At 41.6% G+C, this 272,500-nt stretch overlaps 16 protein-coding genes and 1 long non-coding RNA gene across 34 annotated transcripts in view; 5 read left to right on the top strand and 12 right to left on the bottom strand.

The window, feature by feature from the left end:
* runx1t1 (RUNX1 partner transcriptional co-repressor 1) overlaps positions 1–5,921 on the top strand; it is a 19,255-nt gene extending 13,334 nt beyond the window's left edge. Inside the window, exons 6-10 of the mRNA XM_070921400.1 lie at positions 537–625; positions 1,163–1,358; positions 1,825–1,893; positions 4,395–4,585; positions 5,604–5,921. Of these exons, the coding sequence (XP_070777501.1) occupies positions 537–625; positions 1,163–1,358; positions 1,825–1,893; positions 4,395–4,585; positions 5,604–5,921 (863 nt within the window). The remainder of the gene's footprint in view (positions 1–536; positions 626–1,162; positions 1,359–1,824; positions 1,894–4,394; positions 4,586–5,603) is intronic.
* Positions 5,922–30,398: 24,477 nt separating this feature from the next.
* lrrc69 (leucine rich repeat containing 69) lies at positions 30,399–32,396 on the bottom strand. The gene is made up of 8 exons (XM_070922383.1): positions 32,226–32,396; positions 31,969–32,095; positions 31,798–31,870; positions 31,467–31,662; positions 31,168–31,239; positions 30,977–31,078; positions 30,651–30,830; positions 30,399–30,506 (listed from the first exon to the last, which is right to left on the bottom strand). Exons 1-8 carry the CDS (start codon positions 32,394–32,396, stop codon positions 30,399–30,401), a joined length of 1,029 nt encoding a protein of 342 aa, XP_070778484.1.
* A 636-nt stretch (positions 32,397–33,032) lies between these two features.
* otud6b (OTU deubiquitinase 6B) lies at positions 33,033–36,868 on the bottom strand. 3 transcript variants are annotated; one of them, XM_070921889.1, is made up of 8 exons: positions 36,703–36,868; positions 35,867–36,015; positions 35,411–35,509; positions 34,961–35,173; positions 34,630–34,726; positions 34,394–34,455; positions 34,193–34,299; positions 33,033–33,693 (listed from the first exon to the last, which is right to left on the bottom strand). In XM_070921889.1, exons 1-8 carry the CDS (start codon positions 36,776–36,778, stop codon positions 33,609–33,611), a joined length of 888 nt encoding a protein of 295 aa, XP_070777990.1. In that variant the 5' UTR covers positions 36,779–36,868; the 3' UTR covers positions 33,033–33,608. The 3 variants fall into 3 exon arrangements, with proteins under 3 accessions (XP_070777990.1, XP_070777989.1, XP_070777991.1); XM_070921888.1 differs by having other exon boundaries at positions 34,630–34,750; positions 34,973–35,173; XM_070921890.1 differs by lacking the exon at positions 35,411–35,509.
* Positions 36,869–38,274: 1,406 nt separating this feature from the next.
* Positions 38,275–43,909, top strand: rab5aa (RAB5A, member RAS oncogene family, a). Of its 3 annotated transcripts, none has more exons than XM_070921291.1 (6): positions 38,275–38,408; positions 41,717–41,906; positions 42,244–42,395; positions 42,655–42,777; positions 42,956–43,049; positions 43,205–43,909. In XM_070921291.1, exons 2-6 carry the CDS (start codon positions 41,741–41,743, stop codon positions 43,318–43,320), a joined length of 651 nt encoding a protein of 216 aa, XP_070777392.1. In that variant the 5' UTR covers positions 38,275–38,408; positions 41,717–41,740; the 3' UTR covers positions 43,321–43,909. The 3 variants fall into 3 exon arrangements, with proteins under 3 accessions (XP_070777392.1, XP_070777391.1, XP_070777390.1); XM_070921290.1 differs by having other exon boundaries at positions 41,688–41,906; XM_070921289.1 differs by having other exon boundaries at positions 41,685–41,906.
* Positions 43,910–46,540: 2,631 nt separating this feature from the next.
* On the top strand, positions 46,541–54,720 carry kat2b (K(lysine) acetyltransferase 2B). Of its 2 annotated transcripts, none has more exons than XM_070921556.1 (18): positions 46,541–46,741; positions 48,149–48,275; positions 48,380–48,525; positions 48,624–48,710; positions 48,833–49,014; positions 49,101–49,292; positions 49,482–49,585; positions 49,717–49,842; positions 50,331–50,464; positions 50,840–51,048; positions 51,132–51,258; positions 51,356–51,466; positions 51,882–52,025; positions 52,130–52,244; positions 52,349–52,379; positions 52,500–52,563; positions 52,657–52,741; positions 53,214–54,720. In XM_070921556.1, exons 1-18 carry the CDS (start codon positions 46,541–46,543, stop codon positions 53,405–53,407), a joined length of 2,379 nt encoding a protein of 792 aa, XP_070777657.1. In that variant the 3' UTR covers positions 53,408–54,720. The 2 variants fall into 2 exon arrangements, with proteins under 2 accessions (XP_070777657.1, XP_070777656.1); XM_070921555.1 differs by having other exon boundaries at positions 49,717–49,850; positions 50,303–50,464.
* Positions 54,721–55,427: 707 nt separating this feature from the next.
* Positions 55,428–59,308, bottom strand: sgo1 (shugoshin 1). Its single transcript, XM_070922260.1, has 10 exons — positions 59,271–59,308; positions 58,929–59,083; positions 58,574–58,782; positions 58,393–58,445; positions 58,230–58,294; positions 57,133–57,993; positions 56,862–56,993; positions 56,155–56,322; positions 55,711–55,900; positions 55,428–55,615 (listed from the first exon to the last, which is right to left on the bottom strand). Exons 2-10 carry the CDS (start codon positions 59,071–59,073, stop codon positions 55,456–55,458), a joined length of 1,983 nt encoding a protein of 660 aa, XP_070778361.1. The 5' UTR covers positions 59,074–59,083; positions 59,271–59,308; the 3' UTR covers positions 55,428–55,455.
* A 5,849-nt stretch (positions 59,309–65,157) lies between these two features.
* LOC139298911 (zinc finger protein 385D-like) lies at positions 65,158–79,047 on the bottom strand. Its single transcript, XM_070921734.1, has 8 exons — positions 78,914–79,047; positions 74,622–74,737; positions 69,902–70,009; positions 69,311–69,479; positions 67,949–68,191; positions 67,679–67,860; positions 66,390–66,491; positions 65,158–65,987 (listed from the first exon to the last, which is right to left on the bottom strand). The coding sequence occupies exons 1-8, from the start codon at positions 78,921–78,923 to the stop codon at positions 65,745–65,747; spliced, it is 1,173 nt and encodes a 390-aa protein (XP_070777835.1). The 5' UTR covers positions 78,924–79,047; the 3' UTR covers positions 65,158–65,744.
* A 3,813-nt stretch (positions 79,048–82,860) lies between these two features.
* Positions 82,861–86,708, bottom strand: LOC139298568 (ras-related protein Rab-25-like). 2 transcript variants are annotated; one of them, XM_070921220.1, is made up of 5 exons: positions 86,458–86,708; positions 85,725–85,920; positions 85,360–85,553; positions 85,155–85,235; positions 82,861–85,051 (listed from the first exon to the last, which is right to left on the bottom strand). In XM_070921220.1, the coding sequence occupies exons 1-5, from the start codon at positions 86,492–86,494 to the stop codon at positions 84,801–84,803; spliced, it is 759 nt and encodes a 252-aa protein (XP_070777321.1). In that variant the 5' UTR covers positions 86,495–86,708; the 3' UTR covers positions 82,861–84,800. The 2 variants fall into 2 exon arrangements, with proteins under 2 accessions (XP_070777321.1, XP_070777322.1); XM_070921221.1 differs by having other exon boundaries at positions 84,803–85,062.
* A 980-nt stretch (positions 86,709–87,688) lies between these two features.
* LOC139298738 (ubiquilin-4-like) lies at positions 87,689–94,066 on the bottom strand. 2 transcript variants are annotated; one of them, XM_070921487.1, is made up of 12 exons: positions 93,923–94,066; positions 92,261–92,412; positions 91,906–92,054; positions 91,540–91,802; positions 91,210–91,368; positions 90,806–91,028; positions 90,548–90,687; positions 90,046–90,129; positions 89,635–89,750; positions 89,530–89,540; positions 89,276–89,481; positions 87,689–89,190 (listed from the first exon to the last, which is right to left on the bottom strand). In XM_070921487.1, exons 1-12 carry the CDS (start codon positions 94,064–94,066, stop codon positions 89,038–89,040), a joined length of 1,800 nt encoding a protein of 599 aa, XP_070777588.1. In that variant the 3' UTR covers positions 87,689–89,037. The 2 variants fall into 2 exon arrangements, with proteins under 2 accessions (XP_070777588.1, XP_070777587.1); XM_070921486.1 differs by having other exon boundaries at positions 89,276–89,540.
* A 2,601-nt stretch (positions 94,067–96,667) lies between these two features.
* LOC139299108 (lens fiber membrane intrinsic protein-like) lies at positions 96,668–98,725 on the top strand. The gene is made up of 5 exons (XM_070922005.1): positions 96,668–96,687; positions 97,180–97,385; positions 97,910–98,059; positions 98,177–98,311; positions 98,664–98,725. Exons 1-5 carry the CDS (start codon positions 96,668–96,670, stop codon positions 98,723–98,725), a joined length of 573 nt encoding a protein of 190 aa, XP_070778106.1.
* A 4,560-nt stretch (positions 98,726–103,285) lies between these two features.
* tinagl1 (tubulointerstitial nephritis antigen-like 1) lies at positions 103,286–121,730 on the bottom strand. The gene is made up of 11 exons (XM_070921931.1): positions 121,427–121,730; positions 119,395–119,461; positions 114,269–114,361; positions 114,038–114,152; positions 111,427–111,553; positions 110,824–110,974; positions 110,522–110,708; positions 109,437–109,482; positions 108,248–108,371; positions 105,234–105,279; positions 103,286–105,029 (listed from the first exon to the last, which is right to left on the bottom strand). Exons 1-11 carry the CDS (start codon positions 121,728–121,730, stop codon positions 104,862–104,864), a joined length of 1,428 nt encoding a protein of 475 aa, XP_070778032.1. The 3' UTR covers positions 103,286–104,861.
* Positions 121,731–138,392: 16,662 nt separating this feature from the next.
* cfap300 (cilia and flagella associated protein 300) lies at positions 138,393–140,388 on the top strand. Its single transcript, XM_070922333.1, has 7 exons — positions 138,393–138,502; positions 138,658–138,739; positions 138,995–139,067; positions 139,192–139,349; positions 139,438–139,610; positions 139,770–139,836; positions 140,257–140,388. The coding sequence occupies exons 1-7, from the start codon at positions 138,393–138,395 to the stop codon at positions 140,386–140,388; spliced, it is 795 nt and encodes a 264-aa protein (XP_070778434.1).
* A 3,971-nt stretch (positions 140,389–144,359) lies between these two features.
* LOC139298693 (potassium voltage-gated channel subfamily KQT member 4-like) lies at positions 144,360–185,559 on the bottom strand. Of its 3 annotated transcripts, XM_070921404.1 has the most exons (16): positions 185,258–185,559; positions 159,731–159,821; positions 158,445–158,571; positions 158,110–158,285; positions 157,334–157,459; positions 156,367–156,477; positions 156,157–156,252; positions 155,966–156,054; positions 155,172–155,297; positions 154,732–154,752; positions 154,054–154,110; positions 151,932–152,161; positions 151,741–151,840; positions 145,629–145,760; positions 144,923–145,061; positions 144,360–144,563 (listed from the first exon to the last, which is right to left on the bottom strand). In XM_070921404.1, the coding sequence occupies exons 1-16, from the start codon at positions 185,557–185,559 to the stop codon at positions 144,360–144,362; spliced, it is 2,127 nt and encodes a 708-aa protein (XP_070777505.1). The 3 variants fall into 3 exon arrangements, with proteins under 3 accessions (XP_070777505.1, XP_070777506.1, XP_070777507.1); XM_070921405.1 differs by lacking the exon at positions 154,732–154,752; XM_070921406.1 differs by lacking the exons at positions 154,054–154,110; positions 154,732–154,752.
* A 6,419-nt stretch (positions 185,560–191,978) lies between these two features.
* On the bottom strand, positions 191,979–214,674 carry nfyc (nuclear transcription factor Y, gamma). 8 transcript variants are annotated; one of them, XM_070921469.1, is made up of 11 exons: positions 214,627–214,674; positions 202,485–202,594; positions 202,254–202,325; positions 200,471–200,584; positions 198,439–198,534; positions 197,046–197,222; positions 194,846–194,914; positions 194,193–194,348; positions 193,809–193,913; positions 193,642–193,701; positions 191,979–193,349 (listed from the first exon to the last, which is right to left on the bottom strand). In XM_070921469.1, exons 2-11 carry the CDS (start codon positions 202,581–202,583, stop codon positions 193,230–193,232), a joined length of 1,068 nt encoding a protein of 355 aa, XP_070777570.1. In that variant the 5' UTR covers positions 202,584–202,594; positions 214,627–214,674; the 3' UTR covers positions 191,979–193,229. The 8 variants fall into 8 exon arrangements, with proteins under 8 accessions (XP_070777570.1, XP_070777573.1, XP_070777569.1 ...); XM_070921472.1 differs by having other exon boundaries at positions 202,254–202,322; XM_070921468.1 differs by lacking the exon at positions 214,627–214,674 and adding an exon at positions 210,490–210,704.
* Positions 214,675–214,994: 320 nt separating this feature from the next.
* On the bottom strand, positions 214,995–224,950 carry LOC139299044 (uncharacterized). Of its 2 annotated transcripts, XM_070921917.1 has the most exons (13): positions 224,659–224,950; positions 224,205–224,273; positions 222,025–222,049; positions 219,163–219,249; positions 218,929–219,068; positions 218,705–218,824; positions 218,541–218,586; positions 216,961–217,921; positions 216,702–216,819; positions 216,511–216,576; positions 216,294–216,395; positions 215,939–216,197; positions 214,995–215,686 (listed from the first exon to the last, which is right to left on the bottom strand). In XM_070921917.1, the coding sequence occupies exons 1-13, from the start codon at positions 224,710–224,712 to the stop codon at positions 215,430–215,432; spliced, it is 2,304 nt and encodes a 767-aa protein (XP_070778018.1). In that variant the 5' UTR covers positions 224,713–224,950; the 3' UTR covers positions 214,995–215,429. The 2 variants fall into 2 exon arrangements, with proteins under 2 accessions (XP_070778018.1, XP_070778019.1); XM_070921918.1 differs by lacking the exons at positions 222,025–222,049; positions 224,659–224,950 and adding an exon at positions 224,529–224,579.
* Positions 224,951–225,224: 274 nt separating this feature from the next.
* On the bottom strand, positions 225,225–233,119 carry LOC139299002 (regulation of nuclear pre-mRNA domain-containing protein 1A-like). Its single transcript, XM_070921841.1, has 7 exons — positions 232,969–233,119; positions 230,510–230,639; positions 230,060–230,166; positions 229,219–229,313; positions 228,853–228,979; positions 228,032–228,207; positions 225,225–226,239 (listed from the first exon to the last, which is right to left on the bottom strand). Exons 1-7 carry the CDS (start codon positions 233,117–233,119, stop codon positions 226,141–226,143), a joined length of 885 nt encoding a protein of 294 aa, XP_070777942.1. The 3' UTR covers positions 225,225–226,140.
* Positions 233,120–238,341: 5,222 nt separating this feature from the next.
* On the bottom strand, positions 238,342–238,865 carry LOC139298569 (uncharacterized). Its single transcript, XR_011598752.1, has 3 exons — positions 238,774–238,865; positions 238,622–238,679; positions 238,342–238,407 (listed from the first exon to the last, which is right to left on the bottom strand). It is a non-coding gene; the product is annotated as an uncharacterized lncRNA (long non-coding RNA).
* Between the last annotated feature and the right edge of the window lie 33,635 nt (positions 238,866–272,500).

Here is a 272,500-nt window from a genome sequence, read left to right as displayed (position 1 = left end):
TCAGTCTGGTGGATGCTTGTTGCTACAGCAGACTCTCTGACCACAAGGCCATCCTGCTGCCTCAGAGATCACAAACCAAAGCTGAGGCCGCTGAAACCTGATGGCTGACTGAAGTAATACACTGTGAGACGTACGAGTGCACAACATAAGCACATTTAGACACAGTGTCGTCGTATTAGAGACATTTTTCTGCGTAGACCGAGCCTTGATGAAGCGGTAATGACGACTTTGGCTCAGTTCTAAAAATAGGAGAGACATTTACCATGTCTCGCCTTGTGATGGATGTTTATTGGACTAGAAGCTCAGTCATATGAGTCCTGCCCTCAGGGTGGGAGAGAGAGATGGGAACAGCAAAGAAAAGGGGGAGTGAGGGAGGAGGAGAAAGAAATGGATGGAGAGTTTCAACCAGGGACCAAATGAAGGATAGGGACAGTAAGAGAGTGATGGAGTTTTGTTAGATTGATCCTCGGTGCCATACTGACTTGCCCTTTGTTTATCTTTCTATCTGTCTGTCTATTTGTCTTTCTTTCTTACAGGTATGCATACAGGGACCAGGCAGGAGGAAGTGATCGACCACAGGCTGACCGACAGAGAGTGGGCTGAGGAGTGGAAGCACCTTGACCATGTAAGAAAAGTAATAACATTTTTTTATTACTATACCTTACAGTTCTGTCTCTGTAAGTAACAGAGATTAGCTAAGTCCTCATTTTGTGTATCTGTATGTGTATGCTTGCATGTAAATACGTTTGCCTGCAGTGCAACAAACATACTGTACAATGTACATATTGATAGATTTTTGTTCACCTTCAGTGTTGTTAATCCAGTCCCTGAGATGCTGTGTCACCTTACTGTTGATGGTATGCAGGGAAAATTGAATCAATCAAGTAATGTGATAAAGTAAAATGTCTACCGGAGAGGTGTGACCTGATAAACCTGATTTTCAAGTGTGAGAGTGTGTCTCTAAAATATGCACCTAGTGTTTCACCACCAAACTCCATGATACAGATGAATATAATAATGATACGCTAGCGAAAATAACATGACAGATGTCGGCTTTAAGTTAGAACCCCACCCTCTGCCACTACACCCTTGCTGAATTTAAATGAATCCATCCATGTCTATGTGTAAACTCAGCGCCTTGCCCACTCCCTGTCACCCCCAGCTGCTGAACTGTATCATGGACATGGTGGAGAAGACAAGGCGCTCACTGACAGTACTGCGGCGGTGCCAGGAGGCCGACCGCGAGGAGCTCAACTACTGGATCCGACGATACAGCGATGCCGAAGAGCTAAAGAAGGGCGCCGCTAGTGGGCAGTCAAGGCAGCAGAGCCCGGCAGCACAGGAAAACGCAACATCAGGTAGGGGGTCATACATTCTTTACATGTATTAGAGGTATTGAAGGACATAATGGCAAAGCAATTAGTATATGTATGTTTACAAGGCTACTTAAAGTCATGTTCTAGTAAGTGTAATAAGTTACGACAATGCTTCCATTTCAAGGCCTCTTAGCGATATTTTATTATAAGACAACAGGTCTCCACTTGTATCTCCACCAACTTTAGTCTTTCTTTGTGTTTATATATATTTTTAGCTGTCTTAACTCTGCAGTTTTCAAATAAGTATTAAAGAAGCCCAAATCTGACAACCTCATTATTCATTATTATTAGCAATTTTCCATTGTTGCATAGTTTGGTTTGTGTCCTATTTTTCCCCACTACAACATGCTGACTTGTTCTACAATCTTTTGTGCTTTTATGTCTTTTACGTCATGCAAAACATTGGTTGATCTGTGATTATCATGGCTGTGTGTTTGTGTCTCCCCAGAAATTCACAGGGAGCTCCTGCACCGGCCTGTTTCTGGCTACGTCCCTGAAGAGATCTGGAAGAAAGCTGGTAAGCAGTACTTCCATGCCTGCCACCATCACACACACACACCATTACTCTCTCTTTCTCTTTATCTCTCTGCCGTTTTTAAGACGTTTTGTTCTGAAATCAAGGCCATCTTTTTCACCCAGATGACTCAGGGCTGAAAGTGGATGAGAGGTGCTCCTTTTAAACCCCATTCTCCCCTCTCATCCCAATGTAGTCTGCTGTCTGCAACCTCCTCCCCTGGTCGACTTGAATTAATGTGTCAGGCCACTCTTAAAAAATCATTTATATTTGATACAGTAGGAAGTAAAAAGAAATAAGTTTCACCGCCACACTCCAAATATGATGTCAGGTCGTAAAAACGATTTTATTGCGGCAGTCAAAGAAGGGACATAAGCAGCTTTTACAGCTGGTCCAGTGGTTCTGTACAGTAGCAAAACTTGGTATCTTTTTTCTTTTGGCACTTTTGTTATCCCCTTAGCGACAGACATTGCAGCTATTCTATTTAGTGGAAGTATAGGAGGAAAATTTGTAGAGCCAGTTAAGATCAAGTATTGAAACTAATTTGTTGCTTTAACAGCTTTCAGTAGTTGCCATTACATTTTTAGAGTACACAAACAGCATTCTTTAAACTCATGAGCGTGGCTGCAATCACCATTATCGCTGGCCTGAAAAAACTGAAAGAATTTTACGCTTAGGGTTCAGTGCTTGAGGAATCCACTTTGTATTCACCGTCAGTGATACAGTATATCTGCTTTTTAAACCCCTTGGAGAAAAGAAATTGTCCCCTTGCTTGACCAAGCATGATGTGTGAGATACTCAGAACAAGTAATATGCATTTAAATTGAATTGAGTATCACCATCGGGACTCTGCCTGCTCTCCAGTGCTCTCCTCCCCTCACCAGCTTTGATCGATCTTCCATCTAAGGCATTTGGTGTGTAATCACAATTCCATGCACAAGGCATATATCACACGGCACCAGAGCAATTTCCATGACTTCAGGCAGCACAGTAGGTTAAAGACAAAACCACCCTGGTTTAAAAATGTAGCTCAATCACGATGGAGAGAAAATGTCTCTGTCTTTATAAAAGCACACATTCTGTCTGATATTAAAAACAGATTTTGCATATGTAATACAAGTGTAATGTGTACAGAGGGAATGAAGTAAAGTGAAGCATATTTGTCAGACATAAAGCTGTATTTATCTTTTGTCTGTAGGATGAATGGTGCCCGCTATTTTTCATTCTCTCTGCATTCTTCTCATCCTTTTCACTTCAGTCGTATATATTCTGGTTTAGGAGAGACTGATCTAAATGTGACCCAGGGAGGATTGCAAAATAGGATTTTTAACACAATGGAGTGCGGCTGTGAATACATCTGTTTGAAATGGGCAAAATGTTTACAGTTGGTGATAAATATTCAAGCACCTTGCATGGTGTCCTACCGGTTTCCCACTTCCCCTCACCGCATGGGCCTCTGGGATCACAATGGAAATGCATAATTTAAATATAAATTGCCTGATTTGCATACACAATTAGTCAAGTTACAGGCTTGATGGGAGCAAACAAAAGGCCTCCTTTTGCTTTGACGTTCGGTTGGAATTCCACCGCTTAACACCCACGCGGCAAGGTTATTCATTCCACAAAACAAGTATAAAATAACACATTGCTCCGGCTCAAGCAGGTTTTCTGAGCGATTACCTGGGATTAATCGGCTCATGCTGTTGTCTCGAGGATATTTTTCAAATTAAAACAAAAAAATATATTTTGTTTGCTCATCTTCAAATAAGATCATTTCAACTTTTTAAATTAAAACATTACACATGGATGATAGATAGAGGATCTACTGTACCTTATTAAACCACAGTCACTGTCATAAGAAAGTAGTAATTAGATAGGAGTATGCAAAAGTGATTGTTTGTCAAATATTACTTCCTAAATGCCTTAATAATTAAATGTAAGAAATGAATATGTCATGCGTTAATGTACCCACTATCCTATATTTACCACATTTACAAAAAGATGTCTGGTTAAATTTGGTGTATTCCAGAAGGTACTACATGCAACTTTTGTTAACTTGTCAAGGTTTCTCTGCCATGTGAATTAATTCTTATCATATCCAGAAGTACAAAGTATGTCTTTTGTCAGATTTTGTCCTCGCATAAATGAGTGAAATCAGTTTTATGGTGTCTGTCTTGCAGATGTGATACAGATTTAGCAGATGAAACAGCTTTTACCATTAATCTTTTAGAAGGCACAATCTCAGATTCCACTGCTGTCATGTGAAACTTTTCAGTTATTTCAGAAAAATGTTATTGTGTTTAGAACGACATTTTTTTTCTTTCTATGTTATGAATGTGTTGCAAAGAATTTGTGTATATGTTGATTCCCATGTAAAAACATCTGCCAAGTTAAATTTAGCAGCATGCTCATTGAAAATAAACTTCCAACGACAGGATGATATAATACACACTATGTTGCAGGTACGGGGGGCTTGACTTCCTCTGTGTCCACACTCTTTCCAGAAGAGGCAGTGAATGAAGTGAAGCGACAGGCCATGTCTGAGCTGCAGAAGGCCGTGTCAGATGCCGAGCGTAAGGCTCACGAGATGATCAGCAGTGAGCGAGCCAAAATGGAGCGCACGGTAGCCGAGGCCAAGCGACAGGCGGCAGAGGATGCGCTCTCCATAATCAACCAGCAGGAGGACTCCAGCGAGGTAGGAACATACACAGATACTTCCAAACATCAAAAGGTGCACCCTCAATCTTTCAAACACATCACGAAAACTGTCATCCTCTTGTTTGGTAGTTCTGGTATAGCGTCTTTCTTTGTTGACTATACTTTTGTTGCCAGCTGTTCTAGTGACTCCCAAATGACACAGATGGATCTTCTCTTACAAAGAAATTCTGTTAGTAAAAGCAAATCATTGTACATTATCTATCAAATATCAAAGACGTTGCTGATTATTTGCAGCTTTGAAAGTGTTCCTGCGAATAGAAGTTATTTTATAGTCAAGGAGGGAGAGCAAAACAAAGCAAAGCAAGGTCAAACAAGCAGCTATTACCCTCACTTTCCTCCTTCCTCTTTATTTTTCCAACAGAGCAGCTAGCATGTTCAGAAAGGTGTTACTAATTCAGCTGAGAGGAAATAAGGGAAGGAGCTTTCATTTGCTAATCACCATTGGAGACCTTGACTCGTTTAATAAGTTAAGTGAGAGGGAAATATGGCTCACATCTGTCATTAATTGCAGGAGTGATGTTTATGAGAGAGAAGCGCCCCAGAGGAGAACTTTCAGAAGCTGTTTGTAACCTTGTTCTCCTGTTTCCTGTGGATATGCAGCCGCCCTGACATGCTCTCCCTGCGGTTTCCAATATATATAAGAGGCCCTAAGTGTAATCAGAGATGGGTTTTTGATCTGTCTGTGGTTTGTTTCAAGCTTAAGTGTTGTAAAAGCAGAGGCTAGTTCTGTTTATGTGCAGACTGGTGCACTGATATCTGTTGCTAATCTTCATGTTCACTAGTTCTCTGCTCTCTGATGTGGCATTTTGCTGACACAAGCATATGATTATCTTTTTGTGTGAATAGAGACATAAAATAAAACAAACAAGGGGTCCTAATTAAATTAGCAATTATGAGAACTTCATCAGCTGTGCTGGTCACATCTCTGTCTGATTGTAAATCCCACTGCTGTGTTATTTTTGTGTTAGTTAACTTTGTCTCTATCTGTCTGTCAGAGCTGCTGGAACTGTGGCCGCAAAGCCAGTGAGACGTGCAGCGGCTGCAACACGGCGCGCTACTGCGGCTCTTTCTGCCAGCATAAGGACTGGGAGAAGCACCACCATGTCTGTGGTCAGACCCTCCAGGCCCAGCAGCAGGCCAGCCAGCAGCAGGGAGGGGTCCCGGGGTCAGAGACCCCTGCTCCCATCAGCTCCTCTGCCTGCACCCCAAGCAGCGGAACCGGAAGTCCGGCTGCTACCCCGCCTGCTGCTACCACTCGCTCCTCCACCCCCAGCACCCCATCCTCCTCTGCCCTGGATAGCACACCGCGCTAAGAGACTCACACAGAGGATGGAGGCAAATGCCTCTGGGGCTTAACAGCCAGCCCTCAACCCCACAAACAGCATGACTGTCTACATTGCCTTGCAAAGATACTAAGCTAACGTGGCTAACAGAGAGAGATGGCAATGCTTCTGTCTATCTTGCAGCGTAGTCATAGAAGGAGGAGGAGGTCCATAATCAGGTCATATTGACTTGCCATGACTTTAAAGAAACACAAAGATATTCTTTGTTTTGAATGAATGAATTTAAATATTGACATCCTTTTATCGTTACACTTGCTATTCTTGTTGTCTGTTTGTCGTCGTGCCTGTTGTTGTTAACGTTGTTGTCATTGTAGCTTATCTTATTTTTTCCTGTAAATATTAAGAGACTGAGCAGAGATAGCCGTAAACTTGAGACAAGTATATCTGACCTCCCCGTTTTTTAAATGTTTTTATTTTCCATCCTTGAATTAATGCTTATTTCCTTCCTGTATAACGTTACCTGGGACGTGAGACTGGTCAACCCCATTTTACCAAGCAGCATACCAAGGAACATAGCTAGCAGAACAACTGAAGTCATCAATGCTCTTTGTAAAGAAAGATATTAGATTTAAATACCCTGACAGGCACACCGACGGATGGATAGATAAACAGGTTTGCTGCCTGGAGAGAGGAGAGGGATGGACTGAATCTCTGGCCCACAGACCGCCATGAAATGGGCAGATGTGCAGCAGATTGCAAGCAGAGCCAGCTGTTCAACCAATGTTATTTCCCTCTCACTTGTAATAATATCCAGGTCAGTGGGCTGGGAAATACAAACCCGTCTCCCTGAAGGATGTAAAAGGAAGAATTCTTGGACAAGATACAAAACTTTGCCCACTGCACATGTGGAGAATGTACTGACTGCAATTCGCACGTGCATGCTTGGTGGGTCACAAAAGCTCTCAAACAGGAAGCGAAGTCATCATCCCACCGGTGAGACTGTCAAATCACCTCGGCAGCAGCTGCTGGGCCACTCAAAGCTGAAAACCTACAGAACTCGGTAGGAAGCTCATTCTGCGCCCCAGACGCTCCCCTCTTGTCTCAACTCTGAAAAACATTTTCATCTTTCTTCATGTTCTTATTCTTTTTCTGTAGATGTCATGGTGTTTAAGACTTCTGTCCTGTGGTGTCACCAATGGTTATTTATTGTATATGTGTTGGACAATTGTGACAATGCATAGTACTTCAACCAGTCACAACTCTTCATAGTCCTTCATAACTCGCTCTCTCTAGCTGGTGCAAAAGGAGACTAAAAAAAAGAAGTGTTATCTTTTTTCCAAGCTGCTTTTCTATTCTGTGTGTAAGTGGTAGATCCCTCGTAGTTCTATAAGTTTTACTTCCCTTCGTCCTCAAGAAAAGACACAAGCTATATCTCAGAGCTGCTACTTGAGTCCGACCCAGATCTTTTCTGAGAACTAGCATGTTGCGCGGAATGCTAACCTAAATGTTTTGTACAAGGGACATACATAAATGTATTTGCACTGTCACAGAGGTTATTTCAGCATGCTTCTTTTCAGCATACTTGTGTTGTTGGTATAGAGCCATAATTCATCAACCATTTCGTATGTAGTGATAGCATTATCTGTTTTTACATTCTTTGGGATGGGGGGCAGTTGGAAAAATGTAAAATCACCAAACCCACCTTTTTTTTCTTCTCAACATGCTAACAAAAGCAGCCATAATAATGTATTTTTTTCAGTAGTTACAGACAGTGCATGCACATTACTGAACGTTTGTTAAATATTTGTTATTTTTTAGAAAAACTGAAAAACAACCAAAAAAAGTAAAAAAAAATACAAAAAATATTCTAACAAACTAACTTTCCAAATGCAGAGGTGTAGACTCCGATTGACAGCTTTAACACTGCAAAGCACCAGGTAAAACACAGTATTAACACAAGAGATAAACAAAAAAAAACACCAAAAACAGCCAAAGACTGACACCAAGGACCAAAATCCTGATTTAAACGATTTTCAAATGAGGTTGTGTTCTCAAATATTTGGTTATTTATTTCTGCGGGTTTTGCTCACACATTCATGGAACAAAACCAAACTCAGTGTCATAAAAGTCCCACCCCAACAGCACTCGTCTTACGTTGTGAAATGAGAAGGTGTGAATTAAACATAATGAACATTTTACAGCAGTGTTACATTTTAACTGGAGCAATAATAACTAATGTGACACGGACACTGATGACTTCTGTAACCTTGTTTGTACACTTTCTCAATACACAAATGTCAGATTAAGTGCCCATTTCAGCTTTAAAGAGTTAAGTTCTTTATTCTTAAAGAGGTGAATGTGAGACTGGGCTTTCAAACCAATGCCATTTGCATTTGTTTTATATTTATTTATATCACAGTATGTCATTTTCTTTGCTGTTGGGATAGATAATCAGTCGCAGCTTTGTTGTAAACCTTCAATGTAAATCAAACAAACCTCTCATTCGCAGTAAGAGAGCACTTACCCTGACGCACACGAAGGCTCTTCACCCCAAACACCTTGGTGCTACACAGAAGCGCGCTACAAATTCTGACCTCAAGGAACAAGTGGAGGCCCACAAAGGTTCTGGGCTGTTTGCTCCCTCTGTACTTCCTCATCGCTCCCTTCTTGTCTAAATAAAATACACAACTGCATTCTTGACTCTAAAGGGTTAAACAATCCAAAAAGGTGTCTGACACCCTACTAGCGACTCCTCAGAAGCTGTGACGAAACAGCCAAGCTGTTTTAACACTAGTGTATTTGAAAGTATACAACAAATGTTCATCATTATCAGGGCAAAAAAAAACCTGGGATTAAAAAAAAAAGAGAAAAAAAAAACGAAGACAAACATTATTGCTCAATGATTCTTTGAGAAGCTCTATTTTTTCTTTCTTCCCTCCTCTATGTGTGTTTTGCTACAAATTCCTCGGTGGCAAACAAGTCTCACTCTACCTCTTACAGCACGATAAGAGCATCAGTCGCGGCGCTGATACTGGTCTAGTCTAAACCAAATGGGCACAAGAGAACAGGAAAATAAAAAACCCAAAGTCGAAGCTCATACAGCTGCAAAACCATATCACTACTTGGTAACAATGCAGACCTCATAAATAAATGAAACATTAATGAATAGAAATGAGAAAAAAAAAAAACTGAAAAAAACTTTTGTTATGTTCCTTTATGCCTGTGGCGTTTCTAGAGTACATCAAGAGTTTGAATTGTTTGAACAGATTTTAAAAATTGTGCTAATTTTAAATAAAAGTGTTGTCGATTACTATTTCGACGATACAAGCTAAGGTCACAGATAAGAAATGTTGTTTCTCTCTCGCTCTTTTTCCTCTCCTTTTTCCCCTCCACCTTTTTTCTCCTCTTCTCTGTTGTGAAGACATGCTAAAGTGCTTGTCGACTTGTCAGCGGGGGTAAATTCAAAATGGGGGATACACAGAAGGCAAAGCTTGTATCATCTAAAATAAAAAAGAAATAAGGCTATGAATTTAGGCATGCCTGTTTTTCACAATAGGAGGAAATGTTATTTAAATTTCCTACTTATCAAGAAACATTGGGGGAAAGTGCGGGGCCAACAGCGAAGGCCGTAGCATTAATCTGGGGGAGTGAGTTGAACTTCAGGGGTGGGAGGGTTTTTTTGCGTTCTCTTGAGAAAATTTATTGTGGAAAAAAAAGAGCTCAAATGATTTGAAGTTGTTGTGCAATACTTAATTGAGACATGAAAACCACAGGTTAGTGGTAGGCTGACACTGGGCGGTCTTTCCATCGCCCAGGGTCAGTGTCCTCTAGAGAGCTTTCCAGTCTACTATGTCAGAACTGTGGTTTCTTGTTGATTTTTTTTTCTTTTTGTTTCTTTTTTAAAAATCCTTTTTTGGGCTGTAAACTATGGTCTGTCAGTCTGTGAAACTTTGCAGTATAATTCTGGTATTGTTGTTCTCTTAACGGTGTAATAAATATGTTAATACCTGCCTCTGAGACTCATACGTGTGTTCTTTCATTTCATTCTATTCAGATAAATACCAAAATTAAAGGCACACTGTGGCTTTGGAAGGAGCTTTTTAATTTCTGAAAAAAATAACCCTGATGATGTCTAAACCCTGAATATCTCAGCTTGAACTAAAGACTTTTTACAGAAAGCCGGGGGTTTGAAAGAAGTGGGCATTTAGGAGGACAGGGGTTGATGAATAATGCTATTGAGGAAATGTAGGATCCGGCGACTAAAAGTCATTTAAATTTTGACTGTTCTCTTTTAAAATCTGTCTCTCGTGAGTTCCCCATCTTCCTGAAAGTGCAATACTAAATCATGCGAGTATCCCTTTAATATCCTGAATGTCCGTGTGGCATAAGCTTGATATATACCCAAAAAGTACCAGGTCAGATGAGGCATTATCCACCATTTTTAGCAAAAAGCTGATTGGAAGTGGTGATGGGCGACTTTACAAAGCTGAAGAAGTTGTTGCTCCAAAAAGAAAAAGACTGCAGTACAGACTGTAAATAAAATTAGCATTTATTGGACACACAGAGGTAGCTACATCGTCTGAAGTGTGTTGAATACCAGCTGTGACTATGACACTAAAATGTGGAGTGGAGGTTTAGTTATAATCCGTCAACACATATCTGTCCCAGCCGTTCAGAAGTAGTACATGTAACATGCAAATAATGTACACACACATGCCAGTGTTTTCTTTTTTTTTGCGAAATTGTCATTGTCAAGTTCAGACAGTAGCATATGAACAGATCCAAGTGTGACATTACAGTCCACAGTCCTGTATCGGACTCATACATACAATAAGTCAAGTAATCGATCTTAATTTAAAATGCGACTGGAGAGTGGACGTCCAGACAGTAAGAAGTGGAAAATCTGTTGATGGCCATAAAGGCTGTTTAGCTGAAACCCAAAGTATGACTGCTAAGTGCATACACAGCCTCTTAATGTTTCCACATTGCTGGCTATTTTTCCTGTTTCCAGACCTCGGACCTCACTGTCTTTATTAAGGGGCACTTCTCCACTATTGCAATGTCTTCAGACTCAGTTAAAGTTTGGAATCTATGCACCTGATCTTTTATTTTGATGGGTTGGATTTATGATTTTATGATCACACAAAATTAAAGTAGCATTCAAACATTTGGAATATAGTTCCAGAATTTCTATTCACAAGAAAGGATGGGAGAGACCCTCAGGCTCCAGGCTCAAAACTTGACAGTACACCATCACACATACATACAGTTCATTCTGAAGACTTCCAGACCACTGATACTGTAACAGAATAATTGTTACTTGAAATGTTTCTGTCTGTTTCCTATGACGCCTTAGTGTCCTGTGACTGTCACCTGTTTCTCTCATCTTCTCACATTGCCTCCAGTATGTATCGCAACAGATACAGTTCGAAACCCACAAAGACATTTTACCATATTGTATCTGAATGAAAAGATTTTTCTCTATTTCCTTTTTAGAAATACGTCAGCCAGCTGCTGCTTTGACGTCATGTGGGATGGAAGGCAGCGAGATTTCCACTTTTCCAACATTTGAGAGTTGAGTTGAGGAGTCACCAGACGACTCAAGATTGTTGTATGACTGCAGAGCTGAGTCATATGTATTACTCTTAAAATAGCATCTTCAGCTGCAAGTGGGCTCTTGAGAGAACAAACAGCAGCCGCCATATTTGATTGGTTTTGAGGGTGCATGCCAGTCTCAGGTGGCTATGTGTTGGTGCTTGCTGAGCTCAGGCTATTTGACAGAAGAAACACAATATTAACAACCAGCTAGAGCCTATGTGTGACCTTTTAGGTAGTTGTTATCTTTTCATTCTATGTCGTCTGGAGATGTATGACTAATTGCTTACTAATATAAGAATCTATCAGCCTTCTGACTCCATGAGCAATATATCAAAATGCATCCTGATTAGACAACCTTACCCTATACCTTAAAATGTTACCAAGTGCAGTGACAGGGCTAAAGGAACTTTTAAAATAGAGGACAGTGATGTACATTAAAATAAAGCTGTTAAGATACAAGCCTTTGCTGGAGCTATTTATATGCTGCTCTGTCACCGGTACAATTAACCTCCTAACTAACCTCAGGTTCTTGCCTGACAAGATGTGCTGGACCTCAAAGAGCTGGGATCAGCTGCTCCCTTTCAAAAGGAATGACAGTGAAGGCACAAAGCAGCTCGTCAGCTCTGGAAGCTCTGCCTTTTTATGACCCCCCCCCCCCCCCCCCCCCCATCTTTATCTCTGTGTTGAACCACTTTGGAGTTGATAAAGCTCAGGGATGAGTTGGACTGCTGTGATATTCCTGCCACATTCTTCTACATAAAGTTCATTGTGACCAGGGCTCTTTTCTTCTCCCCCCTCACCGCCCTCTCTCCCTTCCCCTGTCTTTTCTCACTCTCTCTTATCAAGGCAGGCAGAAGCAGACAGCGACTTGAATTAAGCGCTGGTGGGGGGGGGGGGGACTGCTTGCAGCCGATAACAATACAAAATGGATTTTCTCAAACAGAGAAAAACAGCTGTCTCCATTATTTGAATGCTTCACCTTTCCCCGCTCCATTAATTGGCTCTTTGATCACAGGCAGAGGTGCACGGTGACTGATAAGGAATAGGTTATTAGTAAAGTAGCCTGGAGGACCGAGAGGCGGCCGGCCGTGCCGGGCTGCAGGAGATGAGATAAAGGCGTGGTAATGCCGGCGTGAGAGAGTGCCGGTGAGTGATAGGGCCTTGCCGTCTGGCCCTCTGGCTCCCGCTTGGCTCACGGGGCGACGGGAAAAGGAGCAGCAGCAGGACGAAGTGTGATATAGCAGCTAATGCAGGATTTGTGATTCAGCTTGTGGAGGATAGAGCGTGGGATTTGATTCCACAACGGCGAGCTTGCTTCTTTAAGTGGTAGATCTCTCTCTCTCCCTTCCAGCCTGCCCCTGCCTCTCTCACCCACTCCTACAAAAATCAAACTGTGTGACAGGAAATTTCCTCTGCGCCTTTCATATTGGCCTGATATGTGGTAAATGTTAGGCCTATGATAGCCCGCGAGGAGAAAAACTAGAAGGAGGGGGGAAATGACATTACCCCATCTAGGGCTTTTTTAAAAAAATGGGCGGCTCCTTTGATGTTGCGCTGAGCTAAATTCACTGCATTAAATCTGATGGAATTTTCACTATAAGCCTGTTTATGTATTTTCTCACATCCATGGACAAGGGGTGATTTGCCACACTTCTCAGCGGAGGAAAGGAATCTTCAAGAAGTCACTATCTTGTAATCCTCTCTCTCTCTCTCTCTCTCTCTCTCTCTCTCTCTCTTCAAGAAATAGGACTGGAGGGGACAAGCAGGGTATTTGTGTGTTGTAAAGCATGGTAAGAAAAGAGGGGAAGTGTTGATATTAAATTACCGAACACAAGGTTATCTAGTTCCTGCACATGGCTAGGCTGCCCTGGGCCAAGGGTAATCTGCTAATAGCGTTCACACCGAATGACATTATTAAGGAACTGGGCCCATGTGTCAGGCCTCTCTATCCGCCTCTCTCTCTCTTTCTCTCTCTCTCTCAGACACACACTGGGAACAGTAGAGAGGAAAAGAAAAATAGCAAAAGAGACGGGGGGGCAGAGATGGATGGAGGAGAGCTGGAGGAAGAGATAGGAGTGGGGAACCAGACTGAGAGAGAGACAGAGAGAATGAGGGGAAGAGCGAGGAAGTCAGGGGTAAAGGATATGAGACTGAAATGCTTTCTTTTTTATCGGTGGCATTTGTTCAAAAATGCCCTGCAAATATCAAAGTTCAGAATGATTTATGACTCGGTGGAAGCGTATGACAAAACACTTGTATGTAGGGAATTGTGACCCACAAAACCACTTTGATTCCCTCCTGATCTGCGGAAGGGCCGTGCATCAGAGTTGTATTAGGGGTAGTTAGTTAGTCCAGCAGAATGAAATGAAGGGATGTCATGCAATATAACAGACAAAAATCAGACACAAACTTGCAATTACTGCCCAAACAATCTGCAGCTGTGCAAGGAACGCCCTGACCTTACGTCTCCTCAGCAGTACAGTACAGTGGATTCAGCTGTGGCATATACAGGCCAAGGACAAAAGCCCATGCAGCTATCAATGTCAAATAATGGCCTCCATACACTGCCCAGCAGGTGAGTGGAGAGAAAAATACACTGCGCTTCCTTAAGCCCCTGGGGGATACTGAAAACTCACCGAGAAGATTCAACACTTTCTCCCTCCCTCCCTCCCTCCCTCCCACCTCCTCCAACCTCACCCTTAGCCATGGCGGCATCCTGTAATCCAGCGTGCAGTTGTTCTCGTTGAAACAGCCACAGTTGTTTCACATAAAACGGAAATGCACACTCAAGTATACACAGTCACAGACACACGTGCTCGTTCAATGTGGAGGAAAAAAAGCCTGGAAATCACATTCAAAGCGATGCCACGTGTATGTGTGGATGTTAAACGTGCTGTTAAATCTTTCTACTTTTATCCCATTATTTTATAAATCAATGTTTTCTTCTAACGTTTTCAATGGGAAAGTTTCTGTGCTATACTATCAGCTAATCTCTAATACAAAGCCAACAATAAATCTTGCACTAAAATGGTAATCTATAGATCTCATCATTAGAAACAGCTGTGAAATCGTTTTAAAATGGAAAATGCTGCCCTTCTGCAGTGCTGATAGCAGTGACTAAGGATTCCCTTTGACATTTTCATATTTTCACCAAACTGTACAGGATAAACAAGCTATTTAACTTCAAGAACTGGCAGAACATCAAATCACAAATAACCAGCACTGCATTCCCACTGCGACAAACCTCTCAGTAAGAATTTCTCTAAACCTCCGTATTTGACATTGACTTTGTGGGGTTAGTATACGTATGTGTTTTCACTCCTATGCATGTGTGTGTGTGTGTGTGTGTGTGTGTGTGTGTGTGTGTGTGTGTGTGTGCATGTTTAAGTGCCAAAATGAGCATCTTGCTAGGACGTGAAGTCAGGAGGTCTCTTCCCCTGCAGGCAGCCAGTAGAGAGGAGGTGATTGATGGCTAATGAGGACTGAATGAGGAGCTGAGGCCAAACCCACTGTATACTGCCTACTGTGGATTTACCACATGATGGATGGCACGTGGGGATGCAGTACCCACACATGCACAGGATACTGATCAAAGTGTATATGCTTCTATGTGTCGTCTGTATGAAAGTGTGGATGTAAGACATGCATATAAATATGGAAAGGTGATTGCTTTATATGTGTATCATCATGTGAGTGTCCTTCATTTACCAGGCAATACACACTGACTGTGCAAACCACTGACATTAGCTGATTTCCATCTATCGCCACACACCATATTGTAACTTTGGAGCAGTTATCTCATGTTGTATTTTCTCTCACAAGCCATTCTGTTCCGCTCTAAACCCACTGAGCCAAATCACGTCCAAAAACAGTTTACCATGGTACACAGTGGGACATCACACTCCATCAGTCATCTTGAACCCCACTGTTTCCTGCTCACTGGATCCATCCCATACCATTCAAATACCACGCAGACTCGTCCTATAGACGCTGCGTGAAGCCTCGTATAAACCCCGCAACATATGGATGGTTGAGAAATTGTATTTTATCTTCCAGGTTGGTTTGATCAGTGATGAATTGGTCCGTACGGTGGAGCCTAACCTTGACTGTGATGTTTGTGCACACAAGAAAACATACATGGCTTAATACATACAAGTGATTAGGGCTGCAACTAATGATTATTTTCATCATCATTTTCATTGGGTTTTTTGATGAATCAGTTAATAGTTTAATCTATCAAAGGTCAGAAAATAGTGACTGTGACAATTTCCCATTGTCCAAGTTGACGTCTTGTGCAAAACACAAAGATATGAGATAAAGCAGCAAGTTCAAAATTGTTGCTGATTAATGCTCTGCAAATGGACTAATCAGTTATTTGACTAATTGTTTCATGATAAACTTACATAAACATTTATGTTTGTGTGGTTCATCTTACATAAGACAAAATATGCAAACGTTGCATACTCCATAAATAGTATACAAATTGTACATTATGGGATTCAATAATTTTTTCTCATGGGATACCAAAAAACAAAGGTCATTTGAAATACTAATGTCTTAAATAAAAATGGATAACATCAGTTGTGTCCAGAAAACAATCCATAAATGTCATGTTAAAAAAAACAACAAATTCGCTTATGGGTTGTTTTCTGTCTGTGACCTCAAGCAGTATTTACTTTAACTCTTGACATTATTCAGCATATTTAATCTTTCTGTCTGCATTCTGAGCAGTAATAAATAAATCTGTCCATTAACATGATGCACAAAGAATGGTAGCGTGTTTCCAATAACTCGTTCTGGAGGCACATAGAGTTCACTATTACACATTAGTTGCATACTAAATCATGCACTTGAGCCATACATCAAAAGGTGAAACATTTAGAGAATATGGACTATTGAGTACTTGTGATGCATCTCTCACAATCCTAAATGAAGAACAGCAGCAGGTCATAAATCAGCAGGAACTTTTTTCTTCTCTCAGTCTCTACCTCTTTCCTCTTTTTAATTCTTCCTCCTGTTTAAAGCTGCCATACTACTTTCTCCTTACACATTCACATAGATCTACTCCTGGGGAGGGACAGTAGCGAGCACAGACTAGAATTTATGCTAAAAAAAAAAGTAGCCGTGACCAAGTGTGCCTGATGAAACTGGGCTCACCACCAGAGCAACACCAGAGACAGACAAGGAGATGCCATAAGCACCCGAAGCGTTCCTGAGGAAATTTATAGCTTATTCCTGAGCATCCTTTACACCCTCTGGCTCCACTTCTATCCACCTATCCCGGTCCTCTGTCTCCCCCATCCCTCCACACCCAGCACCTTCCCCCTTGGCTTCCCCAGCTGTTGTGCACCTGGATGCTGGCCTAGGAGAGGGATGGGAATACATGCCATCCATCTCTCTGAGGGGTATGTGAGCTATGTGTATGCGTGTGTGTGTGTGTGTGTGTGTGTGTGTGTGTGTGTATGTGTGTGTGTGTGCAGTTGGGGGTTGCTGGAGCTTTCAGGAAGCAAAGGGACGTGGGGGGAGTTGGGTTGTGGACAAAATTAAATGATATAGCTTTGGGTTGGTGCTGCTACACTGGCCCTGCACTTAATGGTGGTCTTCATTTCTAAATAAATGTCATGACTTGGGGACGTCATGACTATCAAGGGTGAGCTTAAATAGAATATGCTAATGCATGCAAAGAAATCAGCATTCACCTCCAGTATGAGAGGGATGATTGAACCAAAATCCATAAGATGGTGGAGTGAGATGTGGTTTGGTATCCTAAAATAGCCCTAAAGCCTGATAGGCTTGACCAATACACTTGCAAAAGTTAGTGACAATAATTAACACACAATGCAGTAATTCTGTGGGTTGATACTTAATATTTGCGACTTATTGTTACTATCTCAGACACCATTGATTAAAACACAATGTTCATGTTGTGTTTGTTCATGTACAATTCAACACTTTTTAAGCAAATTTATATCAATATTGAACAGATTTTGTCCAAAACATGTACCAGGCCTTCAAGTGTCCTGTTGCTTATAGATATACACATAAAAGCTCTGTTCAGACCTACAGAAGTTCATTTTAAATTACAGTCAACGCTGCAGTCAACAGGAAATGTGTGGCCTCTACAATAAGTAAAAAAAATGCATCAAAACATTCTCATCAGGCCAGCAAGGGACTTTAACTACCAGAATACAACATCAAGATACTTCATCCCTGCTAGTCTGGTTCCACACTTCTGATTTGCTGCACATATTTCAGATCTTTTTCAGCAATTCAAAGAATGAAGTGAAATGAAAGTTCAGTTATTATTTTTAGTCATTAATTATCAGGCTACATCCGTCTCCTTTGGCCAGATCAGTGATGAAGCAGCTATGGCCTTTTAACGTTTGACATTTTGTCCTTTAATTATAGTTTCTTCATTAGGCCCATCTGTGTAGTTTTTAATTGGTGGGATATGTTTCCACCTTTCAAAGGTTGATTTGTTTACACTGGTAACAAGTAGTTTTTATGTGGTATCAAGAACACGACATTGTGGAGGTTCATTTTTCTTGTTTGACAATAAAATCTTGGATATATTGCCCAAACATTACACTGAAATACTAAAACAAACTCAGTATTTTTTCAAAGTTTGCCTCATTAGTTTCCTGCTGACCTGAAGAGAAATGCATTAACAATAACTACATTTTTGAGTTCTACATATTTCTCCAGTGTGCTATTTTACTTGTTATGTTTGTCCTGATTGTCAGAAAAAAAGTTTCTGTATTAATGAGTTGAGGAAAGTTGAAGAAAGCATGACAGAGCCAATGGAATATTTATAGTGAAGCACTTCATGAGGTCGTCCCTGTGGGCACAAAAAAAGAGTTTATTCAAATGCTATGTATTAATAAAAACGTTTAAAGTGATAGAAGCACCGCGGGCACATCAAGCCATCATCTTGATTAAAAGCTATCTATTGGTGAATGGTTTGTTTGCAAAATCAATTTTTCATTCTAAATGTCACATTTCTGCAAGTTTTGCAATGCAGATTGGCTGAGAGATTTTGTTGAAATATACATGGGACTTTGCATTCCCATGGCACACAAATTTGATTGGTGTGAGAGGGAAGGAAGATGGATGAAGACTGTCTGGGGCTGGTTGTCTGGAGACCCGGGGAGGTTGCAACGTTGTTCTATATCTGCGTGAAATGTCTCAGATCGGAAATGGCAGCTCCCGTATGGATTCAAATCCAGACACAATCCGCATACTAATAAACAAACTACACACAGACAGGGACGCATATAGCAGTAGACATTTACACTTATGGAAGCAAACTGGGGTTAAACCTAAAGCAGGCCTAAACTTAGATACTCTGAAACAGATACAACAATAACCTCCAACCCTGCAGTTAATCTGTGTCAGGCATGTTAACCACTTTCTGCATGGTTTTGGTCTGGTTGGGTGGTCAAAAACAAAAAAACATCAGCTGTGGTGAAGAAAGTCAAACATATAGAAAGCCAAAGAGACCTGGTTGTTTCTGCTGGTTTTGTAAGTAATGTATAATAATGTAGAATGTGCTTAAGTGTTTTTATATAGTAATAGATTCTTTCCATAGGGGATATGTACTGTTTGTGTCATGCTGTGGAATTAAATGACAGCACTCTTGAAGGAAGACAAACGTATCTGTGGAGACTAATACATTAATGGATCAATTAATGTTTTTATCTAGCTAATACATCAAGGCTTGTTGCTGAGTTGGTTTTGGAGTCTACTTTTTTGCTTTTGGTCAAATCTCGCTTAACGTAGCATTCGGTACATGACGTAGTGTGTAGAGTTTTCAGCATTAGCAAGTCAAACCAACTAACTCTACAATTTAGTGACAGAACCTGTGAGAGAAAGAGGCTCAGTCCTGGTCTGTCAATTTGTATGATGATAAGCAACCAAATTTACTTTCTGATGTGTGCTGTTGTGTTGTGTGACTTATCTTACACAGAGGGCTCAATCTGGCATGATGTTAAGACCAAGGGGAAAGTTAGAGTTATATTTTCTCTTTGTGTAACAGAGCTACGTAAGGGAACCCCTCTCATATTACAAACTAAAGACACAGACATATTAAAAAGGTTCATATGAGCCCAACTTGTCTGTCTAACTCTACTTAGAACTCCACAGCTTCTCCAGCCACTAAATGTTGCTAAACTTTGTTAGCACTGCACTAGATCTGCACTTTAAGTCCTTTTTTAATCAAATATCCCTGCAAAGTCAAAGAACTTTTCCTCTTCTGTCTCCAACCCACACAATACACTGCTCCCATGATTTTATCATCATTTAAGATCACATCCGTAGACAACTTTAACATTCCTCCAAATGGTAATACCCAGAGAATGAGGTAAATTAGATCCCAATGAATCCTGGTTCCAACTCATCTCCCTTCATCAGTGCTGGGTCTTATCAGGTCAAATAGATACTGACAGACCATCATGAAACCATTTCCTCCATCAGACCTTCCCACTCTCTCTCTCTCTCTCTCTCTTTTTCCACTGACATCTTGGATCCATCTGTCCTTGCTGCACATCCTTCTCACCCGTTCTTCTCTCTCCTGCAACATCTTGTATTTATCATTTCATCTGTTGATTTTCTGCTATCACTCTTTGTCAAATGACATCTTGCATTTATAAGTCCATCCTTTACTATTCTAACATGTTGGACTCATCTATGCTCCATCACTTCATTGCTCTCTCTCTTTCTCTGTCTGTCTCTCTGTCTCTCTCTCTGATCTACAACAAATGTTTGACCAAGCTGTTCCGCACTGTATTATTCAGCGCTGTGTGTGAGCCGGCGTCATCAGACATGTATGCCTGACATGATGCATTGGCTCTGTTTAATTATAGAGATGCTGAATAAATATTTACAGATGGCCGATCCGTCTTCTCCCGGCCAGGCCCACAAGTGTGATTTATGAACTGTCAGTTAATGCAAAAGAAACTGCTGTCATTGTTTGCTGGATATTATACACTGCATGTATGCATTACAACCAGCTATATGGTATTTCAGGTCTTAGACACTGCTGCATTAATACAAGCAAGTGGCTGCTACTGTGAGCCTGGATGGAATTTGTTCAGAGTTTAAACAGGTTCTTGAGACTGTATTAACCTGTAAAGGTATTGCCATGGTATTGGCTTCAAAAGCTGTCAGGTCTTGTCAGATAGAGTGGATACTAGCAAGGGTAGAAGAGTAAATGGAATATATTAAAGTTAAAACTCTGCCCTGAAATAACCCTACTCGACCTGGTGTGGATGAACTGAACTTTACTACTATAATATCCAAAGAGTCACTTTAACCCTGACTTGCTATTTAAATAATTCTATAATGACCTCGTTAGTGAACTGAGAGCCATTTGTTAACTGTAGTTTCTAGATTGCTCCTCAATAGGCTGATTACAGGCAAATGTTGGGTATTAACAACAACATCAGATGAAGAATGCTGTTATATTCAAAACATACTTCTATTAATCGAAAATTAATGCAAACAAATAAATAGTGCTCCAATTTAGGGTAGGGAATGATGAATAAAATTAAACCTGACCTAATTCGAGCCAGAGGGAATTAGATCCTGGATCAAGCCAAACCCGAAGAGTCAGGCTAATCGGGTTTGGGCTGAGATTCAAAGCTCTAGATTAACAACCCCTGGATCCAAAGCAGTCTATTACCGGCGTGGGCGGCTGTGTGGTAACGAAGGAGCTGCAAGGCTAGTTATGATGAACTACTGGTATGCAAATACTTACATACAGTATGCTTGGAGAACTTTCATATGATGAAAAAACGTGACTAGTGGGTGGCTAAACTCATGGTTGCTCTTCAGCCACTTTTACTCAGGTGAGTGAATGAACACTAAAAAATAATGCTCAAGCAGCTTGGAAATACATGGATGCATGGAAATCTTTGGGCAAATCAAAAATGAAGAAAACCTCAATCCACATGATGTTTCACAAAGTATAGCATGGTTATACACAGCTTAATTGTTAACAGACCCATATTTTAAGAAAAGCGTAATTTCTTTCTTTGTAATATCTCTTCAGACTGTGGGAAAACGTTTCCATTAGTAGCTCAACTCACATGCCAAGGTACTTATTTAAGCACCAAAACTGGAGTCCCATAAACTCTTGAAAATTCATCCTGATCTAGTCCAGCTTTAGACTTTATGAGTGACATTTATGTGAGCTGGGAGGTGCAGAGAGTTGTATATCGTTGTGTTGTGCATGAAACCTACCTCAGCCGCTGGGAGAGAAGTACAGTAAAAACACATAAAGCATTTCACTTCCAAACTCGCTGGAGGGCTGCAATGTTTCCTAATGCTCGCTGCTTTTATGGCACACAACAGTGTGTGTGTGTGTGTGTGCACGGGTATGTGAAGTATGTGCGAGGAAAGTCCACTTGCATGTGTGTTCTTGTGTGTGTGGTGTGTGTGTTGGTGTACTTGACTGCCTGCTGGTGCTCAACAGCCATCTGGTATCTGGTCAGTCTAGCGAGCCTCTGGAGGCACCTGGCCAGCAGCTTGCTCACCTGGCTCTGCTAGCCCCTGCCAACCACCACACCTGGCCTGGCCAGCACACAGGGAACAGATTGCAGAGTGCAGCCAAAAGCACTCTTACACTGCAGCATGAAATAATGCAGTGATGCAGGATATATTTTCTGTTTGCTGTGTTATAGACGCTACAAAAAATGTGATCTGCATTTAAAACGTGAAGGTGATATTTTTAAAGGCACTACATTGGAGATGAGAATATTACACAAACACTAGTCACCAGACGGATCTCAGTGCTTTTGGAAACAATGCTCCACTCATCATTTGTTAGGAAACGAGACTCTCAACACACTCATATAAGATTCCATAATGACTTGACTTCTACTGCATCTGTCCTAACAGTCTGCTAGTCTGTGCCAACCCATCCATTTAGCATACGATAGCACTTCCTTCCTGCAGGTTGTCCTCTGCTATCAATTACACTCTCCTCTCCCTGCAAGAAAGATGCTCTTTGTCCCCTGTCACGCACACACACACACACACACACACACAAGCGCACACACCGCGGACGCAGAGGGACAGACACCTGCAGAGTGTTTGTCACCTCTTCTGTTGGCATCTGCGACCGCACGGCATTGTGGGAGAGACGGCCATCTGTTGTCGGCAAGGCTGGATTGGAAGGGGGCAAGCGGGCACGATGCATCATGCTGCTCTTTTCTGTTGGTCTGAGCTGTGTGAAGTGTTGTGCTGTTAAGGTGTTTTTTGTTGTTCTCACTCCTATTGGCGTTACTCAGCTAAAACAATAAAGCTACAGGAAGAAGGTAAGCTTAATTTTGCATTTAATAAGCTACAAATGCAACTGCGTAGTTGTTGCAGCAGTGTTAAAAGTAATTGTAGCTTCTCTTGAGGGCACTAACACCATTTTTTCAAGGAATCCAACATGTGCTAATTACATAAAAGCAATGTCCCATACAGAATGTTTTGGATTCATTAAAACCACATGCAACGGTTACCTTTTGTCAAATTGAACTCTCTGCTAATTATCTTGGAAATGTTTACCCCTCTTCACGGGGAGACAGCACATGAATGCTTGATTGACATGACAGTGGCTGCAAAGTTTCTTCAATTATCCTGGCAAGGTTACGATTGCTGCCTCTTGATTCACAGCAGGTCCTTGTCATAATGAACACAGAAGTACTAAATTCTTTTCTCTACCTAGGCTGCTGTAACCTATGAATTTGAAGTCTGTTGAGATTGTATATAAAAGATGGCCGGGGAGTTAGAACCATTCAAATTGACTGTGGTATTTAAAACATGTGGAGTGAGCTGAGGGCAGCTTTCACTTTGATTTTGTCGGCTTGACGGTTGGTCCACCATTTTGATCCAGACCAACGTATCTCAACAGCTAATGAATAAATTGCCATGAAATTTTGTACAGCCATTCATGGTCCCCAGAGGATGAATCATGCTGACTTTAGTGATCCTGATCTTTCCTCTAGCACCACCATGAGGTTGTCTCCACAACAGTTGGATGGATTGCCATGACATTTGGGATACACATTCATGTTTCCCCTCAGGATGATGACTTTGGTGATCCCCTCCTCTTGACTTTTCAATTAGGGTCATCATCATCAGGTTCAAATTATGATGATTTTGATTTGCGACCAAATACCTGTACTTTACCTCAGCTGTACTTTGTGTTGTGTGCTAATTCGGACATGTTAGTATGCTAACATGCAAAATGTGGATGGTGAACATGGTAAACATCACACCTGCTAAACATCAGCATGTTGTCATTGCGAGCAAGTTAGCTTGCTGATGTTAGCATTTAGCAAGTACAGCCTCACAAAGATGCTTTCGTTGCATACAAACAAAAGTTAGAATATACATTCTCCAGTATATACGCATGCCTGTGTCCACATTCGCTGTGCTGCGAAAATGAATTCTTGTCATGTCTCTGTTTACAAAATGAAATAGCAGACACATTGGCTAGAGAGTTAGAAAATACAGCTGAGAAACAAAAGTACCTTTGTTGTCTTCGGCATTGTGTAAATAGCTTGAATGTTACAACTCAAGAATGTACATGGTATCTTACTGTGACAACAAGGACAAATATGTAGTTGAAATTTGCACAACATATTCTTGTTTCAGTTTTGTCACTGGAGGCAACAGCTACTTTATGAATTGTGTGATGTTGGAAGAAAATAATAATAATATTATATAATATAATAAGCATTAATAAACATGGGACTTAAGAGGACGTGGTCTTTATCTTGAGGAATTGCTACAGAATGAAGAACAAACAATAACAGCAGCTTTGGGGGAAAAAATGCTATCATAGACAGGAATGAGCAGAGTCAGATTGAGATAACAGAGACATTAACCCCACATATTCCTGAAGGACATTCACTTGTGCAGGACGTTCATTTGGCTGGTTGGTTGGGTTGTGGGTCTGCTCATCCAGCCGGCCTGCACATCGCAGACAGATGTTCGGCCAGCCAAGCCTGCAGCGCCACAGGCAGTGTGTGTTCTAGAAAAACCCGGAGACCAGATGCTGCTACCTGGTGTCCCACCCGCCTGCCGCTCCGCTATACTGGGCATGCTCCAGTGGCCATCACATGACCTCAAACTGGGTTTTGAGATTGTGTGCCGTCAATCATATTGATGATAGAGTAGACTGGAGCTGGAGCTGAAAGCCTTCGCAGGGTCGACTCAGCATGTTCACCACTGTGTATCTGACAGGCTGAATTCATATGCCACATTGTTTTGAATAATGACTCAAATAAGGTAGCTATACAAAATGGCATGTGAGTCAGAGGATATGCATTTTCTAATTGAGAACCTACAGTGTAAGGAGTAATAGCAAAACCATAGCATAATAGAAGTGAATATCACATGGTGAAGAATTATTTTGGGGAAATGAAAGCATCAAAGCACACTTCATAAAATACCACATGGTGTCCCACTGAGTGAACTATCTAAAGTGACATCAAAAGATATAATGCAGCAGCTACATCTCTTTCAGTCTGATTTTCCCTTCAGTTTTGTTCTCCAAATAAATAAACAGTCTCTCTCTCCTGAACAAATAGAAACACAGATTCTTCGTCCCTCTCCGCGGTCCCTGTCATTACCAAGCCCGAGGAAACTTTAGAAGAGATTCAAAGACACTCAAGATTAAAGATTTATTTGTTCTTTTGAAGTTCCACCAATGTGTTTTTGTCTTATTTCTTCGACAAATGCAGCGTGGTAATGGTGTTTTCACAGTGTGGCTGGTGCTGACCCAGAACTGCCAGAGAGAGGTTGCTGCCCTGACGGCCGGGCTCTTGTCTCAAAATAATGAGGAATGGCTCAATAATGGCATCGCTTCCTTGTGACCTCAAAGGACAGACAGTTTACTTGCTCATGTTCCAAATGTTATTTATATATTAAATTGTGATGTGAAAAAGAAGAAAAAAAGACACAGGAAGCTGGGTTATTAGACTGGTACATCTGGGTGGCTTTGTTATGTAGCATCTTTTTATAGTCTAGTGCACTTCAAATCTAGCTTTTCTAGATTATTCTTCCCACCTTTTAATCTATATCAATGAGGCTCTTTTGATGAATTGTGTTAATTTTGATGAAGAGATAGTACAGTTATTGTCTTGTACATCTGGCATCTTTGCCATCTCCTTTTCTTATTGATATGTGTTAATGAGTGAAGCAAACTTTCACCTTTTCTCATATTTGGTCGCACTTGTTAGATTTAATAGTCACAAGCGAGTTACAATGCTCTGATCTGATGCCTGGATTTCAATTAAGCTTTGAATTCCAAAAACAGCTCATTGTTCCAGCTTTTATTAGCTGCTCTATCTCTTAGATTCATCGGGCACATCTCAGTGTGCTGTGCATCAGTGCTTCTCTTTCCTCATTCGCTCGGGAGCCAGCAGAGAATCACACTGCCCCCTAGTGCACACTGTCATTAGTAACACAACAGAATTGATTGTGCAGCCATCAACCAGACAATACCCTGGTACTCTGCCAGTGGCTCGATACCAAAATCTGTCATGGGCAGCGATGCACGACAATAGATTCTACTGATTGGAGTGGCGCATACTCCTGGCTATGACACTGGCCTACCGCTTGCTATCGAATGGCTGTTTCCCTCTCTCTCTCCAGTCACAAGGCCCCTAATTCAGCAATCAATGCAACTCATTTTAATAGCGCCACTGCCCCGAGGAGGGAAGAGGAGAAATCAGGGTGAGCCAGTGTCAAATCATTCTTCTGAGGTGAAGACCGCAATCATGGCTTTGATGGATCTCTAAAAAATGACTAAACATGCTACAGTGTTGCAGTGGGCATACCTGCTGGACAGTGTTTGTTACTGGGATCAGTTCCACACACTTGTTTAAGCATAATACTATAAAACTTTAAAGTGTGCATTCATATACAACCACAGATAACCATGCAAATGATATATTTAGCCTTAAAATGTAATACTGAGACTTGATGACACAGAGAGTAGACAAGGCTGTGAATGACCTTCAGCAGCAAACACACACATTTTCTTCATATCCATTACAATAAAAGCTTGCATCCAGCATCATTTATTCTGTTTTTAGCTAACGTATCACTTACCTTTCTAGCCCCAAGATGCAATGTGAGCTCAAGCAGCCATAGGCTCCTCTAAAGACATCCTAAGTAAGCGCTCCAAATGACAAGGCAGACTAAATACCCCCTAACAAACGATACAAGTCTGTAGAAAGCATTTTAACAAAGGAGGTATGTAATGAACCCCAGGTGCCTTCTCCCCAATATATCATCCTGAGTGAATTTGCCAACATCACTCTCTTTACCTCCAAGCATGGTAAATGAGAATTTATGCTCCCGCTACTTTATCCTTCTTTACTTTTTTCACCCCCATGAGGTAGCCATGCCATGCGAGACAAATATTTCCACCAAAGGCAATATCCCCTCGAAGTAATTATATCAGAGCGAGAGAGTGGCTCATTAACATATGCTAGGCATGTCAGGAATTTACAAGCGCCTTTTGTAGATGCCTCTCGTCAGTGTGCTGCTCCCATCCGTATGGTGTCTCCTTTGAGGATGCAACCACCTCATTTCCATAGACGTCAATCAAGCTGCGCGTGGTTTTAAGAATTATTCTGTACAAAAACACAGGGCTCTCTGAATACGGCAATCATAAGGGACAGCTCAGTGATATGGAAAAGTGTGTCTGTGCACATGTGGGGGTGTGACTATGTGTTTTGTGAAGCGACATGATGAAACAAAGCGATAGTGGCAAAATTATCTTGATGGTGTGTTGTCAATGCAGAGTGGGTGGAGTGACTGTATTTGCTTTTTCTGCAGTGTGTCAAAGAGGCATGTGTGTATGTGTGAATACATGCATAAAACTTGACACCAGACACCAGACCGCCTAACAGACAAGTCCCGAGGCCACCGAGCCAGTGGCGCTGCTGCCGCTGCTGCTCCACTGCTTCAGGACCCAACATCTGCTGCCTTCAAGAAGGCACGTACTGTTGGCCTTTCACCCATTAGTGTGATGCCAGCAGAATGGAATGACCTATTTGTTAGCCATGTTCATATACACTCCTTAAAAACAATTTTTTGTATTTCCATTGTGAGGGCATTATGTAAATCTAGTGAATATTTAGTGAAGTTATATATCATTTATGGTATAATTCACCCTAGAAACAAAATGGTGTCTGTGTAATCTTAGTAATGATAATTAAATCTTCAAAAAGTTTGAATGTAAATGTGTGAACATAAAACTCTTCCAGTGCCGGGGGCAAGGGAGCAAAGTCTGTGGTGATGTAACCAAGCAAAGTTTCCCTGTGAAGTGTGGTGTATTTATAATGAACCAGAGTTGGACTTAATGGGCAGTATGATGGTAACCAGTTATTCTAAAATAACAAAACATTTTTATTGAAAAAGGTTTGTCCAACTTTGAAAGCTTTTGGATGTAAAAAAAAAAAATCCTGCTGAACATTTTGGGAAATACACTTATTTGCTTTCTTGCCAAGAGTTAAACGAGAAGATCGATACCACTATCATGTTTGTACGGTAAATATGAAGCTACCGCCAGCAGCTGGTCACTTTAGCTTAGCACACAGACTGGAAACAGCTAGCCTGGCTCTGCGGGAGGTAACAAAATGAACCTGCCTCTAAGCTCACGAATAAACATGTTGCATGATGACTTTAGAGCGCTGGTAGCACCTCTAAAGCTAGCTGTTTTTCCCAGGTTTCCTCCTATTTCTAGTCTTTGTGCTAAGCTGAGCTAACTGGCTTCATACTTGCCGTACATACATGAGAGTGGTATCAATCTTCTCATCCAACTCTCAGGAGTCTAACTCTAAGAACTCTTAGAAAGTGAATAAGGGTATTTTCCAAAATGTCGAACTATTCTAAGTATCTTCAGATGAGAGTGTTGATATACTCTGTTGAGACTTGGTCCTGCTGTCAAATCATGAATATTAAAATGACATGACTTCCTGTTTTGGAGCATTGATTTGCTGCGTATTGCAAACATACGTTATAGTATAGTCATAATTTATTGATTAGAAAAAAAGTCCATACTATGTAGGGCAAATGCATAAGCTCAGCTGGTGCTCTGAGTGGCTCTGACTACTCTTTGTCTGCCTGACCCCCAGGCTTTGCCCACCCCACGCCAACGAGGCCAAGTCAGCCAATGCAGTGTTTAGTTCCACCACACTGGCTGATTTGGCCCGACGCCCTCATACTCTAACTGACAGTAAAGTAACGAAGCTGACTGGAAAAGGAATTCAGGCTTTGCTGAAAACACAAACATATCCACTGAAACAGACGGAAGAACTTGAAATTATTATTCTTTTTAAATGAATAAGGCGAGTGAAAGTAGTATAGTATAGTATATAAGTATATGGATCCATTGGCTGGGAGTGAAAAAGTAGTCTAACAGTGGCGTAAGGAGTTTGACAGAAAACCCACAAAGTGAGATGGAGATCGAGAGAAAAGTCATTTTGTGTTTGAATGAGTCTGCTCTTTTGCCCCAGCAAATGTCATTGTAGTGACTGAAGACCCAATGTCCATTTCCATCACCAACCACTCTCTCTACCTCTCTCTTTCTTTCTCATTCTTTGTCATTGCCTTTTCCCTTTAAGTGCACTTTCGCCCACACCACTTGGAAATTGATTGAAACAAAATGTCACAATTATGCCCTGTAGCTCGCCGCTTCAATTATTCATCAATTAGGGGCTAGGCTCCTTTTTTTCTCTCCTCTGAGCTGATTTTTCATTCAGTTTGCTCGAGATGTATGGCTCCCCTGCTGTTAACCAGTCCAAAGTCATTAGTTTCTGGGTTTGCAATTAAACCTGATGCCTTATGCATGAGGCTCCGACTCAGTAGACACACGCAGCAGCGGCCGCAGCAGCTAGCGAACGAGCTGCTCTGGAGGCGTGGATAGGAAATTAATTTGCTGAACTGAAGTTCTCTCTCTCTCTCTCTCCCTCTCCCTCTCTCCCTCCAATCTCTCTCTTGTCTGGCAGGTTGGAACAGATGCCACTGGCTGGAGATGGAGATAGAGATGGGGCAGCTATGGAGTCTCAGTACAGCTTGATCAGCAGTGACAAGGGAATAGGATCTCACCAGATTTACACAGCCAAAATATGTGTAGGAGATATATTCTAGTCAATTTTTCATTCAGGTATTACTAGAATTTTGTCAGCAATGTGTGACTTTACTGGGTTTATACACCCAGTTGCCAGTTTATTAGGTACACCTAGCTACAACTAGTGCAGTCAAATACAACAATAATTAATCCAATTTCTGTCAGTAAACCACAATACAAAATACAATATTTTATAATGACTGTAATGGTTGATCGTCTTGGTAGGTTTTATGTTGAACAAACATGGTGAAAGTATCTACAGGGTTCCCAATTATATATACATTACATACCTGCACTGACCAATCAATGCCAAAAAAACAGCTGTAGTTAATCCAGGCATTCACACACAAAGGTTTTGTATAAATAATGCACAGTAGTAAGCAACGTCACCATGTACAGACCTGATATGCAGCTGTTGCCATGTTTATGCTATTATTGGGAATTCTATGAAAGCTGTGGTTGGCACACGGCATAAATATACGCTATCAACTGAGGCTTGTAATAAGCATTAAAACAGGTTCTAACTAGATGGACAATTTTTAATGTTCATTTGATGCCACCTAGTGACCACAGAGTCAAATGGCATCGATGAGATGTTTGAAGGACAAATATCTCATATACTGGATATCATAGCACCATATTAACATACTTTAACATACTTCTAACTACTGCCAGAAATGCATTGTCCTGGTAAATTTGTGTATTAACATGTGGGTCCACAGTTTTAGTTAAAGAAGAGATCATGGATGAGTACCTTTTTATTGAGCTTATATTTATCTCGCAGCAACACCATAGAGGGAGTGTCCATCCGTATTAAAGCACTTGTATGAACAAAGAAGGGCACGCACTGGAATAGTCTGCGAACTCCTCATTTTCATGTCCTGCAACACACATAAACATGACAATGCACATTTAATTACACAAGCCGCTAAATATCTATCGTATTTCAGTGCAGGATTAATGCAGTTATTTTTGCTTTACCAGGTGTCACAGAATCATATTGTTTAAAGAAGATCTTTTCACACCTTCTTCAGACTGACATAATGCACACACTCCAGCCAGGTGGTGAGGAAGGGGCCATGGCAGAGCGCACAACAGCTGCTATTAGCCAACAGGGCGGTCAGGAATGGGTAGTGGGGAAGCATCTTGTGGACCAGGGAGGACCTGTTCCTGTCCTCCAGCAAGACAAACCTGGCAACCAGTTCCTGGGAAACAAAGATCAAACAGGAATAAAGAGATGCAAATACACCAAAAACAATGTTGCTGAATTAACACAAAGCATTGTGAGATATCTTACACAGTGGATGATAAATATTGTGAGTGTTGTTCAGTGTTGCTGTACATCGGTTACCTTTAATGTAAGCACTTCGGCATCCTGCACCGATGGCATCGGTTCACAGCGCACAAACCTGTTGTCTTCATAGTAGAGCTCCTTCAGGGGCAGCAGGTGAAACTACACAGAGCGATGTCCTGTGTCAGTACAGTGAAGTACATTTCACTATGGCACAGCATTGTGCTGCCAAATTATACTGCATACTGCACCTCAACAGGGAACATGGACAACTTGTTCCCAGCCACATCTAGAACTTGAAGTTTTGCCAGTGCCCCGATTCCCTGTGTGAAAGGTGAGGCAAGTGTTATGGTTATGTAGCTGCCACACTGTACAGTAAAAAAGTAAAGCTGAAGTTAGAAATTGACTGTGACAGCATATGTAATATTCTAAAGTATACCTCATTTAAATATGAACTTAAATTCTTTGTGTTAAATAGGTTCAAGGAAATTACAGTAGTTTAACAACCCTTTCTTAATTAGCATTAAAAAACACATGAGTGAATACCCACCTCTGGTAGGCTGGTCAGCTTGTTTCTGGCTACATACAACTTGGTTAGCTCCTTACACTGGTACAGCTGCTGAGGTAGCCAGGACAAATCATTGGAAGTCAAGTGTACCTCTGACAACCTCGTGAGATGACCCAACTCAACAGGGACCTCCTCCAGCTTATTGTCCAGCACACTGAGCTGTTGAAGCCTACTCAAACTAATAAAAAAAAACATATAAATACATTATTCTTAACCCCTTTGTTATTCATCATTCAATAACAGAGTTAATTTAGCCTTCTTCAGAACCTACTGTTGCAGCTACGGAGATCTTGGTTAGGTGCCATAAATGTACCTTTTAATCTCAGGTGGAAGTCTTTGAATCTGGTTGTGGTTCAGATTGAGCACAACAAGGTTTTGTAAGCCACCTGTAAATATGACAATAAAGGGGTTCATTTTAGCTTTGTGACTTTTTAACAAATCTGAAAAGACGGGGTGCTAATCATGCAGAACAGTGAGAACCTACCTATCACCTCAGGTGGCACTACTGTAATTTGGTTGCTGAACAGATACAGTTTCTTCAAGGACTCCAGATGGCCCAGAACAGCGGGGATCTCCTTCAAGGCATTATTTCCCAAATTCAGTTTAACCAGCTTGCAGGGATTGCACAAAGGAAGATTGTTTAATCACAAATCTGCGTGGTGTGTGAAACATTTAAAGAGTTATCTTGGAAATGTTCCAGCAAACAGATGATCTCGGAGCAAACAAACGGAGAAGACTCACGTGATGTAGAGAGAGCAGCTCGGCGGGCAGGACGCTGATGGAGTTGTTGTTCAGCAGGAGGACGGAGAGGTTTGTTAATCTGGAGACACACCTGGGAACCTCCTTTATTTTCTTCGAACTCAAATTTAAAGAAGTCGCTTTACCGTATAAAGCTCTAACCACTGACTCCATGGCAAACAGCAGACGCGGGATGAAAAGGAAACGACACTTGAACGAGAGATTCAAGGTGGAAAACTAGCATTTTTATAAAACCAACGTCCAGCACTCACGTTCAAGTTTCCATGGCGACAAGACGCTCTTTGACTTGTCAATGAGGATCTGTGATGAGGCAGTAGCGGCCTCTAGTGGTGACAGCTGAGAATAGCAGGGTGTTTCCACGAGCTTCAGTTTGTTGACCATGTTAATAACCGATTCAATTCCCACTGCACAGCATTTTCCAGTGGAGGAAGAACTACTTAGAGCCTTTCATTTAGTAAAAGTAGCAATACCTTAATATGAAACTCCATTACAAACAAAGGAACAGAAGTACTGTCAGCAAAATGTACTTGCAACTTGAACTAGCCCTTAGGGAGACCATTTGTGATCAACATGGAGACAGCAGTGTGCAGGTATCTCTTGCAAAGATAATTGTTCCCAAACACCTGAAAAGACTTCATGGATGCGCCTATCGCTCCTGCTGATCACCTCAAGTTAAAGAAATAAACTGGCCATCTTTCAGTCTCACGCTGGAAACAGTATCCATTTCAAATCAATGAATACCGTTTTCCTCATCAGAAATATCAAAAATAAAAATGACAAAGCTTATTAGTATTGTATATGTTTATGTGACACTGATATGATTTACAAGTTCAACAATTCAGTTCATTCCAAGAACACTGCAAAAGTTCAACAACCAACCCCTCGCTGACTCTGTTGATATTTGGTTGAGTGACATGCATGATGAACACATCTTACGTCCTCTCCTGTCCAAGTGGAGTTACAGAAAAAAGTATGTGTTGCTTTCTAAAATGAGCTGAAGGGAACCCTGGGGGTCTTTGGGATAGACCAAGGGTGTCCAGTGTAAAATCATTAACACCTAATTTCCTTTCTATGCTATTTTTCATTTACACAACAATACCGTTTTCAGAAGTGATGAATTCTATTTGATTTCACTCTCCTCACTGATAAGGTTTGACTTCTAAACAGAGAGAGTACCATTATGTGTTTTCCCATCCTGAAAACAGCAACATTCTCAGTTAACGTCAGCTTCACAATGTCTTCAATGAGAGGGGCGAGGGGTCTCCCTCCAAATACGTTTGTATTTAGAGGCCCTTGGTGTGAGTGGCTTGAACACTCTCGCATTACATTGCATTACACACATTGGTTTATGATCTCTGTGGTCTCTCAACTGTCCTCTGCGTTGGCTGGGTCCTTCAGCCGCTCCACAGAATTGTAGTGCTCTCCTAGTCCATAGGCATGACGCATGTAGCTGCAAACAATGAGAAAATATATTTAGGACTTAACAAAACTTGTCATTTAATATAGTTTATGCATAGATTAGAGTTACACAAGTGTGTCTGTCTACAGCTGCTTTAGTGTGCTGTGTGATAGCCAGGATGTCATCAGTTACTTAACATTCACATGCGGTTACACGAGGATCCGAACCTGCCACATTATGTCCCTCATGAACAAACACAGAACAAGTTTGGAATATCAAGTTGACACTGATCTTCACTGGTGAGAGCAACATCATGCTCTATGAGAGAAGACATTTGTTGAGCCTTTTATAAAATTGCAGATTATATTTAAACTTAAAATAAATGCCTTGGCTGGTTTAAACTGTTGTAAATTCAACTGTAATGTCTAATTTCAATGTAATGTTTTCAGCTTATTACACATTGTCCTACTAATTTAACTGTATATATTTGATTAATTATGCTTATACAACTTGAACCCCTAGCAAACATAATAACATATACACAACGTACACAAGGGTGATGACTTCACAATCAAATTCCTCTCCAATTTTTACAGTTGGGGAGTTGGCCTGGATCACTTCTATGGGCAAGTGAAGAACTTTGGTCAAAGCTCGCAACTGTTGGAAGGAAAAGACATGAAAAGAAAATCATTATTGAAAAGTACAAGGAGCAACAGCACTGTGTATCTGTGACAAAACATTGACAACTCACTTCTAGCTGTCCACCCCAAGCTGCTGTGTGCTCCACGTCACTGCAGTATTTCTCAAACTCATCTGGAAACCGATGCACACACAAAACACTTGCATGAAGACTGTGCATACACAGAATTACTTTCTAAAAACATAGTATGCCATATGCAATATCTATGGCTACTATCTTGAAGTCTTTATACACTCATATCTATGACGGATTGTTTCTAAAAACCAAAACAAACGTAGACGTGTTACCTGTTGTGTACATGTCACCAGTGCTGGGGTTGGTGAGGAAAGGCAGGAAGTCATCAGCATGGCTTCTCATGTGCTCAGCAGTGCGGGACCTCAGTTCCTTCACACTCATGATTAAGCCAGGCTAGAATAAAAACAGAATAAAATAGAATACTGTGTATGAACTTTAGTAGTAACATATGTATCAACTGCTCTGTCTAACTAAAAGTTAGACAGAGCAGAATTGTGCCATTTTCCATTGTAGCTGCTCTATAGACGGTGTAGACGGTACACTTTTGCCTATCACATTTCTGATTAGGTATTCAAACTACAGCAACAGCTATAACACTCCTACAACAACATGTACCTTTGATCGCTGTGCCAGCTGATCTTCAATGGCACGGTACATGCAGTGGCCATCGGTAGAGATCTCCTTGATCTGAAGCTGCTGCAGGGCGAGTTTCTGAGCCAGCATCAAACCCTCCTGGTGCCTCACACCGTGCAGGTTTTGCACCTCGGCCTCTGCTATTCTGCTCTCCCGCTCCTTCTCTTGGGCAGCCTTCTTGTCCTGGAGAGGATCATTTAAGTAAAATGTATATCATTAGTACTTGGATCCATGACTGAAACAAAAATTATAAATGAAATGTCAAGGAATCATTCAGCTGTCTAAGGTATTGACATAGATTAAAAGGATGATTGATTATTAGCCTGAAGTGATCTTCCATTGTTCACTAACAACAGTTATATTGCTGTGGGCAATAACAAACAGCACTTAAAACTATTTGAGGTGGAACCTGTATCTCACCCTTCTCTTCTGAGCCTTGGTTACACGTGGCTGTTTCACCTCTTCTTGTTCTCCGTCCTCCATCTTTATGGTGTCCACTCCATTTATCACCTCTTCCACCTTTTAAATGAGTGAGGAGAGCTTTGGTTATGTTGCAAACTGACATTTATCTAATAAACAGACTTCACATATGCATGAATACTGAGATACACATGTGAATGCATTCTGTGCATATTTACTTCAGTGTGCATTTGCTTCTTTTACCTCCAATTAATTAAATAAAACTATGTGCATTTTCAGTGCATCCGTGTGTCTACTTTGGAACAATACATGTGTTAATAACAATTCCTGTTGTGCCATAAATAATACATGGATTGCTTAGAAAAGGGTACGTCTTTTTAAGGCAGCCATGTCCCATAATGTTAAATCCTAATTCATAACATGAGATTTGTCAGTCATCTGAATGCAGACATTTACCTTTGTGTCAGTTGTAGATTTGAGGTGCCTGAATTCCTCCTCATGTTTCTGGTTGAGGTCAGCCTCCAGTTTGGCAATCTCCTCTGTCAACTGTTTCCTCTTTTTCTTGTCATTTTTGGGGACTGCATTTTTCATGCTCTGGATTTTAGCTGAAAATGAAGCACACGGGCAGATTGTCTGACAAAGCAATACGTCAGTAAAGCCTACACACACTATACATAGAATACTGCTCTCAGATGGTGCTGGGTGTTGGTTAGGAAAGTCAAGTCTTTCCAATCAATGGCACTCTCTATTCGTAGACCCTGGACAGAGTTGTTAGTTGAAGTTAAAAATACATTAGATGGCCAGGATGACCAATATGAAGAAGAATACACTCACAGATCTTATTAATGCCCCTTAATGTTAGTTTGATTAGAACAAATTTAAAATAAAAAAACCCAACATATTTTCACATCATGATCAGAGAGCGGCTACAATGATAAAAAGCTTTAAAGTTTCAACCGCACCATGCAGTAGAAATGAGGTAGAGATCTGTGCAGCAGCAGTTTTCTGCCCTATGAGTGTGTGAGCTTTTACCTTTTAACTACAATGCCTGTGAGCTACTAGTGAATAACACACTGCACAAATGGACTGGCAAATACCTAAGCATTATAACATTATTATTATAGTTATGGGTCATTTTGCTCAGATATTTTCTACTACTTGGCTTGCTAGAGGCTAGATTGTGCTGAATTCCAAGAAATAAAGCAACACATGAACACAAACAAACTTAACACGAAAGGTTACATTCAAACCCTAACTACAAACAAGTAGTGAACACAGCTGAAGTTAGCTACCTTGCATATCTTTCTTCTCCTTGCGGTGCTGCTTTGCCAGCTGCTCCTCTGGTGTCTCCACTATCTCCTCCTCCATGACTAGATGTGGCTCGGTTTGTTCAATGGGAGTCTTTGCGAGCAATATGAAACTGACAACCGTTAGATAAACAAAGTGTTATGTTGTCCCTGTTATAAAATATGGCACAGTAGTGACAAGAGATAAAAATATATATTCCACAATAAATAAAATGTGCTGATATGGCCTTATCCGGAAGAGACACAGGAGCAGGGCGGAGCTTTGTTCTTCTTCGCCGAGCTAAACCCCGAGATTAAGTTTGTTATACCGCCACCTCTTGGCTTGTTGTTATACTGTAGGTCTGTCTGTAAGTGTACATCAATCCTCTTTCCATAAATATTTGTTCAACCCATGTGATGCATTTCAAGCAGAGACCAGTGAGAACACGTGATTCTAGATACAGGGGAGATATATTTGGTCACGTAATCTCAATTTCTTTTATCTGAGATTATGTGAACAGCTGTCACAAAATGCTTCTTTCATTTTACCTTTAATACAAACATCACATCACTCTTACCTCCAATGGGAACAGTATTGAACCGTTTTGACAGTGTTGACAGCTCCGCTCGCGAGAATGTGAGAATGGCACTTGCGCAGCTGTAAATTTGGAAATTCTCCTCTTTCAGTCTTAACTACACCACACATTAGCTTCACAAATATAACTGCCTGGGAACCTTAAGGGAACCCTTCCTACAGGTTCTAAATGTTTTACAAATATAACTTCCTGGGAACTTGAAAAATGTTGAAAAGGTTGCAGAAATATAACCAAACAGGAACATTTAGGGAAGGTTACCTGTTCCCCAAACCTTTAGGGAAGGTTACCTGTTTGCTGGGATATTTCAGTTACACAAAATTATGTTTATTTTCTGACATCAATAACTTAATAACTCCGTTTCTTGTGAAATGCTGGATACCTGCACCTCTTCAAGACTCTAAAAATGGATCCAATGAAACTGAAAATGACCAAAGCTGTAGTCAGTGTGGACATGTGTGATGGGAGTCAAAAACAGAATGGATCATAAGTAAAAAAGGCGGTTAATGCAGTGGTGCATGCATGGTTATTACTAATAACACGAACAAAAACTGCCTTTTCTAGACACAAATATTGAAAATAGTCAGCTTTTTTCCTTTTTGTACAAATTACATAAAGGCATATATATTCTTCCTAGGCTACGTTTATTTATAAATATATAAAATATAAAAATATATTAAATGTAGCTATTAACCGATGCAATATTATCTAAATATATAACTGTGCAATATATTCAAAACACACATGCCAATATTAGACCAATGTTAATGTGCGTTCAAAGCAAGCCCATAATCTGGTGAAAAATATGTTATGAACCAGTATTATTAAGTAAATTATTATTACCTTTAAAACGTATTCGGTTTTATTGGTAGCTAATTGGCTGAGAAACTCATTTCTGGAGGGCAGACGTGCTGTGTGACGTGGCACGGGGGGCGGAAGAGCTTGTTTGTGTTTTGGTTCTAAGGGGAAGTTGCGAGAAGAAAGAAAGGAGGAGACGTGACGGGATTGTTGAAATTATTTTCTTGGTTCCCCAACACCACCTCACCACAGTGTCCCGGGTTCCGTGCGTCAATACTACAGCGGTGGTATTTAAAGTTCAAAACATCGTCTGGCTCTCAGGTAGCGTACTTGACATGAATCGACAAGTTGTGGTTTCCAGCTGGCTGCCTGGCTAACGCTAACGTTTGCTCAGTTGTCATCAGGGAGTAACGTTAGCTAGCGCTGTCGCTAGCTGACTCCAGCTAATGTCGGTGATGTTTGATAGCTAACATTAAGGGAATGCAGAAATACAGGCCTTTGTCACGTCTTAACGAGTCAGGCTGTTCCTCTTCTGTGTAGATATGGTGCTATTAGCGAGCGTCTGGTATAGCAAACTGTATGACAGGCTTACAGTTGACTTTGGGATGGCTAACAGCTAAATGGGTGGAATCAGGTCAGTGGGTGGAATGCTAACAGTGCTAGCAAGCTAGCGTTGGTGTTTGTTAATTGATGGTTTGGCTACTCCCCATTAAATAACACTAGCTAACCAGCACAACATTTCAGTTTGAAAACGTTATCTAGCACTACAACGACTAGCTTGTTAACCCATCGTATTCCCTTTTGTTGTATGAAGCTGAACTTGTCGTCCTTATGTGCTTTTCTTAGTGTTTGGGAGGCTAACATTACTGACCAGTAGGAAAGCTAAGGTTGGCTAGCAGCAAGTAAGCTAACTAGCTAGACAACAAAAACAATTTGGAAAATGGCGTTCCCCTCGGAAATCAAAACAGTTACATGGAAAATATAACATTGTAAAATATATTTACAGTCAACTAACGACAGTCAAATCCAAATACTTTCATGAGCATTGCTGTGCGCAGCGTTTGTTGACAGTCCCTGTCATGAGTCTGACTAACGCAGTTAGCTTACTCTTTTTCGCAGCAGTTTCTCATGCGTATGTGTTCTCTTCTTGCTTGCCTGCGTTTAAAATATGTCTTGTCAAATTTTCTTGTTTGATATAAAAGATGAATGCCTAACCTAACTACCTCGGTAATGGCCTCACTAGTCACTTTCATCATGGGCTTTGTGTCCCAAAGCGTTTTATTTAAAAGGACAATGCTCTTCCCCATTCCCAGATATGTTTTTGTATTTTAAGAAATAATTTGACAGGTGTATGCATGCTTTTTGTAAGCCAATATATAGTGTAAGCTTATTTTGTTATGAATTCAGCAGAGCCTTTGGTATTGCTACATAAATTAAGGTTTTACACGCAGGTGTTAGTATATTGCAGATACTAAAGCTGTGTTCAGATTGTTCTCTTAATATGTGGTCAAGAGATTATATATAAACCCATTGATGCTTTGATGTATTGATGACTGTCAGCACTTGACAGATTGGCACAGACTTTTTGGTGATTAGACTTTAAGACTCCATTTATTTATAAATATAACTATATCCACTCAGAAGTATACCAGTTAACATAACATAATAAGTATGTGTGCATTCTGATACAATTTCATACAACAGCCTTGCAAAAGAAATGGTGTAGTGTGGTGTCTGTGGTGGATGGCATTATGTACACCTCACAATATAAGATAATGCAGTAAAACATCATAAACTGTGGCTTCAAACTTCACCATAGAGGCCATCACTAATATCCTTTACAAAGGTAGCTTTTTTGCAGAGCCATTGTACTTTATTGCATTAGAGAGCATATGTGTCTGAGTAGAAGTATGATAAGGTATCTGTATATTTGTCAGTAGGTGGAATATCTGTCTCCTGGATAAGGGAGTTGATGGGGTGCACAATGAAACTCACAATAGTCGTTTTTGTGGTCAGTGATCAGGCTCAGTACAAATTCTCCCTGCAAAATTGGACATAGACTGCGATTATCTCTTGCAAACAGTCATCTGTTGTATACAAATCAGTCCATGAATGCGTGGCATGCATCCATACAGCGGTACTTGCAGTTGTAACATGGTCAAGTAATGGGTAAAAACTCTGACAATGCTTCCTTTGCTCGCTGTTACTATATGTAGTATGTGGATTTTGGTGATCTTGCGTCTTTCAAAATGTAATTCATAAAGGCACTGTTGCTAAGACATACCTACGATTACAGAATTATATTTAAATGATGGCTTTGCATGTTTGTAGTGCTTTCAACATGGAATGAATTGGCTGTATTTAAATGACTTAAATTATTTTACAAATATAATTTACTTGTTCATAACTTAAAGACAAAAACAAAGCAAAATGATTGTATACATTGTAAGTATATTTTACTAACATTTTAATTAATTAAATTCATAATTTGAATGTAAACTTATTTATTGCTTTCAAAGGTGAAATTGATAACTTTACACACATTTTCTTTTCTTGCGGTGGTGAAAGGTAACTAAAAGGAGATTACAAAAACTGCAGTGTTGTTGTGGAAGTTCTGTAGAAGCCTGGTGTTTATTTGAAATGGCCTCTGCACTTCTTATGAAGTGCGTGATGTAAAGAAGTGTGACACCACTGGGGTAAAGCTTGAATTTGATGTGAAATGCATCGTAGAGTACACTGGCTCTGTTTTGAGTGGACTTGATTGGTATTGTCATTCAGGACAAGACAAAATCATGAAGCATCCATATTAATTACTTCCATTAGTTCTATCAGTCTATTTATCAGTATGATTGGAATGATTTTTCCCTTGATTTTTGTCATGTGATTTTACTCTAAATAGGTGACGAATACTTTTACTAATACTTCTTCCATTTTTGTATTCTGTCCTCTCAATATTGCTCGGAACTAATCTCACATGTTATCACATGTTCATTAAGACAAGCCAGTAAGAAGGTCACAGCTTTGTATTGTGTTTCGCACAGTTAGAGTAACACAGTCTGAACCCTGTTCAGTTAAACCGAAGTATGTCAGTCTCGCTACTTTTTTTCCAGTCATTGAATTTGAATGCATTTTATACACTTGACCTTTTGGCAGATCAAGTCTTATATCTCTAATTCCCTTTAAATATTAAGCATTACTTAAAACCACCACAAACTGCCCACACAAAATTATTTCTGTCGGTAAGTTTTATTTTTTCCACTTTTTGCACATAGTAATACCGAAATTCAAGTGTATCATATCGGAAACCAAATATTTTGTTCTATTTTGAGCCATGTAGAGTCCCTCATCATATCAAAACAAAGAAAAAAAGCAGCTAAAACAAAATGTCATCTGTAGACACTTTGCTGTTAGTATTTTGATATCACACTTGAACTTTGCCAGTGTTTGAGAACATTGCACTGTTTATGTAAAATTTTGGCACATATTTCACTCAATATAAGAAGATATGTTTTGTTATGTTTATTCTGAGCAAAGTTTAACACCTGTTCATTACTCTTTGATAGTTAGTAAACCTATTTCTTCTCTTGCTTTTTGCAGCAGAAGTCCTGATAGTGAGCTTTGGCACACAGGACACCGGGGGATCTGACTAGGTCATGGCCAATCGGGGAGGAGCTACGAGACCCAATGGACCCAATGCAGGGAACAAGATCTGTCAGTTTAAGCTGGTGCTGTTGGGGGAGTCAGCTGTTGGGAAGTCCAGCTTAGTCCTCCGCTTCGTCAAGGGTCAATTCCATGAATTCCAGGAGAGCACAATAGGAGGTGAGCTTCATGTGTCGGCATTTGCCAGATTTTGCCTTTATTTAGAAAGTTACCCAATTCCAAAGTAAAAAATAATTTGCAGAAGTTAACCATTTTATTTTGTAGTCAGGATCATTGCCACATATATAAAGTGGAACTTGAATTGAGTTACAAAATCATGAACTTTACAAGCGTCTGTCTCACAACAATGTGGGCGACAGTTTGTCTCACATACGTTGAAAATGCTTTGTTGTAATATATTTATGACCTGTTGACATGCATTGTAAAAAGTATTGTTTTGGTGTAGATATTGCTTACCTAATGTTGACTCAGCCCTAACCTTATCTTTTCTTTTCAGCGGCCTTTCTCACCCAGACAGTGTGTCTAGATGACACAACAGTGAAGTTTGAAATCTGGGACACTGCAGGTCAGGAGCGTTACCACAGTTTGGCACCCATGTACTACAGAGGAGCACAGGCCGCCATCGTGGTCTACGACATCACAAACGAGGCACGTTCACCCGTGACTAAGCTGTTCATACAATTCTCCCAACATTACTCTCACTTTAAGTTGTACAGATGTTACTGATCATGATATTCATGCCCTCAAGATGTAGTCAGATCACTTCAGCAGTGTACAACAAGTCTTAGTTCTACTACAGCTGATGGCTTTCATGAAAATGTCAATGTTTTTTTAAGAGGAAATATTGTTTGAAGTCACTGATCACATGAAGGTATTAACAAATGGCACTATTTGATTCTATTTGCAGGAGTCCTTTGCACGGGCAAAGAACTGGGTGAAGGAGCTGCAAAGACAAGCTAGCCCTAATATAGTCATTGCTCTGTCAGGCAACAAGGCTGACCTAGCCAACAAGAGAGCTGTCGACTTCCAGGTCAGAGCAAACAAACAAACTGTGTCTCGACAGTCTTATCTTTTGCATTTCTTGCACCTCCTGCTTCTAACTTGTAACACACATTACAAGTGATTAGTTCCATTACTCTTTCCTGCCAAGACTTGCAGTCTCAATCAAGACATATCGAAAACTCATGGTGTTTACGTTGTGTTGACAGGACGCTCAGTCCTATGCAGATGACAACAGCTTACTTTTCATGGAGACGTCAGCCAAGACATCTATGAATGTGAATGAGATATTTATGGCTATAGGTGGGTAATTCTTGACACTTAATTCATAGATTTGTGTATTTGCAGAGTGGAGGGTTGAAGTTGGAATATGAAAGTTTATTTCATTTGTGACTTCTGTGCCCTGCAAATGACAAATTGCAGTTTCTTTTATTGTTTGGTTTGTTTTTTCCCTCCAGCAAAGAGATTGCCGAAGAGTGAGCCTCAGGCTGCCGGAGCCAGTAGCGGGCGGAACCGGGGAGTGGACCTGACAGAAGCTGCTCAGCCAGCCAAGGCTCCATGCTGCAGTAACTAACGTGAAGAAGCCCCCCCCCAAACCAACCTGTAAAGCAGTAACTAATGCGGCTGATGCCCCGAATGCCACCGCTGTTACTAATGCAATGTGTTGTACTCTTATCTCCAATTCTCTCATTTGCAAAACAAGAAAAGATGCCCTGTGCCCCCCTTCTTTTTGCAGTAGCGAAGTCAATGCCATTACACTGATCTCTCCAAATGGCTCTGCCTCTTTTCCTCCATCATGGTTCTGCTGCTACCAGGTTAAGCCTCCTATCCATTCTTTGCTACTTTCTGCCATCCAGCTTGTTACATCTGTCAATTATTATTGATAGATAATTGATAGCAGATATTAGAGACATTAGTGCACCCTGCCTTCCATCATCTTCCTTGCAACGTGTAGATATGAGTTTCATTTAGAGGAAGTGGTTACTTCCCTTTTTTGGGATAGCTTAAGACTTTACTACTGCATTTCTAATACCAGTCTTCTGTGTTTGTTCATTTTTTGATAATTGTTTATTTTTGTTTGCTATAATTTTGTCAAAAATGATGGATGCACATACCTGTATACTTACATGGCCTAAAGTAGAAAAAGAAACTGTTTTACCTTTTTTCTGCAGTAGCACAGTGTATTCTTGTGAATCTGAGAAAGAGAAAAGTCGGAAGGGGGACAGACACACAGAGAGAGAGGAACCCTAAATTCCACACCTCTACCTTTTTATCTTAGACTTTAAAAACATCCATGAACTGTAGTCCTTTTTAGATTCTCTCTCTCTCTCTCTCTCTCTCTCTCTCTCTCTCTCTCTCTCTCTCTCTCTCTCTCTCTCTCTCTCTCTCTCTCTCTCTCTCTCTCTCTCTCTCTCTCTCTCTCTCTCTCTCTCTCTCTCTCTCTCTCTGCCTGCCCATGCTATCTGTGTCCTTTCCCCCACTAAACCCAAAGTAGCACTAGTATACATTCTCTTCTACCAACCTAAGGCTCCATTCTGGAGCTATGCCTGCTTCTAGCTATCCCTAGTGGCATTGTGCAATGATTCACAGTATTTACTCTGTGACTTGAGTGTCTGCAAGGACCAATGCAGCACAGCAAAAACCCCTGTTCCACCCAGCTTCCTCCACAACAAGGCGCAGGGGCCTCTGAAGTACCCATCAGTGTCTCCACCTCCTGATGCAGTGTCCTTTCATAAATCTTGTGTAGACCATCCCTTTGTTGGGTCTCTTGGTTTCTGTCTTTAAATGATTTAGTTTATGCAGATGACCTTTTCCATTGTGTTAACGTTGCTGGACCGCTGCTGGGTTTGCACCTGGTAGAAAGCGAAGATGATGGCAGTGAGTTGGGAGTTGCAATACACAAGGCTGCTTCATAATCTCTTTGAATCATAATTATTTGTCATCTTCTCTTGATTAGGAAGTGCTTTAGACACAGTTGTGTGTCAGTGTGTACAAACTGGGCCTGGAATGGCTGGCTGATGACAGATTTCATCCATAGACTCACTCACATGTGCCCATTTATGTGTGTGTGTTTGAACACACATTTGCACACGAACACACACATTACATTGACTTCCTCCTTCTGAACCTTGTCAGACCTAAACATTGTTGTACATAAGAACACACACACACACAGACTGTTACACCCTCACCTATGTTGATCACACACTTGTTACATACAGTGACACACACATATACATACAGTACATCTGATCAATAACTCTTTTTACAGGTCTGTCTTACTCATGCCTTGCACTAATGATGCTCATGAATATATCTTGTCATAATTACAGCCAGTGTGATATAAATATATATATATAAATATAAATATATAAATAATATACTGTAAATAGGGTGTTGCAGTGTAGTCTACCTTTTTTTCGATTTACCAGTGACAGGACTAATGCTTGCTAGGGAGTTGTCTAGATAATCATAATAAGAACTGTACAGATAGCAGAAAAAAACAGCTACAATCTGGGTTTTGAGTTTTGTTGCTGTTCCTTTTTTCACACAAATGGTTAAATTATAATCAGTGGTGGTCTTTATAAATGTATGTAGTGTTATTAACAGAAAAAATGAAAATGCATTTATTTAGTCGTCTGTCTTATACCTTTTTTTCTCAAAAGAAAAAAAATAATATCCAAACATTTTGGTTTCTATTTTTTAACATTTATGTCTTTCTTGCATTTCACTAATTCTTTTTGTAGTGGTATCGGGCTACGAGGCCTTGTCCAGTCCTCCCTGTAAGTAGACCTGAACTTCCAGAGACACTGGTTGTAAAAGCTCCAGAGGAGTCAGACGCAATACAAAACAGTTTGATTAACCAACAGTCTGCCCCTCCATAACATCTCAGTAACCTTGTGAAGATATTGTAGGAACAGTGTAACAATTATCAGCTGGCACGATGGTGATTCATGAATAAATGAATTAACACTTAAGGATGTAAAATTGTATGTTTTTTTTGCCGTGAACACTTAATTGCAGCCGAAAACATTTAAATGCAAGCATTTTACAGTACTGTTATGTAATGACCAAATAAATACTGAAATAAATTTGATCATTTATTATTGTAATCAGGCTGTGTGTATGTGTGTGTGTGTGTGTGTGTGTCCGCGTGGACTTCCCCACAGATATGTGAATGTTTTTCATCTCAACAGTTTTGGTTATTATAGGTTATTACAGTTTTACTCTCCTTCACCTCGACCTCTCAACTTGACATTGAATTGATAGAAGCTGTTTTTTCTTTTTTTCATCTCTGACCTTTAACCTTAAGGATTGTTTTTGTAATGTCTAAATTTGATTGGATGCCATGTTTTCTGGCTATGTTTTAGCAAATTGTCCTTCTATGAACAAAAAAAAGATGTATTTCTATATTTCTAATGTTATACTGTGACATTCATTTTAATATACTACAATATCGATTATTGGTATTAATTCCACTAAACATGCCTTTATGTTGCATTCACCAGCCACTGTGTGCTCAGACATGGCTCCGCACAGGAAGCCACATTTTTTCTATTACATTTGACCTTGAAAATTTGCTTCAAATGGTTGCATTTTGTGACCTCTCCTCTCTGAATTGGAGTGGAATTGGCCTATCCCATTTGAGTCCCCTAGCGGAGGAAAATGGGCCTACAGTGAGAAATTGAAAATAAGGATGAGCGCCATGTCTGATCCTCCGCTGGTGGAGTAGAGCGGACGGCAGAGCAAATATTTCCCGGGCCGGGAGTCCCGTCGGGGGTTCGGTGTGAATCATGGCCGACAGCGCTGGGATTCAGCAAGGTTCGCCGGCCATCGGGGCTGCGGGCTTGGTTCCGGCCGCTCCTGGAGCCGGGGGGACGGAGGGCTCCGGCGCCGCTGGAGGATCCGCACGTATCGCCGTGAAGAAGGCGCAACTCCGCTCCTCACCTCGGCCAAAGAAACTGGAAAAACTCGGAGTGTATTCATCCTGCAAAGTATGCTACATTTGCAGATAGGCGACTTTTCAAACACAGCGGTTCTGATGGCTTATTCTTCTATAAATGGTGTTTCCTGGGCTTGGTTGCAATAGTTTACAAAATGCAAGCGCAGCAAAGGAAGCCATTGCCGCACTTCATTTTTTTCATGTTGCATGCACGAAGCAATTACTGAAAAAGCGATATGAATAATCGAGTTAATTCAAGCGTTATTATTACTGCAGGACCCTTTAGCAGAGGCCTTCCAGCTGCAAGCTGTCCGCTGTTTGTACAATGTTACTATCTGTCTAGGTGGGGGGTTGGTGAACGTAAACATTGGCTTGGCGCTGAGGATTGGGAGTAGCTGACTGTGTGCACAAGGGCTGCATCCCAGTGTGTGTGTGTGTGTGTGTGTGTGCGCGGTCTGACGCTTTCCACGGGAAATGTTACAGGGTGTCCCCGCTCCGTCTGTCAACGCACGGTGTTACATGGAGAGGATTTTATTGGGTTTATGCAGTGTATCATCCGCAGAGAGGGACTGGGTCTTTGTTTTGACAGGGTGACAGCTGCTGGGGGGGCGGAGTTTGTTGTTGTTTAAGGCGCATGCTCAGTGCGGCAGGTCCAGCTGACGGTGACAGGCCTCCTCACACTAACTCCTGATACAGTCATAATAAATCTCAAGTTTTAAAGTGTATGTATGCTGCTATGGCCCATTTACTGTATCGTGATGTAATACATCTCTAGTAAAATGTTTAGTGCCTGTATATACTGTTTACATGTTAGGCACTGATGTGATGGATCAAAAACCAGACCACTCTGCAAGTGACTGATAACAGTAGCTCCATCTGTCAGTCATGAGGCATCATAATCAACTTAACAAACAACTAATTATTTGGTTTTCAGAAAACGATCTATCTATGATTGCTTTTCCTCAGGAAATCAATAAAACCTGCATCAGTTTATCGCTTCTTACTGTGGCAATTGAGTACACTGGTGGAAGAAGTACTCAGATATTTTACTTAAGTAAAGGTAGCAGTACTACAGTGTAGAAATACTCTGCTACAAGTGAAAGTCCTGTATTCAAACTTACTTACTTACTTACTTAAATAAAAGTACTAGTATACTAAGTTTTAGCATTAAAATATACTTAAAGTACCAAAGTGAAAGTACTCATTATGCAGAACGATCCATACTGGAATTATATAAATTATATTTCTGGATTCTAATTATTGATGCATTAATATGTACATTACATACATGTTGCAGCCGGTAAAGGTGGGCTAATTTTAATTACTTTATATACGGCTGGCTAGATTAACCAATAATAACACGTTGCACAGAGTTAAAAAGGTGGTTCATTTGATATAACGTGGATATACCCTCATCTTTATTCCTGCTTGTACTCATTTAAACTGTGTTTTTCTTCAGGCCGAGGGAGCCTGTAAGTGTAATGGCTGGAAAAGCCAGAACCCCCCACCTACACCCCCACGAACTGACCAGCAGTCCAGCACAGTCAACCTGCAGGAGCCCTGCCGGAGCTGCTCTCACACCTTGGGTATGTCAGCAAGTGATGAATGAAGAACTTTTACTTTTATAATAACAACAGGAGATTTACCTCCTGTGTTACAACCATTTTAAGGATTATTCTCTTCTTCCTAGGTGATCATGTGACCCATCTTGAAAATGTTTCCGAGGAGGAAATGAACAGACTTCTAGGAATTGTATTGGATGTGGAGTATCTCTACACATGCGTTCATAAAGAGGAGGATGCTGACACCAAACAGGTCTACTTTTCCCTCTTCAAAGTAAGCCTCTGCTTTTACAATCAAAACACACAAACACAGGATATTACAACCTGCGTTGTGTGCAAGTGAACATATCCCCTTTTCTGCTTATTTTTCAGCTGTTGAGGAAATCCATCCTACAGATGGGGAAACCGATGTTAGAAGCACAGGAGAGCCCTCCATTTGAAAAACCCAGCATCGAGCAGGTAATCACATGTCTACATGTGTATCAACTACAATACAAGAGCAACACGCAACACTGTTAAACACAAATGAGTGTTTTAGCGTGTCCACATGCCCATTTATTTATTTTCTCTTTCCCAAATAGGGGGTGAACAATTTTGTCCAGTACAAATTCAGCCACCTGCCGTCTAAGGAACGTCAAACTATTATGGAGCTGGCCAAGATGTTTCTCAACCAGATCAACTACTGGCAGCTGGAGACGCCCTCCCAGAGACGCCAGAGGGTTCCCAATGATGATGCAGCCGGATACAAAGCCAACTACACAAGGTAGCAGCACTGCCAGATGTCCTGTTGACATGCCTCACACCTGTTTACAGTCATAGTGTTTAATCTGAGTTATTTCTGTGCGATAGATGGCTGTGCTACTGCAACGTGCCTCAGTTCTGTGACAGTCTACCCCGGTACGAGACCACTCAGATCTTCGGCCGGACACTGTTGCGTTCGGTGTTCACTGTGATGAGGAAACAGCTGCTGGAGCAGGCCAGACAGGAAAAGGACAAGCTGCCACCTGAGAAACGCACACTCATTCTCACACACTTTCCCAAGTGAGAGAAACAAATATGCCACAAACTTAAGTATATCATATAATTAGCCTCACAGCAGAGACACTCGCTCATACAGTTCAACATGCATGCACATTCTCAGAGTCAAACCCCACAGTATGTACATGTGCATGCTTGACAAGCTTTTTTTGATACAGTAAAGTTGTGGTTGTTTTGTTTTCTTTGGCTCAGGTTCTTGTCTATGCTGGAGGAGGAGGTGTACAGCCACAGCTCTCCAATCTGGAGCCAAGACTTCTTGGCAGGAGCGACGGGAGGGCAGATTCCTATCCACACAGGTAACACACACCCTTACAGACACACCCTTCAGGCTGACTCCTGATTTTTCAATGTGAGAAATGTCACTTAAGAATATGTTAGAATAACAACATGTTCTCACAGTATTAATGTCCTCTCTCTTGCTCTATAGTTATCAGTGCGCCCCCTGTGGCCAGGCCACTGTACTACAGCACCAGTCCTGTGTCGGTTGATCCATCCACCTGTGGCAGCGTGAGTCCTGCCAGGAAAACAGCTTCTGTACTGGAGCCAAACCCAGGTATTACAGTCAAACCTGTAATTACTCATAAGGTTACAATCATTCCTTAGAATAGAATGATTATTACACAACATCTCACATCAGACAGAAAGCAGTGAGCCTTGTGTTTTACATTTAAACCATGATTATGTGTCATTGTGGCTGTTGCACCTGACCTTCAGTAGCTAACAAAGATTTTGTCTTCTCCATCTGACTACATTAAGTCTATCCAAAGCCTCAAAGAAATCTTGTTTTGAAATGGAACGTCCAAAAAGCGCAACTAACCCATTTCCTCAAATACTTATTTGAATTTTGGCCTTAATGCTGTACCAAGAAACAGAAGTGAAATATACCTCAGAACTGACATACTGAAAGTAAGCCAGTTTTGCCATCATGCATAAGCAACAACTAGAGATGAACCCATAGTAAGCTGACCTTAAATGCTGAGTAACTGCTCAAAGAGACATGTAATGAGGATGAGTACCTTCCTCTGTGTCCGTGCATCATAGTTGGAGAAAAGCGTAAAACCTCGGAGCCTCTGCCCCATGAGGAAAACAAGAGACCCAGGGTGGTGGGCGACATCCCCATGGATCTCATCAATGAAGTCATGGCAACCATCACCGACCCCGCCGCCATTCCAGAGGTGAAGTGAAATAACTGTACATACGGAAAGGTAGACAGTAGAAATAACAAGCTTTGTCTCACTGACTTACAGTTAGAGGCGGGTACAGAAATAGAAATTATATTTATGGACATCAAACCAGATTTTTAGCTTAAAAATTGGCATAACACAGTACTGCTATTAAATAAATACTTTGTATGCCCAAAGTATGTTTGTAAAAGTCAGCAAAAGTTTTTTGAGAAAATAATCCTCATTTGGCAAGAAATATGATAAATAAAAGGAAGAAAATATATACTGTATATATTAGACCACATTTGAATATCTTTTTTCTGATAGGGACCGTGATGGTAGGAACAAAGATGATCATCATTATTTTATACCTTCCTTCCTGTGCAGACCAGCCTCCTGTCAGCTCACTCTGCACGCGATGAAGCTGCCCGTCTAGAGGAGCGCAGGGGGGTGATTGAATTCCACGTCATCGGTAACTCCCTAAACCAGAAGCCCAACAAGAGGATCTTGATGTGGCTCGTCGGCCTCCAGAACGTGTTCTCTCACCAGCTGCCCCGCATGCCCAAGGAGTACATCACACGGCTGGTCTTTGATCCGTGAGTGTAACCTAATTTACCACCGTTCAGAGATGTAGTGGAGGTGCATTCTGACTACAGTTTGCCTCTTTTTATTTTGGCAGGAAGCACAAGACGCTGTCACTGATCAAAGATGGCCGTGTGATTGGAGGGATCTGCTTTCGGATGTTTCCGTCGCAGGGTTTTACAGAGATCGTCTTTTGTGCTGTCACCTCCAACGAACAGGTCAAGGTGAGAGCACTTCTTTTTCTCTGTTTCTCAGCTTGATGTGGACTTCATGCTACCTGATGGGTCCGTTTTGACATTTTTTTTGGATGTGTGGTTGTAGGGTTATGGGACCCATTTAATGAACCACCTGAAGGAATATCACATAAAGCATGAGATCCTCAACTTCCTCACTTATGCTGATGAATACGCCATCGGCTATTTCAAGAAACAGGTAACGTTTTATGTCCATTAAAGTGCATGGTACGTGGTTGTAACATTATGATGCAATATCCTTTCTTCTCTCCTGAACCTCGTCACCGTGTTTACATAGAAACCTTTACATGACCTGCAAGAACAAAAGAACTTTAATGGAACAAGTGGACAAAAGATAATTTCACTTGTTGTGAAATGTGTGTGTAAATCAACTTGTTTTAAGAATTGTATTGAACTTACTTAGAATTACTACATTTGTACTGGTCTTTTTACTTAATTTTACATTTCATTTTTACGTGGTCTTGAAAGTTTAATAATGAAAACAAATTTTTAAAAAATGAGATGGGTGTGTTTTTTAAGTGGGCTGGTGTTTGTAGTGGTTGCATGGCCCTGTATATACAGCTGCAAGAAAACAGACATCTCCTCCCTCTCAGGGTTTCTCAAAGGACATCAAGGTTCCCAAGGCCAAATATGTGGGCTACATCAAGGACTACGAGGGAGCCACACTCATGGGCTGTGAGCTCAACCCCAGCATTCCCTACACAGAGTTTTCTGTTATTATCAAGAAGCAGAAGGAGGTTTGTGTTTTTGCATTCAAATCAAATATTTAACGTTTAGATGCTTCCTTTTATGCTTTCGTCCCTGCGCTCACTATCCTTTAATCCTTTCTCATTGGTCTCAGATCATCAAGAAGCTGATAGAGAGGAAGCAGGCTCAGATCCGAAAAGTCTATCCAGGGCTTTCCTGTTTTAAGGAAGGGGTTCGGCAGATTCCCATTGAGAGCATTCCTGGCATACGTATGTTACTTATTGACTATTGCCTTTACAGTATGCATTCTTATATTTAACATTTATGGATGTCTTTAGTAAGATATATGAGATTACTTTCTTCATACCAACAGGTGAAACTGGTTGGAAGCCTGTGGGCAAAGGGTAAGAGTGACTCTACTGTACGAGATCATTTTAACAGTAATACATTTGTTTATCACACCCACTGTCATCACTGTCTACATCACAAAATTGAGGTTTTGTTTTCTGTTCCTTGTACTTTAGGAAGGAACTGAAGGACCCAGATCAACTGTACAGCACTCTGAAGACCATCCTCCAACATGTGAAAGTAAGGGACAGACACACACATACACTGTACATGCAGAGTACCTGCTACACATACACACACTTTATTCTTACCGGACTGGTCTTTATGTCTTAGAGTCACCAGAACGCCTGGCCCTTCATGGAGCCAGTGAAGAAAACAGAGGCACCTGGGTACTACCAAGTCATTCGCTTCCCCATGGGTATGTATTCAGTATACAGCTCACAGTTATCTGACAAGGCAGCAGAGGATTGAAAGTGGAACACACTTTCCAATAAGCAGACCTGATTGTTTACAATAATGAGTGAGGAAGTGAGGAGTAAGACACTGCAGATGAGGTTCAAGGACACGTCATGGCAGACGCATGCTGTCAGATGGGATTGAGGCTGTGCCTTCTGAAAGACGATCTCCATAAGAGGAAGCGCCAATCCTCTCTACAGTATGGGTGTGCCATGCTCCAAATCCTTCAGTCCATTCAAAGATTGTTTGCACTTGCATTCTGAATTTTTAGATTTAGCAGTTATAGTACATTTGGCACATTCCACTAGTTTTCATTCATAATTGCTCTCCAAGTGGTATCGAATTAAGAATGAAATGTGGCCTTTGACAGCGTATCAGTCAAATGTTCAGAAGCAGTATAAATGATAGAATTCACTTTCACTTTCTCCTCACAGATCTTAAGACAATGAGCGAGCGTCTGAAGAGCAGGTACTACACGACGCGCAAGTTGTTCATGGCTGACATGCAGCGCATCTTCACCAACTGTCGTGAATACAACCCTCCGGAGAGCGAGTACTACAAGTGTGCCAACTTACTGGAGAAATTCTTCTATACCAAGATCAAAGAAGCGGGCCTCATCGAGAAGTAGATGAGAGGATGAAGAAGGAGATTCTCTTCACCTTAACGAAGGATGAGACAGTCCTCAGACTATAAATGGCTTAGGTAAAGGGTAATGCAAAAGACAGCTGTATGCATGGAGACGATAAGATTGGACTACTGATTCTGGAGCAGTAAGGTTTCAGAAACAATTATCTTAATGTAAAAGGTGCGAACGGGTCTCAGATCAGCGCTCTTTTAATGTTTGATGCATGTCGGCCCAGATCCTGAATCAGTAGCTTAGATTGATATTTACACTGAAAGTTAGGCCACAAGGGAAGGCCTTGTTGAAGGCCTGCGAGACTGTTGCTGACATTACGCAAAAGAAGCTTTGTGTCTCCATATTTCATCACGTATCCCAGAGTCCCATGGAAAAACAGGACAGTGGAAGGTGTCACAGTAATACATATTAAACAGGGCAGAAAGCTTCCGCTCTTATTTTGGTGTTAGGCGTTGAGAGGCAACACAGAATAACAGCTGACTGGAGATTCACCATACACCTTACTTTGTCTCTCATGTTATCTCATCTCTCCTTTCTTTTCATCCTTTCATCCCTCGCCTTTTTGAGTGTCTGCCTCATCCTCTTAGTTGACTCAGGTAGAGTTGTCATGAGTCAGAACATGAGTGTTACCTGTGAGAAACGTGTGACTGAGAGTTCAGGTTTTTCTGTCTAACTCTGTTCCAGCGAGCGTGCGCGGCGTTAATGAGGTCAAAGTTTGTCTGTGATGAGTTCATCCTGCCAAAAGAGGAATACACACTTTAAATTTGTACAGATTCGAATTATTTTAAAGCACTTATACCCACTGTATATTTTAAATGTGTATATAACATATATTTTCTGTTTCAGAACTAAAAAAATAATCTTTTTTCCCAATAAGCCGCATAGGGCTGTTTGACTATCGAAATGCACTTTTATTTTTCCAAGTATTAGTTAACATAAATAAGTTCTTCTTTTGTTTTCCATATAAATTACCGCTGTTGACTAAGGACTAATTCAATTATCTAGAGTTTATTCTTATTTATGTGCTGTAATTTAAAAGAATTATGCTAAAGACAAGGTCTTAATTTATTCTTTCTTATTTTTGTCCTGCAGATGGAGATTGATAACTTTATACTTTGGAGATAAATGAAAAGATTGTGCAATACTATGTAGTTTTGCTGTTTTGTAAAAAGGTGTTTGTACTTTTCAAACTTTAGGGAAAAAAATACATTTTGTAATATGTCTGGAAAATTTATTTCATGCTCTTTGTACAATTGGTTTTAATGACATAGTATTAGCCTATTTTATAGACTGAATAAAACAGAAGTGAGGCTAATTTAGTGTCTGTAGTTTTTCCCAACTCAAGAACATGAAAGACTTTTCTAGCCTTTACCTAAAACATTGTTTTCAGTTGCAAACATGACAGGATGCAGCCTTTTATCTGCCTTTTGAAGGAGCCCGTTTTACCACTACAATTATTATAATGGTACATTACTCACACGTTTTTTTATTTGTATTGGCCAAGCTTCATTTTTAAAATACATTTAATTAACTATTCAAGACTGACATGAACACCCCGACACAGAGCTCCATCTAAACTTGTGTGTCCAGATGTTCAGATAAACAAACGCCCCTCACTGTCATTCTATGCCTGTGGCATTAATATTAATCAATTGTCATTGTCACATCACACAGTACTACAGTAGATACAAATTGGAATTTATTAGATGACAATAATATGTTCTCCTATTCAGGATCTCATAATAAAAACATACAGAATTTAAGTAAGGTGGTGAAGATCTGGCCATCTTCAGAAAATAGCCATTACTTCATGTACCTAAAGATAATGAAGAGAAATGGAGGAGAGAAGAAAGACTAAAGCTTTGCAAAATAAGCAAACAAAGTCACAAAAATATCACAGCTGTTCTTCATCAGATAAAGAAATACAACCTTGAAAGTGAAAAACAACAATTGTCACTTGTCAAAAATAAGAAATCACATTAAAACTGACAATGCCAGCAAACACTCAGAGTTCAGAGAGACAAACAAGGTAGCTGCCTTCAGAGACATCCAACAAATGACTCATTGTATTTTTCAAATGGCTGCTGGCTGCTCATGGAGTTCCTTGACTTCTGCACAGACTTCCTGCCAGACTTCTGCTTGAAAATAGGAGAGCGGAGGAACTGCAAGTCTGTGAACTTGTCTCCGCGACGAAGTTTCCTGTTAAGATGAGAATCTAATTGTTGAGCATTCATACAGTAAAGAAAACTGTGAACATGTGTTAAATCACTACAGTTATCAATTTGTGAACTTACGCATTTAGCGTGGGTTCCTTGTAGTCCACCACCATGGTACAGCGCCGCTTGCGAGCAGGAACGGGGGTGGAGCATCGGGCATCAGAGGGGCGTGAGCCACCACAGGAGAACTTGCGATGGGCTGCAGGGGACAGATTGGTCACATCACACAGACTCAAGCCCCGCCCCGCTGTCCTTACACCAAGCCCACCTGTAGAAACGTGAAGGAAGACGTGATCCAAAAGCAAAAGAAAACAGGAGTTGTGTGTATGGATGTGCATACACCAGTGAGCAGCCAAAACACAGAGTGCAATGAAGCCAAGCATAGAGTGAATATACGGAATATATGGAAATGTGATCTGGAAATGCCTCCCAAGTGCTCACTGGTGGTGTGACAAAGCTTTAGTCTTTTCAAACTGAGATTTTATTTCGACAAGCAGTTTGGGAGGTGACAAATAAACATACGTTTTTTGCATGTCCTGATGGTTGGTGTGTGGTGGGGTAACAGAGGGGGAGCTTCACAGGAGGAATCTCCGAAATTGGACAGGACGTTGTCTATTCTCATCATCTCAGCTTCAATCAGAGGGCTGACAGGCAGCAAACAATCCTTCTCAATGACCCCTCTGTGAGGCTCTGAAAAACCAGGACAAACAAACACACATAACCACATTTAATTCACAAATTACTCTGTTACATGTCACAGAATATCACATAGTGAGGTCATCAGGAAGCACATTCAGAGAAGTTGAGTTTTTTTAAATGACGTGCCATACATTTTGTTAATTTCATAAGATGCAATTAGTTGATGCAAAATTCATTCATTCAACAGGAACGTGACAGACAGACTAAAACCCGGCCATAAAGCATCTGTTGACATCACAGTGCAAAGGCCTGAAGGAAAGCACTACTTATCACCTCTTTTATATCATATCATTTTTAGAATAATGGTAATTCATATTTTCATGATGAGCTTTGAAATTCAGCAATTCAGACTATGTTGTGAATGAAAGGGAAATGTGTTGCCTGCTTATTACTACTGCCTAAATCCTCAGACATGATGCAGATATACTATGAATGAATATCCCCGCCATGTTTTCCTCTGTGGCATTACAACCTGAGCACTATAAATAACACTGGACACAAAGTCGACATGTTCTTGAACGTTTTCTCACCTTGGTGATTTTCCTGTCCCGACCTCGCTGGGTCAGGGCTGTTTGAAAAGCTAGAGTCAGGGGAGTCATGGAGATGAGCTTCTTCCTTTTCAGGCTCTACAGCCTCAGGACTTGACTCCTCATCTCTAAAGACTACAAAACACAAAACAATGACAGTTTTAAATATTTCATTATATATTATTGTTTCACTGTAACAATTCTAACAAAAAAGAAAATAACCACAAATGAAACATGAAGTTGAAGTCAAGAACAAAAAAACTTAAAAGCTCACCAGAGATCTCCTGTTTTGGAGCGATGTTTTTGTTCCATCTGACAACTTTAGAGAGCCGGCCTCTGCGAGTGGTGATCACTTTGGTCTTGTCTGGGGGAGTCTGTCTCCGCTTGGTCCTCTGAGGGATATAAAGGCTGTCCTCTGATTCAGAAGATGGTGATGATGAACTGGACTCATTGTGTTTGGAAACCACAGCATCAGTTTGGGCTTGTCCTCTTTGTTGAGTCTCTTCGCTGATGGGCGCGGCCGGCTGATTGTCTTCTGTCTTGGCCCTGAATGGTGCGACGTGGACCGTCTCTTCACAGTCAAAGTCGAACGTGTCATTAAATCCCAGTGAGGTGTTGAGTTTGTTCCCCTGTGATGGAGGCGCTGTTTTGGCCCGTGTCGCTGACCGGTCCCGACTCTTGGAGCGGGCTCTGGGTTTGGGGTTCTCCCAAGGTTTCTTTAATGGGGCACGCTCTGGTTTGCGGCCTCTCTCTTGTTTCCGTGCAGTCGGTTCTGGTTTGGTGCGGGGCTGCTGATGCTGGGCTTGCTTCCTGCTGGGCCGCGGCTGGTTGTTTTTTTGGGGTTGGACAGGTTCAGGTGTAGAATGCTGAAACTCCTCAGTGTCAACCGGGTCTGCTAAATCCGGTTCTGCTCTTTGCTGTGGCTGATTCAGATTTCTATCTTCACTGTGAATAGGACTTGCTATTAAAGCACCTGCGATGGGGTCCCCCCCACTCAATGACCTCTTTTCTCGCACACGCTCAGACCTCCTCCTGCTTCTTCTATCTGCCAGGCGACGCCTCACACCCACTGTAGATGGCAAGGTAACCAGCTTGTCACATTCAGATTGTGCATTCTTTTCAGAGGTCTGAGGGTCTATGAAGAAAAGAACAAAAACAGCATTGTAATTACAACAGTTTAGTTTTTATGATACAACAGTTTATCAGTGTACAGTGAGATTAGTCAACTAGTTGAGCTGAATAACAAATTTAAAATCAACAAAATGGTGCAAAAATACTCAGCTGACAGTAAGTTAACAATTATGGCTTATCCATAATATTGACCCGAAAGAGTGTGTGTGTGTGTGTGTGTGTGTGTGTGTGTGTGTGTACCTGCACAAATTGGTGAGGCTTTGCCCATCAAGGCCTCATCAAAGTTCTTGCTGGTCTGCTTTCTCCTGTAAATTGAGAGGTAATACATCCTGGTAGTCGTAAACACAGGAGACAGGATGTCATACAAATTTTATGTGATTAATTTTTAATTCTAAAAAGTTACCTTGCCAAATCCTCATGGTGTTGGGGTTCAACGTGGATGTTTGGAGGTTTAGACTAAAAATCAACAAAGAAATGAAATATGTTTCCTTTACAATGGCACACAGTACTTCAAAATCATTTACATGTTAGCCAGGATTAGTTAAGCAACAACCAACGACGGACCACAGGTTTCCTGGGTGTACCTGTGCAGCACTCACTGCCAGAGCTTCCTGCTCTTTGAGCTTCCTCTTGAGCAGAAGCAGGTGAAGGAACAGAGCCTGTTGCTCCCTTTTCAGCTGCAGGATCACTGCGTTGGCCTGCCTCACTTTTTCCTTTTCAGCTTGCAGACCTACAGCCAGCGCCTTGTTGTTCACCTGGACACCCTTCAGGATGGTGTGGGTGGAGTTAGTCCCTAGGAGAAAAATGGTTGGGATGTTATTTACTTCTGAATCTGTCCATGCCATGGTTTGGCAATTACAAGTGCATCCTTATAGTAGTCTACACTATCAACATAGTTTGATTATTGTTGCCGTGCAAGATGAGCTCTCATTTCCTTACCACTGCTTTTGTTTATCATCCTGGACCGTCCTCTGCTGGGAGCTGAGGCACTGGCCAGCCGTTTGTTCCTCTTCTCCTTCATCTTCTCCTTGATGTCCTCCAGGCTCTGCTGGAAGGACTTCTTCTGGGCCCGTTCTCTCACCATGGCTCAGGATCTTTGATCAGTTCAAAGTTATCCAACTTATTAACAGCGTAGCATAGTGATAAACCTCAGCAAAACAAATCACTAAGCTAACGCTCTAGCTAGGTTAGCACGCTCTTTAACGTCCGTCAATCCTACAAGCTATCTTCAGTAGCTGCAGCCTAGCGTCATATTTGGAAACAACGTAAAATTAAACTCACCAGCATGTGTATATCGCCAAGCTGTTTGGTATGTAAATCGCTTCAACAAATTGCGTCGGCAAGTAATGTTAGCCAGCAAAACAATCCATTTTATCACAGTTTATCCGACTCTCTCTCCGCGAGTTGACGTTCGAATTTTGAGCCGCAACTGCTGATTGGTTGGAATTTGAAGCAACGTCACTTCCTTCAAATGAAATGACCGGTCGCTAGATGGCGCTAATGCATAGCATAAAATAAAGTGTATTTCCTTGCAGAGGAGATGTAACTGATTTGGTATTCATCACTCGTCTGCATATTCTGGTCCTTGGAGACTAAACTACCACACAGCACACCAAATATCTAATTATAATTCTTGGCGTTTCAATCAGCCTCTTTTCACCTTTTTCCTGTCTGCCTGTCTGTTTGTCTGCAGGGGACAAACAAAGTGGAGAACATGCACCGCTGGGAAATGGAGCTATAGTACATGTCTTCAAAAGTGGAAATTAGATTAATACTCATCAAGGGTCAGGCTCATTCAGCCCCTCCAAAATGACTAATTGAGTATTTATAATTGACTGCTGACGATAAGAGCTTGAGCTGTGCTCTGTGAAGTGCTCTGCTGCATGTGGAAAGAGCTGATAATTGTGTTAATCTAAAAGCCCACTGACAGGCAACGTTTGAGTTATATTCCTTGAGGTTTTTCTGAAACTCTCTTGTGGCTCTTTCAAAAATTAGATTACGCAGTAGCTCAGAAAGCAAGTAAATTATTAGATGAATGCAAATATTAATTTGGGCTAGTAAGTCTCATGACACTATGCTCCAGTGTCCAGACTCTAATCTTTTTTTTGTTTTGTTTTTTACATTGGGCCTACATACACACATATGGCTTCATGCATATACACAACTTTCTTAAAGCCACACTGCTTCCAAGTACCCATTCCAACCCTTCTCAGGGTTTGCTCAATAAATGTTCTGTAAATATTGGATTACACTGAATACCTAGTCATGATCTCATTTACTTTCCCAACTCAAAGTCAAACAGGCATGTCTTACTTGGCAGGGTGCAGGGAAGAAACTTGCACCTTTCCTGCACCGGCACTGCAGCTAACATCCATTTGGACCTTCTGTCAGTGAGGATCCAAGAAAGTGTCCATGGCTGCCAACTGAATGGCATATTGAGGCTACAGAAGGGGTTTGGTAAAGCTTGGGTGTTGTCAGTGTCACCCACTGAAAACAAATGACTTCAGCGGGGCGCCTCAGCTGTGAAACAGGCCTGCACTTTCGGGCGAGACCCTTGAGTAAAGCACACAGACAGTTAGTTGACTTTTCTCACAAATATTTGGTGCTTTGTATGTTCTCAGTGGGATTGTTTCCATATTGCGTATGCAGGGATATGTAGCAGTTAAGCTTTATTACAAACAAAGTTAATAACATTTTATTACAGTTGAAAATCCCACCTAAACTGCAGCTAACATAATAAGTTGTTTTTTTTTAAACAGGCGTATGGGTTAGGGGTCTGTAGGTTTGAGTGCTCTGTCACTAACAGACCTAACAGACCATACTCACTGTTTTAATAATAAGATCACTTCTGTTTACCTAAAAGGTGTATTATTCTTGCTAAAAGCAAGTAAATGTTACGGCTGTTGCCTCACAGCAGGGAAAGGGTGAGTGGTGCGTTTTGTGTGTGAGAGTGTTTTATTTTTTTGAGTGTGTCTGTATTAGAAAAGAAAAAGGGAGACACAGAGAAGGAGGGGGAGAAGCCGATAGACAGCCAGAGGGACTCCACAGGTTTTAACTCAGCTTGCTTTAATGGACAAATCCATCGCACAGTCGTTTCATGCCACCTCTGACTGTCCACGTGTCAGATGCCTAGAGAGAAACTTATTATCACAGGTACGGGAAAAGGACAGAATAGGCAGGACCAATTAAAATAAAAATGGAGTGAGTGTTTGTGGCAGCCAGAGAAATCAGAGCACATGTAGATTCAAAGAACAGATGACTACGAACATCAACACAGATGGACACATTGCCTTTTTTAGTGCAACAGTAGCGAGTACAAGTCTATTTATCTACTGATGTGATGTACTGATATCATTATTAAGAGATCACAAACTCCTCTCTGTCCAGTCAGATCTCCAGCTCACCCATCGCTGTCCAGACAATCTGACAGGCCAATGAAAAGATCATCTGCTTTTTTAACCAGATGAAAAGTATTAGCTCTAATCTGTGCACTCGCCTCAGCCGGGGCCAAGAAAACACAGTCCTATTTTTTAATATGGAAAATGTGCGTATGGTGCCATACTCACAATTTATGGTAATGAAATCATAACACAGGTTGTGTAATCAACCCCAAAAGCAAGCTTTGAGAAAGAAACAGCTCAGGAAATCCAATTATGACTTGTTTTATGGATCTCAGATTGATGGGAAACTATATAACGGATGACAGGTAGCCACCTACACCTTTATCATGTTTTTCTTAGTTTAGTTTATTTGACATTACAAAAAGGAGGACATGAAATCATACACATCTGTGAAAAATGCCGAGGATAACGCAAAGTCCATTGTGATACTCAATTTAAAGATAGTCCAGGAGACAAAGCGACACTATACTACCGACAAACCAAAACTATGAATACATATATCAATAAAATCACACCAAGTCAAAAAAAACAAAACAATACAATTTTAATTAGTATGGTGAACTTATTCTTCCAAATTTCAAAGGTAACTTATTCCTATTTTCTGGCCGCACAGAAACTAAAGGAGCAGGTACCCATGTACAACACTAGCTCTAGTCTGGCTGACAATCAATATTAGATCTATGAGTCTTTAGTCCAAAAACCCTCTCAAACCCACATTATAACAATATATCATCTAATTAAGAAACTGACTTTATTTGTATTTAGAGGGGATAATGGGTCCACTGGTGCAGTGATTACTGTATCTGGAACACCTAACACTGTATTTCAATATCGCAGAGGAACTCTAACATGACATTTTTTCCCTCTATGGGTATGAGGGAGACTAAACGTCTGACTGCATTGCCATCGAACCAACCTGGAGGAGAAACTCCTTTACCATCACATCCCTTTGAAACCAGACAACAGCAGCACTGAGCCCCAGACACACAATCAGCTCTCCGTGGGATGCAGCTTGGTCATTATGCCTTACAGGCTGCTCTTGAACACCATGCTGAGCCATTTACCTCACAGCCAATCTGTTGCTCCCTGCCATATCGCTGCACTGCCTCCGCAGGACACGAAAGCCTCACAGGGTCTAAACAAATCCTGTCTGGTGCTGCACAAGAGCAACAATTGCAACTGTAATTGACGTCTGTGTCTGAACTTTCAACTATTGCATCCTTGACAACCGTGGAAGCGTGTTGACCCAGACAGATGGTGCTTGTGCCATATCGCCCCTCTGCCCACTCACCTTTTGTCTTCCTACTAGAGCCAGAGAAACAGCCTGAACAGGTCTTGTGGTGTAGGAGTGGCAACCTTTAGATGCACAATACTTTGACCAGGTTTAAGATGCAGGGATTGGTGTTTACAACATGGTCAAACACGATGAGGTCTCAGGATGGGTCAGTCATGAGGTGGCAAATACTAACAACTTATTTTTAATCAGCAGATTCATTTTCAGTCAGATCCCTGTGAATAAATGTGTGTTGTGTACTGTACAGCTGGCACACATACATCTTTGGCTTGGTCTAGGAAATGTTCGTGAATATGTAGCTGGAGGCAGCAGCTTGTTAGCTTAGCTTACCCTCTGTAAAATGGCAAATGGTCATTTTTACACTTTTTTTTTAAAGGAAATATAGCGTGTTAATTCGTGAGCTTTACCGATGCTGGAAGGCAGATTGTTTTCTCTTTGTACAGAGCCAGACCAGCTGTTTGCCCCGTTTCCAGTCTTTATGCTAAGCTAAGCTAACCGGCTTCTGGCTCCAGTTTACCATGCAGACGTGAAAGTGGTATCAATCTTCTCAGTTAACTCTTGGCAAAAAAGCGAATAAGTGTATTTCCCCAAATGTTGAACTATTCTTTTAATCAGTTCTCTCTTGTCTTGGAAGTAATAATGGTAATTGGAAACATATTTCAGTTCCCTCATTATTTATTTTTATTTGACTTAACATACTTTATTCAAACAGCACTTATTTGAATGCAGACTTTAAAAAGTACTTTGTAAAGAAAGTTTTGGGTTGAGAACAGATTGCAGTTGTATTTTAAGTTTTATTTTCCAGTTGAGTTTCATAAAATCATTTATTTTCCTTCCCTCATTTCTGTTGGTCGTAGTCTCATTGCACTTACCCATGACTGCCTTTGTTTTATGATTTGAATTAAAGTGCAATATGCAGAAGTCAAAATGCTGCATCATGCCAAGAGCTCATTATAGTCTTTTTCTATGTGAACAACAAGCAAAGCTGCCCTCACATGGCATGCACAGCTCGGCTTTGTACGTGTGTACTCTCTCCAGGTAGCAGACAATGAAAAATTCCCGGGATGCCAAGTAAGGCTTTTGTGTTGCTGACATATGTTTATGAGTGCACGTGCGCGTGCCTGCCATGAATTCGACAGAGGAGGTGAGAGACAGAGAGGCGGTGGAGAGAGATAACGAAAGAAAGATGACAAAAAGTGAAGGAGAGAAGGCAGTGAAGGCTGGCGAGGGAATGAGCCAGGGCGTTAAGGGGCCAGAGGAGGTCTGGATTCTGACAGTCTGCGGAGGATTGAGCATCCCACACACAGATGTTCACAATCATCACCCCAGACAATTAATAATAATAATGACTGCTGTGACAACTGGGAGAATCAGGAGGCCGTGATTGATTGGATGATAATTCTCTGAATTGGCCTGTGGAATTATTTACTTTGGAGTGGGATGCAGAAGCAAAAAATATCTAACTAATTAATCCAGTTTGGTGTCAGTTGGCTGATGAAAGACCAAAATAAGAAGATAGTCTGAGAGGTCGTAGAAAGTTGAAAAAAGCAGCTATCACACAACCCCTGACCTGAAGGAGTGAGTAAAGACTTTGACCTCTGATAAAGTTTAAAATAACCATCACTCAGATAACTGTAGCTTGGAATCTCATCAGTGACAATTCACAAATATAGTTTACAGTTGTTTCATTTTCACGTAAGTCAAAAGAACAAGAGGAAACAAAACTATGACACAAAAGTTAAAAGTCTGCTTGAGGTGTATCTACAGTCAACCTCGAACCGCTTACAGATCCTCAGATCAGTGCCTGTCCAAAATGAACTTTCTCTAAAACATACTCTGACCAAAATGAGCTACACATCGCTTGAGGCTGCAGTGTAGTAAACCTCGTCAGAAAGAACGAGAAACAATAAAGTCAGACAGAACATTCCTGCTTTGATTTATCTTAGAGAATGAAGCTGGAGGGGATGCAGAGGGTGGGGAGGGGGGCAAAGGTTTATCTGTACTCTTAAGAGATAAATAGTTGGAAAAACGTCTTCAAAGTCTTCAGAAGCTCTGGGTTTGTCCTTTTTCATTTTGTTTTTTAGGGAAATACCTGAGGCCAAGAAAAAAAATGTTTTTGCATGCTAACTAGCATAGGAGGAAGAAACAGGCTTAAGTCCGTGTCTGAATGTAGAGAGTTATGGGTTTGGGAGGAGGTGATGCCTGACTGCGTCTCGGCGCGTCTACATTTCTGGCAGCGTCAGGTTGAACACGTATGCAAGGTGCAGACTGACACAGACGTTTGTTACTGCACATGCATCTTATTTAACATGTCTGTCGGAACAAAAATATATCTGAAGGATATTGCACTTATTTATTGAATGAAATGCAAGTTTTGGAGCATTGAATTGGTGTTAGAAGTCGTTTTCACCAACAACCCAATGAAGATGCATTCATACTCAGAAAGGTAATAAAGAATGTTTCTGGAATCAAATATGAGTATCCACAGCTATTGTTTATTGCAAAATGATAAACATCTTCAGTCAAGCATGCTCTGATTGGCATTCATACTTCTTCACTACTATCTGCACACACAAACACACACAGTTATAGTCATCATGGAAGTTCACCATGATGCATCTTTCAGAATTAAACTGTCCATTTTAAGACTTTCTTGATTGTCATATAGATTATCAGAATCTATAAAACGTGTTTATTACAGGAGCAATGAAGCAGTAGTGAAGCAAACATGATGTAAAAAGTGTTACTTCTGTGATGGCTATATCTGTGCATGCACACACACACACACACACACACATTCACACAAATACACACACACACACACACACACACACACACACACACACACACACACACACACACTCACACCGCAAAACACTCATTCGCTGCTTTGTGCTTCCTCCATCCCAACCTGCCTCAAGTTTTTGGCCCCAGCAAATAATCTTAAGTCCTGGTCCAAGACACCCACAGTATCAGTCAGTGCTGTCTTATATCACATCTTGTTCAGGTCTCAGGTCTGCTGTTAGCTGTAGTTCGGAGCTGATTGAGATGTCGACGGGGTCAGTAGGGGGAAAACAGAACCGGTGTGTGTGTTGAACAGATGGGTCCAGGGGCTGGATGCAGCAGCGCCTGGGGGAGGGGCTGACTCTGAAACAGGGCGGGGCTCGGGTTTGAGGCAGGGCGGAGAGAGAAGGAGGGCAGCGTTGCCATGGCAGCAGCAGCGGCAACAGAGAGTTGACGCTGCAGGAGACACGAGGCCAGAGGTTTGGTCAGGTCTTGGTTGGTCCGTAGAGCCAGACGAATCTGAGGAGGAAACGCAGACAAACAAAACTGCAATCAACGTGGTTTTTTTCTCTCTCTCTCTCAAAAGGAAATTGAGCACTTTAAGTATGAAACCAGAGAAGGACAAGGAGATAAAGTCTTAGCAGCTACTTGGCCTATAGAAGTACAAGCTGTCCCAGTTACTGCCAAACAATCTCATCATGAATCTGTTCTCCTTTCTAACATAATCTGCCTTTTTGTCCCTCTTACGACATCATTGGATAAAAAATTCAGACATAAGATTCTTCAGCCCATATCACTGACGATCTGTCTCACTGGGAGCAGGGAGTGGAGCTTCCTGGAGGAGGCTCTGGAGAATCAACTCGTGTACACAAACACAATGATGAGGCATGCAAGTAAATCAAGCAACAGCAGAGTACTCACCGCCTGGAAACTCTGGTGACGCTGGGTGGGAGTGTATGGGCTGAACTTAGGCTTGGCTGGTTTACCCGCTGCTCTATCCTTGTGCCTCCTGCTGCTGATGTGCTGGAGGAGAGAAGCAGATAAACGCCCAGAAAAATAAAGCCAGACAGACGCAGGCAGGGGAGCGGACAATGAAAGAAAGGCGTCAGTCGCCTTTGCTTGGAGATTTGAATAATCAGCGAAGAGGAAATTAAAGGAAGCCAAATCAAAGTGCCTTACAATTCAGGCAGAATGTTGATATTTTGTTGCCTCTGACTTTGACATTCAAAATATTCATGAGGGGCGGGTTTGGAAATCTTCCTCATTTGATTGACATGCACAAACAGATGGCTACGGCCGGCAAGTCCCACAATCAGCGGTGAACTGCTAAATATTCATGAGCACCTGGCCAAAGTTAACTTTTCAGCAGTCAGCTACGACCAGCACTGTGCATTCATATCACGAACAGAGACGCTAACATCGCATTCAGATGCTCGCTGAAATACACGAGGCTTAGTAGCTTTGAGCTCATTATCTTGAGGGATCTGTGATTTTAACTCACCTGCAGCGACAGGTGTGAGATGTTCACCCTGTGATTTGAAATGAAATATGCACGGACCTGAACTGCCTTTCTGTGAGGCAAGTGATGATGGCTCTGTTGATGTTGGACTGTGTGAGTGGCAAATCTGTGTGACAGCTGACCTTTTCATAGCTGCACGTTCATGAGAGGTATTAATAAAAAAATAATGTCATATATAATAATATTAGTCAGAGGGGGCAATTATCTGCAGAACCAGCATCTTTACTTTTGATACTTTAAGTATAAATATGACAATATAATACTGATAATACTGTTACATACATTTATACATGGTATAAAAGTACCAATGCAACAGTTTACGAATACTTCATTATAAACAGAAAAGGAACGCGTTTGTAATTTAGGTTTATGCCAAACATCAACAGGCCGTGTTTTCTTATACATAAGGAACAATTTGTGAGTTTTGAAAAATAAAAGATGAATGAATATATATATGTACGTCCATGCAAAATCTCCCTGTTAAAGAAAATTCTAGTGATTGTCACACTTTCACAAGTCTGTTCCAAAGCAGGATCATCTAAAATTGATGTCTGACATTTGGAGGTTGCCATCCCACATCTCCTCTGATGCCTAAAACTGCTCTAACTCTAACTCTAACTCTGTACTGGACTGCGTTTCTGTGTTAATCAGTATAACAACTAACCAGTCTGAGACATTTTCAGCAACTCACCTGTTTGAGCTGAGTCTCGGAGTTGACGTGCACATCGCAGATCTCACAGTGGAAAGTTTTGTTCTGGAGTCCAGTTGACAGCTCAGGCGGTGCGGCCAACTTGGCCTTCACCCCCGTCCTCGGGAAAGACTTGATGGCTCCATCACCACTTCTCGCCTCCAGCATTGTCTTGTGCTTTGTGCCTGAGCAGATATAAAGTCACGTCAACAGAGCGTCAAACATAGTGCGAGCAGGCTAAGCTCAACTGCAGCAGCGCCTTCAGTTTCTCACCGCTGTTGTGGGCCTGCAGCTGGGAGGCAGAGTTGACGGCCACCTTGCAGAGGGAGCAATAGAGGAGACGTATAGCTTTCTCTTCTTCTGTTTCCTCCTCGGGGGCCACCTCCACCTCTCCATCTCTGAGTGTGTCTTTCTCGGGTGTGGGTGACAGGGAGGGGTCAGAGGGTGCTGTCACGGTTTCAGGGGGGGCGCTGCTCGACGGTGCCGCCTCTGAGGTAGGGTTTGGGGCTGAGGGTTCTGAAGAAATAGAAAAGATACCAAATTAATAAGACAGCGTGAGTGTGAGAAACACAAATATGGTGAGAAAGTGAACAGAAAGAGTTTAGAAAGATGGAGGCCAAGACAGTCAGATGATAAGGAGACAAACTTGAACATCTTTCCACTACTATGAAATTCCTGAACTCTTACAATAAGAAGCACCAATTTTTGTGAGCTCTATCAACCTCTCTAATCGCACTAATAATCAATGATTTCCCCTAGGATCAGCCTCACTGCACTTAAACGAACAGTTTTGTGTGGAGATGATTTGGCTCTATTATCTTTTGTGAGACTGACTTGAAGAGGTTCCCTGGAGGAGTGCGTGCTGATTTAAAGATTCACTCTTTGCTAATAACAATGATTAGCTCTGCCTAGCTGAGTGGGTGTCTGTTTGTTACCATTGATTCCCCACTCTTACAAGCCAATGGGGCTGTTCGCTGAAGTAATCTTCAGAGCGCTCATCCACTTCGCTGAAACTAACTCCAAACAGGAAATGATCGCCCATTCTTTCTCTCTTCCAAACAAAGTCTCATATCGGTGATGTCAAGTACAATTCTTCAATCGTTTTGCTCTTTAGCTTGTAGCAAAATGTATTATTTTCTGCCCTTAACGCCCACACACATGCAGAAGCAGCACATCAGGGACTGGCACACATTTAAACACATATTGGAAAGCAGTCAATGCTTTGACACACCTCCGCACTCATGTTGACATATTTCCAGGCACTCATGTACTGTAGGCGCTTGCACAAACACACACACTATGCATTTCCACCACTGATCATATTCATAGCATTTTCAATGTGTTTTTGATCTTGGGAGGCCGCTGCGGAGGTCAGTAAATGTAGACATGAAGAAGGAGGATGATGCTCAACCTTTAATCTCTTCACTGTGAAACCCAAAGCAGCAGGAGGCTTATCACATCAAAGAAAAGTTATGACTGGGAAAAGAAGGTTTGAGCCGTAGATTCATATATCTAAAGCTGTCGTACATTTGGTGTCTGCACACACACACACACACACACACACATACACATACATACACATACATACACATACACATACACAGGGGAAGTATGCGTGCCTGCAGAGACACACACCTCCTGATGTTGTGTCAGAGCTGGAGGGCTGTGAGCAGGGTGACGAGAGGATTTGAGATGTGGTTTCCTTGGCGACCGGTTCAGAGGTCCTGATCTTTGAATCTGGGGCGTCCATAGCTTTCAGCCTTTTCGCATGTTTGGTGCCACTGTAATGGGAAGAAGCCTGTGCCTGTGTGCACGAAACAGCAAACAAGAAGGTATGAATTAACTGGACACAGTTATTTAGTTACAAACCTGACAGGGTTTTCATTTTAAGCCACAATACGTGACTTGAATGTGAATAAAAATGCAGCTTCCATGATTCCCACACTGATTGAGAGATCTGTCAGACTGACACGGTAGTGTTTGATTATGAATCATTCTATAATGAGCACAATAAAAAAAATATGCTCTATAAAAGGTCATTAAAGGTGTGCACATTTCACCCAATTATTACATAAGGCAGCTCTCACCCCTCAGAACCAGTAAAACAGCCGAATAACAAGGGCAGGTCTCCTCAGCCGTTCAACTGTCTTGTAAGGGTGTGTGTGAGAAATATAAGCACCCGGGAAAAAAAAACAATGTGTGTGTTTCCCACAGGACAACACCCACCTCAGAGTTGAACCTCAGTCGACAGACACCGCAGGAACTGGCCTTCCTCTTCAGCGGTGAGCTTAGCCCGAAGCATGGGCCAATCAGAGCTTTATGGACATGATCCATCTGCAACAAAGGAGAAGCGTGACGTCGAGGTCACGACTGGTTTAGGGTTGTGAAAGAAGACTGAGCAGGTAGTGAAAGTGATCACCTAAGGTGTGAATGACATGCTGTCTGCAAGTGAATATGATCCTTTCAGGAAAACACAGATTTATAATGTCTCAGGTTAGAGGTGCGGCTCGTAACAAGGGGCTGAGTCGGGGAGTAGTTTGTCTGGCACACAGTCGTGTATGAACTTAACAGCACATGTATGTAACACATACACATGTTCACACATCATTCACTAGAGACAACAGGACAACGTGAAGAGTGTGTGACATGACATGCCCTGCCCTCTAAAGAGGCTAAACCCAGACGAACCCCAACAGGTTTAAAGTGACACTCGACTATGAAAACCTCAACCCCTGTATGTTGGAAAGAACACAGGCTGGGATCAGCTTGGATTTCATGTGAATCAATTTATTTAACAGTGACATGTTTTTATGGCAGAAAAAAAGGATCAAAATATTCATTCAGTATGCTCAGTATGTCCCAAACACTCATATTTTTGAGAAATATATTGCTAAATTCACTGCTTTCATCTCAGTTTTCTGTCGAGCTTGCAAGCATTAGTTTGGTCACTGGCTGCTCTTCCATTGATCAGAACCACTTAATCCTAGCTCACTAATTGGTTAGCCTGATACTGTACTTCCTAAACAAAGTATATGAGCACCGATGGACAGCAGAGAAACAGCTACTATGAATGTTCAGACAATTAACAATGTGAATCCATGTGTGGCCACCATGAAGCCCACCTGACCACAGCCTCCGCTCTCCATGATGGAGCCAACAATAAACATTTTACAGCCACCTTTCAAACCTACAGGGGGCGAGTGCTTCATGCTGAAAGCCCGGCCTCACCCAGTCCTTCTCCCACCCAGACTCCATGACACAGATCCTGCTGATGGTCTTGCCACACGGTCAGTCAGAAATGAAGGTGTCTGGGTTTAGAAACATTCCTCGCAAGGTGTCGTCCACTTTTAAAATAATGCCATTCAGAGGAAACAAAGTGATGTAGTTTGCAAATCATGTGAGTTGTCCTGTAACATGAAAACACTCACTAAGAAGGAAATTATGGACCAGTCACCAGACTAGTTTCCTTTATGAGTGTAAGAAACAGGCAGTAAATCTCCCCATGTCGTTGCGTGTGTGTGTGTGCTCCAGTGTCTGACCACACGGTGCTGTGCACCTCTGGACGTTACCTACTGGAATGTTTAATGAGCACATACACTCAGTGCAATAAAACCCATCCGGCCTTTGTGGAGCAAAACAAGCCTATTACCTGTGATGAAATATAGGGAGCCATACAAGCAGCCACAACCAGGGAGGCTTTATGGAAATCTGGCCAGAGGTGACGTAAAAGTTTATGTGTTATTATGGGTCAGCCAACTAGTTCTGTAAGCCCTGGGATCATATAGCAACGCTCTGGAGATTTTGCTTGTTTCTCTGGTGCCAAAGATGAATTCTTTGCTCTTCAAACGATACGAAAGCAACAGAATCTGTGTGTGTGTGTGTGTGTGTGTGTGTGTGTGTGTGTGTGTGTGTGTGTGCACGTGTGTGTGCACGTGTGTGTTCTCGCTCATTTTCTTTGATCATCACTCTAGGCGGCTGCACTGGAATGCATCTCTGCAGTCATTGGTCTCTTATCTCTCCCTGTTTCCCTGCGGCTGTTTGTGTTTATAAAACTCAAACAAACGTGCAAAAACAAATAAAGTTCTTTTGCAATGAAATTATAAAAATTAGGAAATCATTCATTAGATGTCTGTAATAACTATGGCATGGAACACACACGGTGAAAGGATAAGTGCGCATACATGGCCACATTAACGTTAAAGATTTATGAGAACGTGAGCGTATGTTTCTCTGAACACGACTGACCATTTTAACATGAATGAAAAGCCCGTCTCCCTCCCTCCTCAGCCCCACGGCTCCTGCATCGCCATCTGACCTGCCATCACACATTCCTCACTTCACCCCTCCATCTGCTCCCCTCTGAACTCCCTGCCTCTCCCTCCGTCTCCATCTGATCAAAGTCACCTTCCTCCCTCCCGCTGGACTCACTCTCTTACCCTTCACTCCCACACCGCACTCTGGGGTGGACTAGCACCCGTGGCAAAGTCATTTTGCCCTTCTTCCTCACTGCCTCTTCTTTCAATCTTCTTCTGTACACATCTCCTGCTGAATCAAATCTGTCTCCTTCCTCTTATCCACTATTACATCTATCCATGCTGCTTATTGTGACATTAAAAGCAAGACATGACATCCACGACATAACTTCAATATTAACCAGCACATTCAGTCTCACCTCCTCACACACAGCTGTGGTGGCGTGTCAGATAAGCTCAGCTGTACGGAGTGAGTTATGGCTGAAACATATGGCCAAGTGAAGTAAAGCAGACTTTTACCTGGAGCACAGTCAAGAGCCTCAACATTCACAATGATGAATGTTCCTGGTTTTACACTGTGTGCCAGCGTGACAGCTATGTGTGAGTGCATGACGCCAAGCACCTAAAAAGGGGTGGGTTATGATGAATGAGCTGCTGCTTTTGGTTCTTTGTCATTTAAATTATTATTTGCTTGGAAACAAAAGCACCTTTTTGTTTCCATTAAAAAAAAAAAAAAAGATCTGTCAAACTACAAGCCAGACCAGCCAGCGAGGTCCCAGTTTGCAGCTCTGGATCCCTGACTCACGCTAAACATCCACACACACACACACACACATGCGTGCAACCCTGTAACCATGACAACCCACATGTGGGCACCAAACAAACTCCTGTGCAGCATTTTACAGAGGCCAGCACCTACATTCACAGGAAAATGCAGGCTTATACACACACACATAAACCCACACATAAAACACACATTCCTGGAGAAAACGCAGCCAGCTACAGCTCAGCTGTGTGCCCACTTACTGAACACCCACAGGTCCAAATCAGAGGAGGGAGAAGGTTCCCTTTACACTGTGGTGAGCTATCTGTCCAGTTTACCAGACAAAATATACATGAGACAAAACTTCATTATTCTGTGTCTGTTAAACAATATTTAAATCAAAACCTTAAGACAACTGAGAAGCATCTTATCCTGACCTCAAAGGTGTCATTTAGTTAATAAACACAGCAGAGCTGAAACAATTAGCTGATTAACTGATTGACAGAAAAGCAATCAGAAACTGTTTCAATAATCAATTATTTTTAAGCAAAAATGCCAAAAGTTCTCTGGTTCCTGTTTCTCCAGAGTGGGGATTTCTGTTTTTCTTTCTTCTAAAGTCTACAGAGGCGGCAGAAGGCGCATTCGATGTGCATGTAGCCAATGATCTTTTCTGACTTCATTGTAGAGAAAAAGAGTTAAAAGCCTTAAATCGCCAAAATTACACCCAACCAATAGCAGGGCAGACAATATTCATGCAACTGCAGAGCACGAGGAAGCCAAGAGAAAAGCGAAACTGACCTAAAATGGTAAGATTTTGATTTTGATTGTTTGTGTTAAAAGAGAAGGAGAGATTTTGAGAAACTGTTTTCTGATGCTTTGGCAGCGTTGTTTTTGAAACTTTAGTGCCAACAAAATCTTTTGAATTGAATTGAACTGAGAGAGGAGGGTCGGCAGAGAAAGTGATGGAGAGATGAAAACTCTGAAAGCAAGAAAAAGTGCATGAGAGGGTGGGAGATGGGGAGCATGACAGCAGGAGACAAAGTGGTGGAAAATACATGAGAAGAGAGCTGAAGTGAAGAGGGGGGTGGAGCAAGAGCAACGCAGGGAGAGTGAAAGAGATGGATGAGAAAGCCGGAGAGAGGAGAAGAGTGGGGTGAAATGGAGGGGGGCCAAGACCTGATTTCTCCTCAGGTGGCAGAATGGCTTTTTGACAAAGAGGGAGAGGTTACACACATATATAGCTCACACACACACACAGTGAATCTACTACACTGCACACTAAAAGTCCAGCGAATGCAGACACATACACACAACCCTCTGTTTCTTTTAAACCCTCAACTGCGAGGACAAGAAACACATCATGTTTTCTTGGCTTCATGTGCTGGAAACAAATACACGCGCAAAAGGAGACACTTCTGGCGTCGTGTTAGAAACTGTCTTGTAAATACGCGCCAGCTATATAGTCGAGCTACGCTGCTTACGCTACATTGATTCAGGCCAGAAGAATGATGTGTATTGAGACGTACAACAAGGTTCCCCTGTAAAGCTGACGTCAGCCCTGCCTGACACTTGGCCCAGCTTTGGTTCCCTCCACCTTCACCCTTCACAAACATCGGGGCAGACAGCTCTAAGAAAAGCTGCGTGAAGAATACCAAGGAATCAGCTCCACCCCCCAGGTTGTGTGGAAATGTCACAGCTCTCTGCATCAGAGGTGATATATTTGGAAAGGTGTGGGCAGCTCGCTCATGCATCTGTGTATTGAAAGAATAACTCCACACAGGTAGACTCTTCCACAAAACAAACTCCTGTACTTGCAGCAGAAAGCTGGCGCTATATAAGCGAACGATTAGGGTTTTGATTTTAGAAAAAGGAGAGTAGAGTTGGTGCGAGCGCGGTTACCGTGATAACTACGGTGAGTGACAGTACTCACGTCAGTGAATCCAGGCATCAGGTGGAAGGGGAGGAGGGGCTTGGTGTCTGGGGAGGGCTGGGTCCTGCCCAGCGTGGGACGGACCAGCGGTGTCAGAGCGCTGTGACACACATCACCTAGGAGACAGCACAGCAGGGAGGAGACAGGTGGACAGATAAACATATGGAGGAACTATGCAAAAGAGGTGACGTGATTCTTGTCAGAAATAATGTGGTGATGGAAGCTAACACACCAGAGAGACCTAGATGAAGACAGTCTGAGCTCAGAAACTTTGATTGTATATATGTGTTAGTTTAAGAAGTGTTGTGGTACATTTCCGTCTGTCCTTCCTTCTCTTATTTTTATTGTAACTTTACTACGTAGGATGCTGAAATCAGAGCTCATTTGGGCTGATTATTTTCATTATGGATTAATATGCCAACCATTTAATCAGAATCAGAATCAGAATCAGAATCAGAAACTGTTTATTGCCAAGTAACATACATTACAAGGAATTTGCCGTGGTCTGATGGTGCTATTGTTTCGATAACAAATAAGTAGAATATAAAAGGTAAAATAAGAATAAAAATAAAAATAAGATAATTTTGTCTTTAAAATGTCACAAAATTGTGAAAGATATTCCCAGTTTCCATGGTGACATCATCAAATATTCTGCTTTGTCTGACCAACAGTCCAAAACCCACAAGTCTACTATCACAGAGGTCTCAGAAATACATAAATAAACATTTACGTTTGAGAAGCTGGAACCAGTAGTTACTGATAATGAGGTATTTACATCTGTTTTCCTGAATGAACATGAAGAAGTTCACTTAATATGAACACTTATCATACTTGACATGCAGTTATATGAGAGCTTTCCTTAAATATATGACCTTCGGGTCTCCTCATGGGGCCAAATGTGCTTTCACACACAATACGCTGAAGGTTAATCAAATACTCTACACAGGTGCAGAACTACAGCTACAGCTATGGTCAGGGTGCATACACACACACACACACACACAGGCAAACAATCACCCACGTCACAAAACACATTATTAAAATTAAACAAACACTTGAAACCTGACACACACACACACACACACACACACACGCACACACAACACATATTTGTGGTTCAATGAGGCCATTACTAAAAGTGTTGCGTGATAAGCGTCTTGTTTGTGTTGCTGAGTCCTGATTATGGACGCTTGTTTTCTAGTTTGCATGCTCTTTGAGCTTGATTACAGTTTGATTCAGGACCAGCCCACATGTGTAATCATTATAATCAAAATCACAACACATCCATCCGCTCTGCCATTAGTCTGATTGCCTTTAACTAGCTGAAGTCACGTGTGTGTGTGTGTGTGTGTGTGTGTGTGTGTGTGTGTGTGTGTGCGCGCACATAATATTGTGTGTGCTTGACTTGAGTATTTGCTTTTACATGGACACAGAAACATATTTGCAACAGGTGTGTTTTTTCAAAACTCGTCACACAGTCAGCACAACAGCGGTCAATGTGGACTAAACTGTGGATCACTTTTCATTGCTTTGACACAAAATGCACTCAGTGACCACATCTTTCAGATTTCATATTGTTTTCTCACTCAAACTCAACCACCACCTCAAAATATGTGTATTACTGTGAATTAGACTGCAATGTGTTACATTCTGCTACATCTAAATCTAAAAAGATGAATAAATAGAGAACATCAACCACAGCTGATTCAGTTTAGCAGAGCTCCTACACCCAGCTGATTGTCAGTTTCATGCCATGTCTATCCCGCAAAAGAGCAAATCTTTGGATGGAGTTTCTCTCATGCAAACAGATTCCTTCCCAGCACTGTTGTATTTCTACATCTGTAGCTATCTTGCACATGTATGTACACTGAATGTATACACATTTGTTGTGTATCACATTACTGGAATTTGTTTAGTTTAAAGGAAAATACATGAAGCACATTGAATATATTGAAGCATGTCTGTAATGATGTTTCATTCTTTATGTTGTAAATTAATTTTGGTTTATGCATAAAATAAAATAAAATAAAAGCTACTTCAGAGACATTATGTAATGCTACCTGCTGTTAGTGTTGTTTTCGGTCAAAGTGTTCTGGTACAAGAGTTGATCCTGAGATGTTTTGGTTGCATTAGTGTGTTTTTGATGTGAGTTGGTAAAGAGATCTGTGAGGAGAGTTTTAAAAAAGGCAACTCAGAATAGATAAATGCTGTAACCTGTTATATAAAAACTGTAATGTTTGTGAGGAAATATATCATTTGTATGAGATAATATTTAAACCTACAACAACCTCAGCTGCTGCTGACTGTAGGTCAAAGCTGCATAGCTGAAAAGAAAAAGAATCTTAATCAGGCTTAACATGTACGCGCTTGTTTCCACTTACTTTGCGGTCTTTTAGTCAACTTGTTATTAATGATGCGTCATGTTTCAGATGTCCACCCTGTCTGTCTCACCTGTCTGTCCTAAGATTCAGCAGCTGTCTGCACACTTTCTCTGCTCTTTCCTCCACACGTCGACAGCCTGTTAGTTGTCGCTCTGCAGACACCGAAGGCTCTATTTTCGTGAAGCAGCGCTGATCTCAGTCCGGTGCGCCCTGCCCAGCGCGTCTGGGCCCAAATGAATTAGGATTTTTAAAACGCACTCTCGTGTTTGTAGGAACATCGCTATACAGTGTAATCCGAACAGTCTCTATGGCAACATGTCGCTCCTCGCAGCCACTCCTCTACCTGTATTGAAGTTTAAAAGGCGGAGCTGCGGGCGACACTTTGGACAGACTCGTTAAGAAGAAAAGGACAAGCGCAGCCGTTGCCCTGGTTACCCGGTGTTTTGGACGGAGAAACCGCAGGAGAATAATTAACCATAGCCACCAGTTTGGTGTGCACATGAGCGCTGAGGTTTCTGAGGTTATTTCGCAACAGTCTGGTGCTTGTTGAGCAAAATTGAATCTGCGGATCTGGTGCGTAATGGTGGCGTGACAGTGAAAGGCTGCAGATGGAACAGAGTAAAGACCAGACTTCAGACTTTCAGCATTCATCTTTATTCTGGCTGGCTGGCATTAATGCCATAATCGGAATGAAACTTTTTTGTGTGTGTCACGTGTTTGTTAACTGAAACCGGCTGAACACAACATGAATAAAGGGTCTTGCCTGATTTTTGGAAAGGTATATATTTACTTCACCCAATAAAGTGACCAAAATATTATGGAACACAAGTGCTCTGAGTTGTCGACCTGCTCGTGCAGCGGACCGCCACAAACATGAGTCACTCGTGGCACCAGGATCGCAGCACGCCGCCGGCTTGGCATCGCCACTCCCTCGACTCTCAGAGCGACGAGATTCACAGGACAAAACCCACCAGGAAGCGTAAAAGAAACGCTATAAGTGCACCTGTGGATGTACGGACAACATGCAGCCTCACTCTCATACTGGACGCTGTGTCCTCTTTTTCCATGAAGCCCAGTGTGCGCTGTTCATTTGCTTTGGCCAGTTATGTTTAGAAACTCCTCCGAACTTTTAGCTGAAGTGAAGGCAGTCACGTCAGGATGATTATAAAACCACGTATATGTTTATCCTTTAAATTTACCAGATTTTTTATCCTTGAAGCACAACAGAATAATGCATCTGCAAGCACTTTAAAATATTAAAACTATTTCTTTTATCAGTGTTAAAAAGGTCTTACCAGCAGGGGGCGCTGCAGCCCCTACACGCCCCCTCTTTCCATGTTCTTGGTGCTTTTGTAAGAAATGACTTTAAACATTGTACGAGATACAAGAAACAGGTGGACCTGAAATGTTTGGACACTAATTTAAGTAGCCTAAAAATGACATTCGTCATCATTAAATATAATTTCCATAACTTAGTGTGTCCATGCACAGTGTTCCTATAGTTTATAATCCTGTAAGAAATGTGTAGTATAAGGCAATCAACAGTATAAGCATGCATGTACAGTATATACTATAATAATTCATAGTAAAGCAAATTGTCTTGTCTGTTTCTTTTGTATTTTATCTCTCCTGTTATTGAAGAATTCGCCCTGTATGTTATTTTCCTTGAGGATTATTGGAGATTCAAGCGCACATGGGCTCTAAACTACAATATCAAGACCATGATGGGTTTTTAATTCCCAGAGATGTGTTGAATAAGCTGCACTATCACTGCCTCTGTCTCTTCAGCCGAGCAGGTGACTGACTTCACAAAGCTCACATCCATTTCAACATAGCAACAAGTGACTCCGCTGCTATATTATCAACAAAAAAACAAAACTCTTATGAGATTAAAACGCATCGTTTACGTACCAAAATACATGGCGGCACCAGGTGAAATCCGACTGTTCAGTGTGAGATAAAAGTATCTTTCATCTCCGGGCAGAGATGCGGCTTCGCGGCTTCTCCTCCACAGTCTCCTCTCTATCTCTCTCCTGCGCCGCCGATGCTGCTCCTTCCCATCTGGATTCCCTCCTCCTCCTCCTCCTCCTCCTGACTACCCGCCCCCTCCTCCTCCTCTTCCTCCTCCTCCTCCTCCTCATCTCTTCACGACTCGTGTACAAGTCTGCCCCTGTATCTACATCTCCCAGAAATCTGTTTTTAATTCAGCAAACAGACGGAAATGACCTTAACGAGTGTACAGTACCACCCTGGATTAGAGCGACCCTCAGTGCCAACATACACAGAGCAAGACGCACATTTGGGTTTGATACAGTGTGCAACTCAACATGACAGAAAGGAGGGAATCTCCTCTTTTTGTCTTTTCAGTATCAGTATTTCAAAATCACAAACAAAACTGCATGCTTGAAAGAATGAGGGGAAATCCTCCCCCTCCAGGCCGCAGTGGGAGTCACTGCTGTCTGCGGGCTTCCCTCCTGGGCTGCTGTCTTTGGAAGGAGAGGAAGAGAGTTCCTCTTATGCTTCTGTAAATGGTTTCCCATCCTCACTTTCCTCTGGAGCCCGTGGTATTTTTAGATGCATCCCGGAGCTTTCACTGCAGAGAGGAAAACTACACACGACACTTTAACGCACAGTCCAGCTAAAAACATCGCAGCCTGTCACGCATTTCTGCAGCCCTCTGCATATATGCGTGCACTCACTCGCACTGAAAGGGACTCTAGTGTGTTCAGGCTCGCCCTTCTGTGTTGCACACACACTCACATCCGCAGGGAGTTTAGATGTGCTGTATCTCTTGACAGTGACCTTGGTTCAACTTTCTTGTCCTCGAGCCGGAGCGTGCCTCCCCCTCCCTGTCAGGAAAGTGGACAACAACATGTGTTTTCCCACAATCTAGGCTACAACTCCAGGGAGCTTTAGCTCAGGAAGGCCGTCAGTTCAACAACAGTCGTCCTGAAAATGCACACAGACACACGGCCTCTGTGTGCTCTTGCGCTTCAAGAAACAAGTATTTTAATTAGTGGCGCACATAAAATGCGAACATATTTCTGATTAGAAAGTGCGGCCCTCACTACAAGGACCTACACAACAAAACCATAGAGTGAAATGAAATTATACAAAAGCCTGGTGTACAGAAAGGCCCCACTCAGGGTCATTCAGTGGAACAAAATAGCATGTGAAGTGCATCTAGAAGAATAACTCTGGTGTCTGCAGGCTCGGGATCTCCCGGCTGAGCCATGTCATCTGGACTGTGCTGAACCTCCGTCCTCGAGCCACATGATGGAACAAAAGCTGAGTAGGAGAAAAATACACATGTGGAAATATCTGCTCACAAACTCAATTTAACGCCCCTTTTGTCACTTACTGTACTGCCAGACATTTTGTTTTCCTCTGAGAAAGAGCAGAGCACTTATAGGGGCCGGGTGGTATTATTGCCCCCCCTCCTCCATTGGAAGGAGCAGCTGAAAAGTTTCTCTCAGTCTCACACGTTTGGAGGCTCAGGGTTTCATATTCTAGTTGTGGCCAGGTGTCTTCTTTTCCTCAAGTTTCAGAGCTGAGCCAAGGAAAGAAGTTTGAACCGTTGAAGCGGTGGTGTGAAACCGATGAGTAAAATGCTGGACCAGGGTCAGTGGATTTGTGGTCAGCGCAGCTACACAACACCTGGCAAAAGTCAAGTCTTGTGACTGTGGATAAAAGACGTTATTACGCTAATGTGACTGAAAAGAAGCGGACTAAAACATGATCTGCTTCCTGCTCTCCACATCTCATCACTTAAGCACAGATGTAGCCTCCATTCAGCAGACAGCTCACCTGTCACACTGGAGATAACGCGCTAATGACAATCCTATTTTACAGCGTTTCTCAGGTTTCAGCTGGAAGCAGCACTCAAATAATAGCTCACTGCATCACTTTACACCTGCAGCCGTTTAGCATAACAGACTCGCAGACAAACACTGCGGCTGTCATAGCAACTGAGGTATGTAATATTGTGTTAAGTGAACCGATGCTGAGGCTCTCGGCTCCGTTTGTCGCTGGCAAACTGTTTAATTGCATGCCGGAAAGGAATCTTGTGACCCCAGCTGGGCCTTGAATACGTACGGCCAAGCACAACAGGCTCCTGTACGAAATTAGAGGCTTTTAAAGAAGTTAATTTACGAGAGTGTGTACGGGGAAACACGACGAGGCACACAAATGTGCGCATGCGGTTTGTTTTAAAGCACGTTTTGATCTCATAACAAGCTGAGCTGAGACTAAACTGCTCAAGTGTTCAAGCAGGAGTGATAAAGACACTCTTAACATTTTCTCTGCAATCACCTGCAGGCAGTGATCCACCTCTCTCTCTCTCTCTCTCTCTCTCTCCCTCTCTCTCCCCCTCTCTCTCTATCTCTATCTCTCTCTCTCCCTCTCCCTCTCCCTCTCCCTCTCTCCCTCTCTCTCCCCCTCTCTCTCTCTCTCTCTCTCCCTCTCCCTCTCCCTCTCTCTCTCTCTCTCTCTCTCTCTCTCTCTCTCTCTCTCTCTCTCTCTCTCTCTCTCTCTCTCTCTCTCTCTCCCTCTCTCCCTCTCTCTCTCTCCCTCTCTCTCTCTCTCTCTCTCTCTCTCTCTCTGCGCATTTTGGGAGTAGAGAGTCTGAACACACACAGCCTCCCATCAACTCACCTCTCCCTTTGATTGGTCGCCATAACAACATCACCATGGTAATCAGCGTGCATTGACTTTGATTCTATTTATGTGTTGATGTCAGATGCGGGATGGACGGAGGAGCGTCGGCTGTCACGCACTCTCACTCTGTGTTTTGGACTTTGGGTTTTGTTTATGTGTTTGCATGCACAGATGCAGACATGCGCACACACACGGCAACACACACGGCACAATGGTAACAAATCACAAATCTGGATGTCAGTATTTTAACATAATCTCATAATAAAGCCCACATATCATTGCTGTCCAATGAATACCATGTATCTCCAAATGTGGTTGGGATTATGGGTTGACAACATTTTTCTAGCCTTAAACTAAACTAAATAAACTACTTGAAAACATTGGATTAGCTGAAAATGCATTGCCACAACGCTGCAAACAGTGCGGTTTTTCTTACATCACGAAAAGATGGAACATCTTGGAGATACATGTATTTCACATTTTTGCAATGACATGTAAAATTATCATAAAATATCCCTGTGTGTGTGTGTGTGTGTGTGTGTGTCTCCGGAATATTCTGTGTCTGAGAGACTTTGAGTTAAATTCACACAGAGAGAAACAGATAAAGAAAAGACAAGAGAGCTTTTGAGAGCTTGTGTGTATGTGAATGGAAGTTTTTTGTCAGTCTCTGGCAATCACATGTATAAACAAACAAACAAACAAACAAACCGAGGAAGTAGAAATAAACAGCAGAAAAACAGCTCTGTAAAGTCTGACAGCAAGTCAGAAAAAGTCAGGAATCAGAGAGGGGAAGAGAAACAGCAGGGCTACAGAGATGATGGATTCCATAAGTATGGCTTTTAGAAAAGATCCATGCTCCATGAGGTCAAAGGTTAAAATTACACCCATACAGATGTGATGCTGCAACTGTAAATTCTTGGCAGACAAGATTCCCCACAAAGTTCTGGAGGACAAGGTCTCGTAAATGGGAGGTACACAGCTCCACGTTGGGGTCAGAGATGCCACGCCGCTCATCACTTTAGCATATACGAGTCCTGCTTTCAGACAGGCTACACATGTCAGGTAGCACGTGAGTAATATCCACCACATGTATTTGCTAAATCCAAGTCTTTCCAGCCACAGCGAGAGCCTCACCTTCAAGGAGAGGTCAGAAAGTCGTCTACACACAGATCCAGGAGGAATTGGCGAGAAGAAAATCTAACTGTCTTGAGCTTGTAATATTTTAATTTCATCGTTTTTGCAAACATAACTCTCACCTCTAGGCTCAGGACAGAGGGAGATTTACAGATATCATGACCAGGCGTTCAACCTGTGCAGCCCTGCTCAGCCTGCGTGGGTTATTACACCAGATGTTTTTACTCAGCCCATAAAAATATCCTCATTCACAGGAAATAATTAAACATTTACTGGCCGGCGCAGAGCCTTCCCTATCATATTTTTTATAAGAGAAACTTAATAAAAGCATTTGTGGTCATTTCACTGTAGCAAAATGATCTCTGGCAGAGAAATCTTGCTTGGGGACACCACACACACACACACACACACACACACACACACACACACACACACACACACACACACACACACACACACACACACACACACACACACACACACACACACACACACAAGTAAAGGCTCCTTATGCACATCTGTGAGCCAGAGATAGAGCACTATCTGTCCAGAATGTCATTAACTACCACTGCTGTAGATTTATATTCTCTCTGTCGTTCCATATGAGCCTGTGCAATTACATCCATGGTCTGGAGATCATCTGCATACACACACACACAAAACTATAAGGTCTGTGAATGAATTTACCATTTATGAGAAAGGTGTAAATTAATTCCCCACGTCATGGGAACGCCGATTAGCTTGTCAAAAGGGCATAACAGGTTGCTACCATGGCGACAACACTGAAGCGGCACATGAGCTTAATCATGATCATTAATGTAATGAACAGTGGGACGAGATGGTAGTATGAGTTGCACTGGAGTTAATAAGGAAAATAGAGAGAGACGGAACAAATGCAGTGCACTACACAGCACTGATGCTTGAAACTCAATTTACAGCATCAGCACTGCCATCTACAGGCCGAGAGGAGACACAACACCTTCAACTCATGACAGTAAAGCAACTGGGTCCATGTCTGCGAGATGTGAGACGTTTAATCAAAGTGTGTAATCAACCCTAGGGTAAGTAACCCTTGTGGGGGTCCCGATCACCAGGTTGAGAACCACTGCTGTATACTGTCTGACTCTATCTGACAAATATTGCATTCTGGGGTGGAAAGCAAGTACACAAATCTACTCAAGTACTGTACTTAAGTACAATTTTAAAGGTACTTGCACTTTACTCAGTGATGACTTCCATTTTATACTACATTATACTTCTACTCAAGTACAATTTAGAGGAAAATATTGTAATTTTTACTCCACTACATTAATTTGGCATCTCTAGTTGCTGGTTACTTTGCAGGTCCCATTTAACAAATAAAATATTATGCACTACCCAACATAGTTTCAGTTAGTTAATACTTGCCTAATCTCAACCAACTCCAACAGTAAATGTTCTTATATGTTAATGCATCAATAACACCATCCCAGTAATATTCTGTAATATACACAATAATATAATACTCTGAAAGGGACCATTCTACATAATGAGTACTGATATTTTGATCATTTAACTATATTATGCAGATAAAACGTTTTACTTAATTACATTTCTCAGAACTTTTACTGGTAAGAGAGTAGTTTTACTTTGGTAAAGGTTTTGAGTTCTTCTTCCACCACTGTCTTGTCTTATTTCACATGACCCCTCTCTCCTGTTCCCTCGTCTAGTTTAGATAATGTGTCTAATGCAGATAATACATTCATGTCTCTGTGAGGTAATTACATGCAGACAGAATAACATAAATAATTTGAATCCCAGTGCATTCCGTTATAAAAAGCAGAATAACTTTACAACGCCTCTTTAAAAACATGAAAATAAGATAAAGAAAAATAAAATGCAGAGCTATCTTTAGTAAAAAGGGCCACCACAAGAAATAAAGTGTATAAAATATGTTTTCTCAACATTTTCATTTGTTTAGTTAGTTTTTGAGTTATAAACTATACAGCTTTTGTATTTAAAGAGATTTTTATATTGACTGCTCTAGTATCAAGCAGGTACCTCGCTCTTCAAATTGGGCGTGAACGATGTCATGTGACATGACAGTGAAGCGTGATGCTGGTTCAACGTGGACAGAGCAGATCTTTACAGGGCGACAGTCTGTTAGGAGCTCATGCAGCACTTTTTGCGCTCCTGCTGCGCCTCGCCGGTGGGCCCAATGAGGCCGGACAGGGTGACAGCGCTGATGGAGCCACGGGTCACCTCTCTGCTGGCCACCTTCTTTTGGATGGCTGGAGAAAAGGAAGACACATCAGTAAGGTCATTTAAATAACCCAGACGAAACGAGGATGCGTGTTTGGACACACTGACTGAGCTCCCATACCTGTGAGGACTTCAGTGAAAGCAGCTTCGACGTTGGACGACTCCAACGCTGATGTCTCCATGTACATGAGACCTCTCTTCTCTGGGTTGGAGAGCAAGGAAGGCAACGATCACAATTAATGAAGACTGGCATATTCAAGGAGCAAAATTTACAATACTGAGTATTAAATACAATTTTCATGAACTGATAATGCCTCTTAACGGACCTGCAAAGTCCTTGGCCTCCTCTGTGGGCACGGTCCTGAGGCTCTCCAGGTCTCTCTTGTTTCCCACCAGCATGACCACGATGTGAGGGTCTGCGTGGTCGTACAGCTCTTTCAACCACCGCTCTGCACTCTCATAGGTCAGATGCTTGCTAATGTCAAAGACCAACAGTGCTCCAACTGCTCCCCTGTAATACCTGAGTCCACCAGGTGAGAGAGGCCAAACATGCATGAGTTTTAGTCTTATGAAGTCGTCATTGTTGTAAAATGTCTGTTGTGTGTGAAGGAGGTGTGACTGTTACTGCCTCACCTCTTCATTGTGTGTCTATTACTCATGTAAATTAACATATACGTGTGTGTGTACCCACGCTGAGGTGATAGCCCTGTAGCGCTCCAGCCCAGCTGTGTCCCAGATTTGGGCTTTGATGGTGTAATTGTCCAGCTGAACAGTCCTCGTGCTGAACTCGACACCAATGGTGGTGCGACTGTCGTGGTTGAACTCATTCTTAGTGAAGCGAGTCAGAAGGTTGCTCTTTCCAACACCAGACTCCCCTATCAAAACCACTAAACAGGAACAGACAGCAGGAGTCAAAATTCATTCATTACAAATACTTTATGATGAGCACATTAGAGCTTTTTAATGACACATTAACTCCAAAAAATATAGCTGTCAATTTGACAAAACTTTAACTTTCTGTAATGACAGGAAGTCTTAACACGTGTGAACTCTGTGTCACCATCTCCAGACACTGTGACATCACAGAAACGTGGCAGATCTACACTGTGGCTGACTTTACTTTGGAATGAATGGAATGGCGGCTTATCTTAATCAGGGAAATGAGAAAACAAAGCCCATAACTTAGTGACTTCTTAGTGAAGCAGAGAATGTAAGATCATAGGTTTCTTTAACAGGTCAAAGGTCAACTGGTTTACAGCCAAATGGGACATAAAGCTATCACTTCCTGCTTTACTTCCTTCCCTCTCTTCCTCTGAAACTGTAGCAGGCAGTTAGAGTTGCACCTGGCAGCTTTAACATCTACAGAAGTAATGCACATTAGATACGCTTCTTACACAATCACAGCTCAAGTAAACATGACTCACCCTTGAAGACAAAATTGTACGACTCGTCAGACCCCATGCTGCATTCAGTCGCAAAGGGTTCCTGGTTGAGTAAGAAAATATCCCGAATCCACTTTCAATATCAAAAGTTAAAAAAAAAAAAGGCAGAAAGAAAAACAAACAGCCTCACTCCTCTTTCTCTTCTCTCTACACCGGAGAGAGAGTAAAGGTGAAAATGGAGGAGTGAAACAGCTCCCTCCTTTATCTGTGGATAGGGGCAACTCCTGATTGAGGACAGCCAAACGGGCAGACTGGAGTCCTGTGGCCAGCCGATCCTTCATCAGCTGACACCTAAGGGAGAGCTGGGGGGTGAGGAGAGCAGGTGGAACAGGTAAAACCACTGGCAGGCAGTCATCAGGAGCAGACTCCACCCTCTCCTACACGCTCCTTCCCCTCTGTTGATTTGTATGACAATAAACCTCACCCAGCAGGTGCATCTGAGTACCAGATCATGACGCCATTTTGCCTCCTGTCTGACGCCTACAGGGGTGTCGTAAGAGACCGTGATTTGGCCTGACGTACTAATTTTCATGTTTGATTTTGATTTTACATGTAATCATTTTTATGCTTTGTGGAACGCAACCCAAAAAATCTAAGCTCACGAGGTAATACGAAAGGTGGACATCATTGTCATATTGACTCTTGACTCTATCTTGACAATGACAATAGTTTTACAGACATAATTACTTAAATGAATTATTTTCTAAAAGGTTTCCTGGAAAGAACTACACAATTTGGTACTAACTATAGTGAAGACAGAGACAGTACTTAGAAGCAGTTGTTTGCGTTTAGTTGGTTGATTTCCAGAGGAATTCCCTTAAAGAAATGCTCGATTTAAAAACAAAACTTTATACCTTCAAATTCCTTCCCTGTAGACAACTTTATTTCTGCATGTTCTGCAAAATTAACAACCATTTCACAAATCTTGTATCAATCGGAAATATGGTATCTGCAAAAGAAAGTGTTACCAATAACTGTACCAAACAAACTGTGCCTAACATACCTTTCACTATTAATGTTCCCCAAACACAGATTTCATTTCAGTATACAACAGTTTCATATTAAACAACAAACTGAAGCACAGCATAAATGTAATTACTTTATATGAACTTCAAAGCCAGAAAATTTCATGAATGGAAGGCTTCAGATGTCATCTTGCACCATCTCACCTTCACCATCACAAGGCTATAATCAACTGACACAGGGCGTAGACTGTTTTTGACCATGTTTTATTTTTTTTTTTAGTACAGTACTGTTAAAAGTTAGTTCCAACATGTTCAATTGGGAGATGGATTTTTCTTTTCTTCAGCTGAGGTCAACAGACAAAGCAAAGCTATAGAAGCAGTTGCCAAGGTTACCACAACTACAATGCTGAGATTTTCAAAAGGAAAAAAAAAAAAAAAGAAGACAATCTAGAACTTGATTTTAGAAATGTATGGTGCCGCCACACCAGAATTGTTTTTAAAGCCTTTCCATTATTTACTTTTTTACTCTTTACTTGATTTCCACGTTTACTTTATGCGAGACAAATCATAATCATCTCTAGGTACTAACTGCACCTCAAAAAAAGAAAAATAAAAATAAAAAGAAGAATCAGATTAAAATGAAAGGAACGCTTGTTTGTTTCATTCATATTTTAGCAGCGTCCTCTGCTTCGGAGCTGCTACGATGTGATATTTGATTATGGTTACAGTTCTGGATGATGCTGTGTGGAATTTATTGGGGGTTTCTAATTAACCCGCTGAATGGGGGGTGTAATTAGCCGACAATGCTCCTGTAGGTCAGGGAAGGACAGAAGGCACAGCAGTGGTGCCTCAGAAGGAAAAGACACTGTGCACCAGTGAGTGGGCACTTTTATCTGGAATGACAAATTACAAGTTTAGGGAAGTGTGGAGGGCGTCATTTTCTTAAGCGCTTGCAATAAATAGTGAAAGTTGTGGGGCAAAAACAGCTATTTATGTAGAATGTCAAGAACGGGGAAAGAGGGAGGAATGAGGTTGAACGTCTGTATGAAATATCTTCCTGTGTTTGTTCAGGATTGCTGTCTATACCAGAAATTTGTCGTGTATTGATTTGCTAGTTAAATGCTAACAAACTGCCTCACAATGACCACGTGTGAAACAGAGCCAACAGCCAATCACATCACATGGGTTTAATCAGTATTATGTAAATGTTTGTCTGTAACACTCGACTGCAGTTTTATGTGAAGAAAACAATGAATGAAGAAATGGTTGGGAATCCCTTTTCAGGAGAAGTTTTCGCTCCTTTTCTCTGCACCAGAATGCCCCTCAAGGTGAGAGTGGTTCAGTCCGGCTCTACAGCATCACTCTGAGACAGAGATCTGGTTGGATGACGCCAAAAAGAGAAAGTATGGGGAATAGGGAATGATCTGAGAACAGATGCAGAATGAGGGTCTTAGAGATCCTGCCGAAGTTTCTTCTGTAAAGTTTGGGACAATACACTTAAATTTCTCTTGGTTCTCTGTAGATGCTGGGTATGTTTATGAGTCAGGTATGTATGTATGAATGCATGTGTCTGTGTGTCAGTATGTACTGTATGTCTTTACGAGGGCTGTGAGCCCAGCAGTCTCTCGATAGCGGCGTTGATGTCTCCTCCAGTAGCGATGAGGGCCTGCAGGTTGGCCTCGCGGTTAATGAAGCCCATGGCGCTCAGCTGGTCCAGCTGGGACTGAAACCGCACCTCTGGGGTTTGAGTCTACAGGGGAGAAATTAATGGAACTTTTAAAAAAATCATACAGGTATGAAGGATGTAATATAAGTGCATGTGTGTCTGTGTGTACCGTTGCACTTCCTCCTCCACCTCCTCCAGCAAACATCTGGAGCATCTGTTGCATCAGCTGCTGCTGGGCGGTGTTTGTTCCTGCACTGCTGGGTGAGGAGGCCGGGTTCTCTGTGGGCATGCCAGGAACTCCACCTGTGGGCATGCCAGGGACTCCACCTGTGGGCATGCCAGGGACTCCACCTGTGGGCATGCCAGGAACGCCACCTGTGGGCATGCCAGGAACGCCACCTGTGGGCATGCCAGGAACTCCACCTGACATCAAACTAGGCCAAAAGAAAAAACAAAAAGAGTTGGAAAAAAACATAACTTCAACAAAAAAATGCAACATCATGTGTACATCTGTCTGTGAGAACATACCTGGGCATGAGGCCAGGTGCTTCTGTCTGCAGTGTCTGTAGACCCTGTTGGATCTGCATTAGAGCTTGCATCGCCCGGGGATTGGTCATCACTGACAGAGCTTCTGGGTTCTGCATCTGCGACCAAACAGAGTTCAGCAATTAATTAACCAATCAATCAACCGGTTAGCAGTATTTACTTACTCTAAACTGGTAGCCAAAAATGTATGGCTAATATTCATAGTCCTAGAGAGAAAAAAGTCCAGCATCTTTATCTATACCTGGACCAAGGCTTGTTCCAGTATATCGCCCCCTATGGGCCATTCAGTAATTCTTTGTTATGTCACTAGAACTGTTTTTCTGTCTTATTTTGGGGTGGGGTGGGGTGGGGTGGGGATGGGGGGGTTATCGGACTGAAATGTGTGTGGGGTACCTGCTGCAGAAAGATGGGCAACTGAGCTCTGAACTGTTCCTGCAGCTGTGGGTTTCCAGCAAACAAGGGGTTATTCATCAAAACCTGGTACAGCAAGAGAAAGAAAGGCAGTCAAGGTTATGTATCATTCCACATCTGGCTATGCTGCTAACAAAGTGTGGAATAACAGAAATAAAAGCTCTGGAGAATCCAGGTCTTTCATTTGCCGTACTGCCAGCACTGATTATTAGAACCAAATAAGTCGGTGCTGTGTTGTTTATTCATTCTTACAGTTTGCTGTAAATGCAAGTGAGCTTAAGAGACAATCCCCTCTGTTGAGCATGCACTAAATAGCTGGGCTTATTGGCCTGACTAAATCCTACTACTTACAATTCATTAAAAACTGCAGAGTTATAACGCAAGCTTTAAATCCAAATGACCAGGACTTTCAATGTATTATGACTATATCTGTGGGTGTTTTCTGTATAGTGTGTGTGCGAGCACACACTTTTCTGTTTTATACCTGGGAGGCCAACTCTGGGTTTTGAGACAGCGACTGCATCATACTGCGCATGTAGGGGGCAGACAGCATGTTCTGCATCAGCTGAGGGTTTTCTGAGATCTGCTGCAATAGACTCTGCATGCCCGGGCTGTTGAACATCCCTGCAGCGCACAGAAAAGACAGGAGTTTATTTATGTATGTGTGTATACAGGTAAGTAAATAAACTTTTTAGCATGCAGGTGTATTGAGAATCTTAGCCTGCTCTTAGCCTGCTCTTACCATTGCCCAGACTGCCAGGATTGATGCCCAGAGGGTTGGACACACTGGGGTTGGTGCCTGCAGGAGTGCTAGTGCTTCCTGTGGTGCCCCCTCCACTCTCAGAGGGGTTAGAAGAATTTGGTGGCCCCCATGGATTGGGCAGAGGCTCTCGGTTCTCTGTCCGTGACGGCTGGACACCAGACTCAGAATTCCCACCTAGGGCTGAGAATGGGTTGCTACCAAACTACAGGGAAAGACATTAGACACATTTGAAAACACAAAAAATGTTTAAATATAGTTAGCCACGTAACACTGGCAAATAAAACCATGACAAAGGTTACAGACTGTGTGAAAACAAGTCCTATCAAGGATTACCACAGCGCAAACAAACAAGGGTTTGATCAGTAAACATCCCTCCCAGATACCTGTTCCCTGGCAGCGCTGAACATGGGTTCCTGTATGTCTGTGTACATCCTCCGCAAGGCATTGTAACCTCCTGGGATGCTCTCCAAGTTGCTCAGAGCCCGGTCCTGGTTCCGCATCATTTCCTGCATCATGGCTGGGTTCCTGGCCAGCTCCATGGTCTGGGAAGTGATAATAAAAGAAGAGAGGACGCAAGTCAGTCGAAGTTTATTTTACTCCATTTGTTATGTGGTATCCTGAATAAACAGACCAAAATGCAGTGGGAAGCTACTGTAGTCATGCCTGTGCTACAACAAACTAACTGCCATTCAGTCCCTCTACATTTCCTTTACCTGTCTCATGAGCTCAGGGTTGTTGAGCATGTGGGAGATCTCAGGGTTGCGTTCCATCAGCTGTTGCATCTGAGGGTTGGCCATGATCATCTGTCTCATCAGGTCTGGGTTGGACATCATGTTCTGCACCAGCGGGTTCTCCATGATCTGAGAAAGCATCTCTGGGTTGGACATGAGCTGCCTCTGCATCTGCTGCTGCAGTTCCATGAAGTTAGCTGAGCCCATGCCCAGTCCAGACAGACCAGCCAGGTCACCAAAGCCAGCTGAGGGAAGTCATTTAGGGAGTGATGGTTACTCGCATTATATTTGTGGCGTTGAACTAAGAAAAGGTTTTGAAATTAAATAGTTACACAGATGTGGACTTACTCAGTATGTTGGGCGTCTGTGTGGGTGGTGGGGCAGTTCCAGTGGAGCCGGCTGTGGAGGAGGGGTTGGTGCCTGGACTAGAGGTGGAGGTATTGCCTGCTTGAGTGGAGGTTGAGCTGGAGGCCGAGGTGCTACCGCCATCTCCTGCCCTACAGGGATAATTTGTAGGTGTATGAAAAAGTCAGTACTTATGTAAGCTGTCTGGACACTCAGTGAAGTTTAACATAAATGCAACAACAAATGCAGTTCACTGAATTCACCAAGATTGTATTGCAAGGCGAATTACTTCTTCTTACAGGCCTGCTACAAAATGATCTTTTGAAGCAACATGCTTTGTATGATAATGTAGCCTTACTTGTGTGCTGTCTTTATGACTAGATGAACTGTCAGGCCATCCTTGATGCCATGTTGGCTGAGGCTGTCGCCGTCCTTCAAGATCTTCCCTGCAAAAATCAGAACCAACTGGTCCTGTTTGGCTTTGAATCGCCTCGAGATCTCTTCTTTAAACTAAAAGAAATAAAAAGAGATGAGAAAGGAATGGGACAACAAGAGGGAAAGGAGATGAGAAAGAAACAGGAAATTAAAAGGATAACATTAAGAATATGATTATTACACCTCAGTAGTGCTGCTCGAATGCATTTCTGTTCTGGTGCAACCTTCAGGCCTTAAATTCCAATTTCCAAGAAAGTCTTCTGTGCTTATCCTATTAGCAGTGGTCTAAAGACCTCAAATCTGCCAAATCACTCACTCTTTGACTATTATGTGAAGCATAATTAGCACAGAAAATGGTCTCATCCTGAAAGAAGCTGCTCTTGTTACATCTTTCATTTTCACTGTTAACAAGAGGTATCTTGTCTTAACACTCTGATCAGCTACATAGTGCCGATATGGCCACACAGTACACGTTTAACAATTACACAGGATATGAACAGACACCAGAAACAGATGAGACAGAGCACCAAAGATAATCCCCGTCATCCAAAATTTAATAAAAAGTTAATGTTATTTACAAGCACAGGTGATCTGGTTGTCCACAAAGAGATGACAGCTATTTTTGGTAGAGGCCTGAAATATGCTAACCACCAACACAAGACAGATCAAAGACAAAGCTGAATATCTTTCAAAAAGACACTAAAGCAAAAGCTGATGAATCTCACACAGATGTTGTCATTTTTGTTTTAGTTGACTCTGCTTGGGACACATTATCTCATCATGCATATCAAATATAAAGCCACATGTAGATGAGGATGACAACATATACTTAGAAGTCGGACATCTAAGTCCAATGCTTGAACATGCAACCAGGCAAAAATGGCTACTTAAGTCAACACAGTAATGCTTAAAGCTTGACCAGGCAGTAAACAAATCTCAAGAAACTAGGATCACATTACGGTTACATGGATTGCATTATGGTTTCATTATAACACGTCGCCAAGCCAACAGTAGGTCTGAGAATACTGTATATTCCCTAGAAAGCTGAATGACTCAGTGGCAGCAGTGAGAAGGTTCTAGACTGATAGCAAGCTTTAGCATATTTTAAAACTGTTGAGCTGAAATGGAAAATGAAAACAAATCGGCATACCATCCACCCAAAATCACTTCCACGGTTCTATCAGGCCATTGTTGCTTGTGGCAATAGCCACAGCAAGAGCGCAACCCGTCAGCTGACACTTGTTTGGCTTCATAGTTAGCTATCGTTGGCTCAGCTCGCAAGCTCAGTTAGCTAACTAGCTAACCGTTAGCTGGCTAGCCGGTTAGCCATATCAAATATTAACATGGTTATATCGCTCTATTGGGTGTCAACAACGTTAATAACACCGAACAGTTGTTGATCCAAGTAGTAATACCTTCCCTACACACAACCTCTTTAATTTCACACACTATCAGTTAGCCGGTAAGAGTGACGACAAATGCTAACAAGGCTAACTAGCTTCCTAGCTGAAGTTGTGGGCAGGGGCATGACGTGAGACCACGGCTGCCAGCACCAGCCAGCTCCCCGTCAGCGAAATCAACAAACCTGAGTGACAGAGGCATCTTCTGCGATGGCGATTTCTTCTTTGTCTTTAGGGGTTTTTACTGTGACCTTAATAATAGTTCCCTCCGATGCTTCAGGTTTATTATTGTTGTTATTACCAGGATCTGCGGCGCCTTGGTCAGCCATCTTTACTCCGCCGATGGAACAGCTCGGGTCTGGCGTCAGCTTCCGGGTCAAAAGAGGTCAAATCTCTTTCCAGAACGAACCTCAGGAGTTCCCATGTCTGGCTGGTTATCTCAAGTAAAATATATGTTTCACCTGAAATGTGTGTTGTTCATACAGGTTTATGTTTGGTTCGATAAAGGGCTGCCTGTTAGATTGTCTCTAAATTGCTTAAAGTAAATTGTTTGACTTAACAGATGGCCTGTGTCAGGAAAGCTGTTGGAAAATGTATTCTACCAAGAATCAGCTAGAGAGGCATTCAGAAACCACTGGTCGCTAAAAACATTAGTCAATTGTATTGTATTGATAACCAAATAGTTGAAAAAAATCTTTTAAATTCTTTTAATTCATTGTGAATTACATTTATTTGGGTTTTGGACTGAAAACAAGACATCCTAAAACTTAAACTTGGCTCTGGCACATTGTGGTGGCCATTTTTCAGAAAGACATCTAGCGGGGGGAAAATGGAAGAAATCTCAGGAAGGGAAACAGATATAAATGCTCAAGTGCTGTTCCTCTTTCATTTATTATGTCAAAATAAAATGAATAAAAACTAATTAAAAATATTACATGCTCCAGCAGAAATTGGAGCATATAATCAAACTGTTTTGCTCACATTTGAGTGTGCAACCAGCATACTGTCTTGCTTAATTAACCAGCTGAATATCCAATTACCCAGGAGCTTCAAGTCTGAAAAAAATGTTGATCTGTTATTTCCACCCTCACAGCTGTTACTGAATCTGAGGAGACAAATTGTCCTGTCATTTGATGTTTTTATGGTCATCATCACATCAAAACATCATCATTTGCTCTGTGGCACGTATAACGTCATCCTTTGTCTGCATCTGTGTGTGCTCACAGTGACTGTCTAGTACAAATGTAAGACTTAATTTCTAGTTTTGATCAGCCAGTTAATTATAATAACACAGTGTGGTAACCACAGATGAAGTGAATGGCTTTTTTGTTGCTTAAATGGATGATAGCTTTGTCTCTTTAGTTTTGAATACACCTGAAAATATCTGCAGGGTCCCAATGGTCTGGCTCTATCCAGTTCTGGGGGGGATCAAACCTGCAACTGGCCAAAGTCTTGGGAGAACTAAAAGCTAGTCTCATATTAGGCACTTTAAACTATAATACAGATAAAACTTGAAAATAATAAAGTTAATCCAGCCTCTCTGACAGCAACAGCGATTTATGGACACGCTTAACCTGACATTGTGACATTGTGTGAACCCAAAGAGGCTTTGCTGAAAACAGGGTCTTCCTAAAAAACACATGCATACACACCTAGAACCTGCCCAGTACAACCACAGTCTAATCTGTTGGCCGTTCCTTAAGTCCCTTGTTCAAGGGCACCTCAGTGGGGGGTCACTTCTCTAACCACCGCCTACAGTATCTTCCCTTTCTCATTCTTTTTTCACAGACTGGGAGACTGAGACATCCCCTCACGTTTTCTCACGCAAACACCCAAACACATGCAAACAAACCTGTCTTAAATTTTTGGACACTAAATGTACATAACAAGTCATATTTTGTATATTAATATTTTTATCTATTGAATTCAAGATTTGAAAAGTTTCTGTAATCACCTCTTGGATAGAGTGTGGTAGAGAATGAGAGCGAGAGAGGATTCTTATGTCTTGTTTGCATGTGTTTTTGTGAGTCACATTCGTTGCTGAAAACCTGCACTTTCTAAATATTTATCTCAATATAGTCTGTAAGGTAGCGGATATAAAAACATATATTCAATCTTAGTGAAGACAATGGTATAGCAGAGGGAGAAAGACACAGCCTGCATAGAGCGCTCCCTCTATATGTGTCCCTCCTCACCGCCACAGTGTCACAGCACTGAAAGAAAAGTGTGTGTTTCAGCATGTCGCATTGACACAGACAGTCCTGCATACCTATGCATATCCCCAGTTCTAGAGCAGGCCATTTACCAACAAACAAAACCCAGAAAAAGAAACATGGACCAACACCCCCTTTTCTAAGGCCCCACAAACCTCACACACACACACACACACTCAAATGTACAGAGTCACATGCACTGTGGCCCCTACGGTGTCTCATTCAAGTGCATCCCACACGGGGAGACTAATTGCTGCAAAGGATTTTGCTTTCATCAACAGAAAAAAACGAGGGGACAACTTTTTGGTTGTAGTATTGTCTGTGACTCTCTCTCTCTCTCTCTCTTTGCCCCCAAGTGAGCAACAGCTCTGTCTCTCTCTCTCTCTCTCTCTCTCTCTCTCTCTCTCTCTCTCTCTCTCTCTCTTTCCCCCTCCACCCGTTTCTATCTTTACCTCGGAAAGGTGGGCAGCAGAGAGGGTGCATTTCCAGAAACAAGGTAAGGGATCAGATTTCTGGGTGGTTTTTGTTTGTATCCCAGAGCAGTACATTTTCATTTATGATGACTGTGATTGAACAGAGGCCGGCAGAATCAGATAAAACCTCATTACTGCTGAACAAGCACTGGTGTGACATGAGGATTGGGAAGGGGAACAACAACAAACTGCATCATTATAGCTTTCACTGTGGTTTAGTTTTGCAACCGTTCAACTAATAGTGATGTTTCCACTAAAGAAGAGGTAAATATGTTTGATAAAAGAGTTTGTAGGAATCCACTCTGCTTCTTTTATACACATTAAGGGGTTAAAGCATCTATAAATGTGCATATTACATGTTCATATATAGAGCAGTATTTTTAGGTGGGATGTTTCATATTTCTCTGGTTTTCACTGTCACAGCCTTTTTTTATGGCTCCTTTGTGAAGTGTTGGCAGGATTTGTATGAAAACGTTGAGTACTAATACATTTATAAAGATAACTAATTTTCTGTCATTGTACACGTATAGTGCCACATCAGGAACGTATTTGAATTCATACAGAGTGTTTATTTTAGTTATTATATATTCAGCCCCTGAAGTTGCAGGTCTTGAAACAGCATGTGTGTGTGTGTGTGTGTGTGTGTGTGTGTATATATTGAGCAAGCATGTGTATGTAGTATATGAATAGCAAAACATGATTTTACAACATCTGCAGTACCATTAACTGCCATAGTTGTTCCTCACTACATTACAGTTCTACAGCGGCCCCATTATCTCAGCTCAAGATGTACAGCTTCATGGGAGGGGGCCTGTTCTGTGCTATTGTTGGTAATATCCTGTTGGTGGTCTCCACTGCGACCGACTACTGGATGCAGTACCGTCTCTCTGGAAACTATGCCCACCAGGGTCTGTGGAGGTACTGCATGTCCAACAAGTGCTACATGCAGACCGACAGCATAGGTAAGACACTTGTGTTTCCATCAGGGGAGTCGGCTGCTCTATTTTCACACAGGTTTTGTGACCAGCTGGACAGTGGACGTGGCTGTGAGCAAGACCTTTAACCCCTGCCAACAGTTTCAATTCCTTGTATATTAGAGCACCAGCTAATGCAAGAGACATAGCTTTTCTTAAATGCTATCTGATGCCATATACTACCCCAGCTTGTGGGTCTGTTAAATGGATTCTATAGTTGGATTGTGTTACATATGCAAAGAGTGAGCTGATCACTCAGAATGACTGAAGGGCTGAACGGTTAATTTGCTTATTGAGTGGCAGAATGATGAAGTGGTCAGAGTAAGTGTCCCTGAGCTAAAAACTCAAATCATAGAAAATAAAGAGAAAATAAAAATAAAAAAATCCCTACATGGAAAAATAAATGGACACTTTAAAAGATGAAAATCAGCTAGCTTCTAGCTCTCTTCACATAGAGAGCTAGAAGAGCTAGCTCTCAACATATTTGATGATTTCTACCTGTTTCCTTGCAGCTTACTGGAATGCCACCAGGGCCTTCATGATCCTTTCAGGGATGTCGTGCTTTGCAGGCATCATTGCTGGCATCATGTCCTTTGCTCACTTCTCGTCCTTTGAAAGGTTCAACCGCTCCTTTGCTGCAGGAATCATGTTTTTTGTCTCCAGTGAGTCTTGTTTCTTCTGAATTGACACACACACACACACACACACACACACACACACACAAATACATAAACTTACCTAAATCATAACTGACATGCACCATCCTATCTCTCTCTTAGCTTTCTTTGTTCTGCTGGGTATGGCCATTTATACTGGAGTGACAATCAACTTCCTGGGGAGGCGCTTCGGCGACTGGCGCTTCTCCTGGTCCTACATACTGGGCTGGGTGGCCATGCTCATGACATTCTTTGCAGGTGAGAAAGGACAAAGGTCAGGGGTCAAGCTTTGTCCAGACATTATTATTCAAACTTGTCAGAGAGCTCAGAAGAAGCAATAATCACAGAAGTTACTATCAAATATTCTATAAAACAACCTTTTTGCATGTATTTTGAGAACAGCTATAGTCCTATTGATGTGGTATTAATGAAATCTTAATATATATATGTATATTTCCAAAGAGAGTTCAAGCTGAAATACAATTAGAGTAAACACACAAAAACTGACCGTAAAAAAATGTCAAAATCCCGTCTAGAAGCATAACCCTCTTCAAAGCCAGATTGTTTTGTCAGTAAACCTATTGAATCCTATTGCTTCTGTCTGTTGCAGGTATTTTCTACATATGTGCCTACAGAATGTGTGAATGCAGGAGAGGAACTGGCCCACGCTAGAGGGATAGAAACAGACAGATAGAAAGAGGACAAACAGAAGGCAGTCTTGACTGATCTACTGAAGAGATTACATCTGATGCTGCTCCTGGAGGCCTTTGACGGTCTGCTTAGCATGTTTTCTAAAAGTCCTAATCTTGCAATATGTTTTTTTTTTTAGGAATAGTGCTGATGATAGTACAGAGGAAAAACAAGCTTAATAAAACTAATCAAGTTTCTAATTATTGTAATGGGATATAGATGTAAATTAACCTTTTTAATCTTACTGTAATTTGGCACATTCAATAAAGTTGGTCCTCATACGTTAGTGTGATATTTGCTGCTGTATTGAGAGATCACCAGAAGATGGCAGCATTGAAGCACTCCACTCAACTAGAGCAGAGCTCCTGAATTGGATGAGGGACTGGGGATTGCATTACAGATTGAATCAGGATCAAATATCTGATAAGACTGCAAACTGTTGAGAAGCATTGACCATTTTTATCTCTCTCTCTTTACACTGGAGCAAAGTCAGCATCACAGACAAGTGAAACAATGTTCCTCTCAGAAAATGCTTTATAGTAGCAGGTGAATACATACTGTGGGAGGGTATATGAAGTGGAAATATTAGTCTACACAGCAGAGAATAATACATCAAAGGCATACAGTACATATGTTTGTCTCAGAATTCCCCCTGAAGCTGTTTGGTCCTGCGTCAGTTCTTCTGACAAGGTTTCCCCCAAACCAAAAGTGAAATGTAAGTTCTTTGTCAGGTTGTTGTTCATGGGAAAGGGCTTTGCCTCTGGCAGCCAACATGATCTTCCACAACATGTTTGTTGACGTCCCCTGAGTACACTCAAGTACAGACAGCACATGGAAAAGTGGTGGGAGGCTGTTTGTGTTTGCAGAACAGGCTTCATAGAACCTGAGAAGAAGATCGTGTTCCTGGACTTGGGGGGAACCAGGGTGGGGTCTCCAGTCACTGATTGTTCCAATGCCTCTGTCTTTAATAGCTGCTTCCTCCTTTTTCTTGGTACTCGTCCATTCCTCACCATCAGCTGGGAGGAGAGGAACAGTAGCTGCTGAGGTAATGAATGCTTTGGCTACTCGGTGACGCAGAAACAATGAGAGAAATGTAAACAGTCACTGGACAGATCCCTTGATCCAAGTTTCCATACTTGGTCCCTGTGGCTGCTGTGAAGAGATAAGCTCTGTAATATTGTGTGCTTTTCTCCAGATGCCTTCATAACCCACTCTAAAGCTTTCTCTGAGGCCAGGTCTTAATAGCCCCGTGGGATAACTTGGCAAATGTTCACATTTTAGTAAACCAATTAAATGATTAGTAATATTTATCTACTGCAAAGTAAATAGTCAAAGTACTATTTTGCCCAAAATAAGGGAAACAATTTGTCTGTCTAGTATTTTAATTGCAGTATGTTTAACCTCAAAACACAAATCAATTTACACAACAAAAGATACTTTTCTTGGCATCAAGGCAGCAAGAGAGAGAAAGTATGAGATTGTTATTTCTAAACCAGCAGCACCATCTTCCTCATTCTGCTGTATATGTGCAATATTAACAAAGTGAAACAGGCTAGTTAGCTTTGAAAAATAGAATGATCCCAACTCAGAAGCAGGACGTTCCTCTTGCTCTGAGAAACATGCGTTTTTAAGATGTGTACTTAAAGTTGAAGTGTAACTTGAAGTGGACAAAGCATATACTCAACTCTCATTAAACCGTTTCATAGGTGAGCGATTCGATGCAGGAATGCAAGGTTAAGGTCACTCCTCCAGGGCGTCTGTGCTGGACACAGCAGGTCTGCTCACCCTTCTATTAGCCAAAGCGTTGGTTGAACATGGTGTCAGTGAGAACACCTGGTAGTTTTCACTGATAGAGCCTGTTGATATATGTGACAATTTGCTCAATATGGCTAATTTTACAGACCTGCAATTTCTCTCACTTCAAACAGGAGGGTGTCCTCTCTCCAGGTTGGAACACTGTCCCTCTCTGAGGCAGATGTTCACCCAGGTGTTTATGTGGGCCACAGAGGCTCAGACATGCTAAACGCACTTACACAACAAAACAAATTTAAGGAGGGGAAGTTGGTGGAAATTGTATTTGTTAAGTACTGTGCTAAGAGTGGAGATTAAACTAATAATTGAAGGAAAGTACATTTTGGTGTTTAAAAGAAATTTAGTCGAAAGGAAAACACAAATGACTAGAGACGCTGAAAGTGCAATGCATTTTCAATCTACCAAAAAAATACAAAATAAAAAGTCCATGAATATAGAAAACCCTATGAAAGCTGAGAATGGCTGTGTTTGCAAAACAAAGAGTGTTTTTTTTATGTATTTGAGTAAATTAAATGTAATTAATGAATTCATAAATAAATAGTCATTTTAAAAATCCATTTGAAAATGCAGTTTGATTGATTAATTAAATTAACTCAAAATAATGTATTTTAAATGATGTACTTTTTGACTGTTTCATGTTGTTTTTGTAAATCCATTTTTAATTTGAACTATTTATTGATGGTTTAATATTTCATTTGTAAATTATTTTTATAATTCCTCTTTTTATTGCCTAAATTAGTTATCAATGAATGAAATGCTTTATTACTGTTTCTATGATAATTGTGGTCCTCTCCACTTCTCCCTAATCACACATCTCTCTGAATATGTTTGAATGCGCTAACCTCAATGTGGAAGAATACCTGTTCTCAAATGTGCAGCTAAAGATCTTTGGCCTCTAGTTAGGCGAAATGTAACGTATGATTCATAATCATATTTAGGATTGATTATGCATACTCTTTGGCCTGGCCTTCCACTGACTGATGGTCAGAGTTATTGCTCTCAGTGATGGAAGAGTACGCTGACACAGCAGGACCTTATAAAAACTGTCCTCATCCCACCCGGCCTCGTCCCATGGAGCCCTCATTCCCATTGTGGCTCACTGATCCCTAATGTTCCTAAAAATCACACACCTTCTCTACCCTCTAACCTACACACATGCAGACTATATAAGGCATTTTTTTCCGGATCATCTCACCTACTTCAATGATGCGATACAAACTGTAACATTTTACGTGTTCACATTGACACCCTGTGTGGTTTTGGAAAGACTTTATTGTTACGCACAAGTGAACACTAATGTGGTATTGCAGTTTAGTGCACACAATACAAGAGACAGAGAGATAATAAAACATTGCACAGGAAAACAAAGAATAAAAGTATATAATTTACACATCTTGTCATAAATAAAGTTTACACATCGGTGAATATGAAGTGGTTCATTTTACATAAAATACACAACTTCTGAGTGGATGTCTGCTGCAGCTCCTGGGGTGTTTTTTGGAGGAGAGGTTGTGTAGTTGGAGAAAACCGTTACTGAAAGTAAGATCAACTTCTATGGAATAGATTTGGGTTTTGCAGAGAATCTTTTGTTATTATTGGTCCCATCTGAACCTTTATCTAAAAATGTTGTCCATGAACATTTTCTTTAGAATGCTTCTATATATTCAGTGTCATATATAGCATTTAGGTCCAAGCTAACAATGAACCTGATCGACCGTTAATCCAACATACTGTAAACAAAATAAAAGGACACTGACAATAAGATGTCTCTACTCAACGGAAACGAAATGATTCCAGCTTTGGTCAGATTCCAATACTTCCTTCTGCATGGAAAAAGTCACTTGTCTGTAATACTGTCCGTAACCTGGTTGAAACACAAGTGCAGAACTTGACCAGGGAAGTCGTGAAATATCTTGTATAAATTAATATCAAAGCCTTCCCAACTTCACTGGTGAAAATATGCGTAAATTGTAATGAAACAAAGAAGACAAGTCTGTGCACTTTCAGTGAGGACTGCTACACAGTAACATAAACCAATCGAGCAACTGAAGTTTTGTCCATTGATCTTTTTCTCTCTTGTAAAGGAGCTATAGCAACATGCCCACAGATGAAAATATATAAAGAGGAATCTCCTTCTTTCTGCTTACAGAAGGTTGACACTCTTCAGGCCAAAGAGCTCAGTTTCACATTGCCCTTGGTGTCATTTATTGTAAACCTGTTGTGCATCTCATGTTGATGGGCTGCTCTTCATCTTTCCCCGCACCAGCTCACATCAGCATGAAAGCAAAGATTCGGTATACTGCATGAGAATCTATCTACAGCCCCTCCACCACATCGCACATTGCCTGTCCATCCATCTTTTGCTTTTATGCCTATCTGCCTATCCACGCCCGAAGGACATGATAGAGGGAACTTAAAGATCACAAGACATGATGATAAAGAAACTGAAAAGCCCTTTGAAGTTACAGCTGAAGCACACCAAGATGTAATTTAAGGCAAGTGGTAATAATACACCATGCTTTCCTTTTCAAGTGAGGCTGTGCTAAAAAAAAAAAAAAAAAAAAGATCTGAAAATCCCTCAATTTGCCTACAACCAAGTTGAAATAAAGACACCATAAAGCGCTGTGGTACTGTGGCAAAGACAGGCACACGGCTGATAAGTTGGAATATGTTTCCAGCAGAAAACAATAAAAATGAGAAATAAAATATGAGAACATGAAGCCAAACAGCTCATCTGCAGCCTGTGTGACTTGTGGCTTTACATGTTTATTACATATGAAATGCACCAAACTAAAGACTCTGCAGTCAAATACTGTAGCACAGACCGGACTTTAGCAGCAGTACCCCTCTCCCTCCTCATCCTCCTCGCTGTGGTCACAGTTACAACTATGTAGAGGCACAAGCAGAAAAGCGGCTGAGTGATGAGTGTGTTATGAAAGTTACTACATACAGTACATCTTTAAACAAGTAGTAAAATAAAACTTCAAAACATAACTGCAACAAAAAAATAACATCTTTAGCTCAAATTGTAACAGTGTACACAGAACAGAGCAAATTAAGACTACGATACACAAACACTTGATTTTGCAGTGGTCAAAACAACTCTGTTTCTTTCAGGCATTACAATCTTTTTTTTACCTTTTAATACGTAATTGTTTTATTTTTCAAATGAGACGGTGGGGTCAAGAAGGGCAGCATGGCTTTTATTTATATGCTTTTCATTGTTCGTGGTCACTTTTTTCATCCAGTGTGACTGAAAATGATTTATTTCACCTGCAGCCAAGACCAAATGATACATGTTTAATCGTATCTACTGACACCGTCCTTCCCAGTATAAACATGTAGAAGACGGGCCAAGATGTAGTCTGGTTCATTGTTAAATTGCTTTAAAAATGTCCAATGGTATTGGGAGTCATTTTGAGTGCTGGTCATGGTGGCTCCTCCTAATATCCCAAATCAGAGTTTTTGTAATCTTATACTCCACATGAAATCTCCCACTGTTTCCAATGTCCGATTCAACATTTTCACTGGAATGTGTGAGAAACTCTACCGCCTGCAGCTACTAACTCTATAAGTGTCCTCTCTAAAACTGAGGGAATGAGCCGAACTGCGCGTCTGTGTAGCTGACAGGTAAATGTCAGTAAGGTCATCTATGATGTATTATCATGTTACACAGTTTGGCTGGGTGTGTCTCTCTGAAAGGGTCTGATGTCTGATAATCTGGCTCTCAGATTTCCTCTTCTCCACACTGTCCCTCTGAAATTGGGTCTATCTGGATTATAGATTTAGAGCTGGAAAAGACTAAAGGTTCAGGTTGACAAAGAAGCACAAAGAAGAGTGAAAAGATCGGATTGAGCTTCTCCTTCTGTCATCACCCAACTTTGACATGAACATGTTTCACCAGATATTACGCTGAGGATTCTGGGAAGTGTGGTCTTTGGATCAGTAGGTACCTGAGGTGCCTAATTGCAAGGCAACGTAAAAAGAGCTTTAGCTTAGTTTTTCTTTGTTTTTTGGTGCCATAAACCTTGAGTTACAGGGAGAGTGGGGAGGCTTGTTCTCTTAAAAGAGCAAAGATGGAGGAGAAGAGGGGTTGTATTGATCCCCAGAGTGAAGTATGGTATAAAAAAGAGAGGGTTCAGGGCCTCTGGGGTTGATTTTCTGGCTGTCCCAGTCAGCTTGATGGGTAAAGGGATGTGCTGAAGTTCTGAGACTCTTGATGTGGTTCTCCTCTGGGGTGAAAAACCCAGCTATAGGTGGGATTAAAAACAAACGTCTTTGTGGGGTTTTAACATCTGCTGTGTCTCTAAATGTGTCGACGACGATGGTGGTGATGGTGGTTGTGCATGTCCTCCATCGTGATCCTGCCCCACACACCGATCACAAATGTTTCAATCTCACACTCATTGTCCCCACGAGCGATGCGGAAGTAGCCGTTTTCTCCCCAGTTCTTTCCCCAGGAGTTTGCAGCAATCTGGAAAGGAAAGTACAGTCATCTTAATTTGAGAATGCATATACAGTAACTGGTTATATTCATGCACATTAGGCAACACTGTCAAACACTCCCTTTAAAATGTATATTTCATTCATAAGAAAAAGAACAATGTTTGACCCAATGAAGAGCTCATTTGGGCTTGAACGTTTATGATGTAATACAAAAGAAATAAAAAAAACGTACCCAATATTTTTTGGATGTCCCATCAAAGTTTCTCTCCTCTCCCCACCTGGTGCACGAAGAAGAGAGGATGGTTACTCAGAATGCATTCGAGTGAAGAGCCAACAACAATAACAGGACAACAAAATATCCTCAAATATAGACATCAAATCAGCTGTGTCAGAGTTTCCCTGCTATTTTTAAAGTATGGATGCTTTCCAACAAACAAGTCTGATGTAAACACTTCTCAGGAACGTGTTCACCTCGGACACGCTTGGCATTATTGATAAAGAAAAGCAGGATGAGATAAAAGTAGTGTTCAAGTGGGAGGACAAAAAAAATCTTTCATCTTTTTAACAACATCCTGAAAACAGAGTATTTATGGCCGGACACCGCCTAGTTGCACTCCTACATCATTCCAATCCAACAAACATGGAATTTCCCTTTTCGTCTGCCATTTCCGTACTCCTGACATGAAACAGGAAGGAGAGGATAGGTTACGAGGAAGTGGACACCACCTCAACCCAGTCAATGCACGGACAGCAGACAACAACACTAAGAATGACACACAAATATATATGTATATATGTGTGAACCTGAACTATGGTGGCCTATCTTTACCCTTGTCCCTCTCTAGCAGCTTTGTTCTCAGGAGATCTTGGCAAAGGCCCATAAATTCCCACCATGCCTTGCACTTTGGTCTTAGCTTAGACACTGCCAACTTTTGAGACGCCTGCCGTTTCTGCTCATCAGGATCAAAACACTCTCCCAAAGCCAATTCCCATCCTGTTTTTGCACTCCAGGCCTTTCGTTTCCCAAGAGACCAATCGCTTGTTATCTTTTATAAGGGAAAGGAATGCTGGGAAATAGAGTGGCTGGTCTCAGACTCTGCCAACTCAGTAGCCTGCCACCACAACACTGTGGATAGTGCCAACCTTCTATCAGCGAGTGTCTTTATTAGCACAGTGTTTCCCTGACTGGAGGCAGGCGTCACATTTAACCGGGAGCAGAACACATTAAAAACAGCTGGGTAAACAACAGATGCCAACCACAATCTGAGGCAGACTGGAGGGATGGGATTTGTGTTTGTGAGTAAAGGCACATACACACCTGCATATGTGTGTGTGATCTCATATGCATGCCTGCCTGCATATTTATTGGTATGGACAGAGCCAGACAGAATCGGACCACTGCTGATCTCTTATCTGGCCTCCAATCAGCTCACTTGCTCACTCTGGGACAATGATGGGCATACCGCTGTGCCCATGTGCCCCGCCCTTCCCTAACGCCCCTCAGCCCACCCCTGACCTCTTCTCCGAGGGCTGATCCCCCTCTCTCTGTCCGGTGCAGTCAGGATCAGCAGGCCAGACAATGCCCTTTCCACCACAGTGGACCTCAATGCTCTTTCCACAAACTTTCCCAGGCACCGGGCTTAAAGGAACGCATCGCTGTGGGATTTGGCCTATGTAAACACACTGATGCCTGTGGCTGGCAGGTTGGAGCTCAAAACACTATGACCCCCCTCCCCCTCCTCTCTTCGCTCCATCCGTCCCTAAACCCGTGTTGCTGGTGCATCCACATCCACATACTCGCCCATTGAGCAGTGAGGAACCACAGCGTCAGTAGAAGGAGCCAAAGAGCAGGAGGTATTCAGGAAAGCTGGGCATCTTCAGCATCATTTCACAGCCTGCATACCTCCACAGTTTATTGACAAACTGAGGCTGTGGAGATGATGAACACACATATGCATCCACAGTTTTCCGAGAACACATTTCGGAACAGCGCGTTCATGTGAAGTATGTGATTGAAACAAGTTAAGTACAGGTTGGCGTGTTTATCATACGCATGCCTATACATGCCATGTGATGTCATAAAATGAAACGTCATAAAACATACGTGCAAGACACACACATGAAAAAGGGACATGAAAAGCTGCTCGTATATGGGTTGTGTTTTGACTTCATCAATGGCCAATCAGATAAAAGTAGAGAGAGACTGCTTTTATCATAGCACTGAGATCCCCGTGTCTGGAGTGTCTGGAGAAACTGATGTTTAAGTCAGGGACAAGCTCAGACGCTGAGATACCAAGGTACAGTCAAACGCTCACAAACACATTCCTCAGCCCCCATTATGGACCCATTACGAGGTAGCTGCTCATTTTTATAATTTGGAAAGTGAGACTAGTGAGCGGCAAACGTATCATTGTCACGTCAGACACACTGCAAAACCAGCTGAATGACCCAGAAAAGAAGAGTCCTGTCATATATTTACAAGTGAAAAGAATGTTTCTGAATTTCTTTTACAGGTCAAAAGCTCTCCTGGCCTCTCACTGCCCTCCAAACACATAAAAACAGCAGCAAACAACCACCTGTCTGCCTGAGGAGAGTCTAAATAATAACAGGAGGATTTTGGCTTGGAGGTGGAGAGGAGGGAAAGAGAGGAAGCGGGACGGTCAGTGAGTCAGATAGCCAGCTGAGGAGTGATGATGGAGACACCACAGAGCGAGAGGAGATGTGGCAGGAAAGCGAGGAGGAAGGGGAACAACGACAGACAGAGGGTGGGGGCAGGTAATCCAGGTGTGTCAGCCGTCTACCTGCATGCATTTTTGTGGTCACCTTAGTTACTAGATAGGGGGAGAGGGGGGGGGGTCTAGACGGAGAAGTGGAGCCAAGCTGTGTCTCCAAGGGCGATAGACTTGGAGGGGAAGCCTTGTTCACTCTCGGCTGTGTGCAAACACCCGTGCAGGTGAAGCCTTGAATCAAAACCTGATTCATCCTGCTGAGCATGTAGCAGTGGAACCAGACACATGAAGGCTTGAATCAAGGGGAGGGAACAAACTTTGCGTTAACAAGTGAACGTAAAGTTTGTGTAACATGGCACACAGTCTTTCTGTCAGTAACTGGAGAAAAGCTTTTATCGTCAAAAGGCATAAAATCTCCTCTACTTAGGGCCATGCCAATAGGCTGTTGGTTCACAAAACATGAGAAAAAAGATTTATATTAAATGTCTTACACTGATACTGTATACTGGTAACTTACCCAGTGATCCTGATGGAGTGTGTGCCATGTTTGCGGTATTGTGGAGGTTTGGTGAAGCTGACGTCAGTGTGTTTGTAGATCCCACTCTTGTAGACAAAGAAGTCCTCGTGGACCTCCATAATTGCTGCAAGAACAAACAAGACGGGAGAATTAATAGGGGACATAACACGCACGCACACACACACACACACACACACACACACACACACACACACACACACACACACACTATGACTATCTTTTATAAAGTCTGCTGAATCTGTTATGGAAGGGAGAGATAAAAATCTTATTCAAACATCTATTAATCTAAAAGTAATTAACTAATTTCACCAAACAAATTCCAATTTCCCCCCTGGGTCACACACGCCCAGACATCAGAAAGGGCAGCTATATGTGTGTGTGTGTGTGTGTGTGTGTGTGTGTGTATGTGTGTGTGTGTGTGTGTGTGTGTGTGTGTGTGTGTGCGCTCAGCTGTGAACTCCATGTGACTTTCCTATTCCAGCTCAATGAGAATAACTGTCCGGATGTACAGCTGTGAAATTCCCTCTTTTGGAGGTGTACCTGCAGTAAATCCAGTGTTCTCTAGCTGAGAACAGTATGTGGACAACCCCCCCGCCTTTCCTTATCAACAGCTCACAATGACACACACACACACACACAGAAATACACACAAACCTCTATGCCTTTGTGTCAGAGAGAAACTCAAAGGCAAAAAGGAAACTTGATGTGAAGCCAATAAGTTTTCCTGGACTGCTAAACAATTAAGCAAGAAGCTGGCACAGGCTCATAGAGAATCACACACTCACACACAAACACACACACACACACACACACATACCTACACGTGACTCCTCTATTCAAGTGTACTTGACATTGGTCCAGATGGGCACCAGACAGAGAGGCGGGCTAGTAAAGGAAGGTCAGTTCAACCACATTGACATGAAGGCCCATCATTTTCGTCCAGGTGACTGGGGTCACAGTTGAAGCCCAGGGCGAAGCCATCAGGATGACAAGGTCAAACATGACATCATCCGAGGTCAGACTCCCAACACGAGGCTTCAAGGTGCATGTGTTTGGATTTGTGTGTCCCTTGGGAGTGCAGTGTTTTGATTGTTTTGGTTTTTGATTTTGAGTAACTCACTTGGGAGCAAATGTTGACACTAAGATGTTATTTACAAGTTGGTCTCACCTTGCACGGGGCCATTATCCATAATCTCCTTCATGATCTCCTTTTCCTGAGAGAGACGAGAGAAGGAACAATTTATAGGCAGAGGAGAGAGAGACGGCAGAAAGATCATTACATGTCAGTGAAATGGAGAGGATGAAAACAACCCCCCTGGATGTTAAAAGTCAGATAACAAGATTGAGTCCAGCAGGGCCCCCGGGCCTTAATGCCTGGCTTATTGACTTCACAGGCCATCGGGAGACAGACACAACAGGCTGTAATGATTCTGAGAGGCATTAGCCGTCACTTAGCACTGATGGATGCTGGCGGATAAAACCACATGTTGTGCTGCAGCTCACTTCGACTTGGTTATACATGGAGCTGCATGCAGAGACGGCTTCTGGAAACAGTTTTAGTGAATGTTACCTGATACTTTGTGCTAATAAGGAAGGACAGAGGTGCTTTCTACATGAAGTGGACTTTAGATCATCCAGCCTTTAAATTGTGAAATAAACTTTGCACTTTTCTCAAAGCAATTTGGAATTGTGGCTTTAATTTTGTCCACGTAGAGTTAATAGTTAACGTAATGTTAATGTAGAAGTCGACACACAGAAATCTAATTCCAGACATACTGTTGAGTCCTGATATTACATGATAAATAAATAATAGTAGATAATGATTGTGGATGATGATGTCCAAAGCGTAGTCTGTAAATTGGTTTAATTCACGCACTGACCTGTGTATCCAATATATTTCAACAAACTAATCTAACTACAGTCTAACTAATTCTGTCTTATATTTCAACCGCCTGGTGAAGAGCTGTCTGGCACTTAATCCTGTACATTCCCACGTTCATTCAAAGCGGAGTCAAGTACGCATGAGCAAAGTGGGCAAAAACACATACTGTAATAAACACGTGAGGGAGATTACAAGCTACTGTAGCACGAGGAAGTCCCAAAAATGTACAGCAAGCATGTGAAAGCTGCGTGTTTACTGGAGGTTTAAGAGCATGTTCTGCTGGTCGGGTGTTGACCTGTGAGTCTATGTTTATGCGTGCGTTTGTGCGTCATGTAACTGTGTTTATGCATGTATTGTTTTGTGTTGCTTACGTTGGATGAGAGCCTGTAGGGCGGTGTGGACTGGTAGATGTCGTTCTGGTAGTTGTGTGTGTTGGGGCAGCGCTGTGTGGCCTGTCTCTTCCCCCGGCCAATCGAGCGACTCTGCATCATGCAGCGGCCCACCTCTGCTGGTGTCTGCTGTGGGGGTTGGTATGGATAACAGTCTTCTGTCACCACTCTGTGAGAGAAGAGGGGAGATGCAAAGATGTGCAGAATGTCGTCATCAAGTAATCACCAAAACATATTATTTACTGCATTGCTTTTTTTGCTTCTATATAAAATGAAATCTTTACCCTCTACGCCGGAGGTACCACCAGGCTCCGTCGATGCGTCCCCCGGCACAGCCTCCCTGGTTGCGCGTGTCACAGGAAATAAGATTTTGGGGCGAAAGCTGAGGAGTCATGTGACCCATTGACTGGATGGAGATTCTGTCCGATGCCACAGCTGGTGGAGGAGAGGAAACATTCAAACAACTCATGCCGAAAACCTTTTCAAAAAACAGTGAATAAGAGATTTCTTAACAACTAAATCAAAGGATTTTATCCTCTTAATTGTTTCTATTTTTTGTCTTCAGGGAGCTAAATTATGTGATAACCAATGTCAGTTAATCATCGTCATCAATCTTTTGCAGGTGCTGGGAAACAAATATCTGCACAGAAAGATGATATATTTCAAACACAAACCTGAGGAAGACTTTTTGTCCATTTTGTCCATTTAAAATAAAGTTATAAAGCATAACAAGATTAGTGTTTGGGTCATTTTTTGGCTTTTTGAACTAATGTCATTTAACCATGTCAAAGATGTCAAAAAGATCTATTTTGTGTCTTTCCTTTATGTCTTATAATGATATCCTATATTTCCCTGCATCTTCTCCAGTTATTCTGTTCCTGCTCTACCTGCAGTTGAGAAAGCCCAGGATGCAGCACAGTTGCCCTGGTCCAGTGGTTCATGAATCTTTCCTGGCCACTTCTCTGCTGAGTTGAAGTAGACTGGCAGACGGTCATTCTGAGGATCCATGTTCATCTGAGAGAGAGAAAAAGTGAGAAAGAGATAGAGAGAAAGTTATTACTTAGGCCTCCAACAATAAAGTAAGTAGAGTTTAATCACTGTTACGCTCTCACAGAAGCCAACAACAGTTAGAACCGCCAACATAAAGCTGCAGCAGCGGTTGAATGTGGCGTCGGACCTACAGAGTAATTGTTTGCCCACATCAGAACACAAACTAACGGCTGCAATTAACATGCTTGTGGACGTCTTTATATGACAAGTTTGAATCACAGGCAGATTACATAAATCTGCTAATCAACCTTCCAGCAGTAGGAACTTATTCACAGACGATTAGGACCATTTGGCCCAGTGTCAATCTCTGACGTTGTAGAACGGACGGGAACCTTTGATCCCCTCTCCATGAAACCATGAGGCCGTTTGGTTGCATCAGTGTGAAACTGAATTCGTCATGTGAACCAACTGAACTCACAGCTTTCATGGAGGCACCCATCTCCATTTCAAATATCAACACCACTGAGATGATACATCCTAATTAGGATGATAAGTCTATGATAGAGTGCAAATATTTTCCTGATAGTGCATGTTCACTCACAGGTGCTTCTCAGATGCCAAACATACTATTAGTCTCTACTTCAGGTTGGATGCTCTCCCAATCTCCCAGTTGTGTGTAATAACAGAGAACACACTTCTGTGCAACTGACTTCCTCCTCTCTCTCTCTCTCTCTCTCTCTCTCTCTCTCTCTCTCTCTCTCTCTCTCTCACACACACACACATACACACACACACACAGAGAGCCTGGTCGCCTGCGCTGCATTCCTCTGATTAATAGTGAGGTATTCAGAGCACAAACAGCCACCTGATACATAACTAAGGAATGTGCTGCTGGTCAGAGATTTGTAGTTGTGGAAGGTCAAAGTCCAAAAGCACAGACATCTGAGACACCTGACCTAAAGGCGTGATAAAAGAGGGAAAACGGCTGCAAGAATAAGGTGTCGTAAATTAATTAATTAGTTCGCTATTTTCCATCCCTTACACAGGAGACCACAGACAGACAGGGGAGGAGGGAGAGAGAGATTTATGAATGGGCTGCAAGGCTCTGATCTGGTTCCTGGCACAGGTAGGGACACGCTGACGGCGGAAGAAGGAGGGGGAGGTTTTTTTGGGGTGGAAGAAGTGGTGGAATGCTGGAGAGGTAAGCGGGGGGAGTGAGGATGGATGGATGAAGGGATGGAAGGAGGTGGGGAGGTGTAGACTGGAGAGGAGGTTGCTCTTTCTTCTCCAGGCCGCCACCATCCCCTCCATCTTCTCTGTCTGATCTTTTGGTTCCATCTTATGTAATCTGTCTAGGTAAAATGTAAACAAAGGCTGAGCAGATCAGAGTGGGCTGAGGCTCCAGACGGAGACGCCGTCACATACCAACAAGCCGCCATAATTAAGGGGAAAAGGTTTTGATCAGCGCTCGCTTGTTATAACAGTGTTTTAAACCCGCACATAGCAAACCATAAACTCAGAGGACATATGCAGGAGCTTTTAAAGAGGTGAAAAGCCTCAATACAACTGCAACAATTTACTTTTTCTCTGCATTCTCACCTGTCGCTTAAACTTCCTGCTCCACCACACCCACGTCTCTGCACTGCATGTGTCGCACACTCGCACTAATTCACACTAGTTTCTGACTGGGTTTCAGTGCATACACTATATTTCAATAAAGGTTTTAAATTACTAATGTTTTCATGGTTTTCAGAATGCAATTATTAAATTGAGAGTTAAATCCAAAAATAAGACATTAACAATCAATACCTTAAAAACAAAAGGTGTTTTAAATTCATGGTTGATCAAATGAAAAAATCTTTACAGACTGAATATAACTGAGTTTTTCTATGTAATATTTTGGCTTACTGTTTGCTTTTTGAAACAGCTGCTAACCTGGTTTTATATACAGTATTTCCTGCTGACAGTAGAGATTTCCTTTTAGGGAATTAAAATGTAAAACTTTTCTGTTACCTCTTCAGCTTCACTGACCCACTGTTGGGTCAACATTGCAAATAGTACATTATCAAAAATACAACATTTTCTTTTAAATTTTAGTGAAAACAATCTCAAAGTTTTTGAGTTTTGGGGAAAGAAATCTTAATGGTGCAGCTATAACAAACATGGCGTCAAACAGCTTCAGATACATAATATGTGATGTATATGACACTGTGTGAATTTTAAAGGGAAACCAGGGCTTAAGAGGTTACACCCACTAGCAACAAGTAAGGTGATATTCTTCCAATCCCTGTATGGAAATCTGTTCTCTTTTGCCACCTTTTAAAAGCAAGGTCAGAGGTCAAAGTGGCACTAAGGACAGGAAGGTTTTCATGACTAGCTTAAGGCCACTTGAGCAAAGAGTATCAACGCTGAAGTACCTGTGCCTTCGGGACCACCCACATATTTCTGTTTCAACTGGTATCTTTGGTCAGCTGGGTCCTATTAACCCCAAAAGGATGAAAACTGTACCTGGATCTCATTCATGTTCATTATAGTCCTGGAGGGTCTCTGTGTGCCCAGGCGGTACCGGATACCCTCGTCTAGAGTCATGCCGTAAAGCTGACTGTAGTTAGCTGCCTTCCACCTGAAAGCACAAAATAGGAGGGGAAAATAAACGACAGACAAGGAGATGTGTTTGTAAGTAAAGATCTTAGTGTAGACCCTCAAATACCATCAAGTATGTGTGTTTATGTTTTTTACCCATAGTTTCCTCTGTTGATGGCATGGATAATGTCAGGCTGCATCAGACAGGCGTTCTGCTCACACTCCCAGCGTCCTGTGGTCCCACATGTACTACAGAGGAGAGAACGCAAAAAGAGGCAAAGAGATGAGACCATTAAAAGGCATTAGCAGCTGTGATTGCATGAAAATAAAAAGATTTAAACGTCCATATTTATGCTGAAGCCAGTGAAGTCACCAGCTAAAATAGAAAGACCATCTGAGACACACACAAATATGCAGAGGCTCAGTGGAATTCCCAAATAAGAAATTAGTTTTGTGAAGAACGTCAGAAAGGCCTGGAAAAATAACGACTGAGGGGGTGAGAAATAGAGGGAGAGGTTAAAGGAGACATTCAGCCTTTTAAGGCTGCAGAACACAGATCCATTTTTAGTCAGAAGGAAGCAGAGAGACAGACGAAGTCAAGAAGATGACAGAAGAGATAAGAGAACAGGATATTAATGATGACGACCATGTTGACTTTGGGGATGCTCAAAAATAACTTTCTACTTGTGCTTTCTGATGACTCACTGTGAAGGAGTGTGTATATCTGTGTGTGTGTGTGTGTGTGTGTGTGTGTGTGTGTGTGTGTGTAGCCAGACCAGTGATGGAAAAAGATCACAATAAACGTAAAAGTCCTGCAGTCCTTTGCAAGTAAAAACAAACAAGTATTATCAGCAAAACATAATTAAAGAATGAAAAGTACTCATTATGCCGGCTGGACCATTTCAACATGTTATATTCTATTGGATACTGTAATAAATCTATAACAATCTATCATAATTTATAAGCTAATATGTTTTGGATGAAAGTTTTAACCAGTAATCGGAGTTAAAATATAGTAAAATAGTAAAAAAAATATATATTTCCCTCTGAAATGAAGTGAAGTAGAAGTATAAAATAGAATCATCCCTTATATTTCCTAAAAGCAGCTGTCTGGACAAAACAAAACCCCCAAACTGATGCCTGTCTTTTATGAACTTTATATTATCCTACCAGAATAGAATAATACAGAATAATTACAGTGATGATGTGGTGATTTACACATCAGCTTTCTAAACCAGAGACATTCTGTAATGCCGTCTTGCTCCATAATTTCTTCCAAGAATAGTTTGGCATTTTGGAAAATACGCTTTCTTGCTGGGAATGAGACGAGAAGACTGACACTCCTCTGCTGCCTGTTCATCAAATATGAAAACAGCTAGCCTGGCTCTGTCCAAAGGTAACTAAATCTGCCTACCAGCAACTCTAAAGCTCACTAAGTAACACGTTTTACCTCTTTGTTTAATCCATGTAAAACTGAAAGAGTAAAAGCAACACGTTGAGGTGTTAGAGGATTTTGTCTTAATATTTATGCCAAGCTAAGCTAACTGGCTGCTGGCTCCAGCTGCAAAGTTACAGCACAGACTGGATAGTGGTATCGATATTCTCCTTATGTACACACTGATTCAGGTATTATGTGCCTTTTAAATCTTTTAGTCTCAAGCTAGATTCTTCCATTCCCATTTGGAGATTTTAAAGCTTTATTGATGTTTTCTTAGTTTCTTGGTTGTCTGATTGTTAATGTTTTTGTTCTATCTATGTGTTTGTCCATCTCAAGAACACTACCTGGTTAAATAAAGTTACTAAGTCACTATGAATGACCGTGTATAGCAGCTACAGGGTCAGCAGCCGTTTGGGGAATATCATAATAAACGAGTGCATTGGCAAAAGAGAAAGAATGAGGGGCGTTTCCCACACAGGCTTGTATAGACTTCCAACCATAACGTCTACTGTACGTTAGACATTGTGTTTACAGAGAGAGGAACCTGCCAATGAAACACAAACACACAATGATGAAGAGGCCAAATGCCCCTTTAGTCACAGTGAAGCCTACGGAGCGTGTATCACCTCTCAAACTGCACTCCTCCACGCTGGTTCTCTGAGTAACTACAATGTTCAAGCACACACACACACACACACACTGGCACACACTGGACCGGTGACTGTCTGCTCAGCCTCCCACAGAGGATCGTCTGATGGCTTTGATTGAAGGAAAGAGACAATGACTTTTTGCCTCTCCCTCTCTTCAGCAGGAACACATACATGCAGCTCAGCGCCACTGGGTCAAAAACAGAAATAAATTCACACAGTAATCGCACACACACACACACACACACAGGGCAAGGCATAATGACTTATGAGGGACAGTGGGAGGCCATATTTCAGATTCTTCGTCACACTCCCTGTTAGAGAAAAAGACCCCCTCTTCACCTCTGAGGTGAATACACACACACACCGGCACACATACATACATACATACATACATACAAATACACACACCTGAGTGACATATCTTGCCACGGATCCCGCCAGATCAGCAGGGACAGAGAATTGTTTGTGTTTGTTCAAATATGACGTATCTACGGCATCTGAGAAACTATACAACAATTTAGGACATCCAGGCGGGCATTTGGCTGTCGTCCCATCTGAAGTACAAACAGGCCAAGATAGTTGGTCCTTCAGGCTGTGTGAGATTACTGGTGCGAGCAGGAGGCGCCACGTTTCAGATCATTTGGAGCAGATAGAGAGTTATCAGGATGCCGACAGCTCAGGGAGGAAAAGGCCTCAGCTGGAGATCCCATTAACACAACAAAAGATCGCCACACGTATCACAGTGCATCTTCACACACACGCGCACACAACAGTAAACATAAGCATTGCTTCAGTGCTTCATGCTCAGTCAGGGTGTGCTGTGCTTCTATGCTGTCTAGCACTGACAAAATCTGCCCAGGAGTTATTTCAAGCTGTAACCGTACAGAAGGAAAAGGCAAAGTTTACACTGATTGTGCTCCAGATGTCAAAGAGCTCAAGAGGTTAGATAAGAGGGCACAGGGGCTCGGCCACTGCTAATGAGAGACTTTGGAGGAAAAAGAGGTCCTCCACCCTGCAGCACTGATTCTGAGAGTTGGGAGGACGCATATTTGGGAAATTAATCAAAAGGAGAGAGTGGGAGTAGGAAAAGGGAGTGTGTGTGTCCCTCTGTGCCAAAGTTGTGGTGCAATTTTTCAAGCGTCCATGTGTATTGCTTTAACAAGCACGTGTGAGAGCGTATGTGCACAAGACTCTTTTGTTTGGTGGGTAAAAGGGGGAGTTGGCACATAAACGCTGTTTTCTGGTGAGCTGGAACACTGGAAGCAATTTTTACCACGCAGTTTGTGTTTACTCAACCTCCACAAGTCTTTCCTGCCCCGCCATTTATCAACGTCCACCCTCACCTATCAGCGCACTCATCAGACCCTTTATGTCAGACGTAATTGAGCTGCCTTGATAAAAGTCATACTTCAGACCTTTCCCATTGACACAGCGCAGCTACTGGAGTTGAACAGCCGCGAGAGGATGTGGAGCTCAGCGGGGTCAGCGTGGTTTGGGTTAGACGTGTCATGACAAACATTGTGTTCTTGTTGCATGAAAATAAATATATTATGGACATACAAATGGATGTTAGATCAGCATTTGTGCGCAAGCATGCATGTTCACATGCGACACATGCATACAGGGTTTTTGAGGAACATCAAATGACACAGGTGTGAGAAACCACAGCAAAGGACAGGTGAGGAATTCAATCTCCCTACGTCTTGCCTCCACTCACTCGACCTCCTCCGTCTCCTTCCTCCAGTCTCTCAAGGACTGCTTTACTATCCTTGACTGCCGTAAACATCATGCAGAAAAATGACAACAGCCACATTGACTCTGATGCCCTTGGGGTGTGAAAGGCCATGGAGATAAAAGTCACTCAGAGCTAATCTGAAACACTTTTAGAAACTCTTAACTTCATGTCAGGGTCATAAAGTGAACAGCTGCTCATCTCGATGCAACATTGTCAAGGAGATATCCAGCCTCAGTTTTTGTGCATTAGAGTAGAGCGGATCTTTATTTACGTCAACGTGAGAACACTCTGGGCAGTTCAGAAGCTCAACAGGAAATCTGTTTTAAATTATGATAAAAAATTTTACTCAGTAGGATATGGAAGACACTGTTGGAGAGGTTTGAACACACAACGTTGCTATGAAATGGGAAGAATTAGCATGAGGGTCTGTTTTGATTTATTCTCAGTTATGCAGCTACTGTTCCTCCTGTTACAGACATGGACAGCCAAGCTGCTCTTCACTTCTTCACATTCAATCATAACAGAGAAAGCTTTGGAAGAAATAACAACTGACTTTATCAGTATTACCTGTTCAGTACATGGACAAGAGACAAAACTAAAAGTGTATAGTCATTCCTTTTCTATCTCATTACTTTCACACTGAATAATAAGCCTTTTTCACAGCAGCTATTTCGACATAGAAAAGGCACAGGTGTTACTAATAACATTAACAATGGCTCTGTTCTATTCAAGTTTCTTAGTACACCGTGACAGTGCGACAGCGAGCCAGCATGCACAACACCAGGGCCCTGAAACCGAAGCAGCCAAAAGGAATTCAGTCAGCGTTATTTTTATTTTTTACACCTGTGCTTTTCCTCCTGACATGTTAAACTAACTTACGAGAAAAAAGCCTATTATGGGCAAAAAGTTACGACATACAGGAGAGGAAGTGGAGGTTATTAGTCAGCGTGTGTGTGTGTGTGTGTGTGTGTGTGTGTGTGTGTGTGTGTGTGTGTGTGTGTGTGTGTATACAGATCATGTGATCAATTTAAGATTTACACTCAAACCTGAATATTACTCCATGAAGCCACCAGTGGGTTTATTACTAGAAACACATGCTGTGCACACACATATTTTGTGAACCCACACAACTTAATTTTAAATTCCAGTTCAGATCCCAGAGGTTTTAAGAATGCCAAGTACTGTACACCAGTGTGACATGTAGAGAAATGTGACGCACAACACATCTACAGTTGTTGTAATGACGCATCCATAAAAACAAGGCACCTTGAGATTGAAGATTTCACTCAGTATAAGCATCTAATGGTTCGTGTGAAGAGTCAGAACAAGTAAATACAGAGCATTGAGATGAAGTGAGGGGGAAAAAATGTTTTTCAAACTTGGAGCTACTTAAGGGGACATTTAAGGGAAAGCTGAGGATTTAAGAGGTTAAAAGAGAAATGAAGAGGCGTTTACATACCATAAATTGCAGTTCTCTTTGTATGTTTGCCCTGTAAAGAACTTGTTTCCATTTCTTTCGCAGGTGCCTGAGAGGAGACAAAGAGGGGCAACTTATTATATCTGGGTTTGATGTGACTAAACAACACAGATCCCACCACTAATCTCAGAGGGGTCCAGGCACAGCCTCAAATACAGAGATGCAGACTTACATTTACAGCACTCCCACTTAATATAATACAATCACACTGGCCAAATTCCTTCACTTCACAACCACAATAAAACGTGTTAACAGTGACTCCCCCGGTGTGTGTGTGTGAGTGCACACACAGAATATGTGAGGTCTAAGGAGCTCTGAGCTCCAGTAATCCAGTGTAGGAATGTGGCGTTAGCTTCTTTCCTGCCTTCCCAGGCTTCCTGGGCCCTCGTCATGCTTTAACCAGCTTACGCTCCACTTCGCCACCTCTAGCGAGACTGAGGGAAAGGGCCACGAAAGTAGCCCGTCCATTACATCCATAATTAAACACCAAAAACTTGTGAGCTGCAAAGGTGAGAAGTCCTCTCAGCATTGTCACAAACCACAAAAAATGATTTAGCATTGCTTTTGAGTGAATTTGACCCATTACACTTGTACAGTTTGAACCCTGCTTACTTAAAGATTGTGAAAACTTTATTGGCCTTGTGACAGATTCACAATGAGGTTTATCTACAAGCTGATTTACAGTGAAAGGTGCTGTCAGTGTGAATTTCATATGAAATTTAGGCTGCATGAGCTGGCTGAGAATTTACAGTGTGAGTGGGTTTCCTGGCCTCTGGTGTGAGGCCCCTGATTGTGTGATTTACGACTGAGGCCCTCTGATACCCATCCTCCCCTTCTCAGCTGTCTCACCCGGTCTATCACAACTCAGTTACTGTGGAGTGTGACAAGTTACACATTGACAGAAAATTATTTTATCGGGGGGAATTCTTTTGAACTGCAAATATGTGGTTTCTCGTAACATTTGATATGACACTTTTTATAAGCAAGATGAAGACATAAAAAATTTTTCTGTGGCTGAATATTACAAAATTATATACTGACTTTGATGACATAATGAGAAACGTCCACTGAATAAAGCATTGTGTATTGAGCTATGGACTACAACGGTCTGCAACTGCAGGGCAGCGATAAGAAAAAGGACCTATTGTAAAAATCTGTCACCTCCTTCCTTCTGAAGCACCACAGCTTTCCTCCAGGCTGTGTGACTGTGTGGTCGAATGTGTGTGTGTTTGTGTGTGGACCCTCGTGGTCCCCCTACCTTGTCATCCAGGGAACACATACCTGCACCGACCCCTCTGCCTCCCGTCCTGCACCCGTCGTCTGTCTCTCCCTCCCTCCACATAGCCCACATTCTTTCTCCTGACCTCCATTCATCCCTCCTCTCTCCCTCTGTCTGGGTTAATAAGAAGCACACTGTTCCCTGCTCTGTTCTCAGGTAGGCCTCTGCTGTCGCTGGCACATTTTACACCTCTGCCTTGAGAGAAAGGTACTATAACTGAGTGGGGAGTCCACATATAGTCAAATGAACAGTTAGTTAATGTACAAAAATTATCAGGGGAGGACAGGGGGTCAGAAAAGCGGGAGGGTATTGTCATTTTTATATTCGCTGAAGGGAGGGTGGTGTGACTTTTTTTGTGAGGGTCTTTTCTTTTTTCTGACCCCAGATTAAAATGTTAAAATGTTCTGAGATTTATTAATAAAAACAGAAATCAAGAAGATGGCGTTCATGTGCGCCTTGGGTCATAAAGGCATGTTTGGCCATATGCAAAAGACAACAATGCTGTCTCTGTATCTGGCCTTTATTTTATTTTTCCTCATCAGAATTGAACAGCAGGTATGTAATTGTACTTCATGTTCGGGTGCCATGCTGCTTTGCACTGTGATCCAGCACAGAGTCTATCAATGGGGTTCGTACTGAGCTTGACTAACCACGACAGGCCCACACACACTCGTGCAGAAGTCGCTGATGCACACACAAACACATTTACACATTTGCTTGTGCACCCTTACTTACCAATGAAAGGTGGCTCCACACCTAGACAATGACCCCAGAAGTCAGGGCAGCAATCGGAGACGGTGCGGTTGCAGAACAGGTCGCAGTAGCAGATGGTGTCCAGGTAGGGAACCGTGCACAGGTCGTCTCTGCCGGGGCAGCAGCCTCCTCTCCTCTGGCAGTAGGAGCCAAATGGGTCCCTGATGCCACCAACATGGAGTGGATTGGCAAGCTCCCTCTTGGTCCTTCTAGACAGGATTCTGTCTGCAGTGCTCTCTCCCACCACCAGGAGCAGCACCACCACAGTCAACAGGAAGAGCCTCATGATAAATCTATGTAAAGGAAGGGGATAGGAAATAGGACATAAGATGTTTAGATAAAAGTAATACTATATAATCCATGCCCTTCTATAATCTTTATTCTGGCAAAAGATACTTCTACGTTTATAAGTTAATGAAGTTGGCCTGCTTTTCCCAAGAAGAGACGCACTCCAAATGCTTCACACTCCACAAGAAGAGAGGTGAAGAGGTTGCACTGTGAGCTGCATAATTGGAGTATGACTGCTGCCAACACACTATTCACCTCCCGCTGTGTAATTCACATACACACTGACGCATATACACTCAGTAGCACACACACACACACACGTACACACACAAAAGATACATTTAAACAGAGCTGGCAGCAAATGGCCCAAATAGAAACCCACATGATCCTTAGAGATTATCTGCTTATTTCTTTCCAACTTTCCTCTCAAGCACCCAAGACAAACAGCAGCTAAATATGAAAATACACTCAGCAAGAAAGTGATGGAAAACAAGTGTGCAATGATAGAAACACGGAGGTCTTTAAATGTGCTGAATGATGCATGATGGAGTCACTTCAGGTCTCAGACAGAAAGGCTCTTTAGCTTCATGTGACCCAACTGATTCCTGAGACTAGTTACTATATTTTTTCCTATTCTGGTATTTAGTCTCTTGTTCTGTTATTATTTTCATTAATTTGCATTGTAAATCCAGCTGCACTATAATCAACCGTAATTAAATAAAAATTTCACTTTGATCCAAGAGGGACCTGCCAGTGCAGCTACTAGTATAGAGGGTTGAGGGAGAGGACATCATCAGCCGAGATTAGCATGCTATCTCAGTCACGGAAATAAAGTAATGTCCTGCTGTCAAAGCTAATCTGTCACACTTGAGGAAATTGTCTGGGTGAACAGACACAGCCCACATCCAGTATTAATGGACCTCAGAAACAACACAGTTTATCTGAATGCCATGCTGGGGAAACCATACACATAGAGTAAATGTCTGTTTAACGCAGTCACAGAAACTACTGTGATCACACTCCAGTGACTCTGGTATCAACAATCTCACAAGAAGTATGTTAGAACAAGATATGTGGGTACAATCATTTTAATCATTTATCATTTTACAGACTGCTATTAAAGGAACCTTCCACCATTTGTGATCATCATGTGATAAATTTAGATTTGAGTTCTACGCAAGAAGGTAAATGTCCACATGGCCACAGTGTCGGGGATACAGTCCCTCCAATGGTTTTAACTGTCACATTATTTATTCTCTAAAATGGGTATATGTACATGTAACATCTTCAGTGACTAGGCTTAGTGTGTGTGTGTGTGTGTGTGTGTGTGTTTGTATTACTAATGTTATGGGGACATAAATCTGTTTACACAGTCACACAGTGGGGACTTGCCTTCCTTGTGGGGACAAAATGCAAGTCCCCATAACGAAATCATAAAATTTTAGGGTCAAGACTTGGTTTAAGGTTAGGTTTAGACTAAGGTTACTTTTAGGCAAGTAGTAGTTATGGTTAGGATTAGGGTAAATCTCCAGGGAATTCATGTAAATCAACGTAATGTCCCTGAAAGTGATGGAAACATGACTGTGTGTGTGTGTGTATGAAGTATGAACAGGCAATCCACAACTCTCATTCTTAGGCTTAACAAAGGTCAAACAATCATCCATATGTATGGCTGTTTGTGTGGATGTGTATGTGCGTATTGGTCTCAGGTTACTGAATGGGTGAGTCTTCTGGAGACAAAGACGAGGGGTTGGCCCGCTGCTTACATAAATAACATCATTAATTAACCAATCAGATCTCAGAGCACAATGGACACTCCGCACATAAAGCGGGGCTCCGGAAAAGATCTTTGCTGTGTTGTTTTCTGCATGACTGTGCCTTTAGTTGAAATGCACTCACACACACACACACACACACACTCACACACACACACACACACACACACACACGAGCATATGGCAGCATGGGATGGGCAGGTCGCCTCCTTTACACAAGTGTTTTGTTGTGGCAGCCTCTAAGCAGCAGTGCAATAAAACACCCACCAGTCTGCTCAACAAGCTGCTGAGGCCTTCAGGTCAAACTGTCAGATTAAAAAAACACAAGTGCTGATCGTTGTGCTAGCTGCTGACAGTACCTCAATCAATAACTTCTCTATACAGAGCAACTTAGTTATTGTAGATTAACTGAAAAGTAGCTCCCCAAAAGGAAAACATTTGATTGTGTTTGGTTCAGTTCTCAGCTGAAGCGAGACAATATTGATTATTTTAGCTGATGAGTCCATATTCTAAACAAATCTATCCTGTAAAAATTTTTTTTTTCAAACATCTCAAAAAACTAGTTAAATAAAGACCAGTATGGGACGCTAAGCAATAGTCTGTAGAGCTTTCAGCACATAATAAAATTATGTCTCAGCTCCTTTTATTCTTATGAAACAAGGTTTTACAGAGTGTCACTGAAGCTGCCATATGGCCCACCAGTGCTCCACACAGCTGTAGCCAAGCTACTGACCCCACACTGCAGCCACAGGACAGATGAACCCTTAGCACGGGCAACCCACACACACACTCTCAAACACACAGACACAGACATACATAGTGTACATACACACATAGAAGTAGAAGAACGGTCGCAGCTGGACCTTCATCACACCTTCACAACCGAAACCTTCCTGATCTCAGTAAACGGAGAAACACTGTGAGGGATCTCTGATACATATTTCAAATATATTCTCCTCTCTAACTTCAGTATATTTGTCTCTAAGATTCGATTAAACAGCAGCACCACTTTATAAAAACGGTGTTCAGGTTGGTCTTGATAATGCACAGACCTCAATGTGAACACATTTTCTACAGAAGAGAACATCTCTATAACAGCATGTTGAACATTTTAAATGTCATTTTTCAATTCTGTAGGCACCAGAAATAAAAATTAGTTCACCTCACCATTGTCTTGGGGCGTCGTCAGAAATACCAAACAGATATCTCAAAACCTGGACAACTAAATATCAAAATTATCTGCTTGGCTAGTAGAAGTAAGGAGGGTTATTTTGTGAAATTAATGTGCCCTGCTTACACATATGCTATGGTCCCACTCTTTAACTTTCCTTCACACAGCTGAACTTTGAGATTTCACTTCACCACCCTCCAGATAATTCAGGCATCTTGGCTCAGTGAACAGTATCTGTATAAAAGCCCTTTGAGCTCCATTTCCCTCTGTGTCACACAGTCCTTGACGATTAGCTTTCCCGCTCTGTTTTTAAAACACCCACCAGGTCAAGGTAGTGGAGAACAGAAACCATTTATAAAACCATACAGGTGTCTAATGAGGTCTGCACCACAACAGCTGAGTAATGGGATAACTGGCCCTGGTGTGTTGTCAGTCTCATTGTGAACTACACAAGAGGAGCAGCCACAAACTCACTGGACTTGATGACCTCTCACCAGTCTCCCATTATATTCTTAAAGCTATCAAGAACATCTTGAATATTGTGTCCTACGATCCCACACCCAGAAGGTAAATATGTTATCTTAACTTATTCTTTTACCTTTATATTTTTACATGCTTGTTGTCTGTCCGCTTATATGTTATATGTTAAAAAAAATGTAGCACCATCAGACCACGGCAAATTCCTTGTAATGTATGTTACTTGGCAATAAACAGTTTCTGATTCTGATTCTGATTTCTGATGTTGTAACACTAAATACTTGTCTGACTTTGGTTGTGTGCCTTTGGCTAAATAAAGCAGAGGAATTACTTCTAATCTCAGAAGAAATAATGATTAGCAAACATATAAATCAAAAGAGCTTAAAAGTTTCCATAAATCCGAGAGATATTTTGGGTAACATGAGATCAGTATAAACCATGCTGTGACGTTCAGCCTGCACCTGCCTGGAGTCTGACATAAAGGAGGGCTGCTGAAAGTGGAGAAAGGGTGAAAAAAAAACTGTTGTTACCTTGAGTTGAGAGAGAAATCCTGCTTTTATAATCCGATAGAAAAACTGCAGAGCTTTGGTTGATGTGTCGCTCAGAAAGTCATTCACAGGTAGAGACGGTTTCGGGTAAAAGGTCAGTCCCAGTCTCTTTCCTCTGCTCCTCACTCTCTCACAGGATCTGCTCTGTCAGACTCTGTCTTCTCTATATACAGGCAGTCAGCACGGGCTAACCACTCCCCCCTCCCAGCAGCCCCTTCACTCTCTACACTGTCCCCTGCTTCAATCCTGCTCAAATCTGTGCTCTCTCTCTCTCTCTCTCTCTCTCTCTCTCTCTCTCTCTCACACACACACACACACACACACACACACGCACACACATACATACACACTTCTTTCCCTGTGACTCCCACAGGTTTGCTATCTCTTCATGCCTTTCCTCTCCTTATCAGACTGGAACCTGCAATCTGAAAGTGAAATGGTCTGACACATCTATATTCGCTCTGCTGCTTCTTCTTCTTTTTTCTTTCCACTGTCACTTTCACTAACAGCAGAAACACCAGCGCTTTCCTCTCTGCTATCTGTGGCTTTTCCCTGCAGGGTCAAGTCTGCTTGTCCCTCTGTGGTAGACACACACTGGTGAGTACTGCTGATCTCCTGTCCACCATCTAGTGGTCGTGGGTTGCACATCTTAACCTCAGGCAGCCAGGAAATTATGGGATAGCCCGGTGGAAGACCTCCCAGCTTCTAGAAACGTACAAACTGGCCTCTGGAGGGGAAGTTTTGGCAGGTATTTTAGGCCAAATACTCAAAATATTACAGATGTTGTTTTGTCTACATGATCCACGTGTCAGTTGTCTTGAATCTGTTTTCTGTCTTTTGTAACATCTCCTCCTAAATCAATATGGGTTGAGGGCTTTTTAACTGGATTTACCAGTGAACTTCAAGGCTTTTTGTAATTTTTGTATCCATGAATTAAGTAATTAACCCTCTCATGTGTATATGATGGCTACTTCTATATGTGATGCAAAATTCAAGACACAAATACAAAATATCAGCAATTTCCACTATTATATTATTATTATAACGCCCTCGATGATTGATCATTGATCAGCATCAGCCGATACTCATGACAACCAATGTTTTCCAAACTCCTGAATCAGAGAATAAAAAAAACCCTCTGAAATATGCACAATATAACACAAATGAAAGTCAATCAGACTGTCATTCTAATATGTTGGCAATTATTTGGACATCTGAAACTCTGATAAATCATAGAAATAATCCTCCACGATTCTATTTTTGTTTAACGAATTTTTTTAAATTCTCTATTAGCTAACACAGTGCTAACAGAGGCCCCACCACAAAGACTGTTTAACTAGAAAGCACTCATAGATGTAGTAGTGTACTGTATATACTCACATACTACTATCAAAAGGCTACGTTAAGACTGGTATAGTAACTGCAATATCATCTCCCTTTTTGCAATTTTATCAGGTCTCTGAAATACATGTGGCTTTTTGGCTATTTTGCTAAAAATGTGAAATACTGTTCAAGCTGTCAAGAAGGGCATACACAGGCTTATCCATCAATTTAAAGGTAAAGACAAACTTTATGATTTTGGAGGCCATAGGCTTATTTGCAGCCTGAGTCAATGAAAATAAAAAACGGTGTCTCTGACTTTTCATGACAGAAATGAAAAGATCTCAGACAGTTTCTGTCAGTAATGTGAGCAAAGATGAGACAGTTTGAGGTAACAGGTTTGCTTTTCACACAACGCTATAATTATGGCATACAACCTCATACCTCCTGAAGAAAGGTGCTCTAAGCTATGTTTAAGTTGTTTCATTGTCCCCACCTCCTCAATCATTATTGCAGGTTTTACTGTACATGTTGTTTACCTTCCACTGAAGGCGGATTCAGTTGTACTAACATATGAAGAATGCTATTGCAAAGCTACTGGCAATGAGTCAGAAGAGTATGGCTGTGATGCTTCATTGATGGTAAATGCACAAGAGGTTGATTGTAGCCATAAGTAGGAGAAGGTGTGTGTGTGTGTGTGTGTGTGAGGGGGCTCAGATAAGCCCTAACAGACCCCTGAATCAGAAGAGGAAGTCACCAGACGAGGGAGTGTGTGTGATTCATTTCTAGTGAAGACAAGGAGAGTGAATCACCTCGGATGGCTTTTAGAAATATGTTTCACAAGATGTGTAGGCGGCGTGTTGTAAGACTCATGTACATTTGACATGTACCCACGTATGCCTGACCCGGCCTGCGCTGACTCAGGCCTTAATGACCCTCCAGATGTTTAACCGTGACACAAGGAACCAGATATCAGATCAGCAGTGCTCCTGTTTGTGAGGTAATTTCCCCGAAAATAGACTGAACTGTGGAGGCTGAGGACACACATGGTAACAATGGAGCCTATACATACACAAGGAAACCTTAGCGGGTGCACCCTAGGGAAAAGCAACACACACACACACACACACACACACACACATTCACATGTACACAAAAAGACAGTTGTGTGAGGTTGCAGATGTGTGTGCATTTATATTAATGGACGTTAAATGTGTTTAATAAGGAAACTTCTGGAAAAAGAATCTAGCATTGAGACTTGACAGACACACGGCGTGGGCCAGACACACACACACACACACAGTCATCCTGAGGAACAATCCCTCTCTTTCTCCTGATCATTGCATCACAATCCTCCCTTGATGCTACGCAAGCGAGGCCGGGAGTCCCAGCTGCTCTCTGTCAGGGTGGAGGCCTGCTCTCCTGACCCCATGGAGGAGTGGACACATATCCATCTCCCTCTCTCTGGTGCATTTCCTGTTCCTGGAACACGCAGGACGAGTGCAGCTGAGAGTAAATAAGAATGGGCGAGCTGGCGGCACACGCGTGGACTGAGTGCAGAGTGCATCAAGAATCTTTCGAGATGTTTTTTGAGGCCGTTCGCAGCAGGTGTATGGAAAAACAACCACATGTTGATGAGAAGCACAGACATTTGGAGGAATATCAGAATGTCATTGTACTGTTTGTTCTCTCTCTTTTCTGCAGCTGCAGCTATGGCTTGCTGCTCTTGACAGCTTTTGTTTTTGAGAGCAATCGATGTACTTTTGTTTGGAGGCTACATGCCTCAAACAAAATAACCCTTATACCAACAATTTAATGCAGTGGAATATGAGATACTTCTACACTAGTCCCCTTCCTCTCTATAATCCTCTTGTTCAGGTCAGTTTCAGGCTCAAATTCCTTCTCATGTTGAGTAAAACAGGTCCCAGTCCTGCTTTTGTTCTGCATATCTCCAAGACAAAGCACCTGCCCCACAGCCACACCATGTAGTAAGACATGGATGGTAAAAAGAAGACCTTTTTTTGAAAATCCTTATTACGCAAACGTTTGCAGATTTGAAACTACGCTGTGAAAAGAGGATGTGAGGTCAATTCCTGAAAATGACTGATTGACCTAAAGGGCAAACGAGATGATGGTAACAACTCACACTAGAGTCTGTACATAATACAAAACAACACTGTAAACTCTGCTTTCTGCTTTTGTTATACCCCAAAAACCACCTCTGTATCCAGGAAATTACACTTATATCTACTAATGCATTTGTTTCTAAACACATTTGAAGGAAAATGCAGTTATTACCTGGATTATTGTATTTTCAGTGGCAAGGTTCTGTTTTGTTTTGTAACCCATGCTGGATCGGGGGTGTACGAAGCAGGGTTTGCATCCTGAGAGCTGTGTGTGGTCATGTTTAGGCAACAAATGGTTAAGGTTAAACGTTAATAAAGTCAACATGTCATGTCTTTTGTTTTAAGTTACTTTTGACTTTTTCAATATTTAACCAAGGCCATGATCTTTCCCTGAAGTTGCTGTGAGTGCATAGAAAATGCTACTCATGCTTTAGTTGCTATGAGCAGATATTAAAAAAAGAAAAGAAATTAAATATGTTGTCACTGAACTTTTGCAGATATGCAAAATACATTTGCAGATACGTTCATTAAAATATTTTCTTTATAACAGGAAACGTAATCCGGGCAGCTTTATGTTTCCTTCAAAACATATTTGTTTTATATTACTAATAAATTAACGTAATTTCTGGGAGACACTGTTGCAAAAAACATAAACAGTAACTATCATCTATATAATGTAATGTTGTATATACAGCTAGACAAAGCCCTTTTCCACAGTTTCCATCAACGTCCAACACATTCACGGTCACAAGATGAAAAGATGGATTGCTCAGCATGTACTGCAGGACGTGAATTGCCGTTAAAGGTCAGTCTGTCACCTCTGCCCCCCTCACATGGCTGTGCGTCTGTCACGTCAGATTCATATTGATTGTGAAACCACTGACTTGCAGATTGATTATTGCTGACGGAGAAGTGACAGATTCTGAATCATTCACTGAATTGCTAAAAATCTCTGAACTTCATGTCAGCAAAGGATTCATGAATTACGAGCTCAACAGAAGCCACTATGCCCTGGAAAATCTGATCTAGCAGAGTGGAGTCATGTTCATCATGTTGTAAAATGCTGACTAAAGAATAGATGTTTCTTCACTAGCTATACCGGTTGTTAGCATGAAGTCACTAAGCATCCCAGTTTAGGTATCATTCCAGGGCTACATAGTGATTTATTTATCATTAATTGATGATGATTAACAATTAAATATTTATTGACAGTCATGTTATCAAAAGCCCAACACCGCATGTCATAACTTATTTTGAAACCACACAGTTAAGCAATCACTCACTCACACACATACTCACTCACTCACTCACTCACACAGACACACAAAGATCCTTGTTGATATTTTTTTTACTTTAAATTAAACTGCCCGGTATCTTCAGTGCCAAAGATCATACATCATGAAACAAAGTCAGTGCCTCGAGGTGCCTCTAATTAAGTAAACCTCCAACATTTTGTTGCCACAATATTCTTTTGTATTTTTCAGCTGCACATCTCTGGTGTGTGAGAGGTGTTTAGTCATATGCTAAAACATTACAGATAGGTTGTACAAACTGTTGAAATCATCATGTCCTGTGCAATAACAACAACATTAATTAAAAGACTCATTTGGGGGAAGGATTCTTTGACTTCCAACGGGAGAAATGTAACATTGGACAGTGAAGGAGACACTTGTATAAGGATGTAGCCAGATTTGAGATGTGTGTGTCCGCTGGGAGAAGAGAGGAAAAGCACCTCGTAGATTCTCCCTCTAATACACACCCTCTCCCTCGCCTATGATGTCATCTCTTCACTTTAAACAAAAAGACAATAGGAGGCATCAGGTGGTGCTCCCCCCCCCCCTCCCCCTACCACCCAGGCCCTCCATCCATCCATCCCTCCATCCCCACAGGGACTGACCCAGCCATGGTGGTCTTAACACCCTCGCTCAATACCTGTCACCCACCCCTGCACTCATCTATCCATCCATCCATTCACTGAAGGTACTCATCTCTCCTAATGGAGCATATTACGTTCAATAGGCTGTTGAATGGACCTCTTTAAAGGCCAAGCATTTAACACCGCAACATTTTGTGGCAAAATAAAATAGGAAGTGATTTCGGACACAGCCCTAGTGAACGTCAGTCAGTTAACCGTCTGAAAACAAAATGCGAAGAGAAAATAGAAAAACGCTCTGAGAGCTATTGCAACTGACGACCACTAGCATGTTCATGGCTTGCTAGTGTGTTCGCAGTTAGCTCGCCAGCTACAGTAGTTCACCAACCAGCATTTCAGATATCCCATCTTGGCGTACCTTTGTGCAAAAGCATACATGGTACCATGAAATCAAAAATTCACAAAGAACACAAAATGCTGTTCTCAAAATACCATTCATGACATCAAAAGAGTTCAAGTATGTTTGGTGTCTGTTAGTGTCTAAAAGGGCTGAGTCACTTTATAGATATACACTTTATCTTAGAAATACTGTCCTGTCAAGCAATAAGTGGCATGGCTCATTACTGCATGACTCTTACACAGCTTGATTTCTTCAAAAGTATCTTTTCCACAAATAAAATGGAAATAGGTTTGGCCCTAAGGAAGAGTTTTGTTTTATTTGGAGCAGACTTGAGTTCAGAGGGCCAGCAGTGAGGCTCAGGGGGCGGCAGCATCAGCAGTGCTCCTCACCTCTGCTGTGTTTATCATCTGTTTATCCTGTCCAACTCGCACAACTGTTACACAAGCGATCCACTGATCTCCACAGGGATTCAAAACTGGAGAAACATCTCATGGTTTGGAACAATTTGGTTTCTTTGTTTATGCTGGTAAATTAAGATTTTTTAAAGGGGTGCTGAGTGTTATTTTAGGCCAATATTACACATTCTCCGGTAATTGGATCTCTTTGCTTCTTTCTCCCACTCTTCTCTCAGTCCAGCTAGTTGTTTGCAATTTACTCTCAGTTTGTGTTCAGACACAAAGGGACAGTTGAGGGTCTCATGCCACTTGTTGTTTGCCAGTCAGTGTCACAGGAGCAAGATTGTCTACAACAGGCTGGCAAAGGCTTGAGATTCCCAAACGCCTGCGGAACATCGAGCACCACGTTCCAGGACAGGCAGTTGTGTACGGACCGTTACCAAGGACACCGGGACAGAAATGGGATAAACAGAAATGTCGAGAAGCAGGACGAGGAGAGTGTTCGGGTTGTCTCACAAATGTCAAGAGGGCGAGAGAGTCATCAGCTTGGAGCCCAAATGATATAAATGGAAAATGTTGCTAATATTCAATGCACTTAATGTAAAATGCACTTGACTTGCATCACATGTTTTCAAATGGAATCTATTAACAGTCTTGTGTTAACAAACTAGAGCACTTTATCATCCATCCCTGCTTGTCTCTTCATGAGGGACCAGTCATATTATATTCACTCAGCAGAGGCTTTTGTCCAAGCAGACTTAAATATTTTTTCCCACACATGCACACATTCAGAGCGCTCGTCATCTGGAACAATTGAGGGTTCAGTGTAATTGCTCAAGGACACTTTCACATATGGACTTTGTCAAATCACCAACTTATATGATTGACGGACAACTTATGTCCCCTCATTGGTCACTAAACGCAACAACTTTACTTTAACAGTGGATGTTTGGACTCTTTTGAGGCAAAAGCAACAACATAGTGCAATAGAAACAGAGGATCCTTCAGTAATGTCTTAAAATATTCAAAATGATATTCATGTTGTTTTGTGTGATATAATATATGGCCAAAAGTATGTGGACACCTGAACAAAGCATTTTAGCATTTGAGTTTATTCCCCAGTGCAATCGAGAATATGTGAAATAAAGGTAAAGTCCCATTTAAACATTTCCATACCTCAGCCAATGATAATAAAACCATGTGGATTGAAAGCACTGGTGAGAGAAAAATATATTTGTTGTTTATTTGTTTGTTTTTATTTTTTTGTTGTGTATTTGTGAGAGAAGACCCTTTAAAAACCATGTGTATGACAAAACAAAACAGCTATTTGTCCAAACCCATGCATCAACCACTACATGTAATGGACCTGGCCTCTGACCTTTGTAGAGCTGAAACCTCTTTGTCTCTAAAACCATAACACTAATCCTGTAAGACCATCAGCACAGATCCCCTAAGACCACTATCTGATGACAGCACCTGTTATCCATCAATACGTTTTACACTAAGTTGCTGGCAGCATTAGGTTAAAGAGGCAGAGTATGGTGAGGAGACGCAGAGCAGACAGTCCCACAGATATTATCAAACACACAGTAAGGGGCAGCACCGTCAGTGAGCGGCTTATCTTGAGACTCTTTCTACCTGTGGCCCCTTCCCATTCTGCCTCCCCCTACATCCCTCTTGTCTCCTCCACCCCTCCTCCATATTCCTCCTCCTTTGGCGTGCCCCTACATGGCTCGTCGAGTATTCCCAGAATGTCTTAGATACACTATCACACAGCGTGGGGGGGAATTAACAAACAAGGGAAAATAAAAAAAGATTGTGTGCTCGGAGGAAGACATAACAAGGTGGCTCTGATTTCGGGTGTTCCCATTTCTCGTTTCATCTGCTTCCTATATTTGCGTACATGCACACACTATAGCAGTGGTTCTCAACCTGGGGTTCAGAACCAACAACGAGGTCCTACGATAAATCTGAGGGACCACTACATGATGAAAAGACAAAATACACACGCTTATTTTTTCTGACTTTCTCAATTTTTTATTTTTTATTTTGAAAACTTGGATAGCTCATATCATTAAAATTCCTTCAAATTTAACAATATGAGAAGGAAAAGTCATAATTTTAACTGCTCACAAGTCATGTCCACACTGTCCATAACACCATGACATGGGAGGAGGGATGGACATCTATATTTTAAAGGGTCACAAGCCAAGAAAACTGCTGTGAACTGCATATTTATTTTCAAATAATTTGGAAAGTGGATTCTCATCAAATTAATAATAATAACTTTACTCATATGGCACTTTTCTAAACAGAGCAACAAAGTGCTTAACCACATCAACTTGCACGTCATGGTGGCATCCACCCAGGAACTACTGTACAGATGAAGATGAGCAACATATGCAACATACGTATAGCGCATATGTTATAAATAAACAATAAAAAGAAATAATACAGTAAAACAAATATTGTAAACAATAACATATGACAGTGTCAAAAATTAAAAGAGAGATACATGGTTTTCATTGAACAGCAACACTATGCAAACTTTTACCATATAGATATTCTCTCATTGTGTTAAAGCAAGTGTTTTGATTGTAAGGGTTGACGTCACCAAACAAACACAAATACACCTAAGTGCTGAATTACCAGAGACAAAGCAGAATGTGTTTGGGTCTAGTGTTTAATTTTGACATCACAATATGCGACACAAACACAGGAGCAGAGCGCAGAGTGACTGAGAATAACCAAACTTCCTCTGGGACTGTCTGACCCTGAAGAGAATAAAAAGAGCTCACTCACAAAAGTTCACTCTCAACATGACATCATTTGGAAAAGTTTCACATACTGATTCATTCATTATCAAAATACTCCAGCACGATTTTTCCATTGTTCTCCAAGTCTGGGCACAACTCTTTCCCTTGGTTCATCTTTGTTTACAGTCTACTTTTAAATCAAACATACATACATTCATACAGGAAAACGTCATTTTCCTTGTGAGTTATTGTCTTTATCTTAACTGATACTCAAACATTTCTCTGACAAATGTTACCCTTTTTTATCTATAGAGGTGGCGAAGAAAAGAAGCAGAAATGAATTGTGCAATAATGGCTGCAACTTAACTTTACCCAATATTTTAAGTGACATAAGAAGATGAGGCAAGAAGATAAGGGCAAGAAACCACAACAAATACTCAAGGTGTAGAAGATGATGATAGTGGTGAAGATGATGACATGGCCTGAAAAGGTCCTCCTGGAGTCTTCTCTGGGTGGGAGATGTATACAAACTGGAGCCACATTAAGCCTCTTAATTGTCTGAGTGACATTTGGGAATAGGAAACACAGCCTGCATTTACAGACTCCAGGTCAATGTGAAACATGATCCGTTCAGATGCACTTAACCCAACAGGAGTCACACCACTGACACTGGGTGCTCTGCTGCCACAGGCAGTTGTTTTGCCTCAATATCGTTATCACTCAGAGCACCTGGCCTTGACTTTCTCTTTTCTCTCACTCTCTCTCTCTCTGTCTATCATCCTTTCCATTATCTCACAATGCAAACGTCACAACACGTTCCTCCTGCAGAGGCACAGGTGAGTGAGGATAAACATCTGGGAATTAACATCTGAGACCAATAATCTCTTGTCCTGGAGTGATGTAGAGATAGGACAAGAGGTTTTAGTCCAGTCACTTACCCGAGCAATTTTGCTGACAACAGCAAAACCTGGGAAGGAATTTGAAGCCTTTCTCAGCATCCGCATGTCTCTTGCTATATTAGCCTCTCCATGTAGAAACAATTGGCCTTTTCTTTTGTAATTTTGGGTAATATTATGACCGGAGAGTTTGATTACGCAAGGGTTTTGTGAGTATCTCAGCATACAAAAATACAACAATGAATCATTTCATTTCAGTTTTAATGAGAATTTAATCAAATGTAAATCTGATTGTCTGTTTGATTTAAAGTTGAATAAAACTGAAATCACAAGCTCAGGGCCATAGCCAGGATTTTAGAAATACTGAGGTCATGACAACACAAACGTTTCCCCCTTAGAACAGTTTGACCAGATACCAGAGAGAAAGCCTGCAAAGGTGTCTAAATATTTGTATTTTTCACATTTTATTTATTCGGTTAAATGTTCAATTATATATAAGCCTTCTTGACGCAGCCAGACATAAACTTTTGGTGTTGATGTACTGAATCTGAATTTGCTTCCTCTGTTGTTGTTCTAGTAAAATATAATCTCCCAAACGACTCCTTGCAAAAAGGATATGATTTCAGCATCATCAAGAGTTCTTACGACCTTGCATAAGCTTATTGCTCTACCTTTTCCATGGAGAATATACGCACAGAAACTAGTGAAGGCTGCTCTCTGGACGTGAGGCAGAGATGCCCCCATCATGCAACTGTCATCATTTAACAAAGTGCTGCACAGCATTTGGAAAACATTCAATATCTGCTATTGAATGTGTATAACTGGCAAGGAAACATATGATCACAGACAGCAATCACCTCCAAACATTCCTCAGCCGTTACATCTTCTCACCTGCCAGGTTTCAGGTTTGATCCTGATAGATGTAATCAGCAGGAATCAAGTGCAATTACCACATAGCAATCAGCAGACAACACACACACAAGAATGACGCTTTTGTTTTAATCACTTGACTCAATTATGTCACGTTATATAGGGCTGTATAGTGTCAAAACATCAATTTTGCTCAATTTTCTGCCTCCTTCAAACTCTTCTTTGAGCTGTAACAGCTGGATTTGGCCCCATCTTTGGCCCATCATACTTCCTCTCCATTAGGCTTGTCACCGTCTAGACACACTAAATTATTCCAGGCTATCTGTTTTCATTATGAGAATATTATAAATACAGTTCAGTCTATTACTCCACTTATCATCAGTATTTTGAGGATGGCCTGAATAAAACGTATATAATTACATAACGTCTTAAAAATTAAATAAAATGGCTTAACATGACTAGATATTCTCCTGAAGAAGTTGAAGTCTGTATCTGACTCATCTGACTCACGGTACCCCCTAATAGTTTCCTGTCTTTCTTCACCATCTCATCACTCATGTCACCAGCCAACCATCACAATTAAAGGTTTATTCAAGAAGGTCAAAGATAAAAACAATTACACATTATGTTTTACAAAGTACAAATCTGATCATATCACTGGTCTTCTTAACTTTTAATTAAAGGCTGCTGTTGCACTGCGACTTCATTCATGCTCCACGTTAGACTGCAGACACTAAATACTTATCATGGTAATAAATCTGACTTTTCTTACCTGACGTGCGGCTAACGTTTTCTGATGCATTAATACATTCTTCAGACCAAAGGCACACACTTACATTAGCATGACTTGAGGGTGCCCCCACGCCAGATATACTTGGCTCTCCTTATGGGGAATATCAGGGTCTGGGCGTCCTATACTGGAATGTGGATCAAAAGGATCCCACATCCTTCACCCATCCTGGAATGAAGGGAATGAAATGAGTATTTGAGCCAGGATGAATACAAATATTTGTAGGGATCTGTAGGGAGTTTGAAAAAACAAATAAAAAAAAAAAAAAATAAAAAAAATGTAGGTTGTACAAGAGTAAAAAAGCACAGAAGCATTTGAAGGCCACAGTATCATCCTTAACTAGTGAGAAGCTTCAGAAGACACAGTGCCCTTTGCATGTGATGTCAGGAAAAGCAATAATCTATAAATGTAAGATTGATCATAAAAGGGACATTGCCCTTTTTGCTCATGATGCTCAGGTGTTTCTGCCAGATTGAACAACATTCACAAGAGAACATTTAGTCATCTGAGGCAAATGCAAAGCAAGGGGCTGGTCAAAACATCTGGAGATACATCTGTGCTTCACCTCAGGGCTTAACAAAGAGGCACACAGATAAACTGTCAAAACCGATACACATTATACTGATACACAGGAAGGTGAAGGATTTTTATGTAAGGAAGGAAAGAAAGAGGGATGTGAGGAGGCAGAGATGAGAGAAGATACATTTAGAAATGTAGGAATTAGCATAAGAGTGATGAATAAAGACAAGGACCTTCATCCAGCAGCAGGAGCGTCTTTCTAAGGCAGGACAATGTTGCTCTCTAGTGGCTGTGAAGACATGTCCTCTGGCACAGATAAGCGTGTATTCACCCTGGTATATGGAGGTAATTCGACAAGTTGACAGTGAGTTAAATAAAGAGGCTTCTGGGGACAAAAAGACGACACCAACTAAGCAAAATCTAAATAAAAGTCAAACAAAGTCGACGAAATGAACGCTGAAAAACAACGTCCTAGTCACGAGCTGGGACGTTACCAGCGTTCGTTGTCTAGGCAACAAGTACACGAATCTTCTGAGATGTTGGGGGTAGAGAGATGATAAACCACTCCGTCATCAATCCGTTAAAACCGGAACAAACCGTTCAGACCGGACGTTCATTGGCTGTTCGTGAGCACACCTGCCGCTGATTGGCCTGTAAACGCCTACAAACTTGCTACTTGTTTGTGGACACGAGTGATGCTTCACTGCTTTTGTAGGCTAACAACAACCAAAAGAAAGAGCAAACATGGCAGGAGAGAAATGCGAGTTTGAGCAAACCTTTTCTTTTAGTCCTCTTCCCTCCAAGAAGCTCTCCTTCCTCCAGGACAAAGACACTCTAGCACTGTTAATGAAATGGTGACTTAAGAAATGTAGCTAACCTAAAAACTTGATAAATTGTACAAGTTATCTCCTTCTTGTGTCGAGCTTCCGTTGGCTGTGTAGGCTAGCTTCTGGTTGTACAATATGTTTAAATATACATTACTGTTAATGGATGTGTGTGTCAATTTCAGGTCCATGCTCGGGAGGATTTCAGCTCAGTCTTACAGCTTTGACCAGAGCTTTTACCCTTACAACAGTGACAAGTTTGCACTGGTAAGACCCCCCATGATAAGTCTGGAATTACAGTATAACCACTGACAAAGTATGGAAAACTGAAAGTGACGCTTCATCATTCTCAGAACTGTTGCGATTGATGTGTTTTCACCCTTTTTCTTACATGTATTCTTAAACAGATGTGTGCTTGCTAGTTATTTTATTAAAGAGCAATTACTGGTTGTCTGTTTTGATAAAGTGTCTTCATGTGTTCAATCATATTTGAATGCTCTTGATGTCACTCTGTATACACAGTGTTTCTTCAGAGATCCCGATGTGGTATCCAGTCTGTCCAGACAGATGAAGGCCGGAGCCTTGGTGCCTCTTGGTATGTCATGTCCCCCAGAAAGCCTTTCATCACTGATAGTAGGAAATTGATCTCATCTGCTGGACAATATTTGCAGTCAAATCTCTGTGGAATGTTTTTGACTTCTGTGTGTGTGTTGTTGTAGACAAGCCAGTGGTGTGTGTTGATGTGGAGCCGGTGCCGTGCACTAAGGTCTCCATGGAGCTGTTTGACCCAATCTACTCTTGTGGGATCCTGAGGCCCTCTGGACATGTCGTTAAATGCTTTCATGATGTCCACCCTGACTATGATGAACTCAGACAGGTCTCTCTCTTTCTTTATCCACCTGTCTGTCTGTCTGTCTGTCTCTATCTATCTTTTTCTGACATGGAGTCTTCCTCCGTTCCTCCAGATGTTGCAGGAAGAGGACTCTGAGCACTACTACGTGGTTGGGAGAGAGGAGCGAGGAGAGTTTCTGTTTCGCCTCTTCAACCACCTGTGTTTCGGAGGAGAGCTGTGTCAGTACGAAGACACCATTGATCCTTACATCAGCACCACAAAGCGCATCTACAAAGACCTGATCAGGTGGGCACAATCGGACCATCTTTGCTGTCGTGCTTGATTCCAGACTGTGCAACAATATAAACACTTATTAACAGTTATTGATCAGGTATACCTACATCGCCATTATCAGATACGTCATGATCTAAATATGACATGGTAATTCTACTTTTTACTACCTAGTGTTCAGAAGGATCCAGACACTAAGAAGATCAGTGTTGTCTCCACAGTCCTCAAAGTCTGTGCCTATGTAAGTGACTGCCACCGAACTTTGCATGCAGAAAAAATGTAATTGTGATTTCTTATTGGCTGATGATTCAAAGCCATTGTAAGATACCTGATAAAACATCTATGTATTAACTCAAGCAGTGTTACTTGGTCAACATATAATGTTTAACTATTATAATTGAACTGACTCAAAATTATTTATTTACCACTTATAATTATGATAGTGTGGTACCACCACACCATTAGGAATCATCATGGCTGCACTGCTTTGTAAATGCTCTATTTGAAGACATTGCAATATCACAGCCAATAAACTCTCGAGAGTTGTTAACAGGGGAACAGTTACTACTTGAGTTGCACATTTCATGGCTGTCTTTCACACAGACAAGAGGCTCACTTGAATTTTCCCTCATAATTTACACACTTTATTTATCGTCTGTAGGATGAGTCTGGGCGATGTTACCCCGGACGACAAGAGGAGGAGCAGACATTTGCCTATTTGATTGTCGACCCCTTCAAACGACACGTGACTTTGTTCTGCCACTGCTACGGTGTGGGAAACTTCACATTGTGACAGCAAAGACATGGAAATTCCTGTAGAACTTGTGAGACTCCAGGTGGACACGTGTACATGCAAACACATGAATGAATTCACTCTGCAGTCAGTCAGCTTTCCTTCTTTACTGTATTGAGAAATGTGTAAAATAACTTAAATAAAGAGCACACCAGGAAGCAGTCACAATGTACACAATTACACTGCAGCGGTATGGTGGCGCAGTGGATAGCACTGTCGCACGGGAGGTAAAGCTGGTTAGGGTGAATGAGACCCATTTACAATTAATTTCCAATTTGAGATAGAGAAGGAATAATTATTTTGCTCTATTAAAGTATGACAATAAAATGCTTTTAAACAGCCTCAAAACGTACTCTGTTCCTGCCTTTATGGGCCGTGTTGAGCCTTTTGTTGGTTATCCTAATAATAATTTAAACAGATAACATCCTGCTTTAGTTAAATGTTGGTAAACTCAACAAGGCTTTTGCATAATAACTATTTAACGTAAATTCCTTGAGCATGTTCAAATATTTTGCCACCTCATTTCAACTCCTGCAATAGAAGCCTAGAATTCAGTAAATGTCAAACATTACACAGTATTGATTGGAATAGTTAAAAAAGAGACCAAAGTCAACATACAGTCCAAAGAGCTTTATTGAAACAAATAAATTAATAAGTTAGTCAAGTGAGCTAATTTTATACTCAGCAGATACACATTTCGTATCTCTTTAAAAGATCAAATAGATGTGTGCATTAGATTAGAAAATAAAATAAGCGCCATATTTCATCAACCAGTAGCTACATCAATTGGAATTGGAAGACTTTGTTGGCTTAGCACTTTTGCTTATTGCTTTGATCAGTTTGTGTTTCATCTTAACAACAGTTCCAACACTTAAAGAGAGCAGTTAAAGGGCAACGAGCTGGAATGTAAAATGGCAGCAAGTCAGTGAACGATGGATGGCAGGGCGTCATGAAGAAGAAACAGAGTGACGAAGAGAAAAGAGAACGTGCAGATTGAGTCATGCATAGCATTCAGTCAGTTAGACAATCAGTTACTGTTTCTCATACTTGGTTTTCTAGTCTAGCGCCCCCTAGTGGCCTCAGAGGTAGTTGTGTGGAAGCCATATTCTCTATGTGACATGCTTATGAAAGGACACATGCCTGCAGAGTTTCCTGTGACGATACAAATGTCCATGCCTCCAGCCTCCAGATCTGACTGGTGTTAAAATACAATGAGGGTGTCAGTGCGAGGAGGTCCTGGGAGAGTTACAGTGATATGCTAAACATACAGTAATATTCCCCCGAAAATATCAAAGGTTTGCAGCACCCTAAACCCTAAAATTACATACAGAACAATTTTGATGGTGTTGCTTTAGTCAGATCAAGGTTTGGCAAAAAAAAAAAAAAGAGCATGGCTATCCTCATGTGAGACCCCTATGAAACACCATTCTCTTCAAAGCAGCATTAATAATTAAGTTTGAGACAGAAAGCTGCACCATGCCATGTCAGTTACACAACGAGGACGTAGAAGGCACAGGTCATTTCCTTTCATGTCTTGACTCACGACTTTACAGGAGACATCCTTAAGTTTTTTGTTTTTTTTTTCTTCTAACACTGGGGCCACCACTAACAACGACATGCAATACAGTGGTCTCACATACATTTTCATGAAGCTCAACATTCGTAGTGACGATGAAGTGACTCTAATAAGCAGGCTCTGCTATAGTATAGGCCAAAGAATAAAGCTACCTGGCATTTCTCTATGAAATGAATGCAAACATTGTATGATGCCAACAGCAACCTATGAGAGGTCATTTTATTCCTCGTGGCAGCAAGAGCATCAGATCCTAAATAGATCTAAATAGACTGAGCAATGAAGTACATTCACTGTTTGAAGTCTTGAATGGAAAAGTGGAGCACCTGAGTCAACTGGCTTGACTGGGCCAAATAAATGAATCACTTGCAGGGACAAAAGTTTTCTGTTTTCACTGGCCAAATACAGTATGGTGAATGTTTTCTTAGTTGAAGCTGGCAGCAATTATCTGATGACATTTAAAAAAAATATACACATGAGCTCTGCGAGTCGTGAGTGTGAACCTGATCAGCTGTGTGTAGTTAACAGTTGTGTCATCCATGATTCAACTTGACAGAAATGCTACATTTATTTAAAGATCATAACTAACTGAATTAAATATATTAACATAAATCCTACATTCACTTTAACAACCAAAATCATTTTTTTAAAAAAACATTTGTCATTTTCGGTTACACAAAATCGAGTGCATGAACATAATTACAGTAAAGAAATCAAAACGAAAAGATGAAATTGTACAAGACAAAAACGTGTTATATTTATCAAGTGCCAAAGTATTTAAGTAAAGGAATTGCTTTCATTGTGTGTGTGTGTGTGTGTGTGTGTTTTTGTATGTATGTGTGTGCATTTGTGCACTTTCCAGTTTTGTCCACGAGCACAGAGCATTTACTGTGCATCAAACATCTCCAAGAAAGACCCAGAAAAGACAGCAGAGAGTAACACCTATGGGTGGCGACTGGAGCCCTGCAGACCCTGGAGTCTGTCTGGAGTGAAGCTGTAAGGCTGGAACCATTTCCTAAGACACGTGCATTCATGAGGATAATGGCCTGGAATTCATGCGTTAGACCTGGACACCTTACAGGTTGTTTAAAACTGCACCAAACTGGCCAGAAAGTCTCTACATCATCTCCACGGCTGCTGACGGCAAGAGTGAGAACTGTTCTCCTGTAAGGGAGTATGAAGTATTACTGACTGCCTGAACCAGCTGACCTCTGAGTGACGTGACATAAATGTCTAAAATTCTGACTGAGGATTGGTGAGGTTTTATCTACGGGACTGGTCTGAGGAACATGCATGTCTGGAGGGGTGGGCTGCAAGACAGAGAGGTTTAAAGGGCGTGCTAAAAACACAATGGTAGCCTTTCAAACATTGAAGAAGGGATTCTGGACCTGTGAAAGGACATTTTGGCTCTATTAAATAAATAGGAACATTCCTCATCTGGGCGCCAGCCAAACAGGGAATAATGTCTTGTTTTTGTTTTGTTTTTTTGCAAGTGGGCTTGTTGGAGACAGAACATCTGAGAGAGAGGGAATGGAGATGAACAACAACAATGTACACATCAGTCACTCCAACACATTCTTCCAGCTCTGTTTTCATGTGACAAGTTTGGGCAATTAAAGCAGGATTCACACACTCAAAACTCCCTTGTTCGGGTGGGAAGGTGTACCGCAGAGGTTTGGTGCTTTGGCAAGGTGGCTGTCAGCCCAGTCTGCCCGTCCAGGTCCAAGGGAGCAGATTATTTCTGTGTCTGGTGGTGTTAATGCAAAATAACTTGCAGGGTGGGACTCAATACATTCACCACAGTATCAAGAACTGTAATGCCATCCTAAGGTACTGAACAAATGACTGGCATGGCACTTGCAGCACTGTCTGTGTCAACTGAGTCAGCAAACTCTCTGTCAGTTGATTCAAGCAGCCAAGAAAAAAAAAAAAAAAATGATGATGGGCGGAAAAAAAGATTTAGAAAACTTCAAAGCTTAAAGTCTGATGATCTACAGTTGGAGCTTTAAAGTAGGCGTAGATATATAGCATGAGGAGAGTGGGTGAGAGTGGTTCAGTAGTCAAGTCATAGTTGTTCACGTGTCCTCTCTTCATCTCCGTCCTCACCTAGTGGGTTGAGAGGCGTGTGCGGTGAGCAGCTTTGGCTGAGGCTCCTTGTCAGGTAGAGCCATCTGGTGGCCTCCGTCTGTATCAGCTCTGGAAACACATTCACTTCAGGAAAAAAAAAAAGAGGTGAGGGTGCCGATTTGAGATGGAGGGGTAAAAATCATCCCAGACAGACATGAAAATGAAGTGACGAGAGAGACATTAAGGTTGGGCGGCTCCAAGTGAGGACTCAGGCGCACTGTAAAGGGTTTGTGTTTGTGTTCGAACAGCCTCGAGACCGCTCAGCTCACTGTCAGTCCAAGTTGCCGCTCTCAGACTGGGAGATGTTGAGCGTGTTGGCGGAGGGGAAGAGGTCTCTTTGGTCCGTGGGGCTGTGGTAGTCGGATGTCAGGTCAGGGTCCAGGAGGGAGGACAAGGTGAAGTTTGATGAGCCTTTCTTTAGGCACTGGGAGTAGAAGTTGAGCAGGAGGTCCAGCTTGTTCTCTATAGATTGTACCTGAACAAACACACACACACACAGACAGGAATGTGTCAAGCTTCTCTGTATTATCTCTTTCTAATGAATGTTTCTGGAGTTTTCTGTCCTTATTCTAAGCTAAATGGGTAGCTAGTAACATTGCAACACCTCGTCCTTGGTTAGCAAACAAACATCTCATGAGTCTTAGCCATTGGCTGTCAAATCCCCTCCTGGGAGCCAAAGAAAAGAAAGACTGCTGTCAGAAAACCCACTGAGTTAGTTAAACAGGGACTTCAGCTCTTAAATGCTAAATTACATAATTTCCTACTTTCAGGTTTATTGCATTTCCTGTACACAGTTCCACAGATGCTATATAAATCAAACTCTTCCTCTGTTACCTGTTTCTCCACCTTGACTACACGTCCCATCATGCTTAGCTCATCAAGTGAGTCCAGTTCTGGCGGAGTCTTCTCTCCCTTCTCAGGGCGCGCCTTCTTATCGGGCTGGACGGCTCCTCGCCCAATTATCTGGTCCACCCTTTTATACAAAAACAACAGATAGAATAAACATTTAAACTCTTTTTATTGATTTGACATGCGCTTAAAGGAATAGTTCAACATTTTGGGTAATACACTTATTTCCTTTCTTGCCAAGAATTAGATACAAAGATCGATTCCACTCTCTTGACAACAAGACTCCCGAAGTCACAGTTCCCGGCCAAGAAATAGTCCTTCCAAATAACCCCCCATGAAACCTCAACGTGTCGTTCTTACATACAGTTTTTCAACAGATTAAACAAACAAAATAGAACATGTTAATTAGTGAGCTTTAGAGGTGCTGGTAGATGGATTTTGTTACCTTTGGACAGTGCAAGGCTAGCTGTTTTCCCCTGTTTCCAGTCTTTATGCTAAGCTAAGCTAACAGGCTGCTGGCTGTAGCTTCATATTTACCATATAGACATGAAAATTATGTCAGTGTTCTCATCTAACTCTTGGCAAGAGAGAGAGAGAGTAAGTGTATTTCCCAAAATGTCAAACCTTCCTTTAACAAGGTATGTTCAAAGTTCAAAAACAGAGTAATGGTGGTTATATGGGTGAAACCTACCGCATCTGCAGGCTCTTGATGCGGCCCAGCATATCCAGGTGTCCAGCAGAGTACTGCTCTATGACGTCCTTCACGTCATATGGACGCAGCGTCTCCTTAAACTTCCTCTTGGCCACAAGGAACTTTAAGATCCTACACAAACACACCGGACTCACTGTTACCATTCCTCTGAGCATCTTTAAAGAGCCTCACACCGTACATCCACATATATGGACGTACAGTAAACCTTTGGAAAAATGCAGGGGCAGGACAGCGATCAAGCGATGCGGGAGACCCTGAGAATAAGAAGATTAATTACAGTCAGAGTGACCTTATCATTCACAAACAGCCCCATAAAGAGAGCAGAGTCACCTCCCTACTAAACCATGCGGATATATTGTGATGATGACAACATCTCACAGAGACATTTGCTTATCAGTACTTGCTGTTTCAGCAATTAGCACAAATCCACACATAGTAATACACACACACACACACACACACACACACACACACACACACCTCTATCAGAGCTTCCCCCTGTTTCTGCTCTTTTGTCAGTATGACAGCCATGTTGGTGCCACTGGTGGAGCACAGCTGCTCCCACTCCCCAGTGCACACAGCTCATCACCACCACCCACATCCCAGTGTGGGGGAATCACGCCGAGGAATGTTGACCCAGCACTACTGCACCCGGTGAACACATCACTGACAACATCCTCTGCCAGAGTCGGTCGGGTTGGACGTCATGTTGGAGGGAGGGGAGGATGTGCAAGAGATAATGGGAAGGGAGCGGAGGAAAGTTTAAGAATGTATGTAAGCGTGTGTGTGTGTGTGTGTGTGTGTGTGTGTGTGTGTGTGCACGTGTGCGCGCCTGGCTTTCTGTGTTGGGTGGGTCATTCAATTCCCTTCTTATCACTTACGCGATAGGCAGCTCAGAGATGCTGGCTCCGCAGAAGGTCCGGAAACACCAAATGTAAGCGAGACAAAATATACACACTCAAGCTGTCATCTCACCCCGTGATGGATTGCGCTACAAGTCAAGCTGGGAGAGATGAAGGAGTGAGCGAGAGAGAGGGGGAGAGCAAGGAAGGAGGTTTTTTTTTTTTGTTCGGTTTTTTTACGAGGGAATCCTATCTCACACAACCAGACGACTAAGTCCACTATAATACTCCCATTTGCCTTCACAGGACGAAGAAAAGAAATCACATCAAAGGTCTGGGAAGCAGAAGATCAGAAACACTCAGCTGTTTTACACAACCATACACACATGCACAAAAACGGCACAAATGCATACACCTACACACACTCATGGTCAGAAGTATGTACACACTAGCACAACCACACACACGTGGGCTAAGCAGGAGCAAGTGAAATCTGAACTTGAGAGAGGGGTCACTTTCTGAAATAACCACGGTAACCTTTGTGGAGGTCTGCAGCGCTTGCATTTACAGCAGCCACGTATGGCACACAGTTTTGTGTGGTGACCGGTGCCGCAACAAAGAAGAAGAGAAGGTGTGAGGGAAGGTGAAGAGGAGGAGGAGAGGTGGTCTACAGCTGGTGCCGTCAGCGCACTCTTCCCCCTCATGCAGCACTCTGTTTCTTGATGACTCCTGTGTTTGGGGTATTTTTTCTTTTTTTTTGCAGGCGGCCTTTTTCTTATTTTGCAGGTAGATGCAGATTTTTTTGCCAGGGTGGGTCTCAGGTGTGGGTAAAAGAAAAGGTTGGGGAAACGGGGGCGGGGGCTTTTGATTTGGATCCTCCAAGGGTTTCTTGGAAATGCTGACTCTCTTTCTCTGTCGATGAAATGGCTTTCATAATACATGGTCAGGTTTGAGCATGGCCCCCACTCCCCCCAGAAATCTTCCAACTACGGTGCAACAGTCACTGGCAGTGGTACAGTACAGCTGGCACGGCTCACTGAAAGATATTATACCTTCCTAATGTTAGGAAGTTGAGACGTAAAAACACAGCGATGATTGGAGGGACAGGAAGTGTCATCTGTGCCCCAAAATGCTTGCATAGCTAGTCCAAACGTTTTTTGCAATTCAGCAAAGGTGGATCCCTGATAGTCTCCAATGGCAAGGTTTTATCTGTGACTTAAAGATGACTGTTATGCTGACACGAATCCTAGGTGGGCCAATCAGGGTGAGCCACTGCAGGGGCAAGTCTGATTCTTCGCCAGATTAGACTACCTACTTAACAAAATCCAACGCACAAACTACAGTATGAGTATTCAATCATTCTTACAGAGAAATATACTGCGTAAACATTATACAAGCTGAGACGCTACAAAAACTGATGACTAAAGATGAAATGGTTATAAATAGTAAGCATGTCCGAACTATTTATTTAATAAAGTAGGAGCTTCGTCCAAGACTGCAAACACGCAGAAATTTTGTGTTTTGTGCAGTATTGGATATGAGGAGAGTCACAGCAGAGAGAGTTCAGAAAGATATCAGGCTTTGTTTTCACATCTTCCTCCTCTCTTCTTCTTCTTCTTCTCTTGTTCCCACTACCTTTCCCTCCGTACATGAACAGAACACTGTATTTATTCAGGCAGCCAGGCACTGATAAACCACATGTATCTCTCTAAAGTGAAGTCTCAGCACTAAGGCCTTCTGCAAAACTCCGACATCAATCACGAACCTCGCTAAGACGCTGCATGCATATCTGTGTGTGTGTATTAACAAGGTGGAGCACCTGCTGTTTACACACCTGCACTATCTATAGGAACACCCTCTCTTCTATTGTCTGCAGGAGAGCAGCTGAGGCCAGAGCTATCTGCTGAGTCAAGTGCAAACCCGAGGAGACATCATAGAATACCATAATATCAGTGGCTTAACGATATCAAACAATAATATATCATGCTGCATCCCAAGACTGGAAAATATCTACCTGCTGTATATCAACAAAGATGAAACCTTTAAGTTGAAGTGTTAACACAGCACCATGTTCCGACAGCCGAGCGCACTTACCTGGATCCCGGATCTGCCTCCCTCCGACGTGAAACTTGGAGCCACTTTTAAGGAAGTAAAGGAGCTCCTGCACAGCTGTCAAGACACGCAAGACGCAAGGATCTCGTCTCCACGCAGAGACAAAACATCCAATGACCCAGCCGCTGCCAAAGACTACGTTAAAAGACAACTTCTTCCAGATCAGACTCGTACGGCTGACAGATAAGTACTCTCTGTAACTTACCAAAAGTTATTCATTATACGGACGTAATATGGAATATCAAGGGGCTTGGGTTGTAAAACAGTTCAAAACCCAACTGAAGTACATGTGTAAACTGCTTTCTCTTTTGTTAGAAATAATATAGGTTTTAATTTAGGTAATTTATAGAGATGGACAGCATTTGGTTTATTTTTTTTCACACTACAAATGATAAATAGGATAGAAGGCCTAAACAATCTTCTTAGCAAAAAGACCACATATAAGATGGTACACAATAGATTAGGGTTACTTTTAATTCAGGCTTTTTTCCTCTCCTTTCTTCTTTTGCCTGTTCATACTCATATATGTGAATGCTTATTTATAAAGCTCTTGTATTTTCTACTTTCAATTGCTGTTTCCCTTCTACAGTTATGTTACAACTGTTCGAGCTGACGTTGTATGAGGTATAAACCTTTAAACCGGATATTATACATCTACAAGAAACACACCTGCAACTGCAAAGACAAACTGGATAAACCAAAAATATAATTCTAAATTTAAAGCGAGAACCAGAGGAGAAGCAATACTCTCATTCATTTCCTCTAATATTATCTATGATAGTTATGGCCACTACGTTATCATAAATGGCAAACTTTACAACATGCCTGTTATAGCCAACCTTTAAGCCTCAAACTGGGATCATTTTTTTCAAACTCATAGTGACATTACCAGATCTTGACACTCACCATCTCATACTGGGATTTTAATTGTGTCCTGAATCAAAGTCACAGATCTAAGGCTAAACAAAACAGCTCACCCTCCAAATCAGTTATTAAATAATTTCTCTAAACCTACAATGTATTAGACCCTTGGTGAACAATTAACCCTACTTCAATTCATATTCTAGGACCAACTACTTTCTACTAGAGAAGGCACTCATCAGTGTCTTCCTGTAAATATCATGCCGATGTTATATATCCGACCATTCTGTTCAAATGGGTATTGTTTTCCCAGGCAGCCATCTTCCTCAACGATCGTGGAGATTTGACCCTTTAATGTTGTCTGTTGAAGACTTCCTTGCTTATCTTACAAGACAAATAGAATAGATTTTTTTTACAAGTTAATGATACCCCAGACGCCACTAAATCCACAGTCTGAGAGTCCCTTAGGGTCAAATTACGCATACAAAAACATAGAATTTACTGAGAGACTTGTGAAATCACACCATCCCAACTCGAATTCGAAACTCTCTTTATCAAGGAAACTTTTGTTCAGAACGAGACGACACATTTACTAACATGGGGAGAGGGCTGGTAAACGTCTCTCGCACCAACTAAAATCATCATCATCAAAATGATTTGGCTTTACCTAATTTTTTACACTATTACTGGACAGCAAACATTGCTAAATTGTGGATTTGGCTATCCACATCTCGTGATGGTGAAGGTCCTGTCTGGTCCGCCTATGGAACATCAAACTTAAACCAAACCTACAAGAACTACAGCAAATAACAAATAAATAAATGGGCAACAGTGGTGACGTCTAAGGGAATAATACAGGAGGATGTAAAAATACATATTCATTTGAAATAATGTGAGCAAACAGTGCATAACTGACTAAAACATTTATGGACTGTTTCGACCGCCCAGTTAAATTTCATCATCCCTAGTGTTGCCCATAGCACGCCCTTTAAAGATTGTTTTGTGCATTTTGTCTTTATATGGTAGTGAGAGTGTAGATACAGACAGGAAACGCAAGACGACATGCAACAACACACCGTTTATTTCCAGGGACATACTCACTTCGTTCAAGCGCTTCACAGACGGTGTCACGCTAGCATGAGAAATGCTGTGAGGGAACAGCGCTGACATCAGGGACCAGAAAGAGAGCCGATATAATCCGCTCTCATCAAACCTCTCTGGAGACCAGCCTGGCCCCAACGCCAGATGTTTGCTAGCAATTGTAGTTTTTTCTGCCACCATAAGTGAAAAACTCTACGCAGTTACTTTATGAGTGTGTGTGGGGTTGGGGGGTTGTGCACATATGTGTCTGCATTCAAGATATTGTTGGCAACACTAAGGTTTATTTTTGCATTTTACACATCAAGATCAATTAGTAATTATTATTATCGTGGTATAGATTTGCCAACAGAGCATTTCTTCTCACACACTGTCCAGGGATTTTGAGTGCAACTGGTTTACATGTGCAGTGTTTTTTGCTTTCTCCATGGGTGTAAGCTGAAGAGGGCCGTGTCCATTCACTCAAAGTGTCACAGAGTGTGTAAGGACATCCACCACTGACATACTACAGTAACATTACATCAAAGCTTATAGTTGTTGAATTACAGGAAGAGACGACAGCAATCAATATCAATATCAGCAGTGCTTTTGATCAATTGTTATTACAATTGTCCTTGTCTAAACTGAACAATATCGTTTGTCTCTGTACAGTGATCCTGCATCTGTGCGGTATGTGTGTGTCCAGGCCACCCTATCACGCCACCTTACACATGAGCGGCCTGAACGAGCTGGGCTTCCTGAGCGACAAGGTCACAGGGGGAGAGCTAACACTGCCTGCAGGAGGGCTCAGTTACCTCTCCTAAGAGGACATTTCTACTCTGTCAGCTGAATCTGCACACGCCAGCGCCTTAATGGAGGAGCAGCATGTTCACCCATTAATGCAGGCTGTAAATACCATGAGAGGGGCCCATGGTCTGAACACACATGCATAGGGTGTTCACCTGACCAAAGTGATCTTATTCTATCAGTGACCAGAGGACCCTGGAAACACAAGCCTTTACTGCCCAAAAAGTCCTTGGCTTCTTTTTGGTAGCGGATCATAATTTAAAAAAACTGCTTTTTACTGGGTGGGACCATTACAGGGTTGAAGAAGGACCACAGCATGTGTCCAGCTTTTCTACAATAAAAATGATTTCCACTGCAGGTATAACTAATATACTGTTGATGGCAGCACTCACCTGACAGCCCGTATAAGTGTCTTCACTGCTGGGATTACCTCCTCCATGGCCACGTCACAATATGGTTTGTCTTCCACGCTGTCCTCTCCGACCCCCTCCACTGAGCCAAGACAGAGGGAGAGACATTGTTGTGCAGAAATTACCCTTGTGAGCGAGAATGAGCAACATTTGGATATATGCGTGTTGCCTACCATCAGCAGGTGGACGTGGTTTGAGACGAAGGGAGGTGCGGAAGCGTGTGCGGTCGTTAAAGCTCCAGCTCTTCTGGACCTTTCCCGGGCTGGTGGCCTCGGGGACGTTCTCCTGGCTGGGAGAGCGGCGGACACTGGAGCCCGGGGGCAGCGGTGACGCCTTGTTCCGAATGGTTTGGGAGGATCGGGAATTGTTCATCCTGATCCGATCCCTGAAGCCCATTTTACTGCTGACAGTGAAGATATAATAGTCAAACATCTGTAGGCACAGTAGTCTTTTCGGATCATGACAGGCACTGGGTTTTTCTCAATCATCACAATGTCCATGCCTTTGACCTTAATGGAAAACTAAGCTGTGTTATCCCGGAAGTTTAGGGAGGCAGCAGAGGTGCAGTCTTGTTAGAAAAGAGTTTGTTAGTAAACCAAAATATGGCCTCTGACTTTTATCACAATCATCACAGAGACTTGTCAACAAACAGACAACACAGGGACACAAACGGACATTTACATTTTGTCTCAGCGAAGGACAGACTAGCTGACTTATCAAGGAGGCAGTTTGACCAAAGGGACCCACTCAATATTGCTAAAAACTGATTCTGCCCTGAGGATTTGCTTATTTAATGTGCCTGTCATAGCACCTGATTCAGCAAAATCAGACTGAAACCTGATTCAAGACTTGCAGTAGTGCTGGGACGGCGGAAAAATGTTCCGCCTACCATCAGAATAAAGACACGCTTCCTTAATCCCTTCAACGGAGTGAATAAGCATCAAAACGTATCGGCTTCAAAGCGCAGGCGTACAAAAGGTGTCTCATTAAGTACTCTATACCACTCACCACAACCCAAGGCAGGCCGGTATGTGAGGTCATCTATTTACAGGAGGAAAGCTATTTGGCGGCCATTCTCTCCAACAGACTGACTCCTAGCACTGCTGTTATAGCATGCTCTCGAGACCGCTCCTTCTCCAAAGCCACTTACATGTTATACACTGTCACGGATCCATAAGGCAATGCAAACATCATGCACCACAGAGCAATTCCAAGCCCAGTCGTTCACTCCCACATTTTTTTTTTTCCGATGATATACTCTTTGTTGTGCGTGTGTTACAGCTGGCCATTTAAATTAAAATTTAAATAGTTAAGGGATGTTAGTGGACACAGCATTTCATACAAGGAAACTGAAATGCTTCAGGTAGTGGAGGAAATGGGGAAGATAGAGTGAAAGGCCTTCACATGCAGTCGGTAAACGAAGTAAATGATTTGGATGCATTCAGGACCGTAAACTTCACTGAATCTTTCCAAAACATTGGAAGAATATCGCATGCAAACAGAAACATTTTAGCACTTAAAAACCTTTTAAAAATACAGCACAAACACACTGATTTTCCACAAAGGTTATATGACTAATCTGAAATAGGAAAGCATGCTGAATCATTGAAGCCTTTTCTCCAAGAAGACACTATAAATGAGCCAAACAACTGAATTGAAAACATAAAGCAAGTCAAGAGCAGGGCAATTCTTTTGACTTCAGCTCCAATTTGGGAAAAGTTGTCACTTATTTTTGAGTGAATATTTTATCTCCTCATTTCATCGGAGAAGTTTGATGAAGCATTCGATGTTAGCTAAAAAGAAACATGTATTGTTGTCACATTGTCGTAAACCGTCAAGGACTACTGTTGTGTTTTGAACGCATGGTTTAAGCCAAACCAAACAAAATCAGCCTTAGTCTCTCCAGCTGGAGAAACATCCTTTCAGGAAAGAGGAGCACAGCATTTCTTCACAGTAAAGGATTCACTCAAGCATTTGTGGACCAGAGCATAGTGCCTGGTCAAAGTGTTTCATTGGTAAGTGCAGTATATGTTTGGAAATAAGACAAATATCATGGCATCTGCTAATGTTTAATTTTAATTCGGCTAATTATTCTTTCTGAAACTCACAAACTGTGAATGGTTTGATTTTTTAAAAATAACAAAACATTTAGCAAGCTGCTGCGCCAGTGCACAAATTGTTGAGTGTTTCAGGCAAGGTGAGCAGGATGTGCGCGTTAAAGGAGGAGTCAGAGTGGTATTATTGATTTGGTGACGTTTTAGCGTGCCCCGTGCACAGGCTTGTTGCCGTGAATACCTCTGCTTGCGGCCAGCGTGAATCCGGAAGAGACCCCGTTTTTTAGAAAGGAGCTGACTGAGGAGACACACAAGGCAAAGGGAGAGAAGGTGAGGGGAAGAGAGGAGTGGCAGAGGGGGGGTGAAGGAGGACGAGAAGTTTTGGGACACAACCTGGGTACATGGTGAACCCGTGAGGCTAAAACGTAGCAAAGGAAAAACCAGGGAGAAGGGGTGAGGCAGAGGGGTGAGGTGTGACATCTCAATAGTCCAAATAGCCCTTTCCTTTCCTGATCTTGTTGCCTCACCTAAAGCGGGAGAATATACTTGGTATAGAGGCAGTTTTGGATTATGGAGACACACTCAGTGAGACGTGAGGAGGTGGGTTTGAAGGATCATGCAAAGGTAGTAGGTAATCACCTGAGTATATTCATCAAGACAGCCAATTAAACATCCTGGTGTGACAGCAGCTCCTCAAATCGAAGACATTTCTACCAGCAAAACTTGTATTATTCAGTACTTCATTCACTAGTGTGCTTCTCTCATCTAGTGCATGCATACATCCATTAGTCCCTTCATGGCCCTGGCTTTTGTTTAAGGTTTATTCTAAAGAAGAAGTTATGAATCTAATGCAGCAAATCCGCTCTAACTGGGAATACCCTTTAACCAACAAGCACAGCTCTTGACTTGAAGAACAAACCTGCATGGGACTTCTGCCTTCCTGAGAACAGATGAAGGATGGAGGATGGGAGGCATGGAAAAGATACGATGGAAATAAAGGGAAAGAAAGAGGAAGACAGGAAGAGGCAACCAGTGAGTGAACAGCGGGAGGCGGTGGAGATGGCAAGAGTATGAGCTAAGCAGACAAAGATGCAGAGAAGCAGGTGGGCCTGCAACACAGTGGTCTCAGATCAGCATTAGTGAAACATTGTTAGATACACAACACATCCATGCAGAAAGCTCCAGAAGCTGTCAGCCTTGATTTTCTTTGTACACCTATTGAAGGTATTGTTCAATAAGTCCCTGTTGTTACTGTGTTGATTGTGTTTGGGTGTCTGTGTGTGAGCATGAGTGTAGGTAGACTTTCATCCACCTGTCCTGGATGTGGTGTGAGACTGTGAGAGCTGGCGGGGTGCGTACCTGTCCCCCGACAGGTAGGGGGCGCTGTAGGGCCGCAGCCCAGACAGCAGCGTGTGGTAGGAGTTGTGGAGAACCTTCTTGGTGTTACGCTGTCGCTGGAGGTGACTGAACAGTAGCGTCAGTTCTCTGACACCCCACGTGCACAAATGAAAACAAACAAAAAAAAACACATGACAAATGAACAAAAAAAACAACAAAATATGAAGAACTCACAAAAAGGCCAAACCAATGGTCCAAAACGCTCAAAAGAAGAGGGATACTTGAGAGAAATAAGATATGTGAAAATTTGAATTGAAGATATTGCAAAGTGAAAGTTTTGATGTTGTTTATATTTGTGTTTCTCTTGCTCCCCTCCTTTTAAGCAAATACAAATTAGTCAAATTAATACATAAATGCAAAATATAATAAACCACTGCGTAGAACAAAAGAGATGAAAATGTAACTGAATAGTGGCGGCAGAAGCATTTAAAGCTGGGCCCAAATTTAATGTAAAATAATGATTTAAAAATGAGAGGAAACAGCATTCCTTTTGACTTAAACCACCACTGCACAAATTTAACTAAAAGGGTTCATGATGGACAAAAAGTAGCATCCACGATATGTGCTGTGTTTTCTCATAATAATATGAATGTATGAGTAGGGACAAAACAAAGTGTCACTAAATGTTGTTCATAGTTCACTGTTTTGTGATGCAACTCTCAAATCTCTGTCTGCATTCATTACAACACTTCAAACAAAGACAACCACAGATTTCTGACTCAGAGCTGAACATGTAGACTGATGGGAGTTCCTACCTGAACGAAGGCAACATGCTGTCATAGAAGTACCATGTAGCTGTTAAATAGGAGTGTTTGGCATCTGTTGAGTAGAGACGCCATGCAGCCTAAAGACAGACAAGTGAAAGTTAACCAGACTCTCCGCTTGAGTGTGAATTCATTAAACACCACATTAAAACAGCCTAAACGCCTCTCACTGTGGCCGTCACCTGTATCAGGTTGGCAGCAGGCATCCTTCTCTTCTCAAAGTGCTTCTGCCGGTGCTGCTCTTGAACCTTCAAGGCAAAGCCTGATCCCAGAATACCCTGAGGGTCAGAGTTCAAACCAAATTCAGGAGGGCAACTCTGACTGGGGCTGAGAAAAGCCACTACATATAGTAAATGTATAAATATATAGATGTGAATACATAGGAGACTTACGGCAGGCAGGGCAAAGAAGGAGACTCCCAGAAGAGCGAAGCCAGCAGCTAGGAGCCGTCCTTGCCAGGTCCGAGGGGTCTTATCACCGTAGCCAATAGTGGTTAGAGTTATCTGGGTGGGTGACAAAATATAGATGATCTCACACACACACACTATGACAGGTCTAACAAAATGTAAACTGTATCAGGCGGACACGCTGCACTGAGACACAAGACACAAGACGTGTATTTACTTCCAAACAAGCAATTTGTGTGTGTTCTACATCTTAAAACCTAGCAGAGTTATTCACTCCACAAAATATTCTGCATGAAACTACAACGGACTCCTACCTGTCATTTGTGTCTATTTCGTCACGTTTTGGGAGCATCCAGGGGTCGTTTTTTTTAATCATATTACTATAAATGAGTGTTAGCTGTTCTTGTGAATATTGTCTATAATCCTAATTTACGTCTACAGTCGAGTCCCGGCCGGGGGATCTTTGTTGCATGTCATATCCCTCTCTCTCTCTTTCTCTCCTCAGTTTTCCTGTCTGTCTCTCTACTTCTACTAACAATACAGGGAAAAAAATGCAGAAATAACTAAAAACAATCTTAAAATCCTAAAATTACTGCTAATATCTGTATGTGACCACTGTGGATGCATATTCTGTTGAATTTATATGTAGTAAATCTGGAAAGCTTAACAACAAGAACTGAACAACACTCTCTTCTGTTGACGCCTGGCAATCCCTTTGAATGGACAAAGGGATCATCATAAACTTTGTATCTCAAAATTGAAAGACAAATAAAGTTGTCAAGGACTATAATATACTTGTGATCTACAATATCATAGTTTGGTTGAACTATGCCCGCAGGATGTTTTTAATGCCTGTTGCCATCTTGTTTCTTATTCTGTTTCTCTGAAGACAGAAGTAAAATATTATTCCTTCAGCCACAGAGATCCTGTGAGTGTATTGTGTAGTACTCACAGTGCCCCACCAGAGGGAGTCTGCATAGGTGTTGAAGTCTGAGTTGATGTCTTTCTCAGCCAGGTAAACGAGGAAGGAGGCAAAGATCAGGACCAGGAAACCTATGTACCAGGCTGTAATCAACTCCTGAGAGAGAGACAGAGAGGAGGTATCAATCACACCTGTCAGCAGCAGCAGCAGCATCTTTACCATCATAATCCCTGCTGTCATTACCGTATCACTATCATCATTATTGGCTAAATTCCCATCATCATCACATTTGGCTTCCTCTTTGACTTGGCTGCACAATGCTGCTCAGACAGCTGATGCATCAATTTATCATCATCATCACTATTAAACAAACGTCTCACTGTGTTGTGCAGCCGGCCGGTGGGTGTCAGGTGTTTGGGTCAGCACAAAAACGAACAACTAATTGCCAAAAATGAGCAGCTAAAGGGGAGTTTTGTGTTTGAGGGCAGTGAATGTAATTAAGTAACAGCTGGTCATCAGTAGACTCACCACATATTCCTCAAACCTGAGAGTTATTAAGATACTTATTCCATTAGTAACCATCATCACCAGCCTTTTAATAACTCTGTCCAGCCCTACCTCCCTCCTGCTCGATAATAATCCATAATGCTGTATGTGGCTACCATGCATTAATATTCTTTTAATTTTCAAAGTCTGCACAGCTAACCAATGTCTATAAATCATTCTCAAATATGAAGCAGAGAAACTGTGTTTCTGTAGTACAGAATGTGTAAAAAAAAAAAGGGGACTATATTTAGCGTTCCCACCTTGCTGTGAGCATAAACCACTGAGCCCAGTAGTTTCCACGTGCCTCCCCTTCGGTCCATACGAACCATACGCAGGATCTGCAGGAAGCGCATGCTGCGCAGGGCGGACGTGGCGAAGATGTTGCCCTGCGTCCCAGCTGCTATCACCGCCAATGATGCCACAAATACGATGAAGTCTATGGGGAAGACGTTCGGGAAGGAAACACAGAGATAAGAAGCGAAGACAAGTCATCATGAGGTGATAAGATTTCATAATTTTCTCATGAACACACACACGACTATGACGTAGGACATTGACGTGGGTTTGTGTACTGTTCACTCACACACACACTAACCTATGACACAGAAAGGCTTCCTGGCAAATCTTAGCCGCCCCTGCCATCCACGGTATCTGCAGCAACAGCCGGCCGCCCAGATCCTGATGAAGTACTCCAACCCAAACACCACGATCATCACAAACTCCTACAAACCACAAACACAAACACACACACACACACACGTGAGCATAGTGTTTAACAGATCACCCAAAAAATGTATTCCCCACCTACCAAAGAATCTTTTTTGTACGTATATTTTTTCCATAAAATCATGCGTATCAGTTGTTTAGCATGTGTACCAATTTCTCAAAAGAAACAAACAAAACAGCGTGGCGTCTGTGTAAATCCAGACAATGTTGACTAGAAGAGAGGTCGGTACGCTATGTGAGATCTCAGAGTCATATTCAGAGTCACACGATAAGTGAAACAGTCGCGACAAAAAATACGCAAGTCAATTTTCCAATCTTCACGATAGCACATGAACACACCGCCGCACACTGTCAACAAACCCAATATAGCTGATGTGTATATTCCACATGTCCTATGCTCTATTTAATAATCGTTTGTCATAACAACTTTTGAATTGACCTGGCTGGTAAAATAAAGGCTGAAATGTTATAAAGCACTAACTTTAAGTTGAAGTTATTAACTTTTTATTTTACAAAAGATTGAATCAAAAGTTTAAACATTATAAAAGTTGCCACATAACAGTCAGAGCCTATTAACACGCCACTCTGTCAGTCTTCTCTCTATCTTGTTGTCTTTCTTGCTTTCAGGTTTTTACTGAACGGGCAGTTTAAGGTGCACTGAACCAATCTGTCATTAGAGCCAATGTTCGTGTAAGTAAAGTCCACTAATGGCTGATTGCCCACTAATGGCCGGGTGATTGATCGACAGAGTGAAGAGAGGGAATGTGAGCATCAAGAGTCAGCCATTAAATAACACGTAAAGATGAGCAAGGTGGGATGAGAGAGGGGTGGAGAGAGGACGAGTCAGGTTCAGAAGGAGAAAGCGAGTGTCCATTACCTTTCAATAAAGCTGCTAGAGCACAGAGGAAGAGGGGAGATTATGGGATAGCTATTAGGATTAGTGGATAGTGTCTGTGATTTCCTGCGCTGTCAACAACACCTGAATCCTCCCACCTGCTTACACGGCTGTCTGTGCCTCCATTGGCAAAACAAATCAACACGCACACAAGCACATACAGATACACTGCAGTAAGTGAGATGTATAAGAGGACTGCGTACGAAAAAGGATGCTGAAGTAGTCGTGTGTGTGTGTGTACGAGAGGGGAGGGGTCCTACCAGGATGAAGAGGCCTTGGTTGGCGAACTTCTGGTGTTCGGGGATGGTGGAGAACACAGACAACACCAAGCAGCTGAACACCAGCAGAAAACTGAAACACATGACCACACACAGGTCAGTAAACACATTTCAACACACACACACACACACATCAGAAATAAGAGCAATCTTTACGTAAGAGTTTCATTAATCCCTTCAGAGAAAAAACAAATGGACTAAATAAAACTCATTAAAACACGCTTTGTTCACTCTCTGAGTGATTAACCAACAGAGAAAAACAAATCAGCAAATAAGCAGGAAAAGATTTGTTGATCCATAACATGATACAAGCACAGCATGCCAAGTCATGTACGGTCAGTGGCACAAGAATCACAATGTAACCAAGTTTAGTTTTTTAATTAATGTACAGTTTAAAAGAAATAACAGTACTAACATACAGTAGTTATTATTTTCAACACACTCAACCTGAACATTTACTGTATTTGGTTTCATGACAGCTACATATGAGTGCTGAAGCAAAACAAAAACCCTGAATACCAATAGACTGGGTGACAGGCAGCATCTATAGATGTACTGTAGTAATTTACTCTTGTCAGCGAAAGTTTTAAGCAACATGTAAAAGTGTACTGTATCATAGCATGGGACCCTGCAGCTCTGCTGGGACAAAGAAATTCTGTCCTGCAGAAGTAATGGCCACTTCAGTTTGAGAACTACTCCAGAATAAAACACAACGTAAATTCTGGTAAATTGTGTCTTATGTTCGAGGTGCTCTCGTGTTAATATACACACTCGGTCTCTTCCACAGCACTGGAGAAATGAGAAGTCTCAACTAGACGATCTCCATCATTAACTCGGGTTCGAGACGAGACAGAGACAAGCACAATGATAATGCTCCTGTTCAGGAACACACAGTCCAACACCTCTCTAAACTGCCAAAAATATTGTCACGTACATTTCTCATTCATAGTGCAATTCTCACAGACAGCTATTACATTCATGATGTGAATTCCTCTTCTAGAAGAAGAAGAAAGAAGAAACATGATCAACTCTGTTTAGAAACAGGTTACAAACTCTCCGTCAAATAGAAAGTATTCCTTCCTGTTCAAAAAATGTCCCTCACTAAGGACGATGTATTAACTACAACTTCAAAGTAAAAACAGTTATGTTTTAAATGGTGTGCTGCTGAGAAGAAAAATGTTGGCACTTATGTGGCAACCGCCACACTGTGTCCCACTTAACCAGTGGAAAAAGTTATTGTTAGCTGTTGTTTCAGTGGAACTGTCGACAGCAAGATTAAAATGAACTGCAGTTCGACCAGACAGCAGAGAGGTGGGATTTGATTTCAGATTATGTTTGGAGATAATGTCCATGTTGTATTTTATTTATCTGTCAATCAACTGTATTGTTTTATGTTATCTTTTATCATTTGATCTTTTTTTATGGTTTTTGGTGGGAAGTGGGAAGGAGCGGAAAAGTTTACTGAGGGCAGGCTGGACAATAATACTGTAAACATCACAGGTTAGGTTCAGTAACTTTATTGTTATCAAGAAACAATATAAAGCCAGAACACCAGCAATGAAGTATACATGAAGTAAACATCATAACACAACACAATAAAGCTTTAAAATGTACTATACTGCATATTCTGTTTATTTCCTATAATTAATAATGCGGCAGCTAGAAGATTAAGTTCTGTATTTCCTTAATTTTGTATCATGGCATGACCTCATACTTGTGACTAAAAACAAAAAGGACTTCATTAAGGTTTCAATAAGTCACATTTATGAAATGATGATGACATTCGTTTGTAGTTTTGTCAAAATCTACGATCATCACGCCTGAAAGACCCCTGAAAATATACTGTGTACTGTGGTGTTGGCCCCCAAAACGTTTGCTGGATTCAATCATCAAACTCCTTTACTGCAACCACAACCAAAGCACCTTAACATATACTGTATCTGTGACCTGAGAATTATTGTGCAACATGGTGCTGAGAGAGAGACAGAAGTGAGAACACACAGCAGCGCTGCCTGCCCTCTGAGCCATGTGAACAGCGAACAGTGAGGCAGGATTAGCCAGGTGGCAGCTGCTGGTCCAGCTGGTCTAGATGTCAGAGCCCAAAGTTAAAGAACACATGTTGGACACCAAACCAGTTCTCATGGTCTCACACAATGGTGCCCTTTCTCTTCAATTAGTAATGCGATCAACAAGTCTCTCACCGAGCTAGTGTGTGTGAAATGAAATGCATTTTAAGCGATCACATTAAAAAGCTGCTTAAAAAAATGGGTGCAAGTCAGACAACAAAGCAGTGGTGGAAATACTGGACTGTATATTATGTATAGAATATTAATTATTGGTGAAAGGTGAATTTTCCCGGGAATAAATCTAAAAGGAACACAAAAAAAGAAGAGAAACTTGCAACTCTTCATTCAGCAGACCTATTTCCTCTAAGATTCAAAACCTCGGGGTCTAATCGGTTGAGACAAAGAGTCAGGAGGATCGGTATGTTAGTCTTGCATCAGCCTTATATCAGAAATGATAGAGGCCGGGCCAATCATCGTTTATCTAATATGGGGCGGGTTTAAGAGACACTGAGGCATTTTCATAAACAACCAAGATGGCTGCAGCTGATGTGGAACGTTCTGTATTCGCTGAAGTTAATGGATAAACAATTGATATACAGTAGTTGGCTAGAAGTAATGGATAATGAGAATGTAATTGTGCATCACTGAGCGAGTACACTAGTTAGCTAAAAGTAATGGATAAACAGTTGAAATAGTTAGATTCTGCTACTTCAAGTGGCAGTAATAATTTGACCAAATCCAACATAAACATTGACATTTATTGTAACAATATCCACCTTTTGTAGTTTTACTTAACATCCACTTTAAAACCCACTGAAATGAACCCTTTTGAAACTTGATGGGTGGTGCTGATGAGGGGGTACTTGAGCTCATCTGATGGCAAAAAAGGTTGAGAACCACTCTTGTAGAGGATTATGTAACTGATCATAACTACAGGACGTATTGCAAATATCTGATGAGAATCGTCTCTTTTCTCCATCCTACACTGTGTACCAAAACACGGGGAGTCAGTGAATGAGCAACTTCAACAATTGTTTTTGTTTCTGTCTGCGAGGACGCAGTTTCCAGATGGTGAGACACTACAAATACAAAGTAGATCTTACAACGGACACCAAACATGAATAAACAGACACCCCCAAATTATTACTGTATATTTCTCAGCCCAGTGGTGCATGCACGGAGGAGAGTTTGTGCTTCAGCCACGGCGGAGTTAGTTTAACGCACCCAGATGACTCGATGCAAACAATGCATTTTGGTCGTTCATCAACTGAGTAATGTGCTGACTAAACTGTCTGTCTTTTTCTCCTCAATTAACTCAAAGCACTGTGTGTATTTCCATAAGGAGGAGATTAGGTGGGGCAGCGTCTCAGGTGGTTTCTTTCATTGACTTGTGCTTTATGACAGGAAACAAGTCACAGCACAGATAGCCGGATCGACAGCTTGGCTTTTCCAAAATGCCAATGCAACATTCCCGTAAAAATAAGTTATGAAAGCAAGTTTTACCTGAATATAATACTATCCCTTACATACAGTAACTCCAAAACACTGCAATGACTTACTGCCAAAACGGATCACCATATCTGTTTATGCAGCCAGTTTGCGTAATCAATGTAGAATTCTGCTGGGTGTCGTGTAACAAACCCCTCGAACCTCATCTCATTCAGACCACAAGCCACAGGCAGACCTCAAATCACAATATCTGCCAAACTCACATATGGTTGGCACACCATCTACGTTGAAGTCCTCCAAACAAGGAGATGTCAGCGTCCTGTGCTCTTTAAAAAACAAGTGACACTGAGAGTATACCAAAGATGACTGATGATGATTAATATGGTATTTCTTCAACTTCAGGCTGAATCAGGCTGGTGATACTATATTTTTATTATTGTTTTTATCATTATTGTCCAATCTCTCAACACTCCCTCGCCTATCTGTGGCTCTCAGCCCATTGGTTGCTGCAAATCTTTAGAAATGTTTTTATTGGCCATGCTATGCAATGTGGCTTTACTACTGAAAGGACATCCATGAAATTCATGAGTGATGTTAGATTTGCGAGCTTGAGCATGCTGACATGAGTATTTAGCTTAAAACACTGCTGTGCCTCACAGAGCAGTTAGCATGGCTGTATGCTCTTAGTCTTTTGTTAACAGTTTTTGGACAACAATGGAGGTCTACAGCACAGAGGAATAAGCTGTATCAGGCTTTGGCCATGCAGACAATAGATTCAGTAGAATCAGTTCATTGTTGGTGTTGTTAGTTCATAGGATTAGAAGAATAATGAAGGATGCATCTCAAGACTTTATGGCCACTAACTGCTAATACTATCTGAAATCTTTTAAAAATCCTATGCGCTAACATTAATTCCTGTTTTAAGCGGTCACCAATAGTGACTTCTACCTCATTTATGAATAGAAATTCACAAATGTTGTCCTTTGATCACCTCGTCTTAAGTGTTTAGCTACAGTTCCTCATCCTGGATGGAATTAAGTGACCTGGGAACGCCAGCCAAGACGACGCCTCTGCTCGTATCTGCCTTGTTTTCCCCAATGAATAAATAAATATATAAATAAACAAATACATTAATATATAAATACATAAACACATTAAACAGATGAGGAGACTTTTAGGCCATCCCTGATGCATGTGGAGAGGGAGTCACAGTTCTGCTGAGGGCACACTTTCTCCATTACCACCATTCATCCCTCCTTTCAGGGAAATGTCAATTAAAAGCAAAGCATCAGTCGAAATCCACCAAATCAGCAGGGTTGGTCTCATGGGGACAAAAATCTGCTCAGCCCTGAGTGCTTTACTGACGTTCCTCAACAAAATATCTTCATATTGAAAGACATCTGGAGAGGAGAGAAAGTAAATATCAGAATAAATATTGCTCTCATGGCCAAAACAATAAAATAAATAACTGAATATCTGTTCAAAGGTACAGATCACAATGTCTCCACTCGGCTTATTCAGCACAGGATAGTGTCTCATCCGCTACAACTAGCCAGGACATGTGACCCAACCAGGGGTGAAGCGAGGACAAAGTGAAGTGAATTATAAATGGGCATGTTAATGTATAGGTGCACCACATGTCATGTAGCAGATCAAAAAGGCCGTCATGAAACAATGAATCTAATAATTAATGAAAGTCAGCTGCTCAGGAGGTTTGCTGTAAGCCTGTCTGCATTAGTAATTGCTCCAGAACTTTTAAAAAGAATAATGCATGCTCTGCTATTTACACACAGAATATCTGACTTTTCTCCAAAAGCCGGCTGAGTGTAATTTGTCTCGTGGACACTGTGGAGAATCAAGAAAATTGCAAGAACAAGGAGACAAAGAGAGAAGGAACAAGAGTCCACATAACTCTTTGCATGTTCTATATCTATACAATTGTTATTCATTCACATCCCAGGTACAGTATCTCTCTCCTGAAACTCTAACCGATCACTGTTACACACCACAAGGCTCTGTATGTATAAAGTGCACACAATTTGGCTCACGGCCTGTAAAGCTCCAGAGGGCCATTGGGCTGCTGGTGGGGCAGACAACAAATAAATGTACAGCAGCGTACAGGGCAACCAGATTGCTTTTAATGGAAGCTTTTACTGCTGTTTTTCCTGTAAGCATACACGAGTGAAAAAGGGAGATCTCACATTACTTTGACTTTGTGAAAATATTTTAGTGAGATAAATAGGTATTACCAGTGCTAATAAACATATAGGACTTTGTGTGTTGCTGTATTACACAGTGTGTGTGTTTCTGAAGCACTTTCCGCTACATGACAGTCAGCGTGACGGGCAAAGAGAGAAGCTGGACTGTGGGAGAATGCACTTTTGATTCAATCACGACTGGATGATAAAGCAGCTATCAGTTACACACAACAGAGGAGGCGGAGGGAGAGGAGAGGGAAGATGAAGAAGACTGAGAGGGAAGATGCAGAGAAACGGGTGAAACTGAGGTGGAAAGATGTGAAGACAGATGGTTCACCATTCAAAGAGAAAGAAAGAGCGGCCTGGAACGATGCCATGAAAAGAGAAACGGGGAAAAAAGAGCAGCTGAGGGATGAAGTTGGACATAAAGTGAAAGTGGGCCCTGGGGTCATGTCGCTATACCTGTACCTGTACATGTACGTGTAAGTGCGGCGCCAGCCCTGATCGATGAGGCTCTGACGAAGGCTTTCAGGAATTGACCCACAATCTGTGCACACGCTCAGATGCACAAACACGCAAACAGTCCAATTATCGAACACACACTTGCAGTGACACCTTCCACAAGGACATACACAGGTAAACATATAGACTTGCTTGAACAAACATACCAAAAACTCCTAAATTAGAACATGAGATTCATTTATAGCAGAGGCTGACAGACATGTATATGAACCTATGTCAAATGTCACCTTGGAAATGTAGCACTTCACACCTTTACTGTGTTTACAAAAGCGCAACACACACACACAACTCCCTACGTAATGCTAACAGAAGCTAAGCACTAGCAAACAAGCAATAAAGAGAGAGGAACTATTGAGCCCTGTCCAGAGAGGACTAAAGGGAGGAAAGAGGTGAGTTAGCGGAGAGTGAGACGGAGTGTCGTGAGCAGAGAAAGGGAAGGGAGGGAGAGGAGAAAGGTGGAAACAGTAGAAAGATATTAATAGCATTTCTCTCTCCTTAAATAGCGACTGCAGGCAAAATGTGCGCAGGTAGGCTGCAGAGCACAGCTCAGAACAGGCCAGTCTCCGAGCCCGTTAGTTACCCCCTCCTACTCCTCCTTCTTCTTCTGGGACAGCAAACTTTTCAAGGCAGGCACAAAAAACCTACCCGCAAACAAATAAGAGATGAAAAGTGCTTTTTCACGAGGAAAGGAGCTGACTGAGCGATTCTGAGGCCCTAGAACTGGCGTAAGCCCCAGGAAGAGAGAAAGGGAAGGGGGAGAGAAAACCTGACATGAGAGTGTTGTGTAAAAACGAGAGGAATGTGTTTTGTTTTCCTCTGAATGCCACAACCTTCAGGAATATTACGTGTCTAGATCAATTATTTACGTAACGGAGAGAAACAGCGTTGTGTAGTGAGTGTTGGTCACACTGCTCACAAAGGTGCAACCTTGGCAGTTTGCATCACGAGCGACGGTACCGGACACTTACGCACAGATAATTTGCTTTATTACATATGCAGACTCTTCACACGCAAAAGTGCCACACACTCTCCATTGCAGACACACACCTACTGTTCAGCCAGACACACACACATTCACCAAAGAGCCACCGACTGCCATGCTGTTCCATTGTCTGTCAAACAGAGTCCAATTAGACTGATACATTTTCCTTGCTGGAGAATGTCACTCCCAGTCACAGCAGCCATGAAAGCATCTGCCATCAACACACACACACACACACACACGCACACACAGCGCCTGCACTCTCCTCAGCCAATGTTACATCACATCATAATTGAGTCCTTTGTTCCCTGCTTTTGATTCATTGAAAATATTCCTTTAGTTGCATAAAACGTACAGAAAACAGAAGGCTTCTTCCTTTCACTGAACGTTTGTTCCTGGCTCTCACAGAAATGACCTGACCCTGTGATACTGATGTAGCACACACAACGGATTAAGTGGTGCAAAATTAAGTTCCTGCCGTCTTCTAACCAGGTGTGAGGATTTCAGTGATTTATCAGCGCATTCAACCAATACAAAGAAACATTTCACTGACTCTTTTCCAGAGAATGAGGTTTAATTATGCAAAAAATCCATGAATTCCAAGTGACATTTCCAATAACAATATTTTAATGGTTTCTTTTGGATCTAGTTGATTCCAGCAAGTGTTGTTCCAAGGCATTATTCCAAATGCAGTCATTTTGGAATAATTAGACCACAAGCAACATAAAATACAAACTCTCTTTGTAATGTACTCTCTTGGTTACACTGTATGAAATATCCAATTTAACAAGCAATGCCTTAGCCAGGAGTTTTGACAACAGACCTCTTAACATCACATCCCCTATTCACCTATAACATATCATATATGTAAACAATAGTATAAAATATGCATTTCAATGTATTTTGATGACAAACATAATCATGTGGGACAGCTGTTCCCAACCCACAAGCTTGACTAAAGAAAAGATCAGAAAGTTCGTCTGTCATTTTCTGCAACTGCTTATCAGAATCATCTTTCTGAAGTTGGAATCGTGGAGGCTGCGGTCGACAACCTTTGTAACCTCGTACCCATTTAACACAGCAAGAGGCCAGGTAAGCAGAGGTGAGAGGCAGGGTCTGAAATTCTCTAAATCTCTCCTTTTTCATTCTTCACACAATCACATCTCTGATTTTTTTTATATGTACAGCGGAGTGTGACACCAGGAATGCATTTCAGGAGAGACTGTCCGAAAGAGCACGACCTCATCCCCATTTGTAGGTTGTAGTTCATTTCATGCATACTGAACCCTTAACCAGCATTGTTTTGCCTGGTTGCTCAATACAATGACCAACTAGGACTTAGATCATATACATTTTGGTAGAAATCTAATACAATGTAGAGCAGCTGATATATCGACTGATCTGCTTATTGCAGATATATCAATATTGGTGTATATGTTGGCCGATAAGTAACAAGAAATTTGCAGTACAGAAATACCAAAGTGGGTTTGAGATAATTTACACAGTGTCACCTTGTTTGTGCACCAGAGAGCAGTGACAAGCTGAAAATGTCCCTCTCAGTGTGTATCTTGGTCACAGAAACATTTGTTTATTTTTAAGTGTTGATGTTTTTTAAAAATGACTGACGGACGATATATATCGTTATCGGATATCAGATATTGGATATCAGATATTGGATATCAGACATTGGAACTAAATATTGATATCAGTATCTGCCTCAAAAATACAGCGTGGGTCAGGCTGTCCTGTAGAGTCCACCTGACAGTATGAGGACGTGACCTTGGTGTCCTCAGTGGCTCTGTCAGCAGTTTCACTTCTTCAAACATCATCAGTCCACAAGTGTCATGAAAATGTTGATCTACACGTGAGAAATGATCTTTCACTTGTTTTGAGAGAAAAGGAGAGAGGCTCAGCTCAACACAACAGGAATTGTTAATATGTATTTGCAGGGTAGAGGAACATAATCTGTGATTGTGTGCACAATAATAACATCTGCACGATGATTGCTTTGGCCTATTATTGCAGGTGTTGCTGCTACTGTGTCTCCTCTGTATACTTACTATCATATCTGCTTCATGAGTAATATAAAGCCCTCTTCTCATCATCAGTTTTGACTCATTAAACAAATTGATTTATGCATCATAATTAAGCAGCAATTTATTGTTTCTTGACACAAATACCCTCTAATTGTGTATCTGCACAGATACATTAAATTCTCATACAAACCATCCTGTGAGTTTGATTGATTTCTTTCTTACTGCCCCCCTTACTGCTTACACACATAGGGTGCAATAAATGTACATTATAGATTGACGTTGCATATTCATTATAAGGAGGAGTGTACTTGACGCTGGTGGTTTCCTGTGCCTCAGTGACATGACTCGGCGCAAATATGTGGTACGGATGGTTAGAGACTGAAGAAATATGTCCAGAGTGGGAACATATCTAACCAGTAAATGGAGCGAAATGGAAGCATAACCACAGAGGGAAGATAAATTCACAATGTGAGGAAGGTTTCGTGTGTGTGTGTGTGTGTGTGTGTGTGTGTGTGTGTGTGAGTGTGTGTCAGTATTGGCTAATGAGAACTGGATTAATAGTAATTACACACAATTTCTTGGTGAATGGTGGTGCTTTGACCTGGTGGGAATATCAGATGGTTGCAGTTAATGACATCAGGACAATTCAGTGTGAAATTGTCCACATAAATTATAGAAAATGTATGTGATTACGGAAAAAGAGGCTGGGAAAATGAAACTGTGTGATTTATATGCACAATATTGACATCAGTGGTCCACTAAGCTGGAAGAAATGGTGACCATCGTAAAGACCTGATTGAGCTTATAATCAGGCGTAAGCACCGACCTATGCGCACACACACGCACACACACACACACACACACACACACACACACACACACACACAATCTCCCACTACAGCCCAACACACACTTATCATGGGGATGTGCTCCGTTGTTTCTGATGCTTTTTTTATTTCTCTTTGCTACTTATGGACTTGCTGTCAGTGAACTGTAACCAGGAACCAGTGTGAAGGCAAAGTGCTGAGAGAGCTCTGACATTTAGCTGTGGTATTGTTAGCACCAGCTAGTCAATTAGCACAGAGCCTACAAATCCTTTAGTAGGTGCACCAGCGCGCTTGTATAACGTTGACATTTCGCCATTGAACCAGTGAGTGAGCTCAACCTTCACACAAGCCTGGATCAGCAGGGCTGGAGGTTGGAGACGGGTCTTTGTTGATAACAAATGGGAGGCTGAGAGAAGTCTTGGCACTTCTAAATATGTTTTTCTATCTTTATCAAAGTATTTTGCACTGAAAAACTTCAACCAGAAGACATACCAGTAGAAGTCAGAACCTCACCATGTGACTTGTCAGAGGTTTGTTGGAAGTGAAACCGCCCCATAACCCAAAACACCCTACACCCCGTTACCCCCGTTACTCCTTGACCAGGGCTACGACTGAATTTCAGGCCGATCATCATTACGCTGTGACAGGTCTAACCTTGTTGCCATGGCAGCGGGGATCTCCAGTGATGGATTACAGAGGGTCAGGGGCGTCACTTGAGGATTGAGAAACAACAAAAAGAAAGCGGTGACTGTAACATTTGAACTCTGGCTAATGGGATTGGCCCAGCAGTTTGAAGCGAGGGGTGTGAGAAAATGAGCCGGGGTCACACACAACCCCGGTGGTCAGCGGATCTCGAGGAGGTGCTGACAGGATTTACAGAGGACACAATGGTTGCAGTAATGTTAAGGTCACCGTTACTAATACCAAGGGTTGAGGGCATTTAAAGCACTGTGTGAAAATGATCTATGATGGGAATAATATAGACCCATTCTCAATTACTCCAATAAAAGCAGCTGCTGCAACAGCTGCTCTGCAGATTTACAGATAAATATTTAACCTAAAATAAACAATGAATCCAATTAAATGCACTAATATGTTAATTGTATTTCCTTCAAAATTCAAAATTAAATTACCTTATATCAACAAAACAAAAAAGCAGACATTTTAATGGGCCATGTGAGCCTGCTATTGATGACAGTGACCACCACAGCGATCCGCACGCAGCCAAAACCTGTCCCTTGAGCCGTTCGCAGAGTATGTTGAGTCTGATTCTAGTTTTGTTGGTCGTCTCAGACTGTGTTGACGAGAAACAGCATTTATTTGAGCCCTTTTCACCACGTCAGATCTTTCCATGGCTTGCTCTGATGATCACTATTTTCCGGTCCCAGACCAGCAGGTCACCGTGATGCCCCAAAAAGTGTTCATGTGTTAAATGAATATCTGTAGATATATCAGCCAGGCACTCAACATCTATTGACATGGACTTTCTCAGTGATCCGTGCCTTCCCCGCAAACATTACCTATTAATAACTTAACAGTCTGACTCTTCCCATTGTGCCCACTGGAAAAATACAGAATTTTAATAGCTTGTGGGGACCAACAGTAATATACACAGATGAATAGGCACACAAAGGCTAAATGAGCACTAAAACTCTTGATTTATTCCAGAGGAGGACAGATAACATTTTGTCAGTGAAGAGAGTGAACAATTGTGGCAGCAGCCAGAATTGAACTGGGGACATTGTGATACATGGTATATGGTATATCACTCCCTTAGTCACTTCTCCCTATATTACAGGCATCAAGGCTCTGTTGATTAATCGATTAATTGTTGTCTTCAAATGTCCTGTTTTGTCCAAAGCCCAAAGACATTCCCCAAATCATTGTTTGTCATGTTATGTTATGAAATCCGACGTAGAAACTCGAACTAGAGGGCCCGTCCAGATTTCGCGCCAACTCAAGGGTTTTTATGTCTGACCTAAGAGATTTGTCTGGAACAGGCAAATCATGGCAAAAAGGGCACTATGAAGAGGATAAATTTCACACCCTAAATTCGGACCAAAATGTTGGAGGGAATGTACCCTGTTTAAACATCAAAACATCTCTGCAGTACGACCACTCTGTTGTCAGCTGGTAACCAAGGCAGCGACCCCATGACCCTAAGGCTGGAGTTTCTTCTTTGATGGTGATGCCTCAGTTGTTATTGGGCAGATATGCAGTAGCTATAGGGGTGGTGACTTCTCTGCTGAGGACCCAGAGTCGGCCTCGCTATCTGTCCGTTAACACTATCTCTGCTGTGATAGAAGTCAAACACTGGTACCCAGGCCACATCACATGGAGGGGCTGCACTGTGTTACTCCTCGGTCCAGTGTCAGAGCTGCTATCCCTCCCTGTCAGACTAAATGTTTAAATGTGTGTCTGTCTCTGTGTGTCTTTGTGTAACTGTCAGTGTCTTTATGTTATGTGTAATTTTAAGACAGAGTCCAGAGCCATGTGAAAAAAAGGCTTACATCACCCTCCAGTGAAGCCCTACAAACACCACCACATTCCACACAAACATACCACAAAATCACTGTGACCATTTTCCACAACCACTTCCTGAGCTGCACCTATAGCCACAAATTAAACATGTTGGCCAATAGTGAGAATTTAAAGTTGGGCTGGTTATTGTTTTTTTTTTCTTATACACTGAGCAATATCACAATCCAAGACAAACGATGGTTGGATAAAGGGCAACGCTCCTCATGTACTGCTGTATTCGCTTACAGTAAACACAATGTTTTTTCCAAATGAACAGCACAACTACATGAGTCAGTAAAAACTGTTGACCCTTGTTCACTTACTGAATATAGCACAGGAAATATGTTTTCAACGCTTGGACTTAGTCTTCTGTTAGCCTAAATTGTGGGTCATAAAAATCTCATCTATGTGTGCAGCGTAGTGTTATTTTTTCCCCTCTGACACACATCCCCTTGCGGATTAACAAAAACATGAAGCAGGATAAAGAGCACTCATTGAATTTACACTTCCTGACCTCATACCAAGTCCCTCCTTCATGTTACTGGACTGGATGCTGAAACATAACTCAGGGCCTCCCACACGACACTGCAGACGTCATCATTTGCTTTCAAGATATTAGTATCACAACACACTGATAATGTGGAGCTTATCTCCTCTCACTGTCCTTTTTCCTCTCTTACACACACTTTCCCATTCTCAACCTAACTTCTCTCCTTTCTCCTCCCCTTGTTTCCTCTCCTCCTCCTCATCCTCCTCCTCCTCCTCCTTTCTTTAGTGTAGCTGAAGCAGAGCCAGGATCAGAGTGGACCACTTGTGGGCCTCTCAGCCACACCCTCTCCCCTCTTTAACTCATTACAACCAATTAGGTGACAGGCCAAGAGTGGGGAAGGGTGGATGAGAGCGGAGAGATAATACTCCTCTGAATTATTCATCCCTCTGCTGAATCTCACCCTACCTCCACCCTGCTCCTGCTCCCTCACTGTCCAGACCTCGTAGATCTTCTTCTTCTTGTTATTCTCTCTCTACTGTCCCTCCAGTCTCTCACTTGACTCTCTCTTAGACTACGTCCAAACTGAAAGCCATGGTATGGCCAGTGTCCGACCACGTTTAAAAGCAAAGGTTTTCCAAATGGAGACAGATGCCATGCTATCATCCAAAAAGACAAAGCTGATTAAAATTGACACAGCAAGAAACCTGAGTTTTTCAAAAACGCTTTATAGAGTGGATAAATCTGAAAACATCAGCTGTGTAATTATAGTGTTGACAAGAAAACAGTCAGCCAGCCGTCATAGAGAGGGGAAAGACGACATAATCGTTTAAATAAGAGGATACCGGTGCACATCATTTCATTGTGTTGCACTCGTTTGCACACACAAAAGTGACAGAAATAGTTGAAAGAGAAGTTCAAATCCTGCTCTGCATACCTGGCCAGTCGTTGCATGACGTGGACATGCTTATCGTGTTAGATGTTTTTATTCTATTTTGTCAGACGATTATAAAATGATTTGATCGACGTCTCAGTGCAGCAGAGCAGGGATTGCTGTTCGCCTGGTTAACAGGTTGCATTTATGACCCATGATCAAAGTCCTGTTTTATGTTCATTGAGTAGTCTGACAAAAAAAATTGGATATATGTAAATGAAAACAACTACATTGTGAGTTTGGCAATATTGAAACATAGCATAGGTTTTCATGGGGAGACGAAGGGGACAGTTTGGAGACTCTTGGCTGTAAATGCACTTCGTTTTCATTCATAAGCGACATTATTTTCAGATTTGGTCACAGTCTGCGGGTTAGCGGTGCTTGATTGTAAACGTACACTAAGTATTCTCACTACTGTCCTTAGGTTTATTGGCCTTGACTTGAAAGTGCACTCTGGGACACAGGACACTGCTGGGACGTCACAGGACACCACAAGGCCTGGAAGCCGCCAAAGAGTGAGTGAGAGAGAAAGAGAGAGTGCTAAGAAGAGAAAGAGGAAGAGGAAGAGAGAGAAGAGATATACGCTAATAGATATAGATAGAAAAAGGAGGGAGAGGGGCGAAGAGAAAAGTAGCTATGACCACAAGGAGTGAGTATCAGTCAGACAGAGATAGATAATGAGGAAAAATAGTGGACAAGAGAAGAGGAGGTTAAATTATGTATTGGACAGACGAGGGGACAGTGAGACGAGGAGAGCCAGAATGGAAAAGAGAGAGAGAGATGAGGTATCGTCTGTGAGGTCTCATCACACACTTGCTGACATTGCTTTAATCTCGGGGCCAAGAGAAGAGCAGAGGGCCCACAGACACACAAAAACACACACACACACACACACACACACACACACACACACACACACACTGTAGCAGGGTGGACATGGTTGCCGGCATGTAGGGACAGATTTACTGTGTATTTGTGTGTGCGTGGAGCAGCGTTAGCAGCTGTTTTTTTGCAAAGGGAGTAAAGAAAGAATCAAAAAGTCAGGCAGGACTCCTGCATGACATCATAACATACAGAAATGAGGACAGTTTGATGTGGCAGGTTTATGTTTATGTTGTACTTCACTCTTGGCCATAATACTTTTCTGTACTTTCCACAAGAAAACATGTTTTGACTTTGACGGACACCTTTTCATCATCAATAACCCTTCATTATATTCAGACTCTGTTGTAAAAAAGGAGTGCATTAGTGTGATGTGAGGCCAGAGCAGCAACAGGAGCAGCACCAGACAAAGAAGACTTGGAAGACATGGGCAAGATGACTTGTAGTGAGCGACCAGGATAGAGAGAGACAATAAAGAAAAGAGAAAGAATAAAGGTATAAAGAGGAATAGAAAGAAGAGAACAGATGCAGCTAAAAGAAAGAGAGAGCATAAACGTCTGATGGAAATAGGCCGAGATATAAGAACAGGAAAGCAGATTACAGAAACAGGAACTGAACTGTCTCACAGAAAGAGAAAATGACACTGCGTTCAAGTGAAGAAAATGTGCAAATAAGGCATTTAGAGCAGGAAAAAAAACTCACAAGAGTGGCAGGCAGCCTGCGCAATTACGGCTCCGTCGTTAACATTTGATTATTGTTTATGTTCTGCCCACAATGCCACTGGCCAGACTTTCACACACACACACATACACACACACACACACACACACACAATCTCCATAAACCTACACATGCATGAATGCACACACATTTTGCAAATGTGCACACACCAATTAAGACCTTTTCTGACTTCCGTGCACACTCAGCCACATGAGCAATGACACACATATACACTCATATATACACACACATTGCAAAGCGCTTTCTGCAGGCAAGGCAGACCTTATAAATACTCTCCTACATTGTGATTTTGTTTGAGCCCCGTCTCCATGGTGCTGCTTCCTCACATGTTTATAGTGACTGCCGTTATAAATTAAAATGATCTTAACAACACTTAAGATGGGCCTTGCATGCGGGTGCAGCCAGGCAGGGACAACAGGAGAAAGACACAGAGACCTGGGCTATCCCAGAATCTAGAGAGACAAGAGACAGAGACAACAAGCAGAGAGAGCAGGAAGAAGACTAGGAGAGAAAAGAAAGATCAGGGTTTGATCCAAATGGCAAGTAAGATGTAAAGCAGCTCTTGACAAAGGTATTCTGAAAAACCTGAGGATGTTTTAGCGGTGGTGGTCTGCGTTTGCCTCTACAGCCATGCAGACACATCAGGTATGCCTGCACAGTCATGCAGCCTCCTCATCCTGAAAACTATATCCACAGCACTTACATGTCCAACGGGGTAAAGTTACAAACACACGGACAGAGGTTAAAATCTAATCCCAGAAAAATCCACCAGCCAGAGAGACACAGTCTGATATACAGAAGCAGTTTGAGGCTGGACCTAAACACATCAATGAGACGGGCCCACCTCTGTCTGAGGGGACATCTGTCTTTACTCACACCACATTAATTATCATTCAACTTCTGTATGGCTTTCAAGCTTATATCGTAACAATTTACAACAGTTTAAATGTGCATGTCTACTTTGTTTTCACATCTAAAAAGCTTGGTGACCTGAGTTGAGTTTAAATTCCCGACCGACAATTAGGGTTGTGCGATAAGACAATATACATTTACCAGGTCCCGAGGAAGCTCTCTGTATATTAGGCCATTGTGGGCAATGTTGCAAATCAATGAGCAGGACTGATTTATGATAATATTGGATTTTTATATGACTTTTGCATCAATGTGATGAATTACATTCATTTATCAGGTATTTTATTAGCTTGATTAGCCATAAACAGACAGTTTCTAACTTCTAACCCTAAGTGTGCTGCTGAGAGATAATAGCAAGGCAAAAGCTATTGATTTCTTTTCTGCCTGTCTGATGGTCTTCGCAGCGCTGGTGACACACAGACCCCGCTTCCTGAGCTTCCTCTTCATCACTCTAACTCACACCAAACACCTTGATGAACACATACACCCTGTTTACCCCATTCATTGATACTTTTTGTCTTCAAACAGAAACGTGAAAGATGGACGTGGATCATCAAGGCTCAGTAAGCTTCTGATTGTGGACACTGGAGAAAATCATCCGAAACTCACATACTGAGCTGCCAGGGATGGTTACTGTACAGTAGGTGACTTGTGCCCAAGCTGCCCAACAGTTCTCTGCCTTTGTACACAAACAAGATTTAACAGAGACATATTCAATGGCGCAGCAACTGTGCAACAGTTACAGAGTGTGACGTTACAGTGCATGGCACCCATGGCTTGTGACACAATACATTTCCAGTCAAAAGAGGGTCAGACTTTACTGGCAGGGCCGTCTGTCGTCGCCAAACTCCTAATTGTCCCGTTTTACCTTGCAGGGTTTTGACAGTCCAGTGTAACATTGATTTAAAGCAGGGCAGTGTGAGAACCAAAGCGGTGGCATCGCAGTAAAGTGTTTCAGGAGAAAGCTCCCAGCCAGGCAGAGAGGTGTCGGGTGAAAGTTTGCAGTGAAATAGCTGGGAAGGTAATGTTGATCAATCAACACAAATCAGGACTGACAGTGTGCAGTGAAATCTTGTCCGACGATGTCTCTCTTTTTTGCCATAGGGTGCAAACGCACAGATTTGGGAGAATTGAAAGTCTAATGCAAGGCAGCACCAATAACATTAGTTAAAAAAAATGTGGTTCCTTCTGGACAGAAATGATTTAAAAATGGCACCTTAAAAACACACTCTCTCTCTCTCTAGATAAGCAAATGAGTGAGCATACTGATACTTGAAATGGCAGGTAGACTACTTTTTAATGCCTATTTCCCAACTTTTGTTTTAAACTGGTGGGGCAGCTGGTTTATGTCTTAACATTAACAATATGACACCACATTTCTACATGCATCTGTGTGTATTTGTATCTCTGCATGCATGGCTTCACCATGTTGCACACATCCATTTTGTGTTGCGTTGAGACCTCAAATCAACAAATCAAGCACATAGCCTCTTCAGCATCACTGTATACACAGAAATGTGTCAGCAGCTAAGAGGAACATGTAGTTTGAACAATATAGCCTCCTGAGAACACACTGGCAAAAATCCCAGGAAATTAACAAAAGCCCCCACCTACAGCATTTTGTTTAAATGAATGACTGCTACAAGAAACTGACACAACAATTTGTCAGTATTTGCAGCTCTTGTAGTACGTCTACAGACTCGCCACCTCTGCAGAAATCACCCATGCTATATATTGCAGCGAGATAGAGAGATGTAATAATAAGATATACAGTAGAAGGGAGCGGGGAGACTGCCTCTCGATTTTCCTGGCTGTGAAAGCAGATCTGGAGTGTTTAGAGGGTCTTGACAAGTCAAAATAAACTCTTGGCATTTCCCTTCTACCTTCGCGGCCAAATGCCACAGTATTCCTGGCCCGCTTCAGCAACAATAACATTACATAAACACAGATTACTGCTGGTTAGTGGGTGTCTGATCACCTATCTACAGGACCCCTGATGTGTGGCTCAATGTCTCTGCTGTGTGTTTTTGCATCTATATTGAATTTCACCTTCAGCCTTTTTACGTGTTCTGTGCTATCAAGTAAATAAACAGCAGTAGTTTGCCCCCCCCCCCCCATGATAATGGTGTGTGTGTGTGTGGATATGTGTGTGTGCATGTCCTGTTCCTGGGTGAAAGTGAGCGGAGAGAGAGAAGGGCTGGATATTGGGGGGGAAACTTGATTCCCGGTCGGCCATCCCAGAACAGACAGTCCCATCCCCCGGGAGACACATTTTGCCCCGAAAGGAGAAATTAATACAGCAACTAACCTCGATTCTCCTTTCTCTCCAACTCACTCCTGCTCTCCTCTGCCTATCTTTACCTCTATGCACACACAAATCACTCATCCCTTCCCCCCTTTGAGGGATAATATTGACCATGAACACCTTCAAAACAGGGATGTTTTCTTTACATTTTAATCTACTGGACTGACTGTATGCTCCGGACATACCCTCCCATCTCTTCCTGTTGGCTTTAAAGAGGCTACATTTCAATCCAAGTCACCATCAGCACGCATCTGGCCTGCTGAAGTGCCCTTGAGCAAGACACTGGATCCCTACCAGCTCCAGGGCTGCTGTTGTGGCAAGGGACAAGCGGAAAGAGAATTTTTCCTACAGGGATCGATAGAGTATCACATTATCTTTATTATCATTCATCCTTAGCGACCCAAAATCAAGCTCCCTCCTGCTCCTTCCTCCTTATTCTGCTTCTTGTCCTCTGTGTCTCACTTTGGTTTTAGCAGGTAGCAAGCCACTACACAAAAACATAAAGCCACAGCGGGGGAAGGCCAGGAGGTCAAAGCAGTCGCTGCAGAATGTGACAGGCCACTGAAAGAGACGTCAGGACACATGACAAGAGACCTCCAGGCAGGCCGTCACACACACACACACACACACAGGCCAGGTGTCTGTTATATACATTGTATTGTATCCTGATCAAGACATCTTGACTCAAATACGACCTTGCGTCTGTCCCCAAAACCGTGTCTTAATCTGCCAAAATCATCTTCTCTGAGTTCCTGCCCAATCCAGTTACTCTGGCCTTAATCTCATTAGAAGCTCGACTGGACGTTGGTTAGGGTTAGGGTTAGGGTTAATCAGTTATCAAAATAGTTGCCAATTAAATGTTCTGTCAATCAACCTACCTGTATTATTTATTTATCTATTTATTTACACATTTTTCTCAAGGTATAGCTGATCTTGCATACTCTTGTACACAAATGGACCAGTCAATCAGGACTGAGAGGAAGAAAGGCGAAGAAGGTGAAGAGACAGAGAAGCAGTGAGGGAGGGGAAGTCAATTAGACGGGGCAGCGCAGTTAATGAGAGATGATATTCCCACTCAGGACGAAGGAGGGCATGATGGAGGAGAGAGAGAGAGTGACGGAAGAGCAGAGGTATTCGGGCCATAAAGGATTCTTAATGGAGCAGAATTTACACAACCTGCTGAGGTGAAGAGATAAAAAAAACAGCAGCGGTAAATGAACAACAAGCATTCAATCTGCAGTCCTGAGCAGGTTAAAAAACCCACACAAAGTGCCGAGTGGCTTTCTCCCTTCACTACTTTATGGTGCCACTTCCCCCTCCGCTCCTTCTTTCTCTCTTACTTAGTCATCAATAAAAACACATTCATGTGCTGACAAAAAAAGCAAACAACAAAACAAAAAAGCTATTTTCTGATGTTACTCAGACCATTAATAATAAAATAAAAACACAAATGCATCAGTGGTTTTTGGAGGATGCCGGGAGTTGAAAACCTGGAAAAGCAAACCAGACTGTTTCCATGACCCAGGTGAGAAAGTAGATTAGCTGGCTCGGACTGGGTTCAGAGGGAGGGAAAACTGCAAGGACAGACAGATAGAGGGAACACATTCAATCAACAAGCTGTCCCGGCTAAATGAGTTTAATAATGTCAGAAAGGCAATTCACCTTTAATGAAAAGCTTGCAAGCCACATTCTGTGTACAGTACTGTTAGCACAAAAGATGTGTGAAGAATTATATAGTTTGACCAAACCATCAATGGAGACTAATGCTCTCCATTGATGGATTGGCTGCGAGTCCTGTTGTGGGTATCTCCCTCCACATCTATAAATAATGTGGCTTTAGGCTCAAGCTTTCCTAAACAGACACCATCACTGATGCCGGTGCCATAAAAGGTTAAAGTGAAGGGTTTATCTGGCCAAGATTTATCCGACATGAGAAGTTTACTTTGGAAAGTTGTGAAGCTACTGTTTCAGATCAACGGGAGGAAGAGAGAAAGAAGTCGGTGTCCTTTTCCCCGTCAGACTAATGATAATTTCTTTAAAAGCATAAACAACGTGTTACTAAAAGATGTTCTCTCATACATTCAATTACTGCAGAGTGAGGTGTATTTGTTTACATCCAAATGTGCAGTTTGCGAGACAGACATCTTAAAGTGCTACTTCTGGGATTTAGTGTGTCATTTGCATGAAGTTGGGTGACTCACAAGTTCTCACAAATTTAAAACAGAATGGCCAAAGTCGAAGCAGCGGAAGGCAAGATATCCTCACTTTTAGTCCCTAGTATGGGTAAAGCTTGACCTTACGCTTTCTATAATGCAAGTCTTTTTGTCAGATCCTTCCTCCCTGGTAAACTCCACACCTTCGGTTAGTAACACAGGCTTTCTGGAGACCAAGAAAAACTAAAGAATCAGTTGTTTCAGCAAGTCCTCCAAAACCTTGTTTACATCCAAGTTACAAAGCCTCAAGCGGCTGACGGGAGCAAAGGAGCAAAACATTACTGCAACCATGGCGAACAATGTAAGAATGTTAACCCACACCATGATCTTTACCGAAACCTAACCAAACCATAACCATAGTGTTGTCACATCATAAAACTGTTTTATTTTACAACAATAATTCATAACATTTTGGCGTCCACTTCTGAGATAACTCTGATTTTCAGAGCTCGTCCAGAGCCACCGAGGACTTTACACAACTGTTTTCACAGGCTAAATTCACCTTTAACTTGACAGCTACATGATATTCTCAAGAGCAAATTTGCTAAACTCTCAATTAGCCTGTCACAGGAGGGTTAGCACAGAGCTTCTCATAAAACAACTACTTGTAAAGACATTTCTCTTGAACCCACTAATACAGATGATACTGCTCGAGCTCGACTCTAAAAACTCCATGTTATAATTTTGCTCCACATCTCTGCTCTCTCCTTTGTAAGACATCAATAATACATGACCGGTATATTTTCACCCTCCTTAGAACCAATCAATCACTCTGGCTGGCCAGGGCTCGGTCTTGGCTGCTTTTCCTGTCCATCCACATGCACTGTTACTGTATATTCAGGCTGAGGTCCAGGGGAACGCTGTACCAAGCCAGAGACTAAGATGGTGTATGGCAGCCAAAGCCAGGATGAAGACATGACTACTTGGATTTCCACAGTGCTGGTATTAGAAGAATAACCTGATCGGGGGAGGGGTCGCCTGATTTTAGACTGGAGTTCCACGGCCCCAGTGGACCTCCTGCTGGGATGAATTACTACAGGCAAAACAGGCGGCCCCATGTGATGGTCTATATGTGGCGCTGCCGATGGTGGAAACACATGAGAGGTCAAAGGTGAGGGGAAACACTGAAACTGATCCCTCTGAATGTTGTCGGTCATCTGCAAAACTCACAGGGCAGGTTTACACACACACACAGACTCTCCACAAGCATAAACACACACACACTCACAGATGACAGTACCAATAGTAGAGTAGATGACTTGATTAATCGATTAGTCAATGGACAGAAAATGAATCTGCAACAATTTTGATAATTAATTATTCATTTAAGTTCATTCTCAAGCAAAACTACCAATCATTCTCTTTTTTATATCATTGTAAAGTTCATATCTTTATGTTTTAAACTGTTGGTCAACCAAACAAGATATTTGAAAACGTCATCCTAACCTCTGGGAAATCACCATTTCCACACTTCTTATACACCCAAAAATTCATCAAAACAACAACCTGACAGATTAATTAATAATGGAAATAATCAGCCTTCTCAAAAATACCCACAGATCCTGTTTACACATCAAGTATAATACAATGAGGTGTTTTTTCTGAGCAATGCAGATACACTTTCTTACAACTCAAACTTTCTTGCTTGGGCCGCTGGTGTTTGTACAAACTTTAACGGACTTCACCAGCTCAGACAAGCAGACCGTCCCTCCTGCTGACATTGTAGTTTTACTGCAGGTGGAACAAAGAGAAGGGATTCAAAGATGACAAAGTTTTACTGTGAGTGAGTGAGGGGACCATAGCAAGACAAGCGGCACTTGACATTTCAAATGCACTATTTGAACCAGAGCCTGGGTGAACGCCAAAACCGTTGCAGCAAGCAGAGGAATTCTTTGTAGGTGGCCGTTTTTCATAGACCAATAGAAGTTTCTGGGAACGCTATTGTTTCTTTTAACTGCTGTAATTCTTACCTCTGCCTCCCTTTTGAAAACAAGGCTTTAAGTTGAATTTGTTCACCTAACTAATGCCAGGAGGAGGGGAGAGGAGAGGAGGAACTCAGTGCCAGCTCTGAATTAGCATATGGCTGTTACACTTGCAGGAGAGAGTGTTTGAAGAGGCGTGTCACCCACAGGAGACAGTCGACATACAGATGTGAAACAGTTTACGATACAGTAACCGGAAACGTTTAGAAGGCAGGATGTTAAAGTTACCCGGAACCTTTATCTGAGAGGGAAATCTGTCTCTCTGACGGTGCATCTTATGTGCAGCTGTGACAGCAACAAGGAGGGTTGTGGAGTGTGGTGGGACTTAAGTGGGCGCCCGTGGAGAGACATTACAGTGGAGAGCTACTTCACCCCTTTTCCATACACACTCCAACACACACACCTGCGAAGAGAGGTTCTCTTGAAGCAACGCATCTGTTCCAGCGTCCCCCGTTACAATGCAGGACTAATTAAAGGATCAAGGGAAGTTAGCACAGAGCCCTACAGTGTATGGCTTCATTTAATTACAATAGATCAACGCCGCCTTAATTGAGCTTCATCGTACAATGAATTTTCTTCACACATGGTACGCCTCACATGCAATTAATCAAAACAAATTCACAGCTCAGGGTGATACGCTATCATGGGAATGATGCACTCAGCCAGACATACTGTATGTGCACCCAACATACATCATGTCAAAGAGCTAAGATTTTCTAAAAGCCTATAGCAAGACTCTCAGGTACATCTTGCAATCTGTTATGAAGGCGACATAAAACAGGCCATCACAGAGGCGGCTCACTTCTAAAGTCAGTCCAGCTCCGTATTTGAGGCCGTGGCATCTGAAACATGATCTGGGCACATCGGAGCGCCTGGTCTGCCTTCTCTGACAGAGAAATAACAGCAATTGCAGAGCTGCCACCTAGTAATGTCAGGGAGAATGTCACCCCGCAACTACCCTGCAAAGGCCATCGCTCTTAATGAGAAACACAAAGGGTAGAGGCGGTACACGACTTGTAGCTCTGTGTGTGCTGCAAAGACATGTTTGCAGTCCCGTGGGAATGGAAGAAGGAAGAAACAAAAGGAGGGAAGTGAAAGAGGCAAGGGACAACGTGAGACTAGTGCTTGCCAATCTGCCCTCACTAATGTGCCGACAGTATATGATGAGAACACATATGAGATTCGTGGCTCTGCAGTGGGATTTCCCTCTGTTATAAACACATGATGGCATTGGCAGGGAGACTGCTGTACTTGTCTAAACAACGACACGGAAAGTACGGCCCGGTCCAAGGAGCTCCCACACATAATGCTGCGTCCAACATGTGCCAGACGCAGACACAGCTGCAGGACAGCTGCTGGTGCACAACTGTCCCGGGCTGAAATATAGTGGCACACACTTTGGTAAATATTCACTGAGTGAACTTTGACTTTTAATGGGACACTTGGGCCTACCATTCACACCAAGCGTTCTGTTTTTTCTTTAGTTATTAATGAGGTCAAATTTTAATCTAATCTAATTTGGTTTGAACAAATGAGTGCTGTATGTTTTACATATTAGTCCTGAGCTGTTGGTCTTACAGAAGGGAACAGCCACCGTTGCCAGTGAGCTCATACTTTTCCAGTGTTTACATGATGTAAACATTATAGAGCATATGGCACGCGGGTGCTTTAAAGCCCTGACAGAATACTTTCTACAGCTGCTTTAGTTTGAGCTCTATGTTTAGTGCATGTGTTTAATTGGTGAGATTATCCTTCATGGTGTTAAAAAGCTGTCACAAAATGGGTTCAAGTCTTTTTTACTTATGCATTATTTACTGCACCAGTCAGAAAAATGCTGCCACAAAACAAGTCCAGCGACAATAAAGTTACCACACTTACACCACCATCACATGGAAACACTGATGTTACTTTTTACTTACTACCATTACAAACCTTCCCAGTACATCATTCACACCTCTCCACTGTTTAAACTCATTAGTCAAGCAAAAAACAAAACATACTGCAAAGTAATTAATTTAAAAGTATGACATCAGCAGGCATCAGAAATGTTTACAAAGGGATTTTGATTTTAAAAAAATGCCATCACCCCCTGTGGATTTGAACAAATTCAATTTAATATCCAAGGTCCTCCTGGTGATTTAATCAGAGAGCGACAAGAGGAAATTGAACAGAGGACCGCGTGTTGTGATGATGTATGGCATATGGCCTGCTAATTGCCGCATAAGCAACTCTGCTTGGTTAATTGGAAAATGCATCAAATGACTGCTGGCGTATACACTGATCAAAACACATGATTGGAAACAAGCATGTGGCTTCGCTCACTAACTTTATGTTATGAGACTTTTAAAAAGTTGTTACTGGAAAAGAAAAGACAGATAATGGTCAAATGTGGAGTTTTAAATTTGATTTGGTCACTGGCAAATACACTGTGACAACGATGATGATACACTTACATGAACGCGTGGTAGATGAAGGCGCATCCTCTTGGTCTTTCCAGCACGTTGTACAGGCAGTTTTGCAACTTTCTGAAGCGCTTGCTTGAAGTGGACGTGTTGGCCCGGGGTCCGGGCGGCCCGGGCAGCGGGGTGCCCAGCAGACCCGTGCGGTGAGACGGGTGTCCGCGCTCCGGGGTGGACGGCTCGCTTCTCTCCGTGTGGACAGCGGTGAGAGCCACAAACTCTACCCGCCTGTCATCGTTCGGAGCCGGGGGCACCAGCATTCTGATGCCGCCGTTGTTTGACGGGCTTCCTAACATCTTCAGGCTGACACGATTAAACTACACATGAGGTGACACTTCTCACTGGATCATCCGCAAAGTTCTGACCAAGTCATAGTCCGGGTTGTCTTGCCTATAAAGTGGAATAAAAACTAGTCTACACGTGCGTAAATATCATCCCTGCTAATTTGTTTTCGGTCTCGGTTTGATTAGTTAAGATTGAAAAGTTATCTATAAATCAAGTCACGGTTGCAAAAGAAAAGATGCACAATACTAGGACAAGTGCGTCGCGCTGAAACGTGACCTTCAGCGATCATTGTTAAGAATCAGATGTGAGAAGTTAGTCAGCGGGGTGCAGAGGAGACACCACACATGCACCAATTCGAGGAAAACAACGAAGTTGAGCAGAAAGGATCTATCATCACAAACACACTTTAAGCATGCAGTTATTAATCCCTAAACAAGGCGACAAAGCAAGCGAGCGCAATGGTCATGCAGTGGATCTGTTGTCTTATATCCAGCTACAGTAACCAGCATGTTCCGCTAAGCTCGTCTCTGTTTCTACAGTTTTAATTGGCAGAGTGAGACCCGCTAACATCAGCCTGCTCTCCCCTCCTTGTGCGTCTCTCTGGTCCAGCGCTCCTCTGCTCCGGCAGGCGGGGTGGAGCGCGCAGAAGTGAAGACCATCAGTAGCCTATGATGTCAAGAATCGCACACGGCCAACTCTAAAACTCTGTAGAAAGGCCAAATAAACGCCTGCCGATGTTTGCATCCGGTCTGTAAACGCTTACAAAGATGAACCCCCTCCTCCTCCTCCTCTCTGGTGAGTTGACGTGCAGAAAGAGAAGCGAGAGGCGAGGAGTCCGCGCACGGGATGGGTATCAGCATGGGATGCACGGGGGAAAGGGAGACCCGACAGTGATTCTCTCGGAAGGACGCGAGGTTTCAGGTCTGAACTTTGAAAAGAACTGCTCCTGACGCATATGTGCTGTATGACTATAATAAAATCACCCAGGGAGTAGTTTAATCTCATCAAAGTGCCCCAGATACATTCTCTAAACCTTCCAAAACATACTTTTTAATGGTCAGGGATTAAAAAGAGCAAAAGTTTCCTTTCACTTTCCTCTGAAATGAAAATGTCACTTGTGCTTATTGTGGGAGGCGGCTTGAACCCATGGCTACAGACGTTTGGGACAGCAGAGACAGGTGCGGGGGGACACAGCTACACTGACCGCAGCCTCCTCCTCAGTGGACAGAGCTTTCTAAATCTATGACTGTGACACACACAGAGGCTTGTGGTTATGACACTAATGCTAAGGTTATGGAGCACAGTGCCCTGTAGAGAGATCACCTGTCAGAGGACCTCTGAGGAATGCATTGTGGAGGTGGTCCCCAAACTCCTGCTGGCCTCGCTGTATCATCTGATCAGATAATTCACAATGATGTAATACCTCTATTCAGTTTGAAACAGAAGCACCGGGTCAAATGTAAACCTGGAGGTAGTGGAAGTTAAATTCCAGAGGAGGAAAAGAAATGAGGAGTTTGGTCTTTGTATGAAGTTTTTCAAAACAAAGAGGAACAAACCTGCTCTCTTTCTCTGGGACCTCATCGCTCACATCTCTGGTCCACTAAAGTTAAATGCACATTATCGCCTGCAGCAAACTGAGAAACTGACCATCTACCATAGATATGCGTTCAGCATTGTGAGAGTGTTTCGTAACAGCAGCAGAGGCAGGTTACTCATGCTAACCATGTGTCCATTGTGGCCGCTGCAGTTTATGGAACATGCTGTCTGTGGAATGACGTGTGGGAATGTCAGCTGGAGTCTCTCACAAGTCACAAATCTAGACATTATTCCCAGGGCCCACTCCCATTACATAACTTAACATCAGTAATCCTTAACTCTCTACTTAGCATCACACATACTGTTGGCTATAAAATGGAATCAGCTGCTGACAGCTGTACTTCTTACAGCAACGTGTTAATACAGACTGGGGACTGGTTAACATGACAAGTCAGTCTGATATGTAAGGAGACTTTTTCCAAATGGATCTTGTGTATTGTATTATTGTATTGTGTTGTGTTTTTAAACAGACTTCAGCTGAAACTATTATTTATTTTCATTTGTAGATGATTTTTTCAATTACTGGACAAATCATTTAGTCTTCAAGATAAGATAAATGTTATTGACCCCACGCAGGGAAATTGAAGCGTCACATGTCAAAATGTCTTCAAATGTCTTGTTTTGTCGGACCAACAGTGCCAGAGGTGTTTAGTTTACTACGACATAAATCTGAGGCAAATCCTCACATTTGAGAAGCTGGAACCACAGAACGTTTGCTATTGTTGCTTGAAACAATTTATCAATCACCTAAACTGTTGCTGATTACAGTCAATTAATCAAATAATCATTTCAGCTTGCTAGACTTGACTGCAGGAAGCAGAGTACACAAGTCCTCAGTGCCAATTGCACAAAGAACCAAAGGCACAGTCTATGATATACAAGTGTCATCCCTATCGTGGTTCCAGACCTCTGACTTACAACAAAATGACAATTCAGTCTGATAATCAGGATATGTTGCCCCAACACAAACATTCAAATCATGTTACTCGAAGCAGCAACTGAATCCACCTCACTCAATTTCTGATGCCGCTAAGAAGTTGTTTATTTCAGTCGTGTTTGGAGTCAAACAGGATTACATTTTGGATTATGATCAGTTGAGAAGCACAGAAATGTCTGATATTTATTTTATAAAAGAAACTATTGACTTATGCGTGAATTAAGGTCCAATTTACATGCTGAAAAAATGAAGCAAAGGTGAAATTCACCTCCCACAGGTGTAAGCAAAGGTGTTAATTTCTGCCATTTTAGAATAGTAATGTAGATGTAAATGACATAGATAGAGATAAACTATTGCAACTACTATCTAAACATCAACACAACGGCATCCTGTGCTGGGAACCCTCTCCCTGTTAGCCTGGTTTCCTGTCCTCCTCTCCGTCTCTCAGCAGTCCAAACCAGGCCAGGGGGCGACCAGGGAAGAAGGTGTCGACGGACAGGCCTACCCTGCTCGCACCCTCAGGGATTTACATCAAAGTTTCACCGAGGCAAAGCCGTGCACCCCCTCTTTCTATTACAGTACCAGCGCTGCTCCAGTGTTTTAGAGCTGGGCAAAATATCCAACATGACCTCTGAGATAAAGGCCGCCCCCGTGACAACACACAACAGCTGAGCAAGGTCAGACTGTAAAATGTGAATGTGGAACGGATGGTTGAAAGCACAAAGGTACACAACCAGACCATAAGGAAGGGCTCACACACTCATATACACAGATTTGGTGGCACTCAGGGTGGAATTACAGTCGGGGGATGACCCAGAGCGGACTACAGGGGCCCAGTGTTAGGAGGCGGCTGTTGTGTTCCCTTCACGCCCACCTCTCCCCTCTCTGTTGTTTTTCCACTGCACTCCTCACTCCAAGCATTCACTCACGCCCCACAGAGCCCGCTGAGCTCCGGGAGTAGTGAGCCACTCAGGGAATCTATGGGAACTTAAAAATACTCGCATCAGCAATTGTGCACTACACATGGTACAGTACAAACTCGCTCCGTCCACCCCCCCACCCCATCAACCTTTTATTTCTGCCGCTCACTTGGACGTTTCCTTACGCCACTTAATGGCTTTCCCAGACTGCACTCTTATATGCCTTTATTTAATCTCTTTTCTCCTTTTTATCCGTTTCCTCCTCTTTAACCCAGATTTTTCTAAATGAAAAACATTAGACGGACGACGAGAGGAGGAGAGGGGGGCAGATGAGTTGTTGTTTTTGTGTTTGTGGTGTTGGATTAATGTAGTAATGGTTACAGTCTTCTGAGAGATGAAATGACACTGTGTCAAACGGTGCTGTGTTTGGAGCAAGAGCACCCGCAGAGCAACACACTTGGGAGGCAGTTTTCCCGTGTCAATCAATCTGGCAGTCTGCAACATGAATATGTACATGTCAACCACTACGTCCAGTGACTGAGTCAGGAAATTACAGCAGTTTGGTTACAGTCCTCACTCAGTGGCCCATTCATGCGCAGTCAAAAGATCCTTTGTAACTTACTACCACTCTTGGTGCTTTTACAGCAGTGACTGAGCGCGCTCCTTCTAGGAGTATACAACGTGTTACTGAGAACCATTTAGAGGGGTGGAGGGGACTGCAGTGTAGACACTACCGTCAGGCAAAAACAACCTTTACCCATACTACTCTGAGCAAAACAAAAAAGTTGAGTAAACACACACAAGTAGCACATTTTAAGTGTTGGCTTATTTCAAAACATACAGAGGTCAGATGACCCAAAAGGTCATGGTCTGCAGGGTTAGAAGATCAGTCACTGAGGCAACATTAGTAATCAGGGTAAACAAATATGATCAGTAGGCCATATCAAAAATCTCAGGTTTATCAGAGAAGTTCTGCATTATTTGCAAACTCCTAAAAGTCATCCCTCCGTATCTGAAGGCGAGACAAGAGCCAAAATATTTCACGAGTAAGAGCTCAGAGCAGAAAGTACACTTAACTGCTACAGTTGAAGTTTTCCTGAGGGATTCATTTGAGGTGTTTTTGCCTTGTTGTTTTTCAATTGTCTTGAAATAACTGTAGACCATCATTGAACTGTTGGACCCACCTTCAAGGAAGCTACAGTGCTGTTGAGAGGGTATCAGCAAATTATACTTTCTTGTTCATAAATGAAAAATAATTAAATGAATGCATGTTTTGTGTAGTGTATGTTAAGAAGAATATAGTTTGTTTTATTTTTAAAATCAGTTCAAACAAAAGTATTTTGTGCCTTTTATCATGAAGCATCCTCATTGTGAATGAATACATGGACATGAATTAAGTCTTTTTACTGGAATCAAACCATTTAACACCGTTATAAACAAACTGGGGATTTTAATACAATTTCAGGCCTTGATTTCTTCAACTTGATGTCATACTTTTTAATGCACTGTAAAGCGGATACACTCTGTTGCTGATCCTGCACTCTGAGCTCCTTGTGAAGGGAGATAAGCGATAAGAGAATTTCACTACATGGACCATTGAACTGTCACATTATTCTTACACAACACTGAAATGCCAGGACCTGGGAAAAGCTTGCATTATGGTTTGATGGTGATTAAAAGAAACTCTCCCGACACCTCAGCAAGAGAGAAAAGAGGATCAAACACAAACCCCATAGAAGTGAATGTCCACTCCTGTTATGGGTTTGTCCCTAACCTGGTGAGACCAACTGGTGTTGTGGCCCAATCACAAGGTCCAGACTGCAGCCAAGGCACTCAGCCCCAAGTCATCTGGCCAAGGTTGCCTTGATCTGACCAGACGAGCCAAGAAAAATACCACCAGACAATCCTTTTCATGCTTGACTTAAGCTCAAACATTCTCGCAATCCTCACTGCTCTTATTAGAAAGAGCGGAGCATGAGTCTGCACTCATTAATGCAGTTATTGTTCGGTGATTAAGTCGATTAAGAAAGGGCCCTCTGGTTTGACTAATGTTTACTTGTGGCTCTGACTACCGTGGCTTAACCAGACAATTGTGTAGTTGCCGGTCACTATGAGTGTGTGTGTGGGGAAACATACAGCAAAATAGAAGAGCACTTCAAAGTGATCCTTGCAACTTTTGAGCTTTGACTTTCAACACTGACACAATGTTGGATGCGAGACCTTTTACTCGGGGTGAAGTGGGACATTATGAGCACCCTGCATCTACCTAATTTTCTGTCGCACCATAATTACTTCTCTCTTCCTTCTAAGATTTAGGTCGGATAAGGAATGCAGTCTGATCTCGCAGGAGCTGAGCAGTCTCCAGCCAAATAACTCGTGACTCTATTGTTAACCGCTTGCCCTTTGTAGTACACGAAGCTTTTCTAGCACTCGAGGAGGGAAGCAGAAATAAGATTAGTGGCGTTCATATTGTCTGGTTTGGGTGCAGCGTTGCTCGATATTAGGTAGATTGTCTATGCTCCTTAAACAATGCTGCAGGTGAAAAAATGTAAAACCTGTGTTTGGCAATAAATCAGGTGCCCTAATACAGTACATCAGTGGCATTTAGTTTATTAGATCAGTGCTGCCCTCCTATGGCCATTTGGGAAAACAACACAAGACCCACACCAACACCATTAAATCCACCAATATTTTCTCGTGTCCACAATGAATCTTGAACATTTAAAATACATTTTGTCTTATGACATCACTTTGATTCATACCTAGTAGATAAAAGTTAATATAAAAAAAGGTAAACAAAAACAGGATATTTTGGGCTCATGTGGTGGGATGTGTCTACCTGTGACTTGCTGTTGCATTTCTCTCCTGTCTCCCTGTCTACAATCCACACACAATAAGGTGCTTAATTCCCCTAAAATAAAACAATGAAAACAAAGATTAGTACTTGATGACACACACTCAAAAATACATTAAACACTTTACTCTTAGACAAGTTATGTTTTTTATTTTTTCTCACAAACAAAGTTTGTTTACAAAAAGTAACGTCAAAAATAAAATTGTACCTATCTATTGCATGTCATGCTGGCAGTTTGAACTACATGCAAAAACAATAATAATAACATTGATAATAATCATTACTGTACAAAAAGTGATGGGGAAGATATGAGGCCAAACATCATCTCCAAACCAAACAAAAACACTTGCATTGAAAAAAAGGAGAGTTCTATAAAAAGGGTGTTTTTTTTTTTGCTCCAGATAGAGTCATGAGTTTGTACATGAGACTTAAACCAGGGCACAAGACTCCAAAACCACCCGGGTAGAGAGGGTTGTGTGAAACTGCATAGAGGCAGAGATGAGATTCCCTGCTCTAAAGACAGAGGGGTGAAGAGTAAAAGAAACAAAATGGAAGAGTAAAGAGGACTGTGGTGTGGGTGCTTGAAATAGAAGCACGCACACACATACAGAGTTAACCTATACAGTTTGAAGCCCTTACAACATAAAGTCATGCTTCATCGTCAATGTGGGAAACAACACAAAAGAGAAACTACATGAAATTATCATTGAACCTTATCACCTCTTCTCGAGATCCCTTAGATTGACTTGCTGTAAAAAGTGATATCTGAGGTATATGGCTTCACTTCATCCATCAACTACATGAAAAACAATATAGAGGGTATAACTCATGTTTTCCCAGAAGGAAAGCAGGAGGCGAACAAAGAATCCCATTGTTGCCTTCAACCACAGATGTGCCAGGAGCAGGTCATGGAGACAGAGACAAGACACTTTCCCAACCATTTCTAAATGCAGAGCAGAAAGGAAGGCGCCAGGAATAAAGCACACACTTTTTTATGTTTTCAAAATCCTTGAAATTTGGACATGAGAAGAGAGAAAGAATAGAGTTGGTCTGTGAAGAGGGACCGTGGCAGTGGATGCATATTTTCTCTATAGATGTGGGTGACAGAAATACAAAAAGTGTGTGAAAAAGTATGGATGCAACTTAACATGTGATTCTGAGAGAGTAAATCGGTGTCCCTTTGGTTTTTTTTAATCCAGTGTACTAAATTTATTACAAAAAAAGCATGTTACAAGATTTCAGGTCCCTCGTCTGAATGAGCAGTGCTTAAAATCAACGTTATCAAGCGTCCTTTGTCGAAGTCGGTGGCATCTGTTGACATCACATGGACTGGTATGCATGTTGTGTGTGTGGAGAAAGGGCTCCTGGTTGGGCTCAGTCGGTGCTGACCTGCGTAACCTGTGCCTCAGCTGTCTGGTTGGTGGACTGGATGAACATTGGTTGGGTCAGCTCCTGTCCTGCTGGCATCGTCACCTGCTGAATCTGATACAACTGCTGTAAAACAGAGAGACAGACAGGATGAATGAATTTCAATCCAACTACATGGTTTTAGACAAGTTTAGACTTGTTACAAGGTGCTATTTAGGTTGTTTCTACAATAAAATCTTTTATCTGATTGTATTCGAAATTTTATTCATGATTTCATTATCACATTTCTGTCTAATTCTTATTTGTGACACATTTTGTCTTTTCTGTTGGCTCATACAAATGAATACAAAATTCAATATTTCGCTCACTCTCACTGCTACAGCTTTGACACATTGGATATATTTAATGCATTTGTTACCTGTCCATCAGTAAACTGGTTGAACTGCTGCTGTCCTTGCTGTACCTCTGTCTGTGTGAGCTGAAAACAAAACAAGTTCAACGTGTAAATGTCAGAATCAGAATGAAAATGTTTGGATATCAGATGACTTGTTTTATGAATGCTAGGGTTGTTTCTGTCGTGATCACCTGCTGGGCGTTGGCGAGGGTCTGAATCTGTCCTTGGACCACTTGTGCTCCGGAGACAGGCTGGGCTAGACGGATGTATTGTAGCTGGCCTGTGTTTAGCTGCACCTGCACTCAACCAACACAAGGGGGAGACACAGTTTGGTTTAGAGTAAAGGTCATTGGAACGCAGAGGTCACAGCCATTTTCCTACTCTGGACAACAGCAACGAGAATCATTCCCTTTCTTCTGGTGAGTTGTTAACTTTGTAAAACTACTTCAGCCATTTTGTCTCTTTTAACCTGAGTCTCATTCAATTCCCTCCTTTTCAGACTCTGTTTGAGCTTCATCACCAATCCCTCCCCTAATTCCCATCACTTTTTCTTTCAGCTCGACACCATTTCTTACAGGAATTTGCTGGATCTCCCCTGTGTTGGTGATGATCTGCTGCATGACCTGCATGGTCTGGCCTTGGGCTTGAGCTGCCTGAGCTTGACCCTGGGCTGCAGCTTGGACAATCTGTACCTGCTGGCCTTCACCCACCTGCATGGCCACAGGTGCACTCTAATGGAGAGAAAAGAAGATAGAAAAAGAAAGATAGAAGAAGAAAGAAAGAGAGACAGACAGAAGAAGACCGAGGTAACACATTAGATGTTGAACAATAACTGGTACAGGTATGTAGTTTATGAATGACACAAAGCAAAGAACCAGGAAATAACTAACTTCCCTGGAAGATTTTAACCAGCTCCATGACGCTTATGTATCCTTTAATTTTAAAAGTCTGTTAAAAGGTCATCAGGCAGGTACAATGGATGTGGGGACATAAGGTGACAACGCAGGTTTCGAGTCCTCTCTTTCTCATCTGTCTGTCACACTATCTAGGAAAGGCCACATGATCTCATGCTGCGGTCGCCTCTACAGACCTCAGTCACCTGAACAGGACAGAGCTTGTAGGCAGCAGTCAGCTACAGGGCAACCTGTGTGTGTGTGTGTGTGTGTGTGTGTGTGTGTGTGTGTGTGGTTAGTGAACATATAAAATGGAGGTGTGCATGTGTGTTTACCGTGATGGGTGTGCCCTGTGATTGCACCTGCACTTGCTGTAACTGCTGCATGGTGGCACCTTGCAGCATCTGATGGCCCGACAGAATAGGATGAGAAAATGAGAGAAAGACACACAGTGAGAAAGCAGCGATTGCAACAACTGAACACATGAATGTAAGCATGTGTGTATGCGGAGAAAGCTTAAATGTTAAGAGAAGCAAACAGTGACATATAAGCAGCAAATGACATTTAATGACATGTTCATGAATGATAAAGAAGCCGAGGTGAAATGTCAGAGAAAAATCATGGTGGAGTTTGGACAGGTTTTGAAAATGCGACAACATCAGAGTGACATTTGCAGCAGCTTAAGTAATGTCAACTGTGGTTTCATAAGTACTTATGAGAGAGTTGGTGACCTGAGAGAAAAATGACAGAATTGGTACAACAGTGACAACTCGTGACACTGCAAGCTTTGCACACGGGCACACAGACACATAAATAAAGGGTATGAATTGAGATCTATGCCCATCATCTTTTCCCACACTAAATCTTTTCTTTGTCTTCTTCATTCTAAAGCTTTTCCTGCCAACACTTCACTCCATAGACCCATATCTGTTGTACCAAACATGGCATGTGCCTGATGGGTAGTGGCAAGCTAACCAACTGTTTTACACCAGCAAATTCTTATGATGTGACTTGAATACCGACAAGAGGGAAAGTGTGATTAAGCTGGTAGACAAAACAGATACCTCTCACACTCAATGCAAAACTGAGGGGAAAATATTTAAATAACCGGGTTGCAATGACAGGGGGACTGAGATGAAGATGCAAAGATCCCCAGATTATATTTAATCTCAAAAGCAGTTAAAAATTTTGGGGGAAATTTAAAACTTTCAGTTATTATTATATTATTCCCTCAAGGGCCACCTTGTGCTACCTCGTAAATAGCCTACAATGGAGTCTACGTAAGGTGAGTGTCAAACTGTGACCTCCCTGCTCTCAGCGGGGACTGCAGCAGTAGCAGAGCTAGTGAATCGGGCCAGGTCTAAATGAGTATGACAGCTCAGCTAAAGGCAGTCTGCTGAAGCAGCATGAAGCACCACAGCAGTCCAGCAGCACGGCTACATTACATGCAGAGACCAAGCTGGAGAGAGAAGGCTTAACAGCAAAAGTAGTAGGAATGAGATAATTAGAAAGCGAGACAATTGAAAGGTGTCCCTAAATACGCATGTTTGTTATCTTACTGACGTTCGAAAACACTGAGGGGGACGTTCTCCAGAGGGGGAACGCACTCTCCCCAATATATGTGTGTGAGTGTGTGTGTGAGAAACAGTGTGTGTTTTTGTATGTGTGTGCTAGGGACTCGGCTGCATTAAAAAACAACTACTGATCCCCAGTTTTTGTTTCTTTCAGCTCATTTCTCTGTAACTGAAACACACAGCACGAGTAAGGATGAGAAACACTCAGACAACAAAACATAAATGAAAAGTTTGACTAGCCATTGATAATATAAAATATACAATGCGTATTATATGATTTAGGCTCGGATACAGTAAAAATAGACAGGGACTGAAATTTCAATCAGTTTTTTTTTGTCTATAAATATTTTATTTCGATTACAATTCATACAAGTAAATAACAGAGGGGAACATTCTGTTTAGTAAAATGTTCAGTCTGCAGGGTTTCAGAAGGAGGGTGTGCATTTGTGTAGTTATTTGTGCTGGGTGTGTTCTGAGGTATTCCTGCTGGTGGGAGAGTGGTCAGCTACTGAATGTCAGCTAATATCAATAAAGCCAGGTGTGATGACACAGAGCAACAAGCCATATGCAGCATGATTCCCAGGACTGAGTGTAGAATGTGTTACTTAAACTACTTGGGAGCGGTAATCTTTCAGGTGTTTTACACATACACACACACACACACACACACACACACACACACACACACACACACACACACACACACACACACACACACACACACACTATATTTTGCATGACGTTCAGTGCGGGCTTCATTAACTGGTAATTTGTGTTTCTGTGGGGGACGTTAAGCCTCTCAGCTGTAGTCGCTTATTGACTTACTTCTCCACATCGCCCTTATTATTGCCTGAAATCCTCATATCCAGCTGTGGTTTCATTTTGTTGTTGCTTCTTTAAATGTTTGTGTGTCATTTGCACTCTGTGAGGTACTTTATGGCAAACCCTATCTTAGTAGTACCTGTCCTTGCTGTGGCTGTGCGATGATGATCTGTCCAGGCTGGATGGTCGTGGCTGTTTGTGCGCCGGGCTGCTGGGCCTGTTGTGCGCCCTGCACCTGTACAGCTCCAGGCTGCTGGGCCAGAGTGAAGTAGTACTGCACCGGCTCTGCTGGAGCTACTGACTGACGCATCTCCTCCTGAAAATGACACACAAACACAAACACACACACACACACACACACACACACACACACACACACACACACACACACACACACACAAAGAAGGCCTATCAGTCCATTACATCTCCATGAATTATTTTTGCAGGTGTAACGGTAGAGGAGGTCAGGTCTGATAAATAACTGATGGGATGTGGCTGGGGAAGAGTAATGTAATCTGGACATAAGATCCATTACAAGCACCATACTGGTCAATACCATAGACTGCAGGCCTGGAGGCATGCTAGGCTAGACATGGTGATATGTTTTAATTCTGATCAACCTGAACTATTTACACAAAAATACAGTGTCAAACATGTGTGCCTCTACTGTAATATAGGAACACTAAAACGTATGTGCACAGTTATTGATTTAAGTATGCAAATGGTCTCTCTGTGTCCGTCCGCTTCCTGGGTCAGCCACAGTTTGTGCAGCGTCACAGTTTGTTGGGATTCAGTTTACTCAACACAGTCCAGCAGGTTAGATGCTTGCTTGCATGGGGACTTGAACCCAGTTCTAACAATTATTACAAATCAAATGACCAGCAAACACTGACTGACCTGTGTCATTCTGCTTCATAACCAACTAATGAGCAGGGCTTCATCTTGATGAGGTTTGTCCATCACCAGAAGCGTAAACATCCCTCTCCCAGCTCCATGACAACACAGCTGAGAGTGTAGGATGTTTACATGCCTGGAGACCGTCTACTTGACAACGAATTTAAATATCCCATTCCTCCATCTGGTATCCTACATTTGTATACAGAGCATTAATCTCCTGCTTGAGCAAAACTTCAACGTGATATGCCGTTTTCTGTAAGAAAAGGCACTTGATTTTATCCTTATTGAAGTGGTCCCTGGTAGTTGACATATTCAAATGCTTGATGAAGTTGTGCTTTTTCTGTTACTAATGGTACAAACTAGTATCATTGCTGGGGTTACTGTTGGTTGTGGGAGGCAACAAGATGCTGCAAACATCCGACTGAAAGCCCTCGTTGTCCAAACCCCAGCTTCCAGTCAAGGATGTTTACAGCACCTCCAGCTTGCCAACAATGAAAAGCACATGAGACGAAGACACAAATGATAAGCTCTTTTTCCTGTACCAACTTTAATGTGGAAGGAAATTATTTTCCCCCAAAAAACATTGGATACATGTGTGGGTAATAAGATGATCCCGGCAGTGTGTGCTTTCCTACCTGTCGTTTAGGTGGCTTCAGGTCGTCCCGAGGCACGATGTCAATCAGGAAGTCAAACTGGTCAAACTTTGTTATTGCCATGGCAATGTCGTTCCTCTGTAAACATACACAACAGACACAGAGGGTCAAGCGATGATGTCAGACTTTAATTATGCTAATTCAATACATGCAGCGACCTATATATAAACATGCCTCAAGGCCTAAGGTCAACTCTCCTAAAATAGCCACACAAGAGGCTACTGTGGAATTGAAATAAAGTTCCCAGTAGTACTGTAACAGGTGTTTGCTTTGATAACTGAGCTCAAATGGAGAGAGGAGGAGTTTAGTGCTGAATCAACTAGTTAAATTTATTTGACTATTTTAATAATTGACTCATCATTTGGGTCATTTTTCAAGCAAAAAATGCTAAACATTTTCTTGTTCCAGCTTCTCCAGAGTCTTCTATGCAACTATATATGTAAATCAATATCTTTGGGTTTTAGACTGTTGGTTGGACAAAAGACGCAGCTTTGATGTGTCACCTCAGGGTCTGTGAAACTGTGACTGACATTTTTCACAATTTTTTTACATTTTCTAGACAAAACAGTGAATCAAGAATTAGATGAGGAAAAAAGACAGACTAAACAATAATGAAAAAACGGATTCATAAAAAACAATCACCCTAGCATCCCAATCATAAACATGGGTGTGTGTGATGGGTGGAAATGAACAGGAATGATGCTTCCCTGCCCTCATGAGAACATGCTCCGCTGCTATACCCCTTCCTGTATCCACAGCAGTGTGCTGTCTCTGTGGAATTTTCCACAGGATATTGGCTGTCAGGACCCCCCATTGTGGCCCTCCCTGCACTAGAGGCTATTTATAGTAGCTTGATTAATATCTAGTAACACCAGGTCACATCTACACTTGTTCTATTGATGAGCGTTGCTATGGTGACCCCAACTGGCGTGCCCTCTTCACAATAGGACTCGGGCTCTGCGTGCGTGTGTGCGAACATGTGGAAATGAAGGGTACCGTTTTCCCCTCACTAAAGGCACAAGAAAAATCATACATTCAAGGAATTCAACCGTCACATGTACCTCATGCATCATCTGTGGTGTAAAATGTAATTAACATGTAAACCTGCACAGTAAATTAAGTTTCTATTTAAAGCATGGCAGCGTAGAGTTCTAACAATGGAGAGTTTCATGCAACAAAAAAAAAAAAGACTCCGGGTCAAAGATAAGCCAAGACAACAGCAAAGTGAACACACTTCCAAAGTAGGTAGTTCAATTTAAGACTCCTCCAAGGCCAACTGCGATGAGAGTGATTACGCTCTTTTTTTCTGGTCTCTTTTTCTACCTGCGTTGGCAAACACACACATATCCATGGGCTGCTAATCTCTCAGAGGTATGTGAATGGATAAAGTAGACTTAAAGGCTTTCATGTTCTGCTCCAGAGTTTTCCCCTCCTGACGTCCAGGTGAGACAAGCTGATTTTCCCAACTGTTCCCATCAGCGCTCTCGTGTTCTCGGCTTCACATCATTCCAGAGATGAGTGAGTCCATCTTATTCAACTTTGGGACAGCAGAGGAGGCAAAATGGCACCGGAGGGAAAAGTGGGTCAACGGCACCCGCCTGGCTTTGCTTTCAAAGCCAATGGAGGGAGAAAGAACTAAACAGAGGGATCGTCCTCAAGGGGATGCTGGTATGGGGCCTCTGCTTGTATATGCACACAGACACTCAGTGAATAGAAAGCAACAAACCAAAAAGACAGCCAAATGATGCAAGGGTGTGGGAGAGGCGTTAAAGAGAAAAAGATGGTAAAAATGTACAGAAGGAAGAAAGAGGAAGTGCAATTATTACAAAAGACGGATGTGACACTCCCAACCAATAGGGCAGAAAGAGAGTAAGAGGACAGACAGTTCAATTGGTTTCCTCAACTGAAGCGTGATCTGATCAAGGTAAAACATGTGTCATACAAGGAAGATATGAAGGAGTGAAAAAAAGGATGACAAGAACAGAGTTCACACATCTCTTTGAGTGAGTCTGACCTGTAGCGTGCGTCTCTTGTTGTCCTCGGTGTGGATCCATGCTCTGAGGGTGAGCTCTGTGATGAAGATCTGAGCTGCCTTGGCAAACAGGACTGGAGCCTCTGCACTGATCATCTGTACAGAGGAGATGGAGTTACACCCTGGTTAAATACACCCACAGACTATCAAACATCAATCACATACCAGCTAAAACATGAATCACTCAGGACCTGAGTAACAAATGGCTGCATTACATTCACGGGTGCTGCCAAATAAGCAATACATACATTCATTTGCTTAAAAAGACCACATAATAATTCGTTTATATATGCTAATGCATCAGCCCAAAACACTATGCAAACAGAACTATTCTTGCTTAGCAGGAGAATGTCACATTTCTATTATTTTCATTACAGTTGTGAGTTGCCTTCAAACCTTTGTTTGTCCCCAACAGTCAGATAAAAATCACTGGTCTGCAGGCCTCTAGTGGCAAATGGCAAATTGCTTAGCTTCAGGCTCCACTTCTTCACATCGAGTGGCATTGAACTCTCCGACCAAGCCACACGATAATTAGTTAAGTATATGGACATAAATGTAAAGCTCAAATGTACAAGATGGACTGTAATGATATCACACCACTCACATATACACATGCAGTGAAAGCTGCTGTGTCAGGACAGAAGGGTCCTCTCTTCAGATATGTTAGTGATCTCCTGATCTCTTTACCTCTTTAAGCTGCTGCTTAACTAAGGGGATAGTGCTCTTGACACGACACATTCAAGCCACACACGCACACACACGTTCCAAGGCTTTGTCTTTAGAGACTATGAACAGCCCAGGCTGATAATCTGGTGTAATGGGGAAAAAATAATCACTCCTCCTTGTGCCTCAACTGTCCAGTTCAATGCAACTGGCAAATGTTGGGAGATAAAACCATGGTATATCCTTAACCGATCTGAGAGATTAGTATTGGTATCAAGGTGTATTTAAAGTGCATTTCAGTTATAATAAGCCCAATAAAATTCAGATGGTTAATGTATTTTACCCAGTTGGTGATCGATATAAACCACAATTGCAGCAACGTGGAATGTTTTAAAAAGTCGACAAGCAGCTATAATCCCCGCAATGTGGAGCCAAAAGCAGTTACATACAACTACTTCTTATTGATACAATGCCAGTGCTTCACAAAGTGGTAATAACAGCTACTTGCTACATAATCAGTTTTGCAATTTCACTTAATGTTGCTTGATTATTCCTGTATACACACTGTTAATATGTTTTGATGTAAACCCATTTGGTATAAATAATGAACTTCTTATCAACAGACACTGACGAAAGCACAAGAGCTGATAATATTTTTCCATTATAAAATAAGTCCAACAGGCCATTCACGGCCACTGAGTGGTCTGAGCACAACAGGATACAAACCAACAACTTGATAGAATGCACACGCCAAATTAAAGAACATTATCTGTCAGGCTTTAAGGCACTAAAATAATGCAAATTTTGTCTAAAAATTAAAGTAAAATCAGAAATGTATTTAAAAAAACTGGCCGCCTATTTTTTCCCTTAATCCTATCTCAGTTATTCAAAATTACCAGTATGCTTAGTAGGAAGGTGGCTTTTCCAATTTCAACCATAACATGGAAATGTGTCATATGCTCTTATGGGTTTGGTCACATTTGTTGTGGATTTAATTTCTGGGTTTTATGAAAGGAATTCTGCTAGAGCTATGGGGTTCCTTTAACTACATACTCGCCATCTATTTTCTCAAAATTGTTAATCATTTAGGCCGTCCTCTTACCTTGACATCTTCATCCAGCTTCATGATTTTCTTGATTCGAGCCAGAGGCAACTCCTGCACGCGAAAATCCTTCTGAGAAGAACAGATGTGTGGTCAGTTAAAGGCACAGAATAGAGCTCAAGTGCTTTAGTATTTGCAAGAGTGCATGTTATAACCATATAAAACCATTGAATCTTAGTGTTAATTTGGCTGGTATGTGTGTGTCTGTCTGTTTCAGTGGACATAGCGTACCACAGTCAGGTTCCTGATCTCCTCCATGACACGAGGCCAGAAGGACTGCAGGGTTTGCTGCGCATCGCTGCCCCCGGCTCCAAACGCATCTGCGGACATCCTCTACTCTGCTGCATCAAGGAATGACAGGGGAGGAGAGAGGTGGGAGCAAAAGGTTAATTATTAGAAAACACAAAAACAAAGACATGACAAGTGTCTGAATCGTCACAAGACATGAGTCCAGGACACAGGATACAGTGTCCGTCCAAAGAAGGCCTGTGCTGCCCAGAGCTCTTCCCGTGTGTCAGAACCACTTATCCTATCATAGCCTATAATTATAATACAGTGAAATCTAAAATAGAGCCCCAAAGGGCCTCTATTCTTGTTCTTGTGGGATGTTGACATGCCCAAGTACCCACCACCAGACTGGCTGCAAACTCCCAGGTTATGAATAGGGTTGGGAACCGAAAATCGGTTCCAAATCCAAAATGCCAAGAACCAGGTACCCGTTAAACAATGAGAATTTCAGTTCTGCTTATTGGTTCCTTAATGCAATAACCCTTTATTATTGCAAACAAAGGCTACAAATCTGCACCTGCATCAACGCAACAGTTTAGATACAAGCATGCATGGCAAACGTCACAACAGGAGTGAAAGATGGACCACAGAAGTGTGGCTTCACTTTATTAAAGACTAGGAAAAGTGCAATGCATGTGGGAAGCTAACTAGCTGTAAGTCAGGTTGCACATTAAATTTGACCAAACAGTTAAGGCAGCACGGTTTCGATCTGAAAGAATGTTCAGTGTTTCAGTGTCTACTAGCCCGAGTGTGTCACCAGACAACGCTAGCAAATGGAAATTCTGTGCTGACTGTGGATCATATGTTTTCATTATTATATTATTTTTTTTATTATGAATGGTTCTATCACCTTCAGCACATAACGCTGCTGGTGACCCCACGCACTGGGGACAACTCTGAAGCCACAAATCTAGGAGACGCATGTGTGTTTGTGTTAGAGAAAAAAAACCTCTCGACAACAACTACATTCCAGTTTTTTAATGGACGCACATTGTGAACACATAAAGATTCAAGAACTTTATTTGTCACATGCAGGATGTGCAGTGAAATTTAAAATGTAAATACCCACAGAGATAGCACAGAACATAGAACAGAAAGCAACCACAATAATTACAATATTTACAATAATATTAATATATGTTTGTATTTTTAATATATATAAAATGTGAAAATCTGAAAGAAATATGTCATGTCAATCTGTACTTGTAAGTGTATGCATGAGATGATGAGTATGAGGAACTTAGTGGGTGGGCCCTGGTAAGATCAGTGTTCACAAGCCTGATGGCCTGAGGTAAGAAACACGTGCATGCATACCAAATCCAGAAGTTGTAAAGTGAAATAAACCAACTGTTACACACACATGCATGTAGACATAAAAGCCCGTGCTTCTATAAGGACTCCGACGGTTTGAAAGAGGATCCAGCAGGTTACTATGGCATGCCAGGAATCTGCTGAGGGAATATTGGCCTGCCTGTCTGAGCATGCAGAGCTTGGAGTGTCTGGATCGCACTCTTTCACTCTCTCCCTTTTCTCCCTACCTCAGTGAAAAGATTTGGCAGAAGGGAGAAGAAAAAGAAACATGGGGGGGACTGAACAAGAGATGAGTGTGTGGAGCTACTCAAGAGAGACGGGTTGTGTTTGTGTGTGTTGCTGAGGGAGGGGTAGTGCCTTGTCCAGTTCAGCATTAATCCAGCGCTAAGACAAAGTGCCAAAGGCTTTAACAGGGGGAGGTAAGAGACAGACAGGGCCGCAGTCAGACTGCTGTGCAAACTAGCTATGTGGGTCAAACAAGACAGAAAGAGGGAGACGCAGAGAGAAAGAGAGAGACGTGACAGAACAAAGAAAAAGAGTGTTAGGAGAAGGGGGGGTCTCCTCTTTATCTTCTCTTTCTTTTCTCACTCTGGGCCAACAAGCATGAATGGCTCCAGCTCTGGTCCAGCTGACAGGCCAATACAAAACAAAAGACAGCCTTTCACTCCAACTCCAACACTCCATCTAGTGTCTCCCTTGTTACAGCGGTGTTGTAGGGGATTGTTTTGACTTTGGGTCCACGTCAGCTCCTTTATTCATACCACTCAAGTGCAGTTGTAAATATTTTACACAGATAAATCACTAATTCAGAATGCAGGCCCCTTTACCTGATTGATTTTTGACAGGAAAGATTGCTTCTCCAGCAGTTGTGGAAGTTACTGAATAATATAGAAGAAGCACTGCTACATCCTGTTCTGTCATTCAGTTTTCGACCGAGAGTAGCCTAAATCAATGAGACAGAATGGCAGCAGGGGGGGTGGCTTTATATAAATCAATCAGGCCGCTTGTAGCTATGGCATGCCAGGCTAGTGATTGACCTTGACAATGTCTCCCCTTCTCTGACTGACGCTCCAGTGTCCAGTTGCATTTCAAGGTTGATTGAAATCCTGCAGTCACAAGAACAATCCCAGCATTCCACAGGGCAGGAATGACTGATGGGAATTGTAGTTTTTCTCCTCTGCCTGATGGGTGAAGTGACCTCTGCCAATTCTTTCACGGCCCCTGTGTAATTTGCAGCGCCATAACCATGCAAATAGGGTGAACAAAATAAGGGCAACTAGAGCAATTTGTTTTTCCAGCTAAGTAGCATTTTAGCACCCACATCAGCACTTGATTTTGTGATCATTTTGAACAAGACAACCTTGTGTATCTGTGTGTGTACTGTCTGCCAGTTTGTGTGTCTCTCTCCAACTGGTCGCTCGATAAGAAACAATAATTAGGCAATTCATTTAACAGCATTACAGACAACCATCAGGCTAATTACCATGGTAACAACGCTGTGGCCCAGAGGAAACACAGGAGGATAGAGGAGTTAAAATAGCAAATGATTCAATTGATGAAAAAGATAAGTAAAACACGTAGGCCACCCTAGCTCTTTCTTCTGCGCTACCTCACTTCTCTGAAACCCGTACCTTTTCTCTTAAAACAGAAAGAGAGCTGTTATTAAACATATACACCCCAACCCCCTCTCTCTGACCCTGTGACCTTCTAAATACACCACCACTAACCACAGCAGCAGCAGCAGGGCGGAGGGAGGGGGGGGGCAGAGGGGAAGTCAATATGTGAAAAGAAATGAGAAAGCAAGTGTGGCGAGAAACAGGCTGAAGCGTGAGAGGGGGAAAAAGAAACAGAACAACGTATGTGAGAGAGACGAGAAGGGCAAAGTATCAACATGCCCTTGAGCGTTGCTCCTTCAGCTAGCTCGTGTGTTCTACCTACATTAAACCAATATTACCCTATTTCCCAAGGTTTTGCATCAACGGAAAGTTTGCGTGGGAGCCCGCTGATATCTGGCACACAAGTGCAGAACATAATGTCTTCTGCTGACTTCTGCAACACCTTCTATGGTCTGGGTCTAGACTAGTCAAACAAACACTCTGAGTGGGGCTATACACTGCACAAAGAAAATCAATTTTGAAACTCCCCAAAAGCTAATAAATGTCAACGTTACACAAGTTGTAAAAGGTCTGGAGGTTGACACAGACAACTAGAGAAAGCCAATGTCAAGATGACTTATTTTGTCTGTAGTGATAAGTACTATTTGCTTCTGTATTTCAGGTCTCTAACCTATAGTATTCTTTGAAGTGCTACATGGAAATCTGTACTAAAGAATTTGTTAGAGCTTGTTAGTCCAGTTCACTCTTTAATACTTGGTCAGCATTGTAAGTGGCTCTAAATAAAGTGCCCAAAAATGTTGTGAATGTATTGTACTTTCATGTGAGCTTGTTAGTCTGGATAATACTGTGCATCATTCTGTTGAAATGAACCTGACAAGCTAATCTCTGCTGTGTTGTTTAAGCTGCTACTGTATGCTATATTAGGGAACATTGTGTTTTGTTTTGTTTTTTTGCGCTGTGCATCTCTCCTCTCCTCTTCCCTGCGGTTCTGTTGTCCTTCATCAGGTCATCGAGACAGAGAGATGCCGGTGTTGGGTTTCATACGAACTCTGCTGTGTGTGTGAGTCTTTGAGGACAAATGTGATGTCTGTGCTTTGTCGACATTGTCCAACACAGCAACTTGCTCTTCCTCCTTCAGCTGCTCTACATCTCTCTTCCTGTCTCATCTCCAGTACTTCCCATCTCTCTCTGTCACTCGTGGGTGTGTGTTTCTCTCTTGCTCTGTCTTACTTACTTTCACCTGATCCCCCTCTTCCAACTTCTCTGAGAAAGTCAATGTTTCTCCGCTTGCAGCAGCTGAATCAGCGCTAATGTTGTTCTGCCAGCCCAGTCCTGCATCTCTCCTCTCTCGTTCTCTCATTCCTCCCTCCCTCCCTCTCTTGCTCACTGGCACGTCACATCAAGGGGCCACTCACAGCAGCATCAACGACTCGCTCCAACTCTGACATCACACCACTTTACAGGAGCCTTCAATTCCTGTCCAAATAAACCTGATAGCAGCGCAGGCAGAAAGGCAGAAGACCGGGAAAAAACAACAAGATAATATCACTTGGCCATATGCCTATTCATTTGTTCTTTAAGATTAGTACAAGAGCAAGGAAAGGGCAAAGAGGCAAAGTTTTCAGTGTCAAACTCACTTAGGCATCGTTGTAAAAGAGTACAGTTGAGCAAATGAATGAATTGGTCTTTGGTTAAGGTGAAATGTCCTACAGTTAATTGCCCCCTTAATGACCTGGTGTTTGGTGTAAATAGAGTTTAATTTTGCTGTGTAGTTGATAGGTAATGAGGCATGGCAGTTTAGGACAACCTGCTTTTTTAGAGGCAGACGAGTGAACTCTTCCCTGAGGTGTTTCAGCATCACATTGTCATTGTGCTGAAGAAGAACTCATCTCAACCCAGATCTTTCCCTGAAGCAGAGCTGACACTTCACATTGAAGTGCACTGAGAGGACCTGACCCACACAGAAATAAAGGAGTATATACAGTACCAAATTAATGTGTAAATGTGTGGCGAGCATTATAATTTGCCATAAGGTCACAGAGAAACTTAATTGATTTGATTAATTCATTAATCTAATTTTGCGATCACAATCCAGAACACTACTACAGTTTTTTTGCAGTTCTGTAAATAGTTGCATATTACATTGTTTTTTAGAATATAGTTCAGTCAATATGGCTGTTAGCATACAACATGGATAAGGGCAAATTAACATAAATTGTGTTGACATATGATAGAAGGAGGGGATGACAAAGAGGAGGGAATAAAAGAAAAAACTGATTATTTCTTTCCCCCATACTATAACCTTTAAGTAGCCTTCCACATTGTTACTCTTCATGGTTACTAACAGTTAAAACATCAGGCTGTACAAAGAGCAAACATATACCAGTTACCACTATGTTTCACTATAAATGATGAAATCAACTGAAAGATATTTTCTTTTTGTATGCTACAGTGCCAACTATTTTTGTTTTGCTACACTGACATGTCTTTAGCAAGAGGTCAATTTTCCACATGCTGCTGAGTGAAACTGTCAATGATGCACAATGGGCAGTTTGGCAGGAAGGTCACTAAAGGTTTGTCTGCTAGATTTAACTGGCCTCCTAAGCAGAAAAACAAATGCAACTCTGTTTACACAACATGCATGACTATAAACTAGGATATAATCATTGGACCACAGACAATCTTTACCTTTAACATTCAGTATGTCAGTTTTATTTCAATTTACTATGCCCCTATCGATGGAATAAACACAGCCTACGTAACATATATCATAGTGACAAACATTTATTTTAAATGATGGTCATAAATCAAAAGGTGTATTTACAAATCCTAAACTATTAAAGCGTTCCCCTTGCTGAACCCACTCGTAAGTACAACACAGAAACAAACTGGCAGGGTTACAGCATGCAGAGTAAATGATCTACTCAGGCAAAACAAAAAACAAGAAGTTCCCAGCCAGGAATTACAGATTAACTACTGGGACACGCAACATTTTCACAGATGTTGGTGCAAATATTTTGTGATTTAAAAAAAGAACAGACGGGGTTATAATGACAGACATGCTCGCTGTGACCGGCAGTGCAACATCCATTTGGCATGGCCGGACCGAACTAGTCAACCAAACAGCCCTTCAAACTTTGCCCTTGGTTCTGCTTCAAGCCAACTCCAGGAAGTGCTAGTCACTGATCTCCCAAGGTCATTCAACAGAGGAGAGAGAGAAACCAGAGAGGGAGGAGGGAGAGGGGGGGGGGGGGGGGGAAGAGAGAGAGAGAGAGAGAGAGAGAGAGAGAGAGAGAGAGAGAGAGAGAGAGAGAGAGAGAGAGAGAGAGAGTGAAAGAGGGAAGGGGAGAGAGAGGGGGAGGATAGAAAAGGACAGGTTTTTCAACTTTCACTGCAGCACTTAAGTGACCCCAGTGGTTCGGGCTGTGTACTTTCTAAGACGCTTAATAAAAACATCACATACTCTACATATTAGCTGTTACTTTGAGTTTCGCTTCCGCTGTGTCCTCTCATCTCCCTCTACATGTTTCCTTCTCATTGCTGACAGAGAGACTGCGGGAGCCAATCTCACATTCCTGTGACCTTCATCCAGTGCTAGGCCCAGTCTCTGGCGTCAAAGTAGGCAGGGCTAAAGCTACCTGCATATTACAAGCTGGAACACAGCTGACTCCCCCTGGCTGCCCACACTGTCTTTAGTGACAGTGTACACATGTAAAAACACAGGAGGGGGCAGGGGCAAGGGCAAAAGAGTGAACGCTCCGCTCCGTTTGTGGTCACCTGAGTGATAAGCTGAAAGCCCTAGCTATGTCTAAGTGGTTTTCGTGTTTCGTTTACTTTTTCTTTCCCCAGGTATGCCTATGGTTCAGTACGGGGTACAAATGATATTCAAATCTCATGCAGACAGCAGCCAACCCTGGATTTGGCAGCAAGGGCTTCAACTTAAGAGTTATTTTTAGTCTCCCTCTCTCAATCTCCCGCACACTCTCTCTCTCTCTCTCTTTCCCCAACGGGACTTTGTTTTGTCAAAGGCACCAATGGAAACTTTCAATTAGGGAGCAAGGGAGGGGAGAGAAAGGGAGTCAGAGGCAAGTGAGAGAAGAGGCGCCCTCCAAAGATTCCATCAAAAGAGATCAGATCAAACTATTAGCCTCCTCTGCCCCTGAAGCTGACAGGCTGACAGTCTGTCCCATCTGGGTGTCTGGCACTGTCGGGGCGGGGGCCTGGGGGGTCCTGAGGTCACTGCAACCAGCTGCACCTCCACCCCTGGGGACCCCTGACACCAACAGTGACAACAACACTGAGAGATATCCTCTCAGAGTCCACCATATACAAAAAATCTCCTTTCAACATGGATGCCATCTTTGCCTCTGAGCTCTGCGTCACTGTCTGGCGCTAGCGTGTAAACAAGGACGTCCGGGGGAAAGCGGGGTCCGGACCAGCACCGCGAGCCACTGCGGCCACAGGCCCCGAGGATATCAACACCACCAAGACAGTGAAGTGCATCTGAGCAGAGAGTCTGGCTGCCATGCACTTGCATGCAGTCAATAGAAGGGCACTGAGTAAGTGTTGTCTGTGTACATGGTGGTCCAAAGTCAAAACACAACAAGTGACAGCCAAAGACTCTACATTGTTACTTTAAGAATGGAAAAAAATACATCTTTTTTTTTTGTTTTGTTGTTTTTAAAACCAGTCCATTCTGTAAAAAGCATCAACGTTGTACTGAAGGACATAGATGAGAAACACACACACACACACACACACACACACACACACACACACACACACACACACACACAAAACACACAACTCCACTCTTCCAAGGAGAGTACTACAGGACAGGAAAGGGAGGGGGATTGAGGACGGCTGTAAAGGACAGATACCGTCTCATCACTGCAGAGCGTGATGGAGAGAGAGACATCAGAAAGTGAACAGAGGTGAACAATTTATTCAGAAAACTCAAAGGCTAAACAACTTGACAGGTCTTCTCTCTGTGTGCGTGTGTTTTCAGCGGTGAGACTTACCCTGTGCCCTTCATGGTGAACAGTCTGCCCTATGGACCAGAGCAGAATAGAGGGAAACAGATAGCCCTGTTCAAGTCTCCTTGAGAGCAGCAGCGGCAGCAGGAAGAGGAGGCACAGAGGTTGACAGAAAAACTCTCTCAAGCTCCTTCACTTCCTCCAGTCCCCTGATCGTATCAACAGACAAAAGGCACTCTGGCTCCACTGGACGGCTTTAAAAAGGCTCTCAGCCTGGACACACAGAGAAGAGCAAGCCCCCCTTCTTCTACCCCTCCCCCCTCCTCTCTTCCACTCTCCCTTTACACATTGCCCCGTCTCCTCCAGCAGCCCCCCAACGTCCTCCTCCTGCCTAAACATACAGCCCAGTCTCTCCTGCTTCTCTTCTGACCAAGTCCCCTCAACTTACTGACCTCTCTCTTTCTCTGTCTTTTTTACTCTCTCACCCCTCTCCCTCTCTCTAACCAGTGACCCGTGCGTTTGTCTTTGAGCTGACCCCTGGCCCGGCGCAGAGAAGAGGGCGAGAGGGAATAGAAAGCCAGCACAGCAGCAGGCAACAGCGCAACAGCAGGCAAACAGTACAGCGGCACTCCCGACACACAGACAAAAATCTCTAGCCTCCTTCCCCTTTAACATTCAAGAGTAATCAATCTAGCATGCTACATGATACTCAAACCCCGCCTCACACCCGGCTCCCACCTCACTCTGACACTTGCAACCAATGAGAAAGCAAGGTCCTTCTACGCCATTGGACGCTGCATGCGCCAATCAATCCTGACACATCCCCTGCTCCTCCCCTTTCCTCCGCCCAGCCCCCTTTTACCGACAGCCAACTTCCTGCTCTAAGTTACCTTGAGCTGCAGGATAGGGGTCAGGGAAAAGAAAAGAGGAAGAGAGAGTAGAGGGGGAAATAGGTGAAAAAGAGCAAATAAAGTTGTGCAAAGCTCCTCAGGGAGTGTGTGAGGGTGTGCTAGTGGTGGCTTGCCTCGGCATTGTTTGTCCTCAGGCGGTCCCTGCCTCTCCTGCTGCTGCTGGACGGATGAGAAAGGTTCCACGGGCTGCTCTCTGACAACTGCTCTCCGCTTATTTACAATGTCAAACTAAATGTCTCCCTCCGCCCCGCCTCCTCTCTGCTGCTACAGGCTGACAACACAGTGATGCAGGCAGCCACGCTGGCCCTCACTGGCTAGAACAAGTGCCAGAATGGATGCCGCATGTTGCATCCACATGATTTAAAGTACAAAAGCATACGAGGCAGACTCGTTGTCTCATACGTGTGCACAGGTATACATGCACATCCACACACACATACACGTTTTGTCCTTGCTTTCTCATTCATCCTTGCTCACAGTCACACAGCGCAAACATATAGCCTCTAACTAGCCTACTTGTTATAATGAGATTCATTGTACTGTTAGTACTATGCTAGCCGAGTACACAAATTGTCTACATGCATGGTCAGTTATTATTCTCTTGGAATATGGATTAGTTGAATTAGATTTTATTCAACAAATTCTCATGACTAATGGGAACATTTAGTTAAGCAACTTACCTCAACCACAAGTTTAATCCAATGAAACCCTAATTATGGTGTCAATCAAATTTACACAAAAACTAACATCTGCAAAACAGATTGTTGCAGAGCCTTTGTACAAAATGAAGAAGAATCAGCTGACTGGTGAGCAACCGGGGGGGGGGGGGGGGGGGGCAAAGAGTGCATTTGATTCTATTTGTGGATAAACAAGTCTTAAGAGATATGGGTGAAAGTCTGTAAACAAAGACATTGTTGTCTTGACCCCAAAAAACTATGCTCACAGCAACTTCCACAATTAAAACGTCATCAAAAACCACATCAGCAATGTCATACAATGCCCTTCTTGTTAACTCCCACCGGTTTAATGTACATACTTTCTACACAGTAACCTTTACTTTAGAACACCAAAGCAGGACACTGCTGCTCATGTGCACAACTCATGGTAATGCACCACCGACTACATCAGTAATTCCACATTTAGGTACCTAATATGCAAACTCATAAAGCTTAGACAATAAAGTATCTAGAAGTGACAGAAACTGACGGCGTGGTGGCCAGAGTAGCCTTTTGCTTATAACTTGTGCAAAGGGTGGTGGTATGATCTGAAGCTGTATGCTGCATATTACTGCAAATCCTGACTGTAGTGAGGAACACGACAAGCTTAAGAGAGAGAGAAAGAGAGCAAACCTGCCCCATCAATGAAAAACCTAGAGGGGGAGGGGAACCGGAAGGATGGAGAAGGACAGAGAGGAGAGTTGTCACAGGATGGGAGGGGTAGAACAAGAGGAGAGAGGGCGAGAGAACAAGATAGAGACTCAAGAGAAACAAAGCTAAATGTTCCCTTTTCTATTTTTGTGAGGAGCATGGGGACTAGAGCAGGTACTACAGCCATCCAGTTAATGATTAGAGTGGAGCTGCACAAAGATTAATCTCTCCAGCATGGCAGCCATGCCAGAGCAGTTCTCTTTGTAGGTGTATTCTGGCTACCCAAAATGCCTCAGTAATGACACCTGGCAAGGTCATCGTACAAATGAGACCTTCCCATGACCTGTGCTGCCCGTAGCAGGCACATATTTGCTTTCACTGATGCTGTTTAGAGATAAACATACACGAGCCAGACTATGGGTTTTATAAACACACAGCAGCCTCAGGGTGGCTAGGCCAAGCCACTCATTCACCCACAAACATGCAAAAACACATGCACACCTGCATGACTAAATGGTTAGCTGACTGACTTGGACACAGGTTATGACCGACTCTCCATCCAGTCATTTAAATACAATGCAACTACTAGATTAAACATGCACAGTAAAGTAAGAACAGAACATTACTATATCTCTTCTAGATTAATACAGTAAACTAAGCTGTAGGATAGGCTGGAAGACTAAACTCTACAGTCTTTGTCTCCACTGCAAGCAACAAATAGGAAATGCTGAAGCACCTTTCTTATATTCATTGGGGACATAGAAGAGTGAAGGCATCGTCTTTAATCTGATGGAAATTGTCTATTTTCTAATCATTGATGACAAAATCCAAACTACTCCAACAACTATATCTTCAAATTAGGTGATGTTTTTACATTGGGGCTGCATTTAAAGCCATTCTCTCAGTATTTAAGCTTTATAAAAGGGTACATACATTAAGTTTTATCAAGAACAGGAGTGTTAGTTATACTGACCTGAGTAAGAAATTAAGGACACATTTACTATTTACATATTGCGTTTACTCTGAGAGTAACCGTTGCAGCAACTTTGCCTTGAATACGATGTTGCATGTTTAACTAGGTCGCTACAGTATACATTATAAGCCAGTTAAGATGAACAAAGCGGCTAGCGGGAGACATTGAAACACATACCACATCCCAGGGTAGCAGACGGAAGTATTTAATTATCAACGAGCCTAAGGTCGCTTAAGTAAACTAACATATTTAAATGCAGTGTGACATATCGGCTATCAAACATGTAGGACATCAACCTTAAACACACACAGTTAGCTCTAGCGGCTAACGTTATGGTGGTCACTGTTAGCCGTGACTTCGTGCTGACGTTAGTGAAGTTAATGTTAGCTTGCTGGAGATGCGCTCACTGGTGACTGTTGTGCAGGACAGGTGACCATCCGCAGTGTGAGTAATTTTAATCATCACTGGACAACGAGTCCTGCCATCAAATGGAAGTTTGCAAAGCTTTGCAAAGCTAGGAAGAAACAGTCTAACCAATAAAGACAACGTTTGGATCTGTCCTTCAGACCAATCAAACCTCGGACTAGATTCCACCAATCAAGGTTTTTAGGGCTAAGTTCGTTCTGCAACTGACGCCATTCGGGGTCCAGTAGAAATGGCCAGTCCGTCTGACAATCACTCAGAGAAGAGCCAACATGGTGGACACAAAACATCAGTTTCCTGACCGCCCGTGATCCCTTCGGCGGGCCACCAATAAGCGCCTCAGAGAGCGGGGAGGGAAATGGCGCCTATGTTCATCTTCCAAAACAATCGTCTATTGGTCAAGAACAGCAAATGAAAAGAAGCGAAGTAATTGCCCCTACTTCCACCCAACACGGGTTACTTTCTTGTAAACGTTCTACAGACAAACGAATTTTAATTTCTTACTCACTTTGTTTTACGGGTTCGAAGTGAAGTCCGGCTCAGCGTATTATTTATTTTATTTAGCTAGCAAGGGGAAACAAGATGGCTGCTACTCGAACCGGAAAGAGTTGAATGCACGAACGCGATGACGTTGTCGTTACGTTCGCTGAGCAACGGCGTCAATCTTCTACAGTTCTTCATTAAATTCACTTAAGACCTTAAGAAGATAAAAGGGATATGGGCTAAATGATCAATGTATTAAGTCCCCATAATTATTAGTCACACTGAAACTCAAGTGAACTGGTAAAAACTACAATGACAATTTTAATGTGGCAGTTAATGGAGCCAGTTGAGCAATGTCCAATTGCACTGTGTAACAGAGATACAGTAAAAGATATAAATGCTGCTGCTGATAATAACAGGCAGAACTGACATGACAGATTTTGTACCAACATGTTTTAATGTCTTCATTAAACTCTAGTCCATTTGACCACATTATGTAGGCAGTAAATAATTAAAAATAAATAAATTAAGTTGAATACAATTAAATGTGCTGCACAGTTAAAGACTAACAGTATTACCATTCTTGCTGCTGGTGACAACAGTATAATGAAGATTTGAAAGACATGACAGTTGCAGTAGACAAATGTTTTAATGTTTACATATTTTTACATAAACACTCACATTTTTACTTGCACCAAATTATTCACAAATGTCTAAAGCAAATAACCTAAAACAAGGACGAGGGACATTTATCATCAATTCATGTTTTCAAACCAAAATATTTCATTAAAAGTATGGATATTTAGTTTACAGAACTTCTATGGAAATCTATTTCCTTGCCACAAGCTCCAGGAGGGTGGAGGTAATTTTGTCCAGGTTGTTGGAGTACCGTGGGCCTCTGTCCATCCTGGGTCCTCGTTCCATGTGGAGGGGAAGTGCAGAAGAGTGGGAGTCCAAAAACTCCTCAGCAGCAGGTCGGTATTCACGAGGGTGCATGGGTTCTTGAAATCTTTCAGGATAACGTGCTGGCTCATCTGGATGGGTAGCATGTAGTGTCCGGGACATTTCAGGCCACCCAAAAACCTCTGAAAGAAATATAATAAAGGAAAGAGAGTAAGAGGAAAAATGCAGACTTATTTTGATAGAGCGAACCAGAATAAGTAGCTTCTTGATCATCACAAGATTTATCACACAAACGTGCACACTTTGCCTCCAGTTATTATGCATAAACTTAAAATATTACAAATATATAAGACAACAAATATCAAATCAAGAATAATGAAGAATATTTCGATATATTATAGAAAATCATACATTATATACATGTATGTATTTACCTTCATAACGGCTCCTGTTTGAGTGTCTGGGTTCCCCACGTACAGGATGGTGGTATTCTTGGAGCTGCTCTTCAGGTATATGCTCATGCTGCTTCCAGCCTCTTCCTCTGTGATCTTCTTTAAAGTAGAGGTCTTCCGGTCGTCTAAGGTCTGAATCTTCTCTGAGGATTGTCTCATATTGGTGTCTTGGAGACAGCTCTGGGTCAGGCGTGAAGTTGTTGTAGTCTTTGGAGATGACTGCTCGACCTTGGCTATTTTGCTACAACAACAAAAACACATGCTTCTTTAATTATTTTAAACTGCTTTGCAGAGAGGCAGAGAATTAAACTACCTGTTCAATTAGAAAGACACATACCCCGGCTTTCTCCGATTTTTTGGTCTTGAATTCTTTCAGGAGGTTGCAAAGTTTGCTCTTCAGGAAGTCAGCCTCTTCTGCATTCTCAATTTCAATGTTTTTCTAGTAGCAAAAACGTGACAAGGGAAGAAAACATAGTTAAGCCCCCTTCAATGAATGGCTGCATAACAAACAGGTCACTGCTACATGTGTCGCAAATACAAATTCATGATCTTACCAGCATATCAAAGACACCCCCTGACTCAGAGTGTCCTCTTTGGTAGCTTTCAGTATGATGTGGGCTCTAAAAAAACAAGTTCAGCATCACTACAACAGTTACACTACATAGCCTCTAGATTAGTTAGAAGTGTGACATAGCAGGTTACTAATGTTAATCACAACTAGTAGCCTAATTTTACAATGAACTACCTGTGATTCTATGTAGCGGTCAGGATGTTGTGTTCCATAGATTTCAGGTCTCAGCGGGACACTAACTGGTCTGGGACGGCCCAGATTTGGATTTGGAGGTCCATACTCACCACTGAACCTTAAAGCAGAAATCAAACACGTCCAGAAAATAATGTAAGAAGATGAAAACCCAAAGCATTCAGTCAAACATTATAAAACATTTTTAAAAAGGTATCCGAGCAATTTTTACAGATAAACTACCCGGTCCATTATCACTCACATCTCCTTTGTCGTTTTCACCTCCTCTGCAGTGGCATCAGAGAAACGACTCTTTCTTTTTCTTTTACCGTGTCCCTCATTAGCAGCCCCTTTCAGGAAGCGCCTGAATGGCTCTGGGATGTCAGATATGGTCCTGGTAACTTCCACTCGTCTCTGGGAGGCAGGGGGTCCTGTTCTGCTTGGCCCAGGGTTGGCAACTGCTTCCCCTTGATGCGGTTCTTTCATTTCGTGGCAATAATCTCTGATCATATTAAACAAATGGTCACGCGACCGGTCACTCTCCATAGGTGTGGGAAAGCTCCTCCTCTTGGCCTCTGGTTCACTTGACCCCTGCCTACCTGCTATATTCATACTTTCATGTCTACCAGATTCCCTGTCCAGAGACCACCGGTTGCCTTCTGGGTACACCGGCTGCGAGGGCTGATACTCGGCAGAACGAACTCGCCCACGCCTAACTTCCTCAGAGTAGAACTCCTTCAGCTGATCCCTTTCGGGGTAGGGCCTTCTGTAAGGAGGAGCCTCCTCTGGGTAATACTCTTCATGCTTAGCCTGGTCATGGGGCATCTCCACCCTTGAATCATACCTGGGAACACCACCAGGCTCAAGTACAGCTCTTCTTTGTGGATCTTCAACATATTCCTCTTCATACTCCCTACGATAATCGGCATCCATATACTCTCGTCTGTGCATATCACCTTCCCTGTAATCTGCCCTCCGCTGCTCCTCTGCCATACGGTCATGGCTGAGAGAGTCCTCCCGTTGGTGCATCTGTCTGTCTCTGTTCGACATGTAAGGGTCTTCTGGATGGAATGGGGGTGTATTTGAGTAACCTGGGGGATACCTCCCTCGGTGAGAGTACTCATCCTGATAGTCACTGAGTTCTGGTAGGTGTGATGGCACATCTCGTTGCGTCAAACTCTGTGAGATATTTCGGTCCCCATTTTGCTTCTGCCTTGGAGGAACTAGGAAACAAGAGCAAACATAGTTTAAGTAAGTATGGACACATTTGCATATTTTCTATAAATAGTTCCTTTACAGCTGCAGTGGCCCTCAACTACATGCAGTGACTCAAACTGTTCAACTGCAGGTGAAATTAGGCCCTCAGGTATTCTTCTGATTTACAACAGAGGTCATTTCAACATTTGTTGAGAAAAATATTACATGTAATATTTCTCGTATGAGCAGTTTTCTTAATTGGGTAACTTTGATGTGTCCCATTAGATTCCCTGAAAAGCATTAAATGCATGTCACAACTTTAAAAGAACTCCCAGACACCTACAGTGGCACTGACTGAAATATTTATGTTTTCATGTGTGGGTGTGTTGAACAAATTCACGTTAGTTAATTATTAGGAGGGCATTAAATTGGCCGGGCAGATATATTAGTCGAGAATAGCTTGTTGCAGATACATTGGTATCAGTGTATATGTAGAGTTTATTTTTCACCTGTACTCAGTACACACACAGTGTCAAAATACCTTTAAACATTTCTTAAAGGGATTCTCAAAAATAAGGTAAGACATGATAATTTGCAGATATTGATACAGATAAAAAAAAGAAAGAATTCACAGCATGAATGTACCTCTTGAGCTATTTGATTTGCCCTCCAATCCCTTTTTTGACATCAGCTGAAACACAAAGAAGGAAACAATGTATGTTACTCTCAAAATGATTTTGTTATGATTTTAAAAGTACATATTATTCAATAATATTCAACATGGTCTGGTTGAAATCTGTATGTCCCACCAATGGACTCCCTCTGCCATCCTGTCTCTCTATTATCTCTGCTCTGGCTCGTATGATTTTTCCTCCTTGGGTTATTATGGATTGTTTATCCCAAGTCACCAAGTCTGGCCGTTTCAATTCCTACATAAACACAAAGGTTCTTGGTTAATTTTCTTCATTAAAAAGCTGAGCAGACACTCAAAAGGTCCCACTGGAGTTTTCTGAAAATGTTCACGATGCTTTACCACATATTTCTGCCGGTGTTTACGTCCAATCAAATGACGGACCATTTCTGATAGATTTGAAGTCTGATGACATAGTCTACATGTGTATCTGGGGCCTGCTTGTGGGTCATTACAAGGCACTTCGTCCAAATAGTTCAAACCTAAGAAATAAAAGCAGAAAAAAAGTTAAATAGAGATCAAATTAACATGGAAAAATATGAAAATTGTCCACAAAAATCGTGTCAGGTTAATCACCAATGATGGGCTCATCAAGCTTCATGTAATCCAGATATTGTACAATGTCCTCAAACACCGGTAAGTTGTGCTGTCTGACAGCGAGCCCTGAGAAATACAAACACTGGTAGTTAGCAAAAGAAAACATTACAACAGAGAATGCATTTTGCATGTTTGCAAAATGAATTGCCTCAATATGCACTTGATGTCACAACCATCTCCCTTTAGCCTCATTAGTGAATGATCCCACATTCCATGCATCTGACAGTCCAAGAGGTTTAAGGGATAAGCAAAGACTGCAGTTCGCATACTGACATCATACATCTGACTACTGCAAATGAGTAACCATACATGTTTTTATGTATGATCTCCAAAGTTTCGTCTTTGAACACCTCAAATTCTGCTCTACTTACATCAGCAGAGAAATCATCCCTTTGAAACAAACGTGGGGCGCAATCTTCTGTATCTCATGATTCATGGTGTTGCTGCATGAACATCTTCAGGTAAAGAAATGTTGACCGAGATGATTTTATGGTATAAAAATAGTTTGCAAAAAGGTAATCTCTGGTGAGGCATTCCAGCCTTGGCCTCCTGTGACATCCATCTCATGACAAAAGCAGCTAAATGCTGATGTTACCTTCATTACCAACAGTAGGTGAAATTTTGATTTTTCCTACCATCCAGAAAAAAATGTATGTACACTTCAAGTATGAGCATGCCACAGCTCTTTGCTCAGTTCAAACAAACAGAAGCCCATTTTTCTGTATTTGAGCATATACCACATTCACCAACAGGTAAAACTGGAACATGCTACCCCAGGCTGCACATAAGCAAAAGTGCGCAGGCGTCGCTTGGAAACATTTTTGTGGCTTAGTGGTTTCTTTTATACGAACAAGGAAAATTAACGTATTTTTTCTGTTCCGTTTTGAACCCACACAGCAACAAAGTTGGATCAAACAATCAGCTTGTTTGAAGTGTGGGCTTGCACAACACATTGGTGACATTTGATGTGCGCATCAGCTTCTCGGCGAGCCTTTGTGACCTACCGTTACCCATAACACCCTTCTTCCCACAGAGTTGTTGATGAGTGGTGATGCACTCATTGATGTTCCAGCACCAGAATGATTTATATAATCGCCAAATTTAGCTATAGTACGTTTTTGGGCAGCCATGTAGGCACCAAGAGGCCTGTACTGCCCAATTTTGTCCAAGTGCCACCCATTTGAATAATGGGTGAATGAGTGACGTTTATGAATAACATAAAGTGTTAACTCAAAGGACACCAGCAGAGGGCACACTCTCAGCTAGCGTGCAAGAACAGGTCTCAGGTCAAACTCATAGAAGAAGATTGTGGGTGATGAAGGCTGACTTGTGTAAATGTACATCTTTGTAAAGATGGCGAAACAGAGCTCTTTATATATTTTATCAAGACACCGTACCACTAAGACAATGAGGAGCATTCTCAAAGCCAGCCAGTTGTGACCACAGACTCCAAATTGACAAACCAGGCTACACAGCAGAAGTAGCCTCTCGCCAGCCCAGCTCACAGCGCGCTGAGCCGGGCTCACCTGCAATCCAAGCCCCCGGTGCCATTGCATCTGAGGCTGGATCCAGTCCAGGTGGTAGATCAATAATCGTTCTCCCGCTGGTAAATGCGTGAGCCTGTCAGCCCAAATTGAGGTAATTTTGTACGACACGATCAGTGACTGATTACTATACAAGACTATATAAGATGCTTCTCATCCAACGAGTAAGTTAACGTGACACAAAATGTCTATGCCATAACATTACCGAAACCCGTACACATTATGGGATTACAGTAGTAGACCCTGAAGAAACTGATTTTTTTTGCAGCACATAATAGGGAAGGAGAAAAATGCTGCCTATCCAGGTCAGGTTTTTGACTCTCGTCTTTCCCCAGCATGATTCAACTACCAAAATCAATCATCTCACCGCTGCCAAGACAAGGTGCACAGAACGCCTGTCCTCCACCATCAACAGGATAAAAAAAAAAACAGGTCATGCATGTTGACATTTGAACTGACAATCAGCTCGAGTTAGCTGCACTCTGGCTAGCTGTGACCAGTTTGAGTACCCAGAATGATATTCTTTGAGAATTTATTATGGCAATCAGACGTGCTGGATTCATACAGCTGTTGAGCCATTTTGGCTCTCTGGGATACTCTTACCTCTGCAAACTAATTTGGTTCTGAATAACATCCAACATACATTAGATGCCATGTAGGAGGACAAGTATTACACTTGAGCGATTGTTAGAACCAAAACCATTGGCACTCATCTGCTGCAAAAGCAGCCTCCACTCTTCTGGGAAGGCTCTCCACAAGATTTTGGAACTTGGCTACAGCCGCAAGAGCATTAGTGAGGTCGGGCGCTGGTGTTGGGCGATAAGGTCTGGCTCATAGTCGGCGTTTCCATTCATCTCAAAGGTGTTCAGTGGGTTGAGGTCTGGGCAGGTAAGTCAAGTTTCCCCTTAATTGAAACCAAGCCAAAGCATGAAAACAGCCCCAGACAAAAAGTACATCGAGGTATGTAGACATATTTTTGGCTGTACAGCGCAAAGATCAAGATCAGAATTTCAAGTTTTTATATCTGACTAACTGCTGGTACACATTTTCAACACAGTACGATCCAGTCCAAACGATGACATGTCCATTGATTTGTTTTGAGTTCATAACCATTCTTAGAGGATCACAACCATTGATGGATCTAGACTAAAAATGATGTCCATTAAAAACAGGCAACAGAATAGAGTGACCTCTGTTACCTTTGTGTGTGAACTTAATTACCTGCCAGAATAGACAGCAAATATACTCAAGGCCAGAAAAGAACAAAATGACAAGGCTGAGGATGAAGTCTACTTACCCGCAGCAACAAGGACATCCTCTTTCTGCCAGGAACGAAAGGAGAGCAATAAAAATTGAGTCAATCAGTGCTGGGTAAACAGGACACTAGTTAGACTTCACTACTGCTACAAACAGAGAAAGGGTTATATCATGGAAACATGTTTTTTAACACATAATGTTTAACCAAAACCACAGCTCACTTGAGGTGCAGTAAAGGTACATATCCTCACTGGTTCATACACCCACTACAGTTTCATAGTGCGTGTATAAGGAAATAAAGTAAGAAAAAAGGAATGTGTCCTCCTACATGTCAGTTTTTTCAAATGGCATTTTTAAACATAACTGCATATATTAAGCCGCCTTCCTTGGAAGAGTTTATATTAACTGTTAAAGACCACATTTAATGTGAAAATTGATATCTGTATGCTGAGACGCAATATCCAGTTTTCTTCAACACGACCACAAGACATGGACCAATGTTCAAGGAACTTTTGCTTGCGCGCAGAACTACAGAGATTGTGTGTTGGGAGCAGTGAGCTCTGTCAAAACGCGGCTGACCACACAACAGTACTGTGGCTGAACGCATCCAGTGTTCATACACTGACAAAGGACTGAAGCTGCTGCACAGGTTGCAGTTGATTCACAGCATGGGCACAGTGTTAGCATCTGTAATGCTCAGTTGTCCAAGTGTTGTCCATGTTTATTAGCTGTGTTCCAGGCTTGACTTTCCAGCAGTACACAGTGTGACAGCATTTAGTGTGAAGTCAGTTGTTGAATCTTCCCAGCAACACATGAATCTTCAGAGTCTCTTGTGATTGTCTTCCTCCAACAACATAAAACCGTCGTATGCAAGAATATTTTGACATTTACATGCGCTTAACCACAGAGTGCTGCAAAGCCATAGCAGAAGATTGCCAAAAATATCACAAGACCCTGTACTGGCAGATTTCCAGAAGGAAATGTTCTATACAAAGCAGACACAGAAAATTGCCAGACCATCCTCCATGTGACACAAACCACTAAAAAGGACCTGAAAACAAAGTAAGAGGATCTCTCAAAAAATACTGTTCCCCAGTCATTTGACCAGATTATCTGATTCCATTGGAGATTGTTATCAAGCTTAACTCAGATCATTCCAATATTCTTGTAAAAGCATCCGGGATTTCTGGTTACCATGTACAACACCATCAACAACCATTCCAGTGATGTGATGTGATGTGAGAAAGAACCATGGTTATAAGCTGTGTTGTTGTAGCCTTGAGTCTCAATACTTGACTGATGTGGACCAAGAAAAACTGCAAGTTCAGCTAAAGTCGATGGCTGCTTCAGACATGAAAGGAGACATTTTGTGATGTAGAGCAGTTACACAGCAAGTTTTTCAAAAACACAACACTCGCTGCTCTTGCAAACAAGTTGTGTCCATCACGTGATGATGTGAGACAACATGAGGGAAACGCAGATCAAGTCATATAGGTCAGTCTGACCTAAGTGTTGCCTTCTTGTGTGCCATAAACTTACTGCAAGGTGCACTCTTCAAAGACACAGTGCTCCTCCAAAATGTCCAGGACAAAGTCTTCATGATGGTCAAAGACAAATGTTGGTAAGCATTCATTTTCCATGGTTGCTAAAGAAGTGACTGAACACTTTACAGTTATGGTAGCCAGGATACAAAATGTAAGCCCATATGAACAAAATGCCAATGTGCACAGAATTTCTGCTTCAAGTCTGACCAAGAGAAAATGTTGAACATCTTGCCTGCTGTCGTCACTGATCTGGCACTCTCTGTACAACCAGTTTATTCAACTTTGGCATATCAAGATGCATGGTGTATGGCTGACAGGACAGAAGTGAGTAAGGTCACAGGATATACAAGCAGGCAATATATCAGAAATAAAACATTGGAGAGGTTGTTTTTTTTTTTTTAAGTCCCCAGATGTTACAAACTGCTTGGAAAAATAGTGAAATATCACTTTCGGTTTGCTCCTTGTTTCCTGCTATGAGTTGTATCTTGAACCTGTGAAAGACGTGTGACTGACTGAAAAGAAAAATCAGCAGGTCATGGTAAAAACACTAGTCACTGTGAAGTGCTCACTGACCATTAACTTATAAGTCTATCACTGGGTGTTTTAGCTACGTTAGTATTCAACACAACTTCCACAGATTGCATAGCTTTCTGCACCAGTGAATGGTGCAGTGTACCTTTATATGTCCTGGTGTAGTCAGGTGTATCTTGAACAAGGTATCACCTCTTATTGATTTATCACAGACCTGGATCAAAAGAGAACACATAAATGAATCAGCATCATGGCTAAGTGAGATGGTTTGATATACAGTCAGTTGCCAGTTTATTACACACTGCTAAACTAAAGCAGTCTTTAGTCTACCCTCATAGCCATAAACAGGATGGATAAAATATACGATATGAAGTTACTGGTCAACAGCAAAACAAACTCAACCACAACAATAACCATTAAGTTGAACCAACATCTCTCTTAAACAGATTCAGAAAACAAGGATTATAACCTTTATGAAGGAGGGGTTTGTTTCAGGTCTGCTTCGGTGTACCTACTTTACTTGCAACTGAGTGTAGACACTCAAACCTTGCACTCGCTCACTTCATTTAGTGCATGTAAGCTAACGTTTGCTAGCTTACCTTGCATTCAATAAATTCAGCTTCCTCATCGTATGGTGTTTCGATATTGTCCATTATTGGATGTTTTGCGACTTTACCTTCTCACGAAACAGTTAGTAGCTTCACGTTAGCTAGCGTAGCAAGCGTTTAACTGGCTAGCTAGCGAACGCAAGCTAGTACGTATGTTAATGGCAATGTTTACAGTGGCAAAGCCGTTGTAAGCTCAGCTGTTAGCTAGCAATCCGCGCAGTGTTTGCTAACACTAACGAATTAGCATTAGCGTATGTGTGGTTTATATTGCATGTGGCCTTCAGCTACTTCTGTTTACACAAAATTGAAATTAATGATGATGGCGGCTACTTCCTGTGTGTTTGTGCAGTTCGGCCTAGGAAACTCACATGAGCGGGGTCGTCTGAGTACCGGGCCATCTGTTTAAAAAAACTACCATGGTATAAAAAACGAGCGCACCTAGTAGAAAAGTAGACCTGTTGACGGACGTCCGTTTACGCCCCCTGTTGGCCAACATTTAAATTGCAATCAAATTTAATGGCATATACCTGAGACAGGACTGCAAAGAGTTGTACCGTTTCTGTTTATTTGGTTCTAAGAAGAATTTGCTTCATATGTACAAAAACAAACAGCTTAAGTCAGGCTTTGGAAACTGGGGCACCTATCAAGCTGTGTGAGGCAAAATCTATGAAGCAGTATGATACAGTAAACAAGACAACGGACTCCTCCACTCACTATTTCAGTACACTGGTAATTTGTCTGAATGACCATTTCGCAAACCATGTTGACATGGATACAAATCATGAGCACTTACAGGTACAACTCCCATCATATTTACATGCAAATTGTAATATGTACACTGACCAATGATTTACACACTCCTCTCACATACATATTTTGATTTGCTTTCAGGGACATGGTTTACTACTCAGCTTCAGAATATGGTTTCCCAATAATTTCACAAGTATACCTTTCTCTTCAGAGGCCATTATCACACTGCAGAAAGACAATGATCCACCTTGAACAACTGCCGCAATGATGTATAACCAAGAGTTCGACAGATACATTTACAGAAATAGTAAAAGAAAGTTATGACAGCAATCCAAAACACTGAAAATTATTATGAATGATCACACTAAGGGGATGTACACTGGTGCATTATCTTAAGTCACTATAAATACAAAAATATCACACCAGCATACCACTTTAAAGCTGTAAACGTTAGATGGGCAGGGGCCAAAGCATGAGAGGCCTGTGTCTGATGATTATAAATCTTAATTTACAATGTACTGAGAACATACAGCACAAAGAGATGAGCTCACAGACAGGAAAAAAGGAGACGTTTCTGTTAATAAAAGCCATGTGGATAAATAATCTCTTGAAGACAGAATGAGAACCACAGGTCACCATACAGGGAGACATGGACACGCTTTCCAAAATGTTGAGATGCTTCAGTAGTCAGGTCAGGTGTCTGATCAGGAGGGGAAACTTCAGTCAGTTTGAAGAGTTGTAGAGTCCTCCTGGAAGATTGTTCAGACGCGAACGCAGCTCCTTGCGGACCTGGGTCACCCTCGCCAGTTTGCGTTTGTATTCCTGAAAAAGTCCACAGAAGAAAAGGTTCATCAGAGCTCAAAGATCTTATAGTCTGAATGAGTGACATCGTGATTTTAGTATTCTCAACAGCAATCTTGGGAACACAATTTGTGACAAGTAGACAGTTGCAAGTAAGGAACTGACATCATGTAATTAGAAAATCTCAATTAAGGATATGAAGACAGCATAAATAATGGATATAAGATTACATCACTAATATGATCATTTATATTGCATTGTACATTACAGGATGTGGTGTTAGTTAATGGGCTAACACCACCATAAAGTTTAATGACACAAGTTTGGATTTCTGGCTAAATACTTCCATCAAATATGTTGTGTTGTCCCTAATTAGTCTCATTTGAAAACACAGCCACATATGTGGCTGTTAAACTTCAATCCATTTAACTCTGTCCTCTTTGACGTTTGACGTTATCAAAATAAAAACTTTCCTCCTCCAATAAATTTTGAGAATATAAGAAGTACTATGGTTTATTTTACTCTTTGTAGTAAAGACGACCAACAAAACTACCCAGAAGTTGTTATAATACATCCGAGCGGCCCATTAGAGTATATGAAGTTCTCACAGAAATAACAGCTGTGACACACAACTGAAGGCCAGCCAGCAGAGGAACAAGCCACGCTGACAAATGGTTTCACTTAATTCATGTATAATCGCCAATGTTTACTATTTGAAGATACAGTAACATTTAATGTTTCATCTCTGCTTTGACTTTGCTGCACTTGTGTGCTTATTGTCTGTTTGCCACACAGCTGATGCATGTAGGTGTGTTGTGCAAGAAGAACACATTTCCTCAGGCTTCAAAGTTCAGTATGAATCACAAACTTCCAATTATAATCACATCATGTCATCAATACTGACAAAAATCTCATCAATGAGCGTTGTTAACAAGAGAAATAATCCTGCTCTCTACCAAGATTTCTAAAACCTGTTTCTTTCGCTTTTCTTAGGTTTGATTTGACCTGTAACAATGAGTTTTCCTCTTTTTGAGCACATCTACAACTTCTATTGGGTTGAGCTTAATTTAACCTCAAGTGTAGCTAGCCTTTACTGTTTGTCAATGCTACAAAAAAAATGTAAATACTGTCATTATAGATCATCTTTGAAATTGAAAAGTTGTACAATGCATGTACCACCAGGAGCTGAAAGTGTTACAGCAAAATAAAAGCACTCACAAAATCAGTTTTATTTTTTATTTTCAGTTTTTTTTATTACAAAAGACTTGACTGAGTGAAGATACAAATATGAAATACTTTATCCTCTTGGTATCCTGCGGATAAAGGCTGGATAGTTATTGTCACCACAAAAAAAAAGGATCGCTATGAGAAAACAAGAAAATCTGAAGTGAAGTTTTTCAAGTTCAAGTATGTTGGTCAATACTTACCTTGTGGGAAAGTAAGTACACATTGAGCTAAGATTAAAAGGTTGAATGACAGGCTAAAAGAACAAGCATTCCCCACTGACAAGGGAAATTCTTGCTTGGATTTCAAGTGTGTATCTAACAAGGAATCTTTTATGTTTGTAACGCCAGCAGGCCTAACACTCAAACTGAAATCTACAGTCTGATTCAACAGGCACTGTGCTGAACAACATGCTGAAATATATGAAAAGAAATGTTACCTTAAAAGGTTGACAAGACAAGAAGAGTGAGCACACAGCTTCAGACAGATGAACACCAAGAATCAATACTGATGACACAAAGGTGAGGTAGACGAGGCATACACAGATAAACAGTCAGTAATTGAAAGGGGAAAAAAGGGATTTACGCACTTCGAGTTTCTGCTCGTTCTGGGCCAGGCCGTCCTTCTGGCTTTGCAGGAAGACTGTTAGTGTGCGCGTGAGCTGCCTCCTGTCGTCAATCTCTGCCGCCAAGCGGCCACTGTAGTCGGCTAGTAACATGCAGGCCTCCTCCACCAGCCTGGAAAGCCGCTCTCCTGATTCCTTATCTAAAGCACAGAAAGCGTACAGAGAGCAGGGCACAATGCTTAAACATGGTCAGTCCAGAGGGTTCAACTGGAGGTCATTCAGTTATCCATTAATACTGGTATATTGTAGATAACTACTGTATAATCACTGGCAAATCAAACATTGTTTCCTATTGTAGATGTTTTATCTTTGTAGTTTCAGTGTTCTGCTCAAGGGCACTTCAGTTTGTTTGTTGAAGCGAAAGCAAGGGTGCTTTGCTTTGTAGCCTTTTAATGTATCGTATGACATGCTGTCTCAGTCTTGAGATTATACGCTTTTCCATACAAAGATCTGTAAAAAAAAAAATTCATGGTTCAGTGAATCATCTTGGAATATCTAGAAAAATCATCCACTGTAGGTTACTCAGCAGTCAACTCAAACGTATGTGTGTGTTTGAGGTGTCTTTTCATCCGTTTGCCTTGTCCACTGGATTCCTCTCTCAGCCATATCAATAACATTGTAGCAAACACAATTGTCATCAAGATGTGAACCCTGGCCTTCTATATTAATAGTAGTTTCTCTGCTCAGTACCCCACCCTGCTACCCATGACAAACTTTATCAACTAATAAGTACGTGTTAATGAGTTGTGGAACAGACATGCATACAGTATACTATAGTGTGCTACCTGTGATCCTGTGAAGCAGTGATGTGTCTTGCACCTCAGCAGGAAGAGAGGAGATACGCTGACGCAGCACTGAGTCACCAGAGGCTGCATTTTCCAGTTCCTGCAGAGCTCGGATTAACTCCGCTGTCTGGGGGAGAGAAGAGGGTGATGAGCAGGAGATAAGGAGATAAGTGAAGGAAGAAGGTATGGTGAAGTTAACATGAGTCAAATGTGGACAACATTGGAGAGGCAGCAGAGAAAGGACAAATCCACCCAGAGGCAGCTGTATCAACTGCAAAACATCATTAAATTACCTCTACGTGGTTTAGAGTATCATTTCATTCAACACCCTGTATTTATGGCTACAGTGTTTCTCTAGGCCAGCACCTGTGGGGGTTCGGCTGGGGAGCTCTGGGAAGCAAAGTCTTCATCATCTGGTTGGATCTCCTCATATGACCTCTTCTTAGCCTTCTTTTCTCCATCTAGGATTTACAGGAAAACACAAAGAAAACATCACACACAGACGTACCGTTTTCTTCTTTGATCGAAATGATGAGAATTAAGTTAAACTTTCAGTGTTAGTACCAGGCACAAGAAGAAAAATAAATCTTGTTTTTTTTTTCCATTTTCTTACGCCTGGCACTAATACTGAAAGTTCGACTTTATTCTCGAAATGCAAAATAAAAACATAATCTTATACCTGGCCCTAATGCTCTTTCACAGTTTCCAGCTCAAATGAAAAGTTGCACATTTTATTTAATAAAAGTTTAATAAAAGTAAGTTTACAGCTTCACACTCATGTCCGGCCATAAAGCTGATCAGCTATGGAGTGTATGTATATTTACAACTGACATGTTTATGATCAAAATTCATCCTGTCCTACAACTTTATTAATAAGAGCCATGTGTTGTTATAAAATGCAAAAACACATGCAGGAAAGTCGTACAAGACTAAGCTAAGCTAAGAGCAACTATGGAGACATGGCAGGGTGTTGAGCACTACTTGCAGGCACAGGTTAGTGTTTTTTTAAAAGATATTTTTGCCTTTATTTGATAGTGATAAATTGGACAGGAACAGGAAATGTGGGAGAGAGAGAGAGGGGATGACATACAGCAAAGGGCTCGGGCCGGAATCGAACCCGACCCCAAGGACTCAACCTATATGGTACGCGCTCTACCTGGTGACCTACCGGGGGGCCCGGGTTCAGGTTAGAGTTGAGTGAACTTACATAAGACTTTTGAGAGCTGATCCAGCAGGTTGTTCTCGTATACAGCTCTCTCCTGCCAGATGGACAAAACCCGACCCAACTGTTTCTTACAGCCCTCCTCGCCATCTCTGAACAGGAAAACACAAGACAGAACGGGCACGTACACTTAAAACAGCAGTGTGAAATTCAGCTGATGTCAGGGCTGGACAATACAGGCATAAAATGTGATACATTCTTGGGAAGAACTTAGTCCCATCAGGTAGCCCAGGTGATGGAAATCATATTTTACACTGAAATCACTCTTGTATCTCTCACTCACCTGAATTGTTAATTTTGAAATCAAAATGTCATTATTCAAGCAACAGACAAACAATAAACAAATACCCAGTCCTAAATAACTCAACAATGCATTTTCCTGAGCCATTTATATGAAACTTAGACTTACTAATGATTTGTAATATAAAATCAGACCTGTATACATGTTTGAATGCATCAACGATGATCGGTGCAAAGTCCTGGGTGAATTCTGGTCCTTTCTTCTTGCTGTTCTGAATGACGTCGTTGGCCAAGTAAAGGAAGGTCAGCTTGCGTGATACCTGAGCTGCATGCATTCAAATGTACACATACACATATTGCAGTGAGGCATTTGGTTATGATTTACAAGACTGAACTTTAACATGTGTGTTTTAACTAATTGTAAGCTAACACATTGTAAGCTAATGAGTGATGATCCATCAACTAACCTACTAACTAAACGTTATTGATTTAATTCTCCATTTGAGAAATGATTACAAGACAAAAAGTACCAAATTGTAAATGCAATGCCATGTTTTTCCCACCAAGCCAGTTTCTCTTTTCTACATAGCAAAACAGCAAAATCACCTCACAGCTATCAGTCACAACGAAGAACAAAATATATTCACTATCTATTTATCTATCTATCTATCATTTAGTCACACAGTTCATTCTTCACTATCAGCCCCAAGGATTAGGCTGTTTAAAATTTTAATTTCACAAGTCATTTTTACTTTCTTCTCTCTAATCACACGGCTGGTTATGTGTCTTTTCCATTTGGGTTTTATCCACCAACATGTACTTCATGGTTGTCTTTGTTGTTTTTGGACAGGTCACAGTCAACATTGAGCTAAGCATAAAGCTCCAGAGAAATGTGCCATCTCTATCCCCATGGCTATTAACACTGCACGCTCCTTTCAGTCCTCAGACAAGCTCCTAAAATTAAACATCCACTTGAGATATCATTAGGTTGTTGACTAGCACCCTGAGGAAAGGTGTGCCAGTATTAGCTACAACTACAGCAATACCCGACATCCATACAACATGCCTTCTTGAACTAATTCCCAAAAATATTCACAACAGTTCAATTATGTACTTGAACTGTAACTGCATCTAATCAATGCATTTTACTGTTATAATTCAAAGTGGATATGTTTGCTTACAGTAATCAATGGCAGGTTAGTGATTAAAAAAAAACAAAAAAACAAATCCATAGGCCACCCCTTACATTTTAGTTACACAGCAATGTTCAACACTTTCGGTATTCTTTTGCAGTGAAAGACTCTTTTAAACAGTGTGACATGTGATGTTTTATAAACCTATTATGAACCCATGGTGACAATGAGACAAACATAAAATCATATATTGGATATTCAATTAACATCAAATCACAGGTCACAACCTGTTTATTATTCATTGGCTGTCGAAGAAAAATGTAAAATAGTATGTTGTTGTCATGGTGCTGCCTTAACTGCTGGATGGACCTAAGCATTTACAAGGAAACAAAATTATCATAGTGTCAAAGTCAAAATCAGTCACAGTACAACTTTAGTGCACAGTAATGTAGTTTATATTATTCTTTCTGGTGCTATCTGCTGGCAAAGCCTTTAAGTATTACACTGACTGACACTTTAGTGTGTCTTGTATCCTTATAGTTTCGGTGGAACATCTGAAGTCTTTGGGGCTTCCAAGCACTCTATGAGAGCAGTGTGAGTGAACCAAAACTGTAAAGCTGCAGGCCAGACAGCTTAACAATGATCTTAAACTCACTATAAAGCTCCATAAAGCGGAGAACTGCAGAGTAAGGTGATAATTCTCTGTAGGTTCATCACTACGAGCGCCCCCCTTTCACATTGTATAATTGTTTTCACACTGTCATTTGATTTTATTATTATAAATATATAGCCGCTTTAAAGCTGCATTAATTGATTTCTCGGCCACTTGGGGGCAGTAGCAAAAGCTGTAAACATAACATTAATATGTTATCACCTTTTAAAGATACTATGGCAAACATGTTAATTAACGGTTGCTTACTTACACATCCCACAGATGTAGAGCAACATTAGCATTTATTTGTAGTCGTGATTCTGGCCACCTGAATGCTCTATTTTGTTCTCCACCAACTCCTGAGGGAACTATCTGGTTCTTTGGTTGCTCAATGCTTCACTCTGTTCATCCGCGAATACATAGTGTGACGGCCTTGTATCAGGGCTAACTATTGAGAGACTACCATTATCTTGTTTACTGTAGCTAAAATTAATGTTGTACACATTTAGAAAGCCACAGCCTCAATTTACAGAGTAACTTTATTAGTTGTAACATGGCTAACGCGTAAAAAGGTAACGTGGTTTAAGGCTATCTTAGCGTTACTGTTAGCCAATGCTGGCAAGTCAAAACCTTTCGAACTGGTGTTTCTCGAAAGTTGGCTAGCGTTAACAGTTACTATGCTAACAACTTTAAATGTCTAATAACTTTAAATTTAAAATGTATAAATATTGTTAAATTTACAAGAAACGCTTTAGCCAGAGCTAGCCAGCGCCTGTAGCCTCATGTAGGCTACACCTAACTTGTTTGTGACTTGTAGAAGCGTGTTAGCACTCTTTATTGTTAAACTAGCTAGCTCATGTCAACCTTACCTTTTTTCAGTTCGTTGAGCCAAACACTGACAATGGTCCTCGAGTGTTTTCTATGATGAATGAGCCACAACGACAACGTCTGCACACTTTGCTGTGAGTTGCTAAGCTCGGACAGTTTCTTTTCTAAAGCCGCCTCAGAGAAAGCTGACATCTTGACAAGATTAGAGGGAGTGCGAGACACTGGGAGAGGCAGTTTTAAGGTTTCTCCCAGATGTGTTACCTACAGCAAGTTAGCCAGCCACTACAGGAATATCAGCCATCCAAATTAAATGTCATACGCTACCGTTCCTATGTAAAGACTGGTTGTTTATGCTAACTAGCTAGCTACATCCGTCCTCAGTTGTGTTAGCTTGGGGCAAACCACACCAGCCTGCAAGAAGTGTTCCTGTACGTTCCTTACGGCAGCTGTGATGCGTTCAGGTCAGATGGAATTTACCAATGTTATTACGACAATCCACCAGGCAAGCTATCTATGATGTATCACATATTTCGCAAGTAGTTCATATCAATTTTCAGGTTTATCCCATGACTTAAAATGAGCCTTGTAGTCTCTGGAAAAGCGCACAAGATAGTTTCTGTTTCTGCAATGTTTGTGTGTTTATCGTAGCGCTATTGTTTTGCAGTACACTGTACTGATCAGAGTATACATGTGTGTGGTTCCCTTTCATGTCTGAACGAACGAAATTCCTTGTTGAATTAGATTTGACTCTGGCTGAGCTTTTGCAGGCATACACATTGAGGCTCATATATCTCACACATTCCCCACCCTTCATAATGTTAATTTCAAGCTTAAATTTTACATTTAAACATTTAGAATTAAGAGACTGCATATCGTTGGTCATCCTTCATTTCCCCTCTGTTAATGATGCAATAAGCAATTACTAATGTAGTCAATAGGTTTAGGGAAGGAGGACACAACAGCAATGATACAACCTCTTAAACGAAATTTAAAAAAAAAAAAAAAAAAAAAGACTAATTTAGTATCCACCACTGCATTGGACATTTGCATAGTTGGACCAGCTGGTAACTTTAACATACAACATACATTAATATGCTACCTACCCTTACATTGAAAAAGGGTGATAGATTCATCACTTGCATCATTTCCAAAATCCTGTTCATAGCATTGCATTACACACCATAAATAAACTATCTTCAGTGGTGCACAGAATCAGCAAGTAACCTCAGCAGTGCTTTATTCAATATAAAATAGCAATGTATCACATTTGACCATGTTTCATGACATTGACATTTATTTTGAAAAGTTGACAGAATCCACTCAAGCACAAACCTAAAGTGAGTCATCACACATTTACTTATTCTTAAAGTAAATTCTTCTTTGGAGTTATTCAGGCACAGCTTGTACATAAGATACTGGTCCAAAACAAAAAGAAAATGTAGTTGTTAGTAGTTCAACATATTTAGTGACTACAAACTACAGCCTCAGTGTGATTTGAAATTTTTATAATTTCTCTGTTGTTTCTTTGAACCATTTCAAATTATAAAACATGGAAGAATTGCCAGCTGCCATACAAAGTTGTGATTATTGAGCATGTTTCTCACCCTCACTTGGTTAAGATGCATGAAATATATGAATTAATTCTAGTACTTTTCACTTTAAATTATTTCATTATTCTCAATTCTGCTTGCATAAAAGTAACTTTTATAATTCCCAGATAACAAAAACAGTATCATTATAAACATCCTTTATTCTAAATGAAAAGGCACTAGTTGTCGTTTTTATGTAACCAGGTGATGCAACAGCAGTACTTTCACCTATAACACCTTCATGTCCAAGCACATCCCAGGAAATATGTCACAATTTAGGCTCATTTCAGTTTAATGGTCCAAAGTCTCATCTGTTTTTACATCTGGGTGAATCAAAATGCAAAATCCCTGTCAGTTTCATAAAAAAAAAATATATATATATATATATATATATATATATCTATATATATATATATAGACATATAAAATTGTGTTGAAACTGAAAATCAAAAGGGGAGAGAGTTGAATACTGATGTCAGAGGCTATGAAGGTTGTATCACTACAGGCAAAACATTCCTCCATGAGGAGATTCCCATTTCTGACAGAAACCAGATACGTTTATTTTAGAAGAAAAGAAAGAAAAAATACCACAGCACGATTAGGACTCATGCTGGACCATCCAACCAGACCCTTGAGTAGAAATGTGGTCTCAGCGAGGTGTGGAAATATATACAGAATTAAATTTGGGATATGCAAACATAAATGGAGTTGTTCTATATTACATTTCCTGAAATCATGACACCTCACAAACAAGCAGCTCTGAACTTAAGATCAGAGTGGGCTCCATAACACAGAGCTTGCCCAGGTGGAATGAAAGCACTTGACCAGGACATACCCCCACCACCATTACCACTGACTGGATGAGGAAAGTGCTGGTCAGGGTTTGTCCTAGGTCTAATATTGTAGTTTGGGTTAGACATCACCCCATGGCCTCCTTGGATGGCTTGATAGGCCGTAGGTTGTGTCATGTAACTTTGTGGAGCTGTCTGGACATGGTCAATGGTGAACTCCATGTATGTTTGCAATCGTCTCTGTTCAATGTCAAGAAACTGTACTCTATGCTTTGGAGCAATGCTGCCACTGTGAGCAAGGGAATCTCCTAGGTGAGGGTGCATGTTGATCCTAGCAGCATCTAAATGAGGAGCCAATTCACCTGAAAAACCATGCTGCCCCATGCCGCCTGTCAGGAGACTTGTGTGACCTCGTGCCATGTACGGATATTGGGACCATTGTTGGCAATAATACTGAATACCATCTGCACTCATCTCCTTATGTCTGTCTTCTCTTGACACATCCACTCTTGTGCCAACGTTACTCTGTGAAGTTGAATTGTACCACTGCTCAGCCCAACCCTCCTCACGTCCGTAGGAAGAGTTAGAGGATGACCAGTCCTGAGTGTGAGACACAGCAGGCAACAGCCCCTCACTTTGTGTCAGTGGGCCTTCATTCTCTCTGTCAAACCTCTTATTTGATCTTTGAGAACCATGCTGTCTGTTGTAATTCTTTTCCCCATAAAACATTTGGTCTTCTGTCCCAGTTATGTCTTCAGCCTGGTTGAAGTACTCATTGTCACTGAAGTAACCATTCACCTCTTGATTCGGAGAGACTGTGACGTTTCTTTCTTGTCCCACATATTGACCAGCGTTTGCATCTCCACTGTAGAGGTCTTGCTGAAGTTGTGAGGCTGTACACATTGAGGTGTGTTCAGCGTGGTTAATTGCAAATGATCCAGTGTCACAGTCCAATTCACAGTCTTCTGACTGAGACTCTGGCGAGGGAATGAGATCTGAGTCGGGTGAAGGCGAGTATGCAGATGACACAGGGAGGCTGTCCACGCTGAAAGATGTCCTCTCAAGCAGCACAGAACCTTTGGTAAGAGGCAGGCTTACACTGAACACAGTGTTACTCACTTTCCTCATCTTCCTCTTTTTTTTCGTCATCCCTTTTGACCATTTTGACAGCACTGTGGCACATTTCTCTTGCATGCCTTGATTTGAAGTCTTGTTCACACTTGGCCCTTAAAGAAAAAGGAAATGACAAAAATATTGAATTACTGAAAGAAAAAAACATAAGTTTTGCCCCCCCCTTCAAGTGAAATGTTGCTTCCAAAGACACACACCTTTGACAGCTATTTTCCTTTTTTGGATGTTAGTATGTGTCCATCCATTACACAGCATCTTTATACCTGGAAAATAACAAAAACAATACAGGGGATATACAAAGAAAAATATAAAAGCAAAAAGTCTTTGCATTGCATATTGGGTGAAAGAATAAGGTATGTTTGAATGCTGGAAAAGAAACACGGAGTGGTTGAACACAGGTAAAATAAGAGTTATGGAGCATAAAGAGAATAGCAATGAATGAAGAAGATAAAAATGGGTGAATAATACCACAATAGATAATAAAATATAAGTTTAACTCAGCCCTTTCAAGTCCCAAAGTATAAATTGCTCTCACAACTCACTCCCTCTCTCTTTTTACCGCTGCCTTTCAAGCCCAGGAGGAGTTCAGAGTTTCAAACTTGAGACCTTGTGGAGCATCACTTTCAAGTCAAGTATTACACCACCTCTTCAGGAAATGAAACAGTAATAATGTGAGGGGGGAGAGAGTTAAATAAGTGTTCTACTTATGTCACAAATCACTCCTCAAGAGCAGAGAGTTGGAGCTAAAGAGGTGAAGGGTTTATGGCCAAACAAGAAAACAGTGGACGGGCATGCATCTGTACTTACACCAGTGGTAACTTTTGCCAGTCAGTAGCATACAGAGGGATTCTGGTGCGGTTACCACCTGGGAATATGAGATGTTTGAACATTTTGATGGACAGATGAGTACTAATGAACTCGAGACCTTTTTGGTAAAGAACATAAGCGTCACTTATGTTCTTTACCAACAATACCAACAATTTTACAAAAAGGCAGGATAATCTGTGCATACAAGTAAATATGACACCTTCAGCTCTCCTCTGCCCTCCTCTTGCTCCACTTTCTGGGCCAGTGACTGGACAAGCTCATCGTTGCCATTAATATCTGCCATCATTACCTCCACCTGCTCAGGATGAGTTTCCATCTACACACAGACGTTTTCAGTGAACTTCAATGTTAAGTTGTTGTGTATGTAAGCATGTTCTCTATTATCGATCTGTATTACTAAGCCACAAAAAACCGACCAAGTAGTTCACGAGATGGGAAGAGCTGGTTAGGTGATCAATGATGTCCTTTTTGTTGGATCTGATGCGGCAGCAGTGACATAAGAAACAGTATGTGTGGCCATCTTCACTTCTACACTCAACCACGTGGAAAAGACCTGTTGCAAAAATATATTAGCAGCTTTTTTTAAAGCAATAGTTTGACATTTTGGAAAACACAATCATTCATTCTTTCTTGCCAAGAGTTAGATAAGAAGATCAATACCACTCTCATGACTGTACAGTAAATATGTAGCTGGAGCAAGGAGACTAGGAAGTTTCTGCAGCTACATAATTACCATACAAACATGAGGTTGGAATCGATCTTCTCATCAAGAAAGCAAATCAACGCCTGTGCTCACCAATAAGAGGCTCGGCTCCTGTGTAGCCATCAAGAAAGCTGCTGCTGTTCTCCGATAGCACAGAGGGTTCAGGTGACGTCTGAGTATTGTCCACCAGTGATACAGACATGTTGTTTAACCAGCCTTCTGACTTGATGGAAGCTACAGTTGACTGTATTAGAGATGGAGGCTTGTTAGTCTCTGCTGAGGTCTTGAGGGGTTTCATGGACTGTCTCCGTTGGTTCTGGGGAGGCAATACAATCCTCTGCGATTGGACGGGATGGTGCTCCAGCTGCACAGATGTAATCTCTGAATGGCTGTGAGGTTCACCCAGCCCACATCTTAAGATATTCATCAGAGTTACTGCTGTGGTGTTAGAGAGAGAAAGAGACCCATGTGGAGTAAAAAGAAAAAGAGACCCATGTGGAGTAAAAAGAAAAACAGACATGTACATATGGAAATAAAACGCAAAGGGTAACAGACAGGAAATGAGAAGACCAAGGGTAGGATGAAGGGTAGGATGAAGGGGTGGACATAGAGGTTGAGAACCACTGTTCTAAACAAGTGAATAGTCACTGACCGTTACTCTCATTGTGTGTTGCCATCTTCTGGTATACAGCGTCTTCAAATTCGAACAACTTAATATGAAGGTGTGAAAAGATATGAGTACGTGTATCAAACACACTGTCTTTGCAACTCCAAACAAAGACATACAAAGTCAAAATAATATACCTGGACATTTCCAGGTCCCTCTTCTTCCTCAAGTAGCGTGGCTATGTCCATCAGTGGCCAGGCCAGCTTAGACAGGTCAGACTTCTCCTTCCATTCAGACACTAAGTGGGGGTGCCAGGCTTTCTGTCGAGCAGAACACCACCTGTCAATAAACTACAATTCAAGGTAGCACACAAACTTGCCATCATAACTTCTTCTACACTTACAATGTAGTTGTATCTGTGGAGACTTCCCATAATGTGGTTCCGCATGTCAGCTTTACTAAGTCGACACACACACACCTCACACAGGTACAGTGCCTCTCTGTTGTGTGTACCCGCCGTCACACATTCTATAATGCTGCCCAGGCCTGAATGTACATAAAATGACAAATTATTTCAATGCACACAGGCCACACACACACGCACACACACACACAACATATACCCAAAACAGGGATTTGTTGCTACAGACCAATAATGGGTTGCAGTCTGTTCTTGTTGTTCAGATACACCTTCAGAGAATCAAACAGCTGGCTTGTGGTAGAAACTCCTACAAACAGAGAATGCAACTGACAAAACATAATTACAGAAAAAGCTCAGTTAAATGGTGTAAACATGGAAGCCTACATGCAGAGAGTGAAAGGCGTACCTTTTTGTGCCTCAACCGGCTGCATGCTGTAGTTGTAGAATCACCACCTGCTTACAGTGAGTGATGAAGAAAAGATTTCTAACAATGATGAGGCAGACACCATTCATTTCTACATATGTACCTTAATGAAGTTCCTCACGTCTAATCAATTTTTCACAGTGAGTAACTATAATAATTCAAATTCAAAGTATTCTGAGGAAAATAATTGTGTGCCTGTGGTCAGATGCCTGTACTATTTTAGTTTTCCCTTAACAGCATGAACAAGGGAAGAAATAATAGAAAAGGCACAGAAATATATAAAACTTCTATAAACATACTTTAGAAAAAACACTTTGTGCCTTTACATAGTGAATTGAGATAATAACAACTAATGATATAATTGTCACTATTTGTTACCAGTTATAATTCATGGTGAGAAACCTCTATTTCTGCGAACACAGCCAATGTTGGGTGTATATAGCAAGCCAACATACTTCAGGATATGGATTCTATGCATCTTGACAGCATAAAGCTTCCTATCACAGAGAGGTGGCTCCCACACATTATTTTACAGATGCTGATCCTGATCCTCCACATCATTTACACAGTAATTATTGATCTTGACTCGCCAGTCACTATATTGAAAACTGTTGATATATCATAATCTTGTGAGCTTTGGTTGACTGTGTTTAGTATACATTTTGTTTCATGTACATGTCTAATCCTACTTGTATTTGGACATGAGATTCTCCTTACATTTAAATAAAATAACCACAGACACTAATACCGTAAACTGTGGCTCTAAATTGACCTACAATTTGACCCACCAGATGGCGCTGCAATATCATCATACTGTTCAGACAGGACACAGGAGCCCGTGACTGCCCAGGTAACATAAAAAAGGTGCATTAATCTCGGTTGCCGTTGTTAACGTCACACTCCAGTTCCATCAATAAAGTGTGTAATGAAAGACAACCATATATTCAAGACATTAACGTTAACCACATTAACGTTACACAATTAACGCTTCTCCGTCGAGCAGAAAAAAACTTAAATAAATGCTAGTTTTTCAGTGCAACAGCCAGCCTAGCTTACTGTAAAGTCTTAACAGCCGTTAACCGTCAATTAACGTTAACTTTGTAAGAATTAACTAGCTAAACTAGCTAGTAATACATTTCAAGAGTAACGCTACCCATCTAAACTATAACCTTTGTTGTTAATTTCTTCTTCATTCCCCAGATGTAGGCGATGATTCGATGATGGAAGGAAACTCCGCTGATACTGACTTTTCACATAATATTGTTTATTTGCATCAAAGATCAGGATCAACAGGCATGCGCATCTTGACCTGTACAGCACCCGTAGCCAAATCAGTACTGCTGCCTCGAACACTGTTCAAGCTCATCTTTTATACCTTTAGACATACAGGGGTCCTACTATAACACACGAGTCTGTAAACTTCCGTTCCCCATCTAGGGGTCAGGAAAAGAGACCTCTCAGAGAGAACCTTTCACATACCAAGGAAGACCACATCTAAACAACAATACATCTTATCTTTATGGGCCCCAACATCTGCTAGTTGTTTACCTGGAACATTGCATACGTGGCAACTTTGTACTGCATATCTTTTTATGATTAGTATCAAATAATACACATCACCTTAAACTAGGCTTTAAACTAGCTAGGCTTTAATGTGTTCTTTGCCACATCTGACTAAAGCTACACCTTTTGTCAGAAATAGTGACGGTTGTCCTAAAAAAACAAACGAAAAAAAACAACCTGCTGCTGTCTAGAGTCGGTGAGATGATGGCAATGCATTACCCAAACACAATATCTGTCTTAATCTCTAGTTCCCAACAATTCTTTAAGTCACCCCATATGTACAAGGGAGAGACTGCCGGACAAACTGTTACACCACATATATATATATAAAAATATATATATATACTCTGCACCACAAACAAGTCATAAGCAAGTCACAAGTTTCTCCACCTTCTGCCATCACCCCACTATCTTGTTTATCTAATAGGGCAACAGGCTCTGCTCTACATGCTCTATACCTTGTGATACATTACACACAGTACTTCTTTGTCTAGCACATATCCACATTGATGACACTTATGCTTACCTTTACATCACAACATGAGGTGGTCTTACAGTGTCAATAGTCACGTACTCTTCACCCTTACGTGGTTATACATTGTTTCTCAACAATCACTCTTAGATTTTATTTCAATATCTTTTCCATTTACAAGTACGTGAACATTTTAACGTCTCAATTCCCATAGCACGGTTAGCAACTTTTCAGTTAACCTAAAAACCAACACGCCTCGGCTCGACGTGCCATCGAACGATTCTAATTAAAAAGGGAAACACCCAGACTTCCTGCTGTAGACTAACTTACCGTTACAAAGTTAGTGTCCGCCTCTCTGTTGCTAGGTCGAGGTAACCGACCCCACTAAACGCGCTATGCTCAAATAACAACGTTAACAAAAATGCTCCGACACAGTGGATACAGTTCCTCTTCTTCTTCTTCTTCTTCTTCTGTTGTGGATAGTTCAGCAACACATCCGCTGCTTGTCGTCACGTTGAACTGACAGGGAGGGAGCACAACAAGGTCAGTTTGTTCTTTGACCAATCAAATCAACAGGTCTTGCTTAGAACGTGTGTGTGCGTGTATTGCTATCTTTATAAAAGAGTTCGGCCTGGAGGGGGGTTGAGACCTTTTCCTGTGTTGGTTATAATATGTCTGCACAACAATGGGATATATGTGTGGAGGAGTTTAAGGAGAGAGAAGAATGTTGTCTCTTAAGCCAAGAAAATGTCATGAAAAAGTAAAGTTCAAATGACCCTTTGAGTGAAATAATGTGTATCCTGTTGTTTTGCTACAGTTAATGTGTATTATCTCTATAATAAGAACTGAGGCTGCCTCTGCCCTCCTCTCCTCTGCATTAGACAAGAACTGATCTTTCAGTTTTCACGGCAGGCTTTAAGGTGGGTCTTACTTTGAGGAGGGTCAGTGCCAAAATCTGTTTTCTGTTTTATGCTTGAAAGGGGTGATTATTTAGTCTTTTGGATCTTATGATGTTGAACTCAATCAGGCCACAAGTCAATTCTTATTTCAAGCTGGTTTGTAACATGCTGTAATGGAAATGTTACCTTCTTTATATCATCCTATGCAATGTTATAATTACCAAGCTTTAATTCTGAGTCAAAAGAACTGTAACAGACACAGTGAGTATCTTGTGACTGGAACATCATCTAAGTGAAACATCTTATTGTTCAGATCACGTAGCCTTGACATATGCCAGCCAAGCCATAACCACATTCCTTTCCCGTACAGACAGAAAACAGGGACTGTGCAGCCTTGTGCAACACCTGCTACAGGCAGCGACTAGGGGAGCCTGACTCAGCACCCCTGCCCCTGCCTGCTCTTGTTTGTCTCTCGCTATAAGTATCTGAGGAGTTATGAGTTCTCTCATGCAATAGACTAATACTCTGTTGACTGACGGCTCATCTTCTTGCAAGAATATAATAAATATAGAAAAAGACAATTCTGTTGGATCAATGCTCTTTATTTCCAGTTTAAGGTAACATTTTTCCACCACAATGTGTAGTCAGACCCAGAGTGGGACATAAGACCAACCCCAGAATCTGCACTGAGACCAAGGCAGACTCAGTTTATATACAATAGCATCCTGTACCCAGGAGCCACTGTATCAAAACCTTTGAGACCCTTCTCTTAATATGAACACTAATATATGCTTCAATTATGCTGTGTACATCTTTGTCAAGGAAATGAAGACCTAGCTGAGGTTTTACCTCTTGGTCATCATTTATGGTTAAAGACAAGATGGCAGGCCAACAAGAGTGCCTGTTGCTCAGTGAGGAACACAATGTTTACAAAATGTAAACAATTAAAAAACTTAATGGAGGTTCAAATATTTCTTGCAGATTTTTGACTGATGCTAAGCCGCTGTTATGTCTTGTTTTACATACATTGTGATAAAGGTTCTTCTTCATCTACAGAGTTGCCAAATGCTCTGGGTTATGTTGGCTCTGAGGCTGAAACAATTTTCATACAGCACTTAAGTAGTTATTAGAAATGTCAGAAGTCGTCAGTTACATGTAGAGCTTGTGTTTGTATGGTCTTCAAGAGATATGTTGGTCTCTCTCGGTGTTCTTTGACTCATTGTAAGTGTGAGTCTGTGAGACATCAGAAATCCTTTGGAGGACAGGCCTGATTCACTCCCACTCAATTTGGAGACTTGGCTTATTCATACACTGGCATATTCTGTAAATATTGGTCTACATCTTTAATCCATTCTACATTAGAAAAAGCAAACATTCAGTGTTGTAGAACATTCTGTCAACAAGGTCTCACAAGAGAGAAGATGTCTTTCTGGGTTTTATTTCTCACTTGCAAGAGGGCAAAGTACCACAACAGTTACAGAGAGCTGTCTCAGGTAGAGAGCATTTAATGATGACTTCAATAAAAATACAGAAGGCTCTTTAGATGGTAAAATCAGGAAAATCAGTGACTTAAACGTGCAAGTTAATATCAGAAACCATTGAGAAAGGAATACAGTCATCACTGAACACACATTATCCATCTTCTGTTGATCGGCTTTATGCTAACTTATGTTGTGATGTCTTGTGTGTCACCAACAGTGGTGGAAAGTACATTTACTAAAGTACTGCACACAAATTTGAGGTGCTTGTACTTTACTTGACTATTTTCTTCTGATGCCACTTTCTACTTCTACTCCACTACTTTTCAGAGGGAAATATTGCTTTTTACTCCACTACAATTATTTGAGAGCTTTACATTTCATATTAAGATTTTTGCATACAAAACCTATACAAACACAGCTGAAACTGTTCGTCGATTAATCAATTAACAGAAAATTAACTATTTTGATAAATGCTTAAATGCCAAACATTTCATGATTTCTGCCTCTCAAATGTGAGGATTTAATGCTTTTCCTTTTAATTATTTTCCTTTATTTTTAATAATTTTGAGAAATGGACTATTGTATGTATAAAGACAATGAAAAAAACCATGAATGGAGAAAATGAGTCGATTAATCCATAATGAAAATAATTACTAGTTGCAGTACTTTTTACAAAACAGTTAAACCGACTACAACAGTAACACCCTGCTTTTACATTAATGCATGAGTAACAAAATAATATAATGAAATAATATATAATAGCAGTCACAGGGAGCATTTTTCTGCATTGAGTACAATTTTTTTTACATTAATACTTTAAGTACATTCTCTTGTTTATACTTACATACTTATACTTAAGTAACATTTTCAATGTGAAGGAGAAGGTGAAGGTATATGTTAACACCAAACTGATGTGATTATAAAATAATCAAAGGGGGGAATGTTATGGAAATTGTTGTGTTAAAATGTTCATGTTCTTGAAAGTGGAAAATGGATTGAAATATAATTTAAGGGTGATTGTTGTGAAATATAAGCATAACCATGTACGGGTAAAGATTCATCCATATGGACATGTGAGACAATTACTGTGTTTAAATAAGTGTTTAGTGCAAGACAGTTGAAGGATATAAGCAGAGACGAAGGTCTATTTAAGTTTTTGGTGGATGTGTGCTCTCTGTACTAAAGGCTTCTCTTACAACAGACTTATGCGTCGAAAAAAATAAATAAATAAAAAGGGCACCAGTGCGCTGAAAGTCATGATGCCTTTATGGTGAAACAGTTCCAAACCTTTCCCTTTCATAGATCGGAGGCTGTGCTGTGTCAGTGAACTGAACCATCAAAGGCAATGGAGGATTATGATGATAACAAGTGCAAGTAAACTCATTTTAGCCAAAAAGAAAAAAAAGGCAAATTATGAAAATAAATACACACACATATTTCGCGTTCAACAGAAGATCTCCATTTTACAGGAATTTTATTAAAATGAACAAAATATGAATATAAACCTTGTACAAAAAGTAGATGACTGCTGAAATGCTACATTAGAAATGTTAAAAACAGAAAGGAGCTACAGTAGCTTAATATGCTCTTATTCCAAAGGTTTACAAACTCATCTTAATGCAAGCAATAGTTTTAAACATTAACAGTATCCTGAACTTGTTGCTACTCCAACAGAAAATCAGTTTACTTCATTTAAAATGTATGTCTATTAAAAAGTCAGTTTGTTAGGGAGTTTTCTTGCCAACTGTGGCAACAAAGCAGAACTCCCACAAATACAGCACTATGTGTATGTGAACACACACACACACACACACACACACACATAAACATATTGATGGCAAATGTGCAGATTTCCATCTCATCTCATTTTCCCCAAATGTATGTATATAAATGATTAATTTAAACCAGAAAAAGGATGGATAATAACAGAAGAGCAACCAAAATAAATAAAATGAGAAGTTTCTCTTTGATTGACAGGTGTGAAATTAACACTGTCCATTTGACAGAACACTATTTTTTTTATGATTTTTCTTTGGTACGAAAACAAGCTTGTGAGTATACAAGGTCAGTCTCCAAGTTTTGGTCTGTAGCAGTTACAGATGTTTCACCCTGACAAGGTGGAAGTGAAGTACTGCTGCTACATTAGCCACTGCTGCTGCATTAGCTGCTGCTGCTGCTGCTCTATCAGTTGCTGCTGCTGCTGCATTAGTTGCTGCATTCTTTGCTGCTGCTGCTGCTCCTGCTGCTGCATTAGCAGCTGCTGCTGCTGCTGCTGCTCTTGCTGCTGCATTAGCTCCTGCTGCTGCATTAGCTGCTGCTGCTGCATTAGCTGCTGCTGCTGCTGCTGCTGCATTTCCAGCCCCACCCATCCTGGGGGCATTGGAGTTGCAAAACTGTGTCTAAAGCAGTTTGCTTCCTGCTCTGAGTAAACCTGGCTTGGGTAGAGCCACCTTGTAGCATACACTTCATGTTGGTATGAACTCTCAGGGTATACAGGATATTTGTCTGGTGTTATATAACCTGCAACAGCCTCAGAAGAAAGATAACCTGAATGTCCATTTGCGACATAAGCCACTTGTCTGTATTGACCATACCCTCCTGAAGCTGCCAGAGTGTCACTGGGGACAACTGTGGAGAGACTGAGAGAGACCTGATTGCCTGTGTTCACCTCAGTGTGGCCCTGTCTATTATAACCACCCTTAAACTTTTGGTTAGTGGGGTCTAGCCGGGCAGTTATGATGGCGTTAATGGGCAACTGAGGAACTCCAGTGCTACTAGTCTCTGGGTTACCTTGTGGCTGTGGTGTCTGACCTGGGTTATGTGTGCTGGCTGCCCAGGAGCAGGGACTAGGTTGTAACTGGCTCACATTTCCAAAGACGCTCTGAGCATCAACACTTCTCTGGTGTTGTGGGTCACTGGGGTCAGCAGTGCTGGCAGAAGGTAACATGGTACCAACTGCCTTGGCTTCAGACGCTCTGAGGCTGCCCCTCATTAAATAGCCCTCAAGAGATGAGTTGTTGGCAGAAAAAGCAGAGTCGGCATTAAGGGTGATACGTTGGTTGTCATAGCCCAAGGCCCCAGGTGTTAAAAACATGCCCTCCAATGAGCTAGTGGATGGTGGATTCTTTTTCACTGTAACTTTAACCAGCTGACACTTGGGATCCCATCTTCTCTCCACACCACTTTCAGGTGAAGTGTTAGCGCAGGAGGTAACAGTCTCAGCATTACCTGGAGCAGACATACAAGGTAACACATTTAGCTCAGACTTCCTCTCTCTCACCAGAGCTATTAGGTTTGCAAACTGTGTCAAGTCTTGTTCATCAGATCCAGGTCCTGTGTCTTTTTCCTTTAGAGACAGGACGGTGGAGGTTGCAGCAGGGTTAACAGGAGTGGACATGGAGGCTGATTCCGGGCTGGGCAGACTGATAGGCTGCAGTGAGCTGCATGTGCGTGTGCATTTTGCTGGCAAAGGATCCCCAAGTTGGGGGTCATTGGTGTAAGGGCTGACCAGTGTTTCATCAGATGCAACAGCTGGTCTTTTCCTGGTTGGAGGGCATTTATCTCTGGAAGACATTGACAGGGTTTGACTAGGACTAACAATAGAGGAAGATGGGGATTCTGAGTGCACCTCTTTCCATCTCACTTGCAACTCAGGGATCAGCCTCTGGTGCTGAGAGACAGGTGGTCTGAGTTCTGGTGGCATAGAAAGGCTCCTGCAGGTCTCTTGGGGACTGAGACATGTTCCAGCGCCAGGGAACGGAGAGACAACTGAATCAGCCTTTGAGGAGACACTGGTCACGTCCAGAGAACTCGAGACTCTTCTTTGTTTGACCCCATCCAAATCTCCAGCCATTTCAGTCACTTCTAAATGACCTTTTTCTGTGTTTTGTCTTGCTTCTAAGAGAGACAGTGGAGAAGGAATGTGAACAAAACAAAATAGCTTCAATTTATTACAGCTTTGAGAAAGAAAATGATAAGCCCCATTTTTAAGTCCTCAATAAATCTCAAGAAATGATTTCCATTTCCAGGCTTTTTTTTTTTTTTAACATCAGAGCCCTTTTTGATTTTCATTCTTAACAAATATTACAAACCGTTAAAAGCACCAGAAAACATGAATACATTTGTTACTTTTAAACTTATAATTGATAGAGAATTACCAAGACAAACCTACAAGTAATGCGCAAATCATACCAGTTTGTGATTAGCTGGTAACACAAGTCATATAGCCTAGGGTCTGGACAAGCTATAATGAAATGAGTCATTATATGTTCAACAATATTTGACACAATAAACACAGACTTAATGTCAGTCATCACTGACTGGAATTCTGGGCTACATTTTCTGAATCTGTATTTTTTTTTAAACCTCAACATTGTAAATGATAAATAAATCACACCATTGTCATTTCTCTGGTCTGTCTCAAGTGCCTGTGCTGACTGCGTCTCTGTGGGAAGAGATTCCTCTCGACTCTGCCGGTCCTCGGGCTGCCGTTCTGTGCAACAGAAACCAAAAGTCATCACTCATACCCACATTCTGCCTGTATTAGTTAAAATGTCCCTGTGACTGGACTAATGGGACTCACCCTTTGGTTGTGGAGTACTGACGGGTAGAAAGAAGACGCTCACTTTCCCTTCTTTCGTGATGTTTTGCACCATTTCTAAAGCTACGAAAAGCAAACATCACAGTTGATACTAAATACGGTATACTCCCATGGACCATAAACTCTGTAGACTGCAAATTAAGTTTACTGCTACCTTCACTGAATGGAGCTGCCTGAACACATTCAAACAACTGCGTTCCCAGCAGTATGACCTTTGAGAGAGAAAACACAAACAGGGTAACTATTGGCATAATGGATGTGTATTTCCACTTTATAGAATAACTGTTTATTAGGCAAATAAAGCACTGTGAAATCTTTGTGAAATCTTAAACACATCTTGTCCACCTTAAATGATGTAATTTCTTTCTGTGCTTATCAACAAGACAACAAATATGTTTGAATACATCATTAACCACATCTTACCCCATGGACATTTGAGATAACATGCATGACACATGGACCTAATAGGTTACCTGCGCATCGATCTTGTCAGAACGTTCCCGCGCTGAGAGCTTATCAGCAACCTCCTTTGAAAGTTGCAGTTTCATCTGGTAGGGCAGGTCCTTTTGCAGCCAGAAATACTGAAACTGGGGATACTGCCTCTGCTGAAAGATGAAGCAAGTGTTAAATACTTTTGTTGTTTAGAGGTTTTCAATGCATTGTTGAAACACCACTCACCATGTATTTGAGCCGGTGCTGATCGCTGACCATGTGTTTACAGATGTCATTGTTGGAGAGCGTCTCACTGCAGCTCTCACACAAGAAGAACGTTTTCTTATTGCATATCCCTCGACACTCCCACACAGAGCCCAGACCTGATGAGGACACACCGTCTTTTGCATGGGTCATGTTTTTGTGAAATGGTGAAAAGGGTGTGCTGTGTAAGATGCCCACCTATGATTGGTTCATTTTCCCATTCCTTCACCTTCAAGTATCTGACCAAATGACTGGGGCCCTGAGTTCTTTCCCCTGTGACAGCCACACAAAATAACAAAATCAGTACATTAAATGGCAAAAACTACTGACTCATAAATGTTTAACACCTACCAATTAGAATCTTTGGGAATGGCACTGATGATGCACTGTGGTGCCAAATTTCTGGACTGCATGCTGAGTGTTGTGGTACATGTTCTGCTTTCTGGCTGGGTCTTGATTGGTTCTGATGTTCTGTATTCACTGAAGCAGCAGAAGAGCGCGGGTCTCGGTTGAAGAACTTTACAGGTGATGTTTTCTGAGTGCCTTCCAGCAGCTTCTGTGTGTCCTGTGACTCTGGATCACTTCTCTCCTGCAGTTGCGCCTTCTCAGGAGTCTCTTGGCATGTATCAGGGGTTTGGGCAAATCTGCCTGCGGATTCTGAGTCAGTGGCAAGAGGATCGGCCCAACCCTGAGGTTTCTCCATTTTGACTACAGAGAGGGAGGGATGAGAGAGATGGTGGATGTGTGTAAATGGAGAAGGAGACAAACATACCAACAATACAGAGATGGCAAAGACAATATAAGACACTGTGTATTTAAATGTATGTACAGTGGAATCTGCAACCTGTTTATTCTACAAAACAACAGTACAAAAAAAAGAATAGTTGCTTAAAAGTACTAATGATTGCCAGAGCCATCGCTCATGTTTGTCCTGCTCTGATTGATTCTTGGTAGAAAATCCTACCATTTCTTTTTGTGGCATGTACATCCCTGAGAGACAAAATTGCAGTAATTGCTATACTGTGACACTTCTGTGTCTCATTTACAGGTCTTCTCATAACATCACAAAGACACATAAGTTATCAAAAATAAAGAAAATATCTCAGCTAGGACAACAAAATCCACACAGTAATGTGAGTGCAAAATTATGACTACAAATGTATTTGCATTTTTCAAAGTTGGTGCTTAGAAATGACAATTGAACTTACCACCATCTGGGCTTGAAACTTCACATGGACTAGCGAAGGCAGCATCGGCTGTGGAGGATGATGAGGCCTGCTGGTCTCTCTGTCTAATCATTGCTTTCAGTCTTTTTATAGCTGTAGAATAAAGAGAGAGAATTAAGACCTGGATAATTTCTCAGTCCCCTCTGGCCTCACCGCTAACATAGCTAAACAGTTCAACAAATAGCAGAGGGGCTGTTCTTCACAGAATTAGATTTGTGAAGGGTTATTAGGATATCTTTACCTTCGCACTCTGGAAGAACACTGAACTCGTTGTACACATCAGCCTGCACTTTTATTCTCTAGCAGAAAGAAAGACAAAATCATACAGTGGTACTTAAAAACCATACTAGGCTTCCACAGTTCTTTGTTGTTTCAGCAAACCCTGTGGCTCCTCTGGATACTTTCATTTCTTAACCGGTTCTACTAACATGTACCCCATAACAATGCCCAGTACTTCAATACACTGCATTTAACTAAGATAAAGAACATCTCGATCATTTCAATATTCTCAATTAATGATTTAGGGTCAAGATTCGTAAACAATGTCAATCCAGGTAAGCTTATTATTAGGCTGTTCTCAAATATTTATACTGCTTCAAGTAAAATCCCTCTTAAAATGGTTCTTGTTGAAGTTAAAAAAAGGTGCTCTGTATTATAAAATAATAAAATGTATTCAGCATATCTAATATATCCATATCTGATATTAAGGTTTTCACGAGTGAGGAAAGACTGTGTTTGATGAAACATGTAACCTGACAGTTATTCAATTCTTAAGAAACATGGTCTAGAAAGACAGAAAACATGAGGCTGTAGATGGAGAAGTTGAGAGAAGAGATGTGGGCATGAGCAGTAGGTAGTAAAACCAAAAAAAACACTGTGGATCGCGTCAAGGTAGGGGCAATTACTGAGGATCGCGCGATGCAGGGGAGGCCAACCACTAACGATAACATCAGGGGAGGCCCAAGGACACCAGCGATTGTGGTAGGCCACCGATGCCAACATCAGCTGAGGGCCTTTGATGCGAGTATCAGCAACAGGTCATAAATTCTAAATAATTGGACAGCTGATGCTGACGCTAGCAGGTGCAGGCAGCTGGTGCCCGCAAGTTGGAGAAAAACAACACCAGACGAAGGGCATGTTGGAGTATATAAGAAGTTGTGCATAACATTTAGTTAGTCAGGTTCCGGGACTGTCTCGGGTTTTATTTCTGTCAAAGAATAAAACTCTATTGCATCAAACTCTGATCGTCTCCAGTGAATTTTGGAACCTGTTTGTGACTGTTGTGGGAATTTTAGGAAAACAGAAGACTGGCAACAAGGGAGTTGTTCTTGTGGTTTTATTTACGCCTGCAGACGAACGGCCCCGACAGCAACTCAATTGCTCCTGCCCGGCTGACCGTACTGCATCTCAGAGTGGTCTGCTTTTATACAGCATGTACAGCAAAGGATGTGGACATACGTCACTCTCTTTGACAGTCATCACCTTGTAGGGAACAAGGCCACAATAAAAGGTAATTATAGACAGCAGAAAATACACAACAGAGAACACGTAGAGAAGGCTATGGTCCTTTGCTAGGGTCAAAGGGCACTACAGCAAATGCCTGTGACCTAACGTGAACTCTTGTCGTCAATTTCTTCTTCATTCCCCAGATGTAGGCGATGACTTGATGATGGAAGGAGACTCCGCTGATACTGACTTTTCACATAATATTCTTTATTTGCATCAAAGATCAGGATCAACAGGCATGCGCATCTTGACCTGTACAGCACCCGTAGCCGAATCAGTACTGCTGCCTCGAACACTGTTCAACCTCGTCCTTTATACATTTAGGCATACATAGGGTCCTATTATAACTCATAAATCTATAAACTTATCTTTCCCTAGGGTCCCTCAGTACCCCAAAACCTATGATATACAAGTTATTTGGACAGCAGTCTAGGGGTCAAGGAAAAGAGACCTCTATCGCATAACTCCCACATTCCAAGGGAGACACCCAAACAATAATGAATCTTATCAGTATGGGGCCCCAACATCTGCTAGTTATCCACCTGGAACACTGCATACGTGACAACTTTGTACTGTATATCATTTTATGAAAAGATTCCTTTTATGTTTAGTATCAAATAATACACATCACTCTTCAGGGTGAAAAAGGAATATGTTGTATTTTCCCAATACACTGACTCCAAGAGCTACTAAATCCTACAGAAGACTAAGTGTTGAAGGAGAGATCCAGACTCTAGCTCTGGCCCAGAACTGGACTTCTTATCTTCAACATTCTTCATGGCTTACTTCTTGAAGTGGTTTGTACATATAGTATCACACCATTAAAGCAGATTAACCACACACAGACTGTCAATTTTGGGTCATTTTGAATGTAGGAGGAGATTCAAGCGGGTCACCTGTACGTTTCGGGATCCTACGTTTTTCTCGGCCTCAGCCAAGTTGGCCACTATCTTGTGCAATTTCCTGTCCCTCTCCCACGGCTTGGCAGTCCACCCAGGGAACTTCATTTTCTAGTACAAACATAAAGAGCCCACAGTTAACATCTGTAATATTGCCCTGCATTTTCTACAACAAGACTTAACAAGTACGCACCACATAGTTGTACTGGTGGCTATGGCTGGTTATGTGACTGGACTCTGTCAACCTGACAGTACACAGCTGACAGTAGACCTGCTGCTTCTCATCACATGACACTGCAATAAGCTGGTTTAAGCCTGTAAAGGCAACAATGCAGACCTCTGATTAAAATCAAAAGACACCAGTTCATAGAGACGTACTGAGTGATCCTCCTATATAAATAATACTTACCAACTTTAGGCTTCGTCTTACTTGCGGAGGTATGTGATGGCTCTGTAGGTGGATTCTTGTTTTCAGACCCGACGGACATGAGCGTGGTCCGGTGGGGATCTACAGTTGCGTTACTCTTTGGTGCAACATCAGCATTGAATTCTTGATATGAATTCTTCATATGTACAGTTTTGGCAGAGGCTTCAGTGGTTGTAGTACAGTTGTGTGTGTTTGAAATTATTTCAGCTTTTCCTGTGGAATGTGGATGCAAACGTGTTGTGTTTGTCCCACCTGTAGACACATGAAGACTTGACGTGTCTTGGCTACTTCTGGAAACAGTCAGGCAGGTGTTAGTATTGTCAGCTGACTCAGGCACTTTGATATGGGTCATTTTGACACCTTCATTTGATTCAGGGGGGACTTCAGTTGTTTTGGAGGTGGTGTCCATCATTACAGACACGGCTGCAGTTACTGAGGATGGCTGTGCCTCAGAGTCGCCTGAATCCTCATTCATCTCCATCTCCACCACCTTTGAAATGGAACAACTGCATTTAGTAGACTGTTCATTTTTCAGCTGTTAAAGAGCTACACAACAACAAAGTCACTGCCCATCAAATGTGTTACCATGTTAACTTCCTGAGACTTATTTGGTCATTTCATGATGTACCATCCCATGATGCTCTGGCTATATTCTCAGGTGACTTGTTGGTATCTCTATTCCCAATTTCACACGTCAAATTACTATCTGAATGCATAAAATTTATGAATAAATTCCAAGAGAGGGTAGAAAAATACTTTGTAGGACTAAAATTAAATGAGCTTAAGAGAATTCATCCGCAGTGTTCATAGTGCTGGGAGAAGGAGATCTCCAAATGATCACAGGTGAAGTGAAAGAAAGCAAGAACAAACAGACCATAAAAAACATCCATTACATTTAGACAACTTGCCTCCCAACAAGTGTGAGCAAAAGCAGACTCAAGCACTAAAGCAATAAAGTGAGTATGTTGTCTGGTCAAAGCCCTTCTGTCCCCCTGACCCAAAACATGTCATTAAGATTTGTCCGTTTGATGCATGCGAAGGAAAACCAGGGTTGGTGCAAAAAATAATGTATTTAATAATGTACTTTAATTAAATTGCATTACTTGGTATTATGGTTTTATTTTACTTAAGAAATGACATGTTTGGTATAAAATATACATAGTTAATCGGACTATCTGGTATTATAAAACTTATATTACAGAAACAGAGAAGAAAGTAGACATCCAAAGTTCAAACAGAATTGAGGTGCTCCTTGCAACTGTCATCAGTTTCATCTGATCAGCATGCAGTTTGACTTCTGTATGACAAGTGGAAGAAGTAGAAAATTATTTTTGTTAACCTGACTGATGCCAAATTGACTGCCCTGGAAGTTATCAGTCACAGAATAGACCTCATGCTGACAATGAAGGGCGTCCACAGGTTGAACAGCAGACAGAGCTGAGGTTGAAGGGTGTTCACGTCCGCTGTCCTGCTGAGCCTGAAGTGCCTTCACTGTCTGTATGGCTGTGTAGATGACGGAAAATACATGAGAAATACCACACAGTAAAAGTCTCAGCCTCACCAAAAGACTCACCTGTTAATCACACCAAAATACCTTCAACCAAAACCAGTGAGAACAAAAGAATACAATCTTTCCAAAAAGGACTAAAAATTAAGGAAAGATGTACCTGATTTAAAGTTTTGCTTTGAGATGTTATCGTAAATCTCTTCCTCCAAATCAACAACCTGGAGACAAACAACAATTAGTAAAATGTATTGTTGAATTCAGTTTGAGTTTTAGTTTATGAAGTACCAGTTATAACCATGTCCACATGTAAAAGAATTTAGACCAGGGCCAAACCTGAGCGTTTCCATATCCCTTGTCCTTTTCAAACAATGCAGCCTTTTGGCCAATTGATTTCCATTGATGGTTCCCTGTTGGAGTTGGGAGTTTCTGTAACAAATAATGTCAGAAACATACACAAGGGAAGGTATTACTACAAAACAGACCATCTGTTGAATGTGTATAGACTGTGTTAGAAACTGGGTACCAGAAGAAAAAGTTCTGAAGGTGGCTTTACTCTTGTAATGATGTTAAATAACTATGGTAAGATTTAAAAGTAAGTTGACAATGCTAACAATGTTAGCTGTTATGTTGTAGTAGCAAGTGATGATTAGTGATTTAATTCTTCAACATGGTATCTTTATGCTTTTTTAGAAAACAACCATTTTATTTGTTAACATATGAACTTGATATGAACAAGTCCAAATGACGACACAGAGGATCACAAATTACCAGTTCATTGGACAATGCATAAAATAAGGTGAAGTCAAAGGCCAAGGATCCTTACAGGCAAAAAAAAAAAATTCCCATAAGCCTACATTATTAACTATCTTAAGACTTCACTCGGACTCAACTTTACATTTTCTCTGCCACAAACAGCATGTCCCTTTTGTGCATTTAGCCTTGCAGGAATTGCACCACTCTTATTTCTGATCTATGTCGTGTATCTACCATATATATGGTAACAGGAAGACTTCAATGACTTAAAATATACCCAACATTTATGAGGAAATAGGAAGTTGTGTCTTAAAGGATAGGTTAGGATTTATAAATTCTATCTTAATACAATATTAACATGCCATAAGTACATAAAAAAGTAGACATTTACTAATTACCAGATACATCTTCTGGTGGTAAGATCCAGTAACGTGGTTGATGACGTTCTTCTCTGGGATCCTCAGAGAGCAGCACTCACAGAGGTAGATGGGGTCACGCTGGTCACAATGGCATTCAAGAAGTGCACTTAAGCCTAGAAGACACATTGTTCACTATTAATATTGTGTCATCAATCTTCCCTCTGGCTAGAAGTGTTAAAAGAAATCATTTATTTAGAAAATAAATGAAGCTCAGGTACATGTAAGTGTTCAAGAATCAAAATATGATATATATGATATATGGTTTTCCTTTTCGGCACTGACCGATCACAGGCTCTCGGTTCTTCCTCTTGATATACTGCCACAGTTTAGCTTCTTGTTGGTTGTTCACGTAAGAAGACGCTGTAAGAGAACCATAGACAACCACAGACTGAGCCATTTTCATAGAAACACTGAGACAAAATCCTCCAAACTTTTGGACAACAAACATTTAGATACCTTTATTCTTCGCAGTCTCGTGACTTATTTTGCCACTTTCTCCCTTCCCTGCTGTGGTCGCCTCCTTTTGTCTGCTACTTGGCAGGTTTTGAGGTTCTTCACGATATGAGTCATCATTTTTGTCTGGGTTCTGGCAGATTTCTAGGGTCTCCCCACTTGTTTTTCTCACTGTAGGTTCTTCCATTTTCTCCTCCTTTATCGCCTGGCATGTGTCACTACCTGCTTTCTTTATCTCCTCTGAACTACTTTTTGAAAACACCTCTCTTCTCTTCTCTGATTCTTTTTCACTTGGTGTAGGGGTCTCCTTGTCTGCTCCCTTTTCTGCATTTTCTACACTTACAACACAGTGTGTATTGGTGATTTCAGCACCAACTCCTACTGAAGTCATGGTCTTTTCTTTGGGGACTGAAAAACATACATGAAATTAAAATTTGATTATAATTATGTTTTATCAAGTATCCACTCTGTAAGCAATAATACAAATAATAATACAAATATAATACAAATACATTGGCAACAAATGAGCTGTCCAAGTGAAAATAGTGGATGAGGTAAAGAGATCAGCAGAATTGGATTTCCAGGAAGCCACATGTACACTCATGATATTTTCCTTAACTGCTACACCAGAAAAAATACTTATACTTACTCATACTGCACACAAAACATGTACACAACAAAATGTTTAGTGAATATATTTGGCTCAACTTACACAGTTTAATTTCAGGCATTATTGTGGGTCCAAGCTTTCCTTTGCCACCTTGCCTCTTTGCCAGGATGGATATCACTGGAACAAAATAGTATAAGAATAGTCTAGAAAACGATTCACATTTACAGATGCCAATGTGGATCATTCATTGCAATACACATATTCACCTCTGTGGTAGGGGCATGGCTCGCAGATGGGCTTGTCCAACTTTATGACCTTTGAAGGCAGAAAATATTGGAATAAAAGCATAAGCGCATTGCTGGAGGAGATCCTACATGAAGATGGTACAGAAATTCAATTTCCAGTATAGAATACCTGTACATGTGATATGGCATGAATACGTGCTGCCTGTTTTGCCAAGTCCAAAAAGGTCTCTTTATCAGTGCTTGAATTCAGCGAGCCTGGGCAGAAACGGTCCTACACACACACATATACAAATGTTTAGTCTAGTAAACATCAGTTTTTCTGCTATATTTAAACACTCTTGTTTGACAACAGGTATACATTAATATACCATACATATTCCGACACTCATTTCTGTACGTATTTGTGTGTTCTTAGCAACTATAGCTAATAAACAGTATTGACAGACTACATCTCATATTATGTATTATACAGTATATTCTGTTGTTTCTCTAACTAGCATTGGGTGGTGACACATTATTTTTATCATTATTAGTTTTTGTATCTTGTATAATAAATTAAGTAGTAGTAGCAAAACTGTGGTTTTAAACATATTGTAAAATTAACAGCAGTGCATTTGTCCATAATTATTACTGTAGTTATTAGTCAGCTATGGATGTAAAATGAGAAAAATTAACGTAGAAGATTTAAGTACAATACAGACTGCAACAAAAGACTGACCATTTCAGTCAGAGACACCATAGCTTTTCAAAAACCTCTACATTTTCACAGCACATAAAATGTATTTAAACTACAGTACAGTTTTTAGTGATAACAGTAAAAACTGTTTTAACAGGACCACTACAGACATATCCCAATAACTTTGAAACAACAGCTGAGCCCCTCAACTCAATGAATGTGAAATCCCTTAATGGAGGCTAAAACATGAGAAAATCACCAACTGCAGTAATGGGTTGTTTTACATGCTATTAGCAATATATTTCAAAACCATAACAGAATATGAAACATGGGACAAAAAACTTTATAATATTATATATTATATAATATTTAATCGCTACAGGTCTGATATATTCAACAATTGTCTCAGTTAAGTTACAACACATTTTTTTGATGGACATTTCCAAATTAGCTTGATCTGACCAACTGAAAACAACTGACCAAACTGTAATACATGTGGAAAATTAGCATTTTAACCCAAATATTTAGACATGTTTAATCTGGATAGTTTTCACTCACATTTCATATTTCAGTTCATGGCTAACATTAATTCACCATGTGAGCAAATACCTGTCCTGCTCTTGTCCTCCTCTGGCTACAACAGCGTTTCCAACAGTGAGATAACAACACATCACTAAGCTAGCTAGCTAGCTAATGTTAGCCAACTAAAATTCATATCATAGATAGAAGCTAAAATTAAAGCTTCTATGTGTGAATTATTACGGCTAATAAAGATAACACTGGATACAAGCCAAATATATTTGTTACATAGTATCATCCAATTTTTAAAATGCCACCAATAAGTTTTAGCTAGAGATAGCTAGTGTCAGCTTAGTTAGCTAGTAGGCTGTCTAGTTAGCGATTAAGGCTGTAGCATTTGCTGTTAACTAGCAAAAATGCTCGTTTTCGTTAACATCATCTGTCAATTATTTTCTGATTAATTAATAAATTATTTAGTCTATATAGCTAAATTTATCAATACTTTCCAGCAGCATAGTGATTTGGTAAGATTTGCTTATCCAACCAACAGTCCAAAGTTACTATGACAACTGAGAAAAGCAGCAAATGCTCACATTTGAGAAGCTTTGTTTCTGCTAAATAAAGAATTTAAAGATTAAAGAAAGAAAGAATTTATAGATTATAAGAATAATTCAGCATGGCAGTGCAGCTCTAGCTAACATTTTTTTTCAAAAAAGCCTCACAAATATAAAGTGTGTGGAAAAATTAGGAGCTCCTACTGTCATAATCACAACACTATTTGGGTGTTGAGCAACAATAAGAGTGTAATAGTCACTATTAATGAAAAAATAATGCAGTGAACAGTGTTAGGAATAAAAATACTAACTAGAAAGGATCCAACATGTTCCCGACTGAACACATGAACGTAACATTCATCATCTGACAACCTCCTCTCACAAAGCAAACACAGAAATCCCACTTCTGAGGACTGATGGCATCTGACAAACACGTGCATGACCAGGAACTGCTGACCTGCAATGATGAAGTAAAGTACTTTTTGAAGTAAAGTCAAAAAAATCCAGAGAGCACTTCTGATTTTTTGGCAGGTTTTTCTCTCTCCAGTAGTACTCACCGAGCAGAGGAAATCTCGCGTTTTGTTTGAGTTTGCTGTATGTTTCACACTGTGGAACTGCATGGACATAAAAACAGACAAACATACACAAGTCAGATGAAAGTAATCAAGGCAAAGAATTTAATTTATCTTATTCAGGGCTAAGAAGTAATTGTATCACTAACCTTCACGCCTTAAGAGAGTGTGATATTGGTCAAGTGCTTGCATCACTGCAGACAAAAATCAAGAATGAAACTATCTGTACTGCTTGATGTCTCATTTTAATTGTTGTTCAAGTAGGCTTGGTGGCGAGCATGACCAAAACCAGTTCAGATAATCTCACACAGCACTTGTCACTGGTCACAAGTTTGGCTGTGTGGGGAAATGTACAGGTGCAAAGATTTTGGTCACTGCACTGTTTGCTATTTATCTTATCTTATTCTTTTACCTTTATATTTTTACATGCTTGTTGTCTGTCAGATTATATGTTATATGTTAAAAAAATGTAGCACCATCAGACCACGGCAAATTCATTGTAATGTATGCTACTTGGCAATAAACAGTTTCTGATTCTGATTCTGAAAGACCAATTCTACCTTTTGGGTAACTCGGTGGGATGAGCCTCTGAAACATCCTATACGGGACATCAAGTATCTGAGAAAGGAAAAATTCTCAATTAGTAATGACTAAAGAAAATGATTTAGTCTACAGAAAATGATTGCAGGAAACTAACCTTTTCACTTCTACAGCATTAAAGACCTTTACTGTGGTGGTGTTAGTTATTGCCTTTTAGGCAAAATTTTTGTTTGTATGCTAAGAAGCTGGGAAAATGCCTTTTGTATAGGTCTACACAGATGGGAACACCTTAGTAAGAAAAAAGGTTCTTTGACTTGGCATTTCACCTTCAGCATCATCTGATCTGGTCCTCTTTCCTTCTCCTCTTCCCATGCCATTGATCTCAAGTCTTTCACATCCAGATGATTCTCCCAGGCAAAAGGGAGCCGCCAAGGATTCTGGTAGAGCTACGAATTTAAGACAAAAGCTGGTTATTATAAACCAAGGTATATCCCATGTGTATTACTGTGCTTCAGGGCCCTGCATAACTATGACAAACTAGAATGGATTTTTTTTTGATTGGTTGGCTTAAAAAGTCACCTCTGCTTGTGGGAATTATCATGCAATCATAATGTAAATATAACAAATACATTTTTAAAACTGCTCATTGTGATGGATTCTCAGGATAGATTGATCACTTGAATACTACTTAATAAGAACACATGAAGGAATGTGGTTCACTCCCCGACAGTAAAAGTCTGATAAGTTCATTCACAAAAAAAAGTAAGGACACCAAACAATGTGGCAGCTATAGACCTGAATATGCGATATAAAACTAAAAACAATAAGAGCACGTACACGTCATTCACAATTCCTCACGCACATTGGTAGTTCTGCTGGCACCCACACACAGCTGCAAAGGTGTCACAATAAAGTGCAAACACAAACTACAAATACAAATAACTCAAACAAAAGCTCACCAGCATGTGTATGAGATGTTTTCGAGAGTTAAAGTGCTGTCTGAGTAAGGACTCGTGGAAAGAGTCCTTACAAGCAAAGCAGATATAAACAGGCTCCTCCTGAACCTGAGTGCTGACACACATCACTACCAGGGGTACACCTTAACAAACAAACACAAAAAAACGAATGAGGAAATTACATTATTTTTCAGTTTAACACCTTACAAAACACAATGGTAACAAGTGGGTCAGCTCACCAATAGCTGGTTGATTTTTCTTCGAGCTCTCTATGAGGTACCTGTGTAAACCCAGATTGGGTATGCATGCTAACGTTTAAAGAAAAGAGGGTTAAGAGAAAGAATAAATAAATTAAAAACAATTGCAATTTTTCTTAAATTACAGCAGATGTGAACATTGTGAGGGAAATTACAAATTACACATACTGAAAAATGTATCATCGGGGTGCACATTGCGAGCTAACCTTTGTCTTGTGTACCATGCCGAGCATTAATAAAGAGTGACGATACTGTAAGATTTTTTGTCTCGTTCTTCTTCGTCAGAGTGGAATTGCAAAGACTTAAACGTTGGAAATTGTGATACCGTCAATCATTGTAAGGAAAATGTGAACAATGCTGAGACTATATTGTTCAATTGCAAAGCTCACTGTGTGAAACTAAATCGCTACGATATAAAAAAATATATTTCGTTGCTGCAATGTGCTGGGGCAGTGGCATCAGAGCCGGCGACCAAAACAAACTGAACAGAAAGGCACTTTATGCACTGTGAAAGTATTGTATCGTGTTTTGCTCATTATCTTATGCTCCAAGCTGCTGTAATGGTATGATTTCCTGCTGGGATTAATACAGTAATCTATCTATATGGCTTTTTTTTTTTAAGTTGACAGATTTAGATTTATTTATTTTCAGACATTTTGACCAAAACAGTTTTCTGTATTATTTTTAAGTAATGACTCAAAGTGCTGCAGCATGTTGTAACAGAATGAGCGTACCTGTTTGGTCAGAACCATAAGGTCCTTCAGCTGTAAGAAAGGGGAAAAAGAATCGTCTCACTTAAACAACAGCTTAACAATACACACAATAATATGAGAAATGAGAGAAAAGTCAATGGTACCTCTGAAAAAGTGTTTCTTCAAATTCTGGAGAAGAACATGAGTAACAGATTGCATGTTAGGTCATATTTTGTAGCATGCCATGAAAAATCACAAATCCTTTTGTTTACCTTTCTGTAGAAAGTTATGAAAATGTTGATCTACCTCTTTGTGGCTCCATTTTGACAGATGGTTTAAGTACATGTGTACAGTATTAAAGACACTACTGCAGTCCTGCCACAAGAGAGCAGAAAATAAAAGTGAAACAAAGGTCACTGTATTAAACAAACTTGTGTTCTTAATGTTCTCCACAACATACAGTATTTGATACAGTAATAATATCCAGGCTATTGAAATGTATAATTGTGATATTTATAGTTTATTACCTGACAGCGTAGTTTGTACCTTACTGCTACAGACCCTGCTGACACAGTACAACACTCTACAAAAAAACAAACAAAGTACTATTGAGTTGGCAACATGGCAAATTAAATACATTATTTCAACAATCTGAGAGAGAATTTACCGTCCATCTGTGACAAGTACGCAGAAACTCTTTACAAACACTATACAATACATACCCAGCTTGTTCCCTGGCTTGACGCTTGTAACCAAGCTGCTCTCCTTGTTTTCCTTTGTGATGGATTCCAGTTTCATCAAAGCTACAAGCCACCATAGGCTCAATTAGTAAAACAGTATTCAGAGGAATACAACATTAACTGAGGCATGAACAAGAAATACCAACCTTCTGTGAAACCAGTGAAATTCACTGATGTGAACTGGCTGGGCTCCAGGCTCACTTGCTGTAACAGAAAGTCATACCGTTTCATATTAATGCGAACAAAAGCATCAATTTGGGAAACCTGCACTAGAGACTCTGTAAACTATATTACCTTCATATCAGCGTTTGCAGTACCGTGAATTTCTTCTGTCTGCTTTGCAAAATCAAGCATTATGGAGGCAAAGTGCTTGGTGTAATCCTTGTAGCATTCCTTTGACAGCAAAGTAGAGGGGTGCCACGCTCTCTGCACAGATTAAAACTGATGTGAATTACACAAATACGCGACAGGAAGACAAACTGCACTGATTTCATTACTCAACCTGACATCAGAACAAAAATTACTATAGTTAGGCTAGATAATGCAGCAAATGTTCAAACTGTTTACTTAATAATGAACCAAATCTGGCAAGTGATATTGATAATGCTTCATTCTTTATGATATCCTGGGACAATATGTACAAGTACTGCATATGTCAAATTTTTCCAATTAAATCAAATTTGCAGTGATGATGTAGGAAACCCCATTGTTGTAAAATAAAAAAAAATGATGTCCAGGTTTGGGCCAGAGTATGAGTCTGGACTTCTTTTCCAACACGTAAACTACAGCACGAATGATAACTACTGGAGTCAAAACAGGTTCAAAAAATGTTCACAAACATTTGAAATCTTAGGGACCAGTAACTAAATGGTCACTTCACTCCCTCCACAGAGAACTGAGTAACTTTGCCTAATTTTCATTACATAATCAGTTTATTTATTCTTTATTTCCTGTGTCCAAGAGTTGTGTCCTGCGATGGAAATTTCCAGATCCCAGGTACAAACGGATAAAGATGACTATATACACACACTTGTAGAACCCTCTCAGTCCCCATTTACTGTGAACATTGACACTGTGAATAAGCAGAAAATGTCAAGAAATCCTGCGTTTTACTTCTCTGCAAATAACATGACTCTGGGCTCACTTGCTTAGCTCACTCATTTGACTGTGCTGTGAGTCCATCTGTGAATGCTGACTTAAACTTACAAGAGAGGCAGGTTTTGGCTTTAACAGAAACAGTCAGGGGATTACCAAAGTCATTAGTCTTCATAATAGCTCACTCATGGTGCACTTGGTGCAATTTTTGATTCAGATCAGTCATTGGAAATTCAAAAGATCAGGTCTTTTGTCTTATTGGCAGACCATAACATGTTGTGGCAGTATTTGTTTTATGAATATTCTACTTACAAAGTAACAAAAGATGTGGTCGAAGCTCAGGACATGTTTGATGATCGCGTGGGTGGCCAAAGTTAAGTTGCAGAGCGTGCAGAGGTAGTGTCTCTTCTCAGTCAGTTCAACACAAACGCATTCTACCAGGTGCTGCACGCCTACAAGACCATGATTAGAGAAGATACAAAAAGGAGAAGAAATTTTAGTTCAAAAAGAAAGCTGAAAAATGCCAACAATGAGGCAAACTCTCTAGCATCAGTATGTCTTTTCAAGTGCGAATTTAATCTCATGGGATTGGTAAAATCCTTGGATCAATTCATTTTGTTGAACTGGCATTTTATGATTATCCCTGTAGAGAAGTGACAAGGTAATCTATAAGAAAACGTTCCTCTAAATGAACAAATTTGATTGAACACATTTTATTTAATTTGTGCATTTTGTTGGGAGACACCATTTGTCTTCTTGTTTTTCATGCCCTCCGTATGTAAGGAAAACATCTTCCACGAAGGAAAAAAATTATTATTTCATCAAAAACCAATATTGCAGAAGATAAAAAAAAGTCATTATGTTAAATCATGTTAATTTAGGCGCATTTACTGACCGAGAAGTGGATGCTTCCTGTTGACGTCTCTCTGGTATGTTTGAATCATCGTCCTCTCTGGCTTGACAGCTAGAGGGGAAAAAAAGATTGCAGCAATGAAGCATGGACTAAAGGACAATGACAAAGAGTAAATGTAAGAAAAGATCAGAATTGTAGAAGTTCAAATTTCCTTTTTTTCCGAACACCGTAAGACTTCTCGTCCATGTTGGCTTTAAAGTCACATTATATGACTGAAACATGGAACATTTGGTATGATTGAGTTTCAAAACAGCTACTAAATGGACCTTGTGGTGAGATTGTTTTCTTAGACAGACATACAGTATATTAACTGGGTTCTGTGATTAATACAAGTAGTGTACAAAAAAGGGCAGCTGTTCTGATTATATGACATAGACTGATGAAAGCACAGTTTGATCTCGGTCCTTAACTCCCAGAGTCCTGATTAATCTTTCTGCAGAAAGTCCTGAGAAAAATGTGCACACACCTTCAAGCAGCTTGCGAAGTTTGTCATTTTCATAAAGAGTGTCCATTGCTGGGGAGAAGGATCAAATCATTTTCATTAACAGACAATTCAATAAAATTCTCAAACGAATATTACATAGACAAATCTTAGATTCATATACCTTTAGCGTAGGTACTTGTTTCAAGCTTTTTCAACAGATTGTAAGGTAAATGCAACATCTGCAAAGAGAAAATGAGGTGAAAAAACACAACATCCCCTATCATTTAAAAAGGCTGTCACTCCACCAACACAAGTATTGCTACACAGTCTCTTTATACACTATATTGCCAAAAGTATTCACTCACCCATCCAAATAATTGAAATCAGGTGTTCCAATCACTTCCATGGCCACAGATGTATAAAATCATGCACCAAGGCATGCAGACTGTTTCTACAAACATTTGCGAAAGAATGGGTCGCTCTCAGGAGCTCAGTGAATTCCAGCGTGGTACTGTGATAGGATGCCACCTGTGCAACAAGTCCAGTCGTGAAATTTCCTCACTCCTAAATATTCCACAGTCAACTGTCAGTGGTATTATAACAGTGGAAGCGATTGGGAACGACAGCAACTCAGCCACGAAGTGGTAGGCCACGTAAAATGAGAGAGCGGGGTCAGCGGATGCTGAGGCGCATAGTGCGCAGAGGTCGCCAACTTTCTGCAGAGTCAATCGCTACAGACCTCCAAACTTCATGTGGCCTTCAGATTAGCTCAAGAACAGTGCGTAGAGAGCTTCATGGAATGGGTTTCCATGGCCGAGCAGCTGCATCCAAGCCATACATCACCAAGTGCAATGCAAAGCGTCGGATGCAGTGGTGTAAAGCACACCGCCACTGGACTCTAGAGCAGTGGAGACGCGTTCTCTGGAGTGACGAATCGCGCTTCACCATCTGGCGATCTGATGGACGAGTCTGGGTTTGGCGGTTGCCAGGAGAACGGTACTTGTCTGACTGCATTGTGCCAAGTGTAAAGTTTGGTGGAGGGGGGATTATGGTGTGGGGTTGTTTTTCAGGAGCTGGGCTTGGCCCCTTAGTTCCAGTGAAAGGAACTCTGAATGCTTCAGCATACCAAGAGATTTTGGACAATTCCATGCTCCCAACTTTGTGGGAACAGTTTGGGGATGGCCCCTTCCTGTTCCAACATGACTGTGCACCAGTGCACAAAGCAAGGTCCATAAAGACATGGATGAGAGAGTTTGGTGTGGATGAACTTGATTGGCCTGCACAGAGTGCTGACCTCAACCCGATGGAACACCTTTGGGATGAATTAGAGCGGAGACTGAGAGCCAGGCCTTCTCGTCCAACATCAGTGTGTGACCTCACAAATGCGCTTCTGGAAGAATGGTCAAAAATTCCCATAAACACACTCCTAAACCTTGTGGAAAGCCTTCCCAGAAGAATTGAAGCTGTTATAGCTGCAAAGGGTGGACAGACGTCATGGACATCCTATGGATTAAGAATGGGATGTCACTTAAGTTCATATGCGAGTCAAGGCAGGTGAGCCAATACTTTTGGCAATATAGTGTATGAGAGAGAGAAAGGAATGTGTTGTATTTTCCACTACATCAGGTATGGCGTTATATTAAGACATAACATAAAGAGGACGTGACAAATAAGAGCATTATGTTCCACCAACTACTGAAGGATATATCTGATTCTCACGCTGCTAAATACAAACCTGTAGTTGTCCCAATCCTCTTTCATTGACTTCCTTTAGGAGCTCAGGCCTCAGAATGACTCGCATATCCATGCTGGGGACCCAGGAGAAACTCAGTACATTGGGGTTTGTGTAGTTCTGAAATACAAAATACAATTTAAATTGTGCTTCCAAATTTTAAACATTGGATCATTTTTATGATTTATGATCAGCACTTACAAAGTAGTTGCTGCAATGGTCACCAGAAGAGAGGTGTTGTAAAATCTTTTCCAAGGGAAGCTTTTCCTCACAGGCATGGCACAGGTAAAAAAAGATCCCTTTCTCTGAACTGAAGCACAGAGTCACCAGAGACAAACCTGGAAGAAAGTACGTTTAAAATAGAATATGTTGGAGGTCAGAAGTCTAGGTCAGGGCCACAGTATGAGTCTGGACCTCTTCACTAACACTTAGTCTCTAGTACTGAATAGCTACTGGAGTCTTAACAGGTTCAAAGACTTCACTGGAGATGATCGGAGTTCAATGTAATAGAGTTTATTCTTAAACAAGAGATAAACCCGAGCTGGCTCCAGAACCGAACCAAAACCGTAGCAACCCTCCCACAATCCAAAATCTCTGGGTGTAATATGAAACGATGTTCACTTGAAACAAAACTGTATGAAAAGGACCTGACTTTCTGTATGTATGCAGTTGCTCTGCAGACCAGCTCGGCTTTTGTTATCTTGAATAAAAGTCTCTTGTATTGGAAGATCTTCATCTACTGCCGTTGATTTGTTGTTCAATTAAAGACTCTTGGGTAAAATACAATATAACTATGTTTCTGCATTAATATAGAGAAGAAAAGGTTAACTCCCAACAGCTTTTGTAGTACATAATTACAGACTCATCAGGCTAATATGCCAGTCCTTACATAAAATCTACAACCTGAAACTATGTAAGGTAAATGTGTCTGTTACAGGTGTTACGTCCATACAATGATAGAACACATTCCCAGCTAAAGGTCCACTTACAAGCTTTCTTCAGAGCTTTCAACCATATCACAGTAAATCTGTACCGCATGTCATGTGCACTTAGACACTTTACTAACCTATAATGGGTGTTTTCACTCGCTGGGCTTTCGGACCCATCATAGCAATGTAGGGAAAGATTCCTGTAGAGCAAACATAACAATGGAAGAAAAAACTATTACACTTGAGCTACTCAGGACAGCCCACATTACCTCAATCAAACCATGTCTAAACAATAGGCTACATGTCTCGATGAGCTTCCAACAAACTAGGTTATGTGGTGTTTTTCTATATGAATCAATGTTTAATTCCTCATTCTTGCATAACCACTGAACTTTGAACACTGATTTTGAAGACTTTTTATTTCCAATAAGAGATATTGCCTATTGTCTACATCGTTTTCCATCGTTTGAGGTTTGACTGGGGCTCTTTTATTGACGCCATCTCAACTCCTAATATTCCCATAACAGTAATGAATGGAGACCTGACTATATAGAGGGTCGAGACATGATGAATCGTACAAATGGGCATAACGTGCACACCTTTGGACAGTCTCTCCATTAAAGTTAATAATGGTGTCACACTCGGTTGTACACACAGAAAGCGTGAAGCATGTTGTGTAAAGAATGACAAGAAGAGAATTTGAGCGAGAGTTGGGTTTTTTATCAGTGGGTCCCCATTTAGTTTGTTTTCAAGCGAGCGCACAAGAATGCACATGCACGCAGGTGACACGATACACATTTAGAGGCAAAAAACGCAGCAATGCACTAGCAAAGGCAGGATGTGTAACATTGCTTGTAAACAAGAACTTTGTTAACAAGCACTGAACAAACAGGAAGGAGAAGAGGCAGGCTTACCAGGACCCTTGAACACATCTAAAGAGGTAAAAGGTAAGAAGAAAAAAAAAACATTAATAAATTGGACATAAAATCTGAGTAACAGATGTTTCCTAGGGTAGCAAATACAAGAAATGAATGTACAAGAAATTAAGGGTAAAAAAAAAAGTGTCACCTTTCTGGAAGACTTCTTCCATTTTCTGTTGGTAAAGAACAGAGGAAACATGCAGAGGTGGTTTATTAATGCAGAGGAGAATATAGGGACTGTCTCATGATACAGGATGACAGATAACTGGGCAACTGCATGAATGGAGTCAAACACAGGAATGTCTTTTCACTCCGATGGTTCAGAGCCTCCAGTTTAACTAAACAGTTATCCAACTTACTTCTAATGCTGTTCATGAGACAAATAAACACTTTGAAGAAGCAATCAACACACCATTGCATTTTGCAATCAGGTGGTTACTACTACCACCTGACAAGTAAAGGTCCTGGGGTTGATTCTCTGAGTTTTAATGTTCTACATGTGTTCATATTCCCTAACAGTCCAGAGACATGCAGTTTTGCTGAAATGGAAACTCTAAAGTGCCCATGCGTATGCTATCATCAGTTGAAGGGTTCACAGAACAGGAAAGTCACTGCATCGCCCAAACCCTTGTTTTTATTATGGTTGGTGAACGGTCAGAGTGAGAATTATGTGCCAGTTTCATTAAATACTCGGAGGATAACCAGGTACATGAAGGTGAGGTGTACATGAAGTTCAATGCCCACCTCTCTGTGTTCCTTTGAGTTCAAATGATTCTTCATATCAGGTATCCTGTTAAATTTGGTGAGACAGACCTACAACAAGAAAAACAAAACAGGAAAAAAAGAAGATGCATCAGGAACACAGAAGTATAAATTAAGTATGGCACATTTGTTTACATGAGATTTGTGGATAATATTTATCCATAAACCTTGTATGTCAGGCCATTAATCCATTAAAATTAAAAGGCTTCACACATTTCTTACACTGTGCTTTATATATTTTCAGCTATCTTGCTGTACTGGAGAAGAATTGTGTGACGTGTATTCATTTTAACAGATTTGAAGCTCACACTTGCTATGTATGCACTCTCAAGGTTAGAAATTGTTGTGCCATTCATTCTAAAACAAGGCTACGGCTGCATTCAGACCAAATCAGGCATCCTGGTGGAAACACCAGGCCTCCCATTCATTTGAATGTGGGTAGTCAGTTGCCGCACAACCCTGCGCTTTGGTCTGAATGCAGCCTAAGAGTCTACAGCCATGCTAGCGGCTCTGTGAGGCTGTACAGAAGCACAGTGGTGCTTTGAGCTCAATGCTAATATCAATCACAACGCGATTATGGTAATGCTCTTAGTTTAGCGTATAAACATGCTAACATATGCTAACTAGCAGTAAACACATATATAACTGAGTACAACTGAATCTCATGGAAATGTCAGGATTACAATTCATCCTGAGGGGAACATGAATGTCTGTACCGAGTGTCATGGCAATCTATCCAATAGTTGTTGAGACATTTCACTCAAAACCATAGAAAGCATCAGGGTATCACCAAAGTCAGTAGGATTCATCCTGGGGGGATGAGTGTGTCCCAAATTTCTGGCCAACCCATCCCTAGAGCTATACTGGAAGTATCTGTTTGCATTCTCAGTTGCTATGTGATGGAGTGGCGACAGGCCAAGAGAAGGTCTGAACTGGAAACCAGTTAATCCAATGACTGTTAAAATTTTCTCCAATCATTTTCTCCAGAATTGCTGTACAGATAGGAAGCTAAGTGACTTATGAAGCTATCGTACTCCTCACTCACCTAACTTGATCATAGCTTATGTTTACTCTCTTTATTTCCCTTTCTTTCTCTATTCATTTTTAAAACAATCAAATACTTTTCTCCCTGACTGAACCAACCACATCATCTTCGTAAAATGTGCTCATTTGTCTCTATGTCAGAGGTATAGGCATTTATCTTCATAAACTAATCACTATAATAATTATTGCACCCTTTACTTTTCTATATCGCGTACAACATGCATATAACAACGTTTCCACTAGTCGTCATCAATATCACATTTCTGCCAAGCAAACAGAAGCTGAAACCCAGCAGAAGGAAGGGTACTTGTGTCTTGGTCTCCCATGCAAATGGTTTGCTCTCTGATACAGATGCTGGTCCTGAGTGTTCTACTGTACATAAGTTGTTATTAAACTCTACCACAACTCTCCTCCACCTCCAGCACCCAGGACCTGAACAGGCTCAGCTTTAGCGGTCTCACTTCTAGGGTGGCCCCTGGAGACAAGATCAAGTTCCGAGACATACGCGTGCAAAGGAAACCAAATAGTATCCACTAAAGAAACAATTTAAAAACACAAACAATATTAAAACACACAATCTTAAAATGTGTTCACATGGTTGAAAAAAAAAGTGAACCAATGACAGTAAAAGTGTCTCAAAGTATCAAGAAGATCGAGGCCAGGGTGGAGCTGACAGCTTGGGGGTAGTAACTGTTCTTGAGCCTGGTCGTCTTAGCGTGGACGCTCTTTGATGGCAGTGAAAGTTTGTGAGTCGGGTGAGTTGGTTGTTTCATGATGTTGCTGGCCCTCCTCTGACATCTGTCAGTGTAGATGTCTGTCATGGTGGGTAGGCAGACACGTGTAGCACTCTTAGAGGTTTTAACTTCCTGTTGGCAGGAGACCCGTTGCTCTACTACGCAGTGATGCACGTTGACAGGATGCTCTCAGTGGCGACAGAGTACAAAAAAAAATCAAACACATTGCAACTTGAAGAAAAAGTGGCTTTAAAAATGCTGTAAATATCAAAACAGTTACAAGAGTGAACAAACGGTTATTAAAGGCAGTGAACAGGATGTTATTAGGGGTTTATAAACATGTCAAGGAAACACGTTGTGCAACCTCCAAACTGTAGCACAACGGTTTCATATTGAACGTGCCAGATCGTAAGGACGCATCCAAGAGGAAGCTACGATCTGCAGAGAACTTTGAATGTTGTGTTTACAAACCGCAACCCAACAAATCCATCTCATTCTGCCTTTTAAAAAAAATGCAGATCATAGACAGCTGAAAACACACCACTGAGAACACCTAAAGAAGGCTATGGTCCCTTTGCTAGGGTCAAAGGGCACTACAGCAAATGCCTATGACCTAACGTGAACTCTTCAGGGTGAGAAAGGAATGTGTTGTATATTCCCACTACAACCACCTCCACCTCAATACAATGGATGTGAATTCAATTTTTCTTATACCGTCTGCTACCACAAGATAACATCCAATGTGTTGGAGGTCAGAAGTCCAGGTCAGGGGCAGAATATGAGTCTGGACCTCATCAGCACGATTTAATAACTACTGGAGTCACAGGTTCAAACAAAAGAAGTCAGTGGAGATGATCAGAGTTCAATAGTGTTGGGGTTAAAAAAAAAAGGCTCTGTATTATAAAATAATAAAATGTATTCAGCATATGAAATATATCCATATCTGATATTAAGGTTTGCACGAGTGAGGAAAGACTGTGTTTGATGAAACATGTAACCTGACAGTTATTAAATTCTTAAGAAACATGGTCTAGAAAGACAGAAAACATGAGGCTGTAAATGGAGAAGTAGAGAGAAGAGATGCGGGCATGAGCAGTAGGTAGTAAAACCCAAAAAAATAGGACCACGTCAAGATGGGGGGGGCAATTACTGAGGATCACGCGATGCAGGGGAGACCAACCACTGACGATAACATCAGGGGAGGCCCAAGGACACCAGCGATTGTGGTAGGCCACCGATGCCAACATCAACTAAGGGCCTTTGA

Source organism: Enoplosus armatus, chromosome 16 (assembly GCF_043641665.1).
Source record: "Enoplosus armatus isolate fEnoArm2 chromosome 16, fEnoArm2.hap1, whole genome shotgun sequence".
Classification (NCBI taxonomy): domain Eukaryota; kingdom Metazoa; phylum Chordata; class Actinopteri; order Centrarchiformes; family Enoplosidae; genus Enoplosus; species Enoplosus armatus.
Note: the sequence above shows the minus strand (reverse complement) of the source record. Positions and strands in the feature narration are given on the sequence as shown.

What these genes read in the sequence shown, in the direction of transcription:
- LOC139298911 (XM_070921734.1), bottom strand. An exon ending in GACTGAGGTTCAACTCTGAG is followed by an intron (nt 69,480 to 69,901) that starts GTGGGTGTTGTC and finishes TCGTGCACACAG; the next exon opens with GCACAGGCTTCTTCCCATTA. An exon ending in GTCACCAGAGTTTCCAGGCG is followed by an intron (nt 65,988 to 66,389) that starts GTGAGTACTCTG and finishes TTTCCTCCTCAG; the next exon opens with ATTCGTCTGGCTCTACGGAC.
- LOC139298568 (XM_070921220.1), bottom strand. Translation starts at nt 86,494, where the DNA reads ATGGGGTCTGACGAGTCGTACAATTTTGTCTTCAAGG. An exon ending in TACAGGGCTATCACCTCAGC is followed by an intron (nt 85,554 to 85,724) that starts GTGGGTACACAC and finishes TGGTGGACTCAG; the next exon opens with GTATTACAGGGGAGCAGTTG. An exon ending in GGAGGCCAAGGACTTTGCAG is followed by an intron (nt 85,236 to 85,359) that starts GTCCGTTAAGAG and finishes TCTCCAACCCAG; the next exon opens with AGAAGAGAGGTCTCATGTAC.
- rab5aa (XM_070921291.1), top strand. Translation starts at nt 41,741, where the DNA reads ATGGCCAATCGGGGAGGAGCTACGAGACCCAATGGACCCAATGCAGGG. An exon ending in CCAGGAGAGCACAATAGGAG is followed by an intron (nt 41,907 to 42,243) that starts GTGAGCTTCATG and finishes TTTTCTTTTCAG; the next exon opens with CGGCCTTTCTCACCCAGACA. An exon ending in AGAGAGCTGTCGACTTCCAG is followed by an intron (nt 42,778 to 42,955) that starts GTCAGAGCAAAC and finishes TTGTGTTGACAG; the next exon opens with GACGCTCAGTCCTATGCAGA.
- LOC139299044 (XM_070921917.1), bottom strand. Translation starts at nt 224,712, where the DNA reads ATGGACAATATCGAAACACCATACGATGAGGAAGCTGAATTTATTGAA. An exon ending in CTGAATTTATTGAATGCAAG is followed by an intron (nt 224,274 to 224,658) that starts GTAAGCTAGCAA and finishes CTTTTGATCCAG; the next exon opens with GTCTGTGATAAATCAATAAG. An exon ending in ACCGCTACATAGAATCACAG is followed by an intron (nt 216,577 to 216,701) that starts GTAGTTCATTGT and finishes TTGTTTTTTTAG; the next exon opens with AGCCCACATCATACTGAAAG.
- kat2b (XM_070921555.1), top strand. Translation starts at nt 46,541, where the DNA reads ATGGCCGACAGCGCTGGGATTCAGCAAGGTTCGCCGGCCATCGGGGCT. An exon ending in CCTCCAACGAACAGGTCAAG is followed by an intron (nt 51,259 to 51,355) that starts GTGAGAGCACTT and finishes GTGTGGTTGTAG; the next exon opens with GGTTATGGGACCCATTTAAT. An exon ending in TGGAAGCCTGTGGGCAAAGG is followed by an intron (nt 52,380 to 52,499) that starts GTAAGAGTGACT and finishes CTTGTACTTTAG; the next exon opens with GAAGGAACTGAAGGACCCAG.
- tinagl1 (XM_070921931.1), bottom strand. Translation starts at nt 121,730, where the DNA reads ATGAGGCTCTTCCTGTTGACTGTGGTGGTGCTGCTCCTGGTGGTGGGA. An exon ending in TGGTACCTCCGGCGTAGAGG is followed by an intron (nt 110,709 to 110,823) that starts GTAAAGATTTCA and finishes CTTCTCTCACAG; the next exon opens with AGTGGTGACAGAAGACTGTT. An exon ending in CACTCCATCAGGATCACTGG is followed by an intron (nt 105,280 to 108,247) that starts GTAAGTTACCAG and finishes TTCGTGCACCAG; the next exon opens with GTGGGGAGAGGAGAGAAACT.
- lrrc69 (XM_070922383.1), bottom strand. Translation starts at nt 32,396, where the DNA reads ATGGAGTCAGTGGTTAGAGCTTTATACGGTAAAGCGACTTCTTTAAAT. An exon ending in AGCTGCTCTCTCTACATCAC is followed by an intron (nt 32,096 to 32,225) that starts GTGAGTCTTCTC and finishes AATCCCTGCAAG; the next exon opens with CTGGTTAAACTGAATTTGGG. An exon ending in AGCTGACCAGCCTACCAGAG is followed by an intron (nt 31,240 to 31,466) that starts GTGGGTATTCAC and finishes CCTTTCACACAG; the next exon opens with GGAATCGGGGCACTGGCAAA.
- nfyc (XM_070921469.1), bottom strand. Translation starts at nt 202,583, where the DNA reads ATGTCCGCAGATGCGTTTGGAGCCGGGGGCAGCGATGCGCAGCAAACC. An exon ending in TGAAGCCACCTAAACGACAG is followed by an intron (nt 197,223 to 198,438) that starts GTAGGAAAGCAC and finishes TGTCATTTTCAG; the next exon opens with GAGGAGATGCGTCAGTCAGT. An exon ending in CACAGGGCACACCCATCACG is followed by an intron (nt 194,349 to 194,845) that starts GTAAACACACAT and finishes TCTCTCCATTAG; the next exon opens with AGTGCACCTGTGGCCATGCA.
- otud6b (XM_070921888.1), bottom strand. Translation starts at nt 36,778, where the DNA reads ATGGAGGAGGAGATAGTGGAGACACCAGAGGAGCAGCTGGCAAAGCAG. An exon ending in AATCTACAACTGACACAAAG is followed by an intron (nt 35,510 to 35,866) that starts GTAAATGTCTGC and finishes CTCATTTAAAAG; the next exon opens with GTGGAAGAGGTGATAAATGG. An exon ending in CCAAGGCTCAGAAGAGAAGG is followed by an intron (nt 35,174 to 35,410) that starts GTGAGATACAGG and finishes GATCCTCTCCAG; the next exon opens with GACAAGAAGGCTGCCCAAGA.
- sgo1 (XM_070922260.1), bottom strand. Translation starts at nt 59,073, where the DNA reads ATGGTGAGAGAACGGGCCCAGAAGAAGTCCTTCCAGCAGAGCCTGGAG. An exon ending in TGGCAGTGAGTGCTGCACAG is followed by an intron (nt 58,446 to 58,573) that starts GTACACCCAGGA and finishes GTTGATTTTTAG; the next exon opens with TCTAAACCTCCAAACATCCA. An exon ending in AAGGAACCCACGCTAAATGC is followed by an intron (nt 55,616 to 55,710) that starts GTAAGTTCACAA and finishes TCATCTTAACAG; the next exon opens with GAAACTTCGTCGCGGAGACA.
- cfap300 (XM_070922333.1), top strand. Translation starts at nt 138,393, where the DNA reads ATGGCAGGAGAGAAATGCGAGTTTGAGCAAACCTTTTCTTTTAGTCCT. An exon ending in CTAGCACTGTTAATGAAATG is followed by an intron (nt 138,503 to 138,657) that starts GTGACTTAAGAA and finishes TGTCAATTTCAG; the next exon opens with GTCCATGCTCGGGAGGATTT. An exon ending in ACTATGATGAACTCAGACAG is followed by an intron (nt 139,350 to 139,437) that starts GTCTCTCTCTTT and finishes CCGTTCCTCCAG; the next exon opens with ATGTTGCAGGAAGAGGACTC.
- LOC139299002 (XM_070921841.1), bottom strand. Translation starts at nt 233,119, where the DNA reads ATGTCAGCTTTCTCTGAGGCGGCTTTAGAAAAGAAACTGTCCGAGCTT. An exon ending in GCTCAACGAACTGAAAAAAG is followed by an intron (nt 230,640 to 232,968) that starts GTAAGGTTGACA and finishes GAATGCATGCAG; the next exon opens with CTCAGGTATCACGCAAGCTG. An exon ending in GCATTCAAACATGTATACAG is followed by an intron (nt 230,167 to 230,509) that starts GTCTGATTTTAT and finishes TTTCCTGTTCAG; the next exon opens with AGATGGCGAGGAGGGCTGTA.
- LOC139299108 (XM_070922005.1), top strand. Translation starts at nt 96,668, where the DNA reads ATGTTTCCACTAAAGAAGAG. An exon ending in ATGTTTCCACTAAAGAAGAG is followed by an intron (nt 96,688 to 97,179) that starts GTAAATATGTTT and finishes ACTACATTACAG; the next exon opens with TTCTACAGCGGCCCCATTAT. An exon ending in CATGCAGACCGACAGCATAG is followed by an intron (nt 97,386 to 97,909) that starts GTAAGACACTTG and finishes GTTTCCTTGCAG; the next exon opens with CTTACTGGAATGCCACCAGG.
- LOC139298738 (XM_070921486.1), bottom strand. Translation starts at nt 94,066, where the DNA reads ATGGCTGACCAAGGCGCCGCAGATCCTGGTAATAACAACAATAATAAA. An exon ending in AAGATGCCTCTGTCACTCAG is followed by an intron (nt 92,413 to 93,922) that starts GTTTGTTGATTT and finishes TATTTCTTTTAG; the next exon opens with TTTAAAGAAGAGATCTCGAG. An exon ending in GCACCTGGCCTCATGCCCAG is followed by an intron (nt 89,541 to 89,634) that starts GTATGTTCTCAC and finishes CTTTTGGCCTAG; the next exon opens with TTTGATGTCAGGTGGAGTTC.
- LOC139298693 (XM_070921404.1), bottom strand. Translation starts at nt 185,559, where the DNA reads ATGTTAGGAAGCCCGTCAAACAACGGCGGCATCAGAATGCTGGTGCCC. An exon ending in TGGTTTATGCTCACAGCAAG is followed by an intron (nt 157,460 to 158,109) that starts GTGGGAACGCTA and finishes TCTCTCTCTCAG; the next exon opens with GAGTTGATTACAGCCTGGTA. An exon ending in AAGGCAGAAGTCCCATGCAG is followed by an intron (nt 154,111 to 154,731) that starts GTTTGTTCTTCA and finishes GTGTCTCCTCAG; the next exon opens with TCAGCTCCTTTCTAAAAAAC.